This window comes from Orcinus orca, chromosome 4, assembly GCF_937001465.1.
Source record: "Orcinus orca chromosome 4, mOrcOrc1.1, whole genome shotgun sequence".
Taxonomy (NCBI): Eukaryota; Metazoa; Chordata; class Mammalia; order Artiodactyla; family Delphinidae; genus Orcinus; species Orcinus orca.
Genome location: NC_064562.1, coordinates 16800023 through 17088380, shown reverse-complemented (window position 1 = coordinate 17088380; position 288358 = coordinate 16800023).

Sequence of the window (288358 nt, the reverse complement as noted above, 5' to 3'; positions counted from 1 at the left end):
ATATTCTAATTATATATTCTTTGTCTTCAATCAAATAACACTATTTTATTTACTCTAGTTTTATAAGATGTTGTAATTAAGTCATAGATCATCTAATGTATTTTTTGTTTAATCAAAACTCTTGGTTATTTTTACAAATTATGGTTCCATTTGTATTTTAAAAGCCCCATGTCAAATTATACAAAATATTGTTCATTATTTTGGGAAACCACTGAGTATATAGGTTAATTGAAGTGGGACTGACAATTTTATAGTATTGATTCTTCTCATTCATGAACATCATTATATTTTATGGTCTTCAATAATATTTTCTGGTTATCAGTTTTTACTTTTCATAGAAATTTTTTATGCTTCTTGTTTTATTTTTGAGTATTTTCAATACTTTAAGTATATAATGGCATTTTTCTATTACATTTTCTGACTCTTGACTAATAGTTTAAATGAAGACATTATTTTGTATGTGAGAACTTATATCCAACACTTATTACTATTAGACTCTTTTTTTTAGTTGTTGTTTTAGTCATTATTTTAGGATTTATAGGTAAATTAGATTTTCTGCAATAATGAGTTTTATATATTATTTACAAACGTTTTTATCTCATTTCTTTGTCTTATTGTATTGGTTAAAACCTCCACTATAATGTAAAAGAGAAATGGTGGCAGTAGTCATTTCTTGATTTTGTACTGTAATGGAACCGATTTTTGGTTTCACTGTTGTGTCATATTTACTATTATCTTCTTGACTAAGTTAAGGAAGTTTTCTACAATTTCTAATTTGTTTTTGGGGGCATCAATTAAAATAATTATGTGGATTTCCTTCTTTGTACTGCCTATGTAATGAGTTTTTTTTTTAACATCTTTATTGGAGTATAATTGCTTTACAATGATGTATTAGTTTCTGCTTTATAACAAAGTGAATCAGCTTTACATATACATATATCCCCATCTCTCCTTCCTCTTCTGTCTCCCTCCCACCCTTCCTATCCCACCCCTCTAGGTGGTCACAAAGCACTGAGCTGATCTCCCTGTGTTATGCGGCTGCTTCCCACTAGCCATCCACTTTTACATTTAGTAGTGTATATATGTCCATGCCACTCTCTCATGGCGTCCCAACCTACCCTTCCCCCTCCCCGTGTCCTTAAGTCCACTCTCTAGTAGGTCTGTGTCTTTATTCCCATCCTGCCCCTAGGCTCCTCATGACCATCTTTTTTTTTTTTTTTAGAATCCATACATATGTGTTAGCATACAGTATTTGTTTTTCTCTTTCTGACTTACGTCACTCTGTATGACAGACTCTAGGTCCATCCACCTCACCACAAATAACTCAATTTCGTTTCTTTTTATGGCTGAGTAATATTCCATTGTATATATGTGCCACATCTTCTTTATCCATTCATCTGTTGATGGACACTTAGGTTGCTTCCATGTCCTGGCTATTATAAATAAAACTGCAATGAACTTTGTGGTACATGACATGGAAACACAAAAGACCCCAAATAGCCAAAGCAATCTTGAGAAAGAAAAACGGAGCTGGAGAAATCAGGCTCCCTGCCTTCAGACTATACTACAAAGCTACAGTAATTAAGACAGTATGGTACTGGCACAAAAACAGAAATATAGATCAATGGAACAGGATAGAAAGCCCAGAGATAAACCCACGCACATATGGTCACCTTATCTTTGATAAAGGAGGCAAGAATATACAATGGAGAAAAGACAGCCTCTTCAATAAGTGGTGCTGGGAAAACTGGACAGCTACATGTAAAAGAATGAAATTAGAACACTCCCTAACACCATACACAAAAATAAACTCAAAGTGGATTAAAGACCTAAATGTAAGGCCAGACACTATCAAACTCTTAGAGGAAAACATAGGCAGAACACTGTGTGACATAAATCACAGCAAGATCATTTTTGACCCACCTCCCAGAGAAATGGAAATAAAAACAAAAATAAACAAATGGGACCTAATGAAACTTAAAAGCTTTTGCACAGCAAAGGAAACCATAAACAAGAAGAGAAGACAACCTTCAGAATGGGAGAAAATATTTGCAAATGAAGCAACTGACAAAGGATTAATCTCCAAAATATACAAGCAGAACATGCAGCTCGATATCAAGAAAACAAACAACCCAATCCAAAAATGGGCAGAAGACCTAAATAGACATTTCTCCAAAGAATATATGCAGATCGCCAACAAACACATGACAGAGTGCTCAACATCATTAACCGTTAGAGAAATGCAAATCAAAACTACAATGAGATACCATCTCACACTGGTCAGAATGGCCATCATCAAAAACTCTACAAACAATAAATGCTGGAGAGGGTGTGGAGGAAAGGGAACCCTCTTGCACTGTTGATGGGAATGTAAATTGATACAGCCACTATGGAGAACGGTATGGAGGTTCCTTAGAAAACTACAAATAGAACTACCATATGACCCAGCAATCCCACTACTGGACATATATCTTGAGAAAACCATAATTCAAAAAGAGTTATGTAAGGACTTTTGATGACAGATTCTCTAATGCTACACCATTCTTGCATTACTGGAATAATTCATTCATTTTCAAGGCTTTTTATTTTCACTTTACTGTAACATAGAGAAAAAGGAAGTATTATCACCCTGTCCTTTTTGTTCCTTTGTTCTGATTATGTAAACAGCTGGTTATCTAAAACTTTGACAATTGTCTTTTTAATATATTCTTTTTTTTTTTTTTTTTTTGCGGTACGTGGGCCTCTCACTGTTGTGGCCTCTCCCGTTGTGGAGCACAGGCTCTGGACGCGCAGGTTCAGTGGCCATGGCTCACGGGCCCAGCCGCTCCGTGGCATGTGAGATCTTCCCGGACCGGGGCATGAACCTCAACCACTGGCAGGTGGACTCTCAACCACTGCGCCACTAGAGAAGCCCTATGTTCTCTTTTTTGCATAGTTTTTATCCCTAAGTTTCTTTTCTAGTGGAGAGTAATAAACAATACATGTTTCTTTTGTTTTTTCAGAAAACACTGCTGTTCAGCTAGAGGCTATAACTCCTTATAGTCTCCTTATTTGTCTGTTGCTTGCAAGGTATTCACATTAAATGATATGAATTTCTTAAACAAAATTACACAGTATATGTATAGGTTGTCTGAATGAACGTTTCAATCATTTATTAATTGATGCTTTGGGCCCACCTTTGATTTCATTGTTTCCTATCCAAAGAACCAGTTGATCTCTTCTTAAGATTACATACAACTGATACTGTCTAACCATAAGGAATTAAAACTATAAGTAATAGTCATGACTCTTTGTATTGCAAGAATCTGAATCTCAACTACTAGTAACTGAAGCAATAAAGTAAATGTATTGACATAAATTACTGGTTGACTCTACCTCCAGATATAGGTAGATTCAGGGGTATTGTTAATATCATCAGAATTTTTTTAAAAAAATCTTATTTCTGCTTATATCTATTTGGCTTTATTTTTAGTAAATTCAATTCATTTAGTTGCAAAAGGCTCACCAGGAGTCACATGCTCACAGTCTACAAATTTAACAACTTGAATAGCAAACAATAATTATTTTCCAACAATGCCTGAGGTCTCTGGAGTCCTGACTTGGGTTACTTGTCCTTGTCTGAAATAATCATTGAGGTTGGAGGACTGGATTACCTCACTGGCTATGTGTGGCAAATATGCCCATTCTGCTGGTTGGAGGAGGAAGGAAGGGGAAGATGTTGTTCGTCCCATGCAAAGTACTTGCATGGTACTCCCCCAGGCAAGAAAGGGTTCCCTTTTTAGAAGAAGTGGGAAAGAAAAGACTAGACTGACAGAATGCATATTTAGCTAACATTACTTAATGTTTATATATCAGTAGTTGACATATACAATTTATATATATTAACTTATTAAATCTTCTTAACAACTCTAGAAGGAACATATTCTTTTTATTTTGGAATAATTTCACATTTTTTACATTTATATTTTGCATTTATAGAAAAATCACAAAGATGGTACATAGAGTTCCAGTACACCTCTCATCCAGTTTAACATCTTAATATTCCTAAGGTGCATTTATTGAAACTAAGAAACTTCCATAGGTACATTACTATTAACTAAACTCTAGCATTCATTAAAGTACATTCTCTGTGATGTATGACTTGTATTATATGGTTTATGATGTGTGTGATCTATAGATTTTGACACATGCATAGAGTCATGTATCTGATATTCTAGTACCATGCAAAAGAGTTCCTTCACCCTAAAATTTCCCCTGCCCATTCTCTTGTAGTCAACTGATCTTCCTCCTCTAATCCCTAGCAACTGCTAACATATTTTCTGTCCTTATAATTTTTGCCTTTTCAAAATATTATATTAATGGAATCATGTCTTATGTAGATCTAGGGGTCTGTCTTCTTTCAGTTAGTGAAATGCATTTAATATTTATCCATGTCATTGTATGCATCAATAGCTCATTCTTTTTATCCCAAAATACTGTTCCATTACATGGCTCTTCCATGATTTATCAATTCTCCAAGTGAAGAACATATTGATTTCTTTGGCTATTAGGGATAAACATGCTTTCAACATTCTCATACAGATTTTCTGTGAATGTAAGTTTTCAGATTTCTTGGATAAAGACCTAATAGTGTGATTGCTAGGTTGTATGGTAAGTCTTTAACTTATAAATATCTGCCTAACTCTTTTCTAAGGTTGCTATACCCCATAATCCCATCATCAGTGAATGAAAGTTCTGTTGTTCCTCATCTTCACCAGCATTTGCTATTATCAGCTCTCCCCCCTCCCCCCTCCCCCCATTTTGACCATTCAAATAAATAAGTAGTATCTCATGTCATTGTGGTTTTATTTTACAGTTCTCAATGACAAATGATTTTGAACATATTTCATGTTTTTATTTGCCATATGTATATCTTCTTGCCGTTATTATTATTAATTCCATTTTACAGACAATAAAACTGAGAATCAGAGCAGTTAATTACTCGCTCTAATGTAGTTGGTAGCAGTAGATTTCCACTACTCTACTTTTAAGTAGCGTATCTACAGAACATTAAACCAGTTACAGAAATAGCATCAAACTCTAGGGTAGATATTATCGTATTATATCCCCTTTCTCTCTGACCTCCAACTCTTAAGAAACACCATGCAAAATTATAAATTAAAAAATCACTCCAGAAAATCAGAAATAAATAAGATATAAAAATCTGTGAGATTAAATATAAATATTGAAGAACTCTTAGCAACAACATCGAAGGATTGAGTTAACCTAGGAAGCTACTGCAGTAGCCATTTTCAATTAAGTTCTATACCTTCAGTGACTTTTGAGAAAACTATTAAAATGATGATGTATAGAATGCTAAATGTTGTGCTTTAGTAGCACTATATTTATTCCTGGGCATTTCCTGACTTGATATTTGCAGTCTCAATACTTTGCTTTCTTTTCTGTTTCTTTTGTCTGGTCATTTATGTGAGATATGGGTGAGGTGCAATGTCACATGATGCCAGTAGTTGACTCCAGAATGATATGTGATGATACCCCACTTTTAAAGCTTATTTGTGTGAAATGAGGGGCATCTACACAACCATAGAATCACATAGGCTATTTTCAACTTTACAGATTGGATTGATTATCTTCCTCAGATTGGATTGATTATCTTCCACTTATTTTAGTCTTTTCATGTATTGAAGTTGTGGCCATCTATGCCTTTTATGTTGACTAGCATTAAAAATAAGTTCAGTCCTCACTGAAGCTTTATACTATTTTTTGCATTGTAATTTTAAACTAAAAGACAGGGTATTTCCCTAACATGTTATAAACTAGAATCACTATGTTTTGAAAGCTAGACTTGTGCAAAACTCTGTTTCTCTGGATCTTATACTATTTTGCAAGAAAAAAATATGTGACTACTCTGTGTAACCATGCTTTTTAAAAAAGAGGCATGGACATGTATACACTACCAAACGTAAGGTAGATAGCTAGTGGGAAGCAGCCGCATAGCACAGGGAGATCAGCTCGGTGCTTTGTGACCGCCTGGAGGGGTGGGATAGGGAGGGTGGGAGGGAGGGTGACGCAAGCAGGAAGAGATATGGGAACATATGTATATATATAACTGATTCATTTTGTTGTGAAGCTGAAACTAACATACCATTGTAAAGCAATTATGCTCCAATAAAGATGTTTAAAAAAAAAAAAAAAAAAAAGAGAACACTAAAGAATCCACCCCAAAACTTATTAGAATTAATAAATGAGTTCAGCAAGGTTGCAGGACACAAAAAAAAAAAAAAAAAAAAAAACAGCTTTAATGCTTGGTCATAAATGTTAAAACTTATTAAACTTTGTTTAAACCTGAACTTTACTGATTCAAGATGTACTAAATTAGGTGTTTTTAATACATGCATTTCATAAGTAATAAAGAACCATTTAAATATTTTATGATACATTCAAAATTTATTTGAGCAAATATTTACTAATTCTTTAAATTGCAAACTGATTTTTCTTAAATTAAGTGTATATATTTTGGTCTCTTTACTGAGGCAGAGATATAATTAATAAATATTATTTAATAAAGATTATGAATACAATGAATTTATCATAGTGTTATCCTCATTTTATGAAAAAAATCAACTATTTTATAGGAAAAGCATGTCATAACAGTTTCAAATGTGGACAGAATAATTATATTATTTTTAGTGTTTTTCTCCCTTACAGTTATGCTACATTATTAGTTTTGGCTTATTTGCTTTGATCAATGGGCTATAAGAGTGAGTAAATGCAAATGAGGGTCTCTGATATACAATGCCTTAAAAATTATACTATATATCACAATAACCTTGCATCAGTTTTCTATAAAATTTCTAACTTTTTTAATCAACACGTAGAAGCCTATATTTTAGAACAGCAGCTATCAAGTGGTTTGTTTTAAAATATAGTTTTATTTCCATGTCATATCACAGTCTATTACAGTACATCAAATACTGAAATGATATGAGCAGATTGATTTCTAAAAACATTTATTTGCAAACCACTGTTCTTTTTTATGGTATATTATATACTGTAAAGTGTGGTCAGTGATTTCTTATTTTGATCATTTGTATATACTCTCTCATGGTTTGGGAAGAGAATTAACATTATTGCTACATTAGATTATTTTTCTTTTTGTCTATGGTTTCTCCTAATAATATGTGTATTCTCATAAATAACACATGACAAAATAAAACTCAATAGATACTGAGTTAGTATCTAAATTAGTCTGCTAAAATCTACCAGGAGATAATAAATTGTATGTTTTGTGAAATATAGTTTAAAAGGTTGGAGTGAATTCTGTTTGCTTTCATGTAACTCAAGTGGAGGATACAAAATAATTCAGGATTTGGGAGAAAGATAATGTTAAATATTTGGTAATGAGATCCAGGCAAACAAGAATCAAATTTCATTAAGTGCATTTTTAATCTGAATAAAAGTAAACAAATATCTGGGTCTTGATATATTATTTTACTTTACAAAAGACTGAGATAATTGTTTCCTTCCCTCCACTGAGCAAGAACAACAACTTAAATGTGTGACACAAAGGAAAAATTTAAAAATAGCAGAATCAGAAAATTAGACTGAGAGGTGTAAATATAGGGCACAAAGCACAGACTTCCTAAAGAACTAGGTGACACTAGTGTCTGGAGTCTTTGGGGAAACATAAGATAGCTGGTATATGGTAAACACATCATTTCTGCCAATAAAAGTGTTATTTGCATAGACCTCTTGCCTGAGTGCATGTGTGTATGTAGAGGGAACAGATGGTCATGGGAGATAGAAAGGTAGGACATACTTTTAGCTTGTTCACACTGCGTGTCATATTCAAGTGCAAATTTGAGAGTCAGGTGGAACTTTGAGAGTCACAAAGGTGTATGTATACCTGCATCAATCATTTTTTACTAACCAAATTACTAACCAAATTACTAACCACAAAATCTTCAGCCTTTTAATGCAGATAATATTTACCACAAAAAATAATTATGAGAATTAAATGGAACAGTAATTATAAAATACCTAGAACACTGGGAAACACATAGTAGGTATTCAGTAATTTTTTATCTCTTTTTTCCTTATTCTTCCCTGCTTTTGTTCTCCTTTGATTGAAGGTGGTGACCAAAAAGTCAAAATATTAGATTAAGATTTGTAATGGGGTAATCTATAATTTAATTTACTTAAATAATAATAACTACAGATTACTGCTCAGCATGGTAGAACATTATTTTACAAAGTGGAAAACCAGGCCATAGAAATTAAATGACTTTTCATAGATTACAGCTACATTATGTCATAACTAGATTAAAATCCAATTTTCAACATTATTTATTCTTCACACTTTGCCATCAGATTTGTTAGATTAAGTTACTCATATACCAGCTAATATCTGAAACATTATTATTCAAATATTCTCAATATCAATGTGATTAATGAACTGGTTCTTCTAAAGTAGAATCACATTTTTATTTATGTGGGAGCCAGGAAGAGAAAGTACTCTACAATATTTCAAAGTTATTTTTCAGCTTCATTTACATTCATATATTTTAGTTGTAAGAATCCATTAAGATCCATTACAATTATATTGGAAATTATGTAATCTGATAGGCAGATCAGGCTTCATATCCATACTGTAATAGTATAGTAATGGTCAGGATGGATAGAATTAAGCCTCTCCTGTATTTTTATTGTGGAATTCTCATTTTTGTTCAAAATCTGTTAAAAAAAAAAACCACGAAAGTGATTATTTTTGCTTGTTTTCTAACATGTCATTTTTGTCAGCAAGATATGTTTGAAGCAAATCATATTCAACGGAGGGAGAGAATGGGAAGAAGGAGAAGGAAAAAAATAAAGAAACAAGCAAAGAAAAAAGGAATGTCAGCTGAATTCTGAAGAGTCACAGACCTAGTAGATAGGCCCTAGTTGTCTTGAAAAATTGTGACTTAATTTATCCAGTCATCAGTCACTGCAACTTCTAGCATTTTCTGTAGCTTATGAGGGCTCACAGAGTTGGACTTTCCTAAAATTTCTCTCAGTGCCTCTTAGCCATTGGTGTAATGGGGGTGAAAGTGCTTTGTGGACACTATGTGCTCCATGAAAATATAATGCATGGATAAACTAATAGGTAAGCAAATGCAAAAAAATGCATATAACCTTAAGGTTGTATGTCTCAGATGTGACCAAATAATCCCCATCTTAGATAAGAATTAATTAATCAATTTTACATAGTTCCTATTACATAGGTTGACATAAACAGGGTTTATTTGTAGGAAAATAGAGAGTATTTCCTAATATAAATGAACACCTGACAAAATAGTATATGTTAGAAATATAGAAAGTGCTTATCAATACAGACTTCCTAGCAGTTATTATAAGCACCTAGAAACATTCTGCAGGTTGCATATATTTGCCAATTTACCTGAAGTATTCTTGTTTTTCTTTTAACCCTTCCAATTCTAAACTACATTATTATTTGGGAAGTATATAGATAGAAGCAGAACAAAATATGCAATTTTTAACTATCTTAACAGTTTTAATCAATGTTAAGAGACTTATTTTCTTAAAATGAACCTTGTAATACTACCACTAATAAGCCAGTCTTTCCAGAATTTTGAAAGGTGGAGGAACTTTTTTCTGAACAAAGACTCTGGTCTTGCTGATCTTGATTTTGTTTTAAGAGTAAAGCAAACCTTTTAAGGGAACTTTGTTTTAAGATTAACAATTAGATTGCTAGTGTAAGCTCTTTTGGAATATTGATGGAAAACCCACAATAAAAGATTAGTGATACAATAACATTTGACTTCTTTTCCAACTCTTATACAAGACCTATTAGTGAAGTCTGTTACCGGCAGGGAACAGAACAGAACAAGACAGGAGAAAAGCATCACATGGATAAGCCACTTCTCTATCAACTCTGGTAACATCTTTGCTTTTCACTGAGTTTTTCATTTAGCTAAACAAACTCGGAATATTTAGCAGGTGTGTGTGTGTGTGTGTGCATTTTTTTCGTGTGTGCATGTATGTAGCCTCTTCCTACTAGACTAACAGTCTTTGAAAAATTGTGACACTGAGTCAGAAATTAAGAATATCAAGAGCATCAATATATTAAAAAGATATAATTAAATTTTTCAGTGTTCTTATCAAGTGATTATCTACTCAAGTTGTCCCTATGAGGCAAACCCTTCCACCAACGTTAAGTATTTTCCATTTCTTATACAGAAAGAGACTATTTTGTTGGAATCCGTTAGTTCTAAATTAAAAGTGAAAATGGATTTTTCTAACTTACTTTAAGTGCATATTTTATATTGAATGCTGAGTTTGTACTATGCCTTTTGGAAAAAAAAAAACCTCAGTGATAATCAAATCCTACTACGCCATTTTACAAATGAAGGAATTTACTAATATAAAAATGAAATGACCATTTTCAGTTGCACATAGATATTGGAAGATTCAATTCTAGAATTCTAGGCTAAACTCTCTTTCAAATAAAGGACTCCTACCTCTATAGTCAGGTACATGTTATCAGAAAGGTCTTTAGGGGAATGAAAGACCACATTTTGGCATTAATATATTTTCTTCAGTTTAGTTAATATGATGTCAAATTAATATTTTCAGAGTAATAATTGAAGCAAATAAAAGCTAAATAAATCGCTATATAGTTGGTTGATTTGACTCAATAATGGGGATAATGTTATAAGCCTTCAGGTGCTTGAGTGTCTTTTAAAGGTATCATGTTATATGACCAAAGAAGGAATCAGTGAATATACTTAGATCAGCCTCCTAATGAAGAAGTTTTAAATTCAGTACCATTGAATCTACCAGGCTGGAAAAGAAAATCAGAGGCAACTGAGGAAGATATTGAAGTTAGAAGTTTAGCAGAAAAAAATGGGTAGTTTCAGAATTGGATTAGGCCTCTAGAAACCAAATTTAGCTTAAATTACAATTCTTTACTTCTTTGGTATTCAGCAGCAACAAAAGCCACCTGACAATCATTTGGATCCCTTCTGCTGTTTAAAGTGTTCAAGGGAAAGAAACATGACATTGTGTCTTATTGTTTCATTTCAGTGAGCTTACTTTGGGGTCCTAAAAATAGGAGATAACATGACAAGAATTACCAATAGCTTTTAAATATTATTTGTCTATTTACAGCCTGTTTTTTTCTCATGAAATTTCTCTTTTTTATATCTTAAACTGATTGCTAATTGTTTAAATGAATACAGCTCTACTAAGAAAAACATTTAAAACATGAAATTTCCTATCTATTAAACAAACAAATATAAGAGGAATAAAGCATAATAGCCATTACTCAGTGTTTCTGAAATACACTTATAAATTTATGTATAGCCGATATTAGTCTACAGCAAGATTTCAGTGTTCCTTTGGATGTCATTCTCTCATAGTAAGTCATAATTTTCCAATTATTACAGTTATATATATGAAAAAAGCATTGTTTTGGATTGATGACAGAGAGAAAGTCTAGAAGCACATAGAATAATAAAAGTCATTTGATTTTAAAAACTAGAAATCACTCAAACTAGATGATCTTTACATATATAGATTTGGCCATGAATAATGTCATGGGCCAATAGTTAAACAAATGAGAACAAGACCAAAAACTAAAAGAGAAAAACTTCAAATCTACAGAATATGCATTTAAACTCCTAGTGTAACCAAGAAACATAAATAGTTAATAAAATGTAAACCTCTAGAGTGCGTGAGTATGAGTGTGTGTTTAAGTAGCCATCTTTAGAACACACACAAAACCCAGCAGTCTCCAAGTAAATGCATGCCAATAGGGTCTTCTTATTAGATGGACGATATGTGAATTACTACTCCAAATGCTTTCATGGCAAAAAGAGAAGGCACTTGCTTCCTAGTTGTATGAGTCATGAATTCCTATGAAGAGTAATGCTTGAAGTTGCAAAGTAATAGTTTAAATTCAGTGTATTGGAAAACTCTGAATTGACAGAGAATGTACTTAAACTGTAACTGTCTTTTATAGAAATTGGTAAAATAAATTAGTCTCTACATGAAATATATAGATAGGAAAATAAATATTTGCTAATCCATTATATTCTATCTAATATAAAAAGCCCAACTTAAATAATTTTCTTTTCTATTACAATTACACTGAAAATCAGTTTATTAACACTAGATAGTATAGTCAATGGATTTGCAGCCCTTTCCACATCTTAAAGGACATTATTAGAGTATTATTGTGGAATTTATAGTAACTCTTTTTATAATAAGGAGGTTAGACCTTATTTTCTAGTATTGTGAATTTCAGAAAATATCATTAATTCATAGGATTTTACTAGATTGTGTGTTTTATTTTATATATATAATATATATATATATATGACAATATGATGTACAGTGATTTTCAGTGTGTGTTTGGCAGAAGATTAAAATTTGCAAAGTATTACTGTGTTACCACAAAATATAATCTGTAGTCAAATAAGTTAAGAAAATGCAGGATTAATCACTTCAAATGAGTTCTTTCACTGCAGGACCTCAAAGAGCATTTTAAAATAACCAATTTTATTAAAAATATTCAAAATTAGGATATGCTTTAAAAACTTTTCCAAGTTTGTTTGACCAATATACAATTTTTAGGTGACATCTTATAGGATTAGTATTCTACAGAAGTCTCTTTAGGAAAACATGTTTCTTTAGAAAAGAAATTGGGGCTAGCAGTATGTAACACTTTCAGATTTCAATATCTAGCATTAACTACCTTTGGGACCTAATTTACTCAATTAACTCTTTTTCTTTTTTAAACTTCAAACCACTTTCATATATTACATTTGGAACAAAAGGAGAAGATCATGTATGAATAAGATTTAAGAAGAATATACCAAACAAACATACATTGCCTTTTAAAACATAATAAAGCAACACATTACTCTTTATCGTATGGCTTTTTTGGCACCTCAACATTTTAGACTTCAGCTGCACGTTAGAATCTGGAAACTTAAAAACAATCAATGTCCAGAACCATTCCTAAATCAATTAAATGAAGATCTGTGGGTTGAGGCCAGACCTTGATGTTTTTAAAAGCTCTCAAGATGATTCTAATTGAGAAATACTGCTGTAGACTACATCTGAATGGAAAGAAATCAACCCTCTGAGTTTAATCCGACTTGTCCTAAAGTAATATATTGTATCAGATAGTGAAACAAGTCCCTTCTCTGATAACCCTTGTTATTTGACTCAACTTCACATCCCATGCTAGTCACTGGGATTCACCTGGCAAAGGTTCATCTTGACCTGGAACAGGATATGGGAATAGGAGGCGAAGAGCAGAGGTGATGGGCAGCAAGCTGAAGGTTGATGGCATTGATTCAAGTTGGTTTGAGGGATGGAAGGAGGAGGCAGAAACTTAGCTGAGTGTCTCTCAGTCATGTAGAGGGTATGGAGGATGCTTCACAGTTATCCAAGGAGTACTTCAAAACCTTCATGCCTGGCCAATCCCTTCTCCTCACCCACACATCCTGATGCAACTGCCCTGGAAATTTTGTTTTACTCTCAACTCTGCATTGAGAAGCACTAGCCTGGAAATTTATTTCAATTTCAGGATCTATGGTGAGTATCATACATATTGGTTAAAATGTATTTAAGTGTGGAAATGCAAATACTGTAAGAAAGGATAACACTGCTTTAATTGTTTATTTTTTACCTTGGTATAAAAAAATTAGGATATGAAAGAAAGATTTTAGAAATGTTGAAGGTCAGACAAGGAATGAAAATGAATGCTGAATGGACATGGGAAGTGAAGGAAAAACTAGAATGTGTCTGAGAAGCTTGATATATTAGAGGCAATATTTACCTATTTGATAACATACCATCTACCTGAGCATTATAAGAAATGTTAATGGTGGGCAGGTATAAAAAAGCCATAGAGAAAATAAAAGGTATACAAAAGAGTTAAGGGCCTGAAAAGATATAACCTCTACTAATTTCATAAATCCTTTATCATTATTAAGACTCGAGGTCTGATTATATACAAGATCATATGTTCTTGTTCAGAAGAGTATAGCCAATGGAATTTGACAACACGTAGCTGAATTGTTTTGGAAACAGTAATAAAGAGATCATTTTAACAGCATGGCTTCCCTCCTTCTCAAAACTAAACAAACAGCCACTATTAATCAAGTTTACACTTTCCCAAGTTCCTAGTAGTCTGGTTCAGTGTGAGTTAAATGAATTTGTTCTCTTAACAGCTTTTTTCTTCAAATGATTTTGTTGCTCAAAATTACCTAGTCTAGAAACCCTTGCTCTTACAGCAAGCCCTCAATAGCGTAGTGGACATGAATCAACAGCTTATACTGAATTTCGAGAAATACTGACTAACCCTACTGCAGCAAGACAAGATTTGCTTCTAACTAGCAATTAAATTGCCATGTAGGCTAAAATCCATATTTCAAAATTATCACCATAATATTAGCTTATTTGATTCCTAGACCTTCAAAATGTACTTACTATTCAAACATACTGTTATGAAAAGATAAATTTCACAAAACTAAATCCAGACTTTCTCATCTCTAGCTTCTACTTGTCAAGTAATGGCAGCCTGAAAAGATTTACTTATTGCACTGAGAAAGCAGAGGTTGAGTTCTGGCTAACAAATAAAACAGAGCCTTACTGACTCTAGTCAGTGCTGTGATTCTTACCTCAGTCTACCTCAAACAGAAGTTTTGTGCTTTGAGGCATTGATGGAAGAGTTCAGGAAGGAGCACCTGAATGCTATGGACTGAGATGCGTTAAAGAGTATCAGAGAATCATAGAAATAGCAGCCAACTAGTAGTCCTTAAAGCTTGACCCATGATACCCACTCTAAAACTAGTGGCTGATTTTCTTGTATATCGTCAGCATTTCTCCAGACCTTCCCAGTGGTGTTGAGACGCCAAAAAAATTACATCTGCAGTTCCTTTACAAACAGTGATACATGTGTCAATTAGGTTAAAACTAATATTGAGGGTAGTGTTCCAGAAGTAGAACATCACAAAGGGTGCTCTGTTTAATAAAACTAAAGTGCAGTGATGGTTGGATGTATGGGCTGAAATCTGTCAGATGATGTTTCCTCCACATGGAACAAGAAAATCTCAAAATTATAAAAATCTTGAAATATTGGTTACCCAAACTTAATTCGATGTGCTCTATACCAGTGGTCCCCAACCTTTTTGGCACCAGGGACCGGTTTTGTGGAAGACAATTTTTCCACGGACCAGGGGGTGGAGGATGGTTTTGGGATGATTCAAGCACATTACATTTATTGTGCACTTTATTATTACTACATTGTAGTATATAATGAAATAATTATTCAACTCATAATGATGCAGAATCAGTGGGAGCCCTGAGCTTGTTTTCCTGCAACTAGATGGTCCCATCTGGTGGTGACAGGAGACAGTGACACCTGAAGTGTGTTGCTTATGTCCATCTACTCCGTAATCTCGTTTCCGTTGCCATCACTGCAGAAAACCCTGCTTCACAAAGATAGGATGTTGGAAATGGAAGCAGGCTTTTCAGTGCTTTTGTGGCAATCTCAGGATATTCCACCTTGACTTTAATCCAGAATGTATGGAGATTTGAAGCTGTTTCAAACATACTTTTAAGGCCACCATCATTCGCGATCTCAAGCAGTTGATCCTCTTCCAGCACGGACAAAGTTGATTCACCTGGCTTATTCACAAATGGGTCGCGGATCCATTCCTTCCCAGTTTGGGGGTCTTTTGTGGTTGAGAAGTAATGCTCAAACTGTTTTGAAAGCTGAGATAAGAGATCATGCACGAGCTGGGAGAAAGAAGGCCCTGGCTCAGTCTCTTTCAAAATCTCTGCTAATGTTTGAAACATGTCAACAATCCCAATGTTCATTCATCGCCCCCATAATTCCAGTTTGGCTTTGAAGGCAGCCACTTTATCTGCCGACTTGAACACAGTTGTCATTCTCCCCTGAAGTGACAGATTGAATTCGTTGAGCAGGGTGGACATGTCACACAGGTAAGCACGTTTTGTGACCCATTCTGCATCACTGAAATGTGCTGTCAGTGGTGACTTTTTCTAAAAGAAATCTCTGGAGCAGCTCTCATAATGCAGAAACTCTTGCCAGTGATCTGCCTTTAGAAGCAATCTCACTTCTGTGTATGAGGGAAGACATGTGTGCTCTGCGTCCATCTCCTCATGGAGCTGTGGGAACAGACATAAGTTAGGGCGTGTACTTTAATGTAGTTGATAATTTTAATCACATCCTGCAAAACATCGTTAAGTTCAGGTGACATCTTTCAGCTAGCCAGCATTTCTCTATGGATGACACAGTGCATAGACTCACATTCAGAAGCAGCCTTTTTGACCCAAGTAGTGAAATCAGAAAGCTGTCCAGTCATGGCAGCCACTCCATCCTTTCATAGACCGACACAAAATAACCAATTCAGTTTTCCTGATATGTAATAATTCAAAGACTTGAATAGTTCTGCAACTGTGGTGTTAGTTGGCAACAAAAGTACACATAACATATCCTCATGAAAAATATATCACACAGAAACAAGCATTGTTGCCTTGTTGTCAACATCAGTAGACTCGTCAACCTGGATTGCGTACTACGGTGACTCATTAATCCTCTCTAACAATTGTGCCTCAATATCTTCTGCTACTTCATCAACTCCTGTAGTTATGGTGCTAGCCAAAAGAGGAACAGGTGCCACCTTTTGAACTGCAGCCTCTGCTAAAAGTTCACAACAAATGTCCTTAGCAGCAGGCAGGATCAACTCTTCACCAAAAGTAAAGGTCTTCCTGGCTTTAGCAATGCAGTTAGTCACTAAGAATGATGCTCTCAGTGCAGACACGTTTGATGAAGTGGTGGTATTCAATAATTGCTTTTGTTCTTCGTGTTCACATATTTTTCTTTTGAAAAACTCCAAAGGCTTGTCTTTTAATGTAGGGTGCTTGGTCTCCATGTGGCGAAACAGTTTTGAAGGTTACATGACTTCGTTGGGTAGCCAGTCATCACATATTATACAAAGCATGGTTGGAGAATGTGAATCACTTGTTGCAATGAACCCATAATTTATGTAGGCCTCTTAGTACGTTCTTTTAAATGCAGCTTTCTTTTTGTTGTCAGTCTTAGAGCCTTCTGCTGTCTCATCATTGGGTCTTTCCCCCTTTTCAAAGAAGCTCTCCAGCGACATTTGTTTTTTTACTCATTTTGGCTAGAGTTAGCTTGTGGGCTTACGAAAACTGTGACTGAGACAAGTGCACAGTGCAGGAAAGAGGCGTGGATGGAAGTGGTAAATACAATAATGGGTGGGCCATGTGCGGACTAAAATAAGTGTCGGATTCTGACTTAAAGCCTGCCACCAGATGCAGCTGTACAATTGAAGTACGTCAACTCACGTGCCCCTATAAAGCCTGCCACCAGATGCAGCTTAATTGTCACTTGCCACTCACTGATAGTTTTTGTTTTTTTTTTTTTGCGGTACGCGGGCCTCTCACTGTTGTGGCCTCTCCCATTGTGGAGCACAGGCTCCGGACACGCAGGCTCAGCGGCCATGGCCCACGGGCCCAGCCGCTCCGCGGCATGTGGGATCCTCCCAGACCGGGGCACGAACCCGTGTCCCCGGCATCGGCAGGCGGACTCCCAACCACTGCGCCACCAGGGAAGCCCTCGCTGATAGGTTTAATATGAGTCTGCAAGCAGTTGATTGATTACGGTCTCTGTGCAGTGAAACCTCTCTGCTAATGATAATCTGTATTTGCAGCCGCTCCCCAGCACTAGCGTCAATGCCTCAGCTCCACCTCAGATCATCAGGCATTAGATTCTCATAAGGAGCGTGCAACCTAGATCCCTCACATGCGCAGTTCACAGCAAGGTTCACGCTCTCATGAGAATCTAATGCTGCTGATCTGACAGGAGGCGGAGCTCAGGTGGTATGTGAGCGATGGGGAGCAGCTGTATATACAGATAAAGCTTCACTCACTTGCCCACCTCTCACCTCTTGCTGTGCAGCCTGAGCCTGGTTCCTAACAGGCCACGGACTGGTACTGGTCCATGGTCTGGGGACTGGGGACCCCTGCTCTACACTTTAGAACCCAACCTTTTAAAAAAATTAACTTTCCTTCTGAAGAGACTGGAAACCGAGGCAATCATTCTTTGTACTAAAAAGAGTACACTAAGTATTTAACTATTTCCAGTTTCCCTCTAACAATGAAGAGGGATATCTAGAATTCATTGACTTTCCAAAGGGAAGTGAATGAAAATTATTGAAACTCAAAAATAAATGCATGAGGATAAAAAGAAAATCAGAATGGTGAAAATAATGTATTTGTTGGGGGGGAGGGGGAGGGGGAGGGAGAGGGAGAGAGAATCCTGGACAAAGAAACATATAAAGGAAGGCATTCACAGATGTGACGGTATTAGGGGAAACAATGAAATTTCTGGCTCAGGCATTTATGGAATATGCGTAGGAAATGTGAATCCCACTGCTTTCTGACCTTTGTTGTTTTAATGCAAAATCATTTTTTAATTGTAATTTTGTTTCTCTGTACATGTTTTTCTCTGGCTATACTGAAGATTTTCTTTGTCTTTATTTTTCAGCAATTTAACTTTGACATATCTAGGCTTAGATATATTTGTGTTTATATTACATGGAGTTTGTTGGGCTTCTTGGATTTGTAAATTGATATTTATGACATTAAATGTGAGAAATTTTGAATGCTTATTTCTCCAAATATTATTACTACACCTTTATCTTATTTCTATCTATCTGGCAGTCACATTACCTCCATGTTGGCTTGTTTGATATTTGCTTACAGGTTTCCAAGTTTCTGCTTATTTTTCTTAAATCTTTGTTTCTCCTTGTCCTTAAGATTGAATAATTTCCTTTGATCAAGTTTGTTGATTTGTTTTTCTGTGATCTCAAATATGCAAATGAGCCCATCTAGTACATTTTCCATTTCATTTATTATATTTTTCAATCCTGGAATTTCCATTTGGTTCTTTTTTCATATATTGCTATGTATTTACTCAGATTTACTATTTGCTGAGTCATTGTCATCATACTTTAATTCTTTAAAAATCATTTCCTTTGGTTCTTTGAACATAGTTATAAGAGCTGCTTTGAGGTCTTATTCTGCTAAATCCAAATCTGCCCCCTCTTATAGAAAGTGTCTTTTTCCTGAGTATGAGTCACACTTTTCTATTTGTTTATATGTCTTGTGAGGTTTTGTTGAAAGTAGCCATTTTAGCAACTCATTTTAGCAACTTATAGTTGCAACTCTGTATTCTGACTCTTTCCCTCTATGCATTTTTATTGCTCTTGTTTATTTGTTTAGAAACTTCTCAGTACTAAAAATGTCAAAAGCAAGAGGAGTAAACATAAATAGGCACTTATAAGCCATATTTGGGATAATTTAAGCATCTCTTAAAATAAATAATAAAATGACAATAGTATATTATAACATTAAAATAAAGACATTGATGAGTCTATGGAAGATACTAAAAAAGAGGGAGGGGAGGGCACTCTTCTTTAATATCAGGTCTTAGCAAAAAAGTACTAAATGATACTAAATATATTATGGAATTAAAATATTGCTATTTTGCAACTACCAATTTAATAAATAATTTAGGAAAGGATCATCAATGAATGAGAAAAACCATTACTGAGTTAAAACAGCCATCAGATATCATTACACATTTGTTAGAATAGCTTGAAAAAATGACAGTATCAATTACTGTCAAGGATGTGGAGCAATAGGAAATCTCATTGTTTGCTCGTGGGAATGAAAAATGGTATAGCTACTTTTGGTTACAATTTGGCAGTTTCTTATAAAACTAACATAGTGTTACCATAGGATCCAGCAATTGCACTTGTATTTATCCAACTGATTTGAAAACTTATGTTTACCAAAATTCTATGTGCAAATATTTACAACAGTTATCCCCCAAAATGGAATAGCCAAGATGTCCTTCCAAAGACGAATGGATAAAAAACCCTGTCATACCTTCATGCAATGGAACACAATTCATTGATAAAGAGAAATGAATGCAACAACTTGCATGAATATTAAATGCACATTGCTAAATGAAAGGAGCCTGTATGTTAAGGTTATATATTATATCATTCCATTTATATGACATTTTGGAAAAGGCAAAAATATAAAGGTGGAAAACATCAGTGGTTGTCAGGGATTTTGTGAGAAATAAATAGAAACACAGGGAATTTAATTTCACAGATGTGAAACTTTTTAGGATGATACTATAATGGTATACATATTACAACGTGGATTTGTCAAACCTGTAGAATTTTACAGCCAAAGAGTGAAACTTAATGTATACATTTAAATTAGGAGGTCAAGTGATCCCAAGATGAAATGCAAATTGTGATAAAATAATCTATTGCATTACAAATGTATGACATCACTGAAGGAGGTGGGGAGAAAACATGTTGACCCAAGTGACTTTTAACAAGTGGAGACTTAAGACTAAAGAAAAAAGGAATGGTACATAAGCACTGTACTGTAGTTAGTGAAATTGTTTCTCACAGGTCTATGAGATAACAAATCTGAAACCACTGTACGTGTATACTGGGACTGAGCAAACACATAAATGAATTATGGATGTTGGAAGCCAGGTTTCTCACTGTTGGAGTTACAAACAAGCAAGAGAGCAAAGCTAGAATAAACCATTTAATGCTGGATTAAGTTGGAGACATCAGTATGAACTCATGTTTGGTTTAATATTGACACAAAGGGATGTAGATATATAAATAATTATAAATATGGGTTTATATACCATATTTATCTATATAATATATAATCTATATAATTAGCAAACTATTAATAGTTTATTATAATAATATGTTTATACATAGATAGATTTCTAAGCTCTGTATTCTCAAAAAGCCTAGAAGCAATGACACCCCGGCAGCAATGAACATGTCCAGAGCCCAGATCTTGGTTTCTAGTGGAAGGAATGAGGGCTCCTTGGGGAAATGGATGCTTATAAGTCTGGGACAGGAAATATACAAGATAAGCCTGGAGCATCTTGTACCAGAAAGTAACAGAATATGTTAGAGAAGCACAACTGAACTACCTTTTGTTGACCAAAGCTGGAACAATTTGAACAAGAAAATAAATAATGTAGAAATGAACTATAATGTAAAGTAAAAATAAATATCTGTAAGTCCATACTTATACAAATAAATGATTGAATGAATAAATATATAAAATGGGGAGAATAGACAAATCTTCACACAGATTAAAAATAATTTATGAAGATACTCCTTGTTTCAGGAGGTGGAACATAGAACATCATCGCTTAAGTGTGGGCTCCCCATAGTGATTTCCTACAAAAGAGTAGAGTATGGTAAGAAAGAAAAGGAGTAACTTTACAGTGGTGAAGCCTGACAAACACTACTCTAGCCGTGTGATCAAGGTTAATATCCACAGTCGTAAGTCATGTTGATAGCATTCACCCCTGATATGATGTGATGCACTTTACCTCTGTGGCTTTTCTTTCCACAAACTCATAATTCTAGTCTAATCATAAGGAAAACATCAGCCAAACCCAAACCAAAAACATTCTATAAAATACCTGATTAGCCCTCTTCAAAACTGTCAACTGTCTTGTCATACAAGAAAAGTATGAGAAACTGTCATCGTCTAAAGAAGTCTTAAGGAGACATGGTGACTAAATGTAATGTGATATCCTGGATGGGTTTCTGGATCAGAAAAATAACATTAGATAAAAATCAAATAATCCAACTAAAGTATGGACTCTTGTAATAATACATCAATGCTGTCTCATTAGTTGTGACATATATGTCATCCAATGTAAGATGTTAAAAACAGGGCAGTCTACTTATGGTAAATATAAGAACGCTCTGTACCATCTTTATATATTTCTGTAAATCTAGAAATATTCTAGAATAAAAATTTTATTAAAAAGAAAACATTGGATAAAGTTTAGCAGGAAAAAGGAAGTTTGCACAGTTCAAAGAATAGCTACACAAATTGTTTTTCATTAATGGGGAAGGCACCTTTATGATGGAGAAATCTAGAGGATAACACTTTAATCAAGTGATCAAATTTTTCACTGCCAAATATTGAACAGTTATACACCATATGCCTCCTGATATGATGCACAGAAAATACAACATCACTATTCCTGACAAAAATGTTTAACCTGGTCTCATTATGAGGATACCATTAGACAAATCCACATTATGTAATGTTCTACAAAATAACTAAAATTTATTGGATAGCTAAAAGCATTCTTAGCTGGAGGGTTTCAGTATTCAGTTTTTTACCTAACACAATCTGTTACCATGGCATCAGGGATGCAAATCTAAGGATGACTTGGAAGGATCACTTGGACCTAGTGGGAGAATAGAATACATGTTATGGTCAATTAATGTGTTGCTGCATAAGAAGAAAGAAAAAATACAAATTTAACTAGGAATTTGGATCAAACAAGTTAGAGATGAGCAGGCATAGTGTCAGTGACAGAAAGATTTAAAGTTTGAAGTTTACCTAATGCTGAAACTTTGTGTTAATTCTAAATTCTACTTCATGATCTTGGGTATAAGAAATATTCAACTATTTTTCTTTGCTTTTATCAGTCACTATACCCACAGAGAAAGTAATCATGTAAACAATTTTGGAGCATAAGATTTCTTTTAAAATGGAAGAGATTATTCATGTTTTTAAAAATATAAATGACAGAATCATCTTTTAAATGTAGGAAATAGTTTTGTATCCATTTAAGAGGTAGATCGGTTATGCCATCCTGGTTGACAAAAAATTTAAACACTGCTCTGTTACATTATCTTGTCTGGTTATGCAGAGAAATTTGCAGCTTTTGACTGAACCACTTTCATTACTGGATCATTAATTTCAGTTTCATTGGTTACATTTTATAAAGTTAAGTAAAAAGACAAAGTTGTAATAAAGTTCTGTAAAGGGACAAAGGTGTAAAGACACCTTCCCACCACTGTGCTTTTTCTTATTTGTTTTTTAGTATTTCAGTAAATCTCTGTGAAAACCCATATTTATTTCACACATGCTGTAGGTAATCCAATCCTGGTAACAGAGGTTGCATTCTTATCATCAAGCCCTGCACTTGTCTTGCTGCACTTGAAGCCAGTTTTCTTCTTTCCTCCAGCTCTGTGATCTGTTTCCTAGCACCTCAGCACTACAAATTTCTGGCAGAACCTCCCTAGAATGGGTTGACTGGGTTATTTGCCTTTGCCCCAAGCTTTGCAGGCCCCCTGTAGCTGGCTATAAGAGGCAGTTGAGAAAGGAGAGAAGTGCAGTTCGCCAGCTAGTACTGAGGAGAGACATAACACGGACACCTTGAGACTCATATTCAATTAACCTTCCCTGCCTCCCAGCATTTTCATGGCCAAACTGCTAGCATCCACACAAGTTATAGTCAATTTAACAAATATTTACAGAGCTCCTACTGTGTGGGTGGCACTCTGCTAGAGCAAGGAGGATAGGAGAAAAGGGAAGGAGGTGACTGATGAAGAACAGGGGGGAGAGCTTTGGAATTAAATAAAATGGGTTCAATTATTTTTAACTTTTCCCTCATTGACCTGTGGCCTTAAGTAAGTTAACTTCTGCAGTTATTTTTTTCCCCATTTGGATAGACCTAAAGAGAATTGTAAAAAGGTAAAATTAACTATGCAGCCATTTTTAAATTTTGGATAAGGCATTAACAAAAGTTAAAATTAAGCAAAATAGAGTGAATAAATGTAACATTTTAAATTACGTGCCTGCTACCTTGTAAGTGACTGAGAATAAAAATTGAATAAAACTAGTTCTGAGAAGCAAACCAGAGTTCGGAAATACAGGTAAAACTTTCTGAGAGGAGGCATTCAGATAGGCTGCGCTAGGTGGAGATCAAAAGTCCAGGTTATCTGGTGGAACTGAATTATGCATTTGTAGACAGGTTAGCTACAGAGTGCCTTGATAGCATGCCAGAACAGATAATTGCATTCATTCCTGGAACTGCAGTCTAAGTGGGGTAGTCGAAAATTTAATAGCAAATTATAAAAGAATACAGGATGAAACAAGTGTTAAAATGAGATACAAACCACAGAGCCAGAAACCTAGAATAATTTATTCCAGCTAAATTGAGTGGAGATGACAGGAAAAGTTACATAGGAGAGGTAGCATCGCATTGGCTCTGGGGATAATAGTGGTGGGTATCAGAGGCAGAGAATGGGAAAGAACTTGATCGAAGTCAACTATGTGAGAGCACAGGAAGTTTTACAGAAATACAGAAGTATTACAGAAATTATGAATACACCAGAGGGTTGTGATATATGAGTGCAATCGGTGATGAGTTTATATTTACAGAGGGCAGGGAAAGCTGCATAGCTAACTTAGGGAGAAAGTTTATATAAGGAAGAAAATGAGGCCTGAGGTCTTAACCCTGGAGTATGCCAATATTTGGAGTTTGGAAAGAGGACGTAGATCTAGCAATAGATAATGAAAGAAGACATCTATGTAAAAGTTCTCATCACAAGAAGAAAATTGTAACCATAGATGGTGATGGATGTAACTAGACTTATGGTGATCATTTTGCCATATATACAACTATCGAATCGTTATGTTGTACACCTGAAACTAATATAATGTATGTTGATTATATCTCGATTAAAAAAAGAAGACATCTATGGGGTAGGAAATAAATCAGGAGTGTATGGAAACTAAAAAGGCAAGAAGAAAGTAATTCAAGAATGGGAATTAATCATTTGAATCAAATGCTGCTAAGGTTTGAGTAAAAAGGAGACAGGTAGCTGATAGTGGACTTAGCATGATGGATGCCTTTGGTGATTAGGAATGATTGGTTTAATGGGTTTGTGGGGATGAAAACCTCCACTAGTTTCTAGAGAGAACAGACTTGAGAAATTGAAGACAGGCAGTATTGACAGCTTTTCTAAGGAATTTTGTCATAAAGTTGTGTTATATCTTTTTATCCTAAAGGCTAGCAGAGAAATGTGGCTGTGAATGGAGGGAAGGAGATCCAGTCAAAGCTTCAGAACTGGAAGCTTCAGGGATGAGAATCAGGAAGGAAACCTCCTTCCCTATCCTATGGATAGTGTGGAGTTTTATTGGGCATAATAAAACCAGCACCTAGAAAGAAGCATGGAAGACAGCTATGCAGACTTCTGACTATGGTTAGGCCAATCATATGCCAGTATCTTTCTAATAAATCCTTCTTTAGCCTAAGTTAATTAAAGTGGGATTTTTGTAACCTAAAGAGGCCTGGCTGATTGAGTAGTAAAATATAATCACCTAAACTTTGAAAATATTAAGTGTGAGGTGTCAAAAACATCAGCAGATTTTGGAGATTCAGACCTGGAATTCATGAATGAGCTCAGAACTGTAATTTCCTAGTTTGGAATAGAGAGGACAATCAAATTATTAGGCAAGACGGAGATTGCTTGTGTGTCCAGGCATGGTAGGAGTATTTTTAAATGTGTATATAAATCAATATCGTAGAATACATACATGTGAAGAACAGATGACTAAAGCCCACAGAAGGCAATTTCAAGAAAGGTAATCAGAGACATGAAAGAGAAAAAGAATGTAGCGTCATAAAATGTAAGGGGCGCTTAAGCATTTTAGGGAGGCATATGTCGTCGTGTGTCAGGTTTTTTCAAAGACAGTAATTATGATAAAACTACTGGACTTCATAGTGAGGAACTTCGAGAAAGCAATTTTAGTTTAAGTAGTAAAAGAGGGAATCAGATTATCAGGTTAAGTTAATATGTCCATTGACAGAAAGGAGACAACAAGGGAGAAGTAATTTAAGTAAAAGGAAGGAGAAAAATGGTAACTATAGAGGGAAGACTGAGAATGAAAGTGAAGGATCTTTAACAGTAGTGATGCTCGAGCATATTTGTTGATGAAAATAGAGGAGCAAGGGAGAGGGAGAGACTGAAAAGCAAACAGTTAATGGATGCAGCAAGGATGAGAATGCCAACAGGGGAGGAAGAGTTAGCATTAGAAAGAAGGCGGATCAAGTCTTTGTTGAAAGTAAAATGACAGAAGTAATAAAGGCAGAGATATGTTAGGTGAAAAAGTGGGGAATTTCTCTGTTTTGAAGGTGATAACTGAGAGTAAAGGGGCCAGATCTAGAAAAATAATAAGGCTGTAGGTCAGCCAGAGTAGCAAATAAGGTAGATAATTATCCAGAAATGAATAAACAACGCTGCTTCTTCCCTTCCTCCACTTCTTCCCTTCCCTAGAAGTCTATCCTTGATTTACAACTAGTTTTAAGTCTATTAAACACCCAGGGACTGTGCCATCAAAGGATAGGATTAGGAGAGCAAATACTGGAGTTTGCTTTGGTATCCAAGAGGATGACTTTAGATTCTGTACCACAAAGAAAACCTTGATTTCCCAACACAAGAATTAACCTTTCCAGAATGTTATCTTGGTATACAAGCAAGAGCAAAGGACTATTAATTAGCTGATGAAAGTCTTTCTGTAGGAGATGATTGGTTTTAGAGGAAATTGGTAGCTTCTACAGGGCAGCCAACTTTGTGCTGCCCTACCCTTGTGATAAGTAAGGAGTTCCCATAAGAACCATCATCCTCCTTTACAACGGAGACTCTTGATACCGTGATACCGGAAATACATCCTTCAGAGGATTATAAATGAATATGCGTGTATAGAAAAATACCATCCATTTACAAGTTATGGATCACCTTCAAGTTTACTGCTGGTTCTTTATGTGAACTCTGCATCAACAGAAAAACACATTTGCTCTGTAGCCTATGACTCTGATACACTGAGACATTGTAATTGCTCCGCATTCCTGAGTAATCATTTTCTGATGGGTTTATTGCCACCTCTGCGTTATCAGGGCATGGCACTGTTACGGACCCTGGTGATAAATTACGCTGTAGAGAGGGATAAGACAGTGCCACTTTAACAAGTGCAATAAAGCACTTTTTATATTGGGAGAGTTCAGTGCATTTTCCATTTATCATACACCCTCAGTGATTTTACACAGATTTTACACTGTTGATTAGCTCATTAGTGGGGTTAATTGGATACATTAACTGGCAGAATTACAGCTTGACTATGAACCAGAGGCTGCAGCATTATAAATGACAGACAAACCACAGACATGCATGGTCAGCCTGAAGGAAGTTCTTCTCTTTGATTAACTTTCATTAGATTTTAATTTTCCCCCTCCCCACTCCTGTAATTGACTCCACATGAATATTTACTATGGATTGGATAAGTGAATAGATGGCGTCAATACATATTTTGAATATTTCCTCTCCTTCAACCATAAGTTTTCCTGAAAAATAATAAGAAAAAGAGCAGTTTAGGAAAGTGATGAAACTAGTCTGTAAGAAATCAAGAAATGAATGTCTAGAAATTCAATAAATTTCTCCTCTTTCAAAAGCTATATTTTTACTGAATCCTTGATAATACGTAGTGTGAATTAATTGTTTCCTCATGGGCTGCATGTCAGTATCCCAAGGAAGCATTTAACAATACAGATTTCTGGACTGTACCCTAAACCTACTAAATAAAGACTTCTAGGAGTAGGCCCAGGAATCTTTATAATTAACAAATTCCCCAGCTGATTCTTACACAATGAGCTTTACATTGTGGTTAAAGTAGCATGTTAGTTTGCATTGAACATCAAGCAATGTGTAGTATTCACTTAATTAAATGACTTTAAATGGATGTGATACTATTTGGAGAAAGGCCAAGGTCTTTTCAGAAGCAAGAGAAAACTTTTTCTGTAGTTCAAATTCTCTACCAGACTCAGGCTTTAAGTTTGCTGAAGTCTTTCTGAGTCTCTTCTCCCATATTTTCTTTAACTTTTTACTTCTACGAGTTGTAATTGTCTTTATGAAAAGAAATTTTTAGTGTTATTTCTTTCCTAAGAAATTGTATTTGTCCCGGTGGAAACTATAAGTATAGAAACTATGTGTAATTTACTTACGTTTTTGATTTGTTTATGTTTTATATAAAATACTGGTTGGCAGTGGAAAGAGCATAAGACTAGCAATGTGGACCTGGGCTCCAGTGTCAGCTCTGTCACTCCCCTTTGTAGGCACCTTGAGAAAGTTTCAAATTCTCTGGGCCTCAATGTACAATTCTTAAATTGGAAATAAGTCATACCTCATGTGCAAGGCTAGTGATGAAGATTAAGTGAAATTTTGAGTCTATGTGCATTTCTGAGAATGGTAGGAGTTGGAAAGGATCATCTCCAGAGGAGCGGGAGAGAAGGAGTGTGGCACATCAGGCAGCTAATTCACAAAGCAACGGATCTAAAAAAGGAAAGGTATTTCACGTGGACAACATGTGCAAACTGTGTGGAGATCAAGGAAGTTGGGATTAAAAGAAACCCGATGATAATTTCAGGTAATTCACCCCTACCTCCCACTTTTCAGGCAGAGAGGAGCAAGCATGCATATAAACTGTTATCCATGAAGCAAACACTGAATGAAGAGAAGGCAGAAGATAAAGGAATTATTTGTAGTTGTAGGAAAGAAAAACACAGGAATAGAACGGGGAGGAAGAAATAAGAAAAACAAAAAGCTTTGTCTGTGAGTTCTAGGAGAAAAGAAAGCCAGGAGGGCCAGGGAGAGAGAGAAAAATCTCCCGTACAATATTGCAGGAAGGGAGTGGAAGGCCTGTTATTAGGAAAATCTACATAAAAATGCATGGGAACGATTACCAACAAGTTACTGTGTAGTTGGGGCTTTGATAAATGGATGATTTAACTGAACTGAACCCAAAGGCTGCATTTACAGAGATTCTGTTTTGGAATTCAGTGCTTGATTTGCATTCCATAGTGAAACTTTTACTCTGAAAAATGTTTTACGAGGATAAATATTGCTACTGAAATTCCACTAGGAAAGGTAAAGTCAGTGCTCTCAGTGGTTTTCCGTAGGTGTGAAGTAAAACTTTTAAGACATACTGTATCGTGACTTTTGTTAACAAGATACTGTGATGTGTTTAGGCGGCCTTGAATCCAGAGATAGCAAATCAAAACTCCAAACTCAGTGACTCATATGTTTAAGAAACTTTAGGAGTCTGGCATATCATTATTTTTCAGAAAAATTATTATTTGCACTATTTTGGAGGGGGACCCTCAGGCACGGATTTTACCTTCTTGGGTTATGTAATATTTTGTTTTAACTACCTTAATGAGCTTTTTGTTAATAGCAGCCCCAAAATATGACAGTGCCGTCTCTTAAAACTCAAGAACTAAAAAGTTTCCAAATACATTCATTTAAAAAATATTTTCTGGGCTTCCCTGGTGGCGCAGTGGTTGGGAGTCCGCCTGCCGATGCAGGGGACACGGGTTCGTGCCCTGGTCCGGGGGGATCCCACGTGCCGCAGAGCGGCTGGGCCCGTGAGCCATGGCCGCTGAGCCTGCGCGTCCGGAGCCTGTGCTCCGCGGCAGGGGAGGCCACAACAGTGAGAGGCCCGCGTACAGAAAAAAAAAAAAAAAAAAATTCTGTGCTATCCAAATAAAATGTAACACATTAAATAAAGTTCTTCCAATTCAACCAGGTATCTTTCTTTTCTCAACTTGTGTAACATGCTGTGTGTGCCCCTTATGAGGTACTTATCTTATTTTACCTTCTGTCATGGTTATTTGCACATGAACTTTATATTCCTTCCTAGATAATCTATTATTTCTTGAGGACAGAGATGGTGTTTAATAAAATGCAGAATAGCCACACAGTTAATCATTGTAATTCTCATAATACACATAAAGATCTCTTGAGAACAAAGGAGGTACCAAGCAGAACACAGAATGAGACAGACATTGATTGCAGTTTCCTTCAGAGTTCATATATTGAACTTAACAGTTCTCACAGCTTGGAACAAAAGTTATGAATATACGTTAATATTGGATTAACTTTTTATATCTTAGCGGAGTCTAAAATGACTGGAAATAAAGATCAATAAAATATATATTTTGAAAGGTATTGAAATAGGGAAATAAAATATTTTGTGCAGTATATTGTAGATTATTCTTGGTCATGCTGAGAAATGAAAATATCTTGAAGGAAAATAGACTAGACACAAATTGAACAATGTATTGAAATGAAATCACAAAGTGAAACAAAATATATGTTTAAATATGCATAATGTAAGAGGGCATATTGCTTTAATATTGTTCTAGAAAGCAATTGAGAACCAATGAAGAGGACTAAAGAGCAGAAAAATGTTGGAAATACATTTAGAATATGGACAAAGTATCTCACCTTTTTATTTCTCTAGTCACAAATCTGAAAAACCTTAGTATTCCCTGTTTTCCACAGTGGAGCTCAGACTTTACAACCTCCTGATTTCAACTAATGTACCTGAGCCAATCACGTAGGGCAGAAAGAGCACTGGGAGAAGAAACTCCACAAGCAAGGGGGTGCTGGAAATCATCCTGTTACTTTTACCTGCCATAGGGCCTGGGTGGGCACTTTGGACACAAATCACAGTTTTATTTATCTACTGTAGACTACTACTATGTGTCACATCTACTACATAGTGTGACTTCCTTCTATTCTTGTTCAATGCACTTATTACCCATCAACTTGAATCTCAGGCTGCTCAGCTGGAGTCCTGACACTGCTAAAAGCTATCACTAGTTCTCTCTTTCTAAGTCCAGAATCTATTCCGTACTCATTTCTTGCGGTTGGCTCTGAAGTTTCTCCAAACAGGATAAGTCAGTGAGTACCATGATGAGTATCTGCCTGACCTAATCTTGTCAGATCTTGAGACTGTGGCTTCAGTTGGCCTACATTGAAATGAATGACAATGTATAGTCTGTCATTATACCTTTTAAATACTTATAATTTGGAGGACAGTAAGTCAGTGACAAATTAGCTAAAATATTGAACATATCTTTTTGAAACTCAATGTGTTCATTCACAAAGCATTCATTCCATTTGTTCATTTTATTGAGAAAATATCCTGCAAATTATTATAATAGTAATATATAGAAATACAGCAGTTATCATTGCTTGTTAATATCCATAAAAATATAAAAATGGATACATACTTGCAAAGGATGATGCAGAAATCAAGCTGGTACACTACAATCTGGAATCTGAATCTTGGTTCTCCAGAGCTAACTTACCTTTTTGACAACTTCATTACCTAGCATAAGCCCTTACCCATACTAGGCACTATATAAATATTTGTTGCAAGAGTAAGTGTGTCTGCCCAAGACAGAAGGTTTTAGCAAACAGAAATAAGGCACAGCAGTTCTATATAATAAATGAACAGTTACAGCTGAATCAGAATCCAAAATGCAGTATTAATTTCAAAAACACAATATGCTGACAATGGAATATATGAGGATTCCCTTTGCCTAGTGTATTAGTAAGCGTTCTTCAGAGAAACAGAATCAATAGGCTATAAAGAAAGATTTATTGTGAGGTATTGGCTCATGTGACTATAGAGGCTTAGAAGTCCCACAATCCTCTGTCTGCAAGCTGGAGATCCAGGAAAGCCAGTGGCGTAATTTAGTTTAAGTCCAGAGACCTAAGAACCAGGGCAGACATTGATGTAAATCTCAGACCAAGGGCAGGAGATGATGAGATGAGATGTCCCAGTTCAAGTAGAGGCAGAAAAAAGGGACAAGTTTTTCTTTTCTTGGTCTTTTTGTTCTATTCAGGCATTCAGCAGATTGAATGATGCCCACCCACATGGGGGAGAGCTACCTACTTTACTGAGTTCACAGATTCAAATGCATATCTCACCTGGAAACACCCTCACAAACACGTCCAGAAATAATGATTAACCAGATAGCTAGGCATCCCCTGATCCAGCCAAGTTGGTATACAAAAATAACTCTTGGGCTTCCCTGGTTGCGCAGTGGCTGAGAGTCCATCTGCCGATGCAGGGGACACGGGTTTGTGCCCCGGTCCGGGAAGATCCCACATGCCGCAGAGCGGCTAGGCCCGTGAGCTATGGCCGCTGAGTCTGCGCGTCCGGAGCCTGTGCTCCGCAACGGGAGAGGCCACAGCAGTGAGAGGCCCGCGTACCGCAAAAAAAAAAAAAAAAAAAACTCTTATACCTGGTTTAATTAATTTAATTAGAGTATAGTGACTGAGTAATTTAGTTATAGTTTAGTTACAGTATAGTATAAAGTGTAGTTAGAATATATTTAGTAAGAGTATAGGTGTGTATGTGTATGTGTTTTCACTACGTGATATATATCTTTAAACTCAGAACAGAAATTGATTCCATGTTGCTTTCCAACTCTGATTTGTTGGAAGTACCTACCCGGAGGATTGCATTGAAAAAGATTATGATCCTAAGTTTGGACTTAATAGAAAAGTTTCAAGCTCAAGTTTCATACCTGGCATGGTCTGGAGCTGGGGGAAAATCAGTCTATTCTGATTTCTACACTTGATTGAAACTGCATGTTAACAATCTTTAGTAAAATATTAGATATTGTGATTTTATAATAAATCCCTACTCTTAAGTCGCTTTGAGCTATAAATATAGCTTGGAGCAGCGGTCCCCAACCTTTTTGGCACCAGGGACCAGTTTCGTGGAAAACAATTTTTCCACGGACCGGGGATGAGGGTTGAGGGGTATGGTTTTGGGATGATTCAAGCACATTACATTTATTGTGCACTTTCTATTATTATTACATTGTAATATATAATGAAATAATTATTCAACTCACCATAATGCTGACAGGAGGCGGAACTCAGGCGATAATGTGAGCGATGGGGAGTGGCTGTAAATACAGATGAAGCTTCACTGGCTGGCCCAACGCTCATCTCCTGCTGTGCCGCCTGGTTCCTAACAGGGGCTTGGGGACCCCTGATATAAAGGATCTTTAATGTCAAAAGCATGTATGATGCTGCCTGTGTACAAGGCTCAAGTTGGGAATACAGAGTGAATAAGAAACTGTCTCTGCTCTCAAGGATTTATAATTAATAGATGCTCTTAGCCACAAATAGTGCCATCCTGAAAAGTGTAGAGAGCTTAATACAACACTGTTCATGAAAGCTGGCATTTGACAGTATTATCTACATATGTATAAGTCAGTATATATATCTACTTGCAGTCTTCTGAGACACAGGAATTAGAACATCCAGTATAGCTAGATAATAATTTAGGCAGTCTTGGGACCAAACAGCCATTTTATGTATTTCCACACCAGTGTTTTCTTCTAGAATTGTGAATGCCTCTCTGTCTTTTATTGCTGGTTCTTTGTTGCCCCAGATCATAGTGCTTCTTGAAAGCTGTTAGTGAATGAATAATTTTATTTCCAATCCCAGGCTAACATCTGTAGGAAAACAACTCAAGCAGATACATTCACTTATGCAAGCAAATACTACTTTCTTTTTATCTGCAGAAAGTCACTTGAGGCATGATTATGCAGCACCTGCTAAGATGTTGGCTGTTTCTTTCCCTGTTAGGAAGATGTGGTTCTGATGACCCTAACTGTGTTGGAAAGAATAAGGGCGGTGATTAGGTGGTTATTGTCTCTCATTGGAAGGCAGATTTCTGGTTGAGACTTCTTATTTTCAGTATAGCTGGTTTATATAAATGAGAAGAATGCCACACTCACAAATCCTTGAAATAAAATGGCACATCCTCAGCATTTCATTCTGAATCTTATCTTCCTCTCAGTAGATTCATCTCTACAAAATGTCCAGTTAATCCTTCCAACCCTTCCACTATCATTCTAACTTAATTAAATACCTTTTCAATGGAATTATCATATTTTGCTGTGTTAATTAATCTTTTATTGTCTTGCCTTATAATGAAAAATATTTGTTTATGAAAAATGTAACTGAGTACTGAATATTTTAAGCTTTTCCATGTTATCTCTTTTACTACCTATATGTGCTTTAACCATTTAGCCTCTGAATTACTTAAATCCCATCATCTGCCTTAGTTGAGGCTGCTGATCCCCCCTTCATGGGTCTCTCTATGATCTCATTTTATATCCAATTGCTGTCTTCTTTGAATTCTTCTCTAGATAGGTTAACCTTCTCACTTTGATCACATGTACATAATTTGGTCTCTTTCCCGTATGGAGTCTTCTCTAGGTTGAATATTTTGCACTTAGCCCTAGAGTTTCATTATCTACCCTTCTTTACCATACTCTGTGCATCAGTATTTGATGTGGCTAGACTGCCTGTCCTTATCCCTTACAGTTACATTTGTTCCATAGAAAATTCCAAGGGAGATTGGTGGGTATGAAAAAACTACCATTGCATTTAAATCTCTGGCTCTCTCTGTTAACCTGTGGTTACCAATGGCTGGTTCCTGTACTGCAGGCCACAGCTCCAGTTGGGCCTCACCTTCTGTAGCTCTAAGTCTTGTCATGTGCAGAGAAGCATCAGTCACCAGCTGTTGCCAATTCGTAGGATTCTTCACCTTCTTTTTTGGTCTCCCATAAATGTGTCCACACAACTGTAAAACATCCTTTATTAAACTCTTTTTCAGTCATCTTATATGAGTATGCCATATATGTTTCCTGTGGGAATTCTGCTAGATACACTGTCTGCCCAACCCTAACCAACATCAGTAAAGACTGAGTAAAGAACAAATGAAAAAGTGGGTAAATCTCAGTAAAGAAATAGAAGATATAAAGAAGACACAAATGAAGATTTGAGGACTGAAAAATATAATAACCACTAGTAAAATTGGGTAAAGAATACACAGGATCTCTCTGTATTATTTTCACAACTGCCTGAGAATCAACAATTATTTCAAAATAAAAAGTTTAATTTAAAATATCTATTTTAGAACAAAAAAGAGTTTACCTTGAAAGTATCAATATTTAGATGAAAAAAAGTCTCCAAACACCCATATAATAATTTTTCTTTTTAACCTTTTAAAACAGCTTTATAAGAGTATCATGGATATACAAAAACCTGCACATATTTAATATATATATAATTTGATGAGTTTAGACATATACATACACCCATGAAACTATCAACACGATCAAGGTAATAAACATATCTGTCACCTCCCAAAGTTCCCTCAAGCTCCTTTGTTTTTGTTGCTGTGTGTGTATGTGTTTTATATCATGCCTTTAATCACTAAATCACAGTATTGACACTATATTCAAAAATCCGTAATATTTTCTGTATCTACAGTATAACTCTTGATATCTTTACAGTTTGTTCCTTTGGAAAATGAACCTTCTCATAAAAAAAAAAATAAATGACTGCTTTTATCTTTTAATTATTAAGTAATTAGTAGCAAAGCTTTGTATATTAGGAATACTGATGGGTAGCCATGGACCAGACTAGGTAGGGGCTTATAGGACCTGGAATGGATTTTGAATTTTATTATGACTGTGTGTCAGATTAAGCTTGAGAATAAGGTAAAGTTTGGGTGAGAATTAGCCTTTTATCTTTGTTTATGCTCTCCCTTGCCAAATAATATTTTTTCATATTATACAATTTATTCTGTGAAAATCTTCATTCCTAATTTGAACTTACCTAAATTATTTAAATAAGTTTGTTTTCTCCACCTCCTGATTATATAAATATTCTCATATGTTCTAATATGTTATTCTAAATTTATATTTAGACCTTTAATTCATTTAAAATTAATTTTGTTGTATGTTATAAATTGAAAAACTTATATCTGTTTTCTTCTAAATAAAATATTAGGCATGCTAGCACCGTTTTTGGAACACTCTTGTCCCCCACTTGGGACATATTATTATTTTTATATTATTATTTCCACATAACTACTTTGATCAATTTCTTCACTTTCTATTATTTCCATTGACGTTTATTGTACAACTATCATGCTATTCTGATTGGTAGCTAAAGGACAGGTATCTTTTCATTATTCTTTTAAAATGTTTGTTTAGCAATTTCATGCTTATTCTCCCATATCCACTTTAGAATCATTTGCTGTAAAAAAGTCCTTTGTAATTCCGGTTGTCATTAAATTAAATGCAAACATTTATGTGGCTAGATAGCTATTGTATAATGTTATATTTTTCCTTCAGTGCATCTATTCATTTATTCAGGCATCTGCAAACAAAAGTGTATTTTTCTATCATTTGTGTGTGTGTGTATGTGTGTGTGCACTTGTGAAATTTTTAAAATAACATTTTGGTGATAGGATCATGCCAGCATTATAAAATAAGCTGAGGAGTTTTTCATGTCATTCTGTTATGAAATTTACTAAAATATGAAGGGTTTGTCTGTCTTTTGAATATATGCTAAAATTCACAAGTAAAACTACCTGGGACTGGTGTCTTTTGCAATCATGTACCTTTGAAAATCTTTCCTTCTAAAGCTATGGAATGTTGAATCTTTTATCTCTTTTTAGGCCGGTTATTATAATATGTATTTTGCTGGAAAATCATGAAAGATGTCATGCATTAGAATACAACTGTCACTTATAATAATTTAAATCCCTTTTGAGTCCATATTTCTCAATCCTGAGGTTGTACATATTAGTACTTTTTTTCTTTCCTTTTCTTAATGATACTTGGTCTTTTTAAGGAAAGAGAAGGTGGCTCTATTTAGAGTTTTATATTAATTTATTTTTTACTTTAATTTAATCTAAGCTTTTATCATTATTCATACCAACTCAATTTTTAATTTATTTTGCTCTTTTTCTATTATCATAAACAATATAGCACATATATTTTCTTTTATTTCTAAAAAGGAAAGCATTTAAACAAATACAATTCACTTCTTACAAGATATGTTATTCCTTAAAAATCTCTTTTTAATTTAGAGATTATTTCCATTTTAAATTTCCATTTATTTAACGTTAAGCTATTTTTGTTCACTTCTATATTTATTACATTAAAGTCTTAGAACATGGCCTCTAAAATCACTGTTTTTAACATTTACTGATGCTGTTTTTGTTACCCATATACAAGATTTTTTTAAGGGTTCCATAGACGAAAGAAGAACGTGTTTTTCTGTTTGTTGGTTCAGACATCCTTTTTCCTTTGGGTTTATGTTCGAGTTTTCAGATTACTTGTTTCTACTCCTGAAGTGATGGTGATTTTAAAGATGGGGAAGCAACTACATGGGGAGAGACAACAGAGTCTAAATCAGATGCTTTGTAAAGTGATGTGCTATCCTTGTCACTCATTGTAGTCCTGCAGCTATTCTGCAATTTGGATTATATAATGTGATTTTAGCTACCTTCCCTTCTGTTTGAATTGATGTTTCTTTTTATTGCTGTTAGCTAACATGTTATTCAAATTCAAAACATTAGTATATTTCTGTCTTTCTATTTCAGATCAAACCTTATTAACAAACCCAATTCCTACTCATTTTGTTGTTTGTTCCCTTAGGGTATACCCAGCAGCCTTCATGCTGTTAGAAAGGGGCAGGGAGCATAATTAATTTACCAAGAGCTGACACGTTAAAGGTATAATGTTAAAAATATCTATTAATCAAAACTTATAAAACACATTAACATTTTTAAATAGAAATGTCCCAAAGGCCACTTAGAGGAGGATGAATATGGGCTTTCTTTCCAAATGCCTCATATCGTTCTTTTAAATATTTTCCACTTTGATATTTTGACAGGGGACAACCATACCATTATATGTCTGCTTTATAAAAGCCACTTAAAACAACTAATGTGAGAAAAATCAATCTGAACTTACAATCCATTTTAAGTACTATTATAGTAAAATGTCTGTCTTCATATAACACACGTGCCCATGTTTAAGATGCTTGAAGAAATGTACTACCAATGTAGATGTAAAAGCATTGATTTTTCAAAATATAAAGAGTAGGAAGTGCATTATTGAGTGGATATAATTTCTAAAATTTACCTGGGTGAAAATTCAAGAATAAGGGTGTATTTCTGGGATACAGTTTTATGTAATTTCATTTACACAAAAAAGGAATGGTTATCAAGCAGCAGTCCTCCCCAATATCAAGCACACCAAGACATCACACACACAAACCCACATATAGTTGAACATATACACATGTAAAATTGCACATACAGGACTTCACCTGCACATACACTCACACACACATACACACGTATAAACTCAGACATCTCTAACTTTCAGGGCTTTGTTAACAGTTTTTTCCAGACTGAAGTATGCATAAGAAGAATTTGGGGATGCTTTAAAAAACATTTCTAGGTCACCAGAGACTTAACAAACAGACTTCTAAGAATAAAGACTGAGAATCTGCCAACCCTTGCTGTAATAATAACAGTGGAAATATCACTTATTTTATCCTATTATTCCTAACATTTAGCAAAATTTTAATCAGCTTTCCCCCTAAGATTCCACACTTCTTAATGAAGAATAAGCACAAAAAACATATCTTGATTAGTTCAAGTCTGGACACTTTAAATCACTAGCTATGAAACTTGGCTCAAGTCCCCATTTTTCTGAACTTCATTTTTCTCACCTCCAAAATGGGAATAATGAACTTCCTTCTCTTTCTTATAAGCCTGATCAAGTGGAATGAGCTAAAATTATGAACAGCATTTTTAACTGTAAAACATTATACAACACTGTTATCTTTTGAAAAAGCATATTAATATATTTTGACAATTTTCTTCTTTGTACAAAAAGTTGTACATTTCTTCTTTGTACAATTTTCTTCTTTGTACAAAAAGTTGTACATTCTGCCTCTCGGTTCAAAGAGCCAGAAAATACATATATACTTCTGTTGTTTATATATATATATATATATATATATATATATATATATATATATATAGATAGTTGTTATATTTTGTTGTTGTTATTGATTGGCAGTTTTTATTTTTTAGCTCAAGACTTCAAAATTGAAATCAAATAGGAGTTAATTTTTTTCATAGGCTAATTAATTTTGCTCTAATCAGTCATTATATTTAAATACATTTCAAAATAATTCCTTTTTTTCTATTTGAAATTGATAATGTTCCCTTGCTTTCATTAAAGTACATTTCAAAACACAATATGGAGTATTTGCCTGCAGTTTCCTATTGTTACAATCCAATTTCTTTTTTTTTCTAGTTTGAGAAATAGATTTTTGTTTTATGGAGGATGCATTGCTCTCAAAGAAAAGGTAATTTACATTATTTTTGACACCATATACTTTGAAAGCCACTTCTCATCCCAATGTGCCAATATAATAGGGAAAAATAAGTTATTTTCTTTATTTTATAGAAGAGCACACTAAATTCCAGGGAGGTAAGTGACTTGTCCAAAGGCACATAGCAGGGAGTAGAATATAGAGATTTATAATTCATAAACAAGTATTTTATAAAATCTTATTTTCTCTTAACTCTTAAAGGTAATATTAAATTTATATTTATCCACAAACTGTGTAGATAAATATACAGTTTCTTTCTACAGGAAACTTTCCTAAAAAGATCTCTACCATACAAAGGGAGCATGCTTTTATGGGAAATTCACTGGACTGGTAGTTAGAATGCAGAAGCCCAAATCCTGCATTGGCTAATAGTGAGCTGTAGAGTTTGGACCAATTAGACCTATTATCCTTGGGATGATTTAGAGCTAAATTTCTATCTGTATCAATAGCTGTATTTATATCTCCATTTATGGATGAATTTTTAGATTAAGGATTGGACAAGGAAAATATCTCTTTGATTAAACTACTATTATTCTTTGATGACTGCTATGGTCTGAATGTTTGTGTTCCTCCAAACTTCATATGTTGAAATCCTAACCATCAAGAGAATGGTATTAGTCAATAGTGCCCGTGGTTTAGGTCATGAGGGAGCCCTCATGATTGGCTGTAATATTCATATAAAAGATGCCCCAGAGGGCTTCCCTGGTGGCGCAGTGGTTGAGAGTCCGCCTGCGGATGCAGGGGACATGGGTTTGTTCCCCGGTCCGGGAAGATCCCACATGCCGCGGAGCGGCTGGACCCGTGAGCCATGGCCGCTGAGCCTGCGTGTCCGGAGCCTGTGCTCCGTAATGGGAGAGGCCACAACAGTGAGAGGCCCACGTACCAAAAAATAGAAAAAAAAAAAAAAAGATGCCCCAGAGAGTTAGCTCATCCATTCCACCATGTGAGGTTACAGCCAGAAGGTGCAGTCTATGGACTGGGAAAAGGGCTCAGCCCTGACACCAAGTCTATTGGCCGCTGATCTTGGACTTCTCAGGCTCCAGAGCTGTAAGCAATAAATTTCTGTTATATCTAAACTACCCAGTCTATGATGTTTTGTTACAGCAGCCCAGTGGACTAAAATAATGACTTAACCACAATTGTCATTATTCTGCTTTAAGAAAAATTGATTTCAGGTGTTCTTGGTCCTAAAAAATTATGAATTTGCTTCTTGTCTTTGTTTTCATAGTGATTGCCCTTGTCTTCTGATAATTCCTAAAAATGTCATTGCTGATAACCTTAGTTAATAATAACTATGGTAGATTACACAATAATTTTTAGCTTCTCACATCTTGAGGTGACGATCTTTTATTTACCCCTTGAATCTAAGCAGACCTTGTGACATCCTTGAAGCAATGGAAGTGACAATGAGCAACTTTCTAGGTACATGTCATGAAGTCTTTCTTGCTATCACATGAATAAGCTCAGACTAACCTGATGGAAAATGAGAGAACATAGTGAAGTTGTTAACCCCCCTGCACTCTTTGTTGCTACAGCCACCAGCTACCCAATCAACAGGGGCAGAGTTGCTCTGCTGAACTGCAGTTCATTGCAAACACTGTATGAGCCCGGCTAGACCAGCAGAGGAACTGTACAGATGAGCCCAGTCTAAAGTGATGATATACAAAAATTTGAGTTAAGTAACTAATAGTTTTAAGACATTAAGTGTTGGAAGTTTTTTATGTAATAATAATGATAGTAAATTTAAAAATTAAAAAACCAACAAAAGAAAAAAGAAAACCTAACTATGCATATTCACAAGTGACCAGCTAATGCTAAAATTTATATTGAAAGGAAAAGGTACTAGAACAGATAAAACAATCATGAGAAAGACAAAGTTTAAGGACTCACATTACTCTATTTCAAGACTTACTGTGAAAACACAGTAACCAAAACAGTATGGCATGGGCAAAATAATAGATATATAGATCAACTGGACATAATTGAGAGATTCAAATATAGTTAATTAATTTTTTACAAAGGTGCAAAGGAAATTCAATGCAGAAATGTCAGTTTGGGGAAATGGCTGATTCTAGGGCTGGAACATAAAAAGTACAAAATGAGCCTGGGCATCTTATAAGAAAGTAAGAAAATGCTCAAAAAATTGAATAAGGGCATGTCAAATGGACAGCAGAGCCAACCTGAAGGAGCTGCCAATAACCAAAGCTGGAACAATTGAGCAATAAAATAAATAATTTAGTACTGGTCATAACCCAAAGTATAAAATAAACATTCCTGACTCCATATAAATAAATAACTGATAAAATAAATAAGTGGGAAGGAATACACAAATCTACTATACAGAAGAATTCCAAATAATTTATGTAAATACTCCTCCTTTTAGGAAGTGGAGTCTATAATGGTTTTCTTCCTTGAGTATGGACTGCACTTGATGTTTCACAGATTGGAATATGGAAAGGGAGAAAAAAGTAACTTTGTAGTGAAGAACCTGGCAAACAATACCTTAACCAAAATATCTAGTTAAATTACAAGAAATAAAATTCAACTTAATAACATATACCCCTCTTATTATCTGATGAGAAGGGCAGTCACCCCTGTGGTATTCTTTTCCTAAACCCACCTTCCTAGTGTAACTGTCAGAAAAATATTTAAAAAGTCAAGGGACAGTCTACAAAACTTTCAGGGTCATGAAAAATACGGAAATATTAAGAAAATGTCCCAGACCAGGAGAGACTATGAGATATGATGGTTAAGGTAGTTTTTTGGATAGGATCTTGGCACAGAAAAATGACATTACTAGAACATTGATAGTAATGTGCAAATGTTTTCTTAGATGTTACAAATGAACCATGGTAATGAAAGATGTTAACAAAAGGAGAAACATAGTGAAAAGTATACTACAACTCTGTTTACAATCTTTGCAACTTTTCTGTGAATATAAAGTTATACTAAAATAAAAACGTCATTTTGAAAATCTGACCAATGTAATACCTAACTTTGAGTGATTGCTTTCCACCTTCCAGGTACTGTCCTAAGCTTTACACGTATCAATTCATTTCTTCTTCACAATGCTATGAAGTGGGTACATTTTGTAGAAATACTGAGGCCCAGGGAGGATACATAACTTGCCTAATGTTGTAAACTAATAAGCATGCCAAACAGATCCAACATTCTTTATTTCTAATAGCAAAATAAAATATTATTAACTAGTCTTTTAGTTAAGTTAAAGAAAAAATAGTTCCTTAAAGTCCATTTCTGTTTTTTAATGCAAAATCTTTAAGCAGAGTATTAGAAAAAAGAAAAGATATGAAAATGGTTACCAAGCATCAACCTCCAATCCCAAATACAGCTAACTTTGCAGCTATTGAGCTCTATTTTTTTCTGTATATAGAAGATTAGTTAAAACATGATTAGAATCATATTTTAACTATTGTATATGCAGTACTTTTCCATTTTTTATATTTTTTAAATTTAATTTTTATTTAATATTGGAGTGTAGTTCATTTACGATATTATATTAGTTTTAGGTATACAGCAAAGTGATTCGGTTATACATATACATAAATCCATTCTTTTTCAGATTCTTTTCCCATATACGTTGTTACAGAATATTGAATAGAGTTCCCTGTCCTATAATGCAGGTCCTTGTTGATTATGTATTTTATATACAGTAGTGTGTATATGTTAATCCCAAATACCTAATTTATCCTTCACCTCACCTTTCCTCTTTGGTAACCATAAGTTTGTTTTTGAAGTCTGTGAGTCTGTTTCTGTTGTGTAAATAAGTTCATTTGTATCATTTTTTTTTTTTTTTTTTGGATTCTACATATAAGTGATATCATATGGTACTTGTCTTTGTCTGACTTACTTCACTTGACAATGACAATTTCTAGGTTCATTCATGTTGCTGTAAATAGCATTATTTCATTCTTTTTAATGTCAGAATAATATTTCATTGTATATATGTGCCACATCTTCTTTATCCATTCCTCTGTCTATGGACATTTAGGTTGCTTCCATGTCTCGGCTATTGTAAATAGTGCTGCAGTGAACATTGGGGTGCATGTATCTTCTTCAGTTATGGTTTTCTCTGGATATGTGCCCAGGAGTGGGATTGCTGGATCGGATGGTAGTTCTGTTTTTAGTTTTTAGGAACCTCCATACTGTTCTTCATAGTGGTTGTATCAATTTACAGTCCCACCAGCAGTGTACAAGTGTTCCCTTTTCTCCACATCCTCTCCAGCATCTACTGTTTGTAGACATTTTGATGATGGTGTCAGATACCTCACTGTAGTTTTGATTTGCATTTCTCTATTCATTAGCAATATTGAGCATCTCTTCAAGATGGCTTTTTGGCCATCTGTATGTCTTCTTTGGAGAAATGTCTGTTTAGATATTCTGTCCATATTTTGATTGGGTTGTTTGTTTTTATGGTATTGAGCTGAATGAGCTGTTTCTATAGTTTGTTGATTAATCCCTTGCCAGTCGCAACATTTGCAGATATTTTCTCCAATTCTGTGGGTTGTCTTTTCATTTTGTTTATGGTTTCCTTTGTTGTGCAAAAGCTTTCAAGTTTAATTAGGTCCCACTTGCTTATTTTTGTTTTTATTTTCATTACTCTAGGAGTTAGATCTAAAATGATATTGCTGTGATTTATGTCTAAGAGTGTTCTGCCTATGTTTTCCTCTAGGAGTTTTATAGTATCTGGTCTCATCATTTAGGTCTTTAATCCATTCTGAGTTTATTTTTCTGTATGGTGTTAGAGAATGTTCTAATTTCATTCTTTTACATGTAGCTGTCCAGTTTTCCCAGCATCACTTATTGAAGAGACTGTCTTTTCTCCATTGTATGTTCTTACTTTATTTGTCATAGATTAAATGAGCATAGGTGTGTGGGTTTATTTCTGAGCTTTCTATCCTGTTCCACTGATCTATATTTCTGTTTTTGTGCCAGTACCATACTGTTTTGATGATGTAGCTATGTATTATAGTCTGAAGTCATGGAGCCTGATTCCTCCAGCTCTGTTTTTCTTTCTCAGGATTGCTTTGGCTATTCAGGGTCTTTTGTGTTTCCATACATATTTTAAGATTTTTTTGTTCTAGTTCTATGAAAAATGCCATTGGTAATTTGATAGGGATTGCATTGAATTTGTAGATAACCTTGGGTAGTATAGTCATTTTGACAATATTGATTCTTCCAATCCAAGAACATGGTATATCTTTCCATCTCTTTGTGTCATCTTTGATTTCTTTCATCAGTGTCTTCTAGTTTTCAGAGTACAGGTCTTTTGCCTCCTTAGGTTGGTTTATTCCTAGGTATTTTATTCTTTTTGGTGTGATGGTAAATTAATTTCTCTTTCTGATATTTTGTTTTTAGTTTGTAGAAATGCAGATTTCTGTGTATGAATTTTGTATCCTGCAACTTTACCAAGTTCATTGATAAGCTTTAATTGTTTTCTGGTAGCATCTTTAAGATTTTCCATGTATAGTATCATGTCATCTGCAAACAGTGACATAATTACTTTTTCTTTTCCAATTTGTATCCCTTTTATTTCTTTTTCTTCTCCGATTGCCATGGTTAGGATTTCTAAAACTTTGTTGAATAAAAGTGTTGAGAGTGAACATCCTTGTCTTCTTCCTGATCTTAGAGGAAATGCTTTCAGCTACTCACCACTGAGTATGAGTAGTATGGTTTATCATATATGGCCTTTATTATGTTGAGGTAAGTTCCCTCTATACCCACTTTCTGGAGAGTTTTATCATAAATGAGTGTTGAATTTTTTCAAAAGCTTTTTCTGCATCTATTATGATGATCTTATGGTTTTTATTCTTCAATTTATTAATGTGGTATATCACACTGATTGATTTGCAGATATTGAAAAATCCTTGCCTCCCTGGGATAAATCCCACTTGATCAGGTGTATGATCCTTAATATTAATTAAGCATTTTTCCATAGTCTACCTTCAGTGAAACAATTTACCTTTAGTACTTTAACTTTCAACACTTCAGTAATTAACTTTCTGTTCTTTTGGAAATAGAGGATGGAGGTAGCAGAGTAGAATTTCTATTAAATATTGTTCCTCCTTTGCCAGCCATTGGATTAAACACAGATCTCAATGGGATGGCCCGTACTTCACTGGGTGAATGGCTAAACTGTGGTACAACCATGCCATGGAATACTACTCAGCATGAAAATGGAAGAAAGAGTTGATACATACAACATCTTGGATGAATCTCAAAGAGATTATGCTGAGTGAAAATAAATAAATAAACAAACAAACAAACAAGCTAATCCCAAAAGTTTATCTATTAAGTTCTTCATTTACCTAAAATTTCTGAATTGAGAAAATTTTAGAAATGGAGCCCATATTAGTTTTTTCCTGGGGTTAGAGATTAGGGTGGGGTGTGCAGATGTGATTATAAAAGGCAACAGGAGACCCTTGTGATGATGGAACTGTTCTATATTTTGACTGTGGCAGTATATACATAAATCTAAATGTGTGATAAAATGGCATAGAATTAAATACACACACACACAAGTACAAGCAATACTTGAGGAATATGAATAAGATTGGTAGATCATACACATGTCAATGTCCTGGTTGTGATATTGTCCTATATTTTTTCCAGATGTTACTGTTGGGGAAATAGAGTAAAAAGTATGCAGGATATTGTTCAATTTGTTAGAACTGCATGTAAACCTAAAATTATCTCAAAATAAAAAAGGTAATTTATAAAAAGAATCCCCCCCAAGAAATTTAAAAAGATGGCCTCTTTAATTTTAACTTCGAGATGAGGAGGAAGTAGTAAGTTTGGTGTTGAAAACCGACACACTGTGTCACAGACTGGGAAGGAAGGAAGCAAGCAGTTAATCCAGCCAGAGTGTTCAATGTGAGTTATCTGTGTGAGAAGATTGTTCAGCTACCTCCTAGCCAGCATAAATTAGGTAAGTAGTGTGGGAAGAGACTTTCCACAAAGAAGGAATAGTATGAATGGAACTACGTAGATAAGAAGCAACATGATAACAAATTATGAGGGGCAGTATGTGATAAGGGGAGTAGTAGAGACGGAGATGGGAAGGTAGGTAGCAGTCAGGCCATCGAGTATCCTTTTTTTTTATACTCAAGAGATTGACATTTTTATTTACATGGTGAGGAGCCAATGTCATGGTTAGGTGTGAGACCTAGACGTTCATTCTGTCTCTATGGAGCCGGGAAGTGAATTGGATCTGAGGGCACTAGATTTAGAAACATTCATATCTCTTAGACAGACATAATCTCTTTTAATGTGACAGAGGTAGGTGGTGATAATGAGGAAGGAGAAGAGAGGAGAGATTAATATATATATATATATATATATATATACACATATATATATATACACACAGGTTTTAAAGACATTGATCATTTGTAGAGACTTAAATAATGTGAGGGACCTAGGATGGGTTTTTCCTTAAGTGACTGAGTGTGTGATGGCCTTTTGTTAGAGGTAAAGAACCCAGGAGGACCAGCATGCCTGAGGGGAAGGAAAGTGGGTTCCCTGTTAGCCTTCTGAGCTTGAGGTGACTACGACAGCACTTGGTGATTGTAAATCCCCACTACATTTGCCCACTACTTTATGTATGTCCAGATGTTCCCTAAATTTCTATCATAAGTTCTATGATATTTTACCTCACTTCTTTTGGTTTAAACTACTAAATTGAAAGCCCTCAAAACAAGGACTATTTTTTCTTTTTTATCCTAAGAATCTAGTTCATTGTCTGATACATAATAAGTGTAATAGGAGGTATAAACAGACTGTTTCTGTCTCAGAATATTTGTGAGGCCTTAAAGGCCAAGAACAATACAGTTATTTCCACTTCTCCCACATTCTAAAGGTTCTAAATACTTTGGTAAGACATGTTAAGAGATAGTAATAAGATGTTACCAGCAGTAACCACCTCTCCCTTTTCTTATTGTTATTGTTGTAGAGGGGGTTGGGGTATTGTACAGAACAAGGAGTGATAATCTGGGGGGAATGAATCGTTGGAGTGCTGTGGCATTTGCTCTCCCTACCTTTTGGAGGAAAAGAATAAAGTGTGTCTCTGTCACCTTAAGTCAGGTGAGTGGGCCTTCAAGGAAATAATTTGGAGAGCCTGATATGCATCTTCTGAAGAATGAGGGATATTGGGGTCTAGGATCTTACTGTTCTGTGATAAGTCAGAAGGTAAAAACACTGATTACTTATGTCTGAAACATCAAAACAAAGCAAGAGAGGACTGTGATGGCAGAAGCTGCATTTTCCTGTAGGCAGGGCAAATGTATTTAGGACCTGATGAGAATTCTCTAGGTGATTGGCCTAGGGTCACTTTAAAAGCAGCAGTCCTAAAATGGATAAGGGGTTTCTATCAGAAGGGTGAGTACCATGCAGACCAAGGCCTGGGGGGGATGGGAAAAAAGGGAGTGGATGCATTAGCAGCAGCAACAGGGTGATCAGGGAACTTATTAGAAATCAGATTCTCAGACCTCACTGGACCGACTGAATGAGAAACTCTCAGGATTAGACACAGCAACCTGTCCAACAAACTGTACAGTTGATTCATGCTGAGTCGTGTGGAAGTCTGATAACCATTGCATTAGAGAATGAAGAGGTGAGTGTCACACTGTGCCAGTGTGGTCCATGGCAGTCCTGAGCTGTAGAAGAAACAGAGTTCCCAAGCAGATCAATTGGACTTTTGGATCGGAGATTATTTTTAAATAACTGAAACTGAGGCTTTCTCTTGTACCACAAAGGACTAAAGAATTGATGGACCATGCTTGAAAGAAGAAGAAAGAATGAGATTGGAGAGTGTGTTTGATAAGGAAAGGGGAAAAATAGAGTTGTTTTCTGATTGTTCCCTATAGAGCTCAGTTCATTCAATAAACTTGTCAGGAATGAATCAAATAAATGTGTCCATAAATTTGAGTAAATGTACAAGTCTGAAGCTCAAATGAAAAGGCAGAAGAAGAGATAACAATTTTGCTATATACTGCATATGGATGCTAGTTAAAACAATGAGAAATGTGGAGAATTATAGAAAGGTTAGGAAACCAAAGACAGGAGTCTGAAAACCCCAGTATTTAAATAGGAGCTGGAGAAAGAAGTTCTCATGAGGCAGATGGAAAAAAAGAATTGTTAGAGATGTCAAAGAAAAGCTAAGAGAAAGTAGTAAAATGTGTGGCAAAGCAGGATAGTCAATTAAGAAGAAAAGAACAAGAAAGAAAATTGACTCACTTTAATTTTGCGTAGAGATTCCATAGTATTGGATGTGAAAATGTGGAGTAATTTTTTTCCAAGAAGCTTAGAAAGCAGCAGAGGTGAGAGAAGCCAGTAGCTGGGGTTTGGAGGTGAAAAATGAAGGAAAGCATTTAATTCACATGAGACAGAATGTGTGGATGTGTATACGTTTTAGGGTAAGAGCCTTTAGACATAGAGATGCTCAGAATTTAGGAAGAGGTTGTAGTGAAACAACATGATCCAGAAAGAGTAGAGGAAGGAAGTGATAAAGGGCATTGGTTAAATAGCTGGTTGTTTAAACAAAATTTCACAATGATTCATTCACAATAAAAATTGAATGACTACTAATTATCAAAGTGGAGTACTTAGACAGTAAATGATTGTAGAAATCCTTTAGTTGTCTCATAAATTTCAGACACTGATGGGACAGCTTGTTCAGTACAGGGGATTCCCTTCTTTATCAAGATGACACAATGCTGGTCTGACCCACATAAAGTAGGAGAAAGAAGAATAACAATTTTTTAAAAAATCAAACACATTCACATATATATTTTTATTACCTAAGAGTTAAAGTAGCTTGAGCAATGACTAAGTTTAGAATATGGCTATGGGGATGGATGTCTCCGGTGTAGCAAGTAGGATGGTTATTTGGAATATTGGGTCAAGGAACTGGAAATGCAGTGTGTTGGGTGGAATTTTTTATATGGACATAATCCTTCAGGATGATAGTAAGGATTTGAATGGAGTAAGGCCAGAAAAGCTATTAGCAAGGTTATCAGTGGAAGAGAGGAAGATGGCAAGAATGAGTAATGAAAGCATGAGGAAAGATAGCTGGTTACATAACCAACTGGCATGGGCCTCCAAAAGCACTGGACTGGTTTTTACAAGAGAAATCATCAATAATAGCTTGGAAAAGCCACTGAGGAACCAAGACTACACCAGTCTCAGCTGATACCCATACAGCAGTGTAAGAGAATGGTAACTTCCTCTTAAATGTTCTGCAGGGAAATCTGTTTCTACAAGGCCACAATTTTAAAGGGAGAGGACGAGATTGTAGTGGAATAGATGTTTTCAGAATTCACAATGGAAATATTTAGGAGCAAGAATAAGAGGAAAGAAAGCATTGTAAGAGTGTATTGGTAAAACAAGACAGAGTAACTTATGGAAAAAGCTTACATCTTGGGTCTGGTCAAGGGTTTCAAGGATGTTGAAGAATAGTAGATAGTAAACTTTGTATAATGGGCAACATTTATTAAGATGTATGCAAAGAGAATACAATATAGAGTTGGTTGTAAAGAAAACCATAAATGTTATTATACTGAAGTTGTGAAACCCTCTCTGCTATGTCATCAGTTAAAGAACAGATTCTAGAAGTGTTTGGAGTTTTATATGCCTGTAATAAGTTTATGAAGCCACTAAACTTATCTAGAGACATGGTTATAATACTATAATCAGATATATATATATATATCGGACAGATATTCTTACGTGGAAACCTTTCTCATATTTTATAGTCATTAATCACTACTATCCTTACATATAAAGTACTTTTTTTCACTATTTCAGAGGTCATACTTTTAGCTAAGAGAATAGACATTCTAATTCTATTATCATTAAAATTTTACCTATGCCATGCTTTTTCTCTAGGGCAACAGTAAAAATGTGAATATTTAATTAATGTTAGGATTTTGCTATGTGATTATCAATTTTATACTCATAAAAATCATTTTATATATTATAATATATTGAATTTCTGACTTCCCAGAAATAATTTCAATAAAGAGTATTTTAAAATGGGGCAGTTCCAAGCATATTTGCTCTTTAAAATGCGGATTAAAAACAATTTTAATGCATTTCCTTATATAGTTGGCTTTAGTATATTTTAATTTTTGTAATTAAAATAAGGAATTTGCCAGGGTAGGTAGGAAGGACTGAATGCTCACCACATGCAAACAATTCACAGTTCTTCCCAAGACATTCTCCTTGTATCACCATGGTAACAGCCAGGTAGGTTGGCTGTTGGGGTAACATCACTGATGGCAGGTCCTTTTCTATACAGTCCAGTAAACGATTGTCAAGAACTTGTTTTATGCATTCACTTCTATGCCAGGTTAAGCCAGGGGTTGTGATCTTTACAGAACTAGGGTGCATTTATAGATACATATTTTGGGGATGAGATGGTTAACTCTGTCACCTCAGCTCATTCTAAACCTCAGGAACTTCAGACTTCTAGGTAAATTGGTTTTGTGTATCCAGGAACAGATGGGAAAATTGGACTGTGCTCTATCATGATAGAACTGATAATGGGGATTTTGATTAAATTTCTTCAAATTCTATTCCAAAAAACTTCTTACCATCATACCATTTAAATTATATTGAATGGACGTAGATGTTTTAACTGATTCTTAGGTAAACAAAGGGGATTAAGTTAATTATCAACATGAATTTCTTCCATTGTAGGCATTAGATACCGAATAAAAGGATGTTCTTTCAATGACCTTAATGCCTTGTCATTATGAAGGGACAGATGAAACTGGATGGCTGTGCCTTCCCTGACACACAATGTTAAATTTTGAGTTTGTTCAATATTTAAGTACAGCTGAATATTCTATTATTTATAACTCAATTAATTAACAATTTCCTTACTCATTGCCACATTATAATAAAATATTTACTTTATATATTTAGAAATATGCAGTTATATTTATATTCATGATAAAATATCCAAGCTGCTTTTCTAAGAACCCTGATAAATTCTGTTTAGACTTAATTTAGAGCAAGAAAAAGGTCAATACTGCAACTGATACAAAGAGTTAACAAAACATAAAAACAGGCCTTAAAGAGGCAGGAACCATGCAACTCTAGAAATTACAGTCATTTTTTTTTTTTTGTGGTACTTGGGCCTCTCACTGTTGTGGCCTCTCCCGTTGCGGAGCACAGGCTCCGGACGCACAGGCTCAGCAGCCATGGCTCATGGGCCCAGCCGCTCCACGGCATGTGGGATCTTCCCGGACCGGGGCACGAACCCGTGTCCCCTGCATTGGCAGGCGGACTCTCAACCACTGCGCCACCAGGGAAGCCCCTACAGTCATTTTTAAAAAATCATTCATATTTTCTTTAGAGGACTATATTGTTTTAATCATGACTAAAGCTGTTTCATTCCAGAAGCATCTCTGCTCTAAAGTCCTGAGAAAGGAATTGGCCCAGCCTGAGTCACATGATCATCCTCTGCATAGGAGCCCGAATTCTGCAGTGATTGGTAGCTTTACCAGAATCACATTGAGCAGGAGAAGCTATTTCAAGAAAATTGAGCTTGTACTACTAATAATCAACACACAATTTATTTTTATTATTTATTTTGTGTTCTTTTCTTGATACACCTGTCTCTTTCTTTCCTTCCCCCCTCTCTCACACACACATGCACACACACACCTTTTTCCCTATATGTATTCACTTCCAAATATGTCACTGTTTACAAAACTGACCCTCTTAAAATTGCAAACCAATTCACTGATTTGTCAGAGAGACAATCTTTAAAAAATGTCTAGCTGAAGCCTACAAAGGCCAGTGTTACAAGGCTTCTTTTCTCCAAATCCAATATCATTAAGGAATATTATGGACTTATGGAGGACTCAATGTTAAAACAAAAATATTTCCCAAAATTATGCATAGCAGAAGTGAAGAGGAAAGACTGAGCTTCCTGTCCAATCTCCAGAGTCTGAAGCCTTCTAAGATCCTAATTTTCTATTCCATTAGTCACAACTCATGAATTAGTGTAGATCTTGACCCCAGGTCATCACTCTTTTTAAGCAAAGTAGAAAAAAAAATGTAATGATTGACGTTTTTGCCTAATCAGAGAACTTTCCTTTTGTCCTTAGGGATTTCCTATTAATGAGGCTGTAATATTCCAGTTGATGCTCGTTGCTGTAGTCTGCATATTTTCAGAACCGTCTGTAGTTTGGGCAAGAGATTTTTCATTGCTTAGTTAATTGATCTGAGGCATGCCTCTGATTTCAGTGGTTGGTGGTGTGGAAGTGGTATGTATGTACGGCACTTCAGAAATAGTAGCTTGTTAATGCAGTGTTCCTTCTGAGACTGCCCAGGCCTCCCTTAGATGAGCCAGGTTTCTCTGATGCCACAGAGTGGCTACCCATTCCCAATTTCACAGCCAGATGAGTAACGGAAGGCTGGGTCCATGTTACCATCTTAGATTGCATGTTCACGTGCTGGACCAAGGGTAGGTGTGCTGTCACCCTCAAAGCAAAATCTGTTCCTCAAACCATATGCAAATCCTCTGGATGAAATTCTTTAACTTTCATGATCCCACTTGACTGATTCCAGGTTTCCTTTATTTGAATTTGTTACCTTTGAATTTATGTTACCTTGTAAATTATGCGAGGGGTATGGTATGAGGAGAAGGGTTAATTCTTTTCTATAGGGGAAGCACATTCTCTTCAATATGATAAGACACAATAATAAAGGATAATTCTCGAGGGATTTGGGAAGTTGGGATTCTTCAAGGCTTTTAGTCCTCTGAAACTGTATGATCAGCCTTAACTTTTCATCAAGCAGCCAGATGTCAATAAAATCCAGCAATTTCCACAATCAACCTCTTCATACTATCTTCAACAACAGATACAAGCAGCAAGCTATTCTTTCATTATTGTTACATAAAGGTTGTAAAAGCTAAACATTTCAAATTTTAGTTCGTTTTTCTTTTTTTTTTTAATTTTAATATTCAGTGCTTTGAAAGCAACCTGTATTTCTTTGGTTAAACAAAAAACATTTCTCATCTCCTTTGTATTGAACTATCTTAGCAGTTGCTTAGTCTCCCAGACTTTACCAAAAGCTTACTCTGAAGCCACATGGAGTAGGCTGATTAATGCATTTGGCACTGAGAGACATGGACTAATTCTAGCTCAATCAGAATATAAATGGAGACTTCAATTTCATATGCCCAATCTGAGTTTGATAACTAATTCAAAATACCCCATGTTTCATGAGGATCTTTTCTGCATAGCTCCTCTCTGGTATCAATTTTTGTATCACTTAGGTTATTCAGTTATCATAAATAAACTCCAACTTCAAACTTAAACAATAAAAAGGAATAAAGGAGAGTAAAGGAGGATTTATTTTAAGAATTGTGTAGTTCAGAAAATCAGAATCATCAATAGAATAAGTTCTCAAGAACAACAGAAATCAGGGCAGCTTGAGATCTCAGCAGAAGGCACTTTGGGGGACATCTCTTCAGGATGATGCAGTAACAATTCAGTTCTAACCACTTCATCCCCATGTGTATCTGGAAGAAAATCTGAATTGGGTCATGACCTTATGTAGGAGGCAGAGGTCTGATTAACAGGCTCATTAGATCCATTGGTAGTAGAAGTCTGATCCTAAAGTAATATTTGTGGGGAAGATAACAAAGTTGTGGGGTTTTTGTTTTTATTTTTCTGTTTTTTCCAAAAATTTTACTTCTCTTTCTTCTTTGGAGATGTTTTACATGATTGGAAATTATTTTCAAATTAATTATGATCTCCATTATATCTCCAAACTGAAGTCTCAAGGTTGCCCGAATAATAATAATGCTTATCACTTATGCAAGGTTTAAATACAAAGCTCCTTATGGTTAGAATTATTTTAATCTATTAGAAGCATCATTATGTTAGCTGAAGTCTCCCTACTTTGCTGTACTAATGTGCCACTTTCAATAGGAGTAACTGTGATGACAAGAAATGAACCTTGAGAAGTTCCCCCATGTACTTCAAGCCCCATATGTCCCCAAAAGAACTAATTATTTTTCTTCTCAAAGGTATTTACCCAACTGAATTTTCTAGCCTTTTTAGTTAAACTTAACTCTGTTCATTCATATCTCCAAGCCAAAACCCTTATAATTATTAACTCTTTTCTCTTGAACTCCTCTCCTCCAATTAGACACTAAATCCATTTACATATATCAGGAATATCTCTCAAATTTGGCCATTTCTTTTGATCTATGCTTATTACCCTTTTCAATACAGGTCTTTAATGTCTTTCAACTGCAGCAGCCTGGTAAATGCTCTTGTCAACACCATTTTATCCAGTTTATATATATATGTTATATATAGTCTCACTGTCACCAGATTTATCTTCATAAAAATGTCTTAATCACATTTTGCTAACTCAAATATTTCTATTGGTTCATTATTGCCTGCAATATAAAATTGAATACTGCCATATGGTGTAGAAGGCAGCCAAACTGGCACACAATTTGGACTCAGTTTACCTCTTTCATTTTATATCAGATATAATCATCCCTATCTTCTCCAAAAGCTTTTGCTTCAGCAAAACTGAGATTATCATTTTATCAAGATGGCAACTAAGATTTATACTTTGGTTCCATGACCTTACACAGAGGTGTTTCTTCTGCTAAGTGATTCTCTTCCTGAATATTCATTCATTCTTTTCCTGCATGCTCTTGTTCATTATTCAAAACACAACACAAATGTCAATTCCTGACTATCTCTGCTTACTCTGAGAGTTTACGTGCACACTAAGAACATTGCAATCTGTGGAATAAATAATCCACAAAAATTAATATGAATTTATTACTATCATTATCATAATAATTATTATGTTACATTGTAATTGTTTGTTACATGGCTATCTTCCTGAGCAACTTCTGAGCTTCTCAGAAGCAAAGGACATATCTAATTCACCTTGGGTGTGCCCAGTGCGTAGCATTGAGCATGGCTTTTTATTTGGTATTCATTAAGTTTTATTGAACTAATAAATCAATGATTGAATCTTCTAAAACTGAAACATGACATTTATCAACCACAAAAATTTCTGAGTTGTGAAGTCTAAAACAATATATTTTTTTCCTCAGAAGACCTTAGGAGTTACTTAGTCATTGTCTAGACTTATTTTACATGTTTTAAGAAAATCTAAACCTTTTTCACCCAATGTAAAGATGACCTTGGTTCACCCTCAGAAAATTAACAGTAAGAGATCTATTTTAAAACAGCATGCTTGTTTTGAAATCTTGTCTTTACTCATTAAGATAAAGGCATGCATTAACTATTTTTGTAAAGAGTATCTTCAGCTGATCAAGTATACTTTGATGTATCCTTAAACATTCATCTTACCAGAATGAAAAGAAACTTCTAATCAAAGAGGTTCTCACTAAAGCTTGGCCTAGTAGGAAGCAGAATGTGTACTGAGTGAAAAAATAGGTCTCCCAGGCAACTTGCACTTTGAGACCTATCCAGATATGTCAGAAATGAAAACCTTCAAATGATTTCAGAATGTTCTATTTCTTTGTCAAAAAATGTTTTTTCAAGTAGCAATTTTAAGAAATATTAACTTGATAACTGAGAAGTATAATGGAGACGAATGGGTAGTAAGTTCTTGATCTCTTTCATTTTTCTTGAATATAAAGATTGTAGGGGCCAAAGAAAGTGAAGAAAAACACGTGTGGTCCTTGAAAAGTTATATTTCTGTTCTTTGTGTGAATGCAGCATTGTAAATGCTCAGGGTAAGACACACTTTAGTACTAAATATTAGTTGTTTCAGGGACCCCAGTACTATATAATGTATCTTTGTGGTACAGGGCGGAGACTCCATGCATTGACTCATGCAGCAGATATTGCCAGACATTATTCTAGATTCTGGTGGTACAGTGGTACAAACAAAGCCTTTGCCCTCGAGGAGCTCACCATCTACTGGAGGGAGAAATACAGGAAAATACAAACAAATGGACTATAATATAATGACAGGTAAATAGATGGAGAGTACATATTTTAGGGTGGTTAGGGAATGACTCTCTGAGTAGGTGTCACTTCATCCAGGCAGGAATGTACTTACAAGTGTGAAAATCATGCGAAAGGGAAGGAAAGAGCACTTGCAAATGATCTGGAGTGGGAAAAAGCTTAGTGTATTCCATTAACAGCAAGAAGGCAAGTGAGAACAAAGCCCAGGGTTGTAGAAGATGAAATCAAGAAGCTGGACAGAGGCAAGATCCTTTAAGACATTGTAGGTTGAGGTAGGGTGTTTGCATTCATTTCATATTGGATGGGAAGCCAGTGAATAGCTTGAGAAGCAAAGCAATACAATATTTGCATTCTTAAAATATGATTTCAGCCATTGAGTTTTGGGGTCAAGAATGGAAGTAAAGAGACTAGTTGGCAGGCTCTCATTGACCTCAAGGGGACAGGTAGCTCGGGGCATGAGCTTAATGCTGAATATGGTCAGAGTTGGGATATATGTTGAAGGTAGGGCTGATAGAACAAGTTGATAGGGTGGGTATTGTATTACTGTACTCAGGATGCCAAAACAACAGACTAACTGGCTCAAACAACAGAATTTTTTTTTTTTTCTCACATTTCTGGAGGCTAGAAGTCTGAGATCAACGTTGGTTACTTATGAGGGCTGTGAGAGAAGGTTCTATCCAGGGCTTTATCTTTGGATTGTAGATGGCAGTTTTCTGCCTGTACCTTCTCTTCACCATTTTTCTGTATCTGTCTGTGTCCCAATTTCCTCTTCTTATAAGAATATCAGTTATATTAGATTAAGGCCCACTCTAATGATGTCATTTTTCTTAATAACCTCTGTAAAGATCCTAACACCAAATATGGTCATATTCTGGGTTACTGGGGGTTAGGACTTCAACATATGAATATTTTTAGGGGTAAGACACAAGTCAGTCCATAGCAGACAAAGAGCCATTTTGAAAGAGATGAGTTGGGATAATTTCTAAGCATTGGCCTGAGTAACTGGTAAATTTATATTACTGAAGGGTAAGAATATGATTGGTCAAGTGTGAGGGTGATCATAGGAGGGAAAACAAGATTTATGTTCTGTACAACTATATTGGAAATGCCCATTAGATAGTTGGGTATATGAGCCTGATACTCAGAAAAAAGATTAGGGCTGGAGGTACACATTTGAAATGCTTCAGATAGACATTTGGAATGCACTGGGACAGAGATGGTGTTTAAAATCAAGGGATGAGATGAGAACACCTAGAAAGTGAATGTGGAAACTGAAGACTTCTGAGGACTCAATCAAGGGACACTATAAAAAATCTAAAGGCAGAAAAAAAAGAGCAATCAGAAAAGGATATTTAAAAGGAACAGTCACTGGTTCAGAAAGAAGACCAGTAGGATATGTTTCCCTAAGAGTCAAGGGAAGAGAGTGATTCACGGGGGAGATGGTCAACTGTGTACAATGCATTTGTGAGAGAAAGGTGAGAACTGAGAAATTAACCACTGGGTGTGGCAAGATGAAGGTGACCATGGAATAATTCTTTCAGAAAATTTGTGAGGAACAAGCACAGAATGGGTTGAGAACAGAATAGAAGATGAGGACAAGGAAACATCAAGTACAGTACATTTTGGGGAATTTGCTATAAAGATGAACAGTTAGGCAAGGTGGAATCAAGGGAGGGTTGTGTTTTGTTGCTTTGGTTTCATTTTAAATTGAGAAATATTGTGAGATGTGTCTATGAACTAAAGAGAAACAATTCAGTAGCATGGGAAAATTTGATGATACAGATGAGAGAGAATCATTTCAACAAGAAAATCCTTGCAAGGCAAATGGAACAAAGTTTGTTGCACAATATATTGTGATAGGAGGGAAGGCAGATTTTATGGAAACATGTATGAGTGGGTTATTAGATTTGTTGGTGGGAAGATGAAGTAATTCTAATCTGATGACTACTAGTTTGGTTGTTCCTTTATAATGAAACTGCAAAATCTTTTCACAAGTATACTTTATAAAATATTTGCTTTAAAGCTTTATAATGTATGGGAAAAGGTATTCCTATTGTAGATTTTATATCATGTTTATCTTGATGCCAGTGGGTTTTATTCCTTGTTTTTAAAATTATGTGAAGATATTTTGTTGGGTGGTATAAAGGCTGAAGATTCAAATAATGAGTTGTAAAATAAAATTTGAAATAAAAATGTAGCAGAATGTGATTTTTTAAATCCCAAATGAATGTTAAAATGTTTTAGCTATTTAAAGATTTAATATATTAAATAAAAAATAAGAATTAATAAATTTAAAATATGAGACTAAAATCATTTCTCTTTCAGTTTTCATATCCCTTTCTTTCCTTTTCTCCCTACGTTTACTCATTATTCTACTTACATGCCTTTCTTCGTTCTATCAGTCTCCTTTGAATCTACAGATTACTCATGTAGAGGTAATTCCAAAGATAAATTACTAAGGAGTTCTCATAATTGCTTAGTCTGATCTGCTGTCAGATGTCCAGATTATTTTTCAGACTTTAAATAAGTTTTGAAAAGTGAAAATCTAATTATCTATTTTGACATGGGAAATAGAGAGGCAAGACAGGAGACATTTCTTAGCTTCTCCTTTAAGAGATACCTTGTTTCTCTTGAATTGTCGGATATGGCATTATTAACCTAAAGCTAAAGGTGGGTCATATCAATGCATATGTTAGAAGTCAGAATAGTGGTTACCATTGAGGGGTAGAGGTGGATTGTGACTGGAGGGGGCATGAGGAGATTCTGGGGTGCTGGTAATGTTCTGTTTCTCATCTAGGTCACTTTGTCTGGTTCATGCTCCATTGTGATCCAGTAGACTCCTCGAGGGCAATCAGGCTGCACCATTCTTCCCTCTCTTTGTGCTTCCCTCCATTACATATACTCAAAGCAGTTTTGCTAAGTGCAAACTGTGTCTCATGCTTGACTTGGTATTTATTGTAGCCCCTTCTCTAAATTTAGAGGTGATTTTGAAAGGAAGAGCAGAGGGTTAAGATATTTTAAGATACAGTTATTGATTGCTTAATACTCCCCTCTGATGCTGACACATTACCTGTGAAAGAAATACATCATGAAGATGTTTTCCCTTAGAGTGAGAGTCTTCCCATATCTTTCATCAGTCCTTCAGGCAAACAGATACATGATGGGTACCTAGGGTGGAGAGACTTGAGGCTTACAAGTGATTCTTTTTAACCCTACAGCTCTTTTAAGTCTGTTGTTTTTGTTATTTGATGTAAGGTCACAGGATTACCTTCTACACTTTAAGGCAAGATAATATTCCTCAATGTCTTGTGATTTCTATCAATTAAAGATTACACATATGAATTCTGGGAAACTCCACATAACTTAAACATTTTATTAACTACCTATTTTTATGATCTTTTCTTCCTTCAGTAGCAGTTTATAGATTTGTAAACTATAGAAATAAAGTTTGTGATATATAGCTTTATCTAAGGCAATATAAAGGTTAGAGGTATAAAACAGGAATCACTTCATTTACTGTGATGATGGGTATATAAGATATGGAAAACATTCTATTTGAGGATAATCCATTTCTATCAATTCAGTCAAATTAGTTTGGAACATATTGCTTGGTGGAAAGGAAACCAGCTACTGTTTTCTAATTTTTAAAAATATGTGCTGCATTTCAGAAACTTATGGTGACTTTGCAAAGTACAAATGACAAATTTCAAACTTAAAATGGTATCTTGTAGGATAGTGCTAAATTTTACCTGAAGGTTTATCTTTTGTCATGGCAGTGATGACATTGCACCATTTTTTATGTTTCTATATTAAGATGATAAAACATGGAAAAATATTGGTTCCACAGAGAATTGCAGTAATTGCTCTGACCCTGAAGGGTGACACAGGACCACCATGAGAGACACAGAGTAATGATAGTGCCTCTAAGCAGAAGTTACCCTTTTCATGAAAATGCTACAATTTGCTTCTGTGCCTTTTACTATAATCATTGATGGCAATGATTTAATCTCATTTTTATAGTTCTAAATAATGTAAATCATCACAAACCACACTTAACATGGAGAATGGGAAGTACAATTAGTCACTGATTTATTGCTTCAGTGAATGTGCAAGTGAGCATAATAACCTTGCCATATTTATAAGAGATAAGAATAATGTCACAGAGTTACTGGAATTGGGAACTAAAAGGTGAAACGAAAACCTTGACTCTACCTGGAGATTTCTTACTTTATTCCACATGATCTGTATTTCCATGGTCTGCTTGAGGATTATCTAGAGACTGAATTTGTGTATACTTCTTGACAGAAAATTACCAAATGTTTCCAAATTTTGCTACCCAAAGGAACACACACAATTAGCAGATTAATTGTTTTATTTATTGGTGTACATTTTTCTCCCAAGACTATTTTCTCCTGCATAGAAGATGTGCTTCATGCTTTTAAAGAATCCAATTTACCAGCCTAATCTATCAGACCATCACTTTATGCAATTTAACTATGTCATATTATTTTAATCCAGAATATAGACTTAAGAACAAAAGGGATATTTTTACCCTGAATTTTTCTTCAAGCTCAGCTGGTTTTAATATTCTGTTTTCTTCTTCTCAGATATGGATCCATCTGCACCCCTTGTACACATTTGTACACTCTATAGTTTACTCATCATCTGTCCAGAATATAGAACAACCCCAATTTTAAGCAGAAGGGATTTAGGCAACTCTAACATAACACTCTGGAACTCAACATTAAGACACCCTTCCTGCTTGTCTAATTCAGACATATTTATCTCTGTTCTAAAAACTCAACTTTATTTTTTTCCTTAGAGACAGTTTGCCTCATTAGTTAGGATCGCAGTTATTCCAGGACTCTAATTCTTTATTTGTCTTGCCAGATTTTGCCCCAGACTTCCCTCCACCAATCTCCCCTTCACCTCCAAAAGAGCATTGCTTACCAAAATATATTCTTGGAGGAACTGATTTCTCAGGCTGATTCAGCACAAACAGATGTTTCTATGATCAGGTACATTTCATAAATTCTACATGCTGTATGAATGGTTTTCCATGTATACAGGAAGGTGGAATGTTAAAGGAGCTTTGGTTAAACTATATATATAGCACTGTCTCCACCATACCAACACAAAAAAACCCTCATTTTTCCTAAATAATATCTATCCACAATTTTAACTAGGACCTTAATCACATAGGGCCAGTCTTCCTGAATGCCAAAAAGCACAGTGTAGACTTCAGATGCTACCTAGATACTTTTTAATGCCTCATTTTCCCCCATAGCCTTATGACAAATGTTTAATATCACCTCTGTAGTTATAAAAAGAATAAATTAGGTCTGAAGAGCCAGGTGTGAGGCCTCTGCCCCCGGCACTAAGGCAGTGAGTGAAACTAGAAGGCACAAAGGGAAAAAAAGGGAGAATTCCTTGTAAAATATGAAGAAGGAAAACTTCTTGATCCAACAGACTGGAAAACTAACGCAAGGAACACATTGAAGAAGACTTGAAGCCGTGTGGCTGACAGGGTCTTGGTACTCTGGCGGATGTCAGGGCTGAGGTTCTGAGTGGGAGAGCCGAGTTCAGGACATTGGTCCACCAGAGACCTCCTGGCCCCACAAGAAATCAATCAGCGAGAGCTCTCCCAAAGATCTCCGTCTCAACGCTAAGAACCAGCTACACTCAACAACCAGCAAGTTCCAGTGCTGGACACCCCATGCCAAACATTAGGAAGACAGGAACACAACACCACCCATTAACAGAGACGATACCCAAAATCATAATAAGGTCACAGACACCCCAAAACACACCACCAGACATGGTCCTGTCCACCAGAAAGGCAAAATCCAGCCTCATCCACCAGATAACAGGCGCCAGTCCCTTCCAACAGGAAGCATACACAACCCACTGAACCAAACTCACCCACTGAGGGAAGACACCAAAAACAATAGGAACTATGAACCTGCAGCCTGTGAAAAGGAGACCCCAAACACAGTAAGTTAAGCAAAATGAGAAGACAGAGAAACACACAGCAGATGAAGGAGCAAGATAAAAATGCACCAGACCTAACAAATGAAGAGGAAATAGGCAGTCTACCTGAAAAAGAATTCAGAGTAATGATAGTAAATATAATCCAAAATCTCGGAAATAGAATGGGGAAAATACAAGAAACGTTTAACGAGGACCTAGAAGAACTAAAGAGCAAACAAACAATGATGAACCACACAATAAATGAAATTAAAAATTCTCAAGAAGGAATCAATAGAAGAATAACTGAGGCAGAAGAATGCATAAGTGACCTGGAAGATAAAATAGCGGAAATAACTACCACAGAGGAGAATAAAGAAAAAAGAAGGAAAAGAATTGAGGACAGTCTCAGAGAACTCTGGGACAACATTAAATACACCAACATTCGAATTATAAGGGTCCCAGAAGAAGAAGAGAAAAAGGGACTGAGAAAATATTTGAAGAGATTAGAGTTGAAAACCTCTCTAATATGGGAAAGGAAGTCGTCAACAAGTCCAGGAAGAGCAGAGAGTCCCATACAGGGTAAATCCAAGGAGAAACACACCAAGACACATATTAATCAAACTATCAAAAATTAAATACAAAGAAGAAATGTTAAAAGCAGAAAGGGAAGAGCAACAAATAACCTACAAGGGAATCCCCATAAGATTAACAGCTGATCTTTCAGCAGAAACTCTGCAAGCCAGAAGGCAGTGGCAGGACATATTTACAGTGATAAAAGGGAAAAAGCTACAATCAAGATTACACAACAAGGATCTCATTCAGTTTTGACAGAGAATTTAAAACCTTTACAGACAAGCAAAAGCTAAGAGAATTCAGCACCACCAAACCAGCTTTACAACAAATGCTAAAGGAACTTCTCTAGGCAGGAAACACAAGAGAAGGAAAAGACCTACAATAACAAATCCAAAACAATTAAGAAAATGGTGATAGGAACATACATATCGATAACTACCTTAAATGTAAATGAATTAAATGCTCCTAACAAAAGACATAGACTGGCTGAATGGATACAAAAACAACACCTGTATATATGCAGTCTACAAGAGACCCACTTCAGACCTAGGGACACATACAGACTGAAAGTAATGGGATGGAAAAAGATATTCCATACAAATGGAAATCAAAAGAAAGGTGAAGTAGCAATTCTCATATCAGACAAAATAGACTTTCAAATAAAGACTATTACAAGAGACAAAGAGGGACACTACATAATGATCAAGGGATCAATCCAAGAAGAATATATAACAATTGTAAATATTTCTGCACCCAACATACAAGCACCTCAATGCATAAGGCAAATGCTAACAACCATAAAAGGGGAAATTGACAGTAACACAATTATAGTAGGGGACTTTAACACCCCACTTTCACCAATGGACAGATCATCCAAAATGAAATTAAATAAGGAAACACAAGCTTTAAATGATACATTAAACAAGAGGGACTTAATTGATTCTTATAGGAAATTCCATCCAAAAACAACAGAATACACTTTCTTCTCAGTGCTTACGGAATATTCTCCAGGATAGATCATACCTTGGGTCACAAATCAAGCCTTGGTACATTTAAGAAAATTGAAATCATATCAAGTATCTTTTACACTCACAACACTATAGGACTAGATATCAATAACAGGAAAAAAACTGTAAAAAATACAAACACTGGAGGCTAAAAAATATGTTACTAAATAACCAAGAGATCACTGAAGAAGTCAAAAGAGGAAATCAACAAATATCTAGAAACAAATGACAATGAAAACATAATGACACAAAACCTATGGGATGCAGCAAAAGCAGTTCTGAGAGGGAAGTTTATAGCAATACAATCCTACATCAAGAAACAAGAAAAATCTCAAATAAACAATCTAACCTTACACCTAAAGGAACTAACTAGAGAAAGAAGAACAAGCAAAACCCAAAGTTAGTGCAAGGAAAGAAATCATAAAGATCAGAGTTGAAATAAATGAAATAGAAACAAAGAAAATCATAGCAAAGATCAGTAAAACTAAAAGCTGGCTCTTTGAGAAGATAAACAAAATTGATAAACTCTTAGCCAGACTCATCAAGAAAAAAACGGTGAACACTCAAATCAACAGAATTAGAAATGATAAAGGAGAAGTAACAACTGACACTGCAGAACTACAAAGGATCATGAGAGATTACAACAAGCAACTATATGCCAGTAAAATGGACAACCTAGAAGAAATGGAAAAATTCTTAGAAAAGCACAAACTTCTGAGACCAGGAAGAAATAGAAAATATAAACAGACCAATCACAAGCACTGAAATTGAAACTGTGATTAAAAATCTTCCAACAAACAAAAGCCTAGGACCAGATGGATTCACAGACAAATTCTATCAAACATGTAGAGAAGAGCTACCACCTATCCTTCTCTAACTCTTCCAAAATATAGCAGACAGAACCCACCCAAACTCATTCTATGAGGCCACCGTCAGCCTGATACCAAAACCAGACAAAGATGTTACAAAAAAAGAAAACGACAGGCCAATATCACTGACGAACATAGATGCAAAAATCCTCAACAAAATACAAGTAAACACAATCCAGCTGCACATTAAAAGGATCATGCACCATGATCAAGTCGGGTTTATCAGGGGAATGCAAGGCTTCTTAATATACACAAATCAATCAACGTGATACACCATATTAACAAATTGAAGGATAAAAACCAAAAGATAATCTCAACAGATACAGAAAAAGCTTTTGACAAATTTCAATACCCGTTTATGTTAACACTCCAGAAAGTAGGCATAGAGGGAACTTACCTCAACATAATAAACGCCATCTATGACAAACCCACAGCCAACATCGTTCTCAATGGTGAAAAACTAAACCATTTCTACTAAGATTAGGAACAAGACAAGGTTGCCCACTCTCATCACTATGATTCAACATAGTTTTGGAAATTTTAACCATATCAATAGAGAAGAAAAAGAAATAAAAGGAATCCAAATCAGAAAAGAAGAAGTAAAGCTGTCACTGTTTACCTATGACATGGTACTACACATAGAGAATCCTAAAGACTCTACCAGGAAACTACTAGAGCTAATCAATGAATCTGGTAAAGTAGCAGCATACATAATTAATACACAGAAATCTCTTGCATTCCTATACACAAATGATGAAAAATATGAAAGAGAAATTAAGGAAACCCTCCCATTTACCACTGCAACAAAAAGAATAAAATTCCTAGGAATAAACCTACCAAAGGAGACAAAAGGCCTGTATGCAGAAAACTATAAGACACTGATGAAAGAAATTAAAGATGATACAAGAGATGGAGAGATAGAGCATGTTCTTGGTTTGGAAGAATCAACATTGCGAAAATGACTATACTACCCCAAGCAATCTACAGATTCAATGCAATCCCTATCAAACTACCAATGACATTTTTCACAGTACTAGAACAAAAAAATTCAAAATTTTTATGGAAACACAAAAGACCCTGAATAACCAAAGCAATCTTGAGAAAGAAACACGGAGCTGGAGGAATCAGGCTCCCTGACTTCAGACTATGCTACAAAGTTGCAGTAATCAAGACAGTATGGTACTGGCACAAAAACAGAAATATAGATCAATGGAACAGGATAGAGAGCCCACAGAAAAACCCATGCACATATGGTCACTTTATCTTTGATAAGGGAGGCAAGAATATACAATGGAGAAAAGACAGCCTCTTCAATAAGTGGTGCTGGCAAAACTGGACAGCTACATGTAAAAGGATGAAATTAGAACACTCCCTAACACCATACACAAAAATAAACTCCAGATGGATTAAAGACCTAAATGTAAGGCCAGACACTATCAAACTCTAAGGGGAAAATGTAGACAGAACCCTCTTTAACATAAATCACAGCAAGATCCTTTTTGATATGCCTCCTAGAGAAATGGAAAAGAAAACAAAAACAAACAAATGGGACCTAATGAAACTTAAAAGCTTTTGCGCAGCAAAGGAAAGCATAAACAAGACCAAAAGACAACCCTCAGAATGGGAGAAAATAGTTGCAAATGAAGCAACTGACAAAGGATTAATCTCTAAAATTTATAAGCAGCTCATGCAGTTCAATATCAAAAAAAAAACCCCAAAAAACAGCCCAATCCAAAAATGGGCAGAAGACCTAAATAGACATTTCTCCAAAGAAGATATACAGATTGCCAACAAACATGTGAAAGGATGCTCAACATCACTAATCATTAGAGAAATGTCAATCGAAACTGCAATTATGTATCGCCTCACACTGGTCAGAATGGCCATCATCAAAAAATCTACAAACAATAAATGCTGGAGAGGGTGTGGAGAAAGGGGAACCCTCTTGCAGTTTTTGGGAATGTAAATTGACACAGCCACTGTGGAGAACAGTATGTAGGTTCCTTAAAAAACTAAAAATAGAACTACCTTACAACCCAGCAATCCCACTACTGGGCATGTAACCTGAGAAAACCATAATTCAAAAAGAGTCATGTAACACAATGTTCATTGCAGCACTATTTACAATAGCCAGGACATGGAAGTAACCTAAGTGTCCATTGACAGATGAATGGATAAAGAAGATGTGGCACATATATACAATGGATATTACTCAGCCATAAAAGGAAATGAAATTGAGTTATTTGTAGTGAGGTGTATGGACTTAGAGTATCTCATACAGAGTGGAGTAAGTCAGAAAGAGAAAAACAAATACCATATGCTAATACATATATATGGAATAAAAAAAAAAAAAAAAAAGGTTCTGAAGACCCTAGGAGCAGGACAGGAGTAAAGGCGCAGACGTAGAGAATGGACTTGAGGACATGGCAAGGGGGTAGGGTAAGCTGGGACGAAGTGAGAGAGTGACATGGCCTTATATACACTACCAAATGTAACATAGATAGCTAGTGGGAAGCAGACAAATAACACTGCACAAGGGAGATCAGCTTGGTGCTTTGTGACAACCTAGAGGGGTGGGATAAGGAGGGTGGGAGAGAGACACAGTGGGAGGGGCTATGGGGGTATATGATATGTATAGCTGATTCACTTTTTTATATAGTAGCAACTAGCAACAATGTAAAGCAATTATACTCCAATAAAGATATTAATAAATAATTAATGACAGATTAATAGCGAGACTCTTGAACATTTCAGTACTCATGTTATTTGAAACAATTCATATTTATTCATCCCAAACTGCCCAGCCTGGTGGTGATTTGTTGATCCATATGCTAATTAAATACAACATGCTTTTCATTTTCAGTGGGTTAAGGATATGGAGTCAGACAAGATTTGAATACCAGGTACCAGCTGTAATTAACCTATCTGGTCCACAGTTTTCTTTTTCATGAAATGAAAAAAATTTGAGATTATTGAGGATTAAATGGATCAATGGGTGTAACTTTCCACTCTGGTGCCTGACACTCCTTATGTGGGTTAGTTCCCTTTTCTTCATCACTGAAGACTTCCCTGATGTTGACTTCCTGATTGCTGGTATGATCTTCTAAATAACATTTGTTTCTGGATTCCTTATGGCTGTTCTCTACTTGCCTGTTTGAAAAACACTGTGTCCATGTTGGAGCTCTCTGAGGCAAAATCTACGTGGAATTGTATTACTATCATTACTATCTATGATGTATCTCTTCCATATCATGTTTTATATGTGTAGCTAGACTTCTTCCTGGCACCTGTTGCAGTGTCTGTGTCCTGTGTGTGACCCACCCCTGGGACAAATTCCACAGTCTGACCCTACCAGCCTGCTCTATTCTGTTATGGCTAGCATGCCATCCATTTTCCTGCTCCAGGATTAGACAGAAAATATTTACACAATTGCTTGTATCTGTAAGAAAATGACTCTACGTATTCAGTGGTTTTGGATTTGCTACATGGGAAACAAAGAAACAAACATAAACCTATTTATCATTTCATAAATTCTCCAAAGCATGTGCATGTATAGAAAGCCTAATACTTCCCAGTACTGCTGATGAGTTTTGAAAAACTTCTTAATAATTTTATAAGTGGTAGAGATGGTAAAACCATTTGTGGAAATATATATCCTAATAATGTAAACTTTGTTTTCCAAGACAATTTAAATAGCAGATCATGTTGGTCTAATTGAAAAGAAGCATAACAAACAAACAATAAATAGCCCTATTTGAAAATAATTCCTACTCCAGTTAGTTGGGCTTCCTGGGGGAAAAAATAAAAACAATCCATAAAAAAATTGAACATACAAAACAAAGAACACTGTTTTGCCAATTATTAAAGATAACTCAGTGTATGTCAATTTGTTGTTAATATATAAGCTTTTCTAAAGACTTTCTTCTGTAGGGAATTTTCATTTGAAGATTTTTGGTGCCTGTATTAAAATCTGTAGTACTCACATTTTCCTGCATAAGGACTACAAGCTTACTCATATGGGGCATGCAGAAAATATTAGCAATATTTTAATGGTGTTAAAGTATTTATCTGCCAGGGATATAGAATATTTCCTCTCAATCATCCTTCTTTCCCTGAGGGGTCCCTAAGGGAGCCCTGTGCATAGCTGAATGGGAATTAAAGTATATTTTATGATTATTTGGGTCAACCCAAATCAGAAATGCAGGGCTCGTTGGCATAAGCTAAACTGGATTGCATGGCTTCAACTTGAACTCTGGTACAGTTTTATACTTCTTCCTTGATTCTAAATCTTGCTACTAACAAGCTAAATCTGTCTGTGTGGAAAGAGAAAATATGGCCTGTCCTCAGAGTGGTGCATTGACTAATCTAGCATTGATTAAAGAAAAGAGAAGACAGCCTGCCTCGTTGTGCTCCACCGAGGCAGTATGGAACCCAGGAGAGAGGAGGAAGCTGAACTTCTGCCTTGAGGCATGGGCAGTATACCTTCTGGTGAAATGTGGCACCAGGGGGTGGTTCTGGATTCCGATGAGATAAAATAACAAGCAGAGTCAGACTGAGAAAGAGTGGACATGATGCCTCCTACCTATGGTGATGGAAAAGAGAGGGGACTTTAATCACTTTACATAGCCTCCTTTAAGTATCTTGTACTCTTTCCATAGAACACTGGAGAGAGGCCCACTGGCGGGAGGCCCCCTGCTGTGTGTTTGCATCCCAGTCATTGCAAAAGTAGGCTTTATGCTATGAACTTCACCTAACAGGGCCCACAGATGTATTCACATTGTGGGGTTGTTCTGGAAGATAGTTATGCATTAAAGCCACTTAACTACATCAGCCACTTTAATCTTATGTGTATATTACAATTACTTGGGCACTGTTTGCCAGTGCAACATTTTATGCCAAATATTGTGTCATTCTGGAAAATAATCCTTGTACTGGAGTAAGATGTTATGTTTTTTGTGTGTGTTTTGTATACAAAGAAGAAATTACTTCATGTATCACCAACCTAGCATTCAGTTACTTAAGGATTCCAGTAATATCCTATGTAGCCCTAGGTTGAAACATTACTGATCATTGCCTAGGGAAATTACTAATTTTATGTTAATATATGCCTTACCTAATTTATACTATAGTTCAGTCATAATTGCAAACTATTTTTGAATTGCGGTTTTGCTTCTAACCAAATGTTTTTAATATTTTTCCTCTAAAAAGTTATTTTATTTAAAATAATAAAGAATATCATATATACTGAAATGAACGACAATAAGAAAATAGACACACATGTATCCACCATTAAAATTAAATAAATGTTAATATCTTTGCTTCTAAAAATCTAATTAAAAGGAGAGCTAAAATGATACAGATGTAAATAAGCTCCCTTGCCGTTTCTCTCAACTTTTCATTTCCCAGAGATAAAGGAGATGCCCAAGGTTGACATATTCCATTTATATTTATATATTAGAACTTATACTATTTATTTATTTATCATTATAATATTAACATTTTAAAATGTATATTTTGCAACATTATATAGTTTCTTACTGTGTGTATTCTCACTCATTTGACCTTATAAATTATAAAATCTTTATAGTGATATATATATATTCACTTATTTGCACTATTTTGTAATTTTACATTATATTAGAGTTATTTTCAGTTTCCTATTTAAAATGAGACAGCCATAATTAGCATTCATTTTGTCTCTTTATTCACAGGAAGATACAGAAAAGTTTATTTCCTGGGTCAAAGGATATGTGCATAATCAACTTTTCTTGATATTGCCAAATTAATTTCAAAATTGTAGCAATTTAACTCTCATCAGCAAAGTGCTATCAGACATTGATTTTGGTCAATATGATATCTATGAAATGACATATAAATGTTCTAATTTGTATTCCCCCATTTCTGGTAGGAATAAATCTGTTCGTATTTTTTGCCATTTTTCCAATGCTTCATCTTTCCTTTCTTATTGATTTGTAGGAGTTCTTTAATTTCTACTTTCTTTGTCCTATTAGCTTTGCTTAAGAAATATTTCCCTACATTGATGTAATAAAGATATTCCCATTTCTATTTGAGGGTGTGTGTTTAGAAAATAATTACAACTACTTAAGCACAAATATATTTTGCTAGTTGGCTTAAATCTAATGAAGCAGCATATCACAAGTTGATCTTATAGTTTTCTAAGAATTTATTTTTCTTTTTGATCCATAATGGATTTTTGTATTTTAAATAATGGGTAAAATCCTATGAATCCTATGATTTTCTTATGCTTTATTTTAAAACATTTTCTTTTTTTCACATTCATGTCTTTAATTCATTTGAAATTTATTTTTGCGTACCATGTGGCAGAGGTATCTTAATTATTTTTCATTTTATCAGTATTTAGTTCACCCAGTCTTCCCTAACTGATTTGCATTGCTCTCTCTATCACATATAATGTCCCCGTGTGTCTACAGTGGTCTGTTTTTGAGACTTCTTTGTTCATTTTTCTGTGTTTCCAACTCTATGCCAATGCCACATTTTCTTAATTATTGTAGATTTTTATAAATTTTGCTGGCTGTTTCCATCACCAAAGGTAAACAGATCGTCCTGGTTGTCATCTGATCTGGGTAAGACCGCCTTTGCCAGCCTCCAACCCTCCACTGTAGAAGTCAACCTCAGTGCAATCAGTCTCCATCCAGCCATACAACTTCTGTTAGCGGGAGCCCTGGAAATATTCCCATGCAATGCAGCCCACTCTGTCTTATACATCTACCATGATCTACCTCAGGACCATCATGACCAGTTTCTTTATGCTTTTTATTACTATTTTTATACCAGCATACAAATGCAAAACTTTTAGGTCATCTTTCTTCACCATATGACTTTGAGTATATCTCTTTTCTGAATACATCTACCCCCATTCCCAAGTCCTAAACTACAGAGAGACTCAAAGATGGAAGTCATTCAAGAATTCTGGACATTTTTCAGCCAACATTTCTTCAAATATTACCACTCTGCAACTCCCAATGGTATCGGCTTTTGGAATTCCTATAGGAGTTTCTGTTTTTAAGCTTCTGCCTTTATTCACCATGTTTCTTAATTTCTCCATCATAATTTTGAATTCTTTACATCTGTGCATTTCAGGTAATTGCCTCAGTTTTATCTTGAAATTTATTTTCCTAATAATTTAACTAATTTATTGTGCATATCTTATTTCAATGATGATATTCGTTTCTTCTAAGAGTTTTGGTAGTTTGTTAAAAATATCTAGCATGTTTTTCATATTTTATAAGGATATCAATTCATTATTATATGTCTTTAATGTTTTTCGTATACTTCCTTTGTATTATTTAAATGCTTTTTATTATGCAAATGTCTGAGGATTACTATCCCTCTTGATTCTCACTCTAGGTGTTGGTTTCCCTCATTAATTTCCTTTGTGAAGCTCTTCTTCAGTGGGATTTATCAATAGTTATCCTGTGACCTGAGCAATTTGTGTTTGACTTTACCAGGCACTTCAGGGCTATCAGTAGTGCAGGACCAACTTTTATGGTCTTTGGAACTAGTTGGGAAGTTTTGGAACTACTGGTCACTTCACACAAAAACTTTGTAAGGTACAGGGCAAGGTTATGAATTCTCACTGACTTTATTTTTTCCACTTGGATCCTATGAGAGACAGACAAGTTTCCTTTTTCACTTATTTGTCCCATTGGACAGATTATCTGTTCTCAGATTATACATTTAGTAGTTTAACAGCTCTTTAAATGTCTCCATTTTATGTCTAGGCTTCTCAGATCAACTCCCTGCATTTCACAGGTTAAGGTCTTACCTCCTGCCCCCATGTGACAAAACTAATGGACTAATGTGGGAACCACCTCTACTTCGCCAACCCCTTCCCCATTTTTTGCCAAAGGTTGCATATGAGCCCTTGTGCTTTTATTTTCAATTCCTTCTGTATTTCCTGCACCTGGTGATTTATTTAGTTTTTAAAAAATTCCAATCTCAGCTTTCAATATATGAATGTGTTGTGAATAGTTTTCTTAAATGTTAGTGTTTGGAATGTCTGCAGTTTACCTAGTCAGCTGCATTTTTGGAATGTGAAGTCAAATAACTTGTTTACTTAACTAGTTTTCTTGAAGATTATTAACATGTCAAAGGAACACTTAATCTATGAACAAAAGAAGTAAAGGTTAGAAACACAAACCCTTATTTTGGCAATTTAAACAATGTAACAATGATGTAGTCTCAGCTTCTTAAAATATACAGAAGTCTTTAGGCAAGTTTAATTATGGAAAAAATATCAATAGGCAGCATATGATATTACGAAGAAAATCTTATATATAGAATTCTCTTAACCAACAGAGTCAATATTTAAACAACAAGGTTATGAAACATTTAGCTGTTTTTTATTTTGAGAAACAAAAAGAGAAAAAAAAATTTAAGTGTATTGTGTTAATAATTTTGGTTAAATTACTTAATCTCCCTATGCCTTATTATTCCCAACTTTAAATGAAAATGAGAATTACATGTATTTCGTAAGTATACTGTGAGGATTAAATAAATTCAACACAATTAGAACAGTCCCTAACAGCACAAAATAAATGCTTACTATTGCTCTTGTTAGTATTATCTGTTTTGGTTATGTAGAGTTGAATAAGAAACAATCCTAAACTTATGTGATGGTTCATGTTTCAAGATGACTGGATCACAGGGCACCCTGTTATTTGGCTAAGCATTATTTCTGTATGTGTCTGTAAGAGTGTTTCTGGATAAAATTAGTATTTCAATGAATGGACTCAGTAGAGCAATTTGCCCTGCCCAGTGTGGGTGGGCATCATCTAATTAGCTGAGGGCCTGAAAAGAACAAAAATTTGAAGGAAGAAAGAATTCAGCCCTTCCTGCCTGATTGCTTAAAAGCTTTTCTTGCCCTCTGTGCTTCTTCTGGTTCTCAGGCCTTAGGACCTGAACTGATTCTTGAGGTAAAGAATTCCTAAAGGACATTGCAAATATGACTTGTTTCAGCTCTTCTACATCTGAGGCCTCGCTTGGGAAGACTCAGCATCTGGGATGGACTCAAAAGACTAGAGTCTAGAATTATCTGAGGGTTTCTTTGGTCACATGGCTGGCATCTGTGATCGGATGACTTAAAGCCTGGTATAGATGAATCTGCCAATGAGAGCACCTGCATATGACCTTTTTGTGTGGCTCACAGTGTGGTGGCTGGGTTCTGCCAGGAAGCATTCCCTAGAGAGAACTTCTTGAGCCCAAACGTTCTGAGATACCAAGGTGGAAGCTTCAAAGCTTCCTTTGACAAAGCCTTGAAAATCATATAGCATTATTTCTATTGCACTCTATTGGTCACTGTTCCACCCAGATTCATAGCGATAGTAGTAGCAGCAGTAGTTGCAGCAGCAATAATAAATAATCCTACTGCAAGAGACTAAAAAATGCCACACCTCCAATGATATCAGGTCCAAATCCCTGGAACCTATAAAAGGTACTTTATTTGGAAAAAGGTTCTTTTCAGATGTGATTAAATTAAGATCTTGAGATGGGGAGATTATCCTGGAGTATCCAGGTTGACCCTAAATATATCACATGTATCCTTATAAGAGAGAGGCAGAGGGAGATTTGACTCACAGAGGAGAAGGTGACATGAATATGGAGCAGAGAGAAATTTGAAAATGCTGGTCTTGAAGACTGGAGTAATACAGCCAAAAATCAAGTAATGCTGGCACCCACCAGCAACCAGAAGACACAAGGAACAGATTCTCCCCTAGAGCCTCCAAATGGTGTGAGGCCCTGCTGACACCTTATTTTGGCCTAGTGATGCTGATTTAGAAATTCTGGCCTCTAGAATATAAAATAATGAATTTCTGTTCTTTTAAGACACCAAGGTTTTGGTAAGGTGTTACCATCCTCAGGAAATTAATAGAGCACCAGTAATAACCACTAGTCTACTTCAACCTTACTCAACTTTCAGTAGAAAATTCAAGTCCAGAAGAATTAAAGAGAATCATTCAGGGTCACACAGTTAACTAATTAGGATTAAAACCATAGGGTAGTCCAAGTCTTAGATCTTTGGAGTTTTAGTCCAATCTTTACATTATGTTCATTGTACTGTATTATTAGCTGTGATTTAATGTAAAACTGTACTGAAAAGATAAAAGAGTTCTTTCCACCAAACAATTAAAAATTGGGCTATTAGTTCTGTTTGAAAAGGAAGTTATTCTTTCACCTTTAAAAAAAAACCCTGAGATTCAAATGTGTAGTGAAAAAATGTATAAATTGAGAAGGCACTGGTAATTCCAACGTAAGGAATTTAACAGAGTTTTGAGTTCACGGAACTTGCAGTTTTAGTAGAGTGATGGACAATTAGCCTTTACATGATACTGTGATATATAGAATATATAACAGCTTTACATGATACTGTGATAGTAGAACAGTGGGGGTTACTATGGGAGCCACTAACCCTACCCCACAGGTCAGGCCTGATGGGACCCAGGTATATGTTAATGTGTGTGTGTGTGTGTGTGTGTGTGTGTGTGTGTGTGTGTGTGTGTGTGTGTAGGGAGAGGGTGCATGCATAAAAGAGAGAAAGAGTGTTATGTATAGCATGGTGACTATAGTTTTTTTTTTTTAATTTTTCTTAAATTTTTGGCTGCGTTGGGTCTTTGTTGCTGCGCGCAGGCTTTCTCTAGTTGCGGTGAGCAGGGGCTACTCTTTGTTTCAGTGTGCGGGCTTCTCATTGCAGTGGCTTCTCTTGTTGCAGAGCACAGGCATGAGGCACTCAGGCTTCAGTAGTTGCAGCACGCAGGCTCTAGAGCACAGCCTCAATAGTTGTGGCGCACCAGCTTAGTTGCTCCTTGGCATGTGGGATCTTCCCAGACCAGGGATTGAACCCGTGTCCCTTGCATTGACAGGCAGATTCTTAACCACTGCGCCACCAGGGAAGTCCAAGCATGATGACTATAGTTAATGACACTGTATTGCATATTTGAAATTTTCGAAGACAGTAGATCTTAAAAGTTCTCATCCCAAGAAAAAAAAAAAGAAAAAATTGTAGCTATGTAGATTACATTTGTTTACTAGGCTTATTGTGATGATCAGTTCACAGTGTATACAAATATCAAAGCATATGTTGTACACTTGAAACTAATGTAATGTTGTATATCAATTTGACCTCAATAGAGAGAGAGAGAGAGAGAGAATCTTAACTAATTTTAGAAGTTCAAGGAAGATTTCTTAAAGTAGTGACTGCTAAGCTAACACTGGGAAGATTAGGCAGAGCAATAAGGCGATGATGAGAGCAGCATGTTTGTAGAGCTTATCATTTTTTTTTCTTTTGTGCTGTTTATTTTTTTTGAATTTTATTTATTTTTTGTATAGCAGGTTCTTATTAGTTATCTATTTTATACACATCAGTGTATACATTTCAATCCCAATCTCCCAATTTATCCCACCACCACTCTCCCCCCTTGGCATCCATACATTTGTGTAGAACTTATCTTTAAGCAGCAAGAGTGTGAATTGTATAGCAGACTATCAATATTAAGTCAGAGTTGAGTTGGTTGTATTGACAGAAAGGAAGACAGCAGGGGTTTCCTTTTGGTGAGCCAGGCAAGGGTTGCATGCCAGAAGTAGCCTGACTACAGGAGTAAGAAATGCTCAGATCCTTTTAGGTACAGGTAGCAGAGAAACTATGAAATGAAGAACAGCAAACCTAATTCAGCTCTTCAATTAGGTAGCAACTGCAAAGGAAAGAATATTCTTTAGAGATTAGAAATTACTGTGCTTATATGACTTGTTTTCCAAACATAGTCCTATACACAAATGGAAATCATAGTTACTTGTATCATCTTTAAATATCACTTTTTCCACAAAAATGCTGAATTTATAGAACACACTAAAGAATACACTATGTGGTAAAAAGGGGTCATCCAACTTTTATTGGTGTGTCTGAAACCGGGTCTTCAGCAAACATTGCAGTGTGCCTTCTCCCCATTCCACTAACACTCATCTCATTTCACTGAGCCAAAGCGTATTCAGTAAATAACCATCACTTTTTTTCTGTATTCTTGGTGATTCTACTTTCTATTTTTAGTGAAAATAGAGCTGAAAAGGAATGGTAAATTATATATGAAGTTAAATGAGATGACTAAGCAAGTGCATATACCATTGCTTAAGAGTGTAACCAATGAGCATCCAGTTTTATAATCTTTGAGTTTCTTTTGCAACAAATGTTTATGTTTGAGTCCACTGCTTTTTGTGCTCATTTTCAAAAGGATGTGTCTCCTTATTCATTCCTTACTCAGTGTGTCACTTTGGAGTATGCCACCATTGCAACACAGTTTATTTTTAAAAGTAGCATCCTGTTTTAAGCTTTTAAATTTTTATCACAATATATTATGAAATACCTCTCTTTCAATTTTTAAAATTTGAGATTGCTGCAAAAATGTAAAATCTGCCCCTCAGGTAAATTTGTGACCATCTGCCTGGAAGTCATAATTGAAGGGCCAGTTATGGATGAAGTGGCCTCATGAGAGAATATATCGTGAGTTAAAAATAGAATATATAACAGCTTTAAGGGATTCCTAAAATGAATGACTCAACAGAAGAGGGGAAGCATAAACGTGTCTGAAAGGACTAGTTATAGAGATGGCAGGAAAGCAGGACAGTGTCACATCACGGCTTCAAAAAAAGGAGACTGTTTCAACAGCAAAGGAGCATTCAAATGTGGATGGCTGATGGGGGAATCAAACAAGTGGGGTGTGGAAGAAGTTACCAGTTTCCAAACATGGCCATAGAGATGAGGGACCAATAGCAAGAAGATCAAATAAAATATTCTAGAAACTTTAAAACCACTTTAAGTCAAAAAAATGATGAATATGACCATGGAACATTGTCAGAAAGTGCACACAGGCAGTATACTATAGAATGTACAAAAATCTCTAACACATATTTAACCACTTTTTCAAAGAGTTTGGTTGTTTGAAAAGAGAGATAGAGAACTGTAATTGAGGGTGCTGGTGGGGTCCAAGAGACTGGGTGTGTTTAAAGGCTGATGGAAAGACTCAAGGGAGAGGAAGAGTTTGCAAAACGAGAGTAGACGAATAGTTGGTGGAATAAGGGTCCTGAAAGGAATGAAGGTAGTTCCACAGCACCCACAGAAATTGGCTTCAGGCACCTTGAGCTGCTCCTCCCAGCAGCAGCAGGGGTGGAGAAAAGGTAATTTTAGTAGTTCTGAAGGGAGCCTCTATGATAAGATTTCTTTTTTTTTTTTTTGATAAGATACAAAATCATTTGAAGGACCTAAAGGAACTTGAAGATTATTAGTTAACAGTTGACCCAATCTACCTCTTTCATAATTATAGCTAAGCATCCTCAGCTTCTTGGAAGCAGGGCTGGCTAGAGCAGGTGTTTGGTTTTGTTCCAAGATGTGTTTTTTTGCCCAGGCAAGTGTTACAAAAAAGATGAGCAATTAAAGTAACTTGGGACAATGACAAGAATGTTCTTAAAATAATGCTCCTAGGAATCTAATCCAGATGTGTTTAGAATTGAATAAAAGGTCTATTTCCTGAGAATTCAGCTGAAATAATGGTGTCAGTCACTGAAAGTCTCCTTAAAGGTGAATGAAACCATAGCGTCATCATTGAATAAGAGAGTTGAAAGGAAGGAGGTTGTAATCAGAGATTGTGATTCTTGAGATGGTGATACAGGTTCAGCAATTTTGAGTGATGACAGCATTCAAGATGAGGCTGTGAGTGTGTGTTGTTGCACAGGTACTGATGATGAGGAAGGGATTAATGATAATAATAGCTTATATTTATTGATGGCTTATTATAAACCAGGTACTGGTTTATCTACTGTTTTTATCTACTGTTGTTTTCTCCCAAGAATTCTAAAATGAGTTACTGTACCAACCCTATCTTACAGATGAGAAAGTTAAGACACTAACAATTTAGTAACTTGCCTTGGGATCAAAGTTATCTGCTTCAGTAAATAGGTGGACAGGCAGCTTACACAGTCCACAATATAGGCCTCTGACCTATATTGCTTCTTTTTTTTTTTTTTTTTTTTTGCGGTACGTGGGCCTCTCACTGTGGTGGCCTCTCCCGTTGCGGAGCACAGGCTCCGGACGCGCAGGCTCAGCGGCCATGGCTCACGGGCCCAGCTGCTCTGCGGCATGTGGGCTCTTCCTGGACCGGGGCACAAACCCGTGTCCCCTCCATTGGCAGGCAGACTCTCAACCACTGCGCCACCAGGGAAGCCCTATATTGCTTCTTTAAAATGCCTGGTATAAGGTGAGTATTCTATGTGGATGCTAAAGTCATCCAAGATATTGGTGTTTGTGGTAGAAGACCATAGTCAAAGTGCTAAACTTTTCAGTGAATGAGGGTAAGTGGCTCAAATTCAGGTGACAGTCTGCAGTGAGAGAAGAGAGCTGCTGAGTTTCATGGAGTGAGCTGCAGTTAGTCAAGTTTGATGAAAGTAATGATATGGAAAGTCTGGAAGAGACTATGTGGCTCTAAGAGGGGCACATCCTTAACCCCTGGCCTAATGAGGATGAGGGTAAGAATATATACATATCAAATATTTGAGATAGTTCAAGAAAAGAAAAAAGAACATTTTCAAGGAAGACCTACGTATCAGTTAAAACAGAAAGGTAGAACAAATACAAATGTGGTTGAAGATACAGAGGATGTGTTGGTTAAGAAGAAAGAGATCCAGATGCCTCTGTGGAAGAGTTTGAAAAGTAAGTGAAGAAAAGGGTTTGGGTAAATGCAGAAAGCATAATGCATTATGAGAGGATAGTGTGCAAGAAGATTTAAGGGCTAGAATTGGTTATACTTTGTGCAGTGACCAATGAAAACAGACCCAAACATTCCCTTTGAAGAGGGTGAGCACTGGGTTTAAAAGCAGAAGGGCTTGGCTTACATTGATGGGCTGAATGCAGTCTAAGAAATTGTAAACCTCAGACTATTGATTGGTAGACACTGTATGGAGAGCTTTGCTGGTAAAGATTGTAAGGTCACATCCTAACTCAGCTGGAAGGAGCAGTGTGACTGAATAGATGGCTCTACCATGGACACAGAAAGAGACAGTGGAGAACATGTAGTTGTCCTTGCTGACCCAGATTCATAATTTATCTGGAAATCACACTTTCCATAGAAGTAGCCATTGTTGTGATAAAATATTTAACAAAGACGCTACTCAATCACATGCTTTTCTAGAGAAGTGTCTCTTTATAAATTATTTCTCCAAGATACTGGGTTTAAAATAATGTATAAAAATCTAGGTCAGATCAGGGAATAGGTAGCACATTCAAAACGTTAGGTGAAGAATATTGAAAGAAAGGACTATTGATAGAAGCGATAAGAGGCTTAATGGAACCAAGAAGAGACATTAAATCACCCAAAAGCTTATAAAAGCAGGAAGTATTAGCTATCCTAGGCTTGAATGGTCAAGGCAAAGATGAGTGTTACCAGCACCCAGAGAATTGGACTGTGCGACTCTAGCTGTGCCAACAGAAAGAACAATGGAATGACTGATAAAACAAAGTCCCAAAAGAAAGAAAGCTGAGGCAATGTGCACCCTGACCTTTCTCTACCATGATACTCCAACCTCCTGTTAGTGCCCTTCTTTGGAAGCTAAAAAGCATGAGGCCCTGAAAATGACATTCATCAATGTTAGTCTCCTGGAGCAAAATCGTAAGGCAGAGAATGATCTGGAAAAGCTAACTGTAAAATTCTCCCCAGAAAGATGATGTCATCATGCTCTGGGCTGCCACTTATGGTTGTGCCCGTTGTGCACTGCACAACCTCAGTAGGCACCATTCCCATAGGCAATGGTATTGAATAGCATTTATGTAGCTCTTCATTCAGAATTGCAGCCATGGCTATGCTTTATGAATCTTTGAATGCATAACCAGATTGCGGTTTGTCTTTTCCTCATAATAGTTAAATTCAAATTGAAGGAGGTATAGGAGAGGAAAAATAAATTTCCCTCTACCTTTCTGAGTTCTTAGCTGAAACCCCTGTAACAAAAGATAGATTAATGAGAAAAACAAGTTTATTAACATACATTCCTCATTTATACTTGGGAGATAACCAGGGGAAAATGAGTAACTCTCTGTAGTGGATTACATTTAGACTTACATACCATCTTAATAGGGAAAGGGGAGGGAGCATGTAGGCCTCCTAGGGGAGAGTAAATGATTTTTAGGAAGGATGAATGGGCCCCTAGAAGAAAAGATAAGAGATATGATAGTTTGTGACAGTTTGTCGGGTTGTGGTGTTGACTTCTAGCTTCCTGTCCTGTGATTAGTCTGTATTCCCTGGTTGATGAAACTCCTAGGAAAGGGATTTATGGCAATTGAATTCCTTTTGGAGGATTTGTCCTTAGACAGATAAGGGAAGTTCAGAAAAAGCCTCTCCCTGCATCTGCTGATTTCAAGTGCCTACAGTTCAAAATAATCAATATAACCAAAGCAGCATATTTTAGGGTGGCATGTCCTGAAATCCTACAGTCATATTTTGGGGTGACACTCTGTTATACTTCTGAGGATTCTAGGATATCATAATATGGAGTAATAACATCTGTCACAGATTGAGATTTAATGGACAATTTATGTTCGTTAAGTGTGACATAGCTATTGTACAGGATAACCTCATAGAAGTGCCTATTTCTTTCTTATTGTTTGTTTGTATATTAGTAACACATGATTTCATGTAAACTCCAACTCGAACTCTTATCACATCAACAAATATTTTATTTTCTAGTACTGACATATGAAACAGACCAAAAAGTCTCAATGCAGTTGTAGCTTTGAGAAGTTTAATTCAAGAAAGACTTTAGAGAGTATTGAAAAACATAGATGATGTTTGTAAAGTGCATTGATATCTTCATCACTGTTACTTTATTAGTCTCTTCCAAATGAATTTCAAGTACTTCTTATAGAATCATTATTATAAATAATGTGACACCTTCTTTATCTTTAGTAACTCCATCAGAAGAAGTTTGGGAGAAATGTGGAACTAACGAAGAGATAAAGTGGTGTCCTTGGCTACTCAATCAAGTTTAGAAACATAATTTGAATATATATAAATTTAAGAAAATTTTTAAAATTAATTTTAATGTTCATAAACATTGATAGTATTTAGTTTTTATGGATAACCAGATTCAGATAATATCCTTCTGCTTGCTTAAATTCTAGTATATAAACCTTAATATTTACAAAGTAACATAGAGTAGCCTCTGAGTAGGGAGAAATCAGAAATACTGTAAAATGGACCGAGGATGAATTTATCTAGTCTTCCATATCATTCAACAATATCACCTTGCTTAAAGAATTGTCAGAACTGCTAAGAACAAATTACATTTTATCACGTATTCACTTTGTTGTCCACAGAAAGAAAGCTTGTTAGAGAATGTAGCAAGTTTCATTATCAAAATGTATGGCAAAAAGACACTGACAGGGAAGTGTTAGTCTCAGAAAGGAAAAACTAATATGCACAGTATGGGGCATCTTTACCAGAGCTTTTTGTTCACCCAGCTCCATTGCACATTATGTAAATATGTGCTAAACCACTTAAATACTGTTTGAACTACATAATGCAGTATTTTAAAACATTACCTAATAGGAAAATTGTTCAATATCATTTTTTATTAATTGTCTTATTATAGAGTATGATTTGACATAGTGTCTTCGAATGAAGGATATCTGTGACACAAATTCATAGAAACAATAAATATAGAAAAGTGAGGGAAAAAATTAATGTATTCATGTTTCCTCTCTATTTCCTTAAGCAAGAATTTCAGTTCAAAGACTCACGCTTTTTGCTCAAACTTCTGAAATAATGCATTCCTGTTATACTGTCATCCCAAATTCCACCATATGTCAGTTATGCCTCAAAGTTCAATTAAAGTGACAAGTATGACACACATCAATAGTTCTGGAGTAAAAGTGAAAAGTGCGGGCACTTCTAAATGAAATTTAATTATGATCTTACGGCAGAAATTATTCTAGACAGAAGGGAAATGCAATAGCAAGCAACGCTTCATATTTTGGAATTTTCATCCCCAGAGACAGTTAACCCACAAAAGCTATAGCAACGTTTGATTAAGTCTGCATGTTGTTCTTGACCTCATTAACGGAGTCAGCTGATGGATTTCCAGATCAATTTGTATGCAAATGTAACAGAAGTAGGAATGCAGTTTCACAAATAATCTGCCCACTTTCTCTAAGTACTCTTTTTCTCTCTTCCCATCTTCATTTAGGCACTTAGTGATACTTATTGGTGCCCTTATTAAACTGTTTTGATAACTGATTGTATATGTTAAATGGGAAAAAGGAAGATGTAATTCTAGAAGTTCATTTCAAATAAGACTCTGTGGGATTTAAATGCAGTCTAACATTTTCTGAAGGCTTACAGCTGTGATTTACTTTACTCCTAAATTATTCTAATGCATTCGAATATACTGGGAAATGGCTAGTTGACAAGAACAAAACACAGCACAGTTAACACCCATCCATTCTGAGCTGAAGGGGACATCTCACCACAAAATGGGATAAATATAGACATTTAGTGTTGTACTGAAAAAATGATAATTATATATTGTAAGACCTATATCTATTTTTAGGCTAATGGATGTGGGATCAACTGATTTCTCTATAAACATTATTTATATGATTCACACTTGTTTGATTTCAGGTGTTTTCATTAAATTCAGTCAATGAATAATATCTTGTGAAGTATCTATTTATGTGATATCATATTTTTGCCAGGCATTATTAGAAATGTTTGGGGAAAGTTAGTTTTAATTTATTTGTTATTATACTAAGATTGCACAAATGTGAACTAGATAGGTAAGATAGATGATAAATAAACTTAATAAGGGGAAAATTAAGAGGCTTAAAGGAGGAAAAATCTGTAAGATTCATGATTGGATGTGTGGAAACGTGAAAGGGAAGGCTAGCGTCAGTCTTAACTGAAGAACTCCTCTAGGACATCAAAAGAGTGACGAATCACAGAGTAGGGTAGGCACATTAAATAGATGGCTTGATGAAATGAACAAGGCTTTATGAAAAGACGAAAACTTGTATTTCAGGTTTCATCTCAGTCAGACAGACTGAGAGTATGTGATTTTCCTCTTTTTCCCAAGGTCTTATGAAAAATTCTGGTCAAAAACAATGAAAACAATGAGGGCAATAGAATAGAGATGTTATTACCATAGTCTTGAAATGCTAAATCCTCACTTGTCATGGCAAAAGTCAATAGATAACATCCACAGTTAATGAATTAATATGCAATGTCATAAGCATATAATCTGGAGTTTTGAAAGTAAGCAAGTGAATAACAGTTACAGACAATTGTTAAAAAAAGTTGTGAATGTGGAAACAGCAGCAGTGGGGCAATGGGACTGTTGCTTTCCTTTATAAATCCTTGTTTACCACTGGGTTTATAAGCCGTGTGTGTGCGTGCGTGCATGTGTTACTTTGATAAAGCATAAAACTACTAAGGGGAAAAATAATACCTGCACTATTACTTTGAGAATTCTGTACATTTCTAAATATTCTGTTTACTTTAAGATGATGATTATTAATCAGATATTTAAACTTCACTCACTGCTTTATAATTAAATAGTCAATATTGCTCTCTTATAATATCAGTTGTTTAAACAATTTTATAAAATTTTTGAAAAGTTAAATTATGTTTTGTTATTTTTATTTAAATTACACATTAAGGATTGATTTGTACTGCTGATAAACCTTGTGGCTCAGATGCTTTCGATTGTTTGCAAATGTGGAGTACTTTTATATATAGCAGAATATAATACACTTTCATATAACCCAGAATATGGTATATAATATACCACAGAATATTATATATACCAAAGATGTACATGCCATATACATGCATACATATATGATATATAGAATATACCACAGAATATGGTATATAGTATACTTCTATATACTGTGCAGAATTGATGCTTTTCAGCATTGGCTAGAGTTTAAATTAGCCTAAAGATTTACAAAACCTCCATATTTTGGCATCATTATTCAGTATCAGATCATCAAAAACCTTTTCAATACCTTCTGAAAAATGAGGGAATGTGTTGCTCAGTCTTCTTCAGGTGTACTGAAGAATAAGTGTTCTTATTTAAATCCACTTTATATTAACCTGTCAATGCCTGTAGATTCACAGAAAACCTCCACCAGGCATGAGATTGAAAAGTAATGCATGCCATTACAAGAGCTCAGTGGCCACACACCGCTTTAGAAGACAAGTTGCCTTTGTTAAAATGCTCTGATTTTTTATTAACAGCTTCATTGAGATATATTTGATTCATTTTAAGTGTAAGATTCAGTGATTTTTATTACATTAACAGGATTGTGCTAACATCACCAAAATCTGTTTTTAAGCATTTCTATCATTCCAAAAAGGAAACCTTGTACCCATTTACAGTGATCCCTATTCCTGCCCCTAGCCCTACATCATGAGAGACCTACTTTCTGTCTTTATGGGTTTTATGATCAATTCTTCATGAATAATTTGTGACTGGAACTATGCTTTCAGTTAAATACAAGTTTGGATTCTGTTGTTCAAAGTGTTGTAATTACATAATTTTTAATGTCAATTTTGCTTTGTACCCTTTTAAAAGGCAAAGTATGTAATTCATGAATACTTTGAAAAGTCAAAATTAAATTGTTTGACTTTGGGCTCTTTCCTTACCCATATCCATTTAATACACCTCTGATCAGAACTGGCTGCATAACTGGCTAATCATCATTATAATTGTATGAATTAATCAGATAAAATGTATAAATTGATAGCACAGTCTAGAAAATACTGGCTCCTTGTCAGATTTTCCTCACCTCATAAACTCGATTCAGGATTAGATTTTTAACTGTTTACAATTGAGTAAAAGTAGGTTTATTCTGAACACAAATCCAGTGATTTGCATGTGTTCATTGGACTACAGGTATATTGATAAGTTTTCCCTGAACTGAAGAGTTAACCTAATTGTGACTACATTTTTATAAACAGTGATGTAAATTTCCAGTGAAGTATAAACAAGTTCTCCAAATTATTAGCAACAATTGTTATTTTAGAATTTATTCAAATCCTATGAGAATAGTATGGATTAAGATCAAACACAGTTTGGTGAATGTAAAACAATTTAGAAATATTTCTTTTGAAAATTATGCCTAGGTTGGATGATGGGTTTGGCAGAATGAGTCCATTAGCCTGGTGTCTTTCACCCCACAGCAGGAATAGAAGGAAAGGTTTGTCATTCTTAAAGCTGAAATCTTGTCAGCATCTCTGTAGATTTATGTGACAATTTTCCAATCCCTCATGATTATCTGTCCTGTTGCTCTCCATTACTGCTTTCTCAAGGTTGTTTTGTGTATACTGCTCATGTCATGCTCAGTTGAGGTATAATTGACTGGAAGACCATCTACACTTACAGCACATTCATACACAAATGAATGGATGCTGGAAAAGTTGTACATGCATTAAGCAGAGCATTAGTTTTGATGTTATTCATTTATCTATCAAATATACTTAGACATATGAGTTCTCTGAAAGCTTGTTTACTGAGAAATGGCACTTTGCTTTTCGATAGGGGAAATGAAAGATATTGCTACTGTCAATGAATTTAAAGGCTTTTATGCAAAAGTCTGAAAAATGAGAACTCACGTCATTCTTCCCTTGTCTGTTCTGTGAGGGTTTAAAGTGAAGTCTCTCAGCAAGCTGTTTGAAAATGTTATGAGCAGAGAGAAAACACATACATGAAAACACACATATTTATTTTGAGTTGCCTTACTTTATCTTTAAAGAGAAGTGTACAGAAATTTAAGTCACTAGTGACTTCCATATTTCTAATTGCAGGTAGTTTCCCGTTGAAAAATAATGCAACACAATAAGCAGATGATTTAAAATGTCATTTTTCATTAATTAGTAAAAATGGACTATATTTCATGTCCTTAGGCGTAAGAAGGAAGCTAGGAAGGGCAAGTCAGTTGAAACAACGGTCAGGAATATGATCAATTTTCTGAAGGAGAAGTACAGAATATTATATAAAAAGATAGTGGGGACACTAATACTTGTCGAGAAGTCTTGGAAGCTCTTTGGGGAAGTGGCAGATAAGTCTAACTTTGAAAGTTGTACAAGAGTTAGAACCAAAAAGAGAAAAAAAGAATGTTCAGACATTAGAAATAGCAGGTGTGAACACTTCAAGATAGATAAAAGTAAAGCACTTCTGAAGAAAAAGTCCAGTATCACTGGAGCACAAAGAACAAGAAAATGTAGGCTGGGCTAGATCATGTAGAGCCTTGCAGACTTCATTAATGGTTTTAGACTTTATTTTAAGGAAAAAAGAGTTAACCACCAAAGGATATTAAATAGAATAGTGAAAAAAATTGGATGTGAATTCTTTAAAAGGACAATTTGGCCGTCATTTGGAATTGAAATTGGAGTAAGAGAGATGAGCTTATGGCTATTGTAATGGTCCAGACTAAGGAGAGCTGGTTAGCACCCATTGGTTGGAAGGGGGATATAGAGAAGTGGGGAATTGAACACTTGTGGGATATTCAGGGGAGGAGTATAGAAACCACAGGAATTATGTTAGATGCTTCCATATGAATTCTCATTGAAATCCCAAATTATTTTAAGATGCATGTCATCATATCATTTTTAGATCTGTAAAAATGGAAGCTTAGAGTAAAATGGAAGCCCAAACTATTAGATGTGATAGACCTTTTACTAAAAGGTCTGAATTAAAAATCAACCATATGCCAATTAATGGTCAACTTTTTTTGATATAACCTTTAAATTAAACATATAACATTTTAATAAACAATTTTTTAGCATCCTTGTCACTAAAGCTCACTAATTCTTAGTATTGACACCATTTGGAAACCCTCATTGTTTCCTAATTTCTTTTCAACGTGTCAGTGACATTTTGAAATTTTATATGACACAAATATTCTTTTATCTCATTTATACTTAGTCTATGATCATACTTTGTTCATAATATTTCTCCTTTATTTTTCTTTTCTTTTTAACTTTCCAACCTAGAATAGAATATGTAGAATTTATATGTCAGCACTCTCTAGATATTTTGACATACTTTATTTTAAAAGGTGCTTCACTCTTTTCTCTCACACAAATGAAACTATAGTTTTATCTCAGTTTATTTTTTTCTGCATTACTGAAACAAATTCAAATGAATTTTAAACTTAAAAACATAGGTATATTAAAGATAGTCCTTGAAAAGATAAGTTATATTCCCACAGATAATTATTAATACAGTCACAATTCCCCTTCTTTTTTGTCTGTTATTTGGTAAGTTATACATCTACCCCAAGGCAGCTCTTGAGTTGCAATACAGTAAATTCTCAGTTGACTAACCATCTGGTTACAAAACTTTAAGGAAATCACTCTGAGTTTCCAAGGAGTTGTTCAAAGGTGAAAAGTCTTTAGTGTGAGAGATTGAATATACAAAAGCACAGTAGTTAGAGTATCTATGAGAGTAGAACCTTTACTTCCACCTTACTTTTCTCAGGCCCTTTCTCTTTCTCTTTGTCTTCTGGGACCCCTATAATTTGAATGTTAGTGTGTTTAATGCTCTTCCAGAAGTATCTGAGATTGTCCTCATTTCCTTCCATTCTTTTTTCTTTTTTTATTCTATTCTTTGGCAGTGATTTCCACCCCTCTGTCTTCCACCCCACTTATTCATTCTTCTGCCTCAGTTATTCTGCTATTGATTCCTTCTAGTGTATTTTTCATTCAATTATTGTGTTGTTCATCTCTGTTTGTTTTATATATCTTCCATCTCTTTTAAAACTTTCTTGTATCTTCTGAGTCTATACCTCCATTCTTTTTTCCAAGATGTTGGATCATCTTAACTATCGTTACTGTGAATTCTTTTTCAGGTAGATTGCCTGTCTCCTCTTCATTTAATTGTTCTTGCAGGTTTTTATCTTGCTCCTTCGTCTGCAACATATTTCTCTGTCATCTCATTCTGTCTAACTTACTGTGTTCGTGGTCTCCATTCCACAGGCTGCAGGATCATTGTTCCTCTTGCTTCTGGTGTCTGTCCCTTTTTGGTTGAGGTTGGTCCAGGGGCTTGTGCAGGTTTCCTGGTGGGAGGGACTGGTGCCTACCCTCTGGTGGGTGGAGCTAGGTCTTGTCCCTCTGGTAGGCAGGGCGGTGTCAAGGAGTGTGTTTTTGGGTGTCTGTGAGCTTAGTACGACTTCAAGCAGGCTGTCTGCTGATGGGTGGGGCTGTGTTCCTGTCTTGCTTGTTGTAGCCTGAGGTGTTCCAGCACTGGAGCCTGCATACTGTTTGGTGGGGCTAGGTCTTGGTGCTGAAATGGGGCCTCTGGGAGAGCTTACACCAAATAATATTCCCTGGGGCGTACCCTACCAGTGTTCTTGTCCCCATAGTGAGCTATAGCCAACCCTCCAAGAGTGGAGTCTGTTTCCCCCAGCCCCACGTAGCTCCTGCACTCAAATCCCCCTGGTCTTCAAGGCTAAGTGCTCTGGGGGTTCTTCCTCCCAATGTCAGACCCTCAGACTCTCTTGGAGGGCTATTTTTATCTGGGAATATCCCTGTGTGTTTAATTTTTTTTTTTTTTTGGTGCAAGGACAGTTTTAATATGGATGATTGCCACCTCTTTCTTCAGTGTATGCTGGCCGTTATCCCCTTGATAGGGGGTTAACTGGTGTTTTGGTGACCAGAGCCTGCCCTGGGTATTGAGCGGGGCCTCCCCTTTGTTCTTTGGTTGTCACAGCCCTGTCAGGGGTGGGGTCTGCTGCCTAGTTGTTGGAACAGAGGCCCCCAGATCTGTTTCTGAGCTGTGTTTCTGATCTGAGGTGTGAGGTAGGTAGGATTGGAGCATTCCCAGTGGGCGAGAAGCTACTGAGTATTCCTCCTCTGGAGCTGTCCATGTGTCTGTGTGCACTGTTATGTTACCTCTCCCTCGCTGTGTGGACTCATGAAGTACACTGTTGTTGGCACTGTTCTCGGTCCAACCTTAACCATAGGTATGCCAGCAATTGGCCCTAGTGACTCTCAGGCATTGTTTTCCGTAGGCCACCAACACAGACCCACTGAAGTCAGGTCCCAGGACTGTGGTCGTCGTGCACGTGGACCTGCTGTGGGGGCTATGGAGGCAGCTCAGACTCTGGCCTGGCCCATCCCCCATGTGTACGTGCCCACAAAGCCCACAGCTGCTAAAGCCAGACCCATCTCAGTGACAGAAGCACTTGTTATCCATTCAGATATTCTGCAGGCACTGAATTTACAAAGCCATCAATGGAAGTGTAAATCAGTGGTTTGTGCAGGAGAGATTTCAGCTCTTCTTCCTTAGTCACATGGCCCCTGGGGCTCAGCTGTGGTTTCAGTCCCACCTCTGCTTGTGGGCCACCCACTGACATCTGCTCCTGAGGCTTGCAGAGCACACGAGCCCACCCATGTGGGAAGGGGCTGGAGGGCAGTTGGGGTGCACAAGCCCACCCAGGTGGAAGGGGGCCAAGGCGGTGATCAGGACGAGTGGGCCACCCAGGCAGGAGGGTACCGGTGTGATGATCGGGATGCGCCTGCCCGTCAGGCGGGAAGGGGCAGAGGTGGAGATCTGGGCAAGCAGGCCACCTAGGCAGGGAGGGGCAGAGAGGTAGCAGCCAGAGGCACGCAAGCCCGCTCAGTGGGGAGCCCTCTCTAGTGCCTAGGGAGGCGGGGGCTGTTGCATGAGGAGAGCCCTGCCTTTTGCGCGTCACTCAGCGATGGCGATTCTCTTCAGTGGTGTTCTGGGCTTCCTCCACAAGCATTCCTTGTTGCAGAGCTCCTCCCTTCCATCCCCTCAGGCTGTCTCCTCACAGCCAACAGCAGTCCCCTCCCTGGTCTGCTCTCCAAACCCCACATTCCAGCACCCAGCCCCTGTGCGCACTAGCGGACACATGTGTCATGCTGGGGTGCGCCGGTCTGTGGCATGGACCATCTGTGTAGATCTCACGCTGTCCTGCCTGCCGCGGGTTGCTGTGCTCTCCTCTGAGCCCCTGAAGCTCTCCTTGTGTCCCAGCTGATCTCCCTGCCTATGAGGGGGCTTCCGCAGATGCGGGAACCTCTCCTCTCCTTTAGCTCCCCCACCCCCAGGGGCTCAGGTCCCGTCCCACTTCCTCTCCTCTTCCTTTTCCCTTTTTCTTTCTTTCATCCTACCCAGTTACGTGAGGGATCTTTCTTGTCCTTTTAGGTGTCTGATGTCCTCTGTTAGTGTTTAGCATGTGCTCTGTGAGAATTGTTCCATTTGTAGATGTATTTTTTTTTTTTTTTTTTTTTTTGTGGTACGCGGGCCTCTCACTGTCGTGGCCTCTCCGCGGAGCACAGGCTCCAGACGCGCAGGCTCAGCGGCCATGGCTCACGGACCCAGAGGCTCCGCGGCATGTGGGATCCTCCCGGACCGGGGCACAAACCCGAGTCCCCTGCATCGGCAGGCGGACTCCCAACCACTGCGCCACCAGGGAAGGCCCTGTTGATGTGTTCTTGATGTGTTTATGGGGAGAGGAACTCCATGTCCTCCTACTCCTCCTCCATCTTGACTCCCCTCCAGAATTTTTTAAAATGTTAAAAATTATTTAAAAGATTAAATGAACAGACTGGATAATAGACTACATGGGACAAAAGATTAAGTAGGTAATCTGAATATTAAGAAATCTTTCAGAAGGCAGGTAAACAATGGTAAATATGACATAAATAATTAAAATACTTGGAGGCAAGAGGATCTCTCTCTTAAGGAATATAATTAACTTTTTAGTTTTCTGGTTTTTTTCCAGCTTTATTGAGATAGAATTGACATATGACACTGTGAATATTTAAGGTATACAAAGTGATGATTTGATACACATATATAGTGAAATGAGTACCAAATAAGGTCAGTTAACACATCCTTCACCTCACATAATTACCACTGCTGTTGTCATGTTGAGAACATTGAAGCTCTACGCTCATAGCAACTTTCAAGTATACAATATAGTATTTTTTACTTTAGTCACCATGATGTACTTTAGATCCCTCCACCTTATTCATCTTATAACTGCAAGTTTGTATCCTTTGACCAACATGTCCCCATTTTCCCACCCATCAGCCTCTGGCAACCACCATTCTATTTTACTCTCTGTTTCTATAATTAGATGTTTTTAGATTCCACATCTAAATTATACCATGCAGCATTTGTCTTTTCCTGTTTCACTTATTTCACTTGGCATATGCCCTCAAGGTCCATCCATGTTGTCTTGTTGCAAATGGCAGGATTTCCTTCTTTTTTTTTAATCACTGAGCAATATATGTGTGTGTGTGTGTGTGTGTGTGTACTATACACATATATTCACATTTTCTTTATCCATTCATCTGTCTATGGACTTTTAGGTTCTTTCTATGTCTTAGCTATTGTGAATAATACTACAGTGAGCATGAGAATGCAGATATCTCTTTGACATCCTGTTTTCATTCCCTTTGGATAAATACCCACAAGTGGGATTGCTGGATCATATGATAGTCTTAATTTTTTGAGGAAACTTCATACTGTTTTCCATAGCAGCTGTACCAATTTACCAATTTACATTCTCACCAGCAGTACACAAGTGTTCCCTTTTCTCCACAGCCTCAGCAGAATTTGTTATCTCTTGTCTTTTTGATAATAGCCATTATAACAGGTATGTGGTATATCTCACTGTTATTTTGATTTGCATTTCACTGATGCTTAGTGATTTGTCTGGTCATATATAATAAAGCCATTGTAGCATGCCACCTTTCTTATCCTTTTTATTTAGTTATCAATATATTACGTAGGCAGCTCTGGCATTTTTATTTAATGAAAACTGACCCTTTTTCCAAGCATTCAGATCATCCTTTGTGAGAGTATTAAGTTATTTGCTATCAGAGAGTACCCAATATAGACAAAAACTCTCTCTTACCCAGCTTTATATTCTACCCACCTGCTGCCACCCTCATGATCCCTTCCGGGCCTACTTCCCATGTCCTGCTGGCACATATTAGCCAGAGCTTGCAGCTCCTTCAATATATAAAACCTCTTCATCCTGATTAGGTCCACTAATTTCTGGTTGAGTTATACTGAGATTTTACCCTAATTATGAGTCTTTTGGTTTTGTTTTTTACTCATTGCCTTCACTAATTTATTTTTATTTTTATTTTTTTTAATTTTTATTGGAGTATAGTTGTTTTACAATCTTGTGCTAGTTTATACCGTACAGCAAAGCCAATCAGCTATATGTATACATATATCCCCTCTTTTTTGGATTTCCTTCTCATTTAGGTCACCACAGAGCACTGAGTAGAGTTCCTGGTGCTATACAGTAGGTTCTCATTAGTTATCTATTTTATACATAGTATCAATAGTGTATATATGTCAATCCCAATCTCCCAGTTCATCCCACCCGCCCCCTCCCCCTTCCCCCCTTGGTGTCCCTACCTTTGTTCTCTATGTCTGTGTTTCTATTTCTGCTTTGTAAATAACATCATCTATACCAATTTTTTTCAGATTCCACATATATGTGTTAATGCACAATATTTGTTTGTCTCCTTCTGACTTAACTTCACTCTGTATGACAGTCTCTAGGTCCATCCATGTCTCTACAAATGCAGTCTTTGATCTTCGTAATAAATGGAATATAAAAAAGCTGAACTCACAGAAATAGAGAATAGAATATTGGTTGCCAGGGGTTGAAGGATGGGGAAATGGGGAGATGTTAGTCAAAAGGTACAAACTTCCAGTTATTCGATGAATAAGTTCTGGGGATCTAATATACAGCATAGTGGCTGTAATTAACAATGCTGTATTGTATATTTAAAAGTTACTAAGAGAGTAGATTTTAAATGTTCTTGCCGCAACACACACACAAAATGATAACTTCGTGAGGTAATGGATGTGTTAGCCATCCTTACTGCATTTTGCAATATATATGTGTATCAAACCCTCCAGTTACACATCTTGAACTTACACAATTTTTATATCAATTATATCTCAGTAGAACTAGACAAAAATAGTCTGTTGGCCAAGAGGGCAGTTGAGGGCACATCTTGAAGAGGGCATGCATTGTTTTGTACATTCTTGCCTTACTGGAAATTCTTGCATTGTTTTAAGCAAGCAGCTAGAAAAGCGGATCTGTCTGCTAAGAAAAAGGATTTGACCTTGAGAGAGGGTTAAGCAGAACCTCAAGATTCTCAAATGCACCGACACAGGTACCCACTTTAAAATCTCTGGGTTTTATTATTACTTCTACACCAGACCCTGGCCTGGCATAGAAGACTTGCTGAGGCTGAGCATTCAGGCTTTTCTGAAGTTCTGCACTGCTATAGTTATATCCTGGTCTTGAACTTTAATGGTTCTGCCCTAGGACTTCAATGACAGTCTCTTTAAATGGTATCAATAAGGCCTTTTAACTCTACCTTGCTTTAAGTTATTGATTAAGAAATGTGAGCCTGTCATTTTTTTTTCTCTTCAAAATATCAGTGGTGCTTAAGAACAAGCATTCAATTCTACATTTCTCACATTTTCTTTTTCTATTACACCTTTCAAATGCTGGAGACATTGTACCAGCTAGTGTACCCCATTCCACCTATATGCCACCTCAGTTCACTATAGCTATAGTATGACAGGGTCCATCAGTCCTTTACCTGCCATAGTGATGGGACACTCAAGGTCATACAGTCAATAAATGACCCAGCTCCAGATGTCATTCTTAGAACTTTTTTTCTGAGGACCACTCCTGAATCTAGAACCAAGCCCACTCTTTGGTGGGATTTCCTCGACGAAGTGACTGAAATGGGGATTCTTACCAGCCCTCTTGGCACAGTGGGCAGTGCGTCAGCCTCATAATCTGAAATGGGGATTCTTGTACTGTTATTTATTGGGGGAGTACCCTTAGGATAAGGGGAGTGAAGGAGCTGAGATAGCCAGGGGAAAATGCTAAAGAATAATGAAAACTTAGATGGAAACTAGCTTTATTCTGAAGCATAATGTTACTCACACATGTGACAGTGGATCTAGGATTCAGTCTTTGGCTAGGATCTGTTGGGTAGAAAGGAAGAAGCATAGACTCCCATGTAAGGGGACCAAGGAGAATTCTCCAGAGAAGTAGGTTGCTCTGAGTTTTTTTTTTTAATTTTATTTATTTATTTTAATATCTTTATTGGAGTATAATTGCTTTACAATGGTGTGTTAGTTTCTGCTGTATAACAAAGTGAATCAGCTATACCTACACATATATCTCCACATTCCCTCCCTGTTGCGTCTTTATGTGCTAATACATCGAGTAGCTGGGGGATTAGGATACCAGCCTCCAAAGGAAGATTAGACGGGACACCAAAGGTATCCACTATGCCTTCCTAATGCTTATTTCCTAAATTATCATGACATGGAAAGGACATGAGACTAGCAGATGAGCCCATGTCCTACCTAGCAGTTATTTAGTTCAGTATAGCAGACACATGCTATACTGAGTATTTATATTATACAATTATATTTCCTTGTACAATTTTATGTGAGGTGATGTGCACAGGCTTGAGACTCGAAGAATTACCAGTGAATGATTACAGTCATTCTAGTCGATGACACATTTATCATATGTGACAAATTTACTTCAGGGAGTACACCAAAATTATGGCAGCCCAAAATTAAAATACTAATGATTTCCAATGAGTGTTTTTTACTATCACTATTCAAATAGTTCATAACATAAATATTTTAGATTACATTGTAGTCCAACATCTGCAGATCATCTGAACCTTTTTTGCCAAGTTATAGGTAACCAAAAATAACATCTTTACAAAGCTCTATAATAGAGAGATGTAAAGGTAGGAAAATCAACCCCAGCACTGTTGAAACTCAATATTTGGTACCTTCATGTAGCAGGCCTCATTATATTCCATTTTGTTTGCTCATTTCTTCATAATACACAGGTGTATGTTGCCCCTCCTTTTATGTCATGGACCTCTCTAAAACAGAAAATATTTGAGTAGCATTTGTGGTTAGAAACTACACTCTTCATTCATTTCTCCCATTAGTCATATTGAGTTGGCCAAAGAGTTCGTTCAGATTTTTCATAAGACGTTACGAAAAACCCAAATGAATTTTTTGCCCAACACAATAGATAGATCCAAGTCCCTTATGCTCTGTCACTTTATCATTTCTTCTCTTCCATCCTCCATGAGAACCATACCAAGGCTAGTGTATATAATGATTAATGTGCCCTAAATTCATAGACTTGGATACTTGCTCTTCTATACCCCTGTATCGGAAATGGTCCAAGAACTGGGCCACACCCTCTAGAGCACGTCAAACATCAAAAGCCAATATTTTATTTCCCCCTCCCAAATGAACATCACTGGGCAAATTTCCTATTCCCCAAGGAACATCTGAATGACATATTGCTGACCAAGCAGCCTTTCCACAGGCCAGAACCTAAAACATTTACAGATTAGAAAGTAAATAAGCATATAGTATATGCTAATTCTTTCCTCATGAATAGTTACTTCTGTTTTCACTATTTAATGAAGTTATGGACTATGGCCTCCATGTGAAAGCACAGTAATTAGGAATCAATTACACTTTATATTGAAACACTGGTTACTCTGCTGCTGTGGGATAATTGGGAAATAACTATATTGTCATTTTTATGTACTTTGGCTACATTGAATCGTAACATTTCAGTGATGACGTGCTGGCAAATTACACATACATTTGTTCATATTAGGTCATGAAACGTGAACACAGTGTGAAAAAACTGCTCTTTTAGAATGAACTCCAAAGATAATGTATAAATTCAAGCAGCTATGCAAAAACAGCCAAGGCTTCTCAATTAATTTCCATTCCCAGTGCAATTAGTGCTACTTGATAGAATGTGGTGCAATATTAGAAAATGGATCTAAATGCCTTGCTGGTTTGTGTGTGTGTGTGTGTGTGTGTGTGTGTGTGTGTGTGTGTGTGTGTTTTAACTTGACTGTTGAAAGGAATTGAAAAACTCAGATTAAAGATTTTTTTAGGGCTTCCCTGGTGGCGCAGTGGTTGAGAGTCCGCCTGCCGATGCAGGAGACACGGGTTCGTGCCCCGGTCCGGGAAGATCCCACATGCCGCGGAGCGGCTGGGCCCGTGAGCCATGGCCACTGAGCCTGCGTGTCCGGAGCCTGTGCTCCGCAGCGGGAGAGGCCACAACAGTGAGAGGCCCGTGTACCGCAAGAAAAAAAAAAATTTTTTTACAGAATAAAAAATGATTTATTTAAAAATTCAAATATTTTGAGAATAACATTAAAATAAGTAAATAGAAGCACTAATAAGTTGGCATCCAGTGTCCTGAAGAGGTTTTCAATTGGAACTTTTTAGAGAGGTGTGATTTTTTTGCTCATTATGTGTCTAGGTAACAAAACCTTGTGGTATTGGAGAAATACTTTGTTTTGCTTGCTTGTGTGTATTGCTAGCATTGATATTGCTAATCCAGTCTCACAGGGACAAGTAGTGGTGACAAATCTTGAGCCAAGAACTTAAAGATTCTAATATGAATGTCATCAGAATTTCTACACTAAAGATAAATATATTGCTGTTTACCTTCTAAAAACAAAGCAAAGGAACTCTCAAGAACTTTACTTAGGTGACATCTGTATTAACAGAACATTGATGGCCCATAGTTTAGATGTCCTGTCTCAACTTTTGGTTAGTGAGCTGAATTCAGAATGCTGATGTATAGTTTTTGCCATCGTCTTCCTGCTTTTCATTTCTTTCCCTTACATTTTTTTAATTTAAAAAAATATCTGCTATTTAAAAAAAATTAGAGATTTCACTCTCACATCACACATAAGTAGTTTGAAAATGTAGGAGCAAAAATTCACTTGTAGTATAAGTACAGGAAAGCTCAGTTAAATGGTTTTTTACATCTGCCAAGTGTTAAGACTATATCTGTTGATGGTAACTATCCTGGTGTGAAGCATCCTCAATCTGAAAAACAAGGATAGTCTTTCCTGGCTTCCAATTATACTTTTACATGGCCACAATTGAAAAATGTAAGCCTCTCAGAATACCTGGATCTCAAATGTTTCATAAAAGTATTGTTCAGTTATAAATGGATCCCTTTCTACGCTTTGAAATGTAATGTGTGTACTTTCCTCCAGTGGGTAGGTGGGTAAGAGCAAGAGTTGCAGTCCTTAAAATAAATTGAAAGCATTCTTCCAGAGCTGCATTCAACTAATACCATCCATATTATCTTCAGTCAAACCACCCCACCAAATGAGGCGGTAGAGACACCTTATAAACATCAAACTAGTCTACAAGCCTGATACACTTGATCACTGATTACCCAGTTACTTAAGAGGCGGAATCTGAGCACAAAACAAAAGTAATTAAGTACAGGAGATTTGTTGTTTAATTATAAGCAAACTAAGTAAAACAGAGGTATTACTGTGAAAGGAAAAATATAACAGAAATTGTCTCAAATGTGACTCTTTAAAGCATTACTTAGTAGTCAAGTGACTTGCATCATTTAACAATAGAAAATTAAGAAAATGGGCAAAAATGTGTTTTTCACTTCCTGAGGTGCAATTTGGTTCTCTTTTTTTTTAAATTTGTGTAATTGTGAAATTAAATTTAACAAGTGGTGAAGGAAGTAAAATTATTTTAAATGCCTTTTGATACTAAATTTTTGACAAAGAGTAAATAAACACTCTTTTATCTACTTGCACTCTTTTCTGATGAGCCTAGTATCAGTAAAAATAGGTCACCTTGGAGATATAGGATAATAGCAACATTAGCTTCACATATCCTCTGAAAAAGAAGAAAATAGAATGCAGTAATATGCATGATCATGCAAATCTAAAAGCTCCTAGATTTCCATTTTTTCAGTTGTTTCTCAAAGTTAAATTTAAAATATAGGGAGACTTTTCTCCCTGAATTACTCTTTATTTCTATCTGATTAGAGTTTCTATTAAACACATGCTCAGTAGCAACTGAAATATTAAATGGAAACACACATCTGTTTCTATTTGAGTATTTTCAACCTGAAACTGGCAGTTTTCTAAGACTTAATCCAAACTGTTAACCAGTATGTGTTTTCTGATGAGATTTCGGCAAAGCAGTGTCACATGTAAGGAGGGAAGATTACTGCTACAAGTGAGATGTTGCTCAGCCAGAACTGAAGAATTCTCAGGAATGTATTACTCCCATCTTACTGTACAAACACCCATAATAATCTTTGTTCTCAGATCAACACGTCTCCATTTCTGGTATTGATTTTAGGTGATTTTGCAATGGTAGATAGTGTGCTGGGTTTTGAATAAATAATTAGTATCTACGTAATGCTTTAGAGTAGAGGAGAATGATAGGAAATGATTGTCACTAGGACACATATGCCAGCGGAATGATCAGAATGCTTTTATTGATGATCCGGAGAGTAATTCTAGCTCCTAGTAGAGCATGGTGAGTGAGGATACCAGCTATCAGATTGTTCACTTCTGTAATTGAGTAATGACACTATTTATGTATAATTAAGAGGAACATGAAAACAACCAACTTTTGACCTATGGCTGTCATTAATTTTTTTTTTTTAATATTTATTTATTTATTTTTGGCTGTGTTGGGTCTTCGTTTGTGTGCGAGGGCTTTCTCTAGTTGCGGCAAGCGGGGGCCACTCTTCATCGCAGTGCACGGGCCTCTCACTATCGCGGCCTCTCTTGTTGCGGAGCACAGGCTCCAGACGCGCAGGCCCAGTAGTTGTGTCTCACGGGCCTAGTTGCTCCGCGGCATGTGGGATCTTCTGTCATTAATTTTTGATATGCTAGACATTTCACCTGGAGCCTCATACACATTCTTTGCAGTAACCCTTAGATTATGATTGTGATGAACTCTTTTTTTCTTTTTTTAGCTGTATTTTCTTTAGTAAAATGCTGCCTAATTTTCACTGTGACTGATATCAGTATATTCCCATAGAATGTACATGATCGACCTTGAAGAAAAATTATAGAATCAGGCAAAAGTATTATTGAAAAATTGATATTACATAACAAAGACAAGATATCATTATTGGCATAGTAAGAACTGCCAACACAAAGAAAAGTATAAAAACTTCACCTAAAGTTTAATAAAAAAAGACTGAAGCATGGAAGGAGATTTTTGCAATATAAGGGTAAAGTGCTTTGCTTACTTTATTATATTTTAAACATATAAAGTTATGAAAATTAAGACATGGAACTGATGCAGAAACAGATTGGTGGAAATAAATAGGAAGACTTCCATATAATAATGTCTGTCAGAGCAGTAATGGGGCAAGAGATTATTAATATTGAATTGTTTAAAAAATGCTTTTATATTTGGAAAAATAATTTAGGTCTCAATTTTACATTTTACAGTAAAATAAATTCTGCATATACTAAAGATTTATAAAACAGTACTATTCCTCGAATAAAATACAGATCAGTACCTATATAATAGTGTGCTGTGTAATGACTTTCTGTGTTTGAGCCCATGGACATTAAAAGAAAGGAAAACATTAATACCTTTTATAAAATAAAAATAAGGTTCTTTATGGAAAAATACCTATGTATATGTGTTTAAAATATGCGTTTATAGGTGAAGAGATTTTTTTTGGCTTTAGTGTTTTGCAATATATCAAGAAGTAAATGATTTTGTGTATAGAGTTTATGAAATATTATTCCTAATATCTTTTCAGATGTGTGGCTAGTATGGTGGAAATACAGTTTCAAAAAGAAAAAGAATGACACATTGACTGCTAAAGAAAAGCTTTTTCATATTTTTTAAATGGATGATAATAGATACCTAGTGTTCACCTCTTATGCACCCAGTTGCTGAGGGAAGGATCTCTGCCCTCAATAGTGTGAAATGACCAAACACACAGCACCCAACATGGGATAGTGAAATTGGCAGCACTGTTTAAAGAATCTTCCTTTCTTCTTCACTTGGGGTTCTCAGTGGCTCCAGGCCAAAGAGCCGGTGGGACCCATGGCTGTTGGTGGGACCACCCATGGCAGACAGCATGGTCTGTGGCTGTCTGTGAGACCACCTGAGACTGACAGCGGGACCCATGGTTCTCAGTGGGACCTGTGATGTTTGGCGTGGCCTGTGGCTGTTGGTGGCACCTGCGGTGGCAGTGGGGCTTGAGGTCATCGGTGAGGCGCGTGGCGGTCGGCATGGCCTGAGGCCCGTGGGCAGACCCTCGCCAGCTCTCCAGTCTGTCCCCTCCAGTCCGCCGTCCTCGCTTGCTCCTGCCCAGAACACTCGCTCCAGAGATCTCTCAACTGTGCTTTCAGAAGTGCCCTTCCTGACTGCTCTGTTCTCCCCAGGACGGTGGCAGTATTGAAGCTTGTGACAAGTGCCTTTGCACAGACTCTCCCCTCGCAACTGTCAACATTTGCCGTGGGCACCAGGCCGCTGCCCACCCGCCGGCCCCGGCCGCACCTCCTCGTGAAAGTGCTTTTTTTGTAAATATGTACATATTAAATGAATCACTCTGTATATTTGATTTAATAACTTAAATGTTTTGTCCTCCCTTGGGAAAAGAAAAAACAAAACAATTTTTTAGTAACATGTACTTACTCCCTGGGAGAGGGGGACATTGCTTGCCATGCAGGGCCACACAGGGCTTGCGTTCGGAAGCATATTGAACAGCTAGGACCTATGGGAGGCAGCCTTTGAAGTAACAAGAAGATTAGGTACTCCTTAGTCTGGCTGAGAAGTCAAACACATTGGGATTGAGGATTGGTCGAGTGCAGTTGTTCCAGCTGATAGGGAAACTAGCCAGATGCAAAAGCCATTTAACACCCTTTTATCTTCTTGCTGTAAATTTTTTTTAGCAAAATTGGGTCGAATTTTCCAATTGGGTCAAATTTTGGACCTCTGTTTTATTTTTATTTATATTTATTTATTTATTTTTAAATTGAGGTATAGTTGCTTTACAACAAAGTGAATCAGCTGTATGTATACATATATCCCCTTGTTCTTGGGCCTCTCTCCTCCCCCCACCCCCCTATCCCACCCATCTAGGTCACAACAGAGCACGGAGCTGAGCTGCCTGTGCTATGCAGCAGGTTCCCACTAGCTATCTATTTTAGACATGGTAGTGTGTATATGTCAATCCCAATCTCCCAGTTCACCCCACCCTCCCTTCCCCACTCTGTGTCCACATGTCCATTCTCTATGTCTGCGTCTCTATTCCTGCCCTGCAGATAGGTTCATCTGTGCCATTTTTCTAGATTCCACATATATGCATTAATATACGATATTTGTTTTTCTTTCTTCACTCTGTATGACAGACTCTAGGTCCATCCACGTCTCTACGAGTGACCCAATTTCATTCCTTTTCATGGCTGAGTAATATTCCATTGTATATATGAACCGCATCTTCTTTATCCTTTCATCTGTCGGTGGAAATTTAGGTTTCTTCCATGTCCTGGCTATTGTATAGTGCTGCAATGAATATTGGGGTGCATGTGTCTTTTTGAATTATGGTTTTCTTAGGGTATATGCCCAGTAGTGGGATTCCTAGGTCATATAGTAGTTCTATTTCAGTTTTTTAAGGAACCTCCATACTGTTCTCCATAGTGGCTGTATCAATTTACATTCCCACCTACAGTGCAAGAGGGTTCCCTTTTCTCCACACCCTCTCCAGCATTTATTGTTTGTAGATTTTTTTTTGATGATGACTTTTCTGACTGGTGTGAGGTGATACCTCATTGTAGTTTTGATCTGCATTTATCTAATAATTAGTGATGTTAAGCATCTTTTTATGTGTCTCTTGGCCATTTGGGTCTTCTTTGGAGAAATGTCTTTTTGGTCTTCTGCCCAATTTTTGATTGAATTGTTTGTTTTTTTGATACTGAACTGCATGAGCTGTTTGTATATTTTGGAGATTAATCCCTTGTCAGTTGCTTCATTTGCAAATATTTTCTCCCATTCTGAGGGTTGTCTTTTCATCTCATTTGTGGTTTTCTTTGCTGTGCAAAACCTTTTAAGTTTAATTAGGTCCTATTTGTTTATTTTTGTTTTTATTTACATTATTTTTGTGTCCAGATTTTTTTCTTTATTTCCCCCCTTCCTTTTTTGTCACTGGATATATTTGGTGTGAGGGGTTCTTTTTATACTGTTCATATTTATCAATTCCTTTCTTCCCTTCTCCAGAAAGCCTCAGATCAGTATCATTAGGGACAGGGGCCTCCCCAGTGCCAGTGGTTGTATGGTTTAAGGAAACTGGCTTAAGGAATGTTTGAATTAACCCCTTCACTATACCACAGATGTTTTCCTCTATAAGTCTGAGGATCGTTTTTTTTGTTAACAGAGGCATAAGTAGGGGGGAGGTGCAGTAGAAGACCCCTGGGACCATAACTCAGAACTTAGTAGATCAAAACCATCCTTTGCTACAGCCTGTGCAGGTTTGAGTTTCTGGCTGCATAGTTGTAGTTCTGGGCTGATAGGGAAACTAGTCAGATGAGGAACCTTTCCTGCTGGGTGGGGACATATGTGGTGAGAGCAGGGAAACTGAGGAGCCAGTGAAACTTAAAGATGTCAGGGCAGTACATGAAGTTTTAGAACATAGAGTACCCCTAAGTCATGTAATGTTTGTATATGTTAAAAAGCAACCACAGAAATTACATTTTTTTTTTGCAATTATATGGTTACAATAAAAATTTTACAGCAATTTGTAAATATTTGAGTGTGTATACATTTTTAAAAAACCTTTTTTGGAGGTACTTGAGTAAAACTATTTGAAAGTCACTGCTTCTCTTTCATAGTCTGCCTTTGCTTTCACTTTGCTCACTATAGGAACATTAGAGAGTTCTTTTACATATATCACACTTACCTTTATATACATTTGTATCTTGCTTAAAATCTTAGGAAATGTGTATTACTTCTCAGTGCCTAGTATTGAGCTTAAAAATTTTTTTTTTACATCTTTAGTATAATTGCTTTACAATGGTGTGTTAGTTTCTGCTTTATAACAAAGTGAATCAGTTATACATATACATATGTTCCCATATCTCTTCCCTCTTGCGTCTCCCTCCCTCCCACCCTCCCTATCCCACCCCTCCAGGCGGTCACAAAGCACGAAGCTGATCTCCCTGTGCTATGCGACTGCTTCCCACTACCTATCTACCTTAAGTTTGGTAGTGTATATATGTCCAGGCCTCTCTCTTGCTTTGTCACAGCTTACCCTTCCCCCTCCCCATATCCTCAAGTCCATTCTCTAGTAGGTCTCTGTCTTTATTCCTGTCTTACCCCTAGGTTCTTCATGACATTTTTTCCCCTTAAATTCCATATATGTGTGTTAGTATATGGTATTTCTCTTTCTCTTTCTGACTTACTTCACTCTGTATGACAGACTCTAGGTCTATCCACCTCATTACAAATAGCTCAATTTTGTTTCTTTTTATGGCTGAGTAATATTTCATTGTATATATGTGCCACATCTTCTTTATCCATTCATCTGATGATGGGCACTTAGGTTGTTTCCATCTCCGGGCTATTGTAAATAGAGCTGCAATGAACATTGTGATACATGACTCTTTTTGAATTACGGTTTTCTCAGGGTATATGCCCAGTAGTGGGATTGCTGGGTCATATGGTAGTTCTATTTGTAGTTTTTTAAGGAACCTCCATACTGTTCTCCACAGTGGCTGTATCAATTTACATTCCCACCAACAGTGCAAGAGGGTTCCCTTTTCTCCACACCCTCTCCAGCATTTATTGTTTCTAGATTTTTTGATGATGGCCATTCTGACTGGTGTGAGATGATATCTCATTGTAGTTTTGATTTGCATTTCTCTAATGATTAATGATGTTGAGCATTCTTTCATGTGTTTGTTGGCAGTCTGTATATCTTCTTTGGAGAAATGTCTATTTAGGTCTTCTGCCCATTTTTGGGTTGGGTTGTTTGTTTTTTTGTTACTGAGTTGCATGAGCTGCTTATAAATTTTAGAGATTAATCCTTTGTCAGTTGCTTCATTTGCAAATATTTTCTCCCATTCTGAGGGTTGTCTTTTGGTCTTGTTTATGGTTTCCTTTGCTGTGCAAAAGCTTTGAAGTTTCATTAGGTCCCATTTGTTTATTTTTGTTTTTACTTCCATTTCTCTAGGAGGTGGGTCAAAAAAGATCTTGCTGTGATTTATGTCATAGAGTGTTCTACCTATGTTTTCCTCTAAGAGTTTGATAGTGTCTGGCCTTACATTTAGGTCTTTAATCCATTTTGAGCTTATTTTTGTGTATGGTGTTAGGGAGTGATCTAATCTCATACTTTTACATGTACCGGTCCAGTTTTCCCAGCACCACTTATTGAAGAGGCTGTCCTTTCTCCACTGTACATTCCTGCCTCCTTTATCAAAGATAAGGTGACCATATGTGTGTGGGTTTACCTCTGGGCTTTCTATCCTGTTCCATTGATCTATCCTTCTGTTTTTGTGCCAGTACCATACTGTCTTGATTACTGTAGCTTTGTAGTATAGTCTGAAGTCAGGGAGCCTGATTCCTCCAGCTCCGTTTTTCGTTCTCAAGATTGCTTTGGCTATTCGGGGTCCTTTCTGTTTCCATAAAAATTGTGAAAGTTTTTGTTCTAGTTCTGTGAAAAATGCCAGTGGTAGTTTTATAGGGATTGCATTGAATCTACAGATTGCTTTGGGTAGTAGAGTCATTTTCACAGTGTTGATTCTTCCCATCCAAGTACATGGAATATCTCCCCATCTGTTTGTATCATCTTTAATTCCGTTCATCAGTGTCTTATAATTTTCTGCATACAGGTCTTTTGTCTCCTTAGGTAGGTTTATTCCTAGATATTTTATTCTTTTTGTTGCAATGGTAAATGGGAGTGTTTTCTTAATGTCACTTTCAGATTTTTCATCATTAGCGTATTGGAATGCAAGAGATTTCTGTGCAGTAATTTTGTATCCTGCTACTTTACCAAATTCATTGATTAGCTCTAGTAGTTTTCTGGTAGCATCTTTAGGATTCTCTATGTAAAGTATCATGTCATCTGCAAACAGTGACAGCTTTACTTCTTCTTTTCTGATTTGCATTCCTTTTATTTCCTTTTCTTCTCTGATTGCTGTGGCTAAAACTTCCAAAACTGTGTTGAATAAGAGTGGTGAGAGTTGGCAACCTTGTCTTGTTCCTGATCTTAGTGGAAATGCTTTCATATTTCACCATTGTGGATGATGTTGGCTGTGGGTTTGTCATATATGGCCTTTATTATGTTGAGGAAAGTTCCCTCTATGCCTACATTCTGCAGGGTTTTTATCATAAATGGGTGTTGAATTTTGTCGAAAGCTTTCAATGCATCTATTGAGATGATCATATGGTTTTTCTCCTTCAATTTGTTAATATGATGTATCACGTTGATTGATTTGCGCATATTGAAGAATCCTTGCATTCCTGGAATAAACCCCACTTGATCATGGTGTATGATCCATTTAATGTGCTGTTGGATTCTGTTTGCTAGTATTTTGTTGAGGATTTTTGCATGTACGTTCATCAGTGATATTGGCCTGTAGTTTTCTTTCTTTGTGACATCCTTGTCTGGTTTGGGAGAATGAGTTTGGGAGTGTTCCTCCCTCTGCTATATTTTGGAGGAGTTTGAGAAGGATAGGTGTTAGCTCTTCTCTAAATGTTTGATAGAATTCACCTGTGAAGCCATCTGGTCCTGGGCTTTTGTTTGTTGGAATATTTTTAATCACAGTTTCAATTTCAGTGCTTGTGATTGGTCTGTTCATATTTTCTATTTCTTCCTGATTCAGTCTTGGCAGGTTGTGTATTTCTCAGCATTTGTCCATTTCTTCCAGGTTGTCCATTTTATTGGCATAGAGTTGCTTGTAGTAATCTCTCATGATCTTTTGTATTTCTGCAGTGTCAGTTGTTACTTCTCCTTTTTCATTTCTAATTCTATTGATTTGAGTCTTCTCCCTTTTTTTCTTGATGAGTCTGGCTAATGGTTTATCTATTTTATTTATCTTCTCAAAGAACCAGCTTTTAGTTTTATTGATCTTTGCTATTGTTTTCTTCATTTGTTTTTCATTTATTTCTGATCTGATTTTTATGATTTCTTTCCTTCTGCTAACTTTGGGGGTTTTTTTGTTCTTCTTTCTCTAATTGCTTTAGGTGCAAGGTTAGGTTGTTTATTAGAGATGTTTCCTGTTTTGTAAGGTAGGATTGTATTGCTATAAACTTCCCTTTTAGAACTGCTTTTGCTGCATCCCATAGATTTTGGGTCATCGTGTCTCCAGTGTCATTTGTTTCTAGGTATTTTTTGATTTCCTCTTTGATTTCTTCAGTGATCACTTCGTTATTAAGTAGTGTATTGTTTAGCCTCCATGGGTTTGTATTTTTTACAGATCTTTTCCTGTAATTGATATCTAGTCTCATAGCATTGTGGTTGGAAAAGGTACTTGATACAGTTTCAATTTTCTTAAATTTACCAAGACTTGATTTGTGACCTAAGATATGATGTATCCTGGAGAATGTTCCATGAGCACTTGAGAAAAATGTGTATTCTGTTGTTTTTGGATGGAATGTCCTATAAATATCTATTAAGTCTATCTTATTTAATGTATCATTTAAAGCTTGTGTCTCCTTATTTATTTTCATTTTGGATGATCTCTCCATTGGTGAAAGTGGAGTGTTAAAGTCCCCTAGTATGAATGTGTTACTGTTGATTTCCCCTTTTATGGCTGTTAGTATTTGCCTTATGTACTGAGGTGCTCCTTTGTTGGGTGCATAAATATTTACAATTGTTACATCTTCTTCTTGGATCTATCCCTTGATCATTATGTAGTGTCCTTCTTTGTCTCTTCTATAGTCTTTATTTTAAAGTCTATTTTGTCTCATATGAGAATTGCTACTCCAGCTTTCTTTTGGTTTCCATTTGCATGAAATATCTTTTTCCATCCCCTCACTTTCAGTCTGTATGTGTCTCTAGGTCTGACGTGGGTCTCTTGCAGACAGCAAATATATGGGTCTTGTTTTTGTATACATTCAGCCAACCTGTGTCTTTTGGTGGGAGCATTTAGTCCATTTACATTTAAGGTAATTATCGATATGTATGTTCCTATGCCCATTTTGTTAATTGTTTTGGGTTCATTATTGTAGGTCTTTTCCTTCTCTTGTGTTTCTTGCCTAGAGAAGTTCCTTTAGCAGTTGTTGTAAAGCTGGTTTGGTGGTGCTGAACTCTCTCAGCTTTTGCTTGTCTGTAAAGGTTTTAATTTCTCCATCAAATCTGAATGAGATCCTTGCTGGGTAGAGTAATCTTGGTTGCAGGTTTTTCTCCTTCATCACTTTACATATGTCCTGCCAGTCCCTTCTGGCTTGCAGAGTTTCTGCTGAAAGGTCAGCTGTTAACCTTATGGGGATTCCCTTGTGTGTTATTTGTTGTTTTTCCCTTGTTGCTTTTAATATGTTTTCTTTGTATTTAATTTTTGACAGTTTGATTAATATGTCTTGGTGTACTCCTTGGATTTTTCCTGTATGGGACTCTCTGTGCTTCCTGGACTTGATTAACTATTTCCTTTCCCATATTAGGGAAGTTTTCAACTATAATCTCTTCAAATATTTTCTCAGTCCCTTTCTTTTTCTCTTCTTCTTCTGGAACCCCTATAATTCGAATGTTGGTGCATTTAATGTTTTCCCATAGGTCTCTGAGACTGTCCTCAGTTCTTTTCATTCTTTTTTCTTTATTCTGCTCTGTAGTAGTTATTCCCACTATTTTATCTTCCAGGTCACTTATCTGTTCTTCTGCCTCAGTTATTCTGCTATTGATCCCATCTAGAGTATTTTTAATTTCATTTATTGTGTTGTTCATCGTTGTTTCTTTCATCTTTATTTCTTTTAGGTCCTTGTTAAATGTTTCTTCCATTTTGTCTATTCTATTTCCAAGATTTTGGATCATCTTTATTATCATTATTCTGAAATCTTTTTCAGGTAGACTGCCTATTTCCTCTTCATTTGTTAGGTCTGGTGGGTTTTTATCTTGCTCCTTCATCTGCTGTGTGTTTTTCTGTCTTCTCATTTTGCTTATCTTACTGTGTTTGGGGTCTCCTTTTTGCAGGCTGCAGGTTCATAGTTCCCGTTGTTTTTGGTGTCTGTCCCCAGTGGCTAAGGTTGGTTCAGTGGGTTGTGTAGGCTTCCTGGTGGAGGGGACTAGTGCCGGTGTTCTGGTGGATGAGGCTGCATCTTGTCTTTCTGGTGGGCAGGTCCACGTCTGGTGGTGTGTTTTGGAGTGTCTGTGGACTTATTATGATTTTAGGCAGCCTCTCTGCTAATGGGTGGCATTGTGTTCCTGTCTTGCTAGTTGTTTGGCATAGGTTGTCCAGCACTGTAGCTTGCTGGTCGTTGAGTGAAGCTGGGTGCTGGTGTTGAGATGGAGATCTCTGGGATATTTTCACTGTTTGATATTATGTGGAGCTGGGAAGTCTCTTGTGGATCAGTGTCCTGAAGTTGGCTCTCCCTCCTCAGAGGCACAGCACTGACTCCTGGCTGCTGCACCAAGAGCATTTCATCCACACAGCTCAGAATAAAAGGGAGAAAAACTAGAAAGAAAGAGTTAGTAGAAGTAGAAAGAGAGAAAGAAAGGAAGGGAGGGAGGAAGGAAGGAAGGAGGGAAGGAAGGTAAAAAAGAAAGGAGGTAAAGCAAAATAAAATAAAGTAAGATAATAAAGTTATTAAAATAACAAAAAATATTAAGAGAAAAAAGAAAAAAAAATTAAAAAAACAAAAAAACCCATACGGATAGAACCCTAGGACTAATGGTGGAAGCAAAGCTATACAGACAAAGTCTCACACAGAACCATACACATACACACTCAGAAAAAGAGGAAAAGGGGAAAAACTCATAAATCTTGCTCTGAAAGTCCACCTCCTCAATTTGAATGATTCGTTTTCTACTCATGTATTCCACAGCTGCAGGTACTTCAAGTTGATTGTGGAGCTTTAATCCGATGCTCCTGAGGCTGCTGGGAGAGATTTCCCTTTCTCTTCTTTGTTCTCACAGCTCCCAGGGGCTCAGCTTTGGATTCGGCCCCGCCTCTTCGTGTAGGTCGCCGGAGGGCGTTTGTTCTTCGCTCAGACAGGACGGGGTTAAAGGAGCCGCTGATTCGGGGCCTTTGGCTCACTCAGGCCGGGGGGGAGGGAGGGGCACGGCGTGCGGGGCGGGCCGCTGCGGCGGCAGAGGCCGGCATGACGTTGCGCCGGAGTGACGTTGCGGCAGCCTGAGGCGTGCCGTGCGTTCTCCCGGAGGAGTTGACCTTGGATCCCGTGACCCTGGCCGTGGCTGGCTGCACAGGCTCCCCGGAAGCGGGGTGTGGACAGTGACCTGTGCTCGCACACAGGCTTCTTGGTGGTGGCAGCAGCAGCCTTGGCGTTTCATGCCCGTCTCTGGGGTCTGCGCTTTTAGCCGCGGCTCGCACCTGTCTCCGGAGCTCCTTTAAGCAGCGCTCTTAATCCCCTCTCGTCACGCACCAGGAAACAGGTAAGAAAAAGTCTCTTGCCTCTTCGGCAGGTCCAGACTTCTTCCCGGACTCTCTCCCGGCTAGCCGTGGTGCACTAACCCCCTGCAGGCTGTGTTCACGCCGCCAACCCCAGTCCTCTCCCTGCGCTCAGACCGAAGCCCGAGCCTCAGCTCCCAGCCCCGCCCGCCCTGGCGGGTGAGCAGACAAGCCTCTCGGGCTGGTGAGTGCCGGTCGGCCCTGATCCTCTGTGCGGGAATCTCTCCGCTTTGCCCTCCGCAACTCTGTTGCTGTGCTCTCCCCCGCACCCCCGAAGCTTTCCCCCTCCGTCACCCGCAGTCTCCGCCCATGAAGGGGCTTCGTAGTGTGTGGAAACTTTTCCTGCTTCACGGTTCCCTCCCACTGGTGCAGGTCCCGTCCCTATTCTTTTGTCTCTGTTTATTCTTTTTTTCTTTTGCCCTACTCAGGTACGTGTGGGGTTTCTTGCATTTTGGGAGGTCTGAGGTCTTCTGCCAGCGTTCAGTAGGTGTTCTGTAGGAGTTGTTCCACGTGTAGATGTATTTCTTTTTTTTTTTTTTTTTTTTTGCGTTATGTGGGCCTCTCACTGTCGTGGCCTCTCTTGTTGCGGAGCACAGGCTCCGGACATGCTGCCTCAGCGGCCATGGCTTATGGGCCTAGCCGCTCTGCGGCATGTGGGATCTTCCTGGACCAGGGCACGAACCCGTGTCCCCTGCATCGGCAGGTGGACTCTCAACCACTGTGCCACCAGGGAAGCCCCTAGATGTATTTCTGGTGTATCTGTGGAGAGGAAGGTGATCTCTGCCTTACTCTTCCGCCATCTTCCCGGAAGCCTCTGAGCTTCAATTTTATAGATTTGGACCTGTATTCTGTGTAGCTTGTGACTTGAATTTTTCTTATTTTGCTGAAGGATTTTATTTTCTATATTTTGTTCACTTTATTTATTGAATGAGTGAATTTTGACAGAAGTAGGTGAGATCAATAAAATATATATGTGATACTTTTTATATCCTATTAAATAATGTTTGTAAATGTGTTGACTACTCTCCAATTTATAAATTCAATAGATTATCTAATATTAGCGCCAAATTAATTTAAGCAACATTTTCTAAACACCTACTATATTTAATGCATTAAGTTTGCTAGATGATACAAAATCAGTAACACTAAGTACCTGATCTCAAACATTTGACAAGTCATTATAGATCTACTAAGATATATTGTTTATCACTCTAGTACATAATGCAAAATGCAATTTAAAAGAAAGTGACCTAATATATCAGAAATACAGATGTTTTCTAAGATATGGATCTATAATTTGGCCAAGATGCTTGGTCAACTAGAATAAAATTAAAGTGTATTTTACCCTCTTGATATAATGAAGTTTCTCATGGGTTTCTTATGAATAGCATCTTTTCTCCTATTATTCAACATTCAAAGTTACTTGAGAGTGATTCCGTGTATGTATGGTGTCAAAATGTTATTGAACGTACTGTATTTTTCTTTTCCTTTTAGATTTTGATATTAATTCTCAGATCAAATAATTTTATTATTAATTTTTACAAATATCTAGAGAAAAATAGATCTTGATCTTCCTCACTGAATAATAAAGAAATTTGTTTTGGGCTTGTTTTAAAGAGATTTAAAAATTATGCCTTTGGCATTTTATTCATAGATGAAAAGGGACAAAATTTACATGTGATAAGCACCTACCACATTCCACACATTTGCAAACATTATTTTACTTGACCTCATAATAATCCAGAGAGTGATATCTTTAATTTACAGGTGACTTTGAGAGCCAGAGATATTAACTGACTTGCTCTGAATCACAGAGTAACTAAATGTCTGTGTAAGGATCTGAGCCCAGGCTGGTATCCAAACTAACTGATACCCAAACCAAACTGGTACCAAACCTCTTCCCATTTCACAGTAAAACTGTTTCCTATGGAAACATAGGAAAACTCATGTAGAGTTCTCCCCTGTTACGTGATGTATCAATTAGGGTTAAATTGTTTGATACTTTTAGAACCAGCACTATTAATTGGTCCCACTTTGGAGAGATTTATAGAATTTATTTATTCATTTAACAAATATTTATAGAGTGTTGGTTCGTGCCAAGCACTGTTTTATGCACTGAGGATAGAATAGGAAGTAAAACACATCTCTGCTCTACAGTGTATATTCCAGTGAGCAAGGGAAGTTTTATATAAACAAACATATATAACAATACTGTTATAATAAGGGCGAGAAAGAAAAATACAAGAGGAAGGAAATGGTATCAGGACAATTAGAGGCTGGGGAGTGTTGCTTTAACTAATTAGGGAAGGTCAAACTCTTAGCCTGCAGTGTTTAGGATTGTAAAATGTATGTCATTGAAGATGCGCAGCCTACAAACAGACTAAAAAAAGAGGCATAGTAGCAAGGGAAGCCAATATTTCTAGGAGGATATTTTGATAATGTTTGGTAGAACTTTTGTAAGGGATGAGCTTCCTAAGTTTGGTGCAATATTTCTTGCTGCTGCAGATAATGTGGCTGCAAAGTTGGTTTGTGCAAGGAAGTTGATTTCAAGTCATGGGTAAAGGATTACTCATGAATTTAGAATCACTCAGACATACAAATCTTCCATTTTATCTCCATATGTTGCTATGAGCCTTAATTAACATTACTCCTATAACAACAAATCAAAGAAAGTGCAGACATTCTAGACTAGTATACAGGACTCATTCCATTTAAGAAGTACATTTATGTTTCCTTTGAAGGCACAGCAGATCTGTCATCATAAATTTATATATACTTTATAAACACTGAGTTTTTTATGGGTACTTTATTGGCTTTAACATTTATGAAATAGTAGCCATTTTAACTCCATGTACTCAAACATTGATTTTTCTCAACACAGTACCGTTGCTACAACAGCATTCCATTTAAAAATAGGCTAAAGCAGCTGTCTACTGATGGTTTCTATTGATCATGGATAGACATTTGGATTCATGGTATAGCAGAATACTGTAAATTTCAGGGTTTTTTCTATTGGTTTCCATTTTTAACTGCAAACAGTATTTTGCCTGTCATTGAGAATTATTTTTAAAGCAGTCAGCATTCATAAATGACAATTGAAAATGTTTTCTTGAATAAGAATTCAAACCTTTTGTTCCGTGAAAATTGAACATTTAAAAATTAAATGAAAAAAGGTAATGGGTATATACCTCATCACTTAAAACACATATGTGCATCTTATTTGAATTATCCATATCTGCTACCAATCTATCTATCTATCTAATCTATCTATCATGTATCTATCTGTCATCTATCTATCTACCTACCAATACCTACCTATCTAGTATATATAGCCAAAAGAAAATAACTTTATTATAAAAGGGCAGGAACAAAAAGCTCACACATGAAGAAAAGCAGAAATATTTACTATCACTGATGATCAAAAGAATGCAATGAAAACAATAAAATAATATGAAAACAGTCATTAAATAAGAAAATTATTTAAATGACAATGTTATTAATGCTCAGAAACTTGTTATAATTAAATATTAATGTAATTAAATATATATTTAAATATTAAAAATAATTTATTCTCAATCTTACTGTACAAAATATTTAAGATTAGTTATTAAAATAAATAATATAGCAAAAAAATTGTCATGAGAGTAAGACAAAGGGAATATATGGGTAGAAAATAGAAACAATGAAAATATTTGCACACAAAATTGCATGCTGTAGCTTTTTGTATATGAGCTAGAGCTGGCCAAAAACTTGGCTCAAGTTTCCTAGTGGCCAAAACAGAAAGAAAAATAAGTTTAGATAAACAGTTCATAATGTCCAAACACAAAATCAAACAATTGATCAAGATAGTTTTTCTTGATGCTAGACCGAAGGGCAGCATATTTTCCGGGTTTCTCCTGAAGTACTAGAGTACTAGAGTATATCCTAAACTACATCTCTACAATAACGAGAATTCTGGTTCTCATAAAGCTGTTCGTTAAACATGAATCAGTGCAAACTGATAGCAGGAGGCCTACCATAAATCACTGAATTCTGAAAGCAGCCAAAAGCTGGTAAATATATATATTACAGGCATATGCCCTAAAAGTTTAAGAGCAATCCACTTAAAATTGACAAAGAATAACATTCCTCTTATTTCTGCCAAATACTCCCATTAATATTGCCAACACATCAAATTCTTTCCTTTGGGAATCCAACCAGCTGTATTCCAAAAGATGAACTTTAAAAATCAACTGGTATAAAAGAAAACCTCCACAGGCCAGCATGAGAAGCTTGACATGAAGGATAACTAAAAAAATTAAAATGATTGCTGGAGTCAACCTAGATTGTTATTGAGCCAACATTCTACCCATTCAAGGAGGCAGGAGTGCCTCAGGATATTTGTACCAAGATATCAGTGAAGGAAAGAAGCTCACAAGTGTATTGGCCAGATAATTTCATTAGCAAACATTGAATAAAATGGGATAAGAAAATAGGATAAGGAAATTAAAAAAGAAAACTTCAGCATCTGTACTTTCAGAGAAAAACTAGGGAAATATTTTCTAAGGATGTGTAGTAAGCATATTAAGACAAATTTTGTGAAGATGGGTGAATCCTACTAATGGGAGAAAGCTCCCAATCATTTAGAAAAGACAAAGAATTAATTTTGCGATCATTAGTGGACAAAAAGTACTTGAAAAGTTTGGTAGTAATGTAGATTTTCAGATTCTGACCCCACAAATTCAATTTCAGGAGACCTAGGGTGGAGTCTGATAATCTCCACTCTAATTTAATAGACTTCGGAAATGACCCTGGGTCAGATAGCCCTATGTAGTCACTTTCAGGAATGTTATTTCTATAGGAGGAAACAATATGGTTTAATGGAGAAACAACACAGTGATTTTGAAAAATTCAGTTATGATCTAAGTTCTAAAGTTGATCGAGTCTCCTTTCTTCGTAGATTTCCTTAGGAAGTATTCTTTCTCTTCACTACATGACAGATGAGTGAATGGATGTCTAAAATGGTCTAGGAATAGGAACTTAGCAATTCTTTTGAAATAATAAAATGGTTATATTCACAAAGATACTCCTTAGAGTAACATATATGTATGTAATGACTAAAATTAATAAGCTAAATGCCTAACTAAGAATATTCATGTAAATTATATTTAATTGTATTGAATTACATAAATTAAATTGAATAAATGACAATATCAATAAGGTAATTATATTAGCATATATTATTTATAGTATATGAATATACAGTGTTAACTGAAACAGAAATCAAGATTAAATGTTCATGATGATAATAACTATGTAAATTATGCATGTGTATGATAATATTCACAAGGAGACTTTGGGAGAATTAAAATAGTTGTGTTTGGAGTGGCAAAAGAGCATATTTTTTGTATAGTTTCATAATGGGTTTATTATAATATACTTCAAAAGTGTTCAAAATTAGTATTAACAATATCTTAAGTAGTTACATTAAAATTATAATTATAACTTGCTTTCTGAAAAGGTATGGTAGGTTAGTACTTTGGCCAAGCATATGTTGATATATATAATACTTGGGGGAAAACATTATTGCTACTTCTTCAAAGAGTTTTATTTTAATATTTGGAATGAGAAGCCCATGATAAAATATTTTTATACTAAATTCTGGCTGCCTATAAATCTACTTTTACCTTTCAAATCTGTTATTTGCACTGTTAAAATTTTTGTTCTCTGTAGTCCAAGGGTGACAGAGAAATTGGGATGATTTTATTTCTGTTGTATTCTCATGTATATTTAATGTAAAAAAGGCTTTTTATATTTTAAACTTGCATTACTGAAATGATTTATCTAATACTAACCATAGAAATACAGTCTCTAGAGAATGGTGTTATTTCTATTCTCTTAAATATATTCTGGTGAAAGCCAAAAGAATATATTCCTAATGTATAGTCTTGGGTATTGTATTGTAACATCAAGTAAACCGTAGGATTTTACTGTACCCCAGATTTTATTTTTATGTTGAAAAACACTCACTTTTTTCTGAACTCATATGACATGCTTAGCAATATTTAGCAATATGATACTTAGATTATTTCAAGAACCCCTTTGCTATTGTGCTATGTTATAATATTGATATCATCTTCAGATTACATACGAAAATCATAATTTATACATGTGTAACATGAAAATAATTTGTTATAAGATCTTAAAACTAACTTGTTTACCTGTTAATAACAAATTTCTACAGGCATGTGACATCTGCCCCTTATCAAGTGACATATGCACTGTCAAAGAACATTTGACAGTTCTTTGGCTCACGTTTTCCAAATCGCCTGTTCCAAGAATAATGATGAGTTAAAATACTGTGTTTTTTTCCTTGTTTCATTTCCAATGACTGAAATCTATACCTGTTAGATTTCAGAGTAATTTCTAACATTCTGAAATCAGGAATATTTATATTTCTTTTCATAATTTATTTTGAGGAAATCATGACAATACATTGCTTTCCCAGGTAACAGTTCTAGGCACAAGTAAGACTTCCTTTTGATAACTCCAGAGAAAATAGAATTTGTTTTGTGTTTACCTTAAATGCTTTCATCCGTATAAGCAAACAAAAGTATTAACTCCTATTTATAGAATATATGTGGAGTTTCAATAGGATTACATTAATAACAAGCAATATTTTGGGTGCTCTTCTTCCCACCAAAATGTTCTGGAAATCTAAGTAGGCCTTTGTAAAATATCTCCATCCAATTTTTGGCAATCCCAGGAAGGTATCGTGCATTTACCACCAATAACTTCTCTCTTAAATGATGTTAAATGATGCAAAAACTCTCTGCTCTCTTGCTCTGGCTGCTGTGAGGACATACTTTCTGTAGAATCATCTAGTGCGTGGGGAGACAATTAAAACAACTGCTGCTTCTACTGCCTTTAGCCAAGGATGAAGAGCCATCCTACCACTCATTTCCTAATAACAATATACTTATTCTTTAATTTATTTAAATATATTTGATAAGCTCTTAATATATGTGAAGAGCTGCACCAGACACTGGGCATACAAAGATGAATATGCCCTGGCTCCCGTCCTGAAGCAGCAGATAGTCTATTTAGGGGAAGAATAGAAGAGAACAGGAAGATAATGAAAAAAGCGATGCTTTATGAAAAAAGCTATGCTAGGTAAGCACAGAGGGCTACATACACACATAGGAGGAGAATTCAAACCATTTCTATAGGTTCAGAAAACTACCAGTAAAAAAGTGATGTCTAAGCTAAAATTTTAATAGAAACTAACCACAGAAAAGTGTGTATAGAGGGGTGTATAGAGGGAGTGCATAATAGTAACAATTATTAATTTTTGTTATATTTTTACTAACTCATAACTCGCTATTTGGAGACTTAAATAAGATAATACATGTAGAATCTTAGAACGAGTATGACTGTCATATGGTTAATGTTCCCAAAATATAAGATATCATCATTATACATACGTCACTATAGAAATTGTTAATATCTCATTTATCATTTATAATTAATATAATCTTATTAATATACTATGATTGTATCATTTAATAAAATGCTACCACTACTATCTCCATTTTACTGATAAGAACAGGAGGGTTCAATAGCATTAATTTCTTGTGGAAGTTAACATAGGTAGTAAGAGGTGTAGCCTATTCCTAAACCTGGCTCTGCCTGAATCCATAGCCTACCATTAACAAACTTCCTGAAAAGAGCTTTCCTACTAGAAAGGACTGTCTATGCAAAATAGCCTGAAATGAACTGAGATGAGTGAGTAGTAATCCAGGGAATCACAAGTTGTTTTACACAACTGGAGATAGAGCTGTATGTGGACCTGAGAGGTATACAGCGCTCATAATTTTTACTTTAATCTAAAAATAATGAGAACCTTTCAGCTTTCATTTCAATGTTTTTACTTTCTGGTTCTTATGAGACTAATAATGTGGAAAGGCACAGGAATGGATGCCAGCCAATCAATCAGTCTTGGTGGCAAGTTGATGACATTGAACTCCTTTGAAGCACTGTGGAAAAGACTGACCAACAAGGGAGTTATGCCAGACCAATAACACTGCTCTGGCTACTGCAGTGCTAGTGTCCACAGTGTAACACCACCACCACTGCCTCAGGCTAATATCCATGTCATCAGTGATGGTGTCTATGGATCCCCAACATCCTGGTGCTGCTTCCTATGGCTTTTGATGTGTTGTGGTGGGCCCTCCATGGTGATAGCCCAGCAGGGTGATGCTGATGTGCTAGAAGATTCAATGTCCCAGAGTTGCATTGTGGGTTTTTGATCCCCAGAGTATGGAAGCTTCATTGTGTTCTCTTCCAAAATGGAGGAAGTGCTGTCATTAATTTTGGTTACACTTAGCAATGTGACCTTTCATTTTAATGTCTTATAAAATTTTACCAATTTATACTTTAGGCTTTTACACTGCAGTCCCACTTTTCCTTTTCTGGCACAATGTTGCTTAAAATAATGATTTGTTGAATTAATTTATTTCAATTTATTATCCCTTGTTCCATAAAAATGTGAAGTGACTCCAAAATCCATTACCACTTTGGTTTTATAAGTTCAATAAAAATATCTGGGAATATGCATTTTGTTCCTTCAAATTATATATATATAATATATATATAATGTATATATGTACATATATACATATATATACATATATACAATGTATATATATATGAGAAATATATATATGTATATATATACATATATACAATGTATATATATATGAGAAACTTTTCTGGTGTTTTGACATAAAATTGTGTCAACTCTCAGCATTTCATTCTGTTCCTAGTGATGCCAAGCAATTAGCCTTCTCTCTGATACCATTTAAAAAGACCTCATTTTGCTTCTGTGCCCTAGTAAAGGCAAGGTATATCATATCCAAGTGGCCATGTGGCCAGTATTGCCAGTCATGTCCTGGGTCCAGTCAGACCACCATGTAATAAAGTCAAATGGGCCCAGCAGAAACCCAATGTAGAATGGAAATGGTACATTCAGGATTAACATCAGGCGTGTCCAAAGATCACAGTAAGCTGTATGCGGAGCTAGACCAGATCCTCATGTTACCAGTCCATGTTGCACTGACTCCTATCAGCTCACACCCAAACTCATGGGAACCAGCTGATAGAGGATGAGAATAATTTGAGCCTGATTCAAGGGTAAGTCAGGTTAACATGTGGTTGCAAGATGAAAATATTTTATTACTACATTACCTTCTCACATAAGGGTGACCTGAAAAGGGAGCATTGAGAGTAAATCTCCCCAATGGGCAAAGCTTTGGGTTATGTAACTGACCATCCACTTTGTGTAGTGAAAGTTGTGATGTGAGGTAAGATTATGCTTGGATTTATAGGCAGGAGAATGGCTTAGCTAATTGGTTGGAATCTGAACAACTAAGATTGAGACAACTGAGAGATCTTTGAGAAGCAAGTTTAGGGAAGAAGCTTGTGGTTGAATCTATGGAAGTGGACACAGGATTTGAGGATCATGTAATTTCTGCCAAAAACTATCCACTACTGAAGAGCTTCTAAACAATTAAGTGGGCAGGATGACTTGGCCAGTAGATTTCAGCCAATTTCTGTTCTTAGCCATCAAAGCTTGGACAATGGACTCATAAACAAAGTAGATAGCAGATGATGACCAAGATGAGGGCTATACTTTGGAGCAAGTACATGGCACCCTGTTGAGGTTTGTCTTGCTACTTCCACTGCTGAATGTCCAAACCACCTGCAACAAAGTTCAGTGCCATGGCTGAAATACAGTACTCACTTTAAAAAGAGACTAACGAATCATTTGGTGGTAAGTTGACTGCATTAGATGCCTTTCACTCTGGAATAGACTGGCCAGAATTCCGCCTGACCAGGATTGACCATACTTAGGATTTGAATTTGTCTTTTTTGTCTACTGTGCCCCAGCAGCGCCACTCAGGGCTCAGAATATGAAATAAGCTGATGTATGAAATCATATAGCATTTTCTTGGACTAAGAGATTGTTATATGACAAAGAATTATAGTCAGTGGTAGATACATTATTGTGGGATTCATAGATCTTATCACATACAAAACTATTCTGAAATTTCTACCCTGATAAAGTAGTAGACTTAGACCTTTGAAGTCAGAGCTAAGACACTAGCTTGAGGATGACATCAGTGAAAATGAGGTAGTAACTTTCAGGATGCAGTATAAACCTTAAACCAATGGCCACTATATGGTGATGTGTGCCCAATCGGTAGACTGGATGGGTTTAGGGACCAATAAGTTATAATAATATTGGCCTTGCTTACCGTCAGTTTTAGTGTTCTGTTTGTGGGATTTGTACCTCTTGTCCTCACAAGACTCAGTGTCTAAAGTCCCAAGTCCAGGGTGGACATTTCCAACAGGATACAAGTAAGAGTGTCTGTAAGCTATCACTGTCCCCTGGTCTGATTGGGTTCCTTGCTACAGTAGATCAGCAAGCAGGGGTCAGTTACCCTATCATCAAGGAGAGGCAGGCTACCACCACATACTGGGGGTGAAGAGGAATGTATAGAACACTGGTGACCTTCTTGCATCTCTTGATATTCCCAAACTTAACTGAAACCACAAATGGACAAGGAGAGCAACCAACCCCTGATAAGGGCATCATAAAAATGGATTTAGTCTCCTTGGACATGGTATGGATCATTCATCATGAAAGCCACTGAGACATACAGAAGTGCTAGCCAAAGGGGAGGGCAATCTAGAATGAATTTGGGGGAAGAGTGATGATGAGTATCAGTTACTGTGTCCAGACCAACTATAGCATTGAGAATTGTAGTTTGCCCTACAGTTTGTCCCACTCTTGTAAGTTTTCTCAGAAATTGTGACAGATAAAAATCTGAAAAAAGCTGTGCCTAGCTGCAGTATATTTAGTATTAACATAAGTGGGTCTGTGACTTGTGAAGTGTGAACTAGAATAGATTCTGTTGGTGACCTAGATTCCCTTTCCCAGCCAGTGTTGCCACACCCCACCTGCTTAGAGGTAGAGTTGCTAAGGCTCAGAATTGTCTGATTCTCCAGAGAGTCACCCCATTTACTCAACCCATAAGGATGCAGTTTGTGTTCAGTGACTGACTGTCATTCAAGATGTAGAGTTCCTCTTGGGTACAGACTGAAGCTAGATCTAACTGAGGCCACATCCTTCCTTAGCTGCTTTCCGTGCTCTGTGATGCTTCTTCATTCTCTTTCTCCTCAGAGCTCTCCCTCAACATATCATATGATCCTGTTTTAGACTCCACATTTGGAAACTCAACCTAAAAACATGGAGAAATATAATTTCCATATTAATATCCTTGAGACATTTACATACTATTGAAGTGTGAGAAAAATTGTACAACTATTTATAGGGTACAATTGTTCAAATCTCTATTTTTTTAACTCAGACATTTTGTTTCTAAGTATCCTGCAGAAATAATCATGCAAAATTTGAAAAAATATATATATACATAAATGATTATTATAACATTGTTTTTTAATTGCAAAAATGCTGAATGTGTATCAGTATGGGAATGGGTTAAATAAGTCATAATGCATCCATACATTCAATAATACAGTATTAAGTAGATTCATTTGCTCTTACATAGAAGTATGCCCAGTGTATGGTGGGAATAAATAAAAGAGCTTAAGTGAATATACTTTCATGTTGGCAAAACAATTCTTTTGCAGGCTCTGCCTCTTATTTACTGCATGATGTCGAAAAAGGTACTCCACCTACATAAACCTACATTTCATTTTCTTCATTTTTAAAATTGCCTTTTAATAAGATATCACATGCAAAGCATTCAACACATAATTAATGGTCAGTATAAGTTAGCTCTTCTTTTATTATTATTATATTTTAAGTGAAAAGTAGCAGAACACTGATTCACTGAGTGTATTTAGAGATTGGTATAGTACTCATTAGTGTAGTTTAGATAGGATAGAACTTAAAGCATGGGCATGTAGCCAGTTCCCTAGACTAATGCCTTGTTGCATCACTAACTTTTGTGTAACCTTGGGGAATTTCTTAAACTCTCTAAACTCAAATTTCCTTGTCATCAAAATGGGTACAGTAGCAGTTCCTTCTCTGGGGGATTACTACCCTACCAGGCTTAAATGAAAGAAAAGCCGTAATAGTTACTGCTTACTGAATGGCATTGTTCTAAATGTTTTACATGTATTTTTATCATAGTTTCACTGTAGCCCTAGAAGGTAGACATTGTTATTATCCCTGTTTTATATATGAGGAAATAAAAGCATAAAATACTTAAATAATTTGCCAAGGTTCATGTAGCTAGTACAAGATGATTCAGGATTTGAATTCAGTCTGTCCAGTTTCATAGCCTGGGGCCATAACCACTTTGATATAATGTGATTCCTAAGAAATATTAAGGGTTCAACAAATGGTATATATCATATTTGTATAAAATGTATGTATACACATGTGTATGTGTATATATATACACATATATACACATGCACATAACGTGTGTGTGTTTGATTATTCATGGGAAAATATCTGGAAGGAGTTTAAACACTTGTTTGTTATGGTTACATCTGGGAATATGTTTCAGGGAGATCAGAGGAGGATATTCATATTTTAGTCAAAATATAGCTATTTTAAAAAAAAGTTACAATAATCTAGATGCCCCCTCCAAAAATATTACAGTAAGCATGCATTATTTTGAAATAAGAGTAAAAATATAGTTTTAAAAATCAAGAAAATTACCTTAGTTAAATCCTAAAAATAGATTCAGTGAAGACAAGTTAAAATTAGTACACTTAGTAATAAAGCACCAATTACAATGAAAAGTTCAGTAATGATGGGTAGATAGGAAAAGTGGAAAGACAAGACATCTAATCATAGTTCACTAGAGATCGAATGCATTTATTATGTTGGAACAAAATTTAGGGGACAGAAAATCACTGGTGTTCTTAATTAGCTAGTTCATTGCCCAGCTGAAGGTGAACGGATCATTCCCTATTTCCACCTGGGGCACACTCCTTCTAAGACTCCAATTGAACAATAAGATTAACAGTGATGGGTGGCTTCTCCTGGGCCCTCATTCTTACCCCCTTCAAAGGTACACAAAACGTTTGAGTTCCACATAAAATAAAAAGGTGTCATTAATTTGGGATATTCATTTAGTTCTCAGACAGAATTGGAAGTTCGCTTTTCGTATTCCAAGCCAGACTATTTTTAAATTATTGGTTCTAATCAACACATTTAAAAAGGATTCAAGAGGGGCTTCCCTGGTGGTGCAGTGGTTGGGAGTCCACCTGCCGATGCAGCGGACACGGGTTCGTGCCCTGGTCCGGGAAGATCCCACATGCTGCGGAGCGGCTGGGCCCGTGAGCCGTGGCCGCTGGGCCTGCACGTCCAGAGCCTGTGCTCTGCGGCGGGAAAGGCCACAGCAGTGAGAGGCCTGCGTACCGCAAAATAAAATAAAATAAAATAAAATAAAAAGGATTCAAGAGAATGTACATTGAGTTTAAGAGAGGAATTACAAAAAAAAACTACTAAAGGAGAACACACAGTGAAAAAGCTGGGAAGAATTTAGGTAGTATAATTCGTACAAGAAAATAAAATAGGCATGGCTGGCGTGGGGTGTTGGTTTGGGGTAGCTATTGATAACTATGGCATGATGCACAGAACCAAGTTACCTTTCACAGTAAGCACATTTCTAATAGCTTAAGCTTACATTGTATTGGATATTCCAATAGAAAATATATTATGCAAGTGATTCAAAATAAGTTTTATTAACACAAAGAAATAGAGCCTATAGAAGTAGAAAAACACATTCTATAAAGTTCCATATTGGATCATTCTCAAATATCTCTCACTTATTTTATCGAGGGGTTAAAATGGCCCAAGGAAGGTGTAGCTCTTCTACAGAACATATCTGCAATCTAGGCTCCTTTTGCCTAGAGTTGCTCTTATGATGTTTTATAGAACTGGCTTGTTCTGGCTGAAGTCCTGATGTTGTAAAGAGAAAAACATAAGGAAAAAAGGATGAACGCAGAAATCACACTGGCCAGGGCACACATCCTGCCTTTACACCAGCTTACCTATATGGTTTGGAATGTTTTTGAATTTTTTGAGTCTCCGATTTTTATTTCGCAAAAATCACCTTAAAGAGTTGTAAAATTACTAAGACACATGATAATGTGGCATATAGTAGGAGATGATAAATTAACTATTATCATTATTTTCCTATATCCCTCCACCGATTTATACTTAAGTCTTTTTGTGAAGGTCACAGTTTTCCAGGCCTCAGTGTATTGAAACAGCCAGATTACAAATGAACAACCACACTGCGGAGAAAATGGAATCATTAAGTAACCAAGGAGGAGCTAGAAGGCAGAGAGGAGAGTTACACAGAGAGAACAAGAGACAGTTCATTATTTCTGACTCACAGATGACATTTTCTCTTCTTTGGACACAAAAAGTTATGAGAATATAGAGGGAAATGGAGCTACCGCTTTAGTGCTTGTGATTTCTATGTTCAGTGTGGATCAAGTACACCTGAGAGGCAAGGCCTGGCAGAATCCACCCCTGTAGTGGGCGGTTCAGCCTGTTTTGATGAGCCAAGTACCTATTCATTCAATTGAAAGGAAATTGGTTATGTTGATGCAGTCAGCTTCGCAGCAAGCCAGGAGCTAAGTTCAGGGAGATACAAGGAGTTCAGTGAAGAAGTGCAAAGTCTTCTGACCAAGGGGAGTACTTTCAAGGTAGGATGCATCTTAACTTATAGGCTAGGAAGAGTTTTTTCACAATTTGGAAATGAAATTGCTTCTGTTCCCATTGCCACCTGGGGCTTGGTGACTTCAAAAAGGCGTTTTAAGGGCTTCCCTGGTGGCGCAGTGGTTGAGGGTCCGTCTGCCGATGCAGGGGACACGGGTTCGTGCCCCGGTCCGGGAGGATCCCACATGCCGCGGAGCAGCTGGCCCTGTGAGCCATGGCCGCTGAGCCTGTGCGTCCGGAGCCTGTGCCCCGCAACGGGAGAGGCCACGGCAGTGAGAGGCCCGCGAACCGCAAAAAAAAAAAAAAGCGTTTTAATAACGTTGATGCAAGTTGGTTTTCTTTCAAAATGTAACCTTTGTCATTTTCAGTTTAGTATTTTATTTAGAGAGAATCTTAAAAACTTTTCTGCCATGTACTAGTATTATAATGTTAGGAAATCACTTTATCTAATATTCAGTCTGTCCCTTAAAATGCCAGACTCCTCATTAGGCCCTAGGAATACAAAAGTGATTCTGACAAGATTGCTCCTCTCAGAGATGTTTATAGTCTAGTGGGGGAAATACAAGTCTGAATACATGATTTCAGTAATGTGAGAAAAATGGCAATATTCACGTGCATAAAATGGCACACTTCCCTAAGAGGTTTAGCAAAGGCCCCAGGAAGACAGTAGCAACTGAGCTCAGACTTTAAGGGTAAGCAGGCATTTTCCAGATTGAAAAAACAAAATGGACATTGCAGAGAGTGTCCTAAGGATGTTGACTATTTTAGCTCATTTAGCATGTGTCAGGTACTGAGGAAAATACTTTATATGCATTAACACATTTGAGCCTCCAATACTTGCCTGAGGTAAGTTTTGTTTTTACTCCTTGGTATGTAAGTGGCTACAGGGATTACATAAAACGACACAGTCTTTGAACACAAGGCAGTCTGACTTCACTTTTGTAACCACTTCACTGGAAAGTCTTTGGGTAAATGTATTATCATGCCACTGTAGAAAAGCACCGAAGGGAAGAAAACAGAGCATTAATTAATTCATGAGCACCTACTCTCTGCCAGGCACTGGGCTGGGGTGAACTGTCCAGAGAAAATTTAGGAAGATACTAACAAAACAATGAGGCTGAAGAAGCAAGTCTTGAGAGAAAAAGTAACTACTGGAAATTCGTTGTTGCCAGTAGATTAGGGATGAGAGATAGAGTAGACAAAAATGACTGATGGTTTTTGCTTGAAAAATGGAGTAAATATGATGACATAATATGAAGCAGGAAAAACAGGAAGAAAAATTTAATGGGGAAAAACAGGGCATTCATTTTGGAGCCCTGGGTTTCCCATGAAAATTAGTCGAATTACCTGCTTAACTACATCTCAGTTCGGTTAAGAGTATCAGATTATGCAGTGATGCTTTTAACTCTACCATATTATGCAAAGGTTAAAACAAACTATCTTACTCCAAGTGAATGAAAAGCCACAATGATATAAACTCATTCAATCAGGAAACATGGGAAACTCTTAAGAGGGTCCTTCAGGGAGGTAAATGGCTACTTCCGAAGTCTGACATAGAACAGATAATAAATATTTGTGGAGTGAAATAATAAATTAATGAATAAATGAATGTGCAAATTCATGGTGAGATTATCTACTGAATTTACTTGTAGAGCACAAATGAGAGAAAATGGACCTGAATTAGTGCAAAAGAGAATTGAAATTCATAAATCATTAACTTCTTAAGCTTGTAGAGTATTACCCCTGGAGATGTTCCATAAAGGGAGAAACTGTCATTGCTGGAGAGGTTGCTGCTTTCTAACTTGGATAGTTTATAACAGGCCTAATACGGAGTTCAACAGAAGTAGGAATGGAGGGGCATTATTTTATCCTGGAGAACCAGCCCTGAATATTCTGATAAACCCATATACTCTCTCACCTTTAGTTGATGTAAGCATTTCCTTTAACCTTAGATATTAACTCTTTAATTTAATTTTGTTTCAGTATGCTACTTTTTAAACCCCAGCTAAGATTCTCTACTCATTTTTATAGAGACATTAATGTTAACCTTATAATTTGGTAAAAAGTTTACTTGGATTCAAAGCCATCGAACTATTTCCTATCAGTTGTATTTTTATTTTTACTCTCATGACCCCTCTACCTCAAGTGTCATTTCCTCCTCAACTGCCTTTTAAATATGTTTACAGTCATGACATCTATTGCTGTCATTTGCACTGAGAGCCAACAATTTTTTTTTGTATATAAAGCTGTTTCTTTCACATTCAGTGATTATATTTTTAGCTATTTTTTTATTATGCAATAATTTTTATTGCACCAAATATTTTACTGTCTCTATAATCTAGTCCACATACTTTTGTTCTATTGCCTCAATAATAGTTTCATATACTCATTTTGTGTTTATTTTAATTTTAAAACTTATGAGTAAAATTATATAATTAAATATTTAATTTAGAATTAAAATATTTCAACTATGACAGAAGTAAATTGTAGTCATATAATAAATACTAAGAATATATTACAATATGGAAATTTATCAAAAAACACTGAATGCCTGGTTGATGCTACTTGCCAAGCTAAGAGTTGGTGATAAAATAACCAACAAGACAAGGATGGTCCTTATTCTGAAAATGCTTTTAGATTAGTGGAAAATACAGACAAATATAATTTTAGAATGTTATATAATAAGGGCCATAATAGAAAAATGTCAGATTACTATGAGATATAAATACACATATATATGAATATACATATGTACATACATGTATATGATACATATACATATATATTTAAATAAATAAAATATTTTCATTTTATCACTTTATTGTTGCTAGACTATAAGGTTGACTTCAATGTAATGACTTACATATTCCTAAAATACAGATATCCACTCTATTAATGATAAATCATTTGAAAAATAACACTGTATTTTTTTTTTACATCTTTATTGGAGTATAATTGCTTTACAATGGTGTGTTAGTTTCTGCTTTATAACAAAGTGAATCAGTTATACATATACATATGTTCCCATATCTCTTCCCTCTTGCGTCTCCTTCCCTCCCACCTTCCCTATCCCACTCCTCCAGGCGGTCACAAAGCACCGAGCTGATCTCCCTGTGCTATGCGGCTGCTTCCCACTAGCTCTCTGTTTTACATTTGGTAGTGTATATATGTCCATGCCTCTCTCTCGCTTTGTCACAGCTTACCCTTCCCCCTCCTCATATCCTCAAGTCCATTCTGTAGTGGGTCGGTGTCTTTATTCCTGTCTTACCCCTAGGTTCTTCATGACATTTTTTTTTCTTAAATTCCATATATATGTGTTAGCATACGGTATTTCTCTTTCTCTTTCTGACTTCACTCTATATGACAGACTCTAGGTCTATCCACCCCATTACAGGTAGCTCAATTTCGTTTCTTTTTACAGCTAATATTCCATTGTATATATGTGCCACATCTTCTTTATCCATTCATCCGATGATGGACACTTAGGTTGTTTCCATCTCCGGGCTATTGTAAATAGAGCTGCAATGAACATTTTGGTACATGACTCTTTTTGAATTATGGTTTTCTCAGGGTATATGCCCAGTAGTGGGATTGCTGGGTCATATGGTAGTTCTATTTGTAGTTTTTTAAGGAATCTCCATACTGTTCTCCATAGTGGCTGTATCAATTTACATTCCCACCAGCAGTGCAAGAGGGTTCCCTTTTCTCCACACCCTCTCCAGCATTTATTGTTTCTAGATTTTTTGATGATGGCCATTCTGACTGTTGTGAGATGATATCTCATTGTAGTTTTGATTTGCATTTCTCTAATGATTAATGATGTTGAGCATACTTTCATGTGTTTGTTGGCAGTCTGTATATCTTCTTTGGAGAAATGTCTGTTTAGGTCTTGAGCCCATTTTTCGATTGGGTTTTTTGTTTTTTTGTTATTGAGCTGCATGAGCTGCTTATAAATTTTGGAGATTAATCCTTTGTCAGTTGCTTCATTTGCAAATATTTTCTCCCATTCTGAGGGTTGTCTTTTGGTCTTGTTTATGGTTTCCTTTGCTGTGCAAAAGCTTTGAAGTTTCATTAGGTCCCATTTGTTTTTGTTTTTATTTCCATTTCTCTAGGAGGTGGGTCAAAAAGGATTTTGCTGTGATTTATATCATAGAGGTAACACTGTATTTTTAAAAGTTCCTGAATAGATCATAAGTATTTGCCATTAATTCAATATTTCACTTTTGTAATACATAAGAAAGTGTCATGTCTTTATGATTGACAAGTAATATGGAAAGAGCTCTTTTGAAGTTGCTGTTTTCATTTGAACATATGTATTATTAAGGTTATTTAAAAGGATATAAAAACTATGTTCAGGGCTCCCCTGGTGGCGCAGTGGTTGAGAGTCCACCTGCCGATGCAGGGGACACGGGTTTGTGCCCCAGTCTGGGAAGATCCCTCATGCCGCGGAGCGGCTGGGCCCGTGAGCCATGGCCACTGAGCCTCTGCGTCCGGAGCCTGTGCTCCGCAACGGGAGAGGCCACAACAGTGAGAGGCCCGCGTACCGCCAAAAAAAAAAAAAAAACTGTGTTCATTTGCATGAAGCATACTTCAAAATATAACTTTGTATTTAAGAATTTTTATATGTTACAGCCTTTAAATTCTAATAAATGATAAATATTATAATAATTTCATATTAAAACAGCTTTCAAATCATTTTTATTACCACCTAAGAAATGTAGCAAGATAATAACATAAAATATTTGATTATGAATTATTTTTCAAGTAGCATCTGGAGGACAAAAACTATGTCTACTGTTTCCTTTGCATTTTCCCGTAGGGTGTAATAAAGTATGGTAGGAGCTCACTAAATGTTGATGATGGCCTCACTTCAAATTTAGCTTTGATGAGTTTCTGAATTAGATGTCCTCTAATGTCCTTTCCTTCTCTGAAATTATGTTATTCTATAATATAGCTCTATATGTTCATTTTCCCCCATAGAGAAATATAAAGCACTTGATGCTCTTTAAGTAAGAATGATCTGCTCAGTGATGCAGCTTACACATTATTCATGTTAGCGGTTAAGACAAAAATCACAGATAAGGTTCTCATCAGGAAGAGTTATTCCCAGATAGCAGAGAACGAGTTGAGGCAGTCTCTGCTCTTTCATTTTTTTCTTTTCAAATTCTGGTTTAAATAGGACAAGTGGAATTGTTTTGCTGGCATATTACCTTTAATTTATTTCTTTTTAAAAAAACTAGAGCACACATTATTACACGTTTCTCAATGATCAGTGTTAAAAACAGCATAGTTGGAAAACTTCAAGTTAATTACAAATACGGATTTATTAAACCTGAACTATCGAGAGTTGCATAGTGGTGATGCCAGGGAGGTCCAGAAAAACATCTTCTAATGTTTTTTATTATACATTAGGTTTTTTTTTTTTTTTTTTGCGGTACACGGGCCTCTCACTGTTGTGGCCTCTCCCGTTGCGGAGCACAGGCTCCGGACGCGCAGGCTCAGCGGCCATGGCTCACGGGCCTAGCTGCTCCGCGGCATGTGGGATCTTCCCGGACTGAGGCACGAACCCGTGGTCCCTGCATCAGCAGGCGGACTCTCAACCACTGCACCACCAGGGAAGCCCTACATTAGATTTTTTGAAGTGTTGTTTGGTCACTTAATTCCTGTACATATCCTAAAAGGGTGGATGAATAAAACCACCCACCCATAAGTAGTTTGAAAAGTTTTTTTGACAGTACAAGGACTATATAAATTTAGAAGTGAGAACATGCCAAAAACATAGTATATGATTCATTGCCAAATAAATGGCAACTAGGAACTCCTTTAAGATTTCAGATTGAGGAATCATGTTACCTTTTCTGTAGTATGGATAGCGTTTGAACGGGCAAAAAAAAAAAAAAAAAGCGATAGACAGTAAGGATGTAAAGCCTTAGTAAAATCTCAGAAGCAGGCAAACAAAAGTTAGACTCAGTGAAAATGATAGCGTCAGTTTGTCTGACACAGGGTATGAGTAGGGAAGAAGAGCAGGCTGTGGTCGGACGCAAAGGGTCGAAACAGGATAGCAGTGGACAGAGGCTGAATAAAGGTGTCTCTTACTTGTGAAAACCTTCTGAGGCAGAAGGCAGTTTGTTTAGTTTCTCCCAAACCAGGAAAACAAAAAGAAAGAAAACATACCTCTAGGTTATCACAGAATTAAATTATGTCCATAATCTGCCATGCAAAGCATTAAAATTCCACTCAATATTGTAAGTAGAGATTTATACAAACTTCCTGTAGTACACTATATCCCCATAGGCTTTATAAACATTGTCAGGCATAAAAGTGATTTATTTATTTTTTTTTTGCTATGTATATGTTAAGGTTTTATTTAATTGAGGTATTTTAAACTGGAGGCGAATACAATGAGAACATTGGGTGGTAGAAACTCAAAGTAAAACCCTGGCTCTGCCAGGTCTGTTTTAAGAGTTTACAGTTTATATTCTATAGGTTTAAACATAGTAATGACACATAGCAAAAATGGAGGAAAGAAAAAAATATTTGTGATACAAGGGAAGACCATGGACTTCAGAGACAGAGACCTACTTTGTAATAAGTCTGCCTTTCTTGCTGTGTGGCTTTGGAGCTCTACTGAAGCTCTTTGACTTTGAGATTTCGTATCCATAAAACAAGGACAGTTTTTCTACCTCATAGTATTTATGTGTCTAGTTTCATGCTTGACACAGAGGCAGCACTCAAAAAACAATAGCTCACATCCCACGAATGTCATTATTTTATTCCTGGTGAGTTTTCTGTTACTCATAAAAAAGACTATCAGCAATTTTTAAAGTTCAATATAAGGCTATATTGTGGTTGTTTGAAAATATATTTTAATTAACAACATCATTAACTCTATATATCTTTTTTCTGGGTTGAGATGACTGCAGTCAGTAGTCAATATTCAATTTATGATATGATTCAGTTGAAGAGAAGAGAATCCACTCTGTTTTATATTAGCAGAAAGGGATTTGTTGCTGAGCATTAAATGCTTACAAAAGTTTGGGATGGGCTGAAAAAACAGTCTCTAGCCTGATCTTTCAGGAACTGCTACTTAAAAATATGCTCCAGAACTAGGCTGCCAGGAAAGCTGCTGTTCCCTCTGTGATTGGTAAGAATGCTACGTTGAGCATCAGGAAGTCCCTGCTACAGCTCCTCATTACCTCTGCTATAATGCTCGTGTGCAAAATGGATGCCTCAAGCCCTACTCTTTTTCCCACGTAATTTAGTTCTAATGCGAGTTTTGCTCAAATCTACCTGACTTGCAGTACCTAGATCACTTTTGAAATTCTAGTTTCAAAGAAGAATAAAAAATTAATTTCTTAAGCTTTTGAGCCCTTTCTGCAGAGGAATTTTCATAGAAGACAGAATAGATCATTCATTATCAAGTCAATATTGTGTATCTACTGCAGTCCAACAATTGCTACTCAGTAACCTACTTCCATACTTAAATTTCTAAGCAACAATAACTGTACAACAGGTGCCTTCCTAATAAATATAAATGTCCTTCATGCAAATGAAGTAGTATCCAAATTTTACTGAAAAGGCACATTCTGCATGATGTTCATTCCTTCTCTAAATCATTTAAAATGATGAAGCCAGTATATTTACTTAGGGGATAAAGATAAAACTCATATATTCTACTAAGATAGTTGGACAAGGGAGAGAGAAAAGATATCTGGTTAACATAAAAGCATATAGGAAGCATATATGGGTAGCTTCTTTAGTCCCTATATTTGCATAAGGTAATAAGATTTTCAGTTTGTTTCTTCCACCACCCATTCTTTATTTCCTCTGTTCACAGTTACTACCTCTGCTCTTCAGGATTCTTTACATGTTCGGGTGGCTCAAAACTGTATTCCTAGAGGATCTAACCCTTGATGCTCCTGCGTATGTGTGGTTACTCCAGCGTTCCATTAACTAATAACACTGGAATGGCAGTACATGAAATACTCCTCCTTACTCCTATTGTGTTAAAACAAACCCATTTGCCCTTGATAAGCAGAACCAGTCATCCTAGATAATACTGTATTATTCCCCTTTTGGGGGCTGTTGGTCTAGCAGCATGAGGAGCCCAAAATGACCAGGGGGTGATCTCAGTGACATTACTGTTGTTTTATCTGGTGGAAGCGTTTAGCTGAGAACTCTAAACCAATAGAACTTTGTGATGCAAGGAAAAGAAGAAAATATATTGTTGAGTTAGTCATTAGGTATAATAGAAATATTACTTCTAATTTACCCAAATATTCTAGTTCCATGTGTTCTAACTATGGGAGAATTAGTCCAGCCTCGTATATTTGTCACTGATTTGTAGAATATTCTGTCTTCTCTCGGATGTCATACTTTCAAAGGGTTGTTTCTAAGTAGCGCAAAAAGCAGAGTCTTTAAGAGCCCATTTCACCAGTTACTTCTAGGTGATAGAGTTAGATTAGTCAGTTCTCTGAGTGTAAACCAATTGCCTCACTACTTTGGCTGCAAAACAAGTTCATTCATTTAGAGGTAGAGTATCCTGATGTTGAATAAGACATTCAGTAAGATTATAGTGGCATTGCTGGCATGCAGAGAAGAATGAACTAGAATAAATGTCTCTTCAAATAAGAAAACCTTCCATATTTGACATGCCCCAAGTTACTAACTGGTCCCCTAGAGATACACTGTTATTTGGAGACCTCAGTGTTGCTCCTTGCTGCTGGCATTGGGCAGATTAAGTGGCTTAGCCAAATAAGCTTTGAGAAGAGAAAAGAAGTCTGCATGCCCTCGTTCATAATCTTTATTCCTACGAACATGATCACTTTTTGCCCTAAACCTTTTAAGTATACATGAGATACCTAGGAAAAGAGGCCATGTAACATCATAATAATGCTGTCTTATTCACCTGAGAGCTTCTCCTACCAAGAGAAGCTTATATCCTCTCATTTGCAGTCTATTTTGAGTTCATAAACATACCTCTTCCCCCAAACTCTTGGTAACCTACCTGTTTATATATATATATATATATTTCTAATTCACTGACCATCTGGCTAACCTGTTACCCTCTGTTCTTGAATAAACGTTGACTCATACTTGCAGCCAGTTCTTCTTCCATGCAATGTGACAACCATAGGTATCATTAGAATTTTTGCCAAATGACAGTACCTTCTCCACTCTCCTTTCCAGTCAATAGACTGCTTCGGCATTACAGGCACACTTTTAACTATTTGTAGCATATAATGAAGGGCCGTTTGTAAACGCGGCTCTTTTTTTTTCTTTCACAGTCAAGTGGTCATAGGGAACTCTCTAAGTGAGCATGTGCAAATGTGGCTTGAAGAGGGGGCCAGTGCTGTAGAGATGGATGCACTGGATTCAGAGACTTCTAGAGCCTCAGTTTTACTTTTACTTCATATTATAGAATATTTTTGGTTATAAATAGTGCACTCTTTATAATAAATATGACATAAAACTTGCAGTTACGAAGATTGTATTTATAAGCCTAAAAATTAAAGTAAGGCCTTAGTGGGCTCCCCACCTATGTTAATCTTTGGTAGTCTATGAGCAATTAGTCAGAAATTCTGATTACTTTAACTATTATGAAAACCATGACACCCTTGCTTCTGTCTGTTAAATATATCCACTCGGCCTCTTAGATCTCATCATACTTATTAAAATCTGAAGCCATATCAAGACAATTCTCATTATCATATTATAAAGAATAGCAAATAGAATGCTATGGCTTTCCTTACCAATGGATTTTTCAATGATTTGGTGAAAGGAATCTCCTTTGGACTCTCTCAGGGCGTCGCACTTAATGAATGTATAAATGAATTATGTATGATTAAGCCACACCAACATTGTTAAATCTTTGAGGTGTTAGAATTCCTTCTTCTATGTTATAACATGGAAATTGTGGCATTTTTGTCATAAGGATATACTGCAGCAGCTAATCAGCTTATCAAATACTTTGCTTCAATAAACACTTTCTGGCGGGAGACTGCAGATAATCATTTACTTTGTTGCTTTGACATAGCATATGATGGAATAACAGTGTTCTGTACTCTGATGTTGGCAGGATCCTCTTTGTCTTCAAACACAACCAGGTCAGACAGTCAATACCAGATGCCCATTTCCTTGAGGCTTATTACGAGGCACACACTGTTGTATTAGTTAAGGTTTAACAGCAAAGACAGAACTCACTCGAGCTGGCATACAAATAAAATAATGTATTATAATAAATTTAATTTCTTACTGAACTATTGGGAGGCAGTAGGAACAGACTCTAGGTTAAGATGCCAAGAATAACCTCCAAACCAACAATAGAACTGGGTTTCCAAGGACTGCTATTCCCTCCATGATCAGGAAACTTCCTGTTGAATCAAGAAATCAGTACTACAACTGCTTGCTTCATAATCACAACACCTGTGCTGTACTACACATATACAACGCACACACACACACACACACACTCACACCCCAATGGATGCCTTGTGCCCTGCTTCTTTTTACACTTAATTGAGTTTTGAATTCAAATCTTTTCAAGTGTGTCTGATTTGGGGAATCTAAATCATAACAAGGAATTTTATATTCTTGTTTTGTTCTGTTTTAGTAATTCAGCATCTGCATTACAAGAAAGCATATTAGAAAGAGGTCGGAATGGCTATTGAACTGCCTGAGCCAATGCATCTGCCACAGTTTACTTACGTGGTAGTGATTTATGGAGTGGAAGCCTAATTGTGGAAAAGCTTTAGAATTAGCACTTCAATTTTGAAGTGTTCCCTCAAGCATTTACTCTATAGAACTGTTGCCAAACTTTTAGTTCAATTCACAACTTTAAGTACATAATTTGTGCCAAGTTCTGGGGATGCAAAGATGAATTATATCAGTTCTTCACCCTTAAGGGGCCAACAGTCTATAGTGTATGATAAACTATTCAACAGCTGTAGTAATTCAGGTATTAACACTATACCAAGAAATGAACAACATGCTCTGGAATTAATTTAGCTTTGGGTGGGTATAGAATGGATATTTAAGTACTTCTACATGGGGAAATTTAAATCATGCCTTAAAGATTTTTTTTTTTTTTGGCGGTATGCGGGCCTCTCACTGTTGTGGCCTCTCCCGTTGCGGAGCACAGGCTCCGGACGTGCAGGCTCAGCGGCCATGGCTCATGGGCCCAGCCGCTCTGCGGCATGTGGGATCTTCCCGGACCGGGGCACGAACCCGTGTCCCCTGCATCGGCAGGCGGACTCTCAACCACTGCGCCACCAGGGAAGCCCGCCTTAAAGACTTTTTGTGGTATTATATGAGAAGGGAAATATATTATTTAAGGTGATAAGAACATGAGTAAAGCATGAAAAGATGAATGGTCATGTGAAAGTATATGATCCCTGACCCATAGTATGTGTACAATAAATATTTGTTGAAATTAATTTAAAAAAAACTAGGATGCAGAGGTCACAATAATAGTGAACAGAAAATAGGCCAAGATAGTTAGGATTTTTAGATTTTTAAGGACCTTTAAGGCAGTGTTGACAAGCGAGTTGTGAATGGATATCGAGATGTATCACTTACAGGCCAAAGCATTTAATTGCTTGTATAAGAACACCCAGGGATTTCTTTCCTATCTTGCAAAACCATTAATATTCAGAAGGAGACTGCTTACAGGAAATGTAAGAAAACCGAAGTCTTATACCAAGAAACCCCATAGTCGTATATTTATAATGGTAACTCTGGAAGTACTGAGGACGGTAGATTATAGTGCAGACAGCTGGAGTCAGACATGAGATAGAATGCCATGTAAGAATCTATGTCCCCTGGAGCAGAAGCAGAAGTGGAGATGAGGAAGCTCATCTCAGAGACATTAAAGGGAGGGAAATAAGAGGACTTAGTTGGAGAAATTATATAGATAAAGAAGAAAGGGGAGGTGTCAGCAATAAGTTCAAGATTGCCATCTTGGCTCACTGGGTTAATGGTAGTTTCTTAATTGTGGCACAGATATTTCATACTCACCAGATATCTATGTTTGTTCCCGTACTGACCATTCCTCTTGCTGTAAAGTAAGATAATCTAGTTGCTTCTTGTCAATGAGCTGTGAGCAGAAATAATGTGTGTCCCTCCTGAGAAAAGAATAACTTAAGTGGTATGCAGCTCTCTGGATCTTTCTTCCCTGACCTTGATAACAGAGGAGATCTAGAGCTGAGATGGCTGAATCACTTAGAGACTAGAATCCTAAGTACTTGATGGATAGAAGCAACTGTAGAATGTCATCCATTCCTCATCACAAATTAAGTGAGATATGAACTTTTTCATGTGTAAATTGACTATGATTATGGGTTGCTTTTATGACAGCTTGGTCAGCTTACCCTGACTATAAAAATGGTCAAAGAGAAAGAACAGAACATTTGTAGAGGTAAAAATGTATAGTTTACTGAATATCTGTCATATGCCAGTCACTGTGTGAAGCACATCTATTATATGTAACAATCCATTTGGTTCTAGGACAACTGTACAAGGAAAGGTTATTTTATTCCAGTTTTAGAGATGAGGGAATTGAGGCACAGGGGAGTTAGGTAATTTGATTTCATGTAGCTAGGATGCTGTAAGCTTGAAATTCTGGACCACATTTTACACATGCTGAATATGAGACAAGAATATCCAGTGTGCATATAGAGATATGTACTTCATGCTTAAGAGATTTAATTTTGTGATTCATTCCCATAGAGTTGATATCTCAATCCATAGACAAGATAAGTGTATTTGGAAGCATATTGATGCAAAAACAATATTGAGGTAGTGGGAACATAAGGGGATTTTTTTTTTTGGAGACCTGAAATGACAAGAACACACACAAACACTGTGATATAAAGACTGGAATGTCTCTCCTTGGCTCTAAGATTCTAGATCTTAGTGGTTTTATCAGGCTGCCCATTCACACTTGTAAATCCTATGTAGGGTGGGTGATGGAATTGGAGACCACTGTATAGAGTTGATTCAACTCTGCAGGGCTCCTTACCGTGAGGGATAGTGAGATAATTGTCTGCCTCTGCCCTCAATCTGGGTGGGGAGGAAAAAAGGGAAAACATCTACCCTTATACTTTCTCACTACTAATCCACATTATCAGAGCTTGGGGACAAGAACTGCAACCTGTTCCCCTACAATTTCAAGCAAATGATAAAAATATAAAGTGCTTCCATAGATAGTACTTCTCTTTGTGGAAGAACTTCTTGCAATGTCTAACTTTGATAATGTTTCCTTCTCCACTTTTCCTTTATTATTATTATTTTTGAGTGCTGAACTCTTTTAATATTCCTTATTCTGAATACTCTTTCTCCTGCCTTATTCATCATTATCTCTCAGGCCCAGCCATCTGTCTGTCCTGTGGGGGGCTTACATTCGAAACACATATTTTCAACTGCTGTATGCATATAAATATTCCCAAACATCTATTTATATCTTTATGTCTAGCTTGTGTTTCTGGTTCTCTCTAAAAGGTCTACGCCCTGACGTCTGCAACACATCTCTCATTAGTTAGCTGTCCAGCCAATACACAGGGAAAATTAAGGACTTTGATGGTGAACATTTCTTATTGCTCTTACTGCTATTGAGATTTATGCAAGGTAAAATATATTATCAGGGAGAAAATATGTTGCTGAAAAGGAAAACCTCTGGAGTCACAGAGTTCTTTGGTTTCAGTCTTGCCTCTGTTATATATGTGAGAGTTCAGATCTTTTAAGCTTTATATTCTGAGCCTCAGTTTTCTCATTTGTAAACTGAGGATAATTGATCCTACTTCACCTGTTGTGAGTACCAAATCAAATAATTCACAGAAAATCACTAGATACCTAGTATATAGCAGGCTTTCGATAAAAGTTAGATCCCTTCCCACTAGTTTGTGTTTTCAGTTAGATTTTCACTACGCAGCCAGCTGATTCTGTCTATCAGGATTTTCAAATCATCCTCTTTGAAAACTTTGATTCCAAGTTTTTGAGAGTTTGGATTTTAAGGCAATTCAGTATATGTATTAAGATTAATACTTTTTATTCAGTAGTAATGTGTATATCCTCCTTTGATTGGATGGAAATATTATTATTTTAAATATTTTAATACATAATTTTAGCCTCTATACTTTTTACATTAAACCTCGATATATTGTACTTTTAATTTGGGGAAAAGTTTTCTTTGACAATCATTTTTTTCTTCATTCACTTCCTTTAAAAATGTAGTTCAAAACTGATTATTTCATGAAATTCTCTTTGTTGTAAAAACTAAATTCCATCCTCTGACACAAAATAATTATCTATTTATTATATGCTGGAAAACACACAACCCTATTGTGCACTGATCTATGTTTAAATCCTTAAGAAGTCCCCCAATTATGTTAGCAGTGTGTGTGTGTGTGTGTGTGTGTGTGTGTTTGTGTGTGTGTGTAGGTCAAAACTGAAACAAATCTTGGGAAAGTCTTTTAGAAATGTGATTTGAGTTACAATAGAGATTCTTAATGCTTTTTTTTTAACATCTTTATTGGAGTATAATTGCTTTACAATGGTGTGTTAGTTTCTGCTTTATAACAAAGTGAAGCAGCTATACATATACACATATCCCCATTTCTCCTCCCTCTTGCGTCTCCCTGCCTCCCTCCCTATCACACCACTCTAGTGGTCACAAAACACTGACCTAATCTCCCTGTGCTATGCAGCTGCTTCCCAGTAGCTATCTATTTTACATTTGGTAGTGTATGTACATGCCACTCTCTCACTTCGTTCCAGCTTACCCTTCCCCCTCCCCGTGTCCTCAAGTCCATTCTCTACATCGGTGTCTTTATTCCTGCCCTGCCCCTGGGTTCTTCAGAACTTTTTTTTTTTTTTTTAGATTCCATATATATGTGTTAGCATATGGTATTTGTTTTTCCCTTTCTAGCTTACTTCACTCTGTATGACAGGCTCTAGGTCCATCCACCTCACTGCAAATAACTCAATTTTGTTTCTTTTTATGGCTGAGTAATATTCCATGTATATATGTGCCACATCTTCTTTATCCATTCATTTGTCGATGGACACTTAGGTTGCTTCCGTGTCCTGGCTATTGTAAATAGTGCTGCAGTGAACATTGTGGTACATAACTCTTTTTGAATTATGCTTTTCTCAGGGTATAGGCCCAAGAGTGGGATTGCTGGTCATATGCTAGTTCTATTTATAGTTTCTTAAAGAACCTCCATACTGTTCTCCATAGTGGCTGTTGAACCCTCTATGTTCATCAGTGATATTGGCCTGTAGTTTTCTTTTTTTGTGACATCTTTGTCTGGTTTTGGTATCAGGGTGACAGTGGCCTCGTAGAATAAGTTTGGGTGTGTTCCTCCCTCTGCTATATTTTGGAAGAGTTTGAGAAGGATAGGTGTTAGCTTTTCTCTACATGCTTGATAGAATTCACCTGTGAAGCCATCTGGTCCTGGACTTTTGTTTCTAGGAAGATTTTTAGTCACAGTTTCAATTTCAGTGCTTACGATTGGTCTGTTTATATTTTCTGTTTCTTCCTGGTTCAGTCTCAGAAGGTTGCTCTTTTCTGAGAATTTGCCCATTTCTTCCAGGTTGTCCATTTTATTAGCATATAGTTGCTTGTAGTAATCTCTCATGATCCTTTGTATTTCTGCAGTGTTGGTTGTTATGTCTTCTTTTTCATTTCTAATTCTATTGATTTGGGTCTTCTTCCCTTTTTTCTTGATGAGTCTGGCTAATGGTTTATCAATTTTGATTATCTTCTCAAAGAACCCAGTTTTAGTTTTAATGATCTTTGCTATTGTTTCCCTCCTTTCTTTTTCATTTATTTCTGATCTGATCTTTATGGTTTCTTTCCTTCTGTTAACTTTGGAGTTTGTTCTTCTTTCTCTAACTGCTTTAGGTGTAAGGTTAGGTTGTTTATTTGAGATGTTTCCTGTTTCTTCAGGTAGGATTGTATTGCTATAAACTTCCGTCTTAGAACTGCTTTTGCTGCATCCCATACATTTTGGGTCGTTATGTTTTCATTGTCATTTGTTTCTAGGTATTTTTTGATTTCTTCAGTGATCTCTTGGTTACTAAGTAGTGTATCATTTAGCCTCCATGTGTCTGTATTTTTTACTTATTTTTTCCTGTAATTGATATCTAAACTCATGGTGTTGTGGTCAGAAAAGATACTTGATAAGATTTGAATTTTCTTAAATTTACCAAGGCTTGATTTGTGACCTAAGGTATGATCTATCCTGGAGAATGTTCCGTGAGCACTTGAGAAGAAAGTGTATTCTGTTGTTTTTGGTTGAATGTCCTATAAATATCAGTTAAGTCCATCTTATTTAATGTGGCATTTAAAGCTTGTGTTTCCTTACTTATTTTCATTTTGCATGATCTTTCCATTGGTGAAAGTGGGGTGTTAAAGTCCCCTACTATGATTGTGTTACTGTCAATTTCCCCTTTTATGGCAGTTAGCATTTGCCTTATGTATTGAGGTGCTCCTGTGTTGGGTGCATAAATATTTACAATTGTTATATCTTCTTCTTGGATCGATCCCTTGATCGTTATGTAGTGTCCTTCTTTGTCTCTTATAATAGTCTTTGTTTTAAAGTTTATTCTGTCTGATATGAGAATTGCTACTCCAGCTTTCTTTTGATTTCTATTTGCATGGAATATCTTTTTCTATACCCTCACTTTCAGTTTGTATGTGTCTCTAGGTCTGAAGTGGGTCTCTTGTAGACAGCATATATATGGGTCTTGTTTTTGTATCCATTCATGCAGTCTGTGTCTTTTGGCGGGAGCATTTAATCTATTTACATTTAAGGTGATTATCAATATGTATGTTCCTATTACCATTTTCTTAATTGTTTTAGATTTGTTATTGTGAGTCTTTTCCTTGTCTTGTGTTCCCTGCCTAGAGAAGTTCCTTTAGCATTTGTTGTAAAACTGGTTTGGTGGTGTTGAATTCTCTTAGCTTTTGCTTGTCTGTAAAGGTTTTGACTTCTCTGTTGAATCTGAATGAGATCCTTGCTGGGTAGAGTAATTTTGGTTGTATGTTTTTCCCTTTCTTCACTTTAACTATGTCCTGCCACTCTGTTCTGGCTTGCAGAGTTTTTGCTGAAGGATTAGCTGTTAACCTTATGGGGATTCCCTTGTATGTTATTTGTTGTTTTTCCCTTGCTGCTTTTAATATTTCTTTGTATTTAATGTTTGATAGTTTGATTAATATGTGTCTTGGCATGTTTCTCCTTGGATTTTTCCTGTATAGGACTCTCTGTGCTTCCTGGACTTGATTGACTATTTCCTTTCCCATATTAGGGAAGTTTTCAACTATAATCTCTTCCAGTATGTTCTCAGTGCCTTTCTTTCTCTCTTCTTCTTCTGGGACCCCTATTATTCGAATGATGGTGCATTTAATGTTGTCCCACAGATCTCTGAGACTGTCGTCAATTTTTATTATTTTTTTCTTTATTCTGCTCTGTGGTAGTTATTTCCACTATCTTATCTTCCAGGTCACTTATCTGCTCTTCTACTTCAGTTATTCTGCTATTGATTCCTTCTAGAGAATGTTAAATTTCATTCATTTATTCATGTTCATCATTGTTTGTTTGCTCTTTAGTTCTGCTAGGTCCTTCTTAAATATTTCTTGTATTTTCTCCATTCTATTTCCAAGATTGTGGATCATCTTTACTATGATTACTCTGAATTCTTTTTCAGGCAGACTGCCTATTTTCTCTTCATTTGTTTGGTCTTGTGGGCTTTTACCTTTCTCCTTCTTCTGCTGTGTAGTTCTCTGTCTTCTCATTTTGCTTAACTTACTGTGTGTGGGGTCTCCTTTTCACAGGCTGCAAGTTCGTAGTTCCTGTTGTTTTTGATGTCTGCCCCCAGTGGGTAAGGTTTGTTCAGTGGCTTGCGTAGGCTTCCTGGTGAAGGGGACTGGTGCCTGTGTTTTGTTGGATTAGGCTGGATCGTGTCTTTCTGGTGAGTAGGACCATGTCCGGTGGTGTGTTTTGGGGTGTCTGTGAACTTATTATGATTTTAGGCAGCCTCTCTTCTAATTGGTGGTGTTGTGTTCCTGTCTTGCTAGTTGTTTGGCATGGGGTGTCCAGCACTGTAGCTTGCTAGTTGTTGAGTGGAGGTGGTTTTTAGCATTAAGATGGAGATCTCTGGGAGAGCTTTTGCTGTTTGATATTATGGGGGCCGAGAGGTCTCTTTTGGACCAATGTCCTGAACTCGGCTCTCCCACCTCAGAGGCTCAGGACTGACACCCCGCCGGAGCACCAAGACCCTGTTAGCCACTTTTGGGAAGTCTGAGGTCTTCTGCTAGCGTTCAGTAGGTGTTCTGTAGAAGTTGTTCCACATGTAAATGTATTTTTCATGTATTTGTGGGGAGGAAGGTGATCTCCACATCTTACTCCTCCTCCATCTTGAAGGTCCCTCCCTTAATGCTTTTTGTGTGCAATGATTTTGATGAAGTAATGTGATTTATGAAGATAACTTTCTGTTATTTTTCTTGTGAATTTCCAATCAGCTTCCAATTTCTAATGCTGACTTTTTCTGATAAGTGAACATCTATTGAAGAACATCAGCAATATTGTCCTTCGAAATTGAAAAGAGAAAAAATTTGTTTGCCCCAGTGGGGAGTACCTTGACATTCAATTGCTCTTTTATATTTTATTGTAAAGCAATAATGGGGCAAGATATGTATTTGTTGTAGAGGAGGTTATGATTAATTTGTCTGATAAGTGAACCAAAGTTTCTCCTTTCAACCTGCATTTGCACAAGTTAAAAGAGAAATATTATAGTTATTTCTTTTTCTTATAGGTGTCTCATTTTTATTTCAAAATGGTAATAAATGAAGTTCATGCCCCAACTTATTAGTGGCAGTTGGTATTGCCAATATAGTGCAGGGAACTATATTTCAATGCAGTAAAAGCTGGTTAACAAACGTCTGTTCAAAAATAAAATTTTTTAAGAAAAAATATAACCCATTTCCAATTTTAACTTCCTAAATTATTTCCTATCTTATAGTTTTATAGTGAATATAATTTGAAAGAGAGCCTAATGTTTCATATTTGTAGTGTGTTTTATGCCTGAATAAAAATATACACAATAATCCCACATAGATGCAGAGGACACTCATCTGATAATCATATTATTTGGAAGAAGGAAATCACCCAGGATCATTCATTCATTCATTTACTCACTCATTTAGCATTTACTATTTGATACGTGCTGGATAGAATGGTGAAAACCACAGACCTCACCCTACCTTCACAGAGACTACAGCCAATCATGTGTCACAGAGTTCAAGGATTTCTGCTCATGCCACATATACAACCTTTTCTCATAAGAGCTGTTAGCCACTGAGTCCCACATCTCATGTGAGCTTAATAGGCTCAGTGATCAAGCACTCTGACTCACAGCTGATTAAAATAAGTAAATCAAAACTGAGTTTACCTGCTAAATGGCAAAGACATTAACAAGAAATGAAAGCATTTTGACTGTGAGAGTGAATAGAAAAATTTTCCCCACCTTACATTCCACTATTCAACTACAAAATAGCACATAATCTTATTCAACTCTTATTCACTTGCTTAACATTTATCAGTTATTATGTGACATATATGTACATGGACTTGGATTTATAAAAAAATAGGAGTAAAATATGGTCCCTAAATAAAAGGAACTCGTAGTATTGTTTGTACATATGTGTATCCGTGTTTTGTGTGTGTGTCTTTGGCAGGGAGGTGGGGATAGTTGGTATAGGTTTCAAGAGCTGAAATCAATCAGAGGGGATATAGTGCCAAGGGAGAACTTTTAACTGAAGGTTACTTCAAAACTAGGGTTAAGCCTGAAATTGCTGTCAAAGAAGGTAGTGAAACTATTACAAAGATGGCATGATGACAGTGGTATCCTTGAAAGGGCAGAATGTGGATAGAACCAGAGTAAAGATGGAAGGCACTTATCCCACTGTGATAGCTGAAAGAAGGAAATGGACAAGGATCTGGGAACATGAGAGTAGGTGAGGCAGTGTGAATGTTTGAATTATTGTTCAGCAAGTAGTCACTATGTTTCCTGCCCTGCTGTAGGCAGAGTCTGTTTACATACCTTATTGATTTGGGGTTTCCCCATATGACAGACGCTTTCAACACTGGAGGCAGGACATGAGTTCCAAATGTAGGTCTTAAGATTTATAAAGTGTTTTTCCTCAACTCTCGGAGAACTTTCGACCTCCACTATGAAGATCATACCCCACATAGCTTCTGCTCCTCTAGCCTGAGCCCCGAAATAAAGCAGATGGAGCAGAGTCCTGCAACCAACATGAACACCTGTGGAGATAAATAGTTTTTGAGAATAAATAAGGATTCACATTGAGAATAGTTATTGTTGTATGCCACTGAATTTTATGTAACAATAGCTAAGTAATAAATTAATTGGTGGCTAAGAATGGGGATGACTTAGAATGGGTCACACTGGCTTTGAGATTGGCTAATAGTTAACAAGGAAACTCTTATTGGAGAATGGATAATAGTGAGCTGTGGTATGTAATGGAAAAACATCTGGTAAAACATTTGCCTTTGGTAACTTGGAAGACAAAAAAAATATCTAAGGAAACTGTAGTATTGGGCAAGAAAGTTTTCATAGCATAAATGGCTAGTTGCATTTGGTAAGATACTACAGAGGGAAAAAATGAGTCCAGTAAAGAGCTGTGCAGTTTTAAATCATACTTGGAAGGAATATAGAGAAACTAGAAATTGCAGGGTTAAAATCATAGGCATAAAACATTACAACATAGATTCAGGAAAAAAGACAAAAATCCAGAGCACTAGATAAGAATGTAACACCCTTTATGAAGATCTTTAGGTGAATTAAACTTCATTTATTGAGCTGGACAAAGAGCCCCTAGAAAGCACAAGGGTGTGGTCCTATAGAAGCCAGATAAGTAAAATCAACTATAATTATATTTAAAGAGAAAGAGCAGCATGCCCAAACAGACAAACAAACGACAGCAAAAATCCAAACCCTTGTGGTTCTGCCTTTTGACTGTTGGAATTCACTGCCATGAAACACATCAGAAATCCACAGCTTACAGAAACCTATATTAAGAAAATCACTCCCAGCCTAGAGCAAATGAGATAGTTTCAATGTAAAAATACCTCAGAGCCACCACCTTTGTACAGACAAGAAGCAGTCTGAGAAAACTGTTTATCCACCAAGCAGTACTGCTTCAAAAGTAGCTAGGGAGGATTAAAGATAAAGAAGGGCCTCCCAGAGGGTAGCACCAGGCGTGGTAGTGATCAATGGAGAATGGGTAGCCACTCTCAGGGAGCAAATGCGGAATTAAATCAAAGATAGGGGCATCTGGAAACATTTGCCCAGCAGGAATTAGGCTTCTTGTGGACTATTAACTATTAATTCTGCCTCTTATACTTCTCATTGTGGAATGAAAATATTTATTGTGGATATCCTTGTTTGTTTCACCATTGTAACTTAGGTAGGTGGAGAGTAAATGGCTTGTCTCTTTGGTTCATAAATCTTCAGGTCAAGAGAATCTGCATCTGGACATGATGCAGACGATGAGATTCTTGTCTTAAAGTCTGATACCATTGTGACAGATAAGTCTATTAGTGGTCTTAGAATAGGAGTACCTGTGTTTTGTGTGCAAGAGAACATGTGGAATATTTCTAAAGAAGAGGGTAGATTCTGATTGTTAGATGATTGTTCAGCAAGTATTCACTCCTCCCTACTTCTCACTATGGGCACAGTATTCTTCCAAATGCATTGGTTTTAGATTTGGCCATGAGACTTGCTTTGGTCAACTGAAATGGCAATGGAAATAACACAGTGCAAAAATCCAAGAACAGACCTTAAGACGCATCACATCTTTCTGTGCACTCTCTTGGAGCTTCTGACCTCTGTGATGAGAAAACCATAGCACAGGTAACCCCTGCACTGCCAGCGTAGACATATGGGACAGGGTAGTCCCAGCTGACCTATGCAGACTAAAGTAAAGCAATTACAATTAATCCTGAGAGCCACTCTAGCTGACCTGTAGACGTATGAGCATGAGAATAAATGTTGACTGCTCCCAGCCACTGTGTTTTGGGGGTGTTTTGTTATGTAGCAGTAGCTGACTAATACAGGCAGGAAACTTAGTTCCGTGAGAAATAAAAGACAAGGATATCTGCTGAGAGTAATAGGAAAAGCAATGTGATAAGGACTATGATTAGATTATTGGATTATTTTAAAAGTGGTTATGAGAAATGGCAGAATAATAAGAAGCCATATGGAAAAAGAATCTAGGGTGTTATTGGAAGCAAGTTTTCTTCTTTCTTTTTGCCTAAAGTGAAAGGAGTCTGCCACATGCTTGTCAACTCACAAAGTGAATTCTTCCTTTATCCTGTGTTCCCCTTTAGAGACCTCATGTTATTTTGCATTTCTTTACTCTTATAGATCTTCAAACTCGCCCTCTCATAATTAAAAACCTACATAAATCTCCTTCAAAAATTAAAAAAACTATAAATATATGTATAAACAACAACAGGAACACACAAAAAATTATTATTACCCTTTGAAGACAAACATAGATTACAAATCTTATGTCAAAAGATTTTCAAGAGAGCACTTCACACCCTTGAGATTTTGCATAAAGACACCTACAATTTTGGCAAAACCTAACTTTAAAAATGCCATTGTCATGATGGAAGGTATGTCACTCAGTAACAGAGATTCGTTGGTATTTATCAACCACCTCACACATTTTTCTTGTTATCTCAATTCTCCACGTAACTCTCACAATAAACCTACTAATATGTTAGTCTTACCATCCTTATCTTAAATTACAGCTTGTTAAGGTGATGGACAATATTAAATTCAGAAGTAAAATTCATCTATCTCTTACATTTCCACTTCCCCTAAGTAATACTTGGTGTGTTGCATGCCACTCCAGTCACCTTAATAAAAGTTGAAGTTTCCTAAGCTCTTTCTAATCATCAAAGTGCCCATTTCCAGACTCCATTTATCTAGAATTCTCTATAGCATTAAATACTATTGACTTCTGTTTCCTCTTTCAAATATTCTTCATTGACTTCCATGACCTTTTATTGTTCAAGTCCTCTATATATCAACTCTATATAATTTCTTCTGTGTACAAGTATTCCCCATGTCCTCATTCTTTAAGTTGATCCTATGGGTTTTTATTTTCCTTCTGATATGCTACTCTCTACATTCTTTATCGTGGCAATCCATTCATTTGCATAGTTTTGATACCTAAAACTATATTTCTGAGTTTTCCTTCCTTTCTGCACTTCAGCTCAAGTCACCTCTTATTCTCAACTGTAGTTATTGCTTATTTATGATTTCTTGAAGTAATATTTTATATATTGTTTTCTGCTTATGTTGAAATCTTATATCATTTAAAATGCTATATAAATTTATTAAGGGCAAATTTGTATTCATGTTCTAATCCCCTCTGAACCTATTGTAGTGTTTGGGTATAAAAGATCAGTAAGCATATTTGCATTCACTAGTGCATAATATATTTCTTTAGAAGACCCAGTGAGTCCATTTAGGGCCTAAACTGCCTCTTAAGATCCCTTGAGATCATTATTATCTTAAGACAAACAGTCTTGCTTATAATGGTGTCTCTGATGAGCCAAGTGAAATTTAAATATTAAGTGTATTCAGTCAAGAAAGTAGAATATGTAGAAAATAAATCAGTCTGAATTGTTCAGATAAGCTAAGGTTTGATCTTAAAAAGATAAACATACGTTCTTGAGTATTTATTTGTTTTAGATGCTTTTAAAAATGGACTCAGATAATGTTGCTATACTAAAAGTACAATTTACCAAGTAGATTCCAGTCTATTCTACATGCAGAGTTGTCAGTAGCTCATTATCACAGATCTTTCTTGACTGCTGAACAATTTCACAGCTTCTTCTTTAGATAGATTGCAGAGGTCTGTTCTCAACAATATATGTCATTTATTCTGAAGGAAAGTAAAGCACCAAGGATGCATTGTTTTCTAATCAAAAGCATCTTCCATAGCATTTGTTTATCTTGGACTCACTGCCCAGAGTAAAATTCATATACTGAGGCAACACGTCTTTTGGAGTTATAATTTCATTTTTAAGGTATATTATTTTTAAAGAAGTAAAAATACTAGATAGATGAAAATTTTTTAAATACAATAAATAAATTTTAAAACAAACGTACATGCTAGGGAAACTAACTATATCCTAGAAGAGTGTGAAGCAACTTCACACAATCTGCAAGTGGATAGAGAAAAGTGTTTTCAGCTATTTTTTATTACCACAAAGTCAAAACAAAGAAAAATATAGTGCAGGGCATTAGATTTTAGTCCAGGGCATTAGATTTTACCCTGATCTATTCCCATTTCAGTTATAGTGAAAATTGTCATTTATTCACAATGTTAAGTTTTCTGGTTAATTTAGTTACCAGGAAGAATAAAGTATTTTTGTAAATTTGTTTCAGACAATTCTGAATTGTGATGGACAATTCCTTGAACCTAGTCTTAGGGGGACAATCTGCTTATGATATATTGACATGCCAAGAGTTACCTTGGACACTAGGCTTCTTTGTTTTCATTATCTCACCTTATTTTTGCCCTTTAATATTTAACATCCAGCCCATCCTATGTTGCAGGTATTTTATACTGTACTTCAGACCTTCTCCCAGTACCCATGGCCACATGGAAGTGTTGCTGCCAGCTCAGTAATTATCATCCTGCAACACGATTATTGATGTTTATAACTTTTGAACATGTCAACAGTTTAACCCAAAATATAAATGCAGTAATGGTAATAGTTTACAGATATTATGGTTTAGTATCATGGACACTTTCTATAAATGGCAAATGTAATAGCAAAATGCTTGTGAGCTTAGCATGTCCTTGGTGGGAAGTGGACATTTCTTTCTATCATGATTCATTAGTAAAGGGAGATGCTAACAGCAGAAGTTAGTACCTTTTTTGTTTGGGTTTTTTTTTTTTTACTTTTTATTTTTTATTATTTTTTGGTAATCCATTCCTAGTCTTTGGGATTCAAATGTGACTCTGTTGCTTACTAGATGAAAGTTATCAGAAAAGTTACTTAATCTATATTGCCTCAGTTTTCTCACTTATAAAATAAGAATAATAAAGCTACTTATTTATAGGACACTTGAGATTTAGATAGGGCATTACATAGGAATTGTTCAGGACACTACCTATAACAGCTCCATTAACTAATTGTTGCAATTATTATATAATAAAGTGAGTTTGATATACATGGTATTTAATATTGAATATTAGTGTTTTAGTAACACTAGCCAGTATAATTTGTTTCTTAGTACATCTTAAATGAGTAGGAAAGTTGAATAGATTGAAATATGATATGGTTGGAGACTAATTTTTAAAAATTTCTCCTTGTCAGTGATGAAAATTAAAATCTTGCTCTATAGTACTCAATAATAAAGAAATTAGAAAATAACATTTGAAAAAATAGTGGATTGGGTTATCAGAACCAAGATGCTTTTCCTAGTTTTGCTCTTACTGGCCATGTTAGTTTGAACAAATTGAGGCTCTGCTTGTAAACTCGTAATGGCTTACACAGAAAAGCACATTTTAGTTATATTTTACTTATAGATATAACCATAAGCACATAATAAATACTGGGAAATAATTACAATCATATTAATAGGCTACCTTAAAAGTATATCCATTTATTAGGTTGAAAATCCACATCTTATTTAAAACTATAATTTGGTGACATATGTATTTATATATAAATATATATAGTATTTTTAATTAGGAACTAGGGAACTGACAAGGTGTAATATGAATAAATTTTTATCTACCTGTGTAATTCAAATAAATTACTTATTAGCAATGATGACTGTAATAAATTAAGAATATGGTATGTAGAAACAAACAGCAGTTCTGCTGGTGAATCAGAGGGCCTTGCAATGTGATCAATCTTTGTTTTTTAAATAATTTATAAAATGAATATCATATAACTGACAATAAACACAACCAATCTGTGGAGCTCTTTCTCATATTACTAAAATGGATCCTGTTCTCTGCAGTTGGTTGGCTTCACTTGTATTTAAATCAATGGTTTCATTTAGAACAGAAGCCCACTTTGAGAATTGTGGAATTTCTCTACTACAGAGATCTGTATATCCTGATGGGCCATAAAGACATAATGAACAACAAGGGAGTGTTCCAGGTATCATATATCATATAACCTAAATATGCGTAACAATCAGAGAATTTCTGTCATTTAAAAAACCCAATTCTAAAGTTTCCATATTACAGTTTGATCACCATATCGTCTTAGACATTACCTTCCTAAAAGTCATCATATTTTACTCCCAGCAGTTCTGGCTGTGCATTTGTGATATTTAACTTTGCTGCAGTTACAGTCCTTTCTGGTTTAGTCTATTTCTCATGTTACAACTAGAGGCAATTCAATTCTCATTTTTATAAGGCAAATATCTCAAATTTTGTAGTAAAACTTAGGCAAATGAAATATAGGCGGTATAATCCTACTTAAATGTTTCAGGTAAATTTGTTTGTGCCAAAAAATTATTTTTAAATGCATATTTGTATTACCTCTGTTAATTTAGCACAACATGCTTAAAACCATTGCAAACAACATGTTTTTATTTAAACTGAACAAAGCACTTTGAACAAGTGAACATGTGCGGTTAAAGTTTAGGGTTAGAAACTCTTTTAAATGTTTTCTGAAGGGTCAGTTTGTGGCAAAATATAACACATATTTAACACAGTGGTAGATCACCTCATGATGAACTGGGTCATTTGAAGCAATAAAACCCTAGAGTATTGCTTTTTTTCTTTCCTTCACCAAAGAGCAGGACAAAGGTAGAATTGGGGAATTCAAAATGATGTAGTTTAGTAAGACCTTTGGTGACAATGACTGTATTTTCATTGAGGAATTTTTTGTTTGTTTGTTTTGGTTGCTATTACTAATCCCTTCCTTTTTCCCCACTTGCTTTCTAAGGACTTCTGTTTTCAACCAACTGCCAAGCAGGAGTTTCTACTTCAATTAGTCCAGCTGACCACTTTTATTTATATGTTTTTTATCTTTTTAGGTACTCAGATCCCCCAAGGTTCATGCAGTCCTATGCCCATATCCCTTTAATTGTGCAGTTTTTGTTTTGTTTTGTTTTGTTTGTCTTGCAAAAGAGTGAATAGTCCTTCTCAGGCTCTATGTAAATGCATTGTCATAAAAGTCAGTAAAATGACTTTTAGGCTCTTTGCTTGTAAACCATAGGGCACAAATGCCCAGTTTTCAGGGAACTCAGAACTTTGTTTTTAAAAATTGATTTTTTTCCTCTTTTGCTAAAAGTGTAGGTCGGTTATAATCTGTTGATAGTGTTCATCCTATGTAGAAGAAATACTCCTACATATGTTAGCTGTCCACTGTTTTCAGCTGTCATGCTGGCCTGAAGATGAAATTATGTTGTATGCAGTGATGGGGAAAGGGGGATAAGGGGGAAAGAAAAAAGGCAAAAATCAAATAAAAGACTTGCCTACTATCTTGACATTTTATCCAAAATAATTAAATCAAACAAAAGGAATGAAAACCTGAACTTATAATAGTACAGATATATGATGAATAACGTTTTGCAAAGCTAACTAAAGCCTTCTTTCAAGTCTCTTCTTTATTTCCTTCAGATATTATCTGACTTATGTTTTACAACAGCTGTTTTATTATACATGATAGCAAAGTGAGAGTATTAATAGAGCAAAGTGGAGAGTACATATAATGAGTCTATGCTTCATCTAAGAAATGAGTGTTTTATCATGCATGAGAAAAGAAGCTCAGACATAACGTCTCAGAATTGATACATTCAGGACTGATACAGCTTTTTTTTATTTCTAAGAACCAAATCCTGTGGCAACACAATTGCTGAGTACTTGCATAAAATAATACAACCATTTTTCATTTATTAATGTGACCTGAACATGTGTTAATCTTGTAATCTTAGCCTAATATATATATTTATATATATATATATATCTGTATATATATATGATACATATATGCTGTTTCCTAATATCAAATGACAAAATGTATTTCATGCACAAAAGAAATTCCTTTATTCATAACTATTCAGTTTTATCATTGTTTGTTTTATAAAAACATAAGGAATATTTCTGTTCTCATTTGGAGAATATATTTTAGAACTAGTCAAGTTGTGAACATCAGCAAGATGGCGGAATAGGAAGCTCCAGATGCTCTTTCTCCCCACAGACCACCGATTTAGCAGCTACACAAGCATCAGTTCCCTTTTTGTGAAATCCAGAAACTGGTTGAGAGATTCCTGTATGCTGGGCAAGGGAAAAAACACCCACATAGACTGGTAGGAGAAGCTGAGACTCAATCTTGTCATAAACTCCATCCCTGGCACAGTACCATACGATCAGGAGGGAACCCCCAAATTGCAGTTCCTCCCTGAGGAGCAAAGGGTTTGGACCTCACACTACCGCCCCCATTTTTCCAGCTGCTATTCAGGGGTCTGTCTTATAACTCTTGTACACTGTTGATGGAAATGTACATTCATACAGCCTTTATAGAAAACAGTATGGAGGTTCCTCAAAAAACTAAAAAAGAAACTGCTATATGATCCAGCAATCGCACTTCTGACTATGTATCCAAAGAAAATGAAAGCACTATCTTGAAGAGATATCTGCATTCCCATGTTTATTGCAGCATTATTCACATTAGCCAAGATATAAAAACAACCTAAATGCCTGTCACTGGATGAACGAATAAAGAAAATGTGGCAGATAGATAGATAGATAAAAAGAAAGAATGGAATATTATTCGGCCTTAAAAAAGAAGGAAATCCTGCCATTTGCAACAACACAGATGAACCTGGAGAACATTATGCTAAGTGAGATAAGCCAGACACAGAACGACAAATACTTCATGATCTCACTGATACATGGAATCTAAAATGGTCCAACTCATTAAAGGATAATGAGACTAGAATGGTGCTTGCCAGAAACTGAAGGAAGGGCAAAATCGGGAGATGCTTATCAAAGGATGCAAAGTATCAGTTATGCAAGATGAATAAGTTCTGGAGCACTAATGTATTGTACGCTTGAAATTTGCTAAGAATGTAGAGCTTAAGTATCTTGAAAGAAAGAAAGAGAGAAAGGGAGGAAGGAAGAAAGGGAGGTGAGGGTAAGACAGTAACTGTGTGAGGTGATGGATATATTAATTAGCTTGATTGTGATAATTATTTTACAATGTATACTTATATCAAAATATCAAACTGTAAACCTTAACTATATACAATTTTTATTTATCAAGTATATCTCAGTAAAGAGGAAAAAAAGCAGTTAGTGTGTAAAGGTAATCAATATGCTTAATCTTTAGGAAAGAAATATTTATGACATTGGAATAAAAGTGTTTCCAATGGAAAACTGCATTCTTTATAACATACACTTCCAGTTTATCTGATCCTACAGGGATTCTGTGCCTTTCTTTGCTTTTAAGCTACTTGCAACTTTGTAAATTGTAGATAAATGATAGCAATGCAAAATAATTCACATTTATAGGTATGCAAAGAAATTTGTCATGTGGAGGTTCAATTTGGTTCCTTCCCAACTGAATTAGAAGTCAGTTTCACACCTGTTTGCAAGCCCATTTCAATATTCCGGATCTATAAATATATTCCTTATATTCTTCTTTGGACCAGTTAACTTCTTACTCGTTCCTTCATTTATTAATGAGTTAATAAAATCTTTGCTATGTGTTCATTTTATAAATAGATGTTACAATTCTCATTTGAAATTTCCTTTAAACTTAAGTTCCTAAATTATGTTTCCAAAATTATAAAGGAATTAGATATTTATACATTTGAAAGTATTAAAAAATGTATTGTAAATCTCAGCAGTAAAGTGCTAATTACCAAAAGTATATCGAATAAGACTGGAAGCCAGAATTGGGAAGAGAGGAAGGGTGCTTAGGGATTTTCTTCTTTGGTTTGTTCACATCTGTCTAGATGTTCACTATCAGGGAAGGGGAAATTAATACTTGTTCTCAAGTACAGGTCTGAAAGGTTTAGAGATCAAGAAAACAGTCATTTCGTTGTTGACCGTAGCAATACAGATTTGTATGTAGTAGGCTGGAGACAAGACAACAAATCAAGAACTGCCACTAAAGAAAAGAACTAGTGCTAAAGAAAAACTTGAAAGAATGTTGAATAAAGAGAATGAGGATAGAGAAAATTAGAAAATGTACTACAAAGTTCAAATACCAATGGAGTGTAAAACATTTGATGAAGTGTTATTAAATTCATCACGATATCTGGACTTTAAGAAGCATTACCATTTTTGTACCTTTAACTTGTTTCATTTCAGTCTTCAAATATAAACCAAGCATAAGCAGTTTTACTGATATGAAAACATCAAACCATCCAAAGAAACATAAGTTCCGTTTTGTTTAAAAGAAAAGAAAGGAAGTTTATCTTTTACTCAGTAACTTCCCTTTCACTTTCAGGAAATAAGTGAGCATTGGACAATGGTCTAATCTTTATTTTCTAAATCTGTGATCTTCCTTTTGGAGAGCAGCTCTCCTTCCCAGAAGACATTCTCAAGGGTGACCAAAGATACAGTTTAAAAGAAAGAAAATTTTAATTCCTCAATTTCCACTCATTAAAAAGTGATCTACCTGAGATTTCACTTGCTTATTCCTGTTTTCCAAGTTCAATCCTCTTTTGCAAAATCCTTTCACTTGCATATCCCTTTACTCAAACTAAATTTTAGTATGTTGTATGTGTCCAGGACTAAGTACCTCAGGCCTCAAGAAAAGGTGCACTTTAAATTGCCCAAATCATCATATGTACCTCTCATTCTTGGCACATAGTTTTGTTTTTTTTTTTTTTTTTTTTGGTTAAGAATGAAGTGTGGACTTAAACCAAATATTGTGAACTGTGTCAGGCTGTTCTCATCTAGATATAAACTATTTTAAGCTATACTTAATGTGAAAGATAGAAATACAAAGAATGGCCTAGGGACTCTTCTACTCTGAAGAAAATTTTATTTTTCTTTTCTCATATTGACACTTTTTTTTAGCTGTCACATAGTACTTTAAAACACTTTATTTGGTTTTAAAAATCCTACTTTCCTTAGACAGTTTTTAGTTTTGACTGACATTTTAAAAATAGGATGCTGATATTAGGATAAGTTGCTTTGTATTGAGAAAAAAAATGTACATTTGGATATCTGGTTTCTGGTTTACAGTTGAATCCCAAAATTTCATATTTCTATTTGGTCTACGTATTAAATGACATTTTAGATGCCTTATTTTGTTCCCTACTCTAGATGAAACTTTTATTTCTAAGAGATGATGTTTCAACAGGAATACATCCAGTATTTTAGGCTTAAATCCTAGTCATAGTTCTTCCCATCCCACCATTAAAATTCATGAAATAATACAGCAAAAAATGATAATAAGCTTCTATGTGGTGCTAGCATATGGGGAATTATTTTAACATCTATAAGAGAGAAGAAGGTGGAAACAATTATTGTTCAGTATAAATATTGGTGCTTAAATCAAATATGCTAATCAAAGAGGTCTACAACATATTTCATTTCCCATCATATTCTGCAAAATTCAGCATTGTAAGGAACATAAAGATAAGAAAACTTCTACTTTAGAGGCACTGGTTTCACTGGTCCAGGTACCTCTACTGTCTGCACTTCATCCTTTACCAGCACCTGTCTACATCTATTTGTGGTCTGCAGTGACCACAGAATATGGATAAGGAATTAGAAAATGGAAACAGTGGTTTTGTGGGAGACTTTGGAAGTTGTACACTTACCATTAAGACCAGGGTTAGAATAGGAGTAGTCCTGGTAATTAATATTGTGTTGGCCAAAAAGTTCATTCAGGTTTTTCTGCAACATCTTATGGAAAAACCTGAATGAACTTTTTGGCCAGCCCAATATTTCATGATGGGGACCTCAGTTCCTGATATATTACATTATGCTAACTGAACAACAAAAAAAACACAGTTAATGAAAGTATGGAATAGTTTTTAAACTTGGAGAGCTAAATTAGAGGAATATTTGTAGGCAGATTGAACAAGAGTAATTATTTAAACCTATGCTCCTAAAATTTGTTTGAATGAGAATCTTGTATCACCCAAAGGATAGTGAGTAGGGACAAACATCTTTAAAAAAAATATAGCCAGTCCGAAAAAATCTTGCCTTGAATGAGAATGGTTAAAAAGTTAGGAAATTCAACACAATGATAGTAGAACTATCAAAAGAAATTCAAACATTGGAAATGGATTATGGATGATTCATATGGCTAGGAGGAAAAGTGTATCATTGACCCTCATTTTGAAGAGAAAATCAGCCTTCATATTTACCACATTTTAAATTTACATATTTAAAAATGTAAAGTCTAAACCAAAAAATATTCTTAATATTCTTCTTTTTTTTTTTTTTTTTTTTTTGCGGCACGCGGGCCTCTCTCACTGTTGTGGCCTCTCCCGCTGCGGAGCGCAAGCTCCGGACGCGCAGGCCCAGCGGCCATGGCTCACGGGCCCAGCCGCTCCGCGGCATGTAGGATCCTCCCAGACCGGGGCACGAACCTGCGTCCCATGCATCAGCAGGCGGACTCCCAACCACTGTGCCACCAGGGAAGCCCAATGCTTTATTTTCTTGAAGAACTATGGCAAGCTCAATTATAATCCCAGATATTTAACACTTGAACACCTTTAAAATATATATTACTAATACTAAATTGAAATAGCATTTTTAATAGTTGCTCATTTATGACTAAAAGCCTCATATTTCCCTTCGTTGCTGAGTATGAGAAGACTTCATATTCCCTACAGGAGCATTATGAGGTCCCTCTTTGCCTACCAACACCAAAGCAATTCTTAGAATAGATGTTAAGTTATACCTGTTTATAAAAGAAATTTTACAATTTTTATGGGTTAATCTGGAATTCAACGAGATAAAGAAGGATATGGAAGAGGTATCTTGTGTGCCTACAACGTAGAAGCAGTACTGCAGAAACAAAAATCACAGATACGGAAAACATGTTCTCCCTAATATAAACAAAAAGACAGTGAAATGAGGAACATGGGGGAAAAAAGATAGTAGATACAAGGGACAGAGGGAGCCAAAGCTAAATTCAAGATTTTGCTTCTGGAAATGGCAGATTAGCTTATGTCAAACCAACCTTCCTGCAGATAGTAATGATTAAATCTGTACAAAACATTTTTCAAGTCAACCATTTGAAAAACAATACCTAGAGGAAAAACAATACCTGTCCAAAGCCAGAGAAGAGCTGACCCTTGAAAGAAGAGAACTATGCTGGGTGAAATGTATGTTTCTATGACTTTTCATCAGAGTCACTGTCAGTCTATTGGGTGTAGAGTGACTACAACTCAAAAGGAACCACAACCATACTGACTTGAAGAATCAGAGGATGAAGTAGTGCAGCGCTGTAGTGTCTGGAATGTCTGTGTTGGGGGAGGGGTTATCCTAAAGGGAAGAAGCCACCAAAGAGGGAGCCCACAAAATCTCCATTTTACCTTTGCCCGGGATGTGAGTGGTCAAGATGCCAAGAATTGCAAATCAAGAGTGAGGGCCTAGGGGCTTCCCTGGTGGCGCAGTGGTTGAGAATCCTCCTGCCGATGCAGGGGACACGGGTTCGTGCCCCGGTCCGGGAAGATCCCACATGCCGCGGAGCGACTGGGCCTGTGAGCCATGGCCGCTGAGCCTGTGCGTCCGGAGCCTGTGCTCCGCAACTGGAGAGAACGGGAGAGGCCACAACAGTGAGAGGCACGCGTACCGCAAAAAAGAGTGAGGGCCTAAGAGAAATGCAGGATAAACAAGTTTGGAGTTTGAATCCAGCCAAATTAACCATCTATTTGAAGAGAAATCAATACCCTTCAGAGGAAGATAAGTAAATCTAAACTATCTACAATACCTCAAATACAATGTCAAGCATATAAGAACAGTATGGTAAAATTGCAGAAAAACAGAGAGAATGAAAAACTTGGGAGCAGATAGAAAAAAAAATCAAAAGCATATTAAATATGAGAGGAAGCATACACATGATCGTTGACTTCTCATCAGAAGCAATAAAGGAAAAACAAGGGAATTACATCTTTAAAGTGCCTTAGCAAATTTTTTTTAATTCTGTCAACCAAGAATTTGATATCCTAAAAAACTGTCAAGACCCAAAGGCGAAATGACAACAATTTCAGATAAATAAAAATTGAAGGAATTAGTGCAAGGGGATCCTATACTTCAAGAAATGCTAAAAATGATCATTAGGCTGAGGGAAATGTCAACATATGGAAACTGTAATCTACAAGAAGAAAGGCAGAGTACTGGAAATGGTAAATATGTGGATAAACATATGACTGTATACTTTTTCCATCTTTTAATTTTTAAAGACATAGATAACTTTTTAAAGCAAAATGATGTGTTGTGGGATTTATAAATAAGTACACTGTATGACTAAAGTAGAACTTAAGTCAGGAGTAATTAAAACTATAAGGTTGCAAGCTTCTTGCATTGTACATGAAGTAGTACATTAATAATTCTAAGTTAACTGATAAATTTTGGTTGCATACTGTAATCCCCAGAGAAACCATTAAAAATGTTTCAGAGAGGTATAGAAACTTATTATGAATTAAAATTAAATATTAATAAGAAATTGATAACCTAAAAGGAAAGGAAGGAGTGAAAAATGGGCAAAAATTAGGTGTGGTAAATTGAAAATAAAGAGCAGAAAATTTAGAGTTTCTGTATTAATGAGAGACAAAACTGACTCTAAGACAAAGAATATTACCAAAGAATGGTAAGTTCATTGAGGGTATAACAATCAATAAGGAATGCAAAGTCTTTTCAAGAAGTGGTGCTAGAACAAAAGTATATTGATATGGAAAAGAAAAACACAATTATTTTCTACCTCATAGTGTATAAAAAACTAATCATAGATTTATGTATAAAAGTTAAAAGCCGTGAAACTTTTAGAAAAGAAAGAGGAGAATATTATCACAACTTGGGAGTGGCCAAAATATACCTTGATACTGAAAGCAATAACAAAAACAAACCATAATAAGTTTGACAGAAAAATCTGCTTATCAGAAGACATGGTTAAGAAAATAAGCCCAGACTATATGACGAAGGATTTTGTCTAGAGCACATGACGAAGGAATCCCACAATTCGATATTTTTAAGGCAAAAACTAATAAAAGTTGGGCACAATTCTTGAATAAGCATGCCACAGGAAAGGTATATGAATGGGAAACCTACTACAGAACCCTTTCCTGCCTGGGTTTCATTCAAAGCCAGAAGCCTTTTTGAAACACCAGATATATGGGCCAGAGCAGTATCCCTTGTGCTGGAATATGCTGCTTTCAGGAACTGAAGAGGACTCTCAGGCACTGTGCTTCCTACCTCTTGGTGGAGACAGTACTATTACGATTGTAATGTGTTGGCATTTACTTATTTTAGATCTAGAGAACACTTATTATATTTGATACCCCTGATTTATATTTTATGTCCTAGGTAGAAACTGTCTGTCATTCCTGGTGAACTTGACTCAAAATTTAGAATTTTTGCTATAATACAAGACCCAAAATATTTTAAAAAATAGATGGCATTCCTTTTGCCCATTTCTGACTTATCATTAATTCTTTTGTACATCTCAGGAATAGGCAAGTTGCTGTATCTCAGGATATTATGAAACATTGACCTCTGAGTCAGTTGTTGCTGGGTTTTTTTTTTTTTTTTTTTTTGCTTCAGGCTCTGTCACCATCAGTTCATCTCTCATGCTCTTCTATGTGTGTGTTTCTAGATGTTGCTCTCCTCTCTTCATTCCTTTCCCATCCCTTCCTTGCTTCATTTCTTCTTCATTTTTCATTTTCTTATTTTCTTGTGATTTCTTTTCCCCTGCTTTTCTTCATCACTTTTCTGTTTGTCAGATTTTTTTTTATGTCTGTATCTAATAACTGTTTCTTGGGCTAGTGTTTAGTAGCCCATGTTTGGGGGTTTGTATGTCCTTATGAGATAATTCAGAAACTTACAAAATAAGGTGCAAAAGGTGGTGTTCATTCAGTTGGTGAGAACAATACAGAAAGGTAAAGTCAGAAAGAAAAAGCAAGAAAAAGGAGAGAAAGAAGGATGTAGAGAAATAAAGTGGAAGCAGAAGGACATAGAGAAATAAAGGGGAAGGAATCAACAAAAAATATTAAGGACAAAAAATTCACACTTAATTTCTATGAATATGTATTGAGTGCCGTCTAAGAAACAGAAATTACTGTATGGAATGAGGAGAAAATAATGGTGACCAAAAAAGAAAGTTTGCCCTGGCATAACTCAGTATAATCCAAAACATTAGTATATTTATTTAGTCATATCCCATGTCCCCTTAGCATGTGGTTTTATGAGTATTATTTCTTATCTAATTACCTGATTAACCATAGTTTATATCTAGACCTATTATTTATATTCAAACCTCCTAAAGGTTCACCCTGTTTGACAGAGCCACAAAAACCTGACAGGGGAAAAATGATTCTTTCAGCTGACATAGCAGTATCTACAGAAAATATTACCCTAGGGCAAAATAAATAAAGTTAAAGGGCAGTGGAGAATGAGCTTACTATACACAATATACCAAGAGGAATAACTATTTTGAACCTGAAAATAGTGGAAATGACAGGTGGTCAGTTTGTTTAAAATAGAGAAAGAAATATCTATATCTGATAAGATAAAAAGCTAGTTGCTGTTAGGATTTTGAAAATTTTTGAAAACTGTTTTTGTATATGAAACTTTAAATAAATATATTGAGAGTAAATTTTAGTTTGAAATATGTTTTTGTATATTACTATAAATATTTTATATACATAATATTATTTTCATTATAATTTAATTATAGAACCAAAATACCTTGGTATTTGAAGGAAGTAAATTGAATAAAAATGCTTTGTCCAAAATTTTGTAAAAATTCCACTTACTAATTTCTGAATAGAATTACGTTAAATGCTGTTTTTAAAAATTTAGACATTTAATTAAACCTATGAATTATTTCATTGAAAGGGATTAAAATCTCTTTAATGTTCCATTCCCATAAGCTGAATTCTCTGCCTGTGTTTTCTTTTCTTCTCAGAAAATGGTAATATGAGATTTCTAGTCCTCAAAATAAAACATTTAGAATCTTCTGTCGCTCCTTTCATTGATCCACCTCTCATTTCAACAAGTTATTCAGATTCAACCTCCTGTCTTTCAAATACATCTCGGTTGAAAATCTAATGATGATTTTTCTTGGCCTATATAATTACATAATAATTTCCATATCCTTAGTAGTACTCTCAGTTTTTTACTGTCTTCTCCTATTTTCTTGTCACATCTACTCTAACCCCACAGTGAACATGTAACCACTCTATGCTCTATCTGCTAAAAATATTTGTGATTTAATAAGTGGGCACTTCCAAATTTGGTGCAAGTGTTCATACTTGTGCCTTTCTCTGTAATATTCATTCTCTATGGTTGTGACTGTCAAAATCTTGTGTTTTGTTTTGTTTTGTTTTAAATCAATTTTAAGTCTCTTTTAAAAAGCTCTCCAGGATGACAACCAATTCCTGGGCAAAACTCCACAGCCGTGATTGGATATTTGCTGTGTAATAATAAAGCAATGTACAAGACACATTAAGGCTGGGAAGGACAGGAGATTAAGAAGGAAATGACTTTGAGAAAGGGAGAGAGATAAAGAGAAAATATGTAGAAGAAATGTTGGCTTCTTGATGCTTACAGTTCCCTGCTTACAGGGGAACTGCTAACAGTTCCCTGAAAGCAATGAGTTTTGTCTATCTCTGAAAATATTAAATTGAATTCTGAAATTCAAGATCCATATCATTTTTTAAATTGAAAATTTTATTGAGATCATTGAAGATTCACATGCAGTCATAATAAATAATACAGAGAGATCCAGTGTAACATTTACCCTGTTTCACTCAATAACAACTTATAAAACTCTAGTACAGTTTCATGACAGGACACTGACATTGATACAAAGTGCTGATTCTATTCACAATTTCCCAGTGTAACTTTTACTCGTTTGTGCATGTGTGTGTGTATTTAGTTATATGCAATTCTATCACATGGGGAGGATTCTGTATCCACTACTACAGTCAAGATACAGAACAGGTCCATCACCACGAAGATCATTCAAGTTGCCCTTAATAAAGTACAAAACGATTTGGAATTGTTTTCACTCAGTAGTATTCCCTACCTATGCATCTAAGCCGAGTGTATCATAATTTGCTTCCTTTTATTGCTAAGTAGTATTCTATAGTATGTATTTTCTATAATTTAACCATTCACCTCTGAAGAACATCTGGAGTGTTTTATTGTTATTACAAATAAAGCTTCTGTGAACAGTGATGTATGTTTTTGTGTAATAAGCATGTTTTCATTTCTCTCATACCCAAGAGTGAAAGAGCTGGGTCATATGATATTTGCATTTTAGTTATATAAGAAACTGCAAAATTGTTTTCTGTAGTGGCTGTAACATTTTACATCCCACCAGCTATGTACAAATGATCCAGTTTCTCTGCATCCTCAGCAGCATTTGGTACTGCCACTATCTTTTTTTAAAATCATAGCCATTCTGATAGATATATAGTGATATCTAATTGTGGTTTTATTTGCATTTACCTAATGGCTAATGATGAACTTCTGTTCATGTGCTTATTTGCCATCTGTATTTCCTCTTCAGTGAAACGTCTGTTCATATCTTTTTCCCAGTTTCTATTTGGATTATTTTGTTTTGTTTTTTATATTCTAGATACCTCTTCCTTTTGTCAGATATGTGCTTTACAAATATTTTCTCCCAGTCCATGGCTTGTCATTTTATCCATGTAGGATCTATCATAGAGAAAACATTTTTTAATTTGGAAGAAGTCCAAATTTATCAATTTTTCCTTCTGTCTGTCATGCTTTGAGATCAAAAACTGTCCAGCCCTAGATCCCAAATATTTTTCCTCATGTTTATTCTAATTCTTTTGTGGTTTCATATTTTACATTTAAAGCTTTATTCTATTTTGAATTAATTTTTCTGTAAAGCTATAACATTTAGGTTGACATTCAATTTTTGCTTATAGATGCCCAGCTGCTTCCACACAATTTGTTAAAATGATGTTGAATTGAATTGTTCCATTGAATTGCTTTTACATCATTGCCAATAATCAGTTGAGAATATTTGTGTGGGTCTAAATTCTGTTTGCTATTTAATTCCATTAATCTGTCTATTCCTCCTACAATACCACACTGTCTTAACTACTATGACCATATAGGTAAAACATAGTATCAAGTAGAGTGAATCCTCTCACTTTATGCTTCTTTGTCAGAATGGTTTTAGCTCATCTAAGGTCTATGCCTTTCCATATAATTTTTAGAATAGGCTAGTCTATATAAAAAAAAATACTGCTGAGACTTGACAGTAATTGCATTAAACCCATAGATCAATTTGGGAAGAATTAATACCTTTGCTATGATGAGTGTTCTGATGCATGAGCACAGTATATCTTTCAATTAGTTTAGGTCTTCTTTGATTTAACTGGTATTTTGTTATTTTTAGTATATAATGCTTTAGTGTTCTGTTAATTGTGTACCTAAGCATTTCCTTTTCTTGGAGTGATTGCTACTGTTATTTGTTTTAAATTTCAGTTTCTGTAGGTTCATTATTAGTATAGAGAAATGAGAGTGATTTTGTGTGTTGATCTTAACATCCTGAGATTTATTACCTTTTTAGTTTTAGGAAGGTTTTTTCTTTTTTGGTATAGTCCTTGCAGTTTTCCCCTAGATACTCTTGCCAACTTCAAATAGGAAAATTTTGTTTCTTTTTTTCTAATTTGTATGTCTTTTTATTCCCCCTTATTCCACTAGGTAGGATTTCCAGTACTATGTTAAATGAGTGGTCAAAGTGAACATCATTGCCTTGTTCCCTGTCTGAAAGGGAAAATATTGTTTGAGTTTCTCCATTAAGTAAGGTATTAGCCATAGGTTTTTTTGTAGTTGTTCTTTATCAAGTAGAATTTACCTCTACCCTTAAATTGCAGAGGTTTTTTTTGTTTTGTTTTGTTTTGTTTTGTTTTGTTTCCCTTAATGGGTTTTGGATATTGCCAAATGCTTTTTCTTCATCAATTGAAACGATCACGTGATTTTTTTTTTTTTAGCCTGTTGATATTGTAGGTGTATTGTTTGATTTTTTGAATGGTGAATCAGACATACTTACCTAGAAAACAAGTCTCATTTGGTCATGGTGTGTAATTCAGTTTTACGTTGTTGGATTGGATTTGCTTTTCTTTTCTTGAGAGTTTTTGCTTCTACCTTCATGAGAGATATGGAGCAGTAGTTTTCTTTTTTTATACTGTCTTTTTCTGATTTTGGTCTCATGAAAGAAGTTGAGATAGGTACTCTCTGCTTTCTGGAAGGGCCTGTGGAAAATTTTGTTAATCCTTCTTTAAATATTTGGTAGAGTTCCGCAGTGAAATGATGTGGGCCCAGAGATCTCTTTCTCAGGAGTTTTAAATTACAAATTCAGATTCTTTAATGATTATAAGATTATTCAGATTATCTGTTTAAGTTTGCTTGTTTTTAGTAGTTTTTGGTGTTTGAAGACTTACTCCGTTTCAAATAAATTGCCAACTTTATCAATGTAACGTTGTTCATAGTATTCCCTTATTATCCTCTTAATGATGGTAAGATCTGTAGTGATATCCCCTGTCTCATTTCCATTATTGTTGATTTATTTCTTCCCTTTTTAAACTTTTGTTTGTCTTGCTGAATGTTTATCAATTGTGTTGATTGTATTAAAGAACTATTTTTTTTTAGTTTTAGTTGGTGTAGTGGTCTTACTGATTTTCTGTTATTCTCTTTTGAATTTCTTTCATTTCTGATCTTATCTTTATTATCGTTCCTCCTGTTTGCCTTGGGTTTAATCGTTTTCTTTTTATGGATTACTCAGAGGTTTGTTATCAAAGTTCCACGTGTTGGCTTTCTGTTACTGATTTCTAGCTTGACTCCATTATCATCAGATGTTGCCTTCTGGTTTCTTTTGGTGAATCGTCTATGGAAACCTAAGAATGTGTGCATTTTGTTGTTGTCAGGTGGATTATTTTATATATCTGAATTCTATCCTACTGATTGATTCTGTTCACAAATTCTATAATCTTGCTGATTCTCGGCTTAGTAGTTTTATCAGTTTCTGAGAGAGGTGTGTTGACGTTTCCACATTTATTGTGGATTTGTTTTTTTCTCCTTTCACTTCTATCAGTTTTTGATTCATGTATTTTGTGATTCTTTTACATACACATATAGAGGATCATTTTGTCTTTCTTGTGGATTGATTCTTTTATCATTATGCACTATTCTTTGTCTCTAGTCAATTTCTTTGATCTTCAATCTAGTTTATGAAATATTAATATACCTATTCTCCCATTGTTTCTAATTAATGTTTTCATGTTATATATTTTCCTATCCTTTTACTTTCAACCTACTTATGGCATGAATTTGAAATAAATTTGTTATAAACAGTGTATAATTGAGTAACTTTTTAAAAATCAACTGCTAATGTCTCATTTTTGATTGGTATATTTAGACTATTTACATTAAGTTAATTTTGGATATGTTAAAGCTTAAATCTGTCATTTTAGTATTCATTTCTGTTGGTTCTGTTCTTGTTCTTCTGTTCCTCTTTTCTTGTCTTCTTGTAGGCTACTTGTACCTTATCTTGATTTATTTACAGTGCTTTTGAGCATATCTTTTTGTATAGTTGGTGTGGTTGCTGAGTATTTCAATATTCGTAAATGACTTATTACCATCTACTGGTATCAATATTTAACACTTTGAGTGAAGTTTGGAAATCTTTCTCCATTTTGGCCCTTGTTCCTCCCCCATTTAATATCATTGTCTTGAGTATCAGATGGTGTTTTTTTTTTTCTCAGTGATCAAATAGTTTCTATAAAGCTCAAGATGATAAGGTTAGTTGCTTGTATGTACCCATATATCTATTCTTTCAATTGCTCTTTCTTCCTTCTGGATGCTCCAAGATTCCTCCTTTTATCACTTCTTTTCTGCTTCAGGAGCTTACTTTAGGCAATCTTAAAGGGTCATCTAGCAAAATTTATTTTAGTTTTTCTTTATCTGAGAATACCTTTACTTCCCATTTATTCCTGAAAAGTAATTTCAATGAAAATGGAATTTTTGGTTGACACTTCCTTTTTCTTCATCACCTGAAAAAATGTTATGCTATTTCCTCTGGCCTGCATAGTTTCAGATAAGAACTATAAATTAGTGTTTCTCTGTTAGGGAAGTTTTCTGATATTAATTTCTTCTAAAATTCTTTCAGCTCCACTCTCTTTCTACCATCTGGAACACTGACTATATGCACGCTGGATTTTTGGTATTGTCCCACAGATCTCTGAGAATCTGCACAATTTTTTTTTTCAGTATTTTTTTCTCTGTTGTTTAGATTAGGTCAATTCTGTGTTCTGTCCTTAAGTTCACTGATTCTATCACCTCCACTATTGTCTCTCCTCTGTCATCTCCACTCTACTCTTGAGTCCATTAAGCTATTTTTATTTGTTACTGTGTCTTTTAATTCTGTAATTTTCATTTGGCTCTTTTTTAAAACTTCTGTCACTTTACTGAGGTTTTTTTTCCATTTATTCAAGAGAGTTTATAATTAATTGTTAGAACATTTTTAGGACATTTGACTGTCTTATCTCATTCAAGTTATGATTTTCCTGGTTCTTGGTGTGCCAGGTGTCTTTTTATTGTATGTTGGCTATTTTGTCTATATGTTAAGGAGTGTCTGAGTCCTAGTTAAGCCTTTTATTTTAGTAGGTCATCATCCTGTTTATGGTTAGCATGTAGGTTCTAACCTATATCTATAGGCTGCAATTTTAAATACAGCTTGTTTCCAGAGCCTTCATGGTTTTATTTTGGTCTGCTTGGTTTATCTGGTCTCTCTGGGGTTTCCAAGGCCCTGCTGTTGCTGCTTCCCATGGCCACTTCAACAGGCACATTGGCCACACACTTTTGTGGTGAGATCTTCCTTGTTGGGCTACAGGCTTATAATGGTAGATGCCCTCTTTTAGCCTCCTCCACATCCTGGCCATACTGGCTGGTGGTACCTGGGAGGGGGCATCAGTGGCAACCAAAGGAGAAGCAAAGGGGGTTCTCAAGCAAACAAGGATAAAGAATATCCAGGGCCAGGCTACTTTTTGTAGTGTGGTCCCTATTGCCAGTCCCACTTGGCTGCCCTGGTATCTCTAAGTGGGAGAGAGAAGTTTCAGACCCTGTGGGGATAAAGAGCACTTTTCCTGGAGACTTATTTTTAGCAGAACTCCTGCTAACAAAAGCATTTCCAGTGGTGCTAGGCTCATCTGCGGTTGTCAGAGGGACTCCCATTCAATCCAGGGGAGAAATGAGCATACCTATCCTTCCTTCTGTTGCCAGGTTTGGATTTTGGATTCTGGAAACACTGAAATTTGATTACTTTCTACTGTTAGAGAGGAGGCATAGGACACCCTTCTGCTTTGTTGTTTCTTTACTCTTGGGGTCCTAGACCAATCCATCTTCCTCTTACCACCTTTCAAAACTTTCCCTTGGTTGCCTTTTGCATTATTTCTAACGTTGTATTTAGCCAGGAGGAGCAGAGAGAAATGACACGATCTTGTCCAGATCCCCTTGTCATTTTAATTCCAGCAAAATGTCTGCACTTCTCTAGAATTTAATACAAGTCAGATGGATCACAATAAATTTCTAGGAATTCTACACCAAAATAATGATGTTACTTTTACAGACTCAATAATATACATGGGCTGTATATTTCAACATGAAGAAAAGAAATACTAGCTCTAGACTTTTGTTATTTTATACTCACCCCAATTAGCATTACTAGCTGAACCCTTAGACTGATGAGTGGAGTATGGCTTCTGTGGATGTCCATATGGCATTTTGTTCTAAAGTTCAGGAAATCAAGAAGAGGCAGAATAGCACTTGAAGATTATTTATAAACAAAAGGCTCTAACTAGGGGGAGGTGTGATTATGACGATGTAGATGAAAGAAATAGATAAGAATGAATCAAGTTTTAAATGTCATAAATAATGAAATGACCATTTTGATTCAATGTTAGTTCTAAAAAAATATATTGATTTGACTAATTTATATTTTGTATTTTGTGGTGGATAAAAACCACTGTGTGTCTATTGTTTGAGGAAGACAAGTCCTTCAGTAATAACACAGAGAATACTGAGGGTATAATCAGGATTTGAAAAATTAGCGTTTTCCAGATAGATGAAGATATGGGAAGTATAGTCCAGTAAATTAAGATCTCTTTATTGCCAGATATAACTTTTGAGAATTGAAATCATTTACAGAGCTCACTGTCTATATTATACAAAGTACTTTTTATCAATAACGTTAGTATTGCCCCAGGAAGATAAACGTGAATAGAGATATTGTACATTCCAAGAACTTCCTGAAACACCCATGCTCTCTGAAATAGAAAGCATCAAATGACAATACCCGAAGATTCTTTGCAACGCTCACTGTGCCCACCTTAAACTACACTTAAATATCTTAATAAATATCCCATCCCTCTTTCACCAAGACAGATCAACCAAAATTAAAATAAATAAGGAAAGCTTTAAATGACACATTATACAAGATGGATTTAATTGATGTTTATAGGACATTCCATCCAAAAACAACAGAATACACTTTCTTCTCAGTGCTCATGGAACATTCTCCAAGATAGATCATATCTTGAGTCACAAATCCAGCCTTGGTAAATTTAAGAAAATTGAAATCATGACAAGTATCTTTTCTGACTACAACACTATGATAGACTAGATATAGATTACAGGAAAAAACTGTAAAAAATAGAAACACATGGAGGCTAAACAATATGCTACTATATAACCAAGAGATCACTGAAGAAATCAAAGAGGAAATAAAAAAAATACCTAGAAAAAGATGACAATGAACACATGATAACCCAAAACATATGGGATGCAGCAAAAGCAGTTCTAAGAGGAAAGTTTATAGCTATACAAGCCTACCTCAAGAAAAAAGAATAATCTCAAATAAACAACCTAACCTTACACCTAAAGCAATTAGAGAAAGAAAAACAAAAAAACCCAGAATTAGCAGAAGGAAAGTAATCATAAAGATCAGGTGAGAAATAAATGAAAAACAAATGAAGGAAACAGTAGCAAAGATCATTAAAACTAAAAGCTGGTTCTTTGAGAAGATAAACAAAACTAATAAAACACTAGCCAGACTCATCAAGGAAAAAAGGGAGAAGAGTCAAATAAACAGAATTAGAAATGAAAAAGGAGAAGTAACACTGACACTGCAGAAATGCAAAGGATCATGAGAGATTACTACAAGCAACTATATGCCAATGAAATGGACAACCTGGAAGAAATGGACAAATTCTTAGAAAAGCACAACCTTCTGAGACTGAACCAGGAAGAAATAGAAAATATAAACAGACCAATCAGAAGCACTGAAATTGAAACTGTGATTAAAACTCTTCCAACAAACAAAATCCAGTACCAGATGGCTTCACAGGTGAAATCCATCAAACATTTAGAGAAGAGCTAACAACTATCCTTCTCAAACTCTTCCAAAATGTAGCAGAGGGAGGAACACTCCGAAACTCATTCTACGAAGCCACCATCACCCTGATACTGAAACCAGAAAAAGATGTCACAAAGAAAGAAAACTACAGGCCAATATCACAGATGATCATAGATGCAAAAATCCTCAACAAAATACTAGCAAACAGAATCCAACAGCACATTAAAAGGATCATACATCATGATCAAGTGAGGTTTATCCCAGGAATGCAAGGATTCTTCAATATATGCTAATCAATCAATGTGATACACCATGTTAACAAATTGAAGGATAAAAACCATATCATAATCTCAGATGCAGAAAATTTTTTTGACAAAATTCAACACCTATTTATGATAAAAACTCTCCAACAAGTAGGCATAGAGGGAACCTACCTGAACATAATAAAGGCCATATATGACAAACCCACAACCAATATTGTTCTCAATGGTGAAAAACTGAAAGCTTTTCCTCTAAGATGAGGTACAAAGCAAGGTTTCCCACTCTCACCACTATGATTCAACATAGTTTTGGAAGTCCTAGCCACAGCAATCAGATAAGAAAAAGAAATAAAAGGAATCCAAATTGGAAAGGAAGAAGTAAAACTGTCACTGTTTGCAGATGACATGATACTATACATAGAGAATCCTAAATATGCTATCAGAAAACTAACAGAGCTAATCAGTGAATTTGGTAAAGCTGCAGGATACAAAACTAATGCACAGAAATCTCTTGCATTCGTATACACTAATGATGAAAAATCTGAAAGAGAAATTAAGGAAACACTCCCATTTACCACTGCAACAAACAGAATAAAATGCCTAGGAATAAAAGTATAAGACACTGATGAAACAAATTAAAGATGTTACAAATGGATGGAGAGATATACCATGTCTTGGACTGGAAGAATCAACATTGTGAAAATGACTATACTATCCAAAGCAATCTATAGATTCAATGCAATCCCTATCCAACTACCAATGGCATTTTTCTCAGAAGTAGAACAAAAAATTGCACAATTTGTATGGAAATACAAAAGACCCTGAATAGCCAAAGCAATCTTGAGAAAGAAAAACGGAGCTAGAGAAATCAGGCTCCCTGACTTCAGACTATATTATAAAACTATAGTAATCAAGACAGTATGGTACTGGCACAGAAACAGAAATATAGATCAATGGAACAGGATAGAAAGCGCACAGATAAACCCACACACATATTGTCAACTTGCCTTTGATAAAGGAGGCAAGAATATACAATGGAGAAAAGACAGCCTGTTCAATAAGTGGTGCTGGGAAAACTGGACAGCTACATGTAAAAGAACGAAATTAGAACACTTCCTAACACCATACACAAAAGTAAACTCAAAATGGATTAAAGACCTAAATGTAAGGCCAGACACTATAAGACTCTTAGAGAAAAACATAGGAATAGCACTCTTTGACATAAATCACAGCAAAAACCTTTTTGACCCATCTCCTAGAGAAATGGAAATAAAAACAAAAATAAACAAATGGGACCTAATGAAACTTAAAAGCTTTTGCACAGCAAAGGAAACCATAAACAGGACAGAAAGACAGCGCTCAGAATGGGAGAAAATAATTGCAAATGAAGCAACTGACAGAGGATTCATCTCCAAAATATACAAGCAGCTCATGCAGCTCAATGTCTAAAAAACAAGCAGCTGAATCCAAAAGTGGAAGAAGATCTAAATAGACATTTCTCCAAAGAAGATAATACAGATTGCCAGCAAACACATGAAAGGATGCTCAACATCACTAATCATTAGATAAATGCAAATCAAAACTACAATGAGATGTCACCTCATACTGGTCAGAATGTCCATCATCAAAAAATCTACAATAAATCCTGGAGAGGGTGTGGAGAAAACAATAAATCCTGGAGTGGGTGTGGAGAAAAGGGAACCCTCCTGCATGGTTGGTGGGAATGTAAATTGATACAGCCACTATGAAGAACAGTATGGATGTTCCTTAAAAAACTAAAACTAGAACTACCTTTCGACCCAGCAAACCCACTACTGGACATATACCCTGAGAAAACCATAATTCAAAAAGATTCATGTACCACAATGTTCATTGCAGCACTGCTTACAAGAGCCAGGACACAGAATCAACCTGAGTGTCCATAGACTGATGAATGGATAAAGAAGCTGTGGCACTTACACACAATGGAATATTACTCACCCCTAAAAAGAACTGAAATTGAGTTATTTGTAGCGAGGTGATGGACCTAGAGGCTGTCATACAGAGTGAAGTAAGTCAGAAAGAGAAAAACAAATACCGTATGCTAACCCATATATATGGAATCTAAAAAAAAAAAAATGGTTCTGATGAACCTAGGGGCAGGACAGGAATCTAGACGCAGATGTAGAGAATGGACCTGAGGACATGGGGAGAGGGGAGGGTAAGCTGGGACGAAGTGAGAGAGTAGCATTAACATATATACGCTACCAATGTAAAATAGCTAGCGGGAAGCAGCTGCATCACATGGGGAGATCAGCTTGGTACTTTGTGACCACCTAGAGGGGCGGGATAGGGAGGGTGCATGGGAGACACAAGAGGGAGGGGATGTGGGGATGTATTTATATGTATAGCTGATTCACTTAGTTAAACAGCAGAAACTAACACACTATTGTAAAGCAATTATACTCCAATAAAGATGTTAAAAAAAAAAAAGAAATGTGACTGCAGTTCAGCTGAGAGCACAGTTGGCCACACATGCAGATGGTATAGGTATTTGCCTACCTGTTATAGATGAGAGATTCAGAAATGGTATATGCATACATAACATGCCATCCTAAAAAAATATATGTGTGTATATATATATATATATATATATATGTGTGTGTGTGTGTGTGAGTGTGTATATATATATATATATATATATTCTTGAATGTCTGCCCTACCATGTACCCTATCGTGTGTGTTTGAAATTCTACAAGCAATTACATTATTTGAGGTACAACTTAAACAGTAGTGGTGCCCTCTGATTAAAAACTGAGCATTCCTTTGTAATTAATTTAGATTCATTGAGCTATTATTAGTCATCAACAATATAATATAAACCAGAATCCTAGAAGTTGGGGTACGGTCTAGAAGGCATGCTCCAGAGTATGCCTCTTTACGCCGCATGTCAATATGAAAGTTCAGAAAAGCCATGGAGCATAAGCGAGAATTAGGGAGGTGTACCCTCAGAAAGGACCCTGATGTGTTACTTAAGAGGGCTTTAAAGGGCAGATCGCTGACGTCATAAATTTTCCTAAGCAGTGTTGTATTGAAGCATAAGGACGATGTGTTCTGCTAGTGGAAATATCTGTGGAGATGTATTTTGCATCAGAATTTGTGTATCACATTCTCAGAAATAACAAACAAAACTTAATTGATCCCAAAAGGTCTCTAAGTGTGCAGTCATACAGCAGTTGCACATTCATACATTCTGAATGTGAGAGGACCATACAGTCTTATTCAGTTCTTTCCCTAGGAGTATGTGTTACTAGTATTTGATTGTGTTCTTGGAGAGCAGCAGATCCTCAACTATTTTTTTAATGTTGTGATTTACTGTCCATGATAAACTCTGGAGCTCTTAGATTTTCTTTATGATTTTGATCCCTGTATTTACATTTGTATGTGAATCATAAGTGATTACACAAGAGCCAATATTTTGCTTTTAATGTTTGGGTTACCATTTCTATTTGGTCTTAGGTTAATAAAGCCAAATTTCCAAATGACAGAAATTTTCCTACATCCCCTGTTATACTCAAATTATTTTATCAGTTCTGAAGGTTAAAATTATATGCACAATGGAGAGCCATTTTATAAAAAGGACTTTGATTTCTGAAATTAATAAACGGAGGCTTTAATAATGGAGGCTTTTATATTACATCACAGCAATGATAGGCGGTGAAATACACTGCTTTGTGTCTAGTGCCATCAAGAAAATGACTGAGGCCAATTAATATGTAAATTTGCACAGAGTGAAGATGAAATTGTGGTCAAGAAGCACTATACAAATGACAGTTTTACAGTAGATGAACTAGATAATAGCAGTGGGTGTTTGAAGTACAACATGACACACTGAAGTCAAAAGCATTAGATAGTAATGGTTAAGAAAATGGACTCTCCAGCCAGGTCTCTACTTGCTAGCTTGAACAGGTGATTTCACTTCTTCTTGTCCAAGTTTCCTCAGTGAAAATTGGGGAATATAATAATACATTTTTATAGGACTGTTATGAACACTAAATGAGTTTAAAATATAATGTGCTAGAATAGTGTTTGGAACATAATCCAATAAAGGTCAGACACTGTTATTACTAGTTGTAGAACATGCACATTCAAAAGGATGTGTACCAGAACAGTTACCACTATATTAATGTTGTGGGCATTAATTTAATTTCCGCAAAATTATACCCTCTGCAACATTAAATTAATGTTAATAATGTGAAAGTAGTTGGTTTAATAATTTTGTTTATTAATATTTACAAATATGATTATTAAAATTTTTATACTGACTGATTTATGGTAATGACTATGTAAGTTTCTGTTAAACAATTATAAAATTCTATTTATGAATTGGTTTAGTTTCTGAGATGAACCAAAAATATAAACATAGAAATTTTTAGTTTTTGTTTTTACACATGTATTTAAAAACATAACAAGAAAAATTTGTCTTAGTGGAGAATCTGTTAGAATTTTCCCCATTTGAAACAAAATCTGCACAAGTGTAAAATTTTGGAAATATGCCCTACACAACTTACTTGGAGACAGATTCAAAATTAGGAGTACTGGAATTGGAATCAGGAAATGTTACTTTGAGGCCCAGATGAAGAACTAATAAAGTATGTGACTCACATCAAATTCATTTAACCACTGTACTCCATTTCCTCACCTGCAAATTTCAACTTAAACTCAATAATCTTTGAGGCAGGAGAATCCCAAGAGGTGGTACTTTGGCCACCTGCATCAGCATAATCTGAATACTCAGTAAAAGTTGTCAGCAAGAACCTGTATCTTAGAAGACTTCTGAATTTTTCTCGAGGAGATGTGTTTTAACGCATAGAATTTTAAACTAAGAAGGTACATGGAGAAGATTATTAACATAATATTAGTAACATGTTTTGAGTTTCTCAGAAGACATTTTCTATTTATAAATAGCATTATATGTCATTATCACTATTGTTAGTTTATTTTTACATTTATGTGTTTTTTTATAGTAAAATATTGTAAAATTAGATGAATTTAAACTGCACTGGGTATATTTGTCTTAGGGAAAAATGAATTATCAAGACAATAACTTTATGTCTACATATAGTTTACTTATTTATAATAATTTTATATCTTGATCAACTTAATTTTAATAAATATTCTTCATGTCTCCAAGAAGTTACTAATTACCCCTCCACTGCTGACCTCACATTTGAGTGGGACTGAATCCAATATTGTCCCTGATATATAAATTTATATTGTTCAATACAAGTATTTGCAAAATTGAATATTAATCAAATCAGAAAAATGCTGATCAGTAATAATCAATTTAATGGCTAGCTATCAATGTGCTACTCAGAATTATGTACACATACTTGCAAACATAACTCAAAATTGCCTCTGTAGCAAGGACAATTTCCTAGAATAAGTTGCCTCCTCCCTCCACTTGTGTAATTTCTTTCATCCCAAGGAAGAATTACTGGAAACAATGACCTCCATTATCTGAAATGTCAACCACTCTGAAAGTCCTGTGCGTCCCACCTTCTCCAGCTGGGACTCTCCACCAACTGCAGCTGTGAGACTATTTTGTAAATACGGATTTGAATGTTTATAAATGAAATAGAAGATAAAACATTCTATGACAGTATAATCTTTGGAAATATAGCAGGATGGATCATCAAACTTAACGAAGGGTTTTCTCCTTCCATTTGTTCTTCCCTGAAAACATTACCTGAGCCATGTTGTTATGGTACTGTTAGCTAATCAGATTTGTTTCCTAGCATTGAAATAATTTTTTTTAAAAATAGGCATTATAAATCAAATTCAAGGCTTTATTCTTCTAAATTAAAAAAATATATAATTTGATCATACTTCAAGTTATATTATGATAACAGATCTCGCCTTTCACTCTGATTGAGCGTATATGACTTGGTGGTACAATTGTTGAAAAAGGTGAATGCATAAACTAACGAAAATAAAAAATAACGTGATTTTCCAAGGAATCTGTGCTTTTGAGAGTTTTTGTAGTCACTAAACTGGTAAATATCTGAGCCAAGACTAAACAGGATTTTAAAACTTCTTGCATAACATTTTCTTAAATATGTCAAATTGAAGTCTTCTTGATGCTATTTTTCTCAGCCATAAAATATTACCCCTTTTGGATTATATGAGAAATATTATATTTGCCTTCTAAAAGTTATATCTTTTAAAAAAATTTATTTATTTTACTTATTTTTGACTGCATTGCGTCTTTGTTGTGGTACGCGGGCTTCTCATTGTGGTGGCTTCTCTTGTTGCGGAGCACAGGCTCTAGGCGGGCAGGCTTCAGTAGTTGTGGCACGCGGGCTCAGTATTTGTGGCTCGCGGGCTCAGGAGCACAGGCTCAGTAGTTGTGGTGCATGGCCTTAGTTGCTCCAGGGCATGTGGGATCTTCCAGGACCAGGGCTCGAACCCGTGTCCCCTGCATTGGCAGACGGATTCTTAACCACTCCACCACCAGGGAAGCCCCTAAAAATTATATCTTTATTTGAGACACAGAGCAACACTTCATTGAAAAAGTTGGTACTGCAGACTCCCAGCAGGGTCTGAAGTAACATCCCATAATCAAACATATTTGCATTTCTTCAGCAAATTATGAATAATTAGACTGTATGGGATTAATATAGGCTAAAAATCACACCCCTTCCCATCAGATCAGGTTATGTTTTGCCACCAAATGAGTTTGCCACAATCTCACCAAACTACTTTAGGAGTTTTTTGGACTGTAATACCATGAATAGTGGATCATGGTGGTATTTCAACGTTCTAAAAGTCTTGATTATCCCTGAATAGTGAATTTGCCTCCAGGGAGCAAATTTAACACTGGGGAGAGTCTGTATGCTTCCTTGAATTCTGTAAATAGTTGCACTTACTGAGCTGTGCATAAACACGAGAATTCTCTGCATACGATGTCCACCATGTAATTTTTTTTTAACATCTTTATTGGAGTATGATTGCTTTACAATGATGTCTTAGTTTCTGCTTTATAACAAAGTGAATCAGCTATACATATACATATATCCCCATATCCCCTCCCTCTTGCATCTCCCTCCTACCCTCCCTATCCCACCCCTCTAGGTGGTCACAAAGCACCGAGCTGATCTCCCTGTGCTATGCAGCTGCTTCCCAGTAGCTATCTATTTTACATTTGGTAGTGTATATATAAGTCGATGACTCTGTCTCACTTCGTCCCAGCTTACCATTCCCCCTCCCCATGTCCTCAAGTCCATTCTCTATGTCTGCATCTTTAATCCTGTCTGGCCCCCTAGGTTCTTCATAACCTTTTTTTTTCTTTTTTTAGATCCCATATATATGTGTTAGCATACGGTATTTGTTTTTCTCTTTCTGACTTAACTTCACTCTGTATGACAGACTCTAGGTCCATCCACCTCACTACAAATAATTCAATTTCATTTCTTTTTATGGCTGAGTAATATTCCATTGTATATATGTGCCACATCTTCTTTAGCCATTTGTCTGTCGATGGACACTTAGGTTGCTTCCATGCCCTGTCTATTGTAAATAGAGCTGCAGTGAACATTGTGGTACATGACTCTTTTTGAATTATGGTTTTCTCATGGTATATGCCCAGTAGTGGGATTGCTGGGTCGTATGGTAGTTCTATTTTTAGTTTTTTAAGGAGCCTCCATACTGTTCTCCATAGTGGCTGTATCAACTTACATTCCCACCAGCAGTGAAGGAGGGTTCCCTATTCTCCACATGCTCTCCAGCATTTATTGTTTGTGGATTCTTGATAATGGCCATTCTGACTGGTGTGAGGTGATACTTCATTGTAGTTTTGATTTGCATTTCTCTAATGATTAGTGATGTTGAGCATCCTTTCATGTGTTTGTTGGCAATCTGTGTAACTTCTTTGGAGAAATGTCTATGTCGGTCTTCTGCCCATTTTTGGATTGGGTTGTTTGTTTTTTTTTTGATACTGAGCTGCATGAGCTGCTTGTAAATTTTACAGGTTAATCTTTTGTCAGTTGCTTCATTTGCAAATATGTTCTCCCATTCTGAGGTTTGTCTTTTCGTCTTGTTTATGATTTCCTTTGCTGTGCAAAAGCTTTTAAGTTTCATTAGGTCCCATTTGTTTATTTTTGTTTTTATTTCCATTTCTCTAGGAGGAGGGTCAAAAAGGATCTTTTTTGTGATTTATGTCAAAGAGTGTTCTGCCTATGTTTTCCTCTAAGAGTGTTATAGTGTCTGGCCTTACATTTAGGTCTTTAATCCATTTTGAGTTTATTTTTGTGTATGGTGTCAGGGAGTGTTCTAATTTCATTCTTTTACATGTAGTTGTCCTGTTTTCCCAGCACCACTTATTGAAGAGGCTGTCTTTTCTCCATTGTGTATTCTTGCCTCCTTTATCAAAAATAAGATGATCATATGTGTGTGGATTTATCTCTGGGCTTTCTATCCTGTTAAATTGATCTATATTTCTGTTTTTGTGCCAGTATCATACTGTCTTGATTATTGTAGCTTTGTACTGTAGTCTGAAGTCCAGGTGCCTGATTCCTCCAGCTCCATTTTTCTTTCTCAATAGTGCTTTGGATATGCGGGGCCTTTTATGTTTCCATACAAATTGTGAAATTTTTTGTTCTAGTTCTGTGAAAAATGCCATTGGTAGTTTGATAGGGATTGCATTGAATCTGTAAATTGCTTTGGGTATTATAGTCATGTTCACAATGTCGTTTCTTCCAATCCAAGAACATGCTCCTATCTCTCCATCTGTTTGTATCATCTTTAATTTCTTTCATCAGGATCTTATATTTTTCTGCATACAAATCTTTTGTATCCTTAGGTAGATGTCTTCCTATGTATTTTATTATTTTTGGTGCCGTGGTAAATGGGAGGGTTTCCTTAATTTCTCTTTCAGATTTTTCATCATTAGTGTATAGGAATGCAAGAGATTTGCGTGCATTAATTTTGTATCCTGCAGCTTTACCAAATTCATTGATTAGCTCTAGTAGTTTTCTGGTGGCATTTTTAGGATTCTCTATGTATAGTATCATGTCATCTGCAAACATTGACAGTTTTACTTCTTCTTTTCCAATTTGTATTCCTTTCATTTCTTTTTCTTCGCTTATGGTTGTAGCTAAAACTTCCAAACCTATGTTGAATAATAGTGGTGAGAGTGGGCAAGCTTGTCTTGTTCCTTATCTTAGTGGCAATGGTTTCAGTTTTCCACCATTGAGAACAATGTTGGCTGTGGGTTTGTCATATGTGGCCTTTATTATGTTGAAGAAAGTTCCCTCTACGCATACTTTCTGGAAGGTTTTTATTATAAATGGGTATTGAATTTTGTTGAAAGCTTTTTCTGCATCTATTGATATGATCATATTTTTTTTTATCCTTCAATTTTTTGCTATCATGTATCACATTGATTGATTTGCATATATTGAAGAATCCTTGCATTCCTGGGATAAACCACACTTGATCATGGTGTGTGATCCTTTTAATGTGCAGCTGGATTCTGTTTACTTGTATTTTGTTGAGGATTTTTGCATCTATGTTCATCAGTGATGTTAGCCTGTAGTTTTCTTTCTTTCTGACATCTTTGTCTTGTTTTGGTGTCAGGGTGATAGTTGCCTCGTAGAATGATTTTGGGAGTGTTCCTCCCTCTGCTATATTTTGGAAGAGTTTGAGAAAGATTGGTGTTAGTTCTCCTCTAAATATTTGATGGAATTCGCATCTGAAGGCATCTGGTCCTGGGCTGTTGTTTGTTTGGAATATTTTTAATCACAGTTTCAATTTCAGTGCTTGTGATTGGTCTGTTTGTATTTTCTATTTCTTCCTGGTTCAGTCTCACAAGGTTGTGCTTTTCTAAGAATTTGTCCATTTCTTCCAGGTTGTCCATTTCATTGGCATATAGTTGCTTGTAGTAATCTCTCATGATCCTTTGCATTTCTGCAGTTTCATCTGTGACTTTTCCTTTTTCATTTCTACTTCTATTGATTTGACTCTTCTCCCTTTTTTTCTTGATGAGTCTCACTAATGGTTTTTCATTTTTGCTTATCTTCTCAAAGGACGAGCTTTCAGTTTTATTGATCTTTGCTACTGCTTCTTTCTATGTTTTCCATTTATTTCTGTTCTGATCTTTATGTTTTCTTTCCTTCTGCTAAATTTGGGGGTTTTTTGTTCTTCTTTCTCTAATTGCTTTAGGTGTAAGGTTAGGTTGTTTATTTGAGATGTTTCTTGTTTCTTCAGGTAGGGATGTATTGCTATAAACTTCCCTCTTAGAACTGCTTTTGCTGCATCCCATAGGTTTTTGGGTCATCGTGTTTTCACTGTCATTTGTTTCTAGGTATTTTTTGATTTCCCCTTTGATTTCTTCAGTAATCTCTCGGTTATTAAGTAGTGTATTGTTTAGCCTCCATGTGTTTGTATTTTTTACTGATTTTTTCCTGTAATTGATGTCTAACCTCATAGTGTTGTGGTCAGAAAAGATACTTGATAAGATTTGAATTTTCTTAAATTTACCAAGGCTTGATTAGTGACCCAAGGTATGATCTATCCTGGAGAATGTTCTGTGAGCACTTGAGAAGAAAGTGTACTCTGTTGTTTTTGGTTGAATGTCCTGTAAATATTAATTAAGTCCATCTTATGTAATGTGGCATTTAAAGCTTGTGTTTCCTTATTTATTTTCATTTTGGATGATCTGTCCATTGGTGAAAGAAGTGGGGTGTTAAAGTCCCCTACTATGATTGTGTTACTGTCAATTTCCCCTTTTATGGCTATAAGCATTTGCCTTATGTATTGAGGTGCTCCTATGTTGGGTGCATAAATATTTACAATTGTAATATCTTTCTCTTGGATTGATCCCTTGATCATTATGTAGTGTCCTTCTTTGTCTCTTATAATAGTCTTTGTTTTAAAGTCTATTTTGTCTGATATGAGAATTGCTACTCCATCTTTTTTTTGATTTCTATTTGCATGGAATATCTTTTTCCATCCCCTCACTTTCAGTCTGTATGTGTCTCTAGGTCTGAAGTGGGTCTCTTGTAGACAGTATATATATGGGTCATGTTTTTGTATCCATTCATCCAATCTGTGTCTTTTGGTGGGAGCATTTAGTCCATTTACATTTAAGGTAATTATCGATGTGTATGTTCCTATTCCCATTTTCTTAATTGTTTTGGGTTTGTTATTGTAAGTCTTTTCCTTCTCTTGTGTTTCTTGCCTAGAGAAATTCCTTTAGCATTTGTTGTAAAGCTGGTTTGGTGGTGCTGAACTCTCTCAGCTTTTGCTTGTCTGTAAAGGTTTTAATTTCTCCATCAAATCTGAATGAGATCCTTGCTGGGTAGAGTAATCTTGGTTGTAGGTTTTTCCCTTTCATCACTTTAACTATGTCCTGCCACTCCCTTCTGGCTTGCAGAGTTTCTGCTGAAAGGTCAGCTGTTAACCTTATCAGGATTTCCTTGTGTGTTATTTGTTGTTTTTCCTTGCTGCTTTTAATACTTTTTATTTTTATTTAATTTTGGATAGTTTGATTAATATTTTTCTTGATGTGTTTCTCCTTGGGTTTATCCTGTATGGGACTGACTGTGCTTCCTGGACTTAATTAACTATTTTGTTTCCCATATTAGGGAAGTTTTCAACTATTATGTCTTCAAATATTTTCTCAGTCCCTTTCTTTTTCTCTTCTTCTGGGACCCCTATAATTCGAATATTGGTGTGTTTAATGTTGTTCCAGAGTACTCTGAGACTGTCCTCAATTCTTTTCATTCTTTTTTCTTTATTCTGCTCTGCAGTAGTTATTTACACTATTTAATCTTCCTGGTCACTTATCCGTTCTTCTGCCTCCAGTATTCTGCTATTGATTCCTTCTAGAGAATTTTTAATTTCATTTATTGTGTTGTTCATCTTTGTTTGTTTGCTCTTTAGTTCTTCTAGGTCCTTGTTAAACGTTTTTTGTATTTTCTCCATTCTATTTCCAAGATTTTGGATCATCTTTACTATCATTACTCTGAATTCTTTTTCAGGTAGATTGCCTCTTTCCTCTTCATTTGTTTGGTCTGGTTGGTTTTTACCTTGTTCCTTCATCTGCTGTGTGTTTCTCTGTCTGCTCATCTTGCTTAACTCACTGTGTTTGGGGTCTCCTTTTCGCAGGCTGCAGGTTCACAGTTCCCGTTGTTTTTGGTGTCTGCCCCCCAGTGGGTAAATTTGGTTCAGTGGGTTGTGTAGGTTTCCTGGTGGAGGGGACTGGTGCCTGTGTTCTGGTCGATGAGGCTGGATCTTGGCTTTCTGGTGGGCAGCACTGCGTCCGGTGGTGTGTTTTGGGGTGTCTGTGACCTTATTATGATTTTAGACACCCTGTCTGCTAATGGGTGGGGTTGTGTTCCTGTCTTGCTAGTTGTTTGGCATAGGATGTCCAGCACTGTAGCTTGCTGGTCATTGAGTGGAGCTGGATCTTAGCCTTGAGATGGAGATATATGGGAGAGCTTTCACCATTTGATATTATGTGGTGCCGGGAAGTCTCTAGTGTACCAGTATACTGATCTCAGCTCTCCCACCTCAGAGGCACAGGCCTGACACACGGCCGGAGCACCAAGACCCTCTCAGCCACACAGCTCAGAAGTAAAGAGAGAAAAAAAGAAAGAAAGAGAGAAAAAAATAAAATAAAGTTATTAAAATTAAAAATATAAAATAATTGTTAAAAAAATTAAAAAGTAATAAAAAAAAAAACAGACAGACAGAACCCTAGGACAAATGGTAAAAACAAAGCTATACAGACAACATCATACAGAGAATCATATAAATACATACACAAAGAGAAAAAGGAAAAAAAAAAAAATATATTGTTGCTCCCAAAGTCCACCGCCTCAATTTTGGGATGATTTGTTGTCTATTCAGGTATTCCACAGATGCTGGGTACATCAAATTGATCGTGGAGATTTAATCCACTGCTCCTGAGGCTGCTGGGAGAGATTTCCCTTTCTCTTTTCTGTTCACACAGCTCCTGAGGTTCAGCTTTGGATTTGTACCCACCTCTCTGTGTAGGTCACCTGAGGGCATCTGTTCTTTGCTCAGACAGGACGGGGTTAAAGGAGCAGCTGCTTCTGGGGCTCTGGCTCACTCAGGCCGGGGGGAGGGAGGGGCACGGATGTGGATGCGGGGCGAGCCTGCGGCGGCAGAGGCCAGCGGGACGTTGCAACAGCCTGAGGCGCAGCGTGTGTTCTCCCGGGGAAGTTTTCCCTGGATCCCGGGACCCTGGCAGTGGTGGGCTGCACAGGCTCCCGGGAGGGGAGGTGTGGAGAGTGACCTGTCCTCGCACACAGGCTTCTTGGTAGCGGCAGCAGTAGCCTTAGCGTCTCATGCCCATCTCTGGGGTATGCGCTGATAGCCATGGCTCGTGCCCATCTCTGGAACTCCTTTAGGCGGTGCTCTGAATCCCCTCTCCTCGTGCACCAGGAAACAATGTTCTCTTGCCTCTTCGGCAGGTCCAGAGTTTTTCTTGGACTCCCTCCTGGCTTGCTGTGGCGCACTAACCCCTTCAGGCTGTGTTCATGCCGCCAACCCCAGTTCTCTCCGTGGGATCCGACTGAAGCCCGAGCCTCAGCTCCCAGCCCACGCCCGCCCCGACAGGTGAGCAGACAAGCCTCTCGGACTGGTGAGTGCCGGTCGGCACCGATCCTCTGTGCGGGTATCTCTCCACTTTGCCCTCCGCACTCCTGTGGCTGCGCTCTCCTCCGTGGCTCCGAAGCTTCCCCTCAGCCACCCCCTGTCTCTGCCCGTGAAGAGTCTTCCTAGTGTGTGGAATCTTTTCCTCCTTCATAGCTCCCTCCCAGTTGTGCAGGTCCTGTCCCTATTCTTTTGTCTCTGTTTTTTCATTTTTCTTTTGCCCTACCCAGGTACATGGGGAGTTTCTTGCCTTTTGGGAGGTCTGAGGTCTTCTGCCAGCGTTCAGTAGGTGTTCTTTAGGAGTTGTTCCACATGTTGATGTGTTTCTGATGTATTTGGGGAGGAAGGTGATCTCCACGTCTTACTCTTCTGCCATGTTGAAGGTCTCTCTGCACCATGTAATTTTATAATATATCTTATACCTAGGATTTTGGTTCTTTCTATCAAAGTAAAATATTATTTTTAAAGCAAGAAACATTTGATTGCCCCTGCATCTCTAGCAACTCAAGCACCGAGAAGCAAAGTTCATTATTACAGTACAGAGTGAAAAGAAGCCTAGAAAGTTTAAGTGAGTTAGACATGTTTCTATTGATTACAACACTAGTGAGAGTGGAAAGAGATAGATAAAAGCCAGAAAGTTGGAATTAGTTTAAAATTATCTCTCTAAGGGTGGAGCCCTTTGGAGAAAGCAGTGGATAAATTACAAGTCATATTTTAATAACCTTCAAGTACAAAACTATGAATATACTATATATGTGTGTGTGTGTGTGTGTATTCTAAAAGAAAACATAAGTGTAGTATTGTTTAGATGCTTCTATTTCTTAGAAATATTTTGTAAATCTTCCAAGGAAAATTGCAAGAAATTCCTCACAGTTGCCATAGTAACAGAGTTAATATGTTTTGAACACAGTAAACTGAACCTTATTTTGAAAAAGAAAATATGTAACCTTGGTATACCTGTGGAACAGCACTGTCCGTAGAACTTTCTGTAATGATGTAAATATGGTAGCCCATAGCCACATGCTGGTATTGAGGATTTGACATGTGGCTCCTGTGACTTAGGAACTGAGTTTTAAATTTAATTAGATTTCACTTCATTAAATGTAAATGTAAATAGACACACGTGGCTCATGTCTACGCTATTTGACAGAGTAGGTATAGAATTTAAGATGTATTAAACATGGGCTTCCCTGGTGGCACAGTGGTTAAGAATCCACCTGCCAATGCAGGGGACATGAGTTCGATCTCTGATCTGGGAATATCCCACATGCCGTGGAGCAACTAAGCCCGTGCACCACAACTACCGAGCCTGTGCTCTGGAGCCCACAAGCCACAACTACTGAGCCCATGTGTCGCAACTACTGAAGCCCATGTGCCTAGAACCCATGCTCCGCAACAAGAGAAGCCACTGCAATAAGAAGCCCGCGCACCACAAAAGAGTAGCCCCCACTCGCCACAACTAAAGAAAGCCCACGCACAGCAACGAAGACCCAATGCAGCCAAAAATAAATAAATAAAATAAATTTATAAAAAAAAAGTTAAGGAACTGTTTTAAAAACATTTTTAAAATAAATGAAGAAATAAAATAAAATATATTAAACATGTGAGCTTTTCCTACAATGTTGAGGTTATAATTATTTGGATAAACCCATTTTAAAATTAATAAAAATTCTAATTAACTATCTGATATTTGTTAGAACTAATGAAAATATTTTACTGGTGCCCAATCACAGTATGTAATTCATGTGATTCTAAATAAGAGGGTGCAGGGGATAAGATTTCCCAATGACAACGTAAGTCTTAGCTACATAAATCTAAGCTACATCAGTGCTCCTCAAACCTGAGAATACATAATAATCAGATGAAGAACTTGTTAAAGCACAGAGATTCTTATTTGGTAGAACTGGGGTGGAACTCAAACATTTGAATTTCTAACAAGCTCCAAATAATGCTGCTAGTGGTGGTTCATGGACTACAGTTTGATTAGCACTCAGTAGGTACTTAGTGCAGTGGTCCTCAAAGTACAGACCCTGGACCAGCACCTTCACCATCATAATTACCTGGGAACTTGTCAGAAATGCACATTTTTAGTATTTATCTCAGACATATTAAATTAGAAGTTCTAGGGATGGGTATATTTTTTTGGTTAACAAGCCCTCCAGATGAACTTGAAAATGTGCCTTAAAATCATTTGCACATATGCATGAGGAAAAATGTATTGTACATATTAGCAAAAACTTGGAAACAACCAAAATGTCCATCTTAAAGAAACTAGCTGAATAAATTGCAGCTGAATCTGCTTTTGGAATACTATGCAGTAGTTAACAAAAAATCAGTAAGACAAATATTAACTGTCATGGAAAGATGTCTAAGACATATAATGTATGTGGAGGGGTTGCAGAAATAGTGTATCATGATTTATGTAAACAAAATAATTTTTAAAATAATGGATGATCTTGGTATGTATATTTCTTGTATATAGAATAACTTCTGAAATCAAATTGATAACAGTGGTTTTCTATAAGGAATGAACTAGGATTGAGAGCAATAGTTGATATAGAATTTATTTTCATGTTGAATTTTATAAAAGGAAAATATATTCATAAAATTAATACTTGTGACTTAAAAATAATTAAGATACTCAAAATCCATGTCATGGTGTTATACAGGGATGCACTATCTATAAACATCAATTGCACAGACCTGTTTTATTATCTTTAATTTCTGAGACCATACTTTTATTTTTTTTTTCGCGGTACGTGGGCCTCTCACTGTTGTGGCCTCTCCTGTTGCGGAGCACAGGCTCCGGACACGCAGGCTCAGCGGCCATGGCTCACAGGCCCAGCCGCTCCGTGGCATGTGGGATCTTCCCGGACCGGGGCACGAACCCGTGTCCCCTGCATCGGCAGGTGGACTCTCAACCACTGCGCCACCAGGGAAGCCCTGAGACCATACATTTTATCTTTAATAGTTTACAAGTCGTTTCCTGTATTGTTAGAAACAACTTCCATTGCTAATACTACAGTGTGTCATTATATGATAATATTGAATCAGAATTTTAGACCAAGAAATAACATTTTTACTCTTACACTTTTTGGTCAGTTTGCTATACTTCTTCTGTATACAATGAACCTGCTTTGAATTCAGTTTCCAATATCAGGGTTTTTTAAATCTTTGTATAATTTCGGTGGATTTCTTTTCAAGACATTTTGCATTGTAAGGCGAACGTGATTAAGTTCTCTATTTGAAAAGATACTAATTATCAGAAAAACCAAGACAAAGGTGCTCTAATAGGGTACCTGACAAATTTTATCTGGTCCATTAGCATTCACTTTACCTCTCTACCATGCCTAGGATGATTCCTCATTATCTTACCAGTTAGGTGCCCACAGTAACAAAGTGTATTTATCCCGGTGCATCATACACTGAACATGCACCTCATGGTTTGTGTAACATAGGAATACATGAATGTTCAAGATCCTTTCTGTTTTTCAAAACTTCCTTGTTAACATTTTAGGTATAATAAAAACAACAAAATGCTGTACTACACCTGAGGTTAATAGTGCTATTTTAATATTGAAATTAATTTTAATACTGCTAAAATTTCCTGTCATGATCAATTTTATGTGTCAACTTGGCTAGGCTATAGGACCCAGTTTTTCAAACAAACATAAATCTTAAGTGTTGCAGTGGCGCTATATTTTAGATGTGATTAATGTCTACCATCAGTTAACTTTATGTACAGATTATCCTTGATAATCTGCACTGGCTGATCTAATCAGCAGAAAGGGCTTAGAGCAGAATGGAGGTTTCCCTGGGGAGTGGAAACCTCACCTGTGGACTGCAGTAGCGGCTCCTGCCTGAAAGTTTCCAGCCTGCCCTGACTCAATATGTGAAAGTGACTTTGGAATTGGATAGTGGTAAAGAATGGGAGAAATTTGAAGCACTTCACAGAAAAAGCCTAGATTGCCTTGAACAGAATGTTAGCAGAAATATGGACTTTAAAAGTGCTTCTGGGGGCTTCCCTGGTGGCACAGTGGTTAAGAATCCTCCTGCCACTGCAGGGGACACGGGTTCGAGCCCTGGTCCGGGAAAATCCCACATGCTGCAGAGCAACTAAGCCCATGCGCCACAATTACTGAGCCCACGTGCCACAACTACTGAAGCCCACGTGCCTAGAACCCATGCTCCACAACAAGAGAAGCCACCGCAATGAGAAGCATGCACACTGCAACAAAGAGTAGCCCCCGCTCACTGCAACTAGAGAAAGCCTGCGCTCAGCAAGGAAGACCCAACACAGCCAAAAAAAAAAAAAAAAAAAGTGTTTCTGGTGCTCAGAAGGAAATGAGCACGGTAGAGAAAATGTCTATCTTGATTCAAAGACAAAATTTTTATTCACTGTAGGTCAGGAATCCGCCTGTGGCTTTGCTCTTATTGTAAATGTTGCAAAATGTGGATATGTAGGCTGGAAGAGTTGTGAACTTTTAATACTTTTTGTGATTTTTTTCGTAAAATTATTTATTACCCATCTGTTTTATTAATGTTTCTCTTTACAAACATGTTTGAGGATCCAGTATGGTGTTTTCTGGACATGAGGTGTGAGATGGGAGAGGATGATTCTTTATCTTAGGTATCTTACAGATACTTCTGGTAAGGTTGGAAATAAACAATCACAATCTTCAAAGTCATTTCAAAGTAAGTGAGCGAGAGCAACAAAGGAAAAAACGAAACTATAGCAATAAAACCAAAAACTTCCTATATTTACCATGAAATCCAATTATTTTTACAGGAGCTGACAATCCAAGTTATCTAATCCCATTGTACATAGTTTGTTGCAAACAATCTCTAAGTGAAGCAACAAGATCAAAAGGACATAACTACAAACCACAGTCACTCAACAAGGAAAGTACTGAGAAATAGTTCTTGGAATCTTAAACTCAGTAAAGCTCTTTTTTAAAAAAATACCTGCATTCAATGAAATGTTCCAAGAATCAAGTTATTTAGTAGCAGGAATTATTGCCCCCCCCCAAAAAAGAAAAGTTTCACATGGTTGGTGAGAACATAATGATGGAAGCATGTAAAGTTATAGTGAGAAAATGTTAGGTCAAGATGCAGCTGGATAAATCAAAGACTCCACTCTACATCAGTATAAGTTGAAATACTGAAGAAGTATCACCTGAAACTGAAGAGATTTGAGATCAGTAAATGGAAAAATGACATCTCCTTCCAGGTTGGTGAGTAAGCAGATTTCACCATTAGATATCAAGCTCTAGCTCTTGTAAAAATTGTAAATGTTGGCAAAATTCATAAACAATATTTTCTTGCTGCAAGTTTCCGTCTGAAACAAAAAGGTCAAGGTACATTTAATTTTTTTGTCTTCATATTGAGAAAGTGCTGTCCAGGAGGAATTGTGTTGGCTTCTTTACCGATGTTATCTCATAGGTGGCTGGCTCCAGGAGAGGTTTCGTCTATTGTTATAAAATAAAATCTTGACATTGTCATAATACAGTGCTTTATTCACAGATAAATGCTGGGTTCAAAAAACTTGGAGAGGAAATGAAAACTAAAATGTCTGAATGACACTATAAAATGAGTAACTTTGTTAAAGGATGGTCAGTTCCCTTGAGCATGTAAAACTGGGACGAAGAGCACATGAATCGTTTAGTACATACAGAAATCTGGATTCATTGTAGAGAGAGTTCTCAGCAAATTGTCAAAGTGTTTGAGGTGGAAGGTGAATTTCAGTAGTACATTTAAGGAAATATTGATACAAATTTTGTTGAATGCTTTGAAAATGATAAATGGCTGCCCAAACTAACCTAATTAGTAGGTACTCTTTCTTCACTTGAACTGGTTGAACAAGTCTCTCTCTGCCAGGCTGTGGAGCGACAAGCCTCTTACACTTTGAAAGGAAACTGAATCTTTGAAAAATCATGTTGGAAATAGAAATTTTTAAATGTTTCCACTTTTGCTTGGGTTTGACAGTGAAGAAGGATATAAGCAAATATCTCCTCAATCCCACAGTAAGTAAAAGTGGTATGAATTGCCTGCCAGAAGAAAATCTCTTCAGGAAAAACTTAATATCCAGAGCCTTTACTAATGTTAAAAGGCTCAATAATATTGACCTAGTTGTATCAAGTAACAGAATAAAATAACTAAAAAACCTAGAGAAAAACATAGGAAATGGAAACAGACCATTGGGGTAACAGATATTTTTAAATAATGTTAATTTACATGGTCAATAATATAGAAAGGTGGAGAATTTTAGCAGACCTGCTTGAACTCTACACACAGAAAAATCAAATGAATATTCCAAAATTAAAAATAAAATAACTGAAATTATAATTCAGTAGGCTTTAACAGCACACTAGACAGAAAAGGAAAGATAATTATGAAGAAAAAGATAGTTTAGTAGAAAATTTCAAACTGAAGTCTGGAGAGAAAAAAAATAATTGAAAATGTATTAAAAGCCATAAGAGATATAAGGTGTATGGAAGAAATAAGTAATATTCACACTACTGGAGTCCCAGGGATGGCGAGAGAATGGGACAACTTATAAACAGTGAGGAAAAAAATCATTAAAAATTTGAAATCAGGAATATTAAAAAAGACATCCTGTAAAATTTGATTTATTCTACAAATTCAAGATAGGTTTAGCATTTAAAATGAATCAGTGTGATCCTCCACATTAACAAGATTTGGGAGGAAAATCATATGACCATAACAGTAGACACTAAAAAAATATTTAACAAAATTCATCAGCTATTCATGAATTTTAAAAATAATTAGCAGACCAAGAACAGAAGGGAGCTTACTTAATACAACAGAGCATTGACCAAAATTCTACAGTAAACATCCTGTTTAATGGTGATATATTGTAAAATTTCACTGTGAAACTAGGAATGAGTTAGAGATGGAGAAGCTTTGTAATACAATTTCTATTCAATATTTCATTCGAGGGAGTTCAGTGATGGAAGAAAAAGAAATAAAAGATACAAGTATTGAGAAGGATGAAATAACACTGTCATTATTCACAGATGACATTATATAGTACGTAGGAATTCAAAAGAACGTTAGAAAGAGACGATTAAAATTAATATGTGACTTTAAAAAGGTCACTGGATTAAATATCAATATAAAAGTTAACTGTATTTTTCACTTAGAAGCAATTAAGAAATGTAATTTTGAAAATATATCATTTATCAAAATATAAAGCTAAGAAACTTGAATAAGACTTCTATACCAAGAAAAATATATTTATGAGATAAAGTAAGGAAGATTAATCAGTGGAGATCATGTATTGTAAACTTGTCACTTCTCCTTGAATAAAACTATAGATTCAATGCAGTCTCAGTAAAAATTTCAGCATGTTAAGTTGACAAGCTGATTTCAACTCATGTAGAAATGAGATAATCAAGAATAGTGAAGACAGTCTTGAGGAAATGAACCTTGCTGGAGGATATAATTGTCATCAAGATGTATAATAAAGTCATAGTTATTAGAACAGTGCTGTTACTCAAGAATAGACAGGTAGACTAATGACATAGAATAAATAGTAGAGAAATTAGCCTGATTTAAGACAAAGATGCCTCTGCAATTTGGTAAGGAAGGATGCTCTTTCTAATAAATAAGACTGGGTTAATTATATACCTGTGTAAGAAAATATAAAACTATCTACCTCATACCATACATAAAATCAAAATTTAGAACTATTTGGATGATAAGGCAGAAATATCTTTATGATTCTGGAGGTGGAGGAGGCAAGGAATTTTTTAGCTAGCAGCAAAAAGCAGTAATCATAAAGAAGAATACTGATGATTGAACTCCATTAAAATTAAAGTTTTGTTCAGCAAGAAGAAACCATTAGGAGAGAGAAAAGGCAAGCCACAGAGTGAGAAGATATTTATATCCAACAAAGGATTTGTATCCAGAATAATCAAAGAATTTCTAAATATCAATAAGAAAAAAGACAACCCACATTTTATAAAATAGAAAATTTTGAATTAATTCTTTACAAAGATGATATCCAAATGACCAAAACAGCCTATGTAAAGAATTTCAACATAAGTAGTCATGAGGGAAATAAAGAAAAAAGACACAATTAAATACCACCATGTACCTACCACAACAGTCATAAAAAGCTAAAAAAACAAACAAACAAAATGATTTCAAGAGTTGATGAGGATGAGGAGCAAATGAAAAGCTCATTCACTACTGGTTGGAATTTTCAGTATTTATTATACTAAATCTGAGCTTATAAATACTCTCTGATCCATTAACTGCAGGCCATGAATGTCAGTTTTTACAAAAACTTTAAACAGCAAAGGTGTCCACCAACAGTGAAGTAGTAAACTATGGCTATAAGCAACAAAGTGATAAATCTCACTCACTTAATGGTGAGTGAAAGAAGCTAGACACAAAATAATATGTACTATTTGCTTTCACTTATGTAAAGCTTAACCAAATAAGTAAGTTGCTTTTGGAAAGGCTAATAACTGGGAGAGAATGATATGGACACTTCTGGGATGTTGGTAATATTCTGTATCTTCATTGGATTATGGCTATCTGTTCACTTTGTAAAGCATCATTAAACTGTGGAGTTCATAGTCTCTACATACGTGCTGTACTTCGGGCATTTAAAAGAGTAAATTAAGATTTAAATAAATTGCAAAAAGTATTCTACTTACACACTACATCATTGTTTCAGCCATGTCTATCTTTGAATTCTGTATTTTCCATTGATTTGTGAGACTCTGAATGTACAGATGCTAAATTATTTTATTTTATTTTTAGAATAAGTTTGGAATTAGCATCACTATTTCCAGTAAGGTAAAAAAAATAACATCTTACTGTGATTATATTTTGATATTAGACCTCATAGAATTAATACTGCGTTTTCCTAGCAAATGATAGAATATGTATTGCCATTTGTTCATCTTTTTTGGTTTTATATTCCTCAGTGGTGTTTTTTTTTTTAACATCTTTATTGGGGTATAATTGCTTTACAATGGTGTGTTAGTTTCTGCTTTATAACAAAGTGAATCAGTTATACATACGTTCCCATATCTCTTCCCTCTTGCATCTCCCTCCCTCCCACCCTCCCTATCCCACCCCTCCAGGCGGTCACAAAGCACCGAGCCGATATCCCTGTGCCATGCAGCTGTTTCCCACTAGCTATCTCCCTTATGTTTGTTAGTGTATATATGTCCATGCCTCTCTCTCGCCCTGTCACAGCTCACCCTTCCCCCTCCCCATATCCTCAAGTGCATTCTCCAGTAGGTCTGTGTCTTTATTCCTGTCTTACCCCTAGATTCTTCATGACATTTTTTTTTCTTAAATTCCATATATATGTGTTAGCATACGGTATTTGTCTTTCTCTTTCTGACTTACTTCACTCTTTATGACAGACTCTAGGTCTATCCACCTAACACCATACACAAAAATAAGCTCAAAATGGATTAAAGACCTAAATGTAAGGCCAGACACTATCAAACTCTTAGAGGAAAACATAGGCAGAACACTCTATGACATAAATCACAGCAAGATCCTTTTTGACCCACCTCCTAGAGAAATGGAAATAAAAACAAAAATAAACAAATGGGACCTAATGAAACTTCAAAGCTTTTGCACAGCAAAGGAAACCATAAACAAGACCAAAAGACAACCCTCAGAATGGGAGAAAATATTTGCAAATGAAGCAACTGACAAAGGATTAATTTCCAAAATTTACAATCAGCTCATGCAGCTCGATAACAAAAAAACAACCCAATCCAAAAATGGGCAGAAGACCTAAATAGACATTTCTCCAAAGAAGATATACAGACTGCCAACAAACACATGAAAGAATGCTCAACATCATTAATCATTAGAGAAATGCAAATCAAAACTACAATGAGATATCATCTCACACCAGTCAGAATGGCCATCATCAAAAAATCTAGAAACAATAAATGCTGGAGAGGGTGTGGAGAAAAGGGAACCCTCTTGCACTGTTGGTGGGAATGTGAATTGGTTCAGCCACTATGGAGAACAGTATGGAGGTTCCTTAAAAAACTACAAATAGAACTGCCATATGACCCAGCAATCCCACTACTGGGCATATACCCTGAGAAAACCAAAATTCAAAAAGAGTCATGTACCAAAATGTTCATTGCAGCTCTATTTACAATAGCCCGGCGATGGAAACAACCTAAGTGCCCATCATCGGATGAATGGATAAAGAAGATGTGTTACATATATACAATGGAATATTACTCAGCCATAAAAAGAAACGAAATTGAGCTCAGTGGTGTTTTAAAGTTTTCTTCATAGGGCATTTTTATTTCTTCCAACTTTGTTTTTCAGTATTTTATCTTATTATTGCTTTAGTAGATGGGTTCTTCACTTTAATTGATATCCATAATGTTTTTCTTCTTCAAATATGGGAAAGCTACTTTTTGTAAAGAAATCTTGTAAGTAGCTATTTAAGCACATTCTCTTATAGTATGAAACCATTTTGTAGTTGTTTTTCTTGTGTTTGTAGGTATCAAATTCTGTCATCTGGAAATTGTGATAATTTTCTGTCTATCCAAGTTTTCTACTTCCAATTTCTTATTTCTATCTTTTCTCTGATTGTATTTCCCACTCTGTTCATAAAAATAATACATATTTTATGGAGCCTTGATTAGGATCCAATGTGATTTGTTCAGAATCAATCTGAAGACTAGGATGGTTGACTGAAAATAACAAATCAGGTGTTTATCTTCTATGGTATTCTGACAAGCTATTAGGTGATGAAAAAGGGGAAAGAGGAGAATTATAACCATTATAATAATTATTATGGCATTTCCCATAAGGAGTTGAAATGAATTGTTTAGAAATTGGCAATTTTATTTCCAGAAATACATAGTAAAGTCAAAGCAATCTATATCAGAATTTGTGAGTTAAAGGGTCACTGTCTGAGGAAACTAAGGCCTGAAAATAAAAGTTTGTTTCTCAAGATCTCAGGATTAATCACGGTAAGGGTTGGATTTCCTATCTCCCAAATTGGCAGAGATAAAAATTTATTACAAAGTCATCTAATAGTCTAAAAACAATTAATTTAGTATGAATTAAATACATATATTTTGACAAAAATATTTTAATTATCTTTAAAACAATGCTTATTCTTTTGAAATAATTTTGGCTAATTCTTCTTTTGTCCAAAATAAAGTAGGTTTTAGCATCCAATATGTACATAAAACTATCAGTCAAAACAAATAGAATATTAGATATAAAGATCTATTTCATTTTCTTCTCTTCTTTGAATGTCTATTGGAAAATGTCTGAAAATTTATCACTGGAAAAGGGTTTTTTTCTTATTTTGAGCCCACTTTTGGACACCTTAACGAACAAAAAGCTCTAAAAATGTAAGTAAATGGGTAAATTGCTTTTCAGGATGCCTTACATTTAATTATAAACACAGGTCTTTTTGACCATTGCATTTTTTTTTTTCTCATCTCTAACAAGTTCTGAAAAGGATGGATTATACTCACTAATAAGCATTAGTTTGTCCATACTGATGATTAACATTTCTGAACTTGTTATTCAAGAATAAGAGATTTATAGGAGAAATACATCAGGCTTTACTAATTAGATAAAATACATTTGTATTTTGACTACAAATCCTGTAAAATCATGTAATATAAAACTAAATCCAATCAAATTACCATCATTATGCATACTTGTCATTTTTGAAAGTAAGCCAAGATTGTTAGATTATGAGTAGAGTTAACGGCTAACCTTAGTTGTAGACATCCCATAATTGAAGATTGAATCACTTAGTTCACAAGGTAGTTAAATTGTTGACATCCTCTTTCCCTAACAAAAATGTTCTTATGGTCTTGCACTTGGGTTAGGTAGAGAATCTATTTCAATTTCTTTAAGTAATTTCTCTCTTCATTCATCCCTTAATTTTTTTAACCTGGAAATTTACCTTTAAAAATAACGTACATACATTGACATTTGGCAAGCAGTGGATCAGTGCTACCGTGAGATGTATGTATCATAGTTATTCTGTTTCAGTTTATAAACAGTTCAGTCATATTTACTAAAATGCTTTACTTAATGGATGACTTAGTAGTCAAAATGGTGAATTAGTATGTGCTTGTTTTAATTGTCTTGATGCTCAAATGCCACAGAGGTGAAATAAATAACAGAGATGGATGAAAGCAGTAAATAATAGGGAGTGGTGGGGACTGTGGCCAACGAAAGAACAAATATGTATGAAGTGTCATTCCCTACTTGGGATACTGCAGATTGTTGCTGTTCAAGAATGTAAGCAACTTGCTGCCAGATCTTCCTGTCTTAAGAGAAGCTGATAATACAGACTTCTGTTTGGATCTAAAATCTCTCTTTGTAAGAAAAAATGAGTGGGCAAAATAAAACAAATATATAACCTAGATCAAAACCCTAGGCTTCTAATGGGCCATCTCTCTTTTTAAGATTTTTTTGATGTGGACCTTTTTTAAAGTCTTCATTGAATTTGTTACAATACTGCTTCTGTTTTTTTACGTTTTGGTTTTTTGGCTGCAAGGCATGTGGGATCTTAGTTCCTTGACCAGGGATCAAACCCGCACCCCCTGCATTGGAAGGCAAAGTCTTAACCACCGGATCACCAGGGAAGTCCCTTTTTCTTTAAGATTTTTTTTGATGTCTCTTCACTCCAATTCAAGCAGTGTGTATTTATGATCTTAAGACATATAAGATATCTTTGTAAGCTCATTTATGTGTGCTTATATCCTAGTCTGTGAGTGGGCAAAAGTTATTGTAAAACACTACCCTTGGCTGGAGACTAATTTTGTCATAAAAACGTGAAGGCAAGAGGCCTAAATACAAGTGTGCGGTGCTTGCTAGCCAGGGGAGGAAATAAATTGTCACTCAGGTCAGTACTGGTGATGAGATAACTTCTTCCTACCTCATACTCCATCAAGGTATCTTCTGAGGTATTCATATGTTTCCTCTTAAGAAGCCCCAAATAGGGGGTACCTATAATGGAAAAATGGGGGGCTGGGCATGGAACCTTAAGGGGATTTCTGTACATGTAAATTTTAACTATTGTCCTTTCATTTAAAAGAATTTGGGGACTTTTACCTCTTTTCCATGACATGCCTGTGTTTATTTGCATATAAAAATATTTTGAAGTATATTAAAGTCACTGTCCCAAGGAGATGAGCTGGTTTATTTTGTGGCTTCCAAGGGAGGAGGTCTGCAATCTGAGAATTAATTAGACTTTATGGTTGTTGGGAGGTGGGGATATTGAATAAATATCCTCTGAACTGAGAAGGAACTTTAAGACCAAAAATGAAGAAGGCAACTCCATAAAGTACACTTACGAAGTTTACTGTGAGTAACTTACGTACAGGCGCGATCTGGCAGGCAAGATCCAGAGGCATTCACAGAGGCACTCTACTCTGTTGAAGGGGTTACAGGGAGATTTAAAAGGGGCCAAAGCTAAAAATAGAATTTGACTACTATGTGAGAAGTGTGTCAGAACCACCTGGAGCTGGGGTTTTTCCCTCCCCCTGGGGGTCTCATGACCATTAACCATCTGCATCAGTAGAAGACATTCTTCCAGTTTTCGTATCAGATGAAGGCAAGGGTAAAAGTTGACCGGGAACTTAACTGGCTTGGGCACATTCCTTGTGAATAGGCTAAAGCTCACTCAGGCAGACAGGGAATGGAATAGAACTGCAGGCCTAAGGTGAAGCGAGCTACATGGAGTCAGTATGGTTCCACTATGCATGGTAGATTGCATTATAACATATGTGACTCTCAAGCCCTGATCCAATAGAGTGGCCCAGGCCAGTGCAAACCATACGATGCCATTAATATTTTGTAGCTCATATCTACATTCCCGTCTTTTTTTCCAAGCTCTGAAGAGAACTAGGCAACTAATCATCAAAAATATATTATGTACAGAAATTGGTTACAAACTAACAGCACTCCTATGCATCTTAATAAATGAAGCATGTTTTTATTTGCTGCATTGTCACATATGTTAGTGTCCATGGTGGTATGTATGCCAGAATTACCTTATATAATTAAATAAGAGGCTAAAAATTATGCACTTTTATAAGTTCTTGAACACTACGTAGGAAAAAAAAGGAGAAATAAATATGAGCAATATCGGCTTTTTTAAAAAAAATGGCATACTGTAGCAACTATTTCAAAAGACTTGCAACCTTCTTTTTTATTTATTTCAATCCCCTTAGCTATTCTGAATTATTTAAATGATATATATTTATACTGTATAGAATCTGATTGTGTGTTTATCCAGAGGCAAAGTACAGGACAGTGTATTTCACGTAGGAGTCTATTTTTGATGTTCCATTTTTCACACTAAAATCTTGAAGCAGCATGGGTCAATGGTCTGAAACATGTGCCCGTCCTTTTTATTGCAACATAAAATTTGGAGTCTTTCTCTGGCACAGGCAAAAGGCAAGTAATCTATTAGAGTATACACAAAGATTTTTCTTTTTCCTATGACACGTGTATTCCTATTTTCTATATGTATTACTACTCTCATTAGAGCAATGACAAAATAACATATAAGTTTGTGTGTGTGTGTGTGTGTGTGTGTGCACGCACGCACTTGGGTGCATTGTGCATGGCATAGCTTCTTAGACTGGGGAAAATAAAATTATAATAGTAGATAAGGGAAATAGTTCTGGAGTTAAGTGGGTAGTTTTTAATCCAAGCACTCACTTTTAATACTTATTACTTGAGTGATTTTGAAAAAGTTGTTTACCCCATTCAAGCCTCACTTTTGTTAAATGTAAAGTGATAACAATTAAAATTTCTAATCCAAAGTGTTGGTACCAGAATTGAACCAGGTGAAGCATATGAAGTACTATGCATTTGCTGCTTGTTAACTCCTATTATTATAATTAAGATTCAATATATATCTGAATATGGGCAATTAGCTTTATTAATCATTTAGTTATTATCTCATTGTCAACCTCAGCAATGAAATTTATCTGAGGGAAGTTACTTAACCTTTCTGAGCTTCGGTTATTCATTTGTAAAATAGTGATAGTAATATTACATGTTTTGTTCTGGTACCTTGAGAATAAATGAGATGAAACATGCCAAGTGTTTAGAACTGGGTGGCACAAGGTAAGCTCTCAATAACTATTTGTTCACATGATAATTATTTGCTTTCCTACTAAATAGATTTTAATCAATGAATTAAGATTTAATGTTTTTATTTAATTCCTCTTATTCTTTCTTTTATGCTCCTTTACATTTTCAATGAAATTCTTGACATAAATTTAATCCTTTATATATATGCATCATCATCTTTTCCTTTAAGCAGCAAATAACAAGTGTTGGAGAAAAGGGAGCCCTTGTACACTTTCAGTAGGAATGTATAATAAATTGGTACAGCCAGTGTAGAAAACAGTATGGAGGTTCCTCAAAAAATTAAAAATAGAACTACCATGTGATCCAGCAATTCCACTCATGGGTATTTTTCAGAAGAAAATAAAAACACTAATTAGAAAAGATACATGCACCCCTATGTTTATTGCAGCATTATTTACAATAGCCAAGATATGGAAGGAACTTTTGTCCATTCATAGATGAATGGTAAAAGATGTGGTATATGTATACAGTGGACTATTACTCAGCCATAAAAAAGAATGAAATTGTGCCATTTGTGACAACTTGAGTGGACCTAGAGGGTATTATGCTAAGTGAAATAAGTCAGAGGAAGACAAATATTGTATGATTTTACTTATATGTGGAATCTAAAAAACAAAACAAATGAACAAAGATAACAAAACAGGAACCAAGTCATAGATACAGAGAATCAATAAGTGGTTGACAGAGGCCCAGGGATTGTGTGGGGAAGGAGAGAAATAGGTGAGAGAGATTAAGAGGTACAAACTTCCAATTACAAAATAAATGAGTCAAGGGGATGAAATGTACAGTGTTAGGAATATAGTCAATAATAATGTAATATCTTTGTATGGTGAAAGATGGTAACTTATCATGGTGATCATTTTGTAATATACAGAAGTATCGAATCACTATGTTGTACACCAGGAACTAACATAGTGTTGTAGGTCAATTATAGTTCAAAAAATAATAAGCAAACTCATAGAAAAAGAGATCAGATTTGTGGTTACCAGAGGCCAAAAGGGGTGGGGGAGAAGGGGAAATTGGATGTAGCCAGAAGGTACAAATTTCCAGTTATAAGATAACCAAGTACTAGGGATGTAATGTACAAAATGATAAATATAATTAACACTACTGTATATTATATATGAAAGTTTTTAAGAGAGTAAATCCTGAGTTCTCATCACAAGGAAAAACTATTATTTTCTTTTTCTTCTATTCTATATTGTATCTATATATATATGAGATGATAGACGTTCACTAAACTTATTGTGGTAATCATTTCATGATGTATGTGAGTCAAATCATTATGCTGTATACCTTAAACTTAGATGCTATAGGTCAATTACATCTCAATAACTGGAAGGAAAAATAAGTAAACAGCTTATGAGAAAAAAAATTAGTTCTTCATATATACACATCATTGTTTTTCCTCTTAAATCAGTAATTAAATTTCTTTGATACTAAGTAGGTAAAACACTGCATAGTTGTTTTTGTTTTCTGCCTCAAGGCAGAAATCACCTTTTGGATCAAATGATGATGGATGGCAGGATTGTTGCTTCACCTCATGTCTTTCACCAGGGCCATACTGTACACTAGAGGCACATGTGTTGAAATTCACAGAAGACCACTGTTCTTAGCCAGGGCTAATATAAAACATATTTTGAAAGCAGACCATTTGAGAGTTATTTCATTTGTCAAACCAAACAGTCTATTGCTTTGAGTAGTGTGACTCAGTGGAAACCCTTGGAAGTAAACTCCAGCACTTGCTGATTCTTCTGGACTCATGAATTCTCTCTTGTCAGTAGCTCTGCCACTTATACTAAGTCGCTGCACAGCACCAACAAGCACACCCCAGAGGTTCTAAGGACAGCCTGACGATGAGTACAGGGAAATGAATCAGTATCTAGTGACGTATAGAGGTTGCTTTTAGTACAACAAATCTATTCATATCTACCCATCTACTGCAAAACAAATTTATCTCCAAGTGAGAGTACCAAAGCCTATTTGGTAGATGTTATTTTAATCTCCAAATCTCAGCATTTTATTCTTCTTATATGTTTCCCGGGTCTTTCTCCACTATTACATTATATCTTTCATAAATATATATTTGGGACTTTTATACAAATTAAGTAATTACAAAGATGGAATATTTATTGTCGTCTAAGTCATACTCAAGATCTTTGAATATAACAGCAAATGATGTTTCCTTTAACTTTTTTGTGGGGGGAGAGGGGTAAGAGGAACACATAATTTTGTGAACTTAAAAATAACCTATTATGTTTTACTGCTTTTATCTTTATATTATTTCTCAAAATATTTCTTTCCCAATATTTATATGAGTTGTTTATTGTTTAATATTGTTATTGCATACTGCCCTTAACAAGTACTTGAAAGGAACCATTCATACTCCATGCAATGTACACTTTAATTCAAATTGACAAATATATCTGCTTAAATTAAAACAGTCATCAGGGTATGCCTGATCATGAAATTACAAGTGCAGCTTGTAATTTCAATGATTTTTAAGCATGTATATTCATGTTATTAAATTTTGATATCATGGCTATCATTTATGTTATATGTTTTTCAACAAAAGTACGTGGACACAATTAGTATATACTCTGGAATATGGGTTAATTTGGGCAGTGTTTCCTTCTGTTTTCTTTTGTAACACTCTTTTATATCTCAAGTACTCACACATCACCTGTACAAATATCGAAGAAAAATATTTAGAGGCTATACAGGACATGCATGTGTGAATTAATGAAAGAAGCAGGTCATTGTTACCCTGTCAGTTACCCTTAAGTATAGCATTCTTGTTTCCTGGCAGTGGCAAATGTCATTCCTGCTCACCCCTCCCTCCTTATTCCCCTGTCCCTTTTTAGAGAAGGGGAGTAAAAAGGGCCTAAATTTTTGTCAGCTTTGGGAATTTAAAGTACATTTCATGATATGTATAAGCCTCACTTTCTTCACTTGTATAAAGGAAATAATACTCCCTTCTTCTCAGGTTTACCCTGAGTCTAAAATGAGAGGATGCATATAAAATACATAGCACAGGATAGACAAATTTAATTCTCCTCCTCTTTTCTCATTTTGTTGAACCTAGTAATTAACAGTCACAAGAGGATCCCTTAACCATAATTTGAGATGCAATTACAAGGATATGTTGGCCTCTGAAAGAGAAATTGATACTTGATGAAGGTGATTCTTGCTGGAATGAATAGAACCACGTGGAAGATTAGAGACTTCAAATCCACGTGTGTAAATTCAGCACATAGGTTCTTGCACAGACAAACTGCATGGCATTTAGGGATTATGATGCCCAAAGAATTATAGATTAAATGTAGATTTTAGAAATGCTTTGGAGCAAACGAATTACAGTTTTAAATGATAGAGAAAAGGGAAAGAGAATATTGCTTTAGGGTTATAAATTTGACTAACTGAAACTATGGAGCTTGCAACAACACTGGCAAAGTCAAATTACAGATACACTCACTTTCTCAAAAGTTACATTGTTTTTCTAGAAGAGAAATCCATGAATTCACATCATTCAGGGCTACAGATGTTAGTGTGAGTAAACTAAAAGAATGAAATATATATGTATATACTGTCTAATCCAAGTACAGCCAAGAGACTCACTAGTCATGATCAAATTCAGTGAAGCAGCCAGGTAGTGGGGCAGTACCTGGAATCATGATGTGCTCCAATGGAAAATCCAATATTTAAACCTATTATTATATTATTATTATATATAAGGAGACTAGAGAGAGGGAGAAGAATTTAGGATGACAGAGATAATTTTGGAAAAAAAGCTGAATACAAGGATTTGGAATATAGTAAAAAGCATTAAATTTCCTTTATATTACCTCACTTAATTATGTATACAGGAAAATAAATGTAGTAAATATGAGAGACTCATACATGTGTGTAAATGTGTTTGAATTGAAAATAGTAAAATCTGTTTAGAAGTGGCAATATTCCAAATCTGAAAAGTGAATTGCTGTCTCAACCTTACTTAGACACACAGTGGGGAGTACCCTTACCAGTGGCAAGCTAGTGTTATGTGACCCCTATACACTCATACAAAAAATGTAAATTTTGCTTTGAAATAACAGGCCAAGGCCAACCCTTGGCAAGGGCCGAGAAGGAGGGCTTCTCCACTGATTAATATTTTGAGCTGACCTAAGTTGTCCTCCATGCTCCACTAATGTAGAGATAGGGCTACAGCATTTCTTTTCATTTAAAATAGCAGGCTGAGTTTGGAAATACTGTATGATTTGAGAAGAGGGGTGAAGAGGTAGGGAAGACAGCTTTTTATTCACTGCATAAATGCTACCTATTCAGCTGTAACAAGCCAGTGAAGTTGGAGGTTGCAAATGAGAGAGGAGAATCACAGGAGTCTCTGTTAAATTCAGCTTCTGCTCTTGATTCAGTTTTATTACTTGCTAAACAAAGCTTGTATTTCAGTGATTTAGGGTTCATAAGCCCAGACCAAGTTCTTTCTACTCAATGAGCTCGGTCAGTTTGTGACCAGTCTAACTTAAAATCCATAAATGTGACTTGTTTAATCTGTCGTGTAGGTTGAGAGTCATTCAGGATTTTAAATCTATTTACTTTTCATTCCTGCAATGCTCTGCTCTCTCCAGCATGCAAGGAATTTGACTCACACACACTGGGAAGCTCTAGATGGTTTTGCCTCTAAGACATATTCAGTGTATTTTAGTTCCCACATTCATCATTTCATACTGCCCTTGATTGAAACTGGACTTGAACAGAACTCTCCTGAGTTACCTCAGACCTGCAAAGCCTAAATCTAGTCACAGTTTATTGACGGAGACAGTAATGCATAATGAAATGCCATTAATTCACACATGTAATACTGGTTTCTAATTTGAAGCATAACATCTAATTGTCAGTAGATTAGTTACTCAGATTCATAGCCTGGTGACTATGGGGAAAATGTGCCTACTTCCACTACCTGAACTGTCCGAAAATAGAATGATGTCTATTTCTTATGAGGGCAACTAGGAAATCTCTGAAGCCTTCACATTGTTATAGATTGATGGCTCAGTCCATAAAGAGAGTTCAGGAAAATCAGCTCTGCTGCTTGTTATTTCTCTACAACTCTCATCCCATACAGTGCTTGCAAAGAGATTCATCTTGGAAAAAGCACCTTATTTCAGTGCAACAGTTAGGGGTCATTATCCTGCTGTATTGGGCCTCAAAACATGGCAGCCATATTTCTAAAGCCCCGACTTTTGAAAGTATAAAGGAGTTCAGCATTTGATCAGCCTTTTAGGGGGCATGCTACTTATTAAGGGCATGAATTCCTAACCTCCGATTCTGTGTTTGCTTAGCTAACTTGGAGTGTTTGCACCCCCAGAGCAATTCTGATTCCACTTACATCTATTGTGCAAGGCTAGTTTCAGAAAGTGCTTTTGAATTCTGAGAAAGTACAGTCATAGGCATATTGAAGTTACAACTATGTATTCACAAAGACTGGCCCCTCTACAAGGGAGTATAGATGTTTGTGGAAAACATTGTTTCTCTTGTCTTAAAAGCGCCTACAGCCAGTCAGCAGGGAAGTGTGAGGGTGTCAGGTAAACATAATCAAGCCATTTGTGGAAAATGTGAGAGGAGAAAGAGGGAGGGTAATGAGACAGATAGTCAGGCTGTTTCCCAGTCTATTTAGCTAGATTGTTTTTCTCTAATTGTTTTTCTCCCTGGAGGTTAAAAAGCAGAGAGAGAGGAAGGAGAGAGAGAGGAAAAAATAAGAGAATTTCAGTATTATAAAACTAACCTTTATTATTGCTCCTTCCATTTTTTTTCACAAAGAAATGTGTAAGGCATTATTGTTGTACCCAATAGCAACTCCATAGTTAAGGATTTGTCAGCAGTTCCATTATAGACCGTATTCCTGAAGATTCTATTACAAAAGCAAAATATTTGCTTTCAGGTAAAACTGGCATAAGTATTCTCAACCCAGGAGCATTTTGCTTTGCTCATTATTTTTAAAAAATCCTCAGAAAGTGATTTTTGTCACTTTGTCACCTCTGAAGACTTTTATTTATATCTTACATGAATGTTGTGAAAACTCTCAAAAGCAAGGTCCAATTTATTAACTCTAGAATATAATTATAAAAGGTAGCAATCTTCTAAACTCAAAGTTTTCTTTCTTTCTATCATAATGAATCTAGCTGAATGTCAGTCATCTATGAAAATGGGAAATAAGGATGAACTGGATAAATACAGTACCTAATAAATTCCTAAATTTCATGTGAACAAATAGTTGGCTTCTTTCCTTTTCAGCAACTCTCACCAACTATCAATCAAACTAACAAATAAACTTAACTAAAGATGGTACTATATCTACCAACTTTCAGGGGTTTACATTATTAAGGAGGAAAATAGTCATTATAAGCAGTAAAAAAGAAAGATAATTCAACAATGATCTAAAATGAAGTCCAAGGCTCGTGGATAGACTGAGGAAATCCATGAATCTCTGACATTGATTCAACAGGTTTTGTGCACGTGCACGCATGTGTATGAATGTACCTACATAAGAACATACAAATGTACTCATTTTTTCTGACAAAATCAGATTGAGTCAGTGATCTAGAAATTCCATTAATTAGTTTGTGGACAATTAATATGTAACTATACATATTAATATGTACTTAGAAGTACCCGAGTACTTCTTAGTACCTAGCAGTTCAACTAGAAGTACCTGATACTTTTACTAAAACCTAATATGATCAAAAATGTTCTTTCAAATACGTAATTCTTAGCTACATACTCATCATTTTATGCAAGGAAGAAAGTGGTGAGGATAGGAACTTGTAACAATATATTGGACAAAGCACCAGTGAACAAGAACCTTGAATATAAGCATTTATAAAAATTGCAGTGAATAGCAAAAAACTGTGTAATAGGAAAAAAGAGATTTACTCCCTGATCCCAACAGTGTGACCTTGGGTTACGCACAAATTTTTTTGGGTCTCACTGTCTTCATGTGTAAAATGAGGTTGCTTATGGCTCTAACAATATATTATTACGCGACTTTTGATCAGTGAATATGAGTATTCATTTTTTTCTTTCATATCCCTTTTTGTGTTGAGAGAATTTCAGTGAAAAGGCTGATTTTGATTAAATTTGCTCAGAAATATTTAGGCAAATTTTCAATCATTTTGATTGTAAATTCTGATGAAGTTTGGGATTTGGATCTTTTGCTTTTCTTTGCCTAATTTTTGTTTTGTTGTTATTTCTTTCTTCCTCCAAGACCACAAAACAGAAAATAAGGAACTTTTCTTTTTTCCTCTACTGGGATTGGTGTTGATCTATTACTGACTGTGAATATCACAGAAACTCAGAGATTAATACATAGTAAGACTAACCTGTTAGTAAGGTTAGTAAGACCTGTCTGTTAGTCTTTTAAATGTTCTGAGACACCTCAGAGGTGCCAGAACACATTGGAAAGTCAGTGGAATGCTACTGAATGACATTAGAAGGGAAGAAAGAAACAAAGATGCATGGCTGGACAGAAACATTAAATAAATCCGTGTGACCTTGTGCAAGTTACTTAACTTCTCTATTGCTATTTATACACCTATAAAATGTGGATATAATGTTGTTATGAGAATAAACCATTATAATTATGGAATAATTATACAATTATTAACTATTATATTTGTCATTTTTATTCTCATACCCTTAACTTTGTTCTAAAAGTTGTAAGATTATTTCTGAAGAAAAATCAGTTCATAAATGGTTATTGGTAGAGCTGAAAGGTATTGAAAGCATAGCCTTTGAAAATATATACTGGAAGAACTAAAGAAAAAAGAATTGCTCTATTAGCAGCACCTTTAAGTGTAGTCTGCATATCCCTCTGCCCTACCGCCACCATGTGTACATTTTTGGAGACTGCTTCAATTGGATATATTAATGCATATTTATTTATGTAATCACACTTCAGATGCTTTATATTATATGAGCATTACACAACATGTAACATTATGATTAAAATATTCTTTTGCCCTGAGCAAAATATAATCTTTGCACTGATTTAAAACACTCTTTGTATTCTGTACTTTGAAATTTCAATATTCCTTAGTTCATAATTTTATTTCTGTCTGGATCTGAATTTTAAGGACTTGTAACACCAGACTATCAGATCAATGATCTTAGCATTAGGACTTATTTCAACTCCACTCTCAACCCTCTATTCAGCACTGTTCTAAAGCTCTCAAAGTAAGAACCATGAAAAGTACATTAAAATTTCATCTAATGGTGGTTTTGCTTTTGAGTACACATATACCTCAAGGAGTTTAGATGTTTAGGGTTGCTTATGACTTATAATATTTATTTAATGCACTTGATCCCTTGGCTGAAAATGCATATAATGCTCTAGGGTTTTCATGGGTAGTAGTACTTAGTGTCTTCATTGGTCTACTGTTTTTGTTAAGAAACTCTGCATTATCCTTTTATTTCTGTTGTTAAGTTGAAAGAACATGTGACTCTCTGGCAATACTTTATTTCTTTTTCTCTCATTTTTATCTCCTTTGTGTATTTTTCTCTTCATCTCTTGTAACTCTTTTTCTAACAGGACATGTGTAAATGCAATAATATATATTTAATAATATATAAAATATAGTATGTATTATAAAATATGTAAAATATTTATATATTTTATATATTTGTATACTATACACATATTTATATATTTAATAAAATATGTAAATATATGTTTATATACCTGTCACCCAACACCTATATGTCTACAAGTTTGCCTATGTATATTATCTATTGCTACATAACAAATTGCCTCAAAATTTAGCAGCTTGAAACAATTAACTCTCTCACACACTTTCTAAGGGTCAGGATCCTGGCAGCAGCTTAGCTATGTAGTTCTAGTTCAGGTTCTCCCATGAGGTCACAATCAAGCTGTTAGCCCATGCTGCTTTTCTCCAAAGGCTTGACCTCAGCTCACTCACCTGGCAATTGGGAGGAAGCTTCAGTTCCTTATGTCTTGGATTCTTCATGCCACACACTGCATGGCTGGCTTCCCCAAGACAGATTGATGCAAGAGAGAGTGACCAGGGTGGAAGCCACAGTGCCTTCATAATCTAATCTTGGAAGACACATACCATTGTTTCTACAGAATTTTATTGGTCATATAGACCAAATTATGTGCAAGTGAACTACATGAATGTGTATATAGACAGAGGTTGATTCAAGATAATCTTGAAAGCTGGTTAGTATAGCTGGCATTAAAACTAAATATTCAGATAATAACTGCGTTTTTTATTCACATTTTCTGTCTCATATTGAAAAAAATTTTTGATTTGTGTGTGTGTGAATTTTATTGAGATTTAATTCACACACCATAAAATTCACCCTTTTAAAAGTGCCCAATTCTCTCTCTCTCTCTCTGTCTATATATGTGGTATATATAAATGATATATTCACAAAGTTATACAGCCAACACCACATCTAATTCTAGAACATTTTCATCACTCAAAAAAAATCAAGTACCATTTATCAGTCACTGCCTATCTCCTTCTTCCTCCAGTCCTTGGAAACTACTATTCTACTTAATCTGTGGATATGCCTTTCAACATTTAATATAAATGGAACTAAGCAATATGTGGCTTTTGTGGTTGGTATCTTTCACTTGCCATATTTTATTTTTGTTGTAGCATATATATAAGCACTTCATTCATTTTTTGTGGTTGAATAATATTCTATTGCAAGAATATCCAACATTTTGTTTATTCATTCATCAGTTTTTGGGCATTTGGATTGTTTCCACGTTTTGGATATTATGAATAATACTGTTATGACCATCTGTGTACAAGTTTATATGTGGGCGTATGTTTCAATTCTTTTGGATATATACCTAGGAGTAGAATTGTTGGGTTATGTAGTAACTCTAAGTATACTGTTTTGTGGAACTGCTAGACTATTTTCCAAAGTTGCTGCACCATTTTATATTCTCACAAGCAATGCATGAGTTCAGATTTCTCCACACTCTCACCAACACTTGTTGTCTTTCCTATTTTAGCCATACTAGTAGGTACAAAGTGATATCTTATTGTGGTTTTGTATTTCTCCTTATATATGTTTTTTTGTAAACATGTGTAAACAGCTCTGTTAAAAATAATATGCAGTTTTTCGATAAAGGAAGGAAGGGCACTTGGATTGTTCCATGTCTTGGCTATTGTAAATAGTGCTGCTATGATCATTGGGGTGCATGTATCTTTCCAATTAGAGTTTTTTATCTTTTCCAGATATATGAGTGGGATTGCTGGATCATATGGTAGCTCTATTTTTAGTTTCTTAAGGAACCTCCATACTGTTCTTCATAGTGGCTGCATGAATTCACATTCCCACCAACAGTGTACGAGGGTACCCTTTTCTCCACACCCTCTCCAGTATTTATTACTGGTGGATTTTTTGATGATAGCCATTCTGACTGGTGTGAGGTGATACACCATTGTAGTTTTGATTTGCATTTCTCTAATAATTAATGATGTTGAGCATCTTTTCATGTGCCTGTTGGCCATCTGTATGTCTTCTTTGGAGAAATGTCTATTTAAGTCTTCTGCCCATTTCTTGATTGCATTGTTTTGTTTGTCTGTTTGTTTGTTTTGATATTGAGTTGTATGAGCTGTTTGTATAGTTTGGATATTAATCCCTTGTCAGTTGCATTATTTGCAAATATTTTCTCCCATTCAGTAGGTTGTCTTCTAGTTTTGTTTATAGTTTCCTTTGATGTGAAAAAGATTTTAAGTTTGATTAGGTCCCATTTGTTTATTTTTGCTTTTATTTCTTTTGCCTTGGGAGACTGATCTAAGAAAATATTGCTATGATTTATGTCCAAGAATGTTTTGCCTATGTTCTCTTTTAGGAGCTTTATGGTGTCATGTCTTATATTTAGGTATTTAAACCATTTTGATCTTATTTTTATATATGGTGTGAGGGAGTGTTGTAACTTCATTGATTTATACAAGGCTGTCCAGCTTTCCCAATACCACTTGCTGAAGAGACTGCCTTTTCTCCATTGTATATTCTTTCTCCTTTGTCATAGATTAATTGACTGTAGGTGTATGGGTTTATTTCTGGGCTCTCTATTCTGTTTCATTGATCCATATGTCTGTTTTTGTGCCAATACCATGCTGTTTTGATTACTGTAGCTTTGTATCATTGTCTGAAGTCTGGAGGGTTATGCCTCCAGCTTTGTTCTTTTTCCTCAGGGTTGCTTTGGCAATTCTAGGTCTTTTGTGATTCCATATACATTTTAGGATTATTTGTTCTAGTTCTGTGAAAAATGTTGTGGGTATTTTGATAGGGATCACATTAAATCTATAGATTGCTTTGGGTAGTATGGCCATTTTAACAATATTAATTCTTCCAATCCAAAAACAAGGGATATTTTTCCATGCCCATCAACAGAATATTGACTTAAGAAGATTTATATATATATATATATATATATATATACACATATTACATTGTGTGTGTATACACACACACACACACACACACACACACACACAATGGAATATTAGTCAGCCATAAAGAAGAATGAAATATTGCCATTTGCAGCAACATGAATGGACCTAGAGAATATCATACTAAGTGAAGTGAGTCAGACAGAGTAAGACAAATATTATATCACTTATATATGGAATAAAAAAATAATATAAATGAATCTATATACAAAACAGAAATGGACTCACAGACATAGAAAACAAACCTATAGTTACCAAAGGGGGAAGGGCGGTGGGATAAATTAGTAGTATGGGATTAACAGATACAAACTATTATGCATAAAATAGATAAGCAACAAGAATTTACTGTATACCACAGGAACCATATTCAATATCTTGTAATAACCTGTAATGGAAAAAATCTGAAAAAATATAAAACTGAATCAATTTGGCATATAGCTGAAACTAACACAATATTGTAAATCAAGTGTGCTACAATAAAAAAGGGGAAAAAGGAAAGAAGGACAGAAGGAAGGAAAGAAGAACAAAAGAAAGAAAACGAAAGAGTGAATGTAAGATACACATACCCACATACTCATATATATGCATTGTATTTCAATAAGAATCTTTCAAAAGTGGAGGTGATTCATATATTAAGTTTCCAAGTAATCAACATCAGATTGGAGTTGATACTAAGTGTATATTCATTGTTTCCATTAAATGCATTAAATAGAAGACGAATGCAATTACTGTACCATACATTAATCCTGAATTTTAGGCCAAATCAGAGTTGAACTTATCAGGTTTCTGTAGAGAGAAAAGCAAAGCACAGTGCCTGGATTAGGAGCACTGGGTTAAGATTTAGTCCTCCAGGGCTTCACTGGTGGCGCGGTGGTTGAGAGTCCGCCTGCCGATGCAGGGGACACGGGTTTGTGCCCCGGTCCGGGAAGATCCCACATGCCGCGGAGCAGCTGGGCCTGTGAGCCATGGTCGCTGGGCCTGTGCATCCGGAGCCTGTGCTCCGCTACAGGAGAGGCCACAACAGTGAGAGACCCGCGTACCGCAAAAAAAAAAAAAAGATTTAGTCCTCCATACTGAACAGAAAGCTACAGATAGAAAAAGATGATGTGGCTACAAGACTAGGGTGGCAACTTCAGACTGAAATCAGCCATGACAGAACACTGGAGAAAAGAGTAATGTCAGAAAAAGTCAGAAGACCACCTTAGGATCAAATAGAAGGAAAGGGGTTCAAAACCAGAGGAATAAGACTGCGACTGCTGAACTTGGGGCAAAGCCTGTGACAGTCACAGAAATGTACTGCTTGTATCTCCTTTCACAAAAGAACTGGATGATCAGCTGTATGGGGTTCAGTTAGCTGACACCCTCCAGCTTCAGTGCCTTCAGGATATAACACAGCATTTGCCTGAGGCTCAGCAATTGCTGAGCGTGGTGGGGATATTAAGCGTGACCATTTCTTTCCCGTGCAGGTGCAGGGCTCCTCTCCCAGCAGTCTGTGCTTGAGCTCCCACATGGGCCTGCTGACTTTTTCAGAGCTTCAGTGCAGTCTGATACTTTTCCTACCCAACCTTCCATTCTTATCCTCTTCTTTCATAGGTATCAGACCGGTAGAATTGTCAGAAGGATTTTGAGGCCTACTTCTACTACAGTCCTCTCCTCTTATTTTTCCTTGCAGTTCTAACTCTGTCTTGACATGTGCTAACTGGAGGCGCCAACAGATGCAAGGGATACCAGTTCTTCAATTTGAAGCCTTTTAAAAATATGCTGCCCCCTGGTGTGGAAGTGGGAGAGAAGGGCTTTGCAGGTACTAAGGGCATGATCACAGCATAGATAGGAAGCTTAAGCAACTGTGGAATCCTTATGCTTTTAACAACACCATATATCTTTATAGCATTTTAACCACTTTTATGTAAATATTCTTAATTATAATACACGCCAAAAATAAGAAACTAGACTTCTCTTAAGGGCTCTGAGTCTTCTTTTTAAATTTATACTATTGCAGTATATACCAAAAGGTTGTTGAGAGCTGTGAAGCTCTTTCCCCACAATATCAATGTTTGTAGGCTGCTGTGTCACTGATGTCACCTTTTTCACTTCTTACTGGTATGTTTCTATTCTTGTCTTACGTGTCTAAATGGCTGAAACTTGTGCAGTTTGCAACCGCCACGAGTCTTATCACCCAATAATTGAGTTTAATTTCTGTTGTTAACTCCATCTTCAACTCATGGACTAGCTTTGACTTTTGATCTCATTCATATAAACTCACTTGCTTGGGTTTATTAAGTTATGAGTCTTTGCTAAATCAGTGGTGGATCCAGGGTCAGAGTGGTGGAGTAGGAGAAAGAACATAGATTTTGGACTCTGATAAACCCTTATTATGCATGTGTCCTTGGGCAAGGAATTTTACTATTCTAGATATATCCTTTAGCATCCATAAAATTTATTTAATAACCACATATACTCTCTTGCTGTAAAGTTTAAATAATATAAGAGTTTACAAAATTCATCAGTATGCAGCACAGTCCTTGGCAGATATAATAATGGCCTCTTTACCCTCCCTGCAGAACGATAAACCCTTTCAGAAGTTAATCAGAGGACTTCCCTGGTGGTCCAGTGGTTAAGACTTCGCCTACCAGTTCTGGGGGTGTGGGTTCGATCTCTGGTCTAGGAACAAAGATCCCACATGCCTTGCGGCCAAAAAACCAAAACAGAAGCAATATTGTAACAAGTTCAGTAAAGACTTTAAAATGGTCCACATCAAAAAAAATCTTTGAAAAAAAGAAGTTAATCAGGAAGATTAAACTGATATTTCTTAGCTGGCTATGCTAGAGCAGTTTGCAGGTTGTGTTTAGCTAAACGTGAGTCATAAGATGTAAATCTTAAATAATTAATATTTGCTATTAGAACCATGCACATGATTGTGCCACAATGATATCTAAGCTTTAGCATGTCTTTTTTTTTTTTTTTTTTTTCAGTACGCGGGCCTCTCACTGTGGCCTCTCCCGTTGCGGAGCACAGGCTCCGGACGTGCAGGCTCAGTGGCCATGGCTCACAGGCCCAGCCGCCCCGCGGCATGTGGGATCTTCCCAGACCAGGGCATGAACCCGTGTCCCCTGCATCAGCACGTGGACTCTCAATCACTGCGCCACCAGGGAAGCCCTAGCATGTCTTTTGTGAAGTCATTTTCCAATCAGTGTTTGCTGAGTGGAAGTCACAGGGAAATTGAAAACATATTGATTTGCAATATCAAGTGATGAAAACCTATAATGACACCTTTGGATTTCTACTTTGAAAAATCAGTGGATATTTTCAATAATAAAATATATTTCCCCCTTTAATACGGAACAGCTTGAGTGATCAAGTGTACTTTTACAGCTATTAGGGGAGACTGAATGAGCATACTCAAGATTTAGCCTTTCAGGTGTTTTATCACATGATGGTTGTGGAGATCATAATTTTAAATTGTTTTTCTTGATTCTTATATACTGCTTAATTGCACCCATAAAAGACCAAAAAACCAAAAAAGATAAAAGCAGACAATCTGAAAGGACTTAACATTGAAATACAAAAAAAGTTAATAGGGACATTAAAAATTATAATAATTCTGCAACTACATCTTGTAAGTTCCATTCATCTGATCAGAAATTTTACATAATACAGGGAGACACTGATGATACTTAAAAACTTTTAAAAGAGCAAAGAGTGAACATTATTGCAACTCTGATTATATTCAACATTTAACATTGATTTAATTCAATGTGAATTTTCATTGTTTTGAAATGAAAGGTATCAATAGAATGTATTTTGCAGAGAAACACTGTCATAAAGGATGTTGAAGCACTCTAGTTTCTTTTGTCGTTAAAAAAATGAAACTGAACCCCTATCTTAAACCACACACAAAAATCAACTCAAAATGGATTAAAGACTTGAACATAAGACCTGAAATCATAAAACTTATAGAAGAAAAAATAGGGACCTTGCTCCTTGACATCAGTATTGGCAGTGACTTTTTTTTTTTAATTTGACATCAAAAGCAAAGAAAATAAAAGCAAACATAAACTAGTGGAACTAAAAAGCTTCTTCACAGCAAAGGAAACTGTCAACAAAATAAAAAAGACAACCTATGGTATGGGGGGAAATATTTGAAAATCATGTATCTGATAAGGGGTTAGTATGCAAAGTATATAAGGAACTCATACAACTCAATAGCAAAAGAGCAAACAATCCAATTTAAAAATGGGCAGAGACATTTTTCCAAAGAAGACATACAAATGGTCAACAGGTACATGAAAAAGTGCTCAACGTCACTACTCATCAGGGAAATGCAAATCAAAAGCACGATGTAGGGCTCCCCTGGTGGCGCAGTGGTTGAGAGTACGCCTGCCGATGCAGGGTACATGGGTTCATGCCCTGGTCCGGGAAGATCCCACATGCCGTGGAATGGCTGGGCATGTGAGCCATGGCTGCTGAACCTGCGCGTCTGGAGCCTGTGCTCACAACGGGAGAGGCCACAACAGTGAGAGACCTGCGTACCACACAAAAAAAAATCTTCGAACAAACAAAAGTCCAGGACCAGATGGCTTCACAGCTGAATTCTATCAAACATTTAGAGAAGAGCTAACACCCATCCTTCTCAAACTCTTCCAGAAAATTGCAGAGCAGGGAACACTCCCAAACTCATTCTAGGAGGCCGTCATCACCCTGATACCAAAACCAGACAAAGATACTACAAAAAAAGAAAATTACAGACCAATATCACTGATGAATATAGATGCAAAAATCCTCAACAAAATATTAGCAAACGGAATTCAACAACACATTAAAAGGATCATACAGCATGATCAAGTGGGGTTTATCCCAGGGATGCAAGGATTCTTCAATATACGCAAATCAATCAATGTGATACACCATATTAACAAATTGAAGAAGAAAAACCATATGATCATCTCAATAGATGCAGAAAAAGCTTCTGACAAAATTCAACACCATTTATGATAAAAAATCTCCAGAAAGTGGGCATAGAGGGAACCTACCTCAGCATAGTAAAGGCCATATACGACAAACCCACGGCAAACATCATTCTCAATGGTGAAAACCTGAAAGCATTTCCTCTAAGATCAGGAACAAGACAAGGATGTCCACTCTCACCACTAGTACTCAACATAGTTTTGGAAGTCCTAGCCACAGCAGTCAGAGAAGAAAAAGAAATAAAAGGAATCCAAATTGGAAAAGAAGAAGTAAAACTGTCACTGTTTGCAGATGGCATGATACTATACATAAAGAATCCTAAAGATGCCACCAGAAAACTACTAGAGCTAATCAATGAATTTGGTAAATTTGCAGGATACAAAATTAATGCACAGAAATCTCTTGCATTCCTATACACTAATGAGGAAAAATCTGAAAGAGAAATTAAGGAAACACTCTCATTTGCCATTGCAACAAAAAGAATAAAATAACTAGGAGTAAAATTACCTAGGGAGACAAAAGACCTGTATGCAGAAAACTATAAGACACTGATGAAAGAAATTAAAGATGATACCAACAGTTGGAGAGATATACCATGTTTTTGGATTGGAAAAATCAATATTGTGAAAATGACTATACTACCCAAAGCAATCTACAGATTCAATGCAATCCCTATCACATTACCAATGGCATTTTTATGGAACTAGAACAAAAAATCTTAACATTCGTATGGGGACACAAAAGACCCCGAACAGCCAAATCAGTTTTGAGAGAAAAAAATGGAGCTGGATGAATCAGATTCCCTGACTTCAGTCTATACTACAAAGCTACAGTAATCAAGACAATATGGTACTGGCACAAAAACAGAAACATAGATCAATGGAACAAGATAGAAAGCCCAGAGATAAACTCACACACCTATGGTCAACTAATCTATGACAAAGGAGGCAAGGATATCCAATGGAGAAAAGACAGTCTCTTCAATAAGTGGGGCTGGGAGAACTGGACAGCTACATGTAAAAGAATGAAATTAGAACACTGCCTAGCACCATACACAAAAATAAACTCAAAATGGATTTGAGACCTAAATGTAAGACTGGACACTGTAAAACTCTTAGAGGAAAACATAGGAAGAACACTCTTTGACATAAATCACAGCAAGATCTTTTTTGATCCACCTCTTAGCATAATGGAAACAAAAACAAACAATTGGGACCTAATGAAACTTCAAAGCTTTTGCACAGCAAAGGAAACCATAAACAATACCAAAAGACAACCCTCAGAATGGGAGAAAATATTTGCAAATGAATCAACGGACAAAGGATTAATCTCCAAAATATATAAACAGCTCATGCAGCTAAATATTAAAAAAACAAAGAACCCAATCCAAAAGTGAGCAGAAGATCTAAATAGACATTTCTCCAAAGAAGACATACAGATAGACAAGAAGCACATGAAAAGCTGCTCAACATCACTGATTATTAGATAAATGCAAATCAAAACTGCAGTGAGGTATCACCTCACACCAATTAGAATGGGCATCATCAGAAAATCTACAAACAACAAATGCTGGGAGAGGGTGTGGAGAAAAGGGAACCCCCTTGCACTGTTGGTGGGAATGTAAATTGATACAGCCACTATGGAGAACAGTATGGATGTTCCTTAAAAAACTAAAAATAGAACTACCATATGATCCAACAATCCCACTACTGGGCATATAACCAGAATTCAAAAAGACACATGCACCCCAATGTTTATTGTAGCACTATTTACAATAGCCAGGTCATGGAAGCAACCTAAATGCCCACTGACAGACAAATGGATAAAGAAGTTGTGGTACATATATATAATGGAGTATTACTCAGCCATAAAAAGGAATGAAATTGGGTCATTTTTTGAGACATGGATGGATCTAGAGACTGTCATGCAGAGTGAAGTAAGTCAGAAAGAGAAAAACAAATATCGTATATTAACGCATGTACGTGGAACCTAGAAAAATGGTACAGATGAACCGGTTTGCAGGGCAGAAGTTGAGACACAGATGTAGAGAACAAACGTATGGACACCAAGGGGGGAAAGCCGCGGCGGGCGGGGTGGCAGTGGTGGTGTGATGAATTGGGAGATTGGGATTGACATTTATACACTGATGTGTATAAAATTGATGACTAATAAGAACCTGCTGTATAAAAAAATAAACTAAAATTCAAATATTAAAAAAAAAAAAAAGGAATTTCTGGGCTTCCGTGGTGGTGCAGTGGTTAAGAATCCACCTGCCAGTGCAGGGGACATGGTTTGAGCCCTGGTCCGGGAAGATACCACATGCTGTGGAGCAACTAGGCCCATGTGCCACAACTACTGAGCCTGCGCCGTATAGCCAATGCTCTGCAACAAGAGAAGCCACCAAAATGAGAGGCCTGTGCAAATAAATAAATTTAAAAAAAAAAGGAATTATTTGTTATTTTTATTTTCTGTAGTTTCTAAATATTCACTTGTATTATGATTTCATATTCTGTATTAACATTAAAGTAAATGAGAAAGTGCCACCCGATATATTCTTTAGCTTCTGTGGCTTTCATCCTCACTGCACTGCCTCCTGTGTTCTACCCTGTTTGTCTGAGATCTTCCCTGATTGTGAATTTTCCCAAGCCTATTTCTAGTTATCAATTTTATGTACAGAAAGATATGGTTTGGAGAGTTCAAAAGTACAGCTCTTTCCACAGGATCAGAGATGATTGTGCTTAGTAGCAGGTCTCATTTTAATTATCAGATCATCAATACTGAGGAGACAGCAGGCTATTTTTATGATTCTAAAGCTAGAGTTGGGTTTGCTATTAGTTTTATTGAAAAATTGCAGGATGATGCTACCAGTAGAGGAAGATGCAGAATTCAGAGCTGCTATAAAATTTGCCTTAAAAATACAAATAAAACAGTAAGTAGGGTACATGCAATGGTTTTGAGTCCTAAAAGGACTGATAGTTAATATTTAAAGTATTAACATTAACATCCTTCTTACAAGATTGAAACACACATCATGGATAGTAGTCTCCATATACTTATAGGAAAATGAAGGTTATCCATAAGCCATTATATATGCCATGCTGCTTCTAAACTTAAATAAGTAGGAATTTCAGTCATAGGCTAAATGCATAAGGAAATACAAATGTGTAAGGAAATATAAAACTTTAGGTATACATCTTTTTTCTTAAAAACAGAAAGTTAAATTGGATGCTCTCATTGAAGTGCCAAAATATAAAAGACTAGCTAGGTCAAACCTCAGTGCTAGAGCAAGATGTGAGTTTACATGGGAGATATTACAAAATAGTTACATGATTCCATAAACTCCCACCCCCATTGAGGGTATTTAGGGCTGAGGATTTGGTGAATGAGAATTTCTCTAGCGACAGCTGGACTGGGCTCAGAGTGCCCCGACCAACCCCAGGAGCAGGAATCCCTGCCCTTCCCCTCAAATCTAAAGAGAAAGACTTCAGTGAGACCTTTCAGATAGTTTGCCATCTGTTCTCTGAAGCAGAGATGGTGCAGTGAACCTGGGTTGAAGGCAGAAATAAAGGAGAAGAGAACAATTTGGTTGGTAAGTCTGTCCAGGGTGTATTGGATATATGTTTCCCATGGACCTGATTTGTGCAAAGAGAGAGAGACAGGGAGAGAGAGAAGAAGGGATTATGTAAGATTTTGTCCAATAATTTTGCCATTTGGTGTCTGAACAAGTCTCTGCAGAGACAAGATGAGTTTTCTTGAGATTCTTATCTGCACCAGCAGAAATAAATGGTGAGTTTTGTGGTGGCCCTACACTGTTTCACCTTAGTCAATCTGGATCTACCTTTCCTAGTAATTCCTCACCTATATGGTTTCAGCCCATGTTGGCTTTGGGAGAAATGTGCCAGGCATTTGGAAGTCAGAAGTAAAGGCAGAAGTAAAGCTTAACCATTAAGCTCTGAAGGTCATTGCAGGGGCCAGGCAGTTTTTGCATTCATAGTTACTGTTTCACTGGCTCGCCTAATTAGCATAATGCTGTACTTGAACTCATAACTCCTCCAGGCCATTTTATAGTTTGTCTTGGGGATCCCTGTTTGTCCTTGTAAGGTGCAGTTTGTCTCTTCTCATCCAGGTCCAGCTTTCTTTTTTTTTTTTTTTTAATAAAATCTCTCTTCCCTACTAGATTACAAGTTCTTTTTTTTTTTTTTTTAAGATGTTGGGGGTAGGAGTTTATTTATTTATTTTTGCTGTGTTGGGTCTTCATTTCTGTGCAAGGGCTTTCTCTAGTTGTGGCAAGCGGGGGCCACTCTTCATCGCGGTGCACGGGCCTCTCACTATCGCGGCCTCTCTTGTTGCGGAGCACAGGCTCCAGACGCACAGTCTCAGTAGTTGTGGCTCACGGGCCCAGTTGCTCTGCGGCATGTGGGATCCTCCCAGACCAGGGCTCAAACCCATGTCCCCTGCCTTAGCAGGCAGATTCTCAACCACTGCACCACCAGGGAAGCCCCAGCTTTCATTTTTGACAGCCAGTCTGGCTGACCGATAGTAACTCTAGGGTCATCACCAGATTCAGGACAATAGACTGCTTTACCAGCTCCTACATTGTATGATCCCTGCAATACATTACTTACTCTATATCTCCCTTAGCAGTTTCTCTCCTCTGATCAAAGTCAGACAGATGAAAGCTGTAATAGAAAGAGGGTATATCCCTCAAAATTGAGAGACCCTCAGTGATGGGGGAAGAGGTTGAGGTGAATCACCAAAGAAACCAAAGAAATGCCTACCCCCAGGAAGGAGTCTGCTTTCTACCTCAGCCAAGCCCAGAAAGCAGGCAGCTTGATTGGCACTTGCCCATGACTGCAAGCACGCAGGCTTTTCATCAAGACAGAGCCTACTGGAAAAAGAGGAGTAACTATCATTTTGTCTGAAGTTGGAAACTTTGACTTTTAAAATATAGGACTGGGCATTCATTGTACTGAATTAAGACTCTGCTTTGTGACATAAAGTGACAGCAACTTGAATTAGCTACGAGTTAGCAGAAAAGCCATGGGTGCCTAAATTTTTATCCAGTGACAGGTGAAAAGTAGCCCCACTGAGCAAAGTTAAATAGACAGGGTTTTGAATTCATCCCACTACTTGTGCTTGTTCACTATTCATTGCACAAGTAAAACTTGCTTTCTTTACTTCCCAGGTGTTTGTCTGTTTACTTCCCTATATGCCTGTTGTACTTCTTCCTCTCTTCCAGTGTTTTCTTGACTTTTTTGTTTTCTGCTTTGCACTACCATCATTATCTATTTGCAAATGTCTCCCTAAGCAATTCGATTTCTAAATTCAACATCTACTTCTTTTACATTCAGTGACAAGCCAAGTTGCAGCATCGAAGACAAATTAGTAGTCAAAAGATTTGAGATTGTTTTCCCTTAGAATGAGGTGGAAATAACCATGATCCTTTCTGGAAAGCACTAGGGTATGAAGCTGTTTTCTGTCTAACCACAGCAGGTTCATAGAGAATGTGCTAATATAATATTACTCAGAACTTTTAGAGCGCACAGCCTGATAGAGCATGAGGTTTTATTTCCTCGTTAAGTTTAAATCCCAAGGAAGAATAGCCTAAGAAAATGTGTAAAAGTGTGTTTTTTTATTCACAGTAAACTAGTATGATTCAAAGCATTAGCTAAAATATTATAAAATAAATAAGAATATCAAAAAATTTCTAATATGAAAAACCACTAAATATATGCAAAGCAGCTTCATCGTTGACCTGTTTATTTGATATAAATTAATAAGCCCTGTGTGATTCCACTTCCAACTTTAATGATTGACCTATGGTGGCAATGTTGGATCTTCCTTTCAATGAAATTATTTTGAAATAGAAGTTTAAATATAGAGTAAAGCACAGAAAAATGTTAAGTGAACATGGAACATAGCTTTGAAGGGATATTTATGTTGGCTTTCTGTTCTACTCTCACTGCCCACTGTGGGCTGCCCAGTCCTGTCCTGTGGAGCAGTAATAATGGCAGAGGAATCATCTAAGCACAGGCTGTACAGATGTTCTAATTCAAGGCCAACTTGAAAAGTTACCAGTAGAGCAAGGTTCTCTAAGTTTAAATGAGCTGCCAGTGCTACCATTTGGCAGTGTCAAGTGTGCAGTAATGAACAGAAGAGAAAAGCTATTGAATAAAGGAAACAGTGGCCATATTAAATAGTAGGTACAAAAAGAGTAGGTTCAAGAGAAAATCAACAGGACAGCCATACTTGGAGAGAGAGAGAGAAGGAGAGAGAAGGAGAGGTGAGAAATAGGCAGAAACTGTAAACTACTCACACAAAATTGAGTAGGTCTAATATTACAGCAGAAATTTACTCAAGAAGAGTTAAGTTTTTTGCAGTGACAACAATGCCTATTCTCCACTCTGGTTACCCTGGCAACATGACTCCTTTCTTACAATAATGCCCTTATAATAAGAAAAACAATAGACAAAAATGATGTGAAAAGTGATTAGAGGGCCTCTCTCAATCCACCTTGGAAATGCTTGGGGGAAAAATTTGAAAGGTATTTTTTTCAAAAGAAGTGAAAGCATGAAGAAATTCACTGACTTGGGCAAAGACAAGTAGAATGTGTTATCTTCAAACATCTTTTTTGTGTGCTGCACAGTTCCACCCTTAGACCAAGGCACATAGAAACCCTTCCTGCATTGCCATATGCTGGAGGACCCACACTCTGGTCTCCTTCCAGCAGCATCTATCTGTGAGCTGAGGCATCCCTGGGCCTGTTGAGATGTGTGCATCCAGAGCCCATGCATCACCTTCTAGACCATGGTACTTGTTCCTGTGCACTGGAATTTTGTACCCAAATGGCTCCTAATCTGTGTCCACAGCCTGCCTGGGTCCTCTCTAGGGTGGATTATATATCACTGTTGTGAGTACCTCCAGGCTCAAGTGTCGGCCAAGGGGAGGTTGTTCGTGGAGACTTTGGACGGATCTGTTAGTCCCAGCTGGGGTGCGCTGCTATAGTATAAGACTGAGCCAGGGCTGGAGGAGGAGGGGGGCATACTACACGGCCACATTTAGGCACTAAATTCTGTCCTTCCAGGTAATTTTGAGGAGTGCCTTTTATAAAGGAAGAGATTTGAGCATATTTAACTCTGTTGTTTTGAGTTTAATGTAAATTTACGTATTTAGACCTATGGAATTTGAACCTTCATTTCCTCTTGTCTTGATCTTGCGAATGTCAAGGGCAGACTTGATACTTGCATGTCATAGATAATTGCACTTACATTTGTGTTGACAGTTCTTTTTTTTTTTTTCTGTAAGTGCTTTAAAGGTAAGGATGAATAGTGACCTACAGATATTATTTCTAAGTATTACTTAGAAAATCTGTAAATACAGAATTAAGATGATGCATCTTATTCTTATGAAATTGCCTTGGTTTTTCTATGCATACTCTCATCAAGGATCAGAAAAATGAACAGACCAAGAGCCAAGGGAGAAAGTATTTGCAAAGGTAGCTGCATGAATCTTTTTAAAGCTACATTAAAGAATGAAGCACATGAATTAGATTATGGATATAACTCACGCAAGGTGCAAATTTTTAAAATATTATATTATTTTGACATTAAGTCTTCAAAAGCAACTCTGAAACAAAGTGTGAGCTAATGCTTCTCAATAGACTCCTTTTGTTGGTGACTTCTTTTTATATTTTGCCTCAAAAACTACTCATATTTTAAAAATATTGTTCCCACTATTTGATCAAAGAACCAATCAATGTGAAAGCATTTTAAACTGTATTATATAAATTTAAACACTTTTATATGTTATAGTAAATAAAGCAAATAATATATGTATATATTATATAGAGTGAAACTGTACTGTATTAATATAAACATTAACCTAATTATAGTAAACATTTATGAAAATGCCTTTGAGCTCAATGTTTCATCTTACCAAGTAAGACTAAGGCACAGAAACTGAAAGGCCAAATCTATTTTTACCCTCACATTTGACTTTAATATTTGATATAATCTTCCTTGTAATTTATTTGTGTATTTATGTAATATCTACCTTTAAGAGTCAAGTTCAAAAGCATGATGCCATTCACCAAAGATAATGTTGCAGAGAGCTAAGTAACACTGCAGGACTCTGGAGATTCATGATGAGGTAGCACAGAGGAGGTCCCTGTTCCAGGGGAGCTTGCAGACTAGTTGGGGAAAGGTCATGAAGAAGCCCCATATATTAATAAACATGTATAATTTCACTTTATTCAGATAAGTGCTTTGTGAGAAAGGAAAGTGATCTATAAGAGCATCTGGTAAAGCAGTGGTTCTCAAGCTTTAGCACACATCATAAACCTCAGGGGGGGTTTGTTAAAACACAGATTACTAGGCCCTAACTCTAGAGTTCGATTTTGCACTTTTAACTGCTTCTCAGATGAAGCTGATGCTATAGGCTCTGGGACCAAACTTTGAGAAAGAGTCATAAAGAAACCTCACTACATTGGGAGATGCTTGTTCTTACCTTTGTATCTAGCATGCAAAACAACATGAGCTTAGCAAGTACTGATTTCAGTTATGTTCTTCCTGTAACATGTCCCACTTACCAGGGATTTCACTCTTCATATGACCATCTCTTCAGGAGTGATCCTGAATTTGTTAGAATGAACACAATCAATTGAGCAGAAAACCAACAAGTGGTAGTTTTATGACCAGAACTAAAAGCTGTATACTTTCTCCTTTCCTCTTTGGTTATTGTCATTTATAAAATTATGTTTTAAGTAATAGGAAGTGCAGGAAATCTTCTGTGAGAGAAAATGAAGAATGGTAATTACTGTAATGGAAGCAATAAGCAATTGCAACAGAACAAAAGGCATATAATACAAGAAAAGTGTGTTGCATAAAATGCTGTGTCAAGAAGCCATTGGTTTACAGCCTATAGTTTAGTTTAAGCTGAAGAAATTGTACAAAATAGTCATTAAATATTACATGGATTTGAAATGTCAGTATGTCAAAATATTGCAAGCTACACCAGAGTAGTTAAATGGTGGATAATTCATATTTGTAATATTTTGTTCAAGCTACCCTATTTTTGTTATCTTTAAGTAGGTACCATCCTACTCAAGCTGAAAAATTAAATATTAAATACGTAAAAAAACAAAATTTAACCATTATGCAAATATACTATTTTAAGGACTTATGACTGATCTGGTTATAATATAATTATATAGATGGAACTACAGATTAAAATTCAATGTGGTTATAATTTTATAATAGTATTTACATTATAGACATTTCATATCAATAAAATAATGAAAGATTATAACAAAAATTTTAGAGATAAAGTTGTATGTTTCAATAAATTATTCACTATTTTGCCTGTAGGCAACTACACAATCTAACAACACTGTATTTTTCAAGTAATGGAAGAAATGACCTTCATATGCATTTAAAAGAAGCTATTCCCAAATGATTCCTTTAGGCTATTAAGTTGAATCAAAGTTCTTCAGCCTGATATTTTTAAGGGTTTTACTTGCTTCTGTAAAAATCAAGTTTATTGTTCATTTGTTCATTTAAGCCTGAAAAGCAACTCTGAAAAAGAGTGACGTAATGCTTCTCAAGCATGGTTTTGCTCAAAGGATATTGACCTTAGCAATAAATTGAAAGTATTAGAGATGAGTTAGCTGGAAATTAATGATAGATTGACTTATGATCACGTGTCTCACCAAAAATATGTATCAAAATATAAATATACCAATACAGGATGGGCCATAATTAATACCATTCATATCTATAGTGGATAACTAAATAAAAGCAAACTTGGAAATAATTTCTGTGCTTTTGGTACAATTTCTTTTTCCTGTTATAAAATTTTGCAGAAAAAATGGCTGAACTAGTGCAGACCTTCTAATTCTGGTTTGATTAATTTGCCTTTTCTATATAACCATGACTTGGGGTAGTTGGGGTGGAATACAATTAGAAATCATGGGAGTTAAATTATGATGAATTTTAATGTAAGTAAATGTCCTAAAAGAATTAGCAGAACTTATCAATATTATCAAAATGGTGGTTACAAGATTCAGCTACGTCACCATCTCCAGGAAATTGTTTCTTGACCCAATCTGTTGGAGTCAAAGTGGGTTACATATCCCTTCTCTATTCATTAGCAGCCAGTGCTTGACTCTGCTGTGGTCTAGCTTACCACATGTTAATGCTCGTTCACTTATCTGTCTGCTCCTTTGAACTGTGAACTCCTTAGAGAAATTGATTGTGTCTTATTCATTTTTCCTCTTTTTTATTTTAATTTTTTATTAAGACTTTATATTTTTAGAGCAGCTTCAGGTTCAAAACAAAACTGAGAGGAAGATACAGAGATTTCCCATTTACTCCCTGCCCATATGCATGCATAGCCTCCCTCATTATCAGCGTCACTCACCAGGATGATATATTTGGATGAACCTACGTCAATGCATCATAATCATCAAAATCCCTAATTTACATTATGGTTCACTCTTACTGTTTTACATTTTATATGGGTTTGGACAAATGTATCATCATTATGGTACCATACACAATATTTTAACTGCCTTAAAAATCCTCTGTATTCTGCCTATTCATCTCCCTTCTGCCCATACCCCAGTCCCCTGGAAAGCACTGATCTTACCTTTTTATTGTCTCTATAGTTTTGCCTTAACTAGAATGTCATATAGTTACTGTACTGTATATATAGTTACTGTACATATACAGTTACTGTACTGTACATATAGTTCTGTATGTACTGTATAATTATACAGTACATAGTATTTTCAGATTGACTTCTTTCATTTAGTAATATGAATTTAAAGTTCTTTCATCATTTCATGGCTTGGTAGCTTATTCTTTTTAGTGCTGAATAACATTCCATTGTCTGGATGTACCACAGTTTATTTATCCATTCACCTGCTGAAGGACGTCTTGGCTGCTTCCAAGTTTTGGCAGTTATGAATAAAGCTGCTATAAACATCCATGTGTAGGTTTTTGTGTGGACATAAGTTTTCAACTCCTTTGGGTAAATACCAAGGAGCACAATTGCTGGATCATATGGCAAGAATATGTTTAGTTTTGGAAGACTGCCAAACTGTCTTCCAAAGTGGCTGTACTATTTTGCACTCCCACCAGAAATGAATGATAGTACTGTTGCTTCATCTCTTCAGCAGTACTTGGTGTTGTCAGTGTTTTAGATTTGGGGCCATTCTAAAAGGTGTGTAGTGGTATCTCATTGTTGTTTTAATTTGTCTTTCCCTGGTGACACATAATGTGGAGTATCTTTTCACATACTTATTTGAAGACTTGTCTGTTAAAGTCTTTGGCCCATTTTTATATCAGGGTATTTATTTTCTTATTATTGAGTTTTAAGTGTTCTTTTTGGATAACAGACATTTATCAGATATGTCTTTTGTAAATATTTTCTCCCCATCTGTAGATGGTCTTATTCTCTTGACAGTGTCTTTCATGAAGCAGAAGTTTTAATTTTAATGAAGTCTAGCTTATTGATTATTTCATTCATGGATCATGCTCTTGGTGGTGTATCTAAAAAGTCATCACCCAAAAAAAAAAAAAGTCATCACCATACACAAGGGCATCTAGATTTTCTCCTGTGTTACCTTCTAGGAGTTTTATTATTTTGCATTTTACATTTAGGTCTGTGATCAATTTTGAGTTAATTTTTGTGAAGGATGTAAGTTCCATGTCTAGATTCTTTTTTTTTTTTTTTTGCCTGTGAATGTCCCATTGTTCCAGCACCATTTATCAAAAAGATTATCTTTGCTCCATTGTATTGCCTTTGCTCCTTTGTCAAGGATCAGCTGACTATATTTATGTGAGGTTCTATTCATTTTTATAACTCAACACTCAGCACAGTGCCTGGCACAGGATGAGTTTTCACTGTGTTTTTATTCAGCGAATGTGTGCGTGAATGAATGAATCTTGGTTTGGATATGATGTTTTATGCATTCAATTTCTAAATTTTTTTTAAAGCAGTTGACAAAAATGTACACTAAGGTCAAAGTAAATGACTGATCATTTTGAAAGACAAATGATTAGAATAATGTTAGTAAGCAAACCAAACAATAGAAATTTTTAATTGCTAATTCTAGGTTAATGTTTAGTTCTTAGCATTTTATTGGCTGCTTTTAAAAAAGGAAGGTTGTTAAAACTATGTAACATTCTGGAAAACTATGGAGATAGTAAAATTATGGGTGGTTGCCATGTGTTGGGTGGGGGGTAGGAATGAAAAGGCGGAACCCAGAGGATTTTTAGAGAAGTTAAAATACTCTGTATTATAATATAATGATGGATTCATGTCATTATACATTTGTCCAAATCCAGAGAATACACAACACCAAAAATGAACTGCAGTGTAAACTATGGACTTTGGGCGATTATGACATATCAGTGGCAACAAATGTGCCCCTCTGGTGGGGAAATGTTGATAATGGTTGGGGGGAGCTATTTATGTGTGTGGTCAGGGGCTATAAGGGAAACCTCTTATAGCCTCTGACCAAAGTGTTAATTTGGTTTTTTCAAAAGTAAATTTTAAAAAGTGAATTAAGGGGACTTCCTGGGTGTCCAGTGGTTAAGACTCCGCACTACCACTACAGGGGGCATGGGTTTGATCCTTGGTCAGGGAACTAAGATCCTGCATGCCGCAGGACATGGCCAAAAAAGAAAAAAAAAAAGAAAAGGGAAGGTTGTTGATAAGAGTGAACTCTATGATAAGTTACCAACAAAAGTGCTAATTTGAAGAAAAATACAAAGTTAGTAGCCAAATAAAATAACAGAACTCTTATTATGTTGTTAGTTCTAGGTAAAGACTGAGCTCTAAGATTCTCAGAAACTAAAGTGAAGGGAGAAACATAATCTTAAGATTCAAAGTAATCATAAAATAAAAATTTTTCTGATACTTCAAAATTAAAATTCTGGATAAAATTTTCCCTGATGCCTCTTGAAGGGACCACTATGTGATGTAATAGACAGTATCCTTTAAAAATCCATGAAATTATTATAAAGGCAGACTTTATACGATGGCTCCTACAGCATTAATCAATCCATGCTGAGCACCATGCCATAGGGAAGTCCAATAAAAGCAATTGTTCAAGATGTTGAAACACTGAGATCCAAATGCAATCCTCAGAGAGTCTGGCTCCCTATAAAGTACTATTCTCAACATTAGAAGGGTGATATATGATCCAACACATCCTCCAAGAGCAACCCTATTCATAGCAACCATGTTTTTTTGTTCCTTTTTATTTTTCCTAATGTTGAGGAACAAAGAGTATGAGACTATATAGTCTGTAGAAATCTAGAGACCCAGTAGTCATTCTGTTGATTAAAGATAGGCCCATATGCTTTATAATCATCTAAGGTTAGTTGACATCTGAAAAGGAAATAGATTTCAAAACCTGGAATTTTGTCTAAAGTTGCTAACCCATATTTGCATGAGGATAGCAAGAGGAAAAATTCAGGACCTGGCATTTCCTTGACAAATAATTCTGCATCTGTTCCAACATGAAAATGAGTGAGGGCTTAAAGACTTATTCCACACTAGATGGTCTCAATAATTTTATCCTGAACCATTTTCATAACATATTATCACTCACCAGGGCCCATAAAACATTTCATTTTAAGCAATTTGACTTCCCGGTGAAGGATCAAAAGCTAAATTAGTTGTAAAATATACCCTGAGGTAACTAAACATGTTAGCGTGCTGGATACAGTTGTTGGATATAAACCAATTAGACACTGGAGAATATATATCAAAAACTGATTTCAGTTTTAGAGTGAGTTGATACTAAGTCATTCATTGTGACAGCAAGTGTGAGCTACTAGATCAAGATAAAGTTTTATCACCAACATGGTGCAGAATGCATATTGTTTGGTTGTCTAGAGTAGTGGCAACGGTTCATTCAGTTTTTCTAAGAGACATGTTAAGTCATTAATCCAAAGTTAGAGAGAAGGAATGTTAAAAACTCTGACATTGAGAAATTGGGATTGTTAGGTTTTTTAGCATCATATCTCTAGCAGTTTCATGGGGAATAAAATTATGTGTCCATATATTACACTCAATTACCTTGTGTGCATTATATTAAATAGGATTCAATATGCTACTTGAAGATGAAAGTTATATGTGCAAAGGTTTAATGGTATAAATCACTTGAAGTATACAAATTCAGACAAAATTTAGCATAATCTATTTTTTGCTGTTTTTCAACTATCCATATCCTTAGTAGATGTTTGTATTTTGTCATATCTCAGCAGAAGAAAAACAAATATATCCGTATGATTGAATCTTAGAAGAAATATGAGGAATAAAATATTTAAATTGTATTTTTATAATTTAAAGAAAAAATAATTTGTTCTTGCAATTCAAATTCTTTTAGAATAAGAACATTTTTCTAGATAACACAAGTTACTTACTTATGACTCTTTGATAACTTAGAACATATAACATTCAAAAAAAAGAATCAAGAAAGATTAGACTAGGAGCATCTTTTGCAATAAACTTAACAAACCATAACAACTTGCCAGATATCATTCCTCATAAAGGAATATTTGGAGAGCTAAAGTTGTATAATACAGGCATAGAATTATCCATCTTATGTTGATGATGTAGAAAATACTTGAAATAGCTCATCATTTTCCAATCTGTTATACATTAATCCTGGGCATCTATATGTAGCCAATGAATTTAACTTAAGGAGATTGGTGCCAAGACAGTCTGTACTGAATAATATCCTGACTGGACTACATTCCAGACTTAGTAGAATGAGGAGAAGTAGGTAAATGGAAAGCAGCATCTGCTCTGTCTCCTATATGAAGGTGGTGTAACAGAGGCTTCCATAAGAATGATAATATTACGGAAGCATTTAAACATAATTGGATTGCTTTCAGTACAATTACCCTTGTAAATGTGCTTTGAGTCTTCCCATGACCTTCTGTATCTAATTGGCAAAATTTAGTAGGAGGGTAGAAAAGCAATAAATACAGGATGTTCATTTCAGGGTTTCAGCAGCATAATTGCTACTTATTAATAATAAGTTTTGCTTTTCTTTATCATTTTTGGACCTCATTTTTGAGTTTCAGAAATAGTCTTATAGTATTTATAATATTTATGCATACATTTATACATATATAATATGCATATTTTATTTTATTATCACTGAATAACACATTGAATTAATTTGTACTTAAAGAAATCAGTATTATTTCTGTATCACTTGTCTCTGAAAAGCTTAGAGTTTTCCATTAAACTGATACACAGATAATCTAAGATTCTGGTGTTAAGCTATTTAAGAGACCTAACAGCAGAGCATGGCAGGAAATAAATACATCAATAAGGGCTTATACGTATGTGTGTTCAAATAAGTATATTTTACTTATGTCCTAACTTTTATTGTAATATTTTTGATGCCCACACCACATACCTTTTACATGAAAATTCAGATTAGAAAGATTTGGTTGAATTATATGTCAGATATTAGATAGAGATTCATGTGAAAACTCACCAAATAGTCAAATTACAGTCTCTTGAATGTTAAATTAAAAGTGAGAAGATAATTTATATAGCAAAATTGATCACTTTTTTAAAGATACATGTAGTTTATAACAGTTACATGTAGTTAAAATTACTCTGGGAACCAATGACAAATAGTTATCTATGTAAAATGCCTGGTAGATATACTTTTAACATTTGTTATCCTTCTCTGTACTGAAGAAAAATTTCTTACAGATTCATATTCAACCAGAACTATAATATTTATTACTGTTAATCCATGCTAAAGCACACCATTCTTCCTCTGCTTTGTTGATGCTTCTGGGAACTTTCTTTAACTTTTGAAGTCATCTTATACTCAATAATCCTTTTAATAGAAATTCTAGGATTCTTTTTCAACCTCAATTTCATTCTTACAGTTAGTGCTTTCAGTACTTACACAGGCACAATGCTCATGCAAGGATGAATTTGATGTCATTATAGTCATTAGAAAGTATTGAATTCAGACACAGTCACAATGTCAATTACAAGCATAGTTAGAAATAGGATATGGATAGAAAACTGAGGATGCATATAAATAAATAGCCAGCCATTCTTTGTGTAATATTCCAAACATAAACACTAAGAAACTGTAGATTAAAGTCATCATGCTGAGCTATAGCTCCATTTCTTTTCTGCTTATATGTTAAAATATCTATATGGTTTTCTGTTATATGCTTCAAAATAGTGACCACTGGGAGATGTGATATATTAGCTAACAAATGACTAGCATAGAGGATCTTAATGTGTTGTGAGTAGAATAATACTGCATATTGTATAACTTTGTGGCAGTAACATTATGCATGTACCGTAAGATCCACTTATAGAAAATAGAGATATAGTGATTTTTTAGTTTTAGTGAAGTAGAAATTCCTGCAGTGCATTAGAATATGCAAATTTGAATTATACTTGAGTGAACTCCCACTTAGAGTCAGGTTGTCTGCCAAGAACAAAAAAGCATTTGTAATACAATGGTTTCCCAAGATTTTAAAGAATGATCTGATACTTTTGTTTTTTTTAATAAAATGAAAGCTCAGTTTTTTTTTTTACTTGTTCAGGCATGGACAAGCTGAACTACTTTGAATTTTGTCATCTATGAACTATTGTCTACTGAGTCAGTGATTTATCTGAGCTTCATTTCTTCAACAAATGACAGCAATAATGACAGTAAAGTACTGTTATTATAAAAGCAATTAACAATACTGGGTTTAGGAAAAAAATGAAAATGTTTTTGAAACATTAATTTTTATCTTGAATCCCTTATGCTGGACAGAAGATGCCACAAAACAAAGCCATTTCAAGAAAAACTACCTTGATTAAAAAAAGAAGGTAGAAAAGTGGAGAGAAAAAAATGGAAATTTCTGAACTCTGTCTTTCTATATAACAAGTCAATGTGACATTAGTACTGCATTACAGTATGAAGGTACAGAAATAATAGAGAATAGGGGTTCTTTATTGTCATAAAACTATTTTAACAATTTGTATGAGTTATTTGCTCCTTGCTCTACAAGAAGATACTAAGTTGATATGTATGATTTTATATTATAAATCATATTCTATAAATCCAAGAAGTTACTTTGTTAATATCTAGAAGTTATTAAAATAGCATAATATAAATAAATAAATAATTTAAAAATAGCATAATACATTCAGAGGCAGAATGTTGCTAACAAGGTGCTATTGTAAAAGCAAATATTTTCTTTTGAGAATCATGTATCTATCTGTTCTAGTAATAGCGTATATATCTGTCTGGATAGTCTAGGTTATGCTGTGACAACAAACAGTCCAAAAATCTCCACAAAAATTTATTTTTTCCATGTTTCATGTCCATTAGTGTTGACTGGGGCCCTGTGGCATGTTGTCCTCAATCTTGAACCCATGCCAACAGACCATCCATCAACTAAGACTGTCACTTTGATAGAAAAGAATTTGGTGTATCATACTGGCTTATAAAGCTCTGCTGTCAGGTAACACACGTTGGAAAAAACAAGTCATATGGCCACGCCTCATTTTAGTGTGATGAGGGGATTACAACTTACTAAGTTCCAAGGGCAGAATTAGTAATGCTTGGTTTTTGTGTTAATGACTAACATAGGAGTACTAAGAAATCATATTTGACCAGCAAAATCTATTACTGTATAAGGCTGGTTATTAGAAGATGACAGGCTAAAATAAACTACATTACTATACACTCTGGGCTTAACCCAAAACAAACCAAAATATATCATTATTATTAAAAAGTAAGTTAATAAGTGTTTTAGAAGGATCACAAAATAACATAATTTTTCTATTGAAAGTTATAATGTTTTTATTCTTTTGGAAAAAAAAGGTGAAAGGGAAAAACGTAATAACTGTGGTTAGGTTCACCATTAACTTCCTTTTGGTTTAAAAATGTATTACTAATGGCATTATTCTGGAAAGTATGACAAAGCCAGAAAAAGATTTTTTTTTATTATTTTAATAATTAAGAGGAAGTATTATTAAGAGAGTGGGTTGCCTGGAGCCAGCTTACCCATGTTTGATTTCCAGTTTTATCATTTACTGGCTGTGTAACTTTGGACAAGATATCTCAACAGTTTATGCCTTTGCTTTTTCATCTATAAACTTAGCATCATAAATAACTCAAAGAATTTTTAAGAGGATTAAATGAGTTAATACACAAAGGGCCCTTAGGTCACTACCTATTACATTATAAGGACTCAGTGGAGATTAGTCAGTTATGTTACAGTCCTCTCTCCCTCTACTTAAAATAAAGCAGCTGAGCCAAAAATGATTTTAGACTCTACCCTTATCCCTTACCATGTCACCATACCTCTAACATGTTTGAGGAAGAAATAAGGCAGTGAGACAAAAGCAAGTTTCTAATGTGCAAGGCTTGAGGCTGATGGAACAACAAAGATGCTTCTGAAGAAGGTGTGTGTGTTTGTGTATGTTTGGGGCATGGGTTGGGAGTTTGCAGCCCCTTATAGTAAGGCATATCCATCTCTAGTGGGGTGGCACAGTCAGTGCCCATCTGATCTGATTTTTCATATAGTATTTTGAAGTGCAGTTTGTTATCCGAATTCCCTGACTTCTCTCTGTAATGTTTAGAAAGGCACATAAAAAAGGAAAAGCTAAGTGATGTGGAGTGGGGGGAAGGGTGAGTGGGTCATATACATACTGGGAACAGAGATAGAAAATACCTGGTTTATAATCAGTTGTGGCACATCTATTTCCAGCTTTTTTCCACAAATTCTGCCCTCCTCCCAATATGTCTTTTTTTTTTTGCGGTACGCGGGCCTCTCACTGTTGTGGCCTCTCCCGGAGCACAGGCTCCGGACGTGCAGGCTCAGCAGCCATGGCTCACGGGCCCAGCCACTCCGTGGCATGTGGGATCTTCCCGGACCGGGGCACGAACCCCTGTCCCCTGCATCGGCAGGCGGACTCTCAACCACTGAGCCACCAGGGAAGCCCTATTTTCTTTTTATATGTAATTAGTTTTGTGTCCAACTTGGTTAAAATAAGTAGGTCGCCTAGAAATAATTTATGTAAACTAATTTAAACATATTTTTACAATAAGAACTTTATAAAATTGTTCCTTATGTAAAAACTTACATGTTACCTTACATTTAATTATATAAACTCTAAAGACATTTTTTGACATTCATTGTATGATACACATTCAGAAATGTGTATGAAAGTGATATGTACCTCTGTATGTGTTTCACAATCACCCAGGTCAAAATCCACCATATTATTAATACTCCACAACATTGTAAATCAACTATACACCAATAAAAATTGTAAAAAAATAAGTTTTGCCAACGTTATAAAGAAATTGGAACCATTATACCCTACTCATGGGAATATAAATGGTGCTGACAACATGAAAAATAGTTTGTCAACTCCTCCAAAAGTAAATATAGAGTTACCAGCAATTCTATTCCTCGGTATATACCAAGAAAATTTTTAAAATATGTTCATGCAAGAACTTAAGCCCAAATGTTCACATCAACATTAATGATAACCAAAAAGTAGAAACAGTCCAAATGTCTATCACTGGTGAATGTATAAACGAATTGAGGTCTATCCATACAATGGAGTATTATTCAGCCGTAAAAAGGAATAAAGTACTGATACACATTACAACATGGATGAACCTTGAAAACATTCTAAGTGAAAGAATCCAGGTACAAAAGATTCCATTTACATGAAATATTCAGAATAGGCAAACCCGTAGAGACAAAAAGTAGATTGATGTTTGCCAGGGGCTACATTGTGGCAGGAATGGGAAGTGACTGCTAATGAGTTTGGAGTTTCTTTTAGGGATGATGATGATATTTTAAAATTAGATATTGGTGATGGTTGCACAATTCTGTCAATCTACTAAAAATGCTGAATTGCACACTTTGAAGAATGAATTTTATGTTATATAAATTATATCTCCAAAAAACTGATATAAAAAACCTGGAATGTAAAATTTAACCCAGGGGATGTTCTCTACATATTAAACAACTTATATATGTAAAATAACTACCATGCCTGGCAGCAAGAAAGTATTCAGTATATAGGTACTATTATTATATCATTACATTAATAATATCTGAGGGCTCTAAAAGTCTTGACATTAACAAATGCATCTGCCTTTTCGAAAATGGTACACTTATTAGCTTAACAGAAGGGATACCATCTGTTTTTATTTTCTTTGTAATTTTCTTTACTTATGGCCTGGATAAAAAGATCAAGCAGATGCTTATTGGTATGTGGCGCCACGTAAAGTTTTGTTTTTCACCAATCATTCTAATTTTAGAGATTCACAAAAGCGTAGTAAGTAAAACTGCAAAAATAACATTTTCAGATAATATTATGTAAAATTATTGTTCAGATTCTGTTTATTTTTTTTTAACATCTTGATTAGAGTATAATGCTTTACTAGAGTAAAGCATTTACTAGAGTATAATGCTTTAGAGTATAACACACAATGGTGTGTTAGTTTCTGCTGTATAACAAAGTGAATCAGATATATGTGTACATATACCCCATATCTCCTCCATCTTGCAACTCCCTCCCACCCTCCCTGTCCCACCCCTCTAGGTGGACAAAAAGCACGGAGCTGATCTCCCTGTGCTATGCAGCTGTTTCCTACTAGCTATCTGTTTTACATGTGGTAGTGTATATATGTCCATGCCACGCTCTCACTTTGTCCCAGGTTACCCTTCCCACTCCCCATGTCCTCAAGTCCATTCTCTTCGTCTGTGTCTTTATTCCTGTCCTGCCCCTACGTTCTTCAAGCCATTTTTTTAGATTCCATATATATGTGTTAGCATATGGTATTTGTTTTTCTCTTTCTGACTTACTTCACTCTGTATGACAGTTTCTAGGTCCATCCACCTCACTACAAATAACTCAGTTTTGTTTCTTTTTATGGCTGAGTAATATTCCATTGTCTATACGTGCCACATCTTCTTTATCCGTTCATCTGTCGATGGACACTTAGGTTGCTTCCATGTCCTGGCTATTGTAAATAGATCTGCAGTGAACATTGTGGTACATGACTCCTTTTGAACTATGGTTCTCTCAGGTTAACATTTTAAATAGAATATTAAGTTGAATAGATCCATTAAACTGTAGTGTTTAATGCAACTTAAAGTAAATGCTTCATTGTTTTCAGTTTTTTCCTTTCATGATATGTTTTTATCCATTTTTTAAATTTATTTATACTCACTTTGTTGAACTAAAAGGGACATGTGTTCTCATTGTAATAAGTGAAATAGTACACAAATGGTGTAAAAAGTTAATAATCTCTTCTAACCTCTATTCCCACCCCTGAAGTGTAATCAGTCTTAGCAGATGGATGTATTTCTTTGCCCATTTATCACCAGTCATACAATCCTATGAAACATATGTGCACATCCATAGGAGTGGCAGACACTGTTAGTCACTCATCCAATATTCATTTTTCTCTGCTACCTTACAAATAGAACCCATTTTTTTAGGGAGGGAGTTACCGGTGTGCCCAGTTAAAATATTTGCTATTATAGACTTCCTTTCAGATTGGGGCACAATGTGACAAACTTCTTGGCAGTGAAAAGGATGTGGATGTCAACTAGGTGAGCTTTTGCAAAAATTTTTTAAAGGGAGAGAAGCTCAGCTGTCCCCTTGTAAGCTTTTCTTTTAGGCTTTTCTATTATCAGATAGTTGTGATAACTTCTAGTCCTTGGAGATGGCTTGGTAAAACTTTTCTCAAAGTGGGTGGACCTTTCAAATATTGAGAAAACATTTGGAAAATTGTTGATAGCTGCAAGACAAGGACACCAGCAATTCTGTCTTTGTCACAAGGATTGATATCTACCAATCACAGTAGAATAGAACATACATGATTAGTTTGTTAAATCTATCAGCTGTTTCTATAAACTGTATGTTGTAGAAAAAATGAATCACAAATTATGAAATAGAATCTTGGATGATATTTATTTATGATATCTAAGATTTAAAGTTGCAAGACTTGGTGTCTTTAGAAATTTCTTATTTCAATTACTTATTTAATGAAGGAAATTCTGTCTTTGTGAAATTCAAAAACAAATGTTATCCTAGGGTGGAATGTTTAATTTTGAGGTCCTGTTTATTAATTGAGTACAATAGCTAAGTCTGTGGTTTTCTTTATTCCAATGACAATTTTAATAAATACGTACAGAAATGAGTATCAGTTGTGTTTAATGATTATAATTTACTAAACTAGCTCTATTAATTTCTACTTGCCTCTAACTTATTATGTCTTTTCCTATGAATCGGCTTATGTTTTCCATGTAAAGAATAATGTAAATTTTACATTTTTCATCACAATAATTGTTACATGCAAGTTAGCATGAACATTTACAATTCTGTGTTGATTTAACTTAAGATGTTTTTCTTGATATTAAAGAGAGCATAATTCAGTCGAAATGATATATTTCAGTATAAAATAGTATAATTTGGCCTTTGTAATTAGATAGTTCTTTTTTCAGGGAGGTTCTTATATATGTAGGGGTGAAGGGTAGATGTGAGTTCACAACAGCCTCAGAACTTGAGGCAAGGAAGGGAGCATTTCTTCACCTAACTTATAACTTTAAAAATGTGGCTTCCAGTATTTATAATTCACAGCCAGCAAATTTAAAATTGATATAATCTTGAAATGAAGTCAGCAATGTTTATTCTAAATTTAAGTAAAACTTTTTTTCCCTTCCCTTTCTCTTCATGCTGACGTGTTTCCAACATAGTTTTCTTTCCTATTTAACTTTCACTTCTTGACTTTCGGCTTGTACTCAGCCGCTGCTCGCTCTTGTAAACCATGTCATCATCTTTATTTTACATCTTTTTAAAATCTTCCTTTTTTTATTATTTGCATGGGTATAAGCTTTCAGAGTTCTAGTTGGTCCAAGGACAACCTTTATCTTGCCTTTTGCACTTCACAAATGGAATCAGAATGAGAGGTAACTTACCTGATGACCCAAGCCAACAGAAGAACCCATGGAGGCCACTATCTAATCATTCCAAATTGGGGACAGTCAAAAAATTATCAGGCCAAAAAAAAAAATCACAAGGTGTCAGTCAACACTATACTAAATCGAGCGAATTATGTAATGCTTAGCTTCTGAGCAAAAATACCTTTATTTATGAACTGATACTGCCCAATTTTACTGAATTCTTGGATAAAGTTAAAACAAATTACAAAAAAGTGCTTTCTAAATTAGAAAATATTCCATTTAGTTTAGGTGCATTATTAATTATTAAGACTAGATGATGAGAAAAAAATTAACTAATGACAGATACTTAGAAAACCAGCCTACATGTACTGACCAGATCTCTAGTTCTGGTAGGTCAGTATAGTAGAATGATAGAAGAATCAGCTCAAGACTCAGGAATGGAGGAGTATTCAACAGTTAACTTGATAGATCCCAGGGCAGTTAAATGCAGTCATGTTTTTGTGTAGTGTAGTAGGCAGAATGCTAAGATGACCCTCACTGAATCATACATGCCTTTTAAAAATCTTTTCCCCTTCGAGGATGATACAACCTAGGACTTGCTTCTTGCCAATTGAATATGACAAAAGTTGTGAGATAATCACTCCCATGAGTAGGTTATATAAGACTCCATCTGAGTAGACTGGTATAAAAGCTTCTCCTATTGGCTTTGAAGAAGTGAGTGACTATGTTGTAAACAGCCCATGAGCAGGCCACAGTACAAGGATCTGTGAGTAAGAGGGCCTCTGGGAGCTGAGAGCAGCCCCTGTCTGACAGCCAGCAAGAAAGTGGGGCCCTCAGTTGATACAACAGCAAGGATCTGAATTCTGTCAACAAGATGTGAGTTTGGAAAAGGATCCTGGGTTCCAGAAAAGAAAGCAGCCAGGCCAACAAGTAGATTGCCAAATTGTGAGGCCCTGAGCAGAGGACCTGAACTCCTGACCTGAAAACTGATAATGAAGATATGTTGTTTTAAGCATTAAATTTTTAGCACTGTGTTATGCAACACAGAAACTAACACATGTAATGAAAAGGGTTTAATCTAGCCTCTAGGATTAAAAGGTTCACTTCATATTTTAGAGACAGGAGGCATTTTTATCCAGGAGAAAAGGGCCTGGGACTAGCTTGTAAAAAAAACAAGACAAAACAAAGTAAAAAAACAAACCATGCACACAGAGAAATATCAGGATAAATTAGCAAAATAATTACAAATTTTTACATTGTCTATATGGGTGAATATTAAGGAATCTATTAAAGAGCTATTTAATTGCTGCTGAAAAATAAATAGCATGCTTTTCTGTTAAAGAGCACACTATTTAACATAGAAAACACTGGAAATAGAAAGCTAAGGAAACCAAGTATGAATTGTTACTCAATCAGAATTATTTTGTTAAACTTAGACCATGTTTTATTTAAGAAGGCAAACACTATTTTTCTTTACTTTGTTTTAAAACTGAAGTAAAACTCTACACTTTTCTTTAGATTCATTCTAGGATTTTGTGTGTGTGTCATGGATGGAGAAGTGTTTGCTAATTTTCTTTAACAACAAGTTAACAGAAATGATTTTACTTCAAAATAATCACTATGATGAGAATGCTGTAAACTGATATGTTCATAGCTTGCTTGTATACATGCACAATACTGTAATATTTTTGGAAAATAGTTGGTAATAAATAAACATCAAGTGACATAAACAAATCAAGCCCTTTGAGCCAGTTATTCCACAACTGGGAATAGATCCTAAGGAAATAGCTAAAATTTGTAGAACTTTACAGTAAATGACATTTATTGCTCGATATAATGAAAATGTTTCAATCAATCTAAATCTCTAAATGTAAGGAAACTGTTAACAATACCAGGCATTAAGGTATAGTTTACAATTAGTGAGTTTCTGACGTCTCTAAATCTAGTTTGCTCACATCCTCAGGGGAAGCTCTGGAGAAGTGAGTCTACAATCCTCTGACTTTCTATCCAACAGCTGCTATTTCCATGCCCTGCTATGTCCTTGCCTGCAGAGCTACCTCCTCCTATAATAAAAAGCAATTTTTAATGACTGTGAACATTTCTGAAGAATATATTATTTGTTTTATTGCCGTTGTATGTGTGTGCTTGTGTATGTTTATATCCTGCACGTGAGAGAGAGTTTATTGTGCACGATAACCTCAAAAAAACTATGGGCTTTAGGAGAAGGAGAGTTGGTTCAAAGTTTAAAATTTCATTCTTTTCCCCACTAGGCCAGAGAAAAGGAATCACGCTTAAAGATGCAGATGGTGGCAGCTGAAGGGGAAGCAGATGAACAAATACCAGGCATCAGAAAATGGAAGTAAGTGATGTGACTTGGGTGTTAGCCTGGGAGCTGCAAAGCATCCCTGGTGGTTCCCAAAAAGAGTATGTAGGAGAAACTCATTCTTTCTTCATTCCAAAGTGACCATCTGTACTCCATAGCGCAAATGAATTTCTTTTTGTTGGAGTCTCTCTCAACCTTCTCCCCAACCTCCAAGCTGTGATGTGCATGAACAGTGGATTGAAAATGAGGGAATCCCTGTTCCCTGCATGAGGAAAAAAGGATAAGAATTGTTTTCCTATCATTTCATATCTATTTCTCCTGTTAGGCTGTTGAAGAGGTTGAGTTCACCAAGAAACGCCCCTCAGAATGAATAATTAAGTCTAGTAGGCTTCCACTTGGTGCTTCTTGCCCAAGTCATGCTCCACCTTTCTTCTAAAACACAGTTATAGACTCCAACTGATAAAAGGCATCTGAAGCACAATTTAAAAGGTACTGATGCAATTTACTATTTCCCTTGAAAGAAAAATAACTTGTATTTCCATATGAATGTCAAGTTAGAAGCATAGCTTTTAAAATTTTTCTGGCATTGTAAATCTCAAACTTTATAACATTTCATGCTTTATAATACTCTTGATGATTTTTTCAAAATAAAAACATAAGCATTATAAATGACTTATTGGAAATTATACTTATACCAAACATCAAAATAATGCCATTTGTGGTCACAGCGAATATTTATAAATCATATATAAATTTTTTCATATGACTTGAATCAAATACATGAGACCTGTATGCAAATTCAAGGCTGGACAGTGTTGATACAGGGAGAGTTTTCAGTTTGTTAAAAGGAAGTGTGTGCACTCATTTGTATTTGTACCTGGGGAAAATTGTCTGGATAGAAGTAACTTATTGCATTTTGTATAAGTATATCCCTCAAGTAAAAGTAATTATTGCATCATTTAATCTAAACATGAATCACAAACACTTTGAACGCAACTGTTCCTTTTAAGTTTTCTGTTGAGATACAAACGCTATACACATCCAAAACATGGGGCTTATTCAAATAGTCATTCTAGGTATGCAAATTCTCTTTGTCATGTAAAATACAAAGACAAGAGGCCTAACTCAAACAGGTAGATATATTCTTTCAAAGATGAGAATAAACATCTATTAAATATTTTCTAAATTAATTCATTGGTTTATTTATTAGTTTAAGCATTCACTTAGTTCCACCTGATATGAAAAGGTAAGTGTTGCAAACTTCTCGGTATTTTAAGAGAAACAAGACCTCTAGATACATCATATTTGACTGGCAATCTATTTGGTAAATTTTCAGTAGATGTGCAGCATACTGAATGGCCAATAATATATTGTTGATTAAGCATTTAAAGAATATTTATTGATATTCAAGTATTTTAAAAAGAGAAAAAAATAGATTTCTTTTTCTAGAATGTGATTTTGAAAGATTAAAGACTGCAACCGCCATCAAAAAGTCAGCGCTTAATATCATTTGCATTTATTCTTTTACGTGTTTATTGTCTGTCCTCCCACTAGAGGGCAGGGCCTTCTCAGTTTTGTTAACCAATTTAGCCTCATGGCAGTTAGTAGGTGCTCAAAAAATTTTTTTTGAAAAAATGAATTGATTAATTTTTTGGATTTATGCAATCCAACTTTTTGAATCCTACATTAAATGATATGCTTTAACTTCTCTCATGGTCCCACTGAACTGCACTGCTTATACCACATATGACAGAAAATTCCAGTTTGGCTTGTGAGTTTGCAGATAAGTACAGTCATCAGGCTACTGTGAAGTTGAAACTTCAGACAAGCGCAAGGACCTCAGCTGAGCCATCATAAACAAAATCTTTGTGAAAGCATTCCAGCTGAAACTTACGGTTTACAATCAGCTAGGTTTTATCTTCACTGTGATGTGAGCAGCAGGCGTCTCAAAGCATCAGTTGTCCAGTCATGCCCCTGTGAAGATGACGGGCAGCTGGCTGGTTTCACAGAAGGGATGGTGCTAAAAGCACAATGAGTCTGTTGATAGAATCTCTTCTGTTTCCAATATATTCTGTAAAAAATAGAGTATTTTAAAATATGCTAGCATTTTAGCTGAAACTACTCTTTCCATTAAAATTTCCCCTAAAGATATTGAAAGAACTCTAGCAAATTTCATATGTGGTAGTGGACTACACGTATTCTCTTATACAACTGTACCTATCAGAAAACAGATGAGACCACATAGGCAGTATTATTATAATCCAGGTAAGAGATTTATTTTCCAAATGGCTAGCCAGTTAACCAACAGCATTTGTTGAAAAAAAAAAAAAATCCATATTTTCTCCATGCTTTCTTTTCTTCTACTGGGTAGAATTGCTATAATAATCAAAACAATTTGGCACAGATATATATATATATATAGATATATACACACACAAACACATATATATATATACATATATAGACATATATGTGTTTAGATTTATCAAATGTAAAAGATGAAATCAAAAAAGATTTTGATTTAGTTATATTGAAGACTTTAGTGAAAATTGGCAGCTTTATAATGTTGAGATTTGTCATCCAAGAACAAATCATAATCATTGCTTTTGCTTTGTGAAGAACCACCACAACACAAAAAGCTAACTTCTGTTGAAAACTTACTTTGTGCCATTATCATTCAAATTATTATATGCTTTAACTCCTTTAATCCCCCACTACAATGTATGGTAACTACTATTACTATCATTTCCATTTTACAAATGAGAAACTGAGGCCCGGAAAGGTTAAGTGATTTGCCCAAGACCATGCAAGGAGCAGGCAGATCAAAGCCATCTGCCTCTCACAGAGGATCTGTTCTGTCTTAATTCTGTCAAGAATTGCTGATACTTGCTTATTTTCTCTGTTCTTTCTGTCTTTTGCTATGTGGTCTGTTTGGTACCTCATAGAAGTTATAATCTGCTTTATTTACTCAGAAGTAACTTTTTTTCTTTAAGTCACAACTTAAACCTGCCTTTCTTACTTTATTAACTTCAGGGAAAAAAAAATCTAATTCCCTGATGTGGAAGATGAAAAAATTGATGAACTAATAAAAACTTTCTTCAACCTCCCTTCCTCATTCTTAATAAAATATTCTGGGACTTTTATCACAATCACCAGAGATAGTTAACAGCATTTAGTATGTTTTACATTTATATAACTTGTCTCTTCAGAAAATAAACTGTATTATTCATTTCTTAGTACAATCATCACAGTTATTTAGTTAAGCCTATATTTTAATGAATGTGCTTATCTCTATCAATCCTTTCACACCGTATGATATGAGGGTAAGATGCTTCTTTTGGAAGTAAGTTTTAAAAATCCCACTCAAATTGCCTTAAAAATTTAGAAAATATATATGCCATAATTAGAAGTTCACAGATGACACAGGATCTAAGAACATTGCAATGGACTTGGTCTCAATGGTGTTATGGAGAACCACTGTTACCTTTAACCTCAGACCTAGAGCAAGTAGCTGGAGAAATTTTAGGAAACTCAGTCACATCCAAAGATAACGAGATGAAAAGGAGAAAAATATCTAAGTGAAAAAGAGGAAGTTTCTCTTCTTCTCTCTTAGGCATAGAGATACTTCTCACAGAAGTCAGTAGCATACTTTCCCTCCAGTGTTGGAAGTTCCATTCCCATTTTTGAAATTTTACTGGGAGGAAAACTGGAATGAATATGTTTATGTTAGATTAATTATGTGGGTTTTTGAATTTGGGGAACTCTATCAAAAATCCCTTAAACACTATCCTCTTCATAAGTGAGCTATTTTTAGGGATCATTTTGTAAATATCTAGAATATCAGTGAAGAATTATATTTCCTGAATTACTGTATACTAAATATATCATCCTGATGCCTTTGTATATGAAATACAACTTCCTGAGTAAGTAATTCAGAATTCACAGTATTTTCCTTCATACTCCATAGGTAGGCATTACTACTCTAATTTCTGGCACTAAATAGTATCCTTTGTATTTGTTGCCTATTTTACATTTTTATACTCTTCATATCACTGTTGTATCCTCTAACTCCTGATTTTTTTTAGTTGTGTATTTTCTATGAAAGGTTTTTCCTTCATTAAGTGTTCTGTCAGTTCATTCTGTGCTATTAATACTTGATCTTTTATCACTTGTTTTGAGAATTGCATGTTCTCTTTAATTTCCAGGAGGTAAATTATTACTTGCTAAAAAATTTCTTCTGTCTCTTAAGATATATCTTCTTCTGGAATGTTTTTTCAGTTTTTTCCATACTGTGTTTATATGCTCTACCTTTATTCCTTTTTTTTCTTTCTATCACCTCTGTGGCTATTAATAAAGTATATATTGACTATAGGTTTTTGTAGAACTTACATATTTTTTTCTCTTTTATCTGACTCTGGATAAATCCACCTAGACCATTTTTTTTCTTTTTGCATGAAAATTGATTGTAAGGTTTTCTGTTGACGCTCCTCCTTTTTCCTCAAGGCATTGTTTGAATCATACCATAAAAGGATTAATGTGAGGACTAGAATCTGGTATGATTCAGTTGTAATTTTTCCTTGGCAGGTCTTCAGATTACTGGAGAATTTATGGCATTATTCAAGAAACTTGTTGCATTCTGTAACTTCGACTTTTAAGCTCTAAATCAAAAGGCATCCCAGCAAAATAACCAAAAAACCACAGTCTAGGTAGTGTTGAGGGCTTTGTAATTCTAGTAATTAGATTGGAAGTGAGCAAATACTTTGGTGGTACAGAGAACAAACGATTAGGTTTGAATGACCATTGCTGCAGAGATTAACTATAAAAACATTATTCCACATACATTCTCTTCTACAAGGCATATATATTTGTAATAGATTTTATAGTTTAGAGCACTTTTAGGTTCATAGCAAATTTGAGCAGAAAGTATAGAGAGTTCTCCTGTCCCTCCTGCCTGCACACACATACAACTGCCCCCGATACTGACGTCCCACACCAAAGTGGTACATCTGTTTACAATTGATGAACCTACATTGACACATCATTACTAACCAAGTCCATAGTTGACCCACAAAAACAAACCCAAGACAATTAAGAAAATGGTAATAGGAACATACATATCGATAATAACCTTGAATGTAAATGGATTAAATGCTCCTACCAAAAGACACAGACTGGCTGAATGGATACAAAAACAAGACCCATATATATGCTGTCTACAAGAGACCCACTTCAGACCTAGGGACACGTACAGACTGAAAGTGAAGGGATGGAAATAGATATTCCATGCAAATGGAAATGAAAAGAAAGCTGGAGTAGCAATACTTGTGTCAGATAAAATAAACTTTAAAATAAAGACTGTTACAAGAGATAAAGAGGGACACCACATAATGATCAAAGGATCATTCCAAGAAGAAGATATACCAATTATAAATGTTTATGCACCCAACATAGGGCACCTCAATACATAAGGCAAATGCTAACGACCATGAAAGGAGAAATCGATAGAGTTACTCTTGGTGTTGTACATTCTATGCATTTTGACAAATGTATAATGATATGAATCCCCCATAATAGCATAATTCAGAATATTTCCACTGCCTTAAAAACTCCAAAATCATCTACGTTTTCTCCTTTGTTATCTTCTAGGAGTTTTATAGTTTTGCATTTTACATTTACATCTGTGATCCTTTTGGTGTTAATATTTATGATGAGTGTAAGGTCTATCTAGAGTCTTTTTTTTTTTTTTTTTGCATGTTGATGTCCAGTTGTTCCAGTGCTGTATGTTGAAGAGACCATCTTTACTCTGTTGTACTGCCTTAGCTTTTTAAAAATAGATTGGTTGACTGTATTTATGTAGGTCTGTTTCTGGGCTCCAGGGCATATTTTTTCAAAGGCAAATTTTAGTGTTTTTATAATCTAGTTAAACCTACATTTGTTCTCATTGAAGGGAATGGGTAAAGCCTCATCTGCTGGATCCTTCTTTCCTCCACCCCAGTGGCTGCTTGAATAGAACAGTTACTATTCCAAGAAAATCAATGTGATAAACTATTTGATTAAAGTTGATACATGGATGCATACTAAACATTCACACTTACACATACACACACACACACACACACACACACACCCACTCACAGCCACAGAGGTTTTATGCCTGGTGGACTCCCATTCCTTCTCAATAGTAACATGAGAGAATTTAATCAATTGTGTAAAATTCTCAAGTGCTCATAATGTAATTTGCATGATAGGTCTTATTTACTCTCAAAAGGTAGTGCTCCGAGTAATCTTGTGATTATCTTTGAATGTATTCTTTTGTCGAAGCTTGACCACTCTGTTCTTAAACGTTGTGCATTTTTTAATAAAACAATTCAATGAAAAGAACATCCTCTCCTTCATCCCTTAGAAAGCATAAATCCTTTTTTTAATGTACCATTATCATTCCTAAAACAATTCTGGTGGATCTCAGCATATCATGATTAATTTATATTAAATGGAAATCAGAAGTTTTCAATCTAATATAAACTGGTGGATCGAACTACATTTTTGGGAACTGTATTCATGTGGGCTCAGTAATTTGAAATCGAATTAGTAAGGAATTTTATACATCAAGTTGAAATCATTTGGCTCAAAGTCAATGGTAAATTATACCCTCAATAATTTGGCTTACCATTGTTACGACAAGAATTAGAGTAAGGATAAACCTACTGTAAGCTTCTTGAATACCAGATCTGCAAGGGACAGGAGGACCAGAACTACAGATCAATCAGTAAAGAAGAAGAACACCTACTTTCTAAGTGGCTCAATATGGATGGGACTAGAGAGGCAACTGTTTTAATCAATTTAAGTCTTCTCTATATTTTATTTAAAAAGACACAGATATGGAGCACAGTGTTTAAGGGGAAGTCCCAGGGGCCCTCTGTTTGAAGCCATCATTGCATGATTGATCCTACTTTGGGTGGTTGAAAGAGAGAAAACAACCTCAGTGGAAATATGTGTGCCTGTCACTTTGTGAGGATCCTAGGACATCAGTCAAAAGTTGCTATATACAGAGGGAAAAAAACTAAGCTCTATGTCTTCTGGAATTTGCTGATCTATGGACGTAAAACTTCAGTAAAAAGGAATCCCATGGTACTCTATTTCTATATCTTTCCAATAAAATATGGAGAAGACAGCAAACTGATTAAAACAATTATATCTCTTGTCTTTCCTATATAGAGCCACATAGAAAGTAAGCTTTCTTCCTTACTGTTTAATCTATACTCTTGATCATTCTGTCTCCTGTAGATTTGGTATTTAAGAAGCCTAAAGAAGTTGCTATCTTTACTCTTAATTCTAGTCATAACCATTAAAATTATGATTATTGCACTCAGTATCTATCACTAGATTTCATTTCAAAGAAACAATGACAGAAACAAACATTTAAGTTTTAGAAATTTATCTTTTCCTTATGATTATGTAATTTCTCAGCCACTTCAGGCAACTACAAAGTTTAAAAGCAGAATCAATGCAAATTTCCTTTTCTTATTCCTTTCTTCATCTGGGTTGACATCTAAGTTCTGACGTTGGTTAGCAGCTGTAGTACATCATGGCATTTGAATGTTTGGCCTGTGGCAGCATCTGGTGACCAATGCATCTAGGCTAGCTGCTTTGGTCTAAATGTGTCCCCCCGCCCCATCAATATGTTGAATCCTAACCTCAAAAGGTGATACTATTAAGAGGCGGGACCTTGGGAGGCTCCGCCCTCATGAATGGAATTAGTACTCTTATAAAAGAGGCTCTACAGAGATCCCTTCCCCCTTCTAACATGTGAGAATCACAGAGAAAATGCACCAGCTATAAAACCAGAAGAGGGCTGTCACCAGAACTCAACTGTACTAGTGTGTGGATCTTGAACTTGCAGCCTACAGAACTATGAGAAACAAATTTCTGTTGTTTATAAGCCATTCAGTCTGTGGTATTTTGTTGTAGCAGCCCAAATGGACTAAGGCACTAGTCTATACCACAACCATTGCATACAATTCCACAAAAATCCAAAATAGCTAGTTACAGGCAACTGTACACAAGTATACACGGGGATAACAGTAGTACCTGCTTGTAGTGGTATTATAAGTATTCAGTGATTTAATATATGAAGAGTATTTAAGTGACTGTCATTTACACAATCTTCTAAGTTATAATCATCAACACCATCATCGTTATTATTTTTTATTTCCACTCGTATTAATTGTATGTGATTGTTGTTTCTAATGTTTCAACCACGCTTCACTGACAGCAGCTCAGTGTATCTGTTCTGCTTATAGGGGAAGCAGGAGGGCACAGTTGGTGCAGTAAACAAGGAGCAAGAAGCAAAAAAGCGTGATTGAGCCTTTGTAGACATCAACACAAAGCACCTAAATTTACTTAAACACACACACACACACACACACACAGACACACACACACACACACAGACACACACACACACACACACACACACCCGGAGTGGGCTGTCAAGAACTGTGAAGGCTCTGAGATTTTATCTTACTTGCAAGCTAACAAGTTAGCTTGTCACAGTTTCATACATGGTGGCAGACTCGCGGGTCAGAGAGACTCCCAGGTCAGAGATAAAGGACTTTATTACTCATGGTTTAGCAGGCAGCTTGAGGTTCACGTTCTCATTGGGAACCCCTTGCTCTCCAGTCTCCAAGAGTGATGAAGAGGCGGTCCCTTTTGGACACTGCACACATAGTGGGTTGTTTCCCAACTGAAGAAGTCCAAGTTTTGGGTATCACCAGTCTTATAAAAGGATTGCTAACTCTTACCTCAGATAGGGACATTATTTTTATTTTCCTGGACAGCAAATCCATTTACCCACTTCCCTGAAGAGAAATATTATCTGTACTTTCTAAGGCTGTTTGTTATTCTGGAAAAGGTAGCCCCAAACAATCTGATACTAGACATACATAAACAACATTTGGGAGAATGGCCTCCCTAAAAGCACATGGATTGAAATGACATCTCTTTCCCTTAAGATGCATGATAACTTTAATGTTGGAGGGAATTTATTAAAACATATTTTCATTTATTTTACTTTTATTATATTAAAGTAATGCGGTGATGACAAATAAACCTCCAAAATCCAATAGCCTAACATGGCAGTTACATAAAGTATATCTATTGCTATGATATGTGAAGTCCAGAATGATAGCTCCTGATAAGTGGGTAATTCTTCAAATAGTGGTATGTATAAGAATTCTAGCTTATTCCATATTGTGACTCTTAATATCTTCAGCAGAAGTCTCCCAAGTTTGCCATAGGCTTGGTCTTCATTCCAGCCATCTTAGAAGAGAAGCAATCTCAGTGAATCATATGTGGGAGGGTTTTACAGGCAGAACTCTAAGTGACACACCTCATTTCACCCACATTCTACTTATTGTCTAGCATTTAGTTACATGACCACATCTAACAGCAAGGTAAGCTGGGAAATGTAGTCTAGTTCTGTGTGTAAGAAGAGAAACTGGTTTCAGTACAGTACTCAGTTTGACAATCTGTCACACATTCAACTTAGATAAGGCTTTATCTAAGTTTAAACTTTTTAAAACCCATATCTAGAAAAATATCTTTTAAATATACATTTAATTTCATTTTGAGTTTTGCTGTGTGCCTTGAGTAGATCTGCTAGCTATGGTACAGAATTAATTTCAAATTAGTTTTCCACAATTTGAAGGTAATTTTGATGTGACATAAATACATTATTGGTTAATCCCTCATATCAGATGTAGAGATTTTGAGGATTAAAAAGATTGATTTAAAGCCAACTCAGAAAAATAGTTATGCATGCATGAATAAATATAAAGCAGCAGAAATGAAAGAACTGGGGTATTGAAACGCTTATATTCAAAAGGATCCAAACAATTTTAGGGAGCTGGGGTCTGCCTAAAGTATTTTTTAATATTTAGAGGATAGTAAAACAACTTGGTTGGTTGTAATCATCCCTGGCTCAATTTATTTATCTGTGCTGCGTGCAGAGGAGAAACGGAAAAGTAAAATAATGCTTGGCAAGGTCAACCTCTGGGAGCCCTTGGCCACATGGGGCCAGATAAAGAGAGTGGATCAGCTTCTTACTAGTAAAATGTGACTTAGCGATGGCTTAGATCTCTGAACAATTTTATCAGAAATTCACCCTACCTTGTGGGAAACTAGAAATCTTAACAGTACTGGGGATGGAAGATAGCAGTTTTTCCTGTACCTATACCTTTTACTCTGAATTAAATTTAATTTTTCTTTTAATCACTTCGTTTTAGTTTCTCATATTTATAACCTCACTCTGATAATTGCATCATGTAAGTATTCTTTGTTCATGATCTTTCCTTTCATCTTTCTGTATTTTTCAGCATTGTTCAGTCACCATTTTTCCTTGTTGCTATGTGCAGTTTCTATGGTATCCTTTGCCATTAATTTTGTTTCTCAAAATAACCTCCACTCTTTCTCTTTGAGAGGAAACATCACAGAGCAAATAAACATTCCTAGTCCAAGATATACCGAAAGGTTTTAGTCTTAAAAAATAAACAGGTATCATCATCCTAAACTACTTTGTTTAATCAGAGTGTTGAAGATATCCCCTTTACATATTTAAAGTAAACATATCACATGGATATTTGGAAAAAGATAAGAATTACATGTATCATCTTCATTTTTCTCTCCCTATTCAAAACCTCTTATAGCATGCTCTTCCAACAACAACAAAAACAGCTACTATCTACTTAGTGCTTACAGTTTGGGATTCAAGGCCAAACACTCCTTTCTCTCCACACCAGGTTTCTGGCTAAAGGAATATACACATCAGGATTTCCAGCCAAATGGGAAACAAGGAAGGATTTTAAAAAACTGTGCAAGCAACTTAAAATGCCAAATGTAAGACTCTCTTTTACATGTTGTAGTGAAGAACAAGACAAGGGCTTACATAAGGGTCTGAAAAGGCATCTCCTCAATCATAAGCCAACCTTCACGTCTGAATTTCTTTACTCAGGTGTGCCTCAGGAGAGCTGGGTCTGAAGAGGCCCAGGTAGCCGCAAGGGAGAAAATTGCAAGACTGTCTAACATATAAACAACCTACCCAGGTTTGTTGTGGCAGGGAAGTAAGAAATCCAGTATGCTTTTTATGTATCTTTGATATAACTAATAAAAGAAAGATGATGTTTGGGATAGAACATGTAACATGCTGTTCAATGCCTGTCAAACTTAGCTTAGTCAGATTAGTACCTCTGCTACATTGGGGATGAGCAAATAAATAATGCTGCGAGAAAGTGATGAATGTAGCTTCCCCCCTTTCTGGCCAAGGCAGAAATAGGGAAAGAGAAGTATAATCATTTTCCCCTAAACTCACAATATGCTAGTTATTGTGCTAAGCAATTTACATTTTTTGTAATGTCTTTATCAATGTTGTTATTATACATTTAAACAACTGTTAATACAGATGTAAAATAATGAAAGGTATTGTAGTAGGTGAACCCATCATTTGACTGTTTTCCCTCAAATCCATTCGTAACATTTCCCTGCCCCTCTATGTACCATAAAGAAATAACCCTTACAGATTACACTTTCAAAGCTGTAGAAACTGGCAGGAAGAGCTGGCAAGGGATGAAAAACAAGAGGAAGGAAGAGCCTTGGTATTGTTCCTCCTGGCTGCTAGCTTCAAATGCAGTGTAGTAGTAGCCGCATCTTCTTTATGGTTCCATCTCTCTTGGGCAGCCCCATTCTCTGAGGTCCCAGCTCCTGATGGGAAGCTGCCTGGGTGTTTCCCTCTCTTACTTCGTGGACCTTCCTCTAAGATTACAAGCGGGCGGCCTAGGATCCTGGAGGTAATATTACCTTCTTCCTTCCTAATATCCCATCATCCCTAAGAGTAGAGAGGGCTTTCTTTAGTTTGTAATATCAGGTTCTCCTTTGATCCTTTAGCTCTTCTTTTATTTAGGTGACTAACTACTTCCAAACTCATGTTGTCTAATTTCTGTTGAACTATTTGGTGTAGGTTCTAAATTCCTCAAATGAAGACCAGAATGTTAAGCTTAGTTATCCAATACTCACTTTGTGAAATATATCTTTTTCTGAATCCTGTTATATATTTTAGGCATTTATCAAATGATCTATTACATCGGGGACTCCTAGAGACCAGTGTATTATATTACTTTTTAAAATTTGTACAGTACAGAGTAAGTGTAACACATTAATTGAGAATTAGCCTAATAGTAGAGGAAAATGAACTTATTTATTCATCCAACAAATATTCTTTATGTTCTTTGAGTACCAGCTACATGTCAGATATCTAGTGAAGAGAACACCTATGGTCCCTGCCTTCAGGAGGTTCATAATCCGTCTTTGTTTCTGGCTCTTTGTAGTAGTTGAGCAGGGGGTTCCAAGTAGGTTTTTTCCACCAAAATTAGATTAAGAACATTTTCAAATATATAAAAAAGTTGAAAGACTCTTATAGTAAATACCCACATACTCATCACCTAGATTCTAACTTAATTAATATTAACTATTCTTATTTTATTATTTACCTATCCATTTATCTCTGGCTCTATTCATGCAAAATACAATCTTTTTTTGGATGTACTTCAGAGTGAATTGCAGTTATCATATACTTCTCCCTAAATACTTTAGCGTGAATATCACTGACTAGTTAAATATTTTTACATTTTTTTCTTGCATATAAAATATTTCCTTACGTATAAAATTTACATACAATGAAATGCAAAAATCTTCCTTACACATTAGCTGAGTTTTGACAAATATATATACTTCAAACTCTTATCATGATACAGAGCATTTTGATCACAGCAGAAAATTCTTGATATCACTTCATAGTCAACTCCTATCTGTTCTCCATTGAGGATAACACTGTTCTGATTTTATCTACCATGGTTTAGGTTTTCCTCTTCTAAGAACTTCTTATAAATAGAATATTACAATATTCACTCTTTGTGTAAGGCTTCATTCATTCAACATTATGGTTTTGAAAGACATCCATGTTATTGTGTGCTTCAGTAATTCATTAATTTTTATTGGTCACTAGTATTCCTTTGTATGAATACTCTTCATTTGTTTTATCCATTTACCTTTTGAATGACACCTGGATTCTTTCCAGTTTTTGGCTACAATGAATAATGCTACTATTTACTACTAATGTTAAATAGAACAATAAAAAATAATAGAATATCATGCAACATTTCAAGTCTTGTTGTGGGATATAGATTTCCTCTAGTATTGAAAATGCTGGTCATAGAGTGCATGTATATTTAGTTTTAAAAGAAAGTACTGGTTCATATTCCCAAAAGACTGTAGCATCTTACCTTCCTACCAATGGCATATGAGAGTTCTGGTTATTCCACAGGCCCAACAAAGCTTGGTGTGAGAATTCTTTTAATTATTGCCCTTCTAATCAATGTGTACTAGTATTTCATTGTGATTTAATGTGAATTTATCCAATGGCTAATAATGTTGAGCACTTTTTCCTGCATATTGTCCATTTTTATATCTTCTTTTGTGAACTTTTGACAATTTTTAATGGGGTTATCTTTTCAGTATTGAGTTCTAGAAATTCTTTATATATCCTGGAAACCAGGATATGTTTCACAAATATTTCTTTTAACCTGATAAAAGGTTTTCCTTTCCATTTTATTAACAGTGTCTTTTGATGAACAGAAGTTTTTGTTTGTTTGTCTTTAATTTTTATTGGAGTATAGTCGATTTACAATGTTGTATTAGTTTCAGGGGTATAGCAAAGTGAATCTATTATACACATACATGTATCCACTCTTTTTTAGATTCTTTTCCCATATAGGCCATTACAGCGTATTGAGTAGAGTTCCCTGTACTATACAGTAGGTCCTTATTGGTTATATATTTCATATATAGTAGTGTGTGTATATGTCAATCCAGTCTTCCAATTTTTCCCTCCCCTCCTACCCACTGGTAACCATAAGTTTATTTTCCACATCTGTAACTCTACTTCTGTTTTGTAGATAAGTTCATTTATATCCTGTTTTTTTTTTTTTTTAGATTCCATATATAGGGAATATATGATATTTGTCTTTCTCTGTCTGACTTACTTCACTCAATATGACAGTCTCTAGGTCCATGAGTGGAAGTTTTTATTTTTGATGAAGTTTTTAAAAACTAACCTAATTTATTACATTTTTTAAATGTTTTAATTGCCACTGTTTTCTTTATTTATGAAATCTGTGTCTATTCCTGAAACATAAAAATACTCTCCATGTGTTTTCCTCTAAAAGGTATTACAACAATAACTTGTAGTTTTAGGTCTGTGGTTGATCTTAATTTTTGTGTCTGGTGAGAAGTAGCGGATAAAAGTATTTTTTCTTTTCCATATAAATATCTTGTAATTCCAACATGAGTTGTTGAAAAAGACACCCCAGGCCCCATAGGATTGCTTTAGTGTCTGTGATGAAATTTGCCTGACCATGTAAGTGGCTCTCTATTTCTGGACTCTCTATTTTGTCTGTTATTCTCTTTGTAAATCACACAGTCTTGATTGCTATACCTTTATAGTAAATATTAAAGTCATGGAGTATAAGTTATTCAACTCAGTTCTTATTTTTTCAAGATTGCTTTGGAGAGTCTGTCTTTTCATTTCCATATAAATTTCAGAATTTTATATTGTTCATTTCTAAAAAATCTCTATTATTATACTTGTAATCGCAATTAAATTACAGATTAATTGATGGCTAATTGACAATTTAACAATAATATCTTTCAATTCATGAACATGGCACATATCTCTCCATTTATTCAGCTTTTCTTTAATTGTTCTTAGCAATAGAAGTCTTGTACATAGTTTGTTTAAATGAAATATTCAGACGTTATGCTTTATCTTCTATCAATGTTGGTAAATTTTATATCTTTATTTAACACTTTGGTAGTGCAGTATGCTGACAATTATTTTTCTTATTTACTTTTATCTAAAAATATCTTTAGGGCTTCGCTGTTGGAGCAGTGGTTGAGAGTCCGCCTGCTGATGCAGGGGACATGGGTTCGTGCCCCGGTACGGGAGGATCCCACATGCCGCGTAGCGGCTGGGCCCGTGAGCCATGGCCACTGGGCCTGTGCGTCCGGAGCCTGTGCTCTGCAACGGGAGAGGCCACAACAGTGAGAGGCCCGCGTACCACAAAAAAGAAAAAAAAATAAAATAAAATATCTTTAGCCATTATTCTTTTTTTAAAATAAACTTTATTTTTATTTATTTATTTTTGACTACATTGGGTCTTCGTTGATGCACGGGGGCTTTCTCTAGTTGCAGCGAGCAGGGGCTACTCTCCATTGTGTTGCGCGGGCTTCTCATTGCGGTGGATTCTCTTAATGCAGAGCACGGGCTCTAGGCATGCGGGCTTCAGTAGTTGTGGCATGTGGGCTTAGTTGCTCTGCGACATGTGAGATCTTCCTGGACCAAGGCTCAAACACATGTCCCCAGCATTGGCAGGAGGATTCTTACCCACTGTGCCACCAGGGAAGTCCCTAGCCATTATTCTTGAATGACATTTTCAATAGATTTAGAATTCTAGGCTAATATTTTTTCCCTTTTGGCGTTTAAAATCATTATCCAAATCTCTTCTGTCTTGTATGGTTTCTGTGGAGAAGGCAGCTGTCATTTGAATCATTCCCCTGGATATAATGCATTATTTTTCTCTGGATGTTGTCAAGACTTTTACGTATTGTTGGTTTTAAATAGTTGTACTACGATGTGTCTAGGCTTGCTATTCTTAATATTTATCCAACTTGGTGTTTTTTGATCTTCTTACCTTTACAAATACATAACTTTCACCAAATTGTAGAAATTTTCCCTCATTATTTTTTCAAACCCTTTTCCTGCTTTATTGTTCTTCATATTATCCAACCAATATTTAAGCTTATGTTCATATTTCCCTGATCTTTTTATTCTCTGTGGTCTTCAAATCAGATCATCTTAATTGACCTATTTCCAAATTCACTCTTTCCTTAGTCAACTCTAAGTCCATTTAATTGTTTTTTTCCAGATATAATATTTTTCAGCTCTTTAATGCCTCTTGATTCTTTTTTTTAGTTTTTATTTATTGTTGAAATTTCCATTGCTTATTTCGCTGAAATCACATTTTCTTTTACCTCATTTATCATAGTTTATTAGCTGCTTTTAGGTCTTTGTTGTTATTTCCAAAATCTCGGGATTAGTATCTATTGATTGTCTTTTTTCCATAAAGAATGGGTCAATTTTCCTTATTCTTCATATATCAGGTAATTTCAACTTTTTGCCACATTTTTGATTTGTTTTTTTTTTTGCGGTACGCGGGCCTCACTGCCGGGGCCCCTCCCGTTGTGGAGCACAGGCTCTGGACGCGCAGGCTCAGCGGCCATGGCTCACGGGCCCAGCCGCTCCGCGGCATGTGGGATCTTCCCGGACAGGGGCATGAACCCGTGTCCCCTGCATCGGCAGGCAGGCTCTCAACCACTGCGCAACCAGGGAAGCCCTTGCCAGATTTTTGAATGTTATATTTTGGAGGCTGTGAATTCTGTTATATTCCTCTGAAGGATACTGATATTTTTATTTTAGAAGGCAACTAACTTGGTTAGACGCAAAGTAAAACACTTTCTCTTAATCTATAACTCAAAATTCAGTTCAAGCCCTTCTTCCCTCCAACACCATCACCCCCCCTGCCCCTGCCCAGCAGGGCTTCTTTCAGTCTGTAATATGCATGCATGCTTCAGTGAGCAGCTAGAGATTTGTACAGAGTTCACTCATAGAGTATGAAGATCTCAGCTCCGCATCTCTCTTTTCTAGGACACCCAAACCAATTTCTAGGGTCTGTGATTTCTCTATATTCCATTCAATGGCTGTTCAGGCCCAGAGGTCATAGATTTTCTACTGGAGTTTTAGCTGTCCTGAGCAATGTCGACCATGACTTACTTTCAGGCTAAAAGCCATAAATGTTGGAAACTCGCTCGACATTGTTTCATTCTTCCATAGTAAAATTCCCTCCACAGTATGCCTACTATTTTTCACTGTACCAGAGTTTATTGTCTAGACCAGAGGTTATAGTTTTTATCTGTGAGATGATCAGTCTGTTAGGCACTTACTTGGCCATCCCAGAGGTAGAACTTCTATTTTAGAGATATTCCTTTCTTTGCAGTTATGTGCTATTATTTACTACATATTGTCTGATAATTATGGTTACTGTATTTAGAGAGCCTCTAATTTGTGTCTAAGCTTTACTCTAGACACTCTCATCAGTATATAATATATGTAATGCTTTTCACTTTATTCAAGATTTATAAGAAAAACTATAATTAAAAACCAAATGTTTGTGATGTCATCTTTTTCTGTAGAAATCATATATGATGATGAGAAAGAGAATAGAGAATATTGAGAGGGTTTCAGCTAATCATAGATTCTGGAACTTGATTGAATATGCCAGCATGAGAGAAGATTTAATATTTTCTTGGAATAGTCCAAACCCCAGTGTGGCTGAAACTTAATGAGCAAATATAAGAATTGCATTAGACCAGACTGGAAAAATTGCTAGGGGCCAAATCAACCAGATGCTCTACAGATTTTGTTAAGGGGATTGGATTTAATTGTAAGTATGATGGGAATCAGTTGAAGAATTTTTAGCAAGGAGTGACTTATCTTGAAGAATCTACATCTTCCAGTGTCTGAATTCACCCTGTTCAAGCCCAAACTTGTCTGAAGTCTTATATATGATATTTAAAATGCACATAAAATACAGCATGTCTGTGTAGGCTCAACTTAGAAATAACGATGTGAAGTGAGATACTGCTACCAGAGAAACATTAACTTGTTAATAAAATTATTATAAAATATTTAGTTATAGGAAAGAAATTAAAAGTTTAATTCAGTTAAAACAATGTTAAGATTTTTCAATATCAGTAAATCTCTTTGCTTTATTAAACCTTTCTCTTCTACCCTGTCCCATAGAGATAACTGTTTTTCTGAAGTTCTGAAGCTTGTATACATGCATCAGAACTTGCAATTTAGATGTATTAGCCACCATTATTCATAGGGGATAGTTTTAGCTCTCTACCACTAGTAAAGATTTCTTGGAGGAAAATATCGTATTGTCACACTATGTTTTTAAGTATACAATGTATGCACAAAAAATATTAATTATAAATATATGAACTCTTCCATATTTATAATAGAATGGTAACATTATTTTTGTAGTGGAGTTTCATCTTAATTGAATAACCAACACATAGCAGACCGGTTTCTCAAATTTTTCAAACTTTCAAATACTTTATTTTGATGAATATACTCACCTTATTTCACTCCTCAGAGGTTCTGATTTACCTGTCTAGGAAGGTGGCCCACAATTCTTTTAAGAATCCTCTTCAATAACAAAAAAAAATCTTCTCAAGCTTTTCTTTTTTCATTTTATATTTATAAAAAGATAGTTTTCACTCATTAAAATGTATTATGTGTATTGAATAATAAGTCAGAAACTGTGAAGGATCTGAGCATTCACCCTACTTCTAAGCTAACAAATTAGTCTGATTTTATCTGTACACACACACACACACACACACACAAATGCATGCACACACTGATAGAAGACATAAGAAGACAGGAGATCCCTTGATCAGAGACAAAAAACATTTATTACTCATAGCAAAAGTAGCAACAAGAACAATATTTTAGCACTGATTACTCAAACCGCAATCGTCACAGCATGACACAATGGGGAACATATAGTACTTGTACATACAGTGACCTGGATCACAGGAGAAAAATTTAAAATTAGGAAACTCTGAACTTATTAGGTCTGTTGCTGGCCTGATTGTCCTGCTTTCCAGAGAGAGAGAAAAAGAGAGAGAGAGAGAGATCCTACTTTACTTTGGAATGTAAACAAATGTCTCCAGAGAGGTGAGGAAGGATTTATCTTTATTACCCTCAGATATCTCTGGAGAGGAAAAGGTCTTTTAGTTGATTATCCTAAAATGTTTCCATATACAAAAATTTATACAAAGTTAATTCTTAACTTTGCTGTAAATACCTTTGCTAAGAGGATCAGCAACGTGCATAAAAATCAGATATTTATGGAGAATTGTCTCCCAACTACAGTCACCTTCTCTTTATTACTAAGTGCCACCACTTGGCCCCTGCCATCCTGGTATTCCCTTATCCCCATGCATTTTGGGATTCCAATTTGATGGTAGCATTCTGGCCTACAAGAACTTACAGTGATCACAGAACCCTTCAGGGATGATGGAGCTCCCCTCACAAATTTATTTGTCACATTATTTTGTGAAATGTGGGTCCTGTGGACCCCCCTAGGATGACTGAGCAGATCTTAACATGATAAATGTTTTCTAACATTCCAATCTCTCTAAGTGTTTGGACATTTTCCTCTATAGTTTATCAAGATAGTTTTGATATTTCAACTTCATCTAATGTAGTCCATGTTAGGGTCTATCAGGCAATCAAGCAGAACAATTGTTAGAGCACTTTCTAACATCTTCAATCAAACACTGAGTCCAAAATCTCTGTTTGGTGGTCCTGTATCAGTAAATGTGGCTTGATCTAATTTTTAAAAATTTACTTATTTTTGGTTGTGTTGGGTCTTCGTTGCTGCACGTGAGCTTTCTCTAGTTGGGGCTACTCTTTGTTGTGGTATGCGGGCTTCTCATGGCAGTGGCTTCTCTTGCTGTGGAGCAGGGGCTCTAGGCACGCAGGCTACAGAAGTTGTGGCAGGCAAGCTTCAGTAGTTGTGGCTCACGGGCTCTAGAGCACAGGCTCAGTAGTTGTAGCGCAGGGGCTTAGTTGCTCTGCGGCATGCAGGATCTTCCTGGACCAGGGCTCGAACCCGTGTCCCCTGCATTGGCAGGTGGATTCTTAACCACTGCACCACCAGAGAAGCCCCGGCTTGATCTAATTTTATGTTCCTTCCACCATTACCCACACCTTTAAAATCCATTCCCACACATATCCCCCAAATTTTTGTATATTTGTATATACTGAAAATAATCATGCAGTTCTTTTGATGTGTCAGGCACCTTTTCATGGGTCACACTTTGTGTCTTACTCTTTGGGATCTATTAGTAATTGAGTCTAAGTATAGGCCCAGTCTATAATAGTCCTGGGTAGTTATAGGTCCAGAAACAAAGAGATGACTGGGGTGGGCCCTAAATAGCATCAACAGTGCCTTGCAAGGCAGCAATCTCAGGAAGGTTTCTGCTGACAGAGAAGAATTTAGGGATTTGTCTTCCTTGGCTTCATCGTGATCTGCATATATGACCCCATTTGAATTTTCAGGATCTCACTCCCCAATGAGGTGGGGGATTCAATTTGCACTGTAATCCCATCATTCACAAAATGAGACTCTGACTTTTTGCCTCCAGCTTTATTAAGATATAATAGACATATAACATTGTGTAAGTTTAAGGTTTACAACATGTTGATTTGATACATCTTATATATTGCAAGAAGATTATCACTTTCACATAATTACCATGCCATCATATAATTATTAATACCATTTCTTTTTTTGTGGTGAAAGCACTGAAGATCTCCTCTCTCAGCAATATTCAAGCCTATAATACAATATTATTAGCTATAATCATCATACTGTATATTAGATCCCCAGAATTTGTTAATCTTATAACTAGAAGTTTTCACCCTTTGACCCATATCTTCCCATTTTCCCCACCCCCAAGCCCTGGTAACCACCACTCTACTGTCTGTTTCTCTGAGACTCTGACTTTTGTTTTCAGAAATCTCAGCCTTGTGGCAACAGCAGATAAAGGTTTCTTTCAAGGCAGATACAGAAGCTTTCAGGTCATTTATATTCAACTGAACCTGGGAATTTAAAACCCTGAGATAATCCTTTCCTTTCCTTACTTTTTTCAGCACAGTCAGGAGAAATATTATCCTCTTAGCTTGACTACAATATTCTAAAGCATCGAATACATGGTCATATAGAACATTCCCTTCTTTACGTATTTGGTTAAGAGTATTCAAGATGAAATTTTGTCTATCTCTATTGCCAAATCATGCCATGGACTACAAGTGCCATTTTTTACCACTGAAAATAGCAGAGTCATTAGTCTTTGAAATCTAAGCAGAGTAGAGAAGCAGTTCAACAAAACCCAAAACCAGTTTAGAAAACTCATCCTTATCATGCTATTCCTCTAAAACCACCCCTGTTACTAAAAATCTGTTATCAGTCAGGGTTCAACAAGAGAAGCAGAATCAGAAAAAAAAAAAAAAAATATATATATATATATATATATATATATATATATAAAATATATATACATATAATATATATTATATATATAAAATGAGATTTATGGAAAGGAACTGACATAAAATTGTGGGGCTTCTAAGGCCAATTTAAAATCCAAAGGACTGGTTATCAACAAGGGCAGGCTAGAACTCTTGCACATGAACTGAAGCTGCTAGCCACAGGCAGAATTTCTTCAGTAAACCTCAGTTCTGAAGGTTTGTTCAAGTAATTAATTTATGCCCACCCAGATTGTCTTGGATAATCTCCTTCAGTTAAAGTCACTAGTTATGGATCATAATCACATCTATAAAATACCTTCACAGCAATGACAAGATAAGTGTTTGACTAACTGGTGACTGTAGCTTACTCAAGTTAACATATAAATTGTCCAGCATAATAGAGAAACAGTTTATTATTCTGAAAACTGGTAAATAGAGTAAAATAATCAAACATTGATACTGCTGTTTCTATAAGAACTATACCAATAGATAGGCAAATAATAGATGTGGGGGAATGTGTATTTATAAAAGTATACCAAGCAATAATTGAAAAAGAAATGATAGAATAGAATATCACCATTTAGCAGCCCCAGTGAATTAATGGATGTGGGCACTGAGCACAAATAAAAATGAGAAAAAAAAATCAGACATTATCTGTCCCTGTTCTTGATGAACAGGGATTTATAACCTTGCCAAAGAAATGAACCTGAGTCTGATCAGGTCTCTCTGTTCATCTGCCAGTACACTGAAAATGCAAAGGAAAAAGGCACATTTTGAACTATGTTGCACATATAAAAACAGCCAAATCCAGACTGTGGGAAATCCTTTATATCAGATAGCCCAGGTACAATGGATAAATTGTAAAGAAATGAAAAGGATAGGGGTTTATATGCTAAAATTAATCTTAAAAACTATCATGTTTTAAAAGAACAAAACTATAGTGTTTAGGTATCACACTTGGATGATAATCTGAAAAATAGCTGTTTATATGATAGATTGTTTGTACTATAGTTATATAGAGTATCAACTTCAATGTTGTACACTTTCATGGCTCTCCAGATAGGAACTAGTTCTTCTGCTGTTTGACAGATGAAATTCTTGTCAATGAAGATATTTTGCTCAATGGATTCTTAATAATGAGGGAAAAGCCAACATGTAAGTTATTATCAGGTCCTAGGAAATCTAATAGTTTTGATATCTATTGTTTTGTGATGTTCAACACCCATTATACCCTTTTTTATTCTAAAAGCAGAACCATTTATTTTTGTGAAAACATCTATATAAAGCAGACCCCATCCCTCCGCATTCGTGGTTTTGGGTCCATTATACAGGTGCAGCAAATCAGAGTTTATCAACCCTAAGATGCAGTAACCGATACAGGGAAGAGATGGGGATTCATTACTCAACAAATATTTGTGACAAAATTAGACCACAGTTCTTCCAAGGACATATTTTCATTGCTCTTCAATGTCCCTTTCATACTGGCACTGATAAGCTGTTAGGATGTAAGTCTGGTCCTGCCAGCAGGTTTTCTATAAACTGTATGAATAGAGAACTTGTGTATAAGAGAATCATGGCCTTGATGTCACTGATTTCATGAATCTAGCAGTGACTGAACCCATGGACTGTAGTCTCCCAGTTTAAATTTGCTTCCTATTTTTTGTATCTAAAAGATTTTTCAATAACGTATTGTGAATATTTGAAGATTTCTAGAACCTAAAAGAACACAGACTATAAAACTGTGTCTTTGCTAAAGACTATGGGACATGGATTTTATGTGATGCGAGAGAATAGAGTTGGAGGAAGATTTGAGAAATAACTTCATACTGTAGCATATAAATGTGTCTATAAAAATGTGTTTCCAAACTTTTGTCTAGTAAGATGTTTACAGTTGATAGAATGTCTTGAGATTCTACAATGAACACACTGAAGTGACTTATCCAAGGTTACAGAATGGTAGGAGTGCCTCGATAAATAGAACACATTTGCTCTTAGAAAAGAACACAAAATCAACCATTTTCAGTGTACAGTACAGTCTATTCAGAAAACTATCCATTGAAGCTTCAAATTAGTCTTTTCTTATTCACCTTAAAAAATCACTTACTAAATATAGTTTTTCAAAATGCGTATTGCATTAGGATACTATGTGTATAAACATGTCTGAAAATTTTATTTAAAAATCTTTAAAAAGAAGACATCTCAAAGTTGCTTAATGGTAAACAAAAGGTAAAATATTTTTAAAGTTTATGCTAAAATTAGATCCTTTCACTTATTTTATTTATGAGAATTTATTCACCAGTATTATGCCACAGAGGTAATGCATTTTGAATTTTAAATATTGGCATTATAAATTATAATATCTGTCTTCAAAAGGAAAACAGAATGATCTTTTGTAAAAAGATTTCTTTAAATCTACAGCACTCCTCTTTTGGCATGTCGAAATAGCTGTAACTCAGAGGTAAAGAAATATACGCATATTGATAAAGCATTTATTAATGTATAAAACTACAGTAATTCTAGAAGGCCTGCTTTTGTAAGCACTGTAATACATGGACAATGTTCAAGAAGTGTTCTGAAGTCTAATAATTATCAGCCCAGATGCCGGATTGTGTCTGGGTGGGACAGCTGAATGAGCTGTCACATGCAACAGAGTTGCCAGTCTTAAACCAGCTATGACTCCTCTCTGTACACTTCTCTCTCTGGGGCATTAAAAAACTCTTAATTAGCTTTTGTTCCCAAGCAGGGCTTCATTTTTCATGATGTTACTTCATTTTGTTAGGATTATTAGATTCAAATTGACCTTGACATTTCATTTATTACAGTAAGTACATATATTTATGCAATATTTAAATTCAAGTTGTCAACCTAAGATAAAATCAGAGGTTCATTAAAACACAAATGTCCCTTTAATACTGAAACAAGAATTTGTTGTACACAATTCAGGATTGTGCTGAGATATGATAAATTTATCTGAAAAAGCAAACCTATTCTTGAAGACTTAACAAAATGTTAAAAATACATAGAAATAACAAAGAGCGTAGAAATATTATGAACCTATACTGCTGGTAAAATTCTTGAATAGGGCTTCCCTGGTGGCGCAGTGGTTGAGAATCCGCCTGCCGATGCAGGGTACACGGGTTCGTACCCCGGTCTGGGAAGATCCCACATGCCGCGGAGCGGCTAGGCCCGTGAGCCATGGCCGCTGAGCCTGCGCGTCCAGAGCCTGTGCTCCGCAACGGGAGAGGCCACAACAGTGAGAGGCCCGCGTACAGCAAAAAAAAAAAAAAAAATTCTTGAATAAATTCTATACTCCCATAATGGCAAAAAAAAAAAATACTTGAATTAAGACTATATTCTACTTATTGTAAAGAAAATTCAGAAAAACTGCCATATGATGTATACCAAAATGTTTTGAGTTCCCAAGGGGGAAAGCATTACACCAGTGCAAAATATTTAGGTATTTTTCAGAGCCTGGTATTTTTGAATAGTTTAACCTAAATGTATTTTTATTATACAGTGTCAATTTCAACTTACTTGAAATTTTTCACAGAGTAAATTTCGATTTGAGTCCCTATCTTCACTTAGGGTTCAGGATCAGTTAAAATGTGTCAGCAAATTCAGCTGCTTATGAAAGTAAAGAGCCAATTGTCGTTTACCTTTACAGATATTAATAGTGTGTTTAACAAGTAACAACATGCATCCTCCTTTTAGCAGAGATGTTGCTTACTAATGACATCTCATTTCTTCACACAGCAGAGCTACTCATTCTATTTGGGCATAATGACTGAGCTAACATCAGTTTTTAAGAATGTATGTTATCATTATTCATTACAGTACTGCACTGAACTTTCTTCGGGAGGCAATAAAGAACAAAATGTATATTTTAAAGACACTCATTTTCCCTCTAAATGCTTGAATTAACCTGTAGTCTGTGGTGTTCAGAGAATTGAGTTATGTCCTAAAGCAATGCTTCTCTTCGAGTACATCACGCCTGGAGATTGGGCTCTGATTAGCCTCTGAGTTTTCTAATACAGTCTATTGATTTTCTGTTACTGTAGCTGCCTTTGGATTTTGTGTGCTGGTACAGGGCTTCTGTCTTTTGCATGAGAGAATGATGAATGGTTGTCTGCGAGGCTCCAAGCACATACTTATTTCCTCTTCAATAAGGACAACCGTCAATATCATTTAAGCAGAGAAAAACAGTGAGGAATCCAGCACACTTATGGAACAAATTGAGTTTTCTTCACATTTTTTGTTGATTCTAACTACTAAACTATACACATCCTCCAAAAATTTGGCAGTCTTATTTGGTACTCTTAAATTCCCTTACTCTTATGGTGAGAAAAGAATAAACTTTATTTTAACGGTAAAAATGCAGCTTTTGTGAAAGTATATTTAAAAGCAATCTCATTTTTATTTTTCAGTTGGCCACTACATTGATTTTAAATGCAAACAGACTAGGACTAAGAAATAATGCAACATTCTGAGCACATTTTTTTAAATTAAGATAAATAAGTACTAGAGATATAATGTACAACATGATTAATGTAATTAACACTGTTTTGTGTTATATATGAAAGTTGTTAAGACAGTAAATCCTAAGAGTCCTCGTCACAAGGGAAAATATTTTTTCTTTCTCTTTTATTTTGTATTCGTATGAGATGATGAATGTTCACTAAACTTATTGTGGTAATCATTTCATCATGTATGATGTATGTAAATGACATATTTACATACATGATGCATGTAAATCATATCACTATGCTGTATACCTTAAACATACGGTGCTGTTATGTCAATTGTATCTCAATGAAATTGGTAGGAAAAATCTTATTATGAATGAATGTACAAAATTATAATCATCTAGAACTTCCTACACTTTACACTATAAAAGCTCATTTCAATGTCAACAGACTCTAATTTTTTTTTTTCAGTAGAATACAGCATTGTCTTAGATCATATTCACTACAAGCATAGTCTGAGAAATAGAGTCTTGGGCAAGTGATGTATTGAAGAAGTGGTCTGGATGACCCCTGTAGCAAGTGAGGGAAGCAAAATAAGTCAGGGAAGAGCTAAGCACAGATGTGGATGCAGGTGAAGTCTGGCCTCCGTCTCATTTCATAGGGAATCCTGGAGTGGGAATGGTGCCACTCAATTGTCCCACCTTGAAGCAAGGGCCCCGCCTTTTTTTTCACGCTTGTCAGTAAGTCATTGGTCATAGGCTGCATAGAAGTGGAAGGGGAACATAATTCCCTAGATTATTTCTTTGCCAAGCAGTTCCCATCAGCAGAGGGCAATATTCAAGAGAAGAGGCAGCTGCAAGCTGCTGGCAGTCAGCACTCACAGCAGCTGAGAGACGGGTGGAAGAGCCCTCAAAGGGGACCTGAGCAGGGCAACAGCAATGCCTGCTGGTCACATTCAGATTCACAATCCTGGTCTGACTTGCTCCCACATAGATAGGCAAAGATTGAACATAGTACCCAGAGCCTTTAAAACAGGGATCTGTAAAAGGGATGCACAGTTGGCTTACCAAAGTAATGGTGGTTTGAAATTGTAGTTTAGCATATAAATTGACCAGCAAAAACATTTGCTTTGCAATTTATGGATAAAAACCACAGCGTGTTCTGCATTAATTGAATCCACACTTTTACACCTGTTTAAAATATTTTTACAATTTTAATATTCAGTAAAGTATAAATAAAATGATTCGATTGCTGTGTTCCTGTTACTAATTTTTGTTCTTTCAAAGAACCCCCATAAAATGCAGTGTGTGCTGTTTCAACGTTGTACAAGGAAAGAGGATACGAAATGATCTACCTCTATATTTCTCAAGTTCATTTAGGAGATGGAAAATACTAAACAAATACTGTAATGGTTCAAAAGAGTAGTAATTATGACAGCAACTGAAATTTAGTTATACTTTAAAAAAAATTACCAAATTGTTTATGGAACAATGAGTTTCATAGCTTCTGAAAGTTGGAACGATCACAGTCCTTAAATGGTACATGAATCTGGGTTTTCCCACACATGAAATCATCCTCAGAATAAACTGAATTATATTCTAAGGAAGAGGTAGATTAAAGCAATCCAGATATGCTTAGATATTCATTTAGAAGTATTGTTTTGCTTCACAAAGAGCTGGTTTTATTGAAAACCTAGCTCCATATCATTTTTTTCCAATACCTTGAGTTTTTAGTTTTCTTTTCTTTTCACCTATAAAAATACTTGGTGTATTCTTTGCTCAAATTCTCAAATCACTAAAATAAGGTTTTTATATATGGTTTTTAAATTTTTTTATTGGTGTCAAATACTCTGACTTGCTGATACCAGAATATGAAATTACTGGCTATTGCAAATGATAGATTCTGGAGTGATTTCAAGTCACAACAGGATAGTGGATGAGCTTGTGCTTTTAGATCTTTCTCCAAGCGGATGACTCAGAGTATATAAATTAATATCAATCCAGTTTTGGCTTGGCACCTTGGTATTTATTCTACACAGGAATCTGTAATATTGATTACAAGTCACATGAAGTTAGACTGATATACTTCCTTCCATCTTCTTTCCAAAAATAAATTATGCCAGAAATTCAAGGTTAATGAAGCAAGCTCATTATAATACACTTCTTCTGGGCATTCTTTCACTTTAGTTAAGTAACTGAGGAAATTAGGCAGGTGGAGGTATGAAATGTGCTACATGCATACACACTCCTCAGGCTAAGCTGACGTAAAATTACTTGACTTCATTTCCTACCTGTAATAGAAATGACAAGGTATGCGGATGGAATAAGTCTAACAAACTTCAATGTGGTAGGGTATCAACTAGTCGAATTCACTCCTTGTCAGTTAGTAGAACATTAATATAGTAGCATATGGGATTTTGTGAATTCTTGAAGAATCAGTGCAAACTTCAAGAAAGGTAATATTCATCTATTGCTGATTAAGATCAACTGTCCTGCTGTAACTTAGGAACAATTTAGTAATATTAACCAATTGAATAAGGGATATACATATTCATTGGTATGCTGAAGAGCACAGACTGAGGCCACTTGCAAACTTGGTCAAGTTACTTAAACTCAATATGGCTTAGCTATCTCACATTTAGTATAAAGGTAATAATAGTACACTCTACGTGGAGCTAATAGATGTAAAATACTTAGAAGAATACCTAGCACATATAGGTATTAGCTATGAATATTCAGCAATAATCTTAAGAAAATTATTAAGGATGTATAAAAAAATTTCCTCAAGAATATTTAGTGTAACATTATTTGATATAGTGGAAAAATATAAATAACCTTCAGGTCACAACACTGATGTTTGAATGATTACGTTAAATCCTTAAGTTGGAACCCTACACAGCCATGTAAAATGGCATCATAGAAATGCATTTGTGATATAAATATATTAATATTATAGCACCAAGATAAGTTAAAAACAGTATATGAAACATGACTTTAATTTTATTAAAATTAAAAAGTAAATGCATATAGATACCCTAAATAATTTTAACAATGGAAACACAGTGTTAAGATTGACTATTTCAGAATGTAGATATATGGGTAATTTTATATTTTTAAATTTTATTGCACTCTGGATTGTTTTTAAAAAATGAATTTCATTTTAAGAAAGAAGTCAATTAATTTAAAGGTTTAAAAACTCTCACAAATTGTGCTAAACATAGTTTCTAATCTGCTAAGTGATCTTGTAGAGATATACCTCTAAATAGGACCTTTTTATATAAATGATGTAAACCCAGCTAATTTGTGCTATTTCTCTATGAGATAAGTGCCTTCTACAGAAAGTCTTCTGTTTTTAAATGTAATAAATGTAAAACTCTATAGGGGATATAGGCTAATACCGAGAAATCACTGACTGGCTACACTTATGTCTTGAAGCAATAAAAATGTCCCCTCACATTATATTAGCAATCTAGAAAAACAGAAACCTGATAGCCTTTAGCTGAGACTAATGTAAACAGCCGCCATTATGTGACCTACAGTGCTGAGTAAGATGGCCTTCTGTTGGCAGAATGCTCAATGATCTTCAAGGGTACTAGAACGACTTTTTTAAAAAAACTTACAGACATACATCCTGAATTTTTCATGTACTCCTCAATACTATAAGAGAATATTGTTTTACAAAAAAGTTTCATTGCCCATGGAAAAATTCTGTGATGTGTCTACTAGTAAGAATTTAAGCACATTTACATAACATTACCAGAATACATTGAGAAGGTAATTAATTCTTCACGCAGTCAAAAGTGCACTTGGCATTGGTTGTTTATAGAGAAGAAAACTTGTAGCATGCCTAAAAGTTAAAGACAAGAAATGTTATTAATGAGATGATTTCACCTTGAAACACAGGAGAAGAAATCCATCTATGAGAAATCTAGTAAAATTTTCAACAATGCCACCTTGGAAAGAGCACTAGTTGACATGATTAAGCCTTTATTTAAGCAAGGGTTATTATAATCTCAGCTTCATCTATTATTTCATTCAATCATTCACTCATTTATTCCTTCATTCATTTACTTAGTTATAGCAGACCATTGCCAGATGAAGAAACCAAAAAAAAGCTTAATTAAAGCTAGAATCAAATAACTTACAACATGTCACCAGAAGTTACTACTAGATTTTCAGAGTATGGATTTTGGCAGCAGATAAAGAGTACCTGTGCTTTAGTTTCCTTAGAAATGAAATTGGATAAAGTGAATTAAAGGGGGAGGGGTCGTGAAACCAAAAAGCTAATGCCTACTGATTGATTTAAAGGAAACTTTGAATCTGCTGAAGATGCAAATATCAGTATCTCGAAGTTTATGACTTTTCCTACACTTAGTTTCTTCCCCCTTCCTCCACCCCTAACCCTGAATATGGCTGGAGAGCTGACAAATGCACACAGTACACTTAGATGCCAAATACCTGGACGCACGTGTCAGCCATGATTATCAACAACCTGTGCTACATGCCAGTTTATCCCACAGGGGCTCAGGGAATATGTACATGTTGTTAGTCCACAGTGCCAACAAACCATGTGTAACCACAAATAGAAGCAGAGCCCTTCTCAGATCTAATCACACATTTCAGAACATGACTTTGTTTTTGTTTATATACCTTGTATTTCAGAAATAGGTTTATATTTATCTCAAGGAAAAATAAATATAAAGAGGCTGGGTCTGATCATATATCTTTCTAGGAATTAATCCCAGAAATTATATACTGAAACTGAAAATCTCTTCCAAAAACTATAATTTTCAGATAGTTAAATGGGCAAAATATCAGCTTGTTATCCATTTGCTTATTAAAAAGCAGATCAGGAACATCCCTACCCATCTTTTAACGATTATTGTCTAATATTTAATTGCCTGCTCACTGCCTTCTTACCCAAACATAAACCTTCTTTCACACAAGTACAAAAACCTGGAAAATGCTCCTCTGAATTAAGTGCTTCTTTTAATGAATAAATAATTCATGAACTGTTACCTTCTTCATGAAAGTTTTTAGCAATTAGATAATATTATGAATGTTTTCCTATCACCACCTACTCTAGTTTTCAAAATTCATACTTCACGTTTTGCTAAATTTGCAAAATATAATGGGTTTCACTTTATGGACTTATATTTGTGACAAATCTCTCAGTTATCAACATATTTGTTAATTCTTGTTTATTAGAATTTCTATTTTAATTTGCAAAGTTTGAAATTAAGGTGGTTGAAATGGAAATAAACTAGTTGATTTCTTCTGAAACATATATGAGGTGTTTACTCAGTTCACTTGAGGACCAAGAAATCTAGTGAAGAATTGTTAAGCTTAAAGGATCAGTGAAAATAGAGAAAATCAAAGTAAAAGCTATCAACCAATCAGTGATCTAGCTCTCTTTCACCTCATTATTATTGCTCCTTTATACTTTCTATCAGTTTAAATTTCCCTGCTCACATTCATGTAGCTGACCTTGAATTATTTACTTAACTTCTATTAGCTTCAAATTGTTCATCTAAGAGGATTATATAATAGAGTTGTTGGAAGACTAAATTAGATAGGATATGTGAAGTAGCGAGCATATTGTAGACTTTAATAAATGATGGTCAGTATCTTTTATTTCTCCTGTTTTTCATATAAACACTTATCTCCCACTCCCTGAAATATACAGCTCTAGATGCAATATAATGTGTGTGGGTTTTTAAATATAGGTTCACTTACTCTCCTGCAGATTCATTTTCGTAATTATTAGTGAATGGGGCTACTGATTAATATATAACCATACTTAATAAAGAAATCTTGTTTTAAAATATCTGTGTTGATTAACTGACATAATTCAAAGTTATTCTGATATATGTAATTCAGTAATCTGGGTTTTTTTGTTTGTTTGTTTGGTTGTTTTTTTCTTGGTGTTCTGCTTAACTTGTGACTAACTGCAAACAACCAGATAGGCTTTGTTGAGTATAAACGACTTCAAATGCTCCTCTCTCCATGGCTTGAAAGTCCCTCGTACCTGTGGGAAACGACACATTGAACATATAATAGACCAAGTTTTTATTCTTTTTCTAGGTTATGTTAAAGGTGTCTGTAAGGGAAATGGAGCTACCTTTATTAAACTATTGTGCAACTATAAAGACGACCCATATTTCAAAGACTTGGACTATATATCCTTTCCTTGAACAAAAGTCAAGATGTAAATAAAGTCAGGTCAGTAAATTAAAAATAATAATATAATTTCAACCTCATATTTTTTTCTAACATAAATGAAATGGGGGCATAAGTATGGGTTCATAATTATTAGGAGTGTGTCTCTGGAGAATTTACTGGAACTCCTTGACTTCTATTACCAATTCTGCAGTTTGGGGTAAGAACAGCATATCAAGCTTGTTTTATGATTACTAAATAAAATAGTGTTCAAGTACTTGGAAGATTATCAGTATGCAATAAATGTTAAATGTTAGTAAAGGGAAAAATTTTAAATAACATGAAGAAAATAATCTGGTATCATGAAATTAAAGAAAATAATGTAGATGTATGATTATTCTGACACTAAAAAGTGCTTCAGGAAATGGCCTGCCAAAGTTTTTATCTGTTTGTCCTTTTTTTGTTGTATTGAATGAATAGCCAGAAATTTTAAGAAGCAATAGTGATTGAATATAGGTTGTGTTTGATGTATATATAATATTGGTTGATTTCCCATAGAGAAAGAGATCCCAAGAAAAGTGTTGGTCTCTTGAGCATGCATTACAACCTATTCTGAGTGTATATATAGGTTTGAGATGTTAATGATTATATAGATCTCTGACAATACTAAAGTGCATAAAAATTTAACTTGCTGAATTATTATGGTTCATTTTGGGATTATTTCAAATAGCCCTTTGTATTCTATGTTTATAATATCATGTCAGTGATCAGAACCTACAAGTAGAAGGGCAATAGCTACAAGAGTGACTAATTATTAATAATGTACCACAATTTTAAAAATTTAAATGTCAGCAGTTGCTTACAAGGTGGGCATATGCTGCATTCTGAAAAATAAAAATAGAAATAGTAATTGGAAAGCTAATTACTGAATAAAACAATTAAAATTTTGATTATGTGTTGGAAAAGAAAAATTTATGTCTCATACTCCCAGATGTTAATTTATCTTCTTTGTTTTAAATTTGAATTGAACACAGCAAAATGTGAAAAGTTAAAAAACAAGTTTCAAAAGATATTTAATATACTTTAACTGTTCTAAAATCATGAAAAATTAATTTTTATAATTTTATTCAACTAGAAAGTATTTTGTTATACAACTGCACCATAAAATTGCTAAAGTAACAAATATATACTAATTATTTGTACGACTCATTTTAGATTTTTGGAGTATCACGATCATTGAAATGTTTTTATGTGTGTATATTTTATGTCTCAAACTATAGTGAAACTATAAGCTTGTTCAAGCTAGAAATGACAGATAACACTATTTATATACCACCTACTCTCAACCACATCCCAGTTTCAGCTTACTACTAAATTATTGTTGGTCTATGCCTTTCTTATTTAAACTATCAGACATTACATCCGTTAACTGTACTAATTACTTAATTGCTCAACTATGTTGATATGGGATTTGACCAAACTATATTACACAGATGACAAGAGACAAATTCAGTAACCTTGGAGGCCCCATTCCTCCACTTTTGATGATAAGCAGGAAGACAAGAAGCCCTTCAGTAGGTCTAGGGCAGCTCATGGAAAAACTGGCTCATAACAGACTCAGCTCTGGAGACACATCCTTTTTATCAAGACTTTTTCCTTGGAAAGAAAATTCTTGTTGCACCTTTGTCTTGATATTCTCTGCCTGCTATTTCTTTTAATAGGAAGCACCCTCACTAGGATCTCTTTCCCTCCAGTCCAGCCATAGCTGGTCTAAGTTTTCTCCAGCAGGACAGCTCATGAATTCCATGTGCTCTGATACTTCTCTTCTCAAAAGTTTTAACTCAATAAACCCTATTTACATTTACACTACATCAGGGTAGTACGTAGTGACTTGTGTATCTGTGCCTTGGTTCAATGACAAAGGATGTAGAGGCCTATTACTTTAAGATTAATATGAGAGAACACCTTTCATCACTTAAATGGTAAAGGGAACAGGGACAAAGTCTTAAATATATAATACTTGCATGTAAGTCTGTTTTCCAGTGAACTTGGAATTTAGGATGGACTAAAGGACATATCTATGATTTTCTTCAAAATGCTGCAGTACCATTTTATTGAGAATATACTGAAAGCTCTTTTGGAATCAGTTGGATCCATGTCTTTAGGTTACAAAAGTAGCATTGAAAATGTAAACAATATTAAACTCCAACAATTCAAGACAGAATGTTAAGGCTAACAGAAGTCCTTCAAGATTTCCTTTACATTTGTATGTATCTTAGTAGACATGCCATCAACAAAACTTTTTTTCACTAATTATATTATAAACATGTTTATCTTTTTCTCATAAACCTCATAATGAAATGCACATTGTTTCATCACATAAAGAATACTTAGCATAGGGACAGTTTATTTCCCATATTTTTAGTACAGTCTAGCAGAGTCACTAATATTTATCGACATTTTAAACTACAGAATAATTGGCAAAAACTGCTTGTGTCTTTTATTATAGCAGTTATTTAAATGAACCATATTTGGGGGAAAATAATTGGTTTGAGAGATGCCTACAACTATCTGTGTTATTAGTATTTGCATGGAAAAAACAGATTAATTTAACTTTTTACCAAAGGAAAGTATTACTTTCTGATGGCTAGAGTTTGTCTCTTGAGACCAAAGGCCACTGCATAACTGCAGCCTAAACATCTATGGATCCCTGGCAAGGAAATAGTCTCACCTAATGTTACGGGTCTCTTGTGATTTTAACACAACTCTAATATAAAATTGAAGAAATCTAACTATCATTTTAGGTTACATTACAGACTGATTCCAGCTGGGAACATGAGAGAATTTATCAGCTGTTTGCTGAATATCTTTCAAAGGCAGTGATTAAATCCAAATTCCTTAATAAGATATTCAGAGACCTCCAAAATATTGTCCCACTTCCATTCATATTCTTCAAAAGAATTACATTAAATTCTATAAAATAGGCCATATTTTTCACTACTACTGTGCTTTTTCTCAGGACTTCTTTCTTTCTGGAATGCCCTGTTTCTCTTTCCTACCTACTCTGTTTTCTGTCCAAATATTGTCTGCCTGCTTCCTAGGCCCAGTGCAAAAGTTGTCTCTTCTCTGTAGCTTCCACTGACCTCTTCTGAGCCATCTCTTCACTTCATGTGCCTGACACAGAATTCCTCATATTCTACCTTCTGCAATAGATGTTAAGACATGTTGTATTTCCTTTACTTGATTATGAGTATTTTGATGGCATGTATTTCATAACATCAACCTTCCCACCTACATGTAGTACTTCTCATTCTCAATTCACTTGAATGTATTTAATCATTAGGTGGCAGAGAAAGTTGAGTGATTATTATAGATATGCAATTTTAAGTGAAATATAATTGAAACTCTGATTACATTAAAAACATAGGACTGACTTTACTACTTTTATTTTGGCAGGGATTTTATGTAAGAGAAATGGAACCTTAAAAAACCTTACTAACCATGGCACTGATTTATTAGAAACAATGGCACTATTTTCCTGTGGGTAATTAAAATACCACAAATAAGTAAAATCCAAAACTTATCCCCAAATCTCATCTTCTAGAATTTGTATTTCTTCCACTCCATCTTTCCAAGTCATACCTAATAAAAAAATCCATGTAAACACAATCATTTCCATGAGCGTGGCAATTTCAGAGCCAATACATTTGAATTTGGTGATAGTCATTTAGTGTGGTAGTCCAGTGTAAAAGATGGAGCAGGACAGGTCTGCCTTGTCCCTTCCACCTATTTATTCTGTAATCCTGGGCGAGTTACTCTCCCTGGCTCCACTTCAGTTTGCTTATCAGTAAAATGTTGGGAAGGACCCTACCCCCTAGGTGTTTCATGGTGATGAAAAGCTAATGTAAGTGTTCAGTATATGTGACCTATTTTTATTATTCATTCTTGGCTCTTCAACCTTTCTAGCTATAGATCTCTCTCCTAAAAGACAAACGTTGGCAGAACCAAATTCAGACTTTTTTTACCTACTGGAAATCTTTTAGCCCAGTCATGTTTCAGGCATGTACGCATTTTTTAAATTTGCGGCATTTTCTTCAATGGAAAATTTGTTCGTTAAATCAGAAAGTTTCCTTTTGGGAAACAAAACGGAACACCTCAGTAACAGTGCTTCAGGTATACTTTGTGCCCAAATCCATTGATTCTTTGTTTTACTTTCTAGGAAGTAAATGATTTTCAAACAGGTCAGGAAAGGGTGATAAAACACAGAGAAACATTTTCTCTATTTCTATTATTCAAGTAAGAGTTCTTTTACAGTGCATGCCCAAAAATAAAATAGACTTATGCTTGTCTGCAATCTAAGGAATAATGTATGTTACTTAGCACAGAGGTAACAGCAATCTGAAGCTTTTCAATTAAATCCAAAATGCTGCCATACCAATTCTGTTACCTCATATATATCAGTAGATTTGTGCTTGACTAAGTTGCATGGAGGCATCTTCATACGTCATGAGAAATATACCTGCAATTAACGGCACAATATACAATCTGTTGACAAATTCTCTTGAGAACTAATAATTATTTTTTAATGTGTATATGTTTGGTAAATGATGCTATAAATGAACTCAGACCAAAGCAATTATTAAACAGAAGAAAACATGAATCTGTCCTTTCTTAGGATTATGATATAAAGAATTAAATGATATCCAGTCATTTGCTAGCATCAATTGAGTTTCACATAATGTTGTCTGCCTGCCTGCCTAGGGTATATAATTTAAAGGCTTTCTATACAGAAAAAGTGTTTCCCAGAAGTATTTTATTCTTTTAAGTTTCTTTATTAATTTAAAAATAATTTCATTCTTCTGTCCTATGTCCTACAGAGTAAATTTTTTTCCAGTGCTAATTTTTCAATCACATTTATGTGAATGTTACATTCTCAATTGTTATTTTAGAGCTAGTCAGTAAAAGTTATTTCTTCTGTCTTTGAACCCAAGAAAGGAATTCTGAAGTTCAGAGCTACTAATGCTCTGTCATGCATAGGCTCTCTTGTTCTCACTCTAGCTCTTATTCTCTCTGTATCTCTCCTTAATGCCTCTAAATTATCAGTATACTCTGAGACAGAGGAAAATAGGGATTTTTCTGTTAGGGATAATAGATTGGCAGGAATATGGGGAAGAGAGGATATAACTGTCTGAACTTAACAATCAGATTAAATCGGGTTTTTCCCCCTATGGACTAATCTAAGAAACTTTATTACCTCTAAGTTATAGAAATGAAACCAAACCACAGACAAGGCAGTGTTTTAAAGAAACATACCATTAACTCAGAGCCAAAGTTTTGAAGTCTTAGGAAACCTCAATTGTTTGAAATGTATAAATCTCAGAAAATGATACTATATAATTTTTCCCTTTAGAATATGATCAACTTTTACTTTGGCAGAATGAATACAAAGATCAGCATTCCATGTGAATATAGTCAGAGTTATGGAAAATGGAAATACAAATCTGCTTCATTGACAGTATTTGCTGAAGAACAATAATTTACACTTTAATTCCAAACTCACTAGAATAAATCATGGTACAATTTTTTTTTAAGTACAAATCTTGATGTTAAGTTCTCTTTATAAAATTTTTCATATTGTGTTAGTTAAAATTAAGTAACTTTCCCTTTCTATTTTTTTTCACTGAATGATGAATTCCTTTTTCCAAATGCCTTAGATTGAAAGAACTTCCTAGGCAGCATATGAAGTAATGCTCAAACAATTCATAAGTTTCATTAATTTCCAAACTATGACATGACATTAGATAGAATACCTTTATATAATCATGCTTTTATACATTTATTCACTAAGAAGGCTCTTATATAATTGTTCAAATGTGTAAGTGATCTATATTTTCATTAATGTAGATTGCATTGTTTCTGGTACAAGGTGGTGTGGTATAGATTAATATAAGTGTGTGTTTATGGCGTGTGTGTTTACGTTCTTTCTGCCCATAGGAAAATGGAAACACTTGATAAAAGGCATTTTTGGAAAATGGCATTTTGGATAAAAGACATTTTCCCCAAGGATATACAAGAAAAAAGGGTAAGCATTTATATTTTGTTTCTAGATAATTCTTTAAGGTGAAATGAATTCCTTATTAAAGATTTAGCTCATAAGAAGAGTGAACAGTGTAACTAGCTGCCTACTTTTGATGAGTTATCCAAATATTTTAAGGGTATTTTTCCATCTTAAGGATCAAAAGCTGGTTGAAATTATATGACTTTAATCAGCAAACAGTTTTTATATACATTGGCTAATATCCATGACTCTTTTTTCAGCCAATTAAAATAAGACACAAAGAATTCTTATCCTCCATAACTTGTATCCTGTTACTTATGTGAGACAGTAAAATTCTTCCCCATAGAGCGGAGGAGGAAGTCAGATAAGATCATGCCCACTGCCTTTTAGAATCCTATCAACACTTCTAGCATCTCCCAAAGTTGTCGCCATCCTTCTGTCTCAGAAATGGCATTCTTCAATTTATTTTGTAAATGGATCTTTGGCAATTTCTCAAATTTCTCCTAGCTTAGAAACTTTTTTTTTTGTATTTAATGGATCTATTGTCTTATCAGACTAAAGGCTCTAACAAAGGGATTTTCTTTCTTTTTCTCAATGCATATAAAATGGTGATGCTCAACTAAGAGATATTTTATAGGTTCTAAGGGACACTCCACACCAGCCAATTCTCAGGAATAAATCCCTTTTTGGAAGACCCTCAAAACGGGATCTTTGCCTTAAACAGAAGGATGTTCTTGGAGAAGATCATTCTTTTTTTTTTTTTAGGGCTATCCATATAATTCCTTTATTTTTTAATTCATTTTTATCGGAGTATAGTTGCTTTACAATGTTGTGTTAGTTTCTATTGTACATCAAAATGAATCAGCTATTCATATACATATATCTCCTCTTTTTTGGATTTCCTTCCCATTTAGGTCACCACAGTGAAAATCATTCATTTCTAAGCCAGATAAAGGAGGAGACAAATAGTATTTCTCAATCCATAATTCAGAGGCTCACTTAAGTCAATTTCAAAGTAGACATGGACACTCAAGGAGACATCATAATTGTCAAAGTGTAACTTTCAAAAAGTTAAAAATGTGACTTGCACAAATACAGATTGAACAGCAAAGATTTAAAAACCCATTGTATTAGTTGTCTCTTGCTGCTTTGACAGATTACCATGAATTTAGTGGCTTAAAGGGGTGCAAATTAATTATTACACAGTTCTGTGGGACAGAAGTCCATCATGAGTCTCACTGGGTATAATCATGAAGCCAGCACAGCTGTGTTCCTTTCTGGAGGCTCTGGAGGAGAGTGTGTTTCCTGCTTATTTGTGTTGTTGGCAGAATTCAGTTTCTGTGGCTGCAGGACTCTTTGTTTGTTGTTGTTGGCTGTAACGTGCGGGCTACCCTTAGCATCACGAGTCCTCTGGTTTTCACTCAGAACAGGTAGGGCATTGAGTGCTTCCTGCTGCAGTATTTTCTGCCACATCCTGTGGTCAAGTCTGTCTTTCTGACCACAGCCAGGAACAGTTCTCTGCTTTTAAGGACTCATATGCTTGGGCTTACCCAGATAATCCAGGATAACCTCCTCTTCACAAATTCCATAACTTTAAAAGCAGTGGCAAAATTCCTTTTGCCCTGTAAAGTAACATTCAGGAGTTACACGGATTAGGGTGTGAGTGTTTTGAGGGGATCATTATTCTGGCTACCACACTCATTTTTTGTACCTTTTGACCCCCTTCACCCATTTCATCCACACCAAAATCCCCACCGCTGGCAACTACCAACTGGATCTCTGTACTTATAAGTTTTTTTTAGATTCTACATATAAGTGAAATCATACCGCTTTTGTCTTTCTCCTTTTGACTTATTTCACTTAGGATAAAGCCCTCCAAGTCCATCCCTGTTGTGGCAAATGGCAAGATTTCATTCTTTTTGGCTGAGCAATACTCCATTATGTATGTATGTACCACATCTTCTTTGTCCATTTGTCTGTCAATGGACACTTCGGTTGCTTCTGTGTGTTGGCTATTGTAAATGATGTGCAATGAATATGGGGTAAATATATCTATTTGAATTTGTGTTTTTGACTTCTTTGGATAAATACCCAGAACTGGAATTGCTGGATCATATGGTAGTTCCATTTTTAACTTTTTGAGGCACCTCCATGCTGTTTTCCATAGTGGCTGCACCAGTTCACAATCCCACCAGCAGTGCACAAAGGTTCCTTTCTCTCCACATCCTCACCAACATTTATTGCTGTTTTTTTTTTTTTTTTTTTTGGCGGTACGTGGGCCTCTCACTGCTGTAGCTTCTCCCGTTGCAGAGCACAGGCTCTGGACACGCAGGCTCAGTGGCCATGGCTCACGGGCCCAGCCGCTCCGTGGCATGTGGGATCTTCCCGCACTGGGGCACGAACCCGTGTCCCCTGCATCGGCAGGCGGACTCTCAACCACTGCGCCACCAGGGAAGCCCTTGCTTGTCTTTTTGATACAAGCTACTCTTAACAGGTGTGAGGTGATACCTCATTGTGGTTTTGATTTGCATTTCCCTGATGATTAATAATGTTAATCATCTTTTCACTTATTAATAAGCTAAATAGCACAATTCAGAAGGGGATAGGGGAGACTCATACAAAATCTGTGGGAAAAAAAGGATTCTGGAACAAATTTGCCAGATGGATATGAAACAGGTCAGTATCACAGGGTAATAAAACTGTAAGATTTGGATTGATCTCTTCAGGTGGATAAAACTTATTTGAATTTTTAATAAATGGAAATTATTTACTACATATTAATTATTTATAAATTAATACATAACTTTGTAGAATATAGGCCCTAATCAATAGTAAATAGGTCAAACAAAATTGTATTTCTTAGTCAAACTTCATCATGCATGTAAGATTTTTAAAAACTTATTTTGAAGCTTTGGATTTTTTTCCCCTAACAAAGTGAATCACATCAATGGATTATTGTCAGTTTCTTTGGACTGACTCTAAAAATTAATTTCATAGGTTAAGGATTGGATGTAAGGAAAGCAATTGTTCAAGTTAACTATAGTCTTTTTGATAATTAACTGAATAAAAAGTTATGTATTATATGCACAACTATGTTATGTATGTTCAAATGTATTTTAACATATGCATGTGCATACGTAATGTAGAGACATTTGTGTATCTGTACACAGATAATAATAAATATATTTAGATCTGTATTTGCTAAGTACTGAGGACTCTACACTTTAAAAAGAAATGCAATTACTTCATGCAATTCACAGGAAGTGCCTTTCTCAGTCTTCTTACATAAGGCATTTTTAATGTGATCACTACAATTCTTTGAAATCAGTTTAATTCAGCATATATTTATTGAAGTCCTACTATGAAATATGAATTATATTAGGTGCCTGGATATTAGAAAAGAGTCACCTATGGTCCGAGGTCTCAAAGGACATACAGTCTAAAGGATGAGATGAATAAATAACCAAATAACTATGACATAATCTGAAAATTGCTCAATATAGTGATATATGAAATGTTATGGGAATGCAAATGCATAGATACTTTTTCTTGGTGGAGAGTTTCAGGGGAAACTGAGGAAATGAAGATACACTTGATTTCATTTTTGAAAGATGGGTAGGGATGAGACACATTAACAGGACATGTGGGCCATCCAGAAAGAGAGGCAGCAAGATTCCAGTGCGATAGGAGTGGAGGGCCTATGGTGGGTGGTGATTGGTATGAGGCAGGAAAGGTAGGCCAGAGCCTTGCTTTGCCATCAGGCAGACGGAGCTAAACAAATATCAGCTCTTCTCTTGTTTACTGTGTGCTTTTGGCAAAGTAGTTTTTCTAATGTTGAATAAATTGTACAAAATTATCTCCCTCAGAGTATTCTCATAGTACTGAGTATACATAGTACAGTATAAATGCTAAGTTTCCATCATTCCTCATATACCATGACTAAAGTGTAGACTTTTTTCTACAAGCGATAGAAATTCACCAGGATGTTTTTTAAAGATCATAGTCGTAGTAAAGTAGAATATGACTGCAACAGCAAAGGGTCGAATGCAGGAAGGCCATTCCAATTGTTCTGTCACACAGGAAGAGGCTGGAAATAAAACACTGGAGATGGAGAGGAGGAGGCAGTTGCTAGAGGCGTTTGGAGGTACGGATCTGCCTAGAATGATCACATGGTTTCTGGCTGATACAGAATATAAGGGTGAAGGAGAAATCAAATATAAGGTTCCTGGTTTAGACCACCTGTTATCAGTGATATTATTAAAGAAAATGGATAGAACGAGGAGAAGCAAGCAGATCATTAGGGAAAATTTCTAAGTTTTCAAATACTTGTCAGAACAAAATTGTGAAAGAAATTACTTTTTCTAGAGTTATTATCTTCATGAATTTTATGTTCCCTTTTCTAATAAACAGAAACTATTCAATAGTGAACTAAAAAGCAACTTATTCATAAAATATAATCTAACCCAAATACACACACACACACACACACACACACACACACGCGGGTAGCTCATGAAGTTGTGATGTTTTGCTGCGTTCTCACCTCACTGTTTTTGCAGTTGTAAAAGCCTTGCTTCTTCATCTCAGGTCTGTGTTTTCTACCTCTTCCGTTGAAATCGCTCCTTGAAGACTGTCTACATAGACTAACGTACCTTGAAGAGAGGAAATTTATCTTCTATTTGCTTTGAAGTCTCGCCACCAGTATTTTGTTGCTGTGGTCACAGTAAGTGTTTAACACATATTATGAAACAAAATCATCCCATAATCTTTAAATGCAGACATCCCTTAAACTCTTATTGCTAATTAAGTTAATTAATTTCCAATTTGGCTGACAAGAGCAAATTCAAGAGGCTCTTGGTATTCGCAGAGGCCCTGAGAAATTCCCATTCAAAGGTTATAATCTATTCTGTCTCCAACACAAAAAACGAAATGTGAAGCAGGAGGCTTGATCTAACCTCTGAGCTCGTCTGAGTCAGTCACCTATAACTAATTAAGAAGGCGTGCTTTCGGGACGTCTGGACCCACGCTGGACATGCGGTATTACCCAGCAACCACCCGGTCCAAGGCAGCAGAGCCAGTGGAGAGTGAAGAAACATTTTCTTCCCTGAGGTCTGACAGACACATGCTGGGCTAATCACTTTTTGCTTGTGCTCAGCTTCCAGGGCTTTTCCCTGTGTCATCATTCTTCCGGTTGCAGCCTCCTGGGAAAGTTTTCCATTGCACACCCTGACTCTGAACAGTTCATTCGCGGTGCATGGCAGGGAGAAAGTGGGTGAATGGTTCTAAGTATCATCGGCAGCAGTTGTATGTTGTGCTGAAAATACCCACAGCAAATTGTTAGGAACACAAGGGAAAAAGAAAGAGAAAGACTGAATGTAAAAAGTGCCTGAGGTACTCCAGGCAAAAGCTAATGAAGAGGGAACAGGTATCTCCCCCGAGAGCAAGTGCTGGGGGAGCCAGTGCCAGGTCCCTACATTGTAGGCTAGTGCAGCCATCCTGAAACCTCTCCTACTAATTCATACTCATTAGGCTGATTTTCTTTTCAGAAGGTTTTAAGGCAACTGAAAAACGAACTTTAATTTTGTACGGGTTTCTTTTTAAAATAAGTCATTTCAACAGAAATCATTTAGTTATAAAAAACTATTAAGTCAGGTTTGAGAAACACCTACCAGGGTGGGGAAAGGCAAGAAGAACTCCTGGGTGGGTGTACAAAAAAAATTCATAAAAAGTTACCAGGACAGGCAATTTAAAATAGGTAACTGTTTTTAAAAATAGGTAGAATGTAACGTATGTATTTTAAAAATAATATTGTCGTCTGTAAGTTAAATTCGATCTTTCGCATCTAAAGTTTTTTTAAGAAAAATGTTTTATTATTGAACAACTGAACCTTTAGAACCAATAATGTAAGCAACAGAAACTTTGAGAGTATAATTAAGTATATATTTTATTGTTAATGAAATGTTAATATATAGTTAAATTACATGTTTTAATAAATATTTATTTGTACTACAAAACATAGCATTTTGTGCAAGCTATGTCTTATTTAGTCTCCTGATGAAGGAAGATGATTCCTGTTAGGGGCTGAGTAGCATGTGGGGCATATAGGAATCAGGCTGAAATGGTTATTACTTTTATTATTATATCCCATCATAATTTCTCCTTTCTGTTCCTCAGTGTGAACAATCAACATATATAATGAAGTTCTAAGACAGTAACTCTAATATTTCTAAACTTCACCAAAAGACACTTATTTGAAATAAACGATAAAACTGGTATGCATATATTGAATAAAGAGTTCAAATATTTTTCATTCAGTTTAAACTTTCTGATATATTAAATGTTTCAATGTTTCTACAAATATACAAATAAAAATAATAATGAGAACTTCTATTTCCAGCAATGTGCGTCAAGATTAAAAAATTAATTTTTGGAGAGGAACTCTCTAAGACCAGAGATGAAGCAGAGCCCCAGAACTGCTTAAATGAGCACTGGGTACCCATACCTACCCTGCCTGGAGGAATTCTGCAGTCAGGTGTCTGAGGATTTCAGAGTCCAGGTAGGAAAGTACAGTGGATAGACACAGTCATATCCCCAATTTGTTCATGCTTTCCGGTGTCCAGGTTGTTGGAAGTGCTTTTTTGCACCCTGCCTCTGGGCTTAGCCCTGTAATTCCTTTGGTCCCTGGGAACAGTAGCAAAGATGGTGGAAACAGACTTGAAAAGTGTTTATAAAGTGTATCTTGCCCTATTGCTGCTCTTGGAACCCTGTCACCACGTGAACAAGCTCCAGCAAGCCTCCTGAATGATGACAGGCCACCTGGAAATAAGGCCCAGTTATCTCTGTGGTCCCACCTGAGGACACTATAAATTACCTAGCCATTGCAAAACTACCTGCTGACTGCAGATAGTTGAATGAGTAAAGCTAAGATTAGCCAATTCCAGATCACACCACACCACAACAATCACACTTCTGAGATCAACCCAAATTCTTGATCTTCAGATTCATGGGCTTAATAAGTGTGTGTGTGTGTGTGTGTGTGTGTGTGTGTGTGTGTGTGTGTGTGTGTGTGTGTGTGTGTGTGTGTGTGTGTGTGTGTGTGTGTGTGTGTGTGTGTGTTTTAAGGCCATTAATGTTGTTTGCTATATGGCAATAGCTAACTGATGAAGACAAGATGCCAAATTGGAGACTTCCCCAGTAAAACTAATATTCTGATATAATAAGAAAGTTAATGATAGTAGTAACAATAAGAAAAAGAATAATGCCCCATCACCTAAAGGATAAACTCCCATATCTTAGGCATGTCAAGTAAGATTCTCCATGATCTAAATTCTACCTAGTTTCTTTTCTTAACTTTTTGATACTCCACCGTTTTCAGCCTAATTTCAAGAATAAAAATTTGTGTTCATCCATGCAGAAATAAAAATTTGTCTAGAAACAGCAGCCTCCAACTTCTGTTATGCTTCACGAAATTCAGAAGGTGATTGAGCACTACTGGCATTTTCAGGAAAGAGGGTTGATGAAAAACTGTACTAAAATAAGTTGCCGCTAAAATGTGAAAGCATAGTCAGATCTACTTAGCTTTCTTAGAAGCAGATCTCTAAGAAAAACTCCAGCCAGGCAAAACATAAATTAAAATAAAAAACACAGGAATTGGACACTTTTAGTACTGAATGAAAGTGGGGAAGGTTGAAATATTATGTGCTGATTGAATGTAACATAGTATAAGAATCTGATGCATAAGCCAAATAAATTATGAAATATCTTGAGTCCAGGACATAAAAATTTATAGTCAGTGGACAAAACACAATTTGCTAAGGGCATTTATAATTCTTAAAGAAATTTAAAGATAGTACTTACCAAAACGATGTGATTCTAGTTCATAGTTACCCCTTACCTTTCAGCATATTACTCTTTCAAATCTCTTGTATAGATGTCTAATATATTTCTCTCCTTTAGCTTTATAGCCAGTTCATTCCCAAACATTCAGTTTCAACCTTATCATTCAATTTTATTACAAATGTAATAAAATTACAAATGTCCAGGTCCTCACTATGTCAAGTATAAAACATTTCAATAATATTAAACGTGTTATCTACTTCTGATACATTTTACAAACTACCAAGAAAAGAAGCACCACAACGTTTTCATCAATTCCTTCAACCACTAAAAACCTGCATAAACTTTCCATCAGGTACTTAAAATACAGTGCCTGAACTTAGATTATTCTGAGCCCTTTGGTTACACATTGAAACAGTTTTGTTCTTCTTTAAAGTGAGGGCTGAAGATTCATTAGCTCACATAACTGATGAGTCTGGAGCATCTGACTTCAGGTATAACTCAGTCCACGTGCTCAAATCATGTCATCAGGAAACTATGTCCTCTTATTTCTGGCTTCAGCTTTCTTCTGTTTTGGCTTCTTTCTAGACAATGATTTTACCGTAAGATAACAAATATATTCAGAAATTAATTCCCGTCTAACATTCTATGTCTAACATGCATTTATTTAGTTTAGCAGCCTCTGAAAGAAGACCCATTGCTTTTACCAGTTTAAGGAAAAGTCTCAGAACTGAATCTCATGTATATAACTTGGAACATGAAATTCTCCTTCAAGAAATTCTGGGCCAAGGGCGGAGCGGCTGGGCCCGTGAGCCATGGCCGCTGAGCCTGCGTGTCCAGAGCCTGTGCTTCGCAACGGGAGAGGCCACAACAGTGAGAGGCCTGCGTAATGCAGAAAAAAAAAAAAAAAAAAAAGAAATTCTGGGCCAAGGAATGTTCTCACTGGCCAAGTCTAGGTAATATGCCCTATCCTTGGAGCAGAAAGGGGAATATGGTCACATGGATAGAGAGTGAAATAAGGGCTTTCCTCCACTCTTAAATTAATATGCTGATAGCAGAAGAAGGGAGGAATGAAGACTGAGCAGATATAAAGAACATATACCTATCTGGTGGAGAACTTTTTTTTCTAAATTTTGAGAAACTTATGAGCAAGTTCAGCCTACACTGATTAATCAATCTTGTTTCCTAATAATTATTATCATGAATCCCCTATCTCAGTGAAGCAATCTCCTGAATGAAGTCCACACATGTCACATTCATAGCCATCTATACCAGGCCAATTGTAACTTACCTGCCTGTGA